We start from the raw sequence: 288,358 nt of genomic DNA, 5'->3' as shown, positions 1-288,358 counted from the left end.
ACAAGTTATTAAGAGAGGAAGAAAGAAGCTTCTGGATTACAGTTAGATTGCCTAAAAAATTGACCACCAAATTCAGTAGGGTAACTCACCTGAATACCAATTTCTTTCACCCTATTTTGTACCACAATATTTGTTTGGGAGGCCTACATTTTTCATTTCAATACACTTTTCCTCCTTCCTTGGGCAAGGGCCAAAGGTGGTGAGGTGCCTCACCCCCATTAAAATTGGGTACAGCACATCCAACGCAGGTTAAGAATTAGCAACTGATCTATCCAGTAGGGCCAAAATTGAATATAAAAACCTTCTCAACACACAATAAAGGATTGGAGTGAGCCCTACTCCCTCCTTTCCCCTCCCCTTACAGATTAAATGACTGCTCTAGTACTTAAACCCCTGCAGACATAGATAAATCAGAGTTTAAAAATGATGTTGTGCCTAATAAAGAGACCCTTGAAGATGGGGTACTACTATACAAGGCTGGTAATGAAGGTCCCTGCAGTACCATGCTTGCTGAACTCCCCTTTACACCATGCATTATACCCTGAACTCCTCATACACATCGCACAATCCCAGGACCCTGCATCCCCTTGTACTTTGCACTCTTTCCACCGTGCAGTCCACCCGGCGCACTCCCCTGGTAGAGACGCCAATCTGGGATTTTGTATAGTTAAAAGTTCAACAATACTCCCTCAGATACGGCACAGGTATAGCAAGGGTAGGAGCAGACAAGCCCTCACTTAGAGGTAGAGTGTACAGGTGGCAGCAGTGCATGTTTACACATATCTAAGCATACACATGCGCACACACACATGTGCACAGACACACACACACACACATGCGCGTGCACCCACACCCACACATGATTCTCAAGGTCTGAAAAACAAGTATCTGCCATTGCTACCCTTGAACTATGTCTGTGTGTTGCTCAAGCTTACACAAGGAGATGATGAAGGGAGCATTGAAACTTCTCAGACACTTGCCCCAGTCACAGTTCTGGGTTGAATCCATCATCATTCTTTAGCTCACTTCACCACCCAGTTTAGACATAGCCATAAGCCAGTCTTGGCCCTGTGCCTCATGGAAACAGTCCAGCCCGAACTGCCAAGCAAGGTCTTCCCTGGACCGGAAACAAGCATCCTGGGACTGGTTTCGGGGTAGCACCCTTCATCAGCCAGGCTGGCTTGAATCCAGTGGCAAAGTGAGCAAGGGACCCACGTCTGGGCATACCCTGCTAACTTAGGGCGAACAAACCCAACACAAGGAGATGATGGACGGAGCACTGATACTTTTCAGACGCTCGCCCCCAGTCACAGATCTGGGTTGAATCCATCATCAATCTTTAGCTCACTTTGCCACCACAGTTCAGACACAGTTATATGCAAATTAGTCTTGGCCCTGTGCCTCATGGGAACAGTCCAAGTCATGTCTTTTCTGGACCGGAAACAAGCATTCTGGAACCGGTTTCTGTTGCTCAAGCTTTTCAGAAACGTTTCAAATTAGAAAGGCCAAAACAATTGGAGCTGCCTATGCTTGTTTTCACATTGTCATAATTCTTTCATATTATTTGTAAGATTATAGTATGAATGTGAACATCACTGAGCAGTAGGTAAGACTAAACAAGAGTTCGGAAGGGTATAGTACATTTTCAGCAATAGAATGAAGTATGCAGAGTGATGGGGGCCATACACAGTGACATCATCACTCCATAAAGTGTTGTGTTGTGAAAGGGTACATATTTGAGACCTAGTGATTTAATGCAGTTTAGGCACCACAGGGATCTCTTCTGATATGTGTTTCAATGTCCCACGGTTACAGACATGTTTCAGGTTGAGCCAACATTTACATTGGTAAGCCACGTCCACATCTGCAGTGAGTTTGTGTTGAGGTAAGCAAGCCATCCAGTGGGACTGTATTAGTGGGATGCAGCAGTATTTACAACCTACTCATGCTCTCAGTGGGAGCCACTGGAGGAAAAGTAGCATTGGTAAGAGGGTTAGGAATATAGGATCCCGTCAGTAGCCATACACTAGATGAATCAGTCTACTACAAGAAACAGCAGCAAAGGGATAATGCAACCAGCACTGAAACCTCCCTCACAGTGTGGTCAGGAAGTAGAGAAATGCATGTGCTACAACAGACAGCCCTTCTGCTGCAAGGAAGTGCAATCAAGTACATTACGAAAGGCAATGACTTATATAATATTCAACACATGTCTGAAGTACAGTCATATGTTGAATGCAGTTGATGAAATACTGGTTCAATGATGGTGAGCAACAATTTCAATGGTTCTGGTTTAATGCGTGTTGCTGCTGTTGCTGTATGATAGCACTGATGTTAGCACCAAGTATCTCAAACCCTCTACAGTGAGGCATGACTATGTTTTATGCAGGAGGTGCTTCAGTGGCTTGGGCAGTGTAGGTCTGCGTTGACAGATGGAAGTCTAGAATAAGGCCAAGAGATTTGACAGGAGATATTCATGCAGAGGGGTTTCACAGAGAGGAGAGTTTATCCAAACATTCCTGAAGATGGGGTCTCACTTATCAGGTGTGGTTTAGAGGAAACATACATTTTCCCTGCATTCTGAGGCTCTAATGTAGATTGTGACATTCTTGATGAGAGTTGGGATAGTCACAGTACTTTACAGTGACGCGCAAGAGAATATTTATCATTGCAGATAGTAGGAAAGAGCAAGTGCATATGACCAAAGGCTCACTAGAATAGTATTGTATGGTGTACTACAATATGTTTAATTTGTAAAAAAGTATTTGGACCTTATATACCCTGTGCACAGCCTATCTATACACATCCACTATCAGTGCAGAAAGTAAGCAATAATTACAAATAAATTAAAATTCCATAAACACCAGAAAAACACTGTTCCTGTTGTTTTTAATGGCACAAAAATGTGTAACCACTGATAACCGCTGTTTTTGTAAGGTATTAAAACAACTGAAAATACCCTACCAGAATTTACCAAAAATAGAAACTGAAAACAGAAAACCCTACATATATTTGTTCATGGAAACTTAGGACTCAGCGGTTCCATGTCGCGGTAGGGAATGCGCTCAGGCAATGCCGGCAGCCAGAGCACTACCATACGTTAGGTTTTACGCAGAAGTCCACTCAGCATGCACGGCTGGAACATGGTCACCCCCATCTGACATCTCCTTTAACGGGACAGACTAGTGCTGCCAAGTTTGCCTTGTTGTACTACATGCCCTATACTTTGTTATACTTCCATGTCACAATTGAAGGATAATGCTTTTGCTACTGTCCATAGTATTGGTTTGAAGTGTGCAGTTCTGCCTACAAGACAGAGATGACCATGAGTTGGGACCATGCGTTGCGATAGGGGAGTCACATGCTCATAAGCAGAAGGGACTGCAGGAACATGAAGAGTTAGGATAGGTCTGCCATCATGGGTCAAACAGGATTGCTGGCTTCTCACAAATGAACTTCTTGGAAGAACTGCACACCTCCGGGTATATTTCACGATTCCTGTAGGCACCACAGGCATCCACCGTAGACTGGCTGCTGACTGGGACTCTGCAAAGGAATAACAGGACATAACTGAGCCAAAGCAAGCAGTGCATGATTCAGCAATGCAACAAAATGAAAGAATACTTCATTTCTTTTAGGCATTGTTCTCAATGCTACCCAGTCTTCTAGAGGCACAATATTTAATGTCATCCTGTCACATGTGGGCAGCAAAAAATACTGAAGTAAGTTAGGTCTGATTAGTACCACACACACATAAAGACTGAAAGACTTTGAGGAAAAGTTTGATGGAGGGTACTATCGGCCATGACAGTCGGCTGTCAAACATTTCAAATGTTTTAGTTTTCAGAAACAAAAAGTAGTCGTTTGCTTTTGTGAAACAAACAAAATAAGTAGGGGGTATTTACAATAAAAGGTTGGAGCCTAGTGTTACACCAAAATTGGTGCTGCCGCGCTCTGACAGTTTTTAAATGCAGGGATGCGCCGTATTTCCAAAAATACAGTTCACCCCTGCGTTTCCACCAATTTCCTTACTGTTGCACCTACTAAAGTGGGAATAGGAAATGTTACCCCTCCTGAGTACAATGCTTTTTCTACTGTTGTATGGATTGGAGTGGGAATAGTTTATGTATTATTCCTAGAGTTTAATAGTTTTGTCAAATTTGTTTGAATATATATTATTATTAATACTATTATTATTATTATTATTATTATTATTATTATTATTATTATGTGTTTGTATATTTAAATCTGTATTTGTATATATATATATATACACATTTATGTAATTTCTAGGATAGTTTTAGTAAAGCATATTTTTGTTTATTATTTACTTTTTATGTATAGTTCAATTGGCAATAGTTTAAATGTTTTTGTAGTTTATTTTTTGTGTCTATAAATATATATATATATATATATATATATATATATATATATATATATATATATATATATATATGTATGTCCTCACCACTCCACTCCCACGAGCTGACAGCTTGCGCTTTCCTCTCCAGAAAAAAACGTGGAGCACAGACCCAGGTTAGTGCCAAGAGTTCCTATTTATTCAGCTGTTACTTTTCTGTTGGCCATTATGAGTTTCGGTACCTGAAGTACCTTGATCACATATATATGTATGTATAAATATATATATATATATATATACTTGTTATATTTGAACATTTAAAAAAATAGAAAATAATAATATAAATTAAAAATAGTATTTTTTACAATTGTTTTACACAATACATATATATGTGTGTGTTTGTTTAAATTAGTATATTTTTATATATTTTTTAAAATATTAAACATTTAATTGCCATTATATTAATGTTATATGTTAAAATAGTTAGGATGTATTACTTGTAACTATATAAATGTTTAAAAAAAAACTATATTTCTGTCTATATTTTTTCAATATTAGTGTAAAATGATATATGTTTTTTGTTATTTTTGTACTAACCTGTATAAGTAAGGGAAAATGATCATTTTGTGCTCGATATTTTTGACGCAATATTTCTGTTGCACAATATTTTAGGTTTTGATATTGTGTCAGTAAACCTTCTCAATATCAAGATACCTTCCGGAGTGAGATGTGAGCTCTACACATACCCATAACATAACACCCCCGGTACAAATGTGATCAGATATGAGTGCCCTGGTGCATTTAGACCAATTTATTATGGTTATTCATCTTCATTGTCATAACAAACTTGATGCCAGGTAATCTCCCAAATAAATGAAATACTCAAACCTACAGCTGTCCATAGTGATACAGAAATGGTACTATACAAGAGGTCCGAAACCTCCAACCTGTACATCATGGAAAACATTTACAATACATCAAGTGAATGAATAAGGGTATTGAAGCTTAAGAGCCATATTATGATTTGCTCTGGTTTGGGACCATAGGCTTGGAGTGAGTGAATTTAGGCGGTTCTTTGAGATCGGGGTTCACAAAATTCTAAGTCCATGATATACGCAGTTGGATTTAGTTGTACATTCCACTATTAACCTGCACATCGGTAGCCCTAAATAACGTTTCAAGTTGTATGAAGTTATAATAATGACATACAATGATTTGGCAGAGGGAGAGCCTAGCATAGTATATTACAGTTACATATTACTCTATCATCGTAAATCACTCTCCCGTCAATGTTAGCAGGAATTGATATCTTCTATACCTTTGAAATCAGGAGAGGTGCTTGAAACCCGGCTTCACTGTTTGACCAAAATGTGCAAAACGATATAATAAGTTTAGGCCAGATTGTTTAGGGTTTTGCATTGGCTTAAAACCACGCAAGCAGGTGCAAGGGTGATGTAAATCCTAAGTCAGATTTATTACGACATACAACAGCTCCCTTCGTGACCCAGCACGGCTTGATAAATCTGAACGCAATGCAGCACAAATTGCTGAATTGCTTTACTGTGCCCCCGGGAGGCTTTCCATGGGTGGAATGTGTGTTTCCCACGCATCCACCTATGGATTTCAGAGTATTCTCAGATTTACCATGGGGGGTAGACATGGGAATGCATCAAATTGCTAGGCCTCCCCAGGCGTAACGAGGAGAAATGCCTTGATTTCTCGTTGTTTTTTCCTCCTTCTATGTGTGTTGCATTCTGCTGCACACAAAGAAAGAAGAAAATGCTTCTCAGGATCCCCTTCCTGCACAAAAACAATCCTGCCTACAATGCAGGCACCCTTGTGCCATGACACCTAGAAGCCTGCATTGGCTCTATGCTGCTAACTGTGCATCATTGTAGGCAGAAAACAGGAATATGCATTTATATGGTGCATTCCTGCCCTTCCTCCTTCATGCATCACAGCAAGGTGTCTTGCTGAGCTGTGTGAAAGTTTGATAAATATGGCCCTTTATTTCCTTGATTATCAATTTTCATAAGAGACAAAAATTATGAACGTGAGGCAAATCCGTTTCAGCATGTACTTCCCCAAAAAATGAATTCATTAGATGCAATCCCCCTATGCATTGTGCCTCTCATGAGTTATATTAGGAAAAAAACAGGGGTTATGCCTATATTACCCTCTTATACATGAGCAAAATACATCAGAAGATGTGGATAAATAAGAAAAAAGTACAGAGGGATCGATTCAATATTTATTTTCATACAGGGATAAACAAATAACCCTGATGGTTTCAAAATGATTTTTAGAAACAATTATATTCACAAATCACAAAAACATATATACGTATCAAAAGACAAGGTGGGGCACAAAAAGAAATATCAACAAAAGACTATACAACAATGAAACACCCTAGTTTGCATTCATCTCTATATACAATATACAAAATATATCTATACATCACATATACAATATCTACAAAACATATACAGAACATATATACCCTAAAACAAATATAAGACAGTATCACTGTGTTCACTCTTACATCAAAGTGCTACACTTCTAGGGAGTCCTAAGCAGCGCCAGAGGTATGTCACTCCTGACTGGCTATTTATAAGGCGCTTTAATTGGAGTATTAACCAATTTAAACTTTAAAGCGGACTCCTTCATAGAATGTCGACGCAGTGGCGGTTGCGTTTCAACCACTCGTTTCTATGGGCTTTGTAAGGACAAGGGCATACACTCAGGAGACAAACAACCCTTTCGTGCCCACTTCTTAATTCCTTCGATTATTCAAGTGGTCGCTCCTAGCTTGTAAAGAATCCTGTGTCACTCTTCTCTTTCTAGAAAAAGGGAATCCAGGTTCTCTCTTAGGTGTTCTCCTCACACGGTTTTCAAGAAAGCCGCCATAGCGAGAAGGGGAGGGAAAGCTGAGCTGTGTGAACATTTGATAAATATGGCCCTTTATTTCCATGATTATTAATTTTCATATGAGACAAAAATTATGAACTTGAGGAAAATCAGTTTCAGCATGTACTTCCCCAAAAAATGAATTAATGAGATGCAATCCCCCTATGCATTGTGCCTCTCGTGAGTTATATGTCACCTATTTATAACCAAGAACACACCACTAAAGTCCTGGGTTCTTTGAGCTTACAACATTGCCCATTTGCTTTTTCCCCGCGAACCTATTGACGTATACCATATTTTATGCACATACCTATAGCTATGTATTACTGTGCCGTTTAGGTGAATCCAGGCCCCCGGTGTCCGTTTATAGCTCATACCGGTCCACAGATAGGCAGAGTTGTCTCTCTTGCTGTCAATGAGATCCTGTAAACAAAAGTTGTGATATAGTTTGTTTAATATATATATATTTATATATTTTAAGTAAATCTATTTTATCTATAAATATTTAGCGTTACAATACTGTGGCAGTGGATATTTTCTAGCTGGCATTTTTGTAGAACAATCTTTGTGTTGTCAGTGCTCTAACACATGACGTTGACATGAATAGAATCCCTGCGCTTGTTTCAAGGGGTAAGATATGAGCCCAACGCTGCCACTTGGGAGCCTATTGATAATGTAAAGTTGTCCTCATGTGGTCCTTTTTTACATACTTTTGCTTGTCTTTGTGGATTAGCACCAAACATTTAAACTCACAATAAAAAAGGGAATATTCATATAGTGTTAAGAGAGACAGAAAAGACTGTGCCCGCTTGGTAGTACTAGAGAGTAGGGCTTTTACGCACTACTCCACCATGGCATGTAAGAGTACCTTGAAGAGTACTTCCGTGGTACTACTTACAATACTCATAAATGCTACTGTTAATGGGGCCCTTTAAGTTATCCTGAAAAACTCCATCTCATACTGAAGATTATTTGACCTTCAATCACTTGTATAATTGTGTACCGCGCAGAGGTCACACTGAATTACCCCTATACTTCAGTGTCTCCAGTTTAGATCCTTCAACTGTAAATGTACTCTGTATTTTTCTGCACAACTTAATCCTTACAATCATGTTTGTGTTTTCACATTTTAATAGTGTGATGAGTTTGCAACTTGAGTGAGTTCTATGTACCCAATCCATTGCAAGAACTATTGATCCAAAGGTGATAAGGATGCACCAGGCACGTAGAAGGGCTGTGAAGTTACAGAGAGACACATCCCAGAACCTCCAGGACATCAGAAAGGAGGAGGTTACATACCCGGCCTCACTCCGTGCAGAGCACTCCTTGCAGCAAACAATAGTTCAGCCACAAAAAATTAATTGACAGGTAAAGAGAGAAGATAACAAGGTGGCTTATTGTGTCTTATTTCAGTTTCATCTAGAAAGTGGTTAGGAGGAGAGCTTTTGTTTTATTGGGTACAGCCAGGTCATGTTGACACCCCTTCCGGTCAGGTTGAGTGCCCTTCCAGGTCAGGCCGAGAGCCCTTCCAGGTCAGGCCGAGAGCCCTTCCAGGTCAGGCCGAGAGCCCTTCCAGGTCAGGTTGAGAGCCCTTCCAGGTCAGGTTAAGAGCCCTTCCAGGTCAAGTTGAGAGCCCTTCAGGGTCATACGAGAGCCCTTCCAGGTCAGGTTGAGAGCCCTTCCAGGTTAGGTTGAGAACTCTTCCTGGTCAGGCTAAGAGCCCTTCCAGGTCAGACCGAGAGCCCTTCCAGGTCAGGTTGATAGCCCTTCTGGGTCAGGTTGAGATCTCTTCCAGGTCAGGTTGAGAGATCTTCCAGGTCAAGTTGAGAGCTCTTGCAGGTCATACTGAGAGCCCTTCCGCGTCCGGTTGAGAGCCCATCCAGGTCAGACTGAGAGCCCTTCCAGGTCAGACTTAGGGCCCTTCCAGGTCAGACTGAGAGCCCTTCCAGGTCAGACTGAGGGCCCTTCCAGGTCAGACTGATGGCCCTTCCAGGTCAAGTTGAGATCCCTTTCAGGTCAGACTTAGAGCCCTTTCAGGTCAGACGGAGAACCCTTCCAAGTCAGACTGATAGCCCTTCCAGGTCAGGTTGAGAACTGTTCCTGGTCAGACTGAAAGCCCTTCCAGGTCAAGTTGAGAGCTCTTCCAGGTCAGGTTGAGAGTTCTTCTAGGTCAGACTGAGAGCCTTTTCTTTGTATATTATTACATTATAACTGAAATCTTTCTCTTCTGATCCTCTAGGGAAACATCCTTTACAATGCAACTTTTACCACGCAGTGCCTTTCCGACGCAACTTTTACAACGCAAACCATTACAACGCATTGCGCTGGGGGCGCTCTAGGATAGGGAATAAGTTTAATTTACTATCCAACACCTTCCCTAGTGTCCACGGGGACTGGAGTTGGAATAGTAAATTAAACTATTCACTATCCAGCACCCCAAAGCGCTATGCGTTGTAAAGGTTTGCTATGTAAAAACCGCGTTGTAAAGGCATGCGATGTAAAAGCATGCATTGTAATGTCATACATCTGATCCTCTAACATGAGCGCACATACTTTTGAAGATGTTGTGGCTCCAAAGCTGATGTGAAAGATAGGAAAAGGTGGAGGGGTCATAAATATGGTCCATTTCATAATGCACAATGTAAACTAATGACTCGGTTCCAGGATTCTGATAGATTTCAATATTTAGCAATCAAGTCCATATTGTATTCCACTGGAAAGACATACGTGGGTCCCAACTGTGAACTGTCAAGGTGCACCAGGTGAGATGACAGATGTATATTTGGGTATGCAGAAAGTAGGGGGGCTGCATGTCAAGGGTGGGAAGCAGAGTGTTCCCAGTAGATTCCATTCCTGGAGTCTTCTTTCAAAAACCACTGTCTTCGGGTATAATAGTGCTGTCGGATTAAATGAACTGGACCAAGACTACAAATCCCAGAGTTCAGTGCGGTAGTAAATGCAGCTTAGGGACACAATGGGCGTTCAAAGGAGTGCTTCTCATAAACAGTGACAAACTGAATGTTGTTTCTGACCTACGGAAACGTTTGTCTCACTGGAAGAGAACTGGGATTATTAAAACAGTCAGCAACACAATACAATTACAGCAGCAATCCGGGGGACACCCAGGAAGGCTGTGTCTCATGGAACCAGAGGGCTTCTTTTGAAATCACAGTAAGAAAATGGTTCCTAGTGGAATGATTAATTACTTCACAACAATGAAAAATAACATATAGTTATCATAGAACTAAGCACACTTAAACACTGCCATTAGCCATCACAGTTTGTATGCATTACTCCAATATGTTTCAAGTGATCCCACGGTGAAGAAAATACAGAAAGTACATAACAAATGTGAATAATACATGGAAAAGGCAATGGAACAGTAGTAAACTTTACTAGCTGGAAATTCATTAACTCCGTTAGTGTTGGTTCAGCAAAATAAACAAATATCGAATTAGTCCAAGTAGTTCAATGTAATGTATAAGAACAGCTTGCAGCTAGTCTGGAATATCATTGCAATGAACTCAATGGATTCTGGGAGTTTGTATGCAAATAAGCAGGTCACACCTTACTGTCTCATTTTGTTTCCTGTTCTGCTTTTCTTATGACACTTAGCAATGTCTACCCTTCAACCATGCTCTGCATTTGAATGCAACAAAGGGCAACCTAATGTTGCCCTCTTTGTATAAATGCAATACTACAACAGAGCACAATTTTTAATTTAACTCAAGATAACATATATTTTATATAAAACAGAAGACCCTATTTAGAGTTTGTGGAATGGAGTAAAGGCAGTCAGGCTTGGGAGTCTTTACCTACGCCACCCTGCCTTTACTAAGCACACCAAATCTACAGTTCATGGCCAAATTCTGGATGCTTTCCAGAGGAGGCACTTTTCTTTCTAGCACATTCTCTAGGATCATTTAGGACCTCATTTCTGTGCCTTCACACGGGGGAGTTCCCTGTACTTCCCATAACATGCACGACCACTGTTGAACCCGGCCCTCTCTGCAGAGTCACCACCAGATGTTTTGCCGGCCCCCCTCCTTTTATGTAGAATTTGTTTTTGTTGTTTATAGGACTTTGGTCACTTTATCACTGCTAACCAGTGCTGAACTGCTTGTACTAACTCCCTAACCATGGTACAACTAACTTACACCCAATTAGCACCTTTAATTTGCTTATAAGCCCCTAGTAAAGTGGCACTGCACGTACCAAGGGCATATAATGCTACTAGAGGGCCTGCAGCACTTATGGGGCTACTCACTAAAGTAGCCATTTTAAACTTGTGTTATGTCTACTATGTCTGCAATTGCAGACAGTGGGCAGTTTTAACCTGCCATTCGACCTGGCAAAATGAACATTTTATAAAAAAGTCAGTGAGTGGTGCACTTTGTGTTTTTTAGATGCTCTATCCAAAGATCAAGGTAATGTTTAATTACATTATTGCATGCTACACAGGGGCTGGGAACTGCCTGTCTCCCTTTTGTGTGATCAACAAAAATGTTTCAAGTGGAAATGTACCTTAGAAACCTGAATGCACTTCTGAATGTGTTTAACATACATTTTTTTCACAGTATGTATATGTACAACTCATACAATTTTTTTCAACAAAAGTTTTAAATTTTAAGCTTTTGTATCTCATTATTCATTGTTCCATTCTTCAACTATAGTTTTTACATTTGTGACAAAAAGTTTTTAACAAAACAAAATGTAACATTATTAAATGATGTATAGTTTTTCTTCATCTGTAAATTCCACATAGTTGGTCGTGTTGCCCTCTGCATTTTGGGACAATAGTCCCTTCCTCAGGGGACTCTGTATTGAAATAAATCCAACATGTTCTAATTATATCCATATTACAACTAACAACGTTTGTTTAGAGACACCTAGCACAACCCAACCATCAGTGCCACCTTCATTTCACCAAACTGAAACATGCTTGTGCCGTCATGCACAAACTGAATAAATTAATCTCTCGGTGGAATCTTATGTAAATCATGCAATCCTGGCTGATACTGTGTCCTCGATGAGGGACCTGCTCTGTATGTCACTGTTACAACCATTTCAATGATCAATTTTAGTGAGACACCAACACACCCCTTGTGTTCCCAAATATACTCCGCGGTGCTCCAATCATCGGTGTACTCACACGAAGGTGGAATCATCAAGTGTTTTTAACTGCAGAACAAAACTATGTATTATGCTATAGCCTTATAGCCCGTCGTAGAGGGCTATACTGGCTATTAAAGACCTGCTCCAGCGTTAAAGGCCTGAGCCGAAGGCAAGGCCCTTTAACAAGGGAGCGGGACTTTAATAGCTGGCATAGCCGAGCTACGAAGGGCTATAAGGCTATTAGAACATTCTGCCACTAGAGGGCAGAATGTTCTGACAAATAAAACAAAGGCCTCTGGGGCCCAAGGGGGTTTAAATCCTGTCTGGCTCCGAGACGCCTTTGTAAAACAACATTGGAGTGTTGCTTTGCAGGCTTTTACCGGCCCCTAGAAGCTCAGAGCACTCCATTGTATTCAATTGAGTGCTCCACATTCCAATGTTCCAATGTAGAATAACACACTGCTTCTTTAGTGTCCTTGTGTATCACACGTTCATAGTGACGGTATGTTAGTGAGTCATCAACATACCTTGGTTGAACTGTTTAAACTATTCAACTTTCTCCAACTCATTGTCAGGAATTACGGGAATATTCCAAGTCCCCAAATGACTTAATAGAAAAACAATATACCAATAACTGACAGTACTCGTTGTACGAACATTGTGATGTGCATTGCTGCAACCCACTACCTCATACCTGTATGCCCGGTACGCGCCTTATCTATCATCCACTGCAAAGTCGACTTCAATCGTGGTGCTACTCCGGTCCCAGCTCCAGCCCCAGCTATATTCCTAGTGATTCCTGCATCTTACGCATGCCGACCGCAGCGACAGACATCATAATACATGCTCAATCGTCTGTTCATGTGGCGGCCATATTACAGCAATAGGCAAGAGCACCTAGGATGGATTCACCTAGCCTGCCCACATAAAACCATTTGTGTTAGTACATTTCTTGTGTACCATTTTGATACTACTTACGCTGAGTAGTGCACATCAAGTGAAGGAATACATGTCTGTTAACAACAACCCTCAACCTTTTCAGCTACGTCATGTCATCATCATTTGAACTCAAACATCAGGCGCGGTCATATTTAAAGTAATACCAACCCAGATAATACATGACAGATACAATGTCAAATGTATATATGAATGTGTTAAATCCTTGCTTTTATGGTTCATAGTTATACATATTACCATTCAAATTGCATCTACCCTATGACATGGTGTGGTAGAAAAAGGTACTGTGTTGTATGTATATTTAAAGAAACAGCTCGTGGTTGAATTCCTAATGGATAATAGTCTCAGTAGGGGCCTATAGAACTGTTTCTTTATATGAGGCAACTCATGTCCAACTTGTCATTGAGACCCAAAAGATTATTTTTGTAGTAACATCTTGTTAAGATCTATGCCCTCTTTAGGCGTCACTATTCCCAATATTAGAAGCCATAGTTGTGAGATGTTATGACACTGTCCTAACCAGTGTGCCACTAAGTTAGAGTTGGTGTTCTTATTGCAAATCATGCTCTTGTGTTCAGTTATACTGATCTTCACTTTTCTCTCTGTTTTCCAAATGCAAATAAAGATGCAAGGACACTTAACGCAGTGAATTGCATTAATGGAATTACAATTAGCTGAATGTTGCAGAACCTCTGATTCTCCCATTCTGGGATGTGTAATGTTGTTACCTACTATTACATTGTTGCAATGCACACAATTGTGGTATTTTATCATGCCTTCCAAGTTGGAGTTGACTGTTTTGACTCTCAGTGACAACAATTCTTGTGTTTCGGGTTCTTGTGTAAGCAAACAAAGGTTGATAGTTAAATATATCTAAGAATTCTGTCTCAGTTTGTAACAATTCCCAACGTTTCAAGATTCCTTTTTTAATGCATTTTGATTAAGTTGAAAATTTAGAAACAAACACCATTTGATTATTTTCCGATTTCAATTGTTTGCTTAGTAGCTGTTTGTGTTCTCGTAATCTGATGTGTTCTTCTCATTTCATCACATTAGTCATGAGGTACCTCTCGATGTAAGTATCTTTGTCTTATCTTAGCGATAGCTGATTTACAAGTATCTGTATTGAAGGAAATTACTTTTGCTCTCATCATCTGTGAGTATGGCACATTTTCAAGCATTGGTGGAGGATGAAAACTTTGAAAATGTAAAGCGTTGTTTTTTATCAGTCCACAAACGCAAGACTTGTCTTACTGATAGTATGGGTGAATTTGATCCTGTCATTTCTGATGTTTAGTTCTGCTATGTTCTTAATGTTGTGTCATTCATAAGTCCTTGAATGGCATGGGACCTGCATATCTGGCAAACAAATTTGTTCCCTATAAACCCTCCCGCTCTCTTAGATCCAGCGAACAGGGTCTTCTACAGGTTCCTAGAGCCAGGAAGGCAAGACAGGGCAGCAAAGCACTCTCAATTGCTGGCCCGTCCCTATGGAACAGTCTCCCTAACACTCTTAGGCTATGCAAGGACTACTTCCCTTTCAGAAAAATGTTAAAAACATTCCTATTCAGCACCTAGGCAGCTAGCGTAACTCTGACTGTACTGGGGCAGAAGTCAAAGCGCGGAGATACTCCTCCGGGAGTCGATGCCAGCGCGATACAAGCCCGAAATAAAAATAAAATAAATAAAATGAGAGTGACTTCAGTGTTCCACGAAATCAAAAAACAATTCATCAATATATCTGCAATAAAAATTCAAAAAAACTTCAATAGAAAAATTGTGGTCTTGTTTGAAGTTTGCCATAAAGATGTTAGGGTACACTGTAGACCCCCCCAAACCCAGGGGAGGTTCCATTGATTTGCAAAAAGAAGTAATTCTTCCATTTAAAATAACTGTGTTGGGGGGCTTGGCCAAGATGGCGGGCTGAGAAGACGTGCCCTCCGTGAGCTCCCGTAAGCCAGGGCCCTCGGACCGTTGATTAGCGCTGATCTCCCCCCCAAATGCCTGGGGACTGGCGCCAGTAGCGAAGAGTATACGGCGGCTCAATTTGGGGCACCGAGAGTTCCGGTGGACGCTGATACGAGGCTCCGAAGGAAGCCGGAGGCGAGGGCCGCCTGAGCGCTGCGAAGGCCGAAGCCGAGCGCGACGGTGCTGGAGAGGAGCGGACTTGGAGACGCACAGGCTGCCCTGGGGCGACAGGTGAGCCCTGCCCGGCCCGCTGATACCCGGAGGGGGACGCCGGCTCTCCTGAAGCCCGAGACCGGCACTACAGCGGAGAGTGCGCCACGTTGGTTCGCCGAGCCCGGCTGCGGTCCGGCCTGTTGGCGGTCCCGCAATTGGCGCGGAGGAGGAAGGTGAGCGGGCAACCACGAGGCGCAGCCCAGCCGGAGGCTGCTGTCAGACACCGCTCGGAGCTGACCTGACGCACGCATTAGCTGGGGACCCCGTGGCGGCAGTGCCGGGCCGCAGAGGGAACGCAACGCATGTCCCCGGCTACAACCGGAAGTAGGCCTATGATCACGGGGCCTCCCGGCGCACAACAAATGGACGGCCCCGGGTGAGCGAGGGGCCCTGGCTGTACCGCCAGTGCGGTGAAGATCCCGCAAACCTGCAATAGCGGAATCGGAGGGGAAGCTGTGACCTCCGGGGAGCACCACCACTGGAGGGGGGACGCCCCTAGCTTGCAGCGGGACACTCCGAAGCCACGAGGGTGGCCCCCCAATAGACGCTTGGAACGCGGGGAACTTGACCCGCCCCTGGGACCCGGATTGCTTGGAGCCTGCCGCTGTAAAGACCCCAGGATATCGCAGTAAAGGCCGGTGAGCAATCAGTGCTTGCTTCCCACGGGGCGGCGCCCTTGGGGTCTGGGGATATTTACAAAGCAGGGGAGTGGAGGGGCTTGGCGGCACTACCCATTTCTGACCTGGAAATCCTACACACATCATGTCTGATCAAGAGGTGACCCTCCCGCAGGGAGGGAGGCGCTGGCGGCGGCCCCCCTGCTTGCTGGGTGCCGGGAGACCCAGGGGGCTCACGCCTACTGTATTGGCTGTGGAGGAAGTGAAGACAGTGCTGGCCCTGGCCTAACTTGGAGGGCCCGGCGAGCGGCCGGACTCTGGGATGAGCGACCCATAGCCAGCGTCACGGACCGCTAGAGGGGCTGACCGGTGGTGTGGGCCGATCCACTGGTACCTTGGGGGTGAGGTGTGGAGACGCGGCTGCTCGGAGGGACGCGTGTGCCGGCGGTTAGCCAGAGGCGCCACAGACCACCCGAGAGTGCGCCCCCACGTGCAGGATGGCGAGCAACAGAGGGGGCAAGAAGGGGGAGCGCACTTTGCCGGACATGTTGAGCAGGAGCAACGCGAGGCAGGATCGGGGGCAGCAATCTCCGGGCCAACCAGGTGGCTCCCAGGGGGCGAGCGGAGGGGAGCCACCGGTCACCAGATCCTTCCTTGAGTCCCTCTTTAGCTCCCTGCGGGAGGATTTTCAAACACTAAAGCAGGAGGTGGCTGGGGAAGTCCGAGAGATGCGGAGGGAGGTTGATGGCCTCAGTGAAAGGGTGACCACGGTGGAGGAGGCTGGCCACGCCAGGGACGAGGAGGTCACACAGTTGCAACAAGAGGTGATACGGCTGCGGGACCAGCATCTTGATCTTCAGGCGCACGCCGAGGACCTTGAGAACCGTTCCCGGAGGAACAACATCCGGGGAGTTCATTCCGGGGGAGAAGGGGAAGACGTAGCTGGGTACCTGGGGGACTTATTCAGGGAGATACTGGGAGAATCGACCGACTTCCCCATCCGGATCGACAGGGCACATAGAGTTGGACTACAACGCCGGTCGTCAGCGCCTCCTCCCGATATCCTGGCCTTCTTGCCGGACTATCCCCTGAAAGAGAGGATCCTTCTCGAAGCACGGAAGAGGCCATCCCTGGAATTTAGGGGTCACCGGGTAGCTCTCTACCAGGATCTGTCGGCGACTACGTTGCAGAAACGTAAGGCCTTCAAAATTGCGACTGACTTCCTACGGGAGCATGGCACTCAGTACTCCTGGGGGCACCCCTTCCGCCTCATTTTCTGATGGAATGGAACTCTGCATCAGCTGCGTTCCCTTCAGGATACTTGCGGGGTGCTGGGAATCACTGCGACGGACGACGGAGCACACACGCCGCACCGTCGACGCATCACTGGAGACGGCTGGCAGACAATCCCTGGTCGACGGTCCTCTACATCCTTGGCGCGGCCGGACTCGCCTACTGTCAGAGCAGACATGGACAGTGCAGTGCGGGGTGTGGCCAGAGACACAGCAACTAGTGAGGTGGCATTGACGCTTGAGAAAACTCCGGGGGGAGATCGACATCGCCACAACTGTAATGCAGGTTTGAGGGTCCGGGGGGGGGGGAGGCGGGGTGGTGCGTGGTGGCTGGACGTCCACTTTTGTGACTTTCCGCAGACTTGTCCGCCGAGGACCGGACTGGGACAATGGTTTCTTGGGGTGCTTTGGGGGACCGAGGGGGTGGGATTGGGGTGGTTGGGGCAGTTCCGGTTGCAGGTTGGGACTGGGGACAGTTGGGGAGTTGGGATGGAGGGTGGGAGGGTTGGTGGGACGGGGAGTTGGAGGGGTTGGGGATGGGAGTGGGACCCGGGAGTTGGGGGGGTGGGGAGAGGGTCGTCCAGTGCACAATGTGGTTCCTAGACATACAGGCAATATGCATGCTTCTTGGTTTGCTCAGACATAAATGCTGTACACACATCTACGCTTTTAACTATGCTCTGCTGCCTCTGGTGGAGTGCGGAGCCCCTGTACTTTCCGCCCTGCTGGAGCGGGGTCTTTATGCTTTCCATTACATCCTTTCGTATGCCCCCTGACACTTGTAAGGTCGTGACCCTGAATGTCCGGGGTTTGAACAATCCTGTTAAGAGGCGGGCGGTGCTTTCTCTTCTGGAGAATACCCGGGCGGACATATGTCTTCTCCAGGAGACGCATCTGCTGCCGCAGGACACGCATAGACTGCGCTCTCATAAGTTCCCGTCACAGTTCTTCTCTTCTTGTACCACTAAGACAGCGGGGGTGGCGATACTGGTGGCCAGGCACTTCAAAGGGGAATTCCTCCACAAATTCACCGAACAGAAGGGCAGGTTGTTGGCATATCGGTTCAGGATAGGGAGTCTTCCTTTTACGATCGGATCCCTGTATAGCCCTAACGAACGGCAAGATCGTTTCCTGCAGGTAGCGGTCGAGGACATTACTGCCTCACAGGATAGACATGTCATACTCGGGGGAGACTTTAACATGGTTTTTGATTCAACAATGGACAGGTCGGCGCAGCGCTCCCCGCAGGTCAGGGAATTCTCCGCTGACTGTAGGGCTCAGTTAGCAGAGGTGGACCTCCATGATCTCTGGCGACACCTGCACCCCGCGGATAGGTACTATTCGTACTATTCCCACGCACATAAGACGTATGCGAGGCTGGACCACCTTTTAGTCACTTCTCCGGTGCGGGCGCTGGCCTCGGAGGTCGGAAATAGGTGTGCTATCTCTATCGGATCATGCCCCGGTTGAGGCCACGTTGTGTCTGCCCCCGGAGGTTTCCACTCCCAAGACGTGGCGCCTCCGCGACACGTTGCTGCATAGGAAAGAGGTGGTGGTCCGCATTGAGGGAGCGATCCGGGAATATCTAACCCATAATGACAACTCCGACACCAGCCGGGCCACGCAGTGGGCGGCCCTGAAAGCTGTCATCCGAGGGGAATTGCTGGCGATCTCCTCGGCTGACAATAAGGAACGACGGGCCAAGAGGGATGAACTCACAGATAGGGTCCGCGAGCTTGAGCAAATACATCGTAGGACAGGGGCTCCCAGGATTTGGCGGCAGCTCAAGGAAGCGAGAAAGCTCCTGGCGGCCCTGGACCTCGACCGGGCAGAGTATGCTGCACTCCGGCTGAGCCATACCTTTTACGCTGGGGGGGACCGTTGTGGCAAACTGCTAGCTAATAGGCTCCGGGTGACGCGTCAGAACCAACTGGTGAAGGAGATCTCCCACCCGGCGGGGGCGTTGGAGACGGAGGACGCTCATATTGCGGCCGTCTTCCGCAGGTTTTACGCGGATCTTTATGCCGGGGAGCCCCCGGATGAGACGCCCATGGCCGCCTACTTGGATTCGGTCACCTTGCCCTCTCTTGATCCCTCGCAGGCGGAACACTTAAATCGAGATATCGGGATAGAGGAGGTGATCTCTGCTATTGCCAGGCTTAAACATGGCAAAGCGCCAGGCCCGGATGGATACACCGCGCTCTATTACAAAACGTTTTGCACGACGCTAGCCCCTATCCTTACTCGCCTCTTCAACTCGTTTGCTGAACCGGGAGCCATTCCACCTAATCTTCTGCGGGCTTCTATCACAGTCATCCCTAAGCCTGGAAAGGACCCCAAGCGTTGTGGGTCTTACAGGCCGATCTCTCTTCTGAATCTTGATTTGAAGTTGTATACGGGGATCCTGGCCGCACGATTAGCTCCTCACTTGCCCGGGTTTTGTCCCGGGGAGACAGACGGTTGACAATACGAAACGGATCGTCCACCTGCTGGAGAAGGCCTCCCGGATCCCGGGAGAACGAATGATGCTGGCGGTGGACGCGGAGAAGGCATTTGACCGGGTGCACTGGCCTTACTTGAAACAAGTTCTAATGAAGGCAGGCATAGGGGAAAAGTTCCGCTCCATGATTTTTAACTGTTACAAACGGCCGTTTGCAGTTGTCCGCGTTAATGGGTATACATCTGGGGCCTTTGACATCGAACGAGGCACTCGGCAGGGATGCCCGCTCTCGCCCCTGCTCTTCGCTCTTTATATGGAGCCGTTCGCCCAGCGGGAGCGCGACAACCAGGCGGTGACGGGAGTACGGATGGGAGGTTTCACGCACGCTATTAGCCTTTATGCTGACGATGTCATCTTATCGATTGCCGAGCCCCGGACGGCTATTCCGGCCTGTATAGAGGAGCTGGACTCCTTTGGCACGGTCGCGGGGTTCAAAATGAACATGGGAAAGTCGGTGGCTTTGGATATCTCCCTCGAGCCGGCTACTAGAACCTATTTGCAACACCGGTTCCCCATGCTTTGGTCGTCAGGGGCGGTACCCTATCTGGGGATCCAGATTGCTCCTACTTTACCGGCTATGGTGTCGGCCAATTACCTGGCCCTGGGTGCCCAGATCAGGGAGGAACTGGGCCGGTGGAACCGTGGAACCTTCTCTTGGTTGGGCAGGATAGCCGCCATCAAAATGACGGTCTTGCCCCAGGTGCCTTATCTGTTTCGGGCCCTGCCGCTCCAGGCAGACGTCTCGCGCTTTGTCTGGCAGGGGAAGAAACCCAGAATGCGCAGAGCCCTCTCGCTACTGGCCCCTGAGGCGGGAGGTTTGGGAATACCTGACTTCCGTAAGTACTTCCAGGCAGCGCAGTTGCGTTATCTTGTGGAATGGAGTAGGGGGGAGTCCGATAAGCACTGGCTCTTCCAGGACCAGGCGGTGGCAGGGAGACCCTTGCAAGAAATCCCTTTCTTGCGTCGACCTCACCGGCCCAAGAACTTATATGCCTCCTTTATTACAAGAGTGCCCCTGCGGGTGTGGGATGCCACTAGCATTCCATATGGCCTCACCACGTTCCCGTCGCCGCTCACTCCGTTGGTGGACAATCCGGACTTTACCCCGGGAATGGAGAGGGGAGCGTTCACACACTGGAGACAGGCGGGGTGTAGAGCCCTGTGTCACTTGTATGGCCCTGAGGGGGTTGTCCCCTTCCTGCAGTTTCGCCAGGAGTTCTCACTCCCGGAGAACGGGCGGCACCGCTATATGCAAGCTCGCCATTGGGCCCTTCAGCCGCAGGTGAGAGGGACGGCCGATCGGCTTTTTCTTCCTTACGAAAAGTGGTTGCTGTCGCGGACGTCGGACTCAAAACTGATCACGGATCTTTATAAGCTACTGCAACCGCCCTCGACACACCTTTATCACCCCGGGAGGGAGCGCTGGGAACGGGAGTTGGGGCGGACATTGAGCCCTAAGGACTGGGAGCACATATCTTATAGAGCGAGGCACTCTGCATACCACATGGGTCTCACTGATACATTGACCAAGATCTCCACCTATTGGTACTACACACCAGAACGGGTCCACGAGTTTGATCGTAGCAAGGAGGATACATGTTGGCGAGGGTGCGGACACCGGGGTACACTCACCCACATTCTATGGGATTGCCCATTACTGGAACCTTATTGGAAGGAAGTGCTGGATGAAATTGACTCTCATTTTAGCATTGAATTACCACGCTTTCCCGCTTACACCTTGCTGGGGCTCCCGAATGGACTGATGTACCCCCTCAGATCCCGTAGAGGCAGGCAGATAGCTATAGCTCTAGGATCTGCAGTCCAAAACATTCTGATACACTGGCACACTGCTACGATACCCTCCATCACAGGTTGGCTCCATAGGCTATGGCATGTGTTGGGCATGGAGAAATTGTCTCTCACAGTGGCGGGTGATATAGAGCAATTTAATGAGCTTTGGCAACCATTTCACTCCTTATTGCTCACGGAATTTAAGGAGCTTACCTGCCCCAAGTTCCTCCATCTCTTGCGGCTTACGAGCCCAGTAGCGCCTGCCCAGTGATTTGTTGGGGGACTCATTCTCCCTGAAGGAAGTAGCTTTGATGTACATTTTGGTTGGGGGCTGTGCACTGGACGTGGGGTGGGGAGGGGGAAGGGGAGGTTGGGAATGGGGAGTTGGGATGTTGGGGTTTGTGGGGGGGGGGTTGCAATGAAAATGTCATTTCATGCTGCGATAGATCACACCATGTATCACTTTGATGGCTTAGCCCATGAGAACCGCACCTGCTAATTCATCGCTGGGAACCGGGCCTACCCGCCCTGCTATGACGCTTTTTGGTGTTATGTGTTTGTCCCAGTATGTTGTGCTGAATAAAATACTTTAAACCTAAAATAACTGTGTTGTAAACAGAACTTTAGTATCTCTAGTAAGAACACTTTATTGGGTCTCAATTTGGCCTGATTGGCTAATGCCAATTCCACTGCTTCATCTCTTCTTGTATCTTAATCGATGTGTACAACGAGGTGACATCTATAGTACACAGCAGCCAATTTTCCTTCAAGCAAACTAAAAAATCTGTAGTGTCTTGCATGTATGAGCACCACGATTGTACAATAGGTTGTGAGACGTGATCCACATATTTGCCCAATGGCTCAAACAGGGAGCCACAGCCAGACATAATGGGCCTGAAAGGGGGATCGTTGTGGTTGTGTATTTGGGGTAACATGTGCAGGTTGTGTCATCTCGGAAATGCTGTAGTCAGGAATGTGCGAGTTTTGATATTGATCCAATACACATCGATGGCCTTATCCAAACTTTTATTGAGGATATCTTTGATCTCTGAAGTCAGGTCTTGATCTCATTTTAAGTAGGTAGATTCATCCATGATGTGTTCTGAAACTTTGGTGCTGTAGTATGTGCTGTTCATGATGACTAGAGACCCTTCTCTGTCTGCTTTTTGAAGTTAGGAATTTGCTAAGTTTTTCAATGTGTTCATCTCTGATCTAGTGAGATGAGATTTCTTACTTGCTTTAAAATTGAGGTTGCTGAAGTCCTTTTTAACCAACACCTCAAACGTGTTCAGTACCTTCTGAGATGCTGGTTGCATAAATGTGCTACTACTTCTGAATTCCAAACATTCAGTCTCTTCAGTTGTTTTCCTGTTGGGGATCACTTTTGTCGAAAAAATGTCATAATCTTAAAAATCTCATGAGTTTAAAGAAGGCAATCTCTGTTTTAAATAAATATGTGTCCTATGTAGGTACAAATGATGTTTCTTTGTTCAAGATCTTTAGTTGCTTCTGTGTTAGACTATGGGAAGAGATGTAGATAACTGAGATTTCTTGCTCCTCAGATTTTTTCGACCTTTTTCCAAAATAAACATTTTGCCAGGCCTAAACCTTGCTTTTTGATACATATATGTCACATCTATAAGGCATCGGAGTATACTCCTCGGGGCCCAACTGTTAGTGTCCAAAGAACTGATGAAACTCGAGGCAGCACAATGCAGGACCTCAATTGCTGCCGTCGCAGCTCCTCATCGGGACTGATCTAGTGTGATGCAACTTGACAAAGGACCTCACACCACAACTCTCACAGCTCCTCATTGGTACCAACACAGCATAACACAGTGTGACATAGGACCTCGCATTTTAGCTCCTCATCGAAACTGATGCAGCGTGAGGCAACTCGAGACAGAACCTTACAACACAGCCCTTGTAGCTCCTCACCGGGTCTCTATATCCTGATTTTTTTCAATACCCACAAGTTCAAAGAGTGCTTTTTACTACAAAACTCCTATTTTAAATACATTTTACTAGATGAGGTGTCTCTAATGCCCACTTAAAGGAATTTTCACATGCACCACTTATTTTTGGTGCCCCTTTAGGGAAGGCTGCACAGAAACATCATGCACAATGTTCCCAAATTCAAATCCTAAACTCAAATACTTGTTGTCTAAGTACCTGTTGGAACTTCATAACCTACAGTTGGCAAAATAAATAAAACTATTCCTGCGTAGCTCACCATATCAGCCTCATCCTGGATGAGATGGAGGTTGGATTTTTCTCTCAGGCAGAACAGTTGACTGGAGCTCCATGACTTTTGCTCTTCTGAAAAGTAGAAGCACGTCCCTCTGACGAGCAGCCATCCGTTGGGGCAGAGAACACATCCAGAATCTAAGGGGAAGAGGAGGCGCTCAATCACTGCATAGCCAGAGTCATTATTTACAGCCCATCTTACCTATATGCCTACTACTCCAATTAGTAACTTAAAAATGCAACAAGTCTGCTTATTTCACCACTAAGGCTATACTCATATCACTTTTTAATGACTACCTGGAGAGTTTTGGGAATGCTGGGTGGCAGGAGCTTTCTGGATCTCTACAGATTCCTGAACTTCCCCTCACAGACATGTTAGTGAAATATAAGATTTTTGCCAAAGTTTTAGGTTTGCTGGGCATTCTGATTCAAATAAGGTAGTGGGCTCCACACACGTAACACCACACTGGACTCCCCTATGTGTCTAGTTTTCATAAACGTCTCGGCATATGTTTTTTTCCACCTCGAAGGAACATTTTTAAATCTCCCACCGGGCAGAAGCAAACTTGTCTTTTAAGGCTCGGCGAGGGGGGGGCACAAGTTATGTTATGACCCAGGGGATGGGGTTCTGGGAATGACAAAGGCCCAGGGCAGGATGGGGTTGCTGCACAAGATTAAGAGAAAGTTATTAGATGATTACCAATGAATGGTAATAATCCTCAGAGCAGCACTTATTTTTTAAGAGCAGCAGCAAGAACGCCAGTAGTGTGTGTAAATGTGTAAATGTAAATGTATGAAACTTATATAGCGCAGGACTTACCCTGGGGCATCTCCGCGCTTGCTTAGGGAACCCGTCCTGGTATTCCCCTGTGAGAAACCCCGGCAGGGTATCCACAAGGTGAAAGCCAGGCATCCCGCTGCGAGGGGCCGATGTGGAGATTAAGCAAGCTATTGCCCAGAGTCGCAGAGTGTGACCCCGTGAGTCGAGTAGGCACCGGAGCGAGAATTGTCGAGACCGTGGAATTTATGAGCCCTAGACCCGCCGAGGCGGGGAATCGAACCCTGGTCCACGGTCGATCTCAGATTCTGCGTCTGCCGCCTCTAACCACTGAGCCACACTTCTCCCACACTTCTCTTCACACTTCTTCTAGTGAAGGGGGATATATTTGTGATTACAAATATTTGGCACTTACAGCTACAATTTCGACGCACTAGCTGCATATCTCTTACTTTAATATTATGCACTATCCAAAAAGTGGTAATAAATTCAAGGTAGCCCAAAAATATATCTGTTCCAAGGCCCCACAAATCCTTCAGATGTCTCTATATTGAATACAAAGCTACTGTGGCCAGGTTGGGTAAGTTGTATTGCAGAGAATATATACTAAGTGAACAAGCTGAGTGGGGACAATGCTGGAAGTATGCTAGAATGGCTGATGAAATCTAAGGTTTCACTGTCCCCAATTGGTGTCATTCGTACAAGGCAGGGCAAGATGGTTAATACCCAAAGTGATATTAACCTGATCCTTAACCCCTTCGCTGCGGGGTAGTTCCCCCGCTGTGCTGGGGAAAAGGGGGCACGCACAGCGCTCCAGTGCTCGTGACGCGCTCAGCTCTTCACGCAACACAGTAGCGCTGTGCTCATGACAAGCTGAGCTCGTTATGACCACGCCCGTGTCTATGGAACGCTCAGCACAGCGAGGGAATTATTCCCAAGTGTGAGCGCCGCGCTGGTCATGACGAGCTGAGCTCGTCATGAGCGAAACGCAACTGTGCCTCATGATGAGCTGAGCTCTTCATGAGCACGGAAGAGATTAAACAATTTCATGAGTGCTCGTAAAGGGCCCCAAACGTGTTGTCTGTTGAACGCATCAATGATTATCTAGGTTGGGTTCCTGTACCAACCAGTGGCCTGTTGCTAAGTGTGGAGTTCAATACCCCTTGTCTCTAGATGAGATAAAACTGGAACTCAAACAGATAGCCAGGAGCAAGTCCTGGGGATGGAGGGGCTACCCTTTGAGTTTTATGCCACTTATGAGTCACTTCTTGCCAGATTCAGTTGTAAGAGTCTCCTGGTGTCAATGGGCTGCTGCCTTTATATATTAGGGAGGAGATGCTGGTAGTTTTCCCAAAGCTCAATACAGATCTTCTATGATGAACTCTTATTCCCTCCTGTCACTACTGAATCCAGATTAAAAGGTCCTGGGAAAGGTGAATGCTAATATCTTGGTGCTGATGACACAGATCATCAAACAGTTCAGAATGGGTTGATTCCAGGCAAGAACACACTCTTGTAACTGCGCCGACTATTTATAGTCATGGATTGAGCCTGCTTGGATATCGAGAAGCATTTGACACCCTTACTTGCTGGCAGGTTGTGATGGGTCTGGTATATACACAATGCATGTAGTTATTATACTCCCAATCATTGGCCAGACTGCATGAAGGCACATGTCTTGCACATTCAGGATTGAAAGGAGCATACACCAAGATAGCTTATTGTCGCCTGCTATATTAGCCTTGGTGATGGAACCATTTGCATGTTTGCTGCGGACCAAGATGCCAGTCAGGGGCGTTTCAGTTGATGATGGTATGCTGACCACACACAGTCTCTTCTATATCTCCAGGATGACCGTGCATTTCTAGGACATCTAGGCCCTCATTTATGGGATTTTTGCATAGGGCAGAGCAGCAAGTCAGCTTGCTGCTCTGCCCTTTACCAAAGTGAAAGGGCAAGAATGCACTGCATGTATGCAATACGGTGCATTGTTGTCCTTTCTTCCTGCGCTGGCGCCACTTGGTAGCCTAGTGCCAATGTAGGCACCCTGGCACCATGGTGGGAAGGTGCCACTGTTGCATGCAGGATTGTTTTCATGCAAGAAGGAGCACGTTCCTGTACAGAAACAATCCTGAGAGGCATTTTCCTCTTTCTATATGTGCTGCAGAATACAAAGAGACACAAACAGGAAAAATAAACAGGTTTCTCCGTGTTACACTTCCCCGTGGGTGGCATAATGATTTGGGGCTACTACTGCTGCTTGCAGAACAACAGACACATTGCATGAACAGTGTAAAATTGCCAGACCATATTTGGCTACAGAACACCTTTTCGCACTTAGGGGCATATTATCAAGGGATTTATCTCCGCTTTTTTGGCTTTAAGAGCCAAGAAAGCGGAGATAAAATTATCTCCCTATCAGCAACAGGGTGCTAACACACAAATTCGCATGTTAGCACCCTTTTTCTCCACGCTTCCCCTTGCATCTCTAATGAGATGCAAAGGGGGCGTTCCAGAGAAAAATAATAGGAGAAATGTTGTTAAGCGACATTTCACCTATTATCAAGAATTTCGCTAACCCTGTTAGTGATAAAAAAGCAGCGCTAACCGCGGTTAGCGCTGCTTTTTTTACACCTGGTATTTTCCTGACTTAGCCATGATATCCTATGGAAGGTGGATATCATGGCTAAGTTTGTGAGCCCCTATCATCAAGCTAACACCAAACTTTGGGGCATATTACCAACCAATAGAGATAATTTTTGTCTCTAACTTGTTTAGAGACAAAAATTATCGCCGCAAATCGGTGATTTTTATCGCAGATAAACCTTGCTATTAGCAAGGTTTATCGCAAATGCGATAAAAAACGGCCGCAATGCATGAATATCGCTGAAAAGTCAGCGATATTCATGCATTATCGAGCAAATGCTCTTAGCCATGTTATCCACCTCCCATTGGATAACATGGCTAAGAACTGCTGAGGGCAGGTGTTAGCTTTTGGAGATATTCGCGCTTAGCGCGAATATCTCCAAAAGTTGGTAATAGGAGATAGCGATGTTAGCGACTGTTTTCAGTCGCTAACATCTTGGCACGCCCACTTTGCATGTCATTAGTGATAAATATCACTGACATGCAAAGCGGGGCCCAAGATGGTCGCTATCTCCTACTAGCTGTTGCTAACTGGTGTTAGCGACAGCTTGGTAATAGGGAGATAATTTTATCTCCGCTTTCTTGGCTTTTAAAGCCAAAAAAGCGGAGATAAAGCCCCTTGATAATATACCCCTTTGAGAGATTATCGTTGGTTTTCCAGCGATAATCTCTCATTTGGCAGTTAGCGCGAGGATTTTTATCACTTCTGAGATAAACCTTGCTAATAGCAAGTTATCTCTGCGATAATTTCCGGCGATGCCTAGCGTTAAAAAATTCGTTGCTAAGCATCGTTAGCGATAAATATTGCTAATCGTTGGTAATATGCCCCTTAGTTCTGCAATCCAACTCCTTTTCTTATTGTAATCTGTACCTTATTTTTTGCTTTCTCCCTAAACACAAACATCACTGATTCTAGTGCTTGTTCCGCAGTGTAACAGACCACTTACCAATGGTAATATTCTGCCTTGGGCTGACTCCGTACTAGTAGTTTCTAAGCTGCAGTGGGGAACGCACACTGCTGACAGATGCTCTCTCTGCTTGAGTCAGTGAGCCAATCCGTAGACCTCAGCGCCCTGGCAGAAAGGACAAATGCCCTCAGCAGTAGAACTTAAGTTGCAGTGTGCATTATGTGTGTCTTTTAAAGACAGAGCTCACTGTGACAGAAAAAAAAATCGAGTAACTCATTTGATTTTTCCCGGGCCCTGACAGGGTCGCAGAAATGTCTTCCTGGGGGCCCGGTGGGACTTGTAAAAAAAGCCTGACCCTGTCTGGTGCTAGTCAGGTGGTGACCAGTGACAGGCCAAGCCAGACTGTTGAGGCATGAGTACAATAAAAGGAGCCTGCCCTGTCAATAAATGAGTATGTATATACTAACAGTTACCGGCCGCATATTTAACGGTGTGGTTTAGGCCACGTGCAATGTCTAAGACTTTTTTTTTTAATAACTCTTTTTATTGAAAATGAATTTTAAAAAAAGGCATTACAGAAAGGAAAAATGAAGCTCAGGTGTGCACATTATATTTTCAACACATGAGGCGTTGTGGCAAAATACAGAACCATATACACCAACATTTAATGCAGGGAGTTTGGAGAGTCCTGTGTCTCTGGCACCAGTATCGGCGTAGGTGGTTCACAAATTTCCCCTCTATGACTATTCCATGTGTTCCAAATCTTACCCCACTTCTTTGGGCAGCCCCTGGCCACATAAACAGCTCTTTCTCCAATCATGCACCAGTCGAGGACTTCCGCCCGCTAAGACTTTTTTTATGATAATAAATTTTATTTTTGTGGATGTGACTTAGGAACGGCATCAGGGGAATATGCAGTATTAAACAAAAGCAGAGAATACCTCACTGCACACGCTACAAGCATGGCAAGAGTGTCAATTCAGTAATGGGCCGCTCATGGCCACAATCAGGATTACCACTCAGATTCTCCCAGGGGCCACAGAACGTGTGGCCGGCACTATTCAGGGCAGCTCAGCTCTGCACAGGACTGTGGTGTGCTGCTCTGGTCGTTGGCTATTGAACTTGAAACAACTCCGACAGGCAGCGGTCGGTTCAGTCACTCTCAGCTGGCTGCTGCTGGTGGGGTGATGGGTCGGTCGTGGGATGATATTAATTTTAGATATAGCGACAATCTGCCTGTTCCACAGCACTTCCGGCAACCAATGAACTTAAACTGACACTCGCTCAGCAGTGGCCGGGCATCCCGCGACCTATTTAGGAGTGTGGCTGGAAAAACTGTTACATTGTTACCATAGCAGCTGGAGCGGACTGTGATCAGCCGGAGACAGCACCAAAGCCTGCTGGAGGCAGGACGCCATGTGCTGCCATTCCAGATTTCAGTAATGGTGCATAAGCAGCGCTCTGGCTTGACAGCTCACGAGGCGCTATAATGTGTGACTTTGCATTTTAGTGCTGTGATGCGGACCACTACACTGAAATGCATTAGTCTAATGCCTGATGCATGGTACTTGACAGGGCTGTATTCTTGGGAAATATTAAGGCGACATCTGGCAATGCAAGGCTAAAATTTATTCCATTTAATTACCTACAGCACACCTATTTATCTCCCAAGTTAATAAACCAGATGTACCCAGGGGCCTTGAGTGTGTGTCCCAGATGTGTGGAAGAGGAAGAGGGTTCTACCTCATGTTCAGTGGTAGCTCAGTATTGGGAGGAAATACTGTCATGTGTATCATAGTTGACTCAACAGGTTCTTTCTGTTTGGGGGGGTCACACAAAGAGAACAAAGCACATATATAAATTCATTGACTTGGCACTTGTGCTTTCTAAATGGCATATTGTCATGGGCTGGAAGTTAACAATATACTCCACGTGTACGGAGAAACCATGTGTTCTTCCTAAGACAGAGTAACGTCTTCTTCTAAGAAAGTTGTAACTGGCGTCTAGACGCCAGTTACAAGAGTATATTGTTAACTTGCGGTTATACGGAGCCGGGAAACGTGGACATTTGAATGTTTTATTATTGCTCTCAGCAGATTACTAAGACCGCAAATCTACAATATATTAACATTTGGGTTATGAGAAAGAAGAATTGAGAAATTTACCTTAGATGAGACAGCCCTGAAGAAGTCTGTGGTTTAACACCACCAAAGACGAAGCACGTGTTGGCAAACGGCTAGAGAATTTTAAGAAGAATCACAGCAAAAATAAAAGAAGAAAAGAAGAGATACAAGATTTTTCACCTGTTTATTTTTACTTCCTAATATCTGTTAGCTCAGGATACATATTGTGTTTATGTTTATATGGTATTGATTTGATCATGCCTTTTGGTTGAAGATGGATGGCCTAAACCGTATCCTTGGAGCTTTCTATACTGTACAAATTACTTTTATTATCACCACAGCCTAGCGCAACTATCACCCAGCCATCCTTTTTTGTATATTGATTTATTGTCGACATTTGTCAGCCTACATGTTTCAGTCCTTGTTTCTGAAATCTTGTTTCAGCCTTCGACTGCACATAGAACTGTCTTTGAGTTAGTAATTAAAATCCATGGTCTTGACCACATATGAAGATCCGTGCTATCATGCACCCAGCCAGCTGATGTCTTTAAAGACATCCACTTTGAATCAAACTTACAAAGAAGCTCACTGTTTACATGAGCTTGCTCATGATGCCTCATAATGTTCTGTTACACCACTGCGCTGTTATGGAGTGTTTTGTTACAACCCTTACTCTTTTCTATGGCCCCTCACGTGAGTAGGCGTTACCTGCATTCTCTTTCGCAGTCTCTATGCAGAGGTGGTCCCTTAATCTCGTCAGCCTCCAAGCATTGGGTTCAGTGCCCTCTTCGGGGTGGCCATGTTGATGGATACTGTTGTCACAAGGCCCTCTGAAAACTGCAAAGGTAAGGAAGAGTCTTACAATATACACATAGTATTATTAATGTGATTGTCAGCAGTAGGGGTAATGGTACTGTTTATAAAAGGTATGTGTATACAATGCTTTATATCATGTGTCTGCTGTTACAAATGAAGTAAATAAACTGTGTGAGAAGTTGCAAATTAGTGTTTTGATTATGCTGATGACTGTCATTATTAGCTGTAGTAAATAAACTGTGTGAGAAGTTGCAAATTAGTGTTTTGATTATGCTGATGACTGTCATTATTAGCTGTAGTGGTAGTAACAGTTTCAGAAGTATTGTTGATAATCCTAATCATAACAAGCCGTTCATACCTCACCACAACTATCTCTAAGCGCTATAAATTAATTATTACTGAGTATGCATGGGAAGATTAACAGAAGTAATCAGACTCTGCAGTTTAAGTGGGGAATACATGAAATACCACTATAATTTCCAATTAAACATTGTGTTTTAAAGGTTATTACATAATGAAATACATTGGCTCCAATACAAAGCACCTGCCTGTCACCTCAACTTATGACATCTCATCCTGGGGCAGATTCCAATGGGCACCACCGGGAGGAGGGAGGGGGCGGCAAACAAATTCTGTTTTATATTTACTGTACCTCATTTTCGCTGAGCTGAAAGGGTTTGAAAGTAAGAAGCTCGTCAACAAGAAACATACAGGTCCCGAATCACTAAGGTAAAGTTAGACCAGAAGTCCAACTTTACTACTTTTTGTATTCACAAAGGAAATTACCAGAGGTATCTTTATGACTGCGGTGGTTCCGCACTCACCTCCACGTCAGCAGTCATAAACATACTACTCGTAAGTCGCTTTGTGAATACCGAAAGTGTAACAGTTAGACTTTTGAATAAACTTAAGGGCATATATATGAGAGCCTGGCATCATGTCTGCACCACGCAAAGTGCTACATGTGGTACATGTGTGATGCAAGGCTCTGAGTCAGATTTATGGAGCAACACAAAGCCACCATGAAAGACTTTGGTTTGCCTCATAAATCTTGACTAAGGCAACGCAGCGCAAATTGCTGTAAACTATACTCTGTGCCTGGGAGATGTTCCATGGGCATTGCAATGGGTTTTCCCATGCAACTCCCATGATTTTTGTCGTGTTTCCAGATTTGCAAGTACTTGTACATCTGGGAATGTGTCAAAATCTTACACCTCCTGAGTGGAGGCATAATGAGATGAAATAATGTTATTTCTCTTTGTTTTTTTCCTTTTAAGATTGCGCTGCATAGAAGGAGACCTTTAGGAATTGATTCATTTTTTCAGCCAAAAACGTGAATGCTTTGCATTGCTTTCAATGACAACGCATGCAGATTTAGCGTTTCCCTTGCAGGAGCGAGCTTTGAAATCATCTGTTTGTAATTAACTTGCAAACAGATGGTGCCCCTGCTCGCTCACGCAAGGGATGCGCTTTGTGTGCTCTCGGCTGCACTCGCCCCACCCCTCCCCCCTCAGCGTCTACAGACCAGCAGGGGAACAGCTATCAGCCCTGCGGTGGCCCCAGACTTTCAGAGGCCTGCAGCAACCCATGAGCTGTTTTGACAGAGGTTACACTTGTTTTCTTTTCTCTCCGATGAAGCTCTGTCTATTCCCGATCAATTTCTCCTCTCAAGGGCACAGTCGCGGGGTGATATTTGAAAACGGCCCCTTGATAGATTGTGCAGTTAGACGGCGGCGGTGAAAAACAACCTAATCCCGCGCAAATTAGTTGGGCTGCCAGCAATAGCTTTATACAAAGATGTAAATTATGTTGTCAAAATCAGTCCCTTTTTAGCTTGGCTGATAAAGTGGAACACGTAGCTTTCCCTCTCTGACAAATCTGTGGATCCGCGGACTCAGCGTTCCTGGGGAGGCCTCCTCTTCCGCCACCGCAGAAGGCAGTGCGCCAGCAGGCGCCACGAGCTGCCGCAACCGCGCGCGTGGCACTAAGCATTTTACTGCCACCGGTAAATTATTCAACGTGTTGTGTAATCTACTCGAGTGGCGATAATGACTCCAGATCCCCGTAAGCAGCAGCTCCCTGCGGTACTCAACTCCGAGGCCATTTCAGGAAGAGAGTCAGGGGTCAGATGGTGAGTCTCACGTGGAGCTGAGAGGCACCCGGATGGGTGTCTGGACTGGAACAGGCAGGTGGAAGAAAGAGTACGTTTCCAAAAGTGTCACTTGAACTACCCAATGTCCAGGCGATGTGCTTCAAACTGTTATAAGTGATTAGGAAAACATCCCATTCGTTTAAAAAGGAATGTATCAAGGTCCCATACTCCTAAAGCTCCTAAAATACCCTTATTGAAATAAAAAATCAATGAAAGACACGTTCAGGCCAATGCCCAATCACAGAGTGTTTTCTCCATAAAAGGGGTATTGAGTTCTCAGAGGACCGTCCTCGGAATTGTTAAAGTAGTTAAAAAACTGCTTGTATAATGTTGTCTCAGCTGGACATCTACAAGACAATGACCTGCCAAAGAGGAACGTTGAGCTAAGGAAAGTATATACCTTTTTTCTTTTAAATATTTCACATTCTTTTGGAACACAGAGGCTGCCATTTTCTGACCTCAGTACTTTGATGCATTCTGTACAAGGAGATACATATATACACATATCATGAAATAGAAATAAGCAGGGTTATAGGATTCCTTTTTAGACTTAAAGAAGCTCTTGAAAATAAAACAGAAGCAATGCTTTCATGTTTTGCAATGGGCAGAAGTGAAGCCAGGCTCAATATTCTGAGGTAACTCAGAAATTGCGTCATAGAAATTCCTTTGGTGCACCATACAACACATCCGGCCAGTTTTAAAGCTCTTTTAAAGCTTCTTTTAAAGCTCTGTGCACCCTATGTCTCCTAACACTGCATTTTGCCCCCATGTCCCTCTTCCTCTTCCCAGTCCTCACTATACTATTCAGGAATAAGCAGGGCTTTAAGTGGGCCGGGTCCTGCCAGTGCTCAGCACCAGCAGTTCTAAAATGCAGGTGCTGTAGGTTTGTGTGGACCAAAGGCTGTTCGCCATGCTTTAGAGTACTGGAATCGTGATAGCTGGGCAGGAGAATTGAGACAAGGGTCATGATGGATGCAATGAGGACGAGCGGACGTCAGATTGATGGAAATTCAGTCACTAACTGTTATCACATGAGCAAACTGATCGGACCATGCTCGCAAAACAACAATGTTAGGAAGAGGTGTGGCGCCGCGGCTATGGCGACTGACTCCGGAGTCTGGGGATCACGGTTCGATCCTTGGCACTGGCAGACAGATTAGCCCAGCACCATATGACTCTGGGCAATAGCTTGCTTAATCTTCTCGATGCCCCCAGCGCCTAGAGACCCTTACGGGTGATTGTGCGCTTTACAAATGTGGATTATTATTATTATTATTATAAATGTATATGTGAACCCGGAAATAATGGGGTTGAGTGCATTACCACAAGTGTAAATGCATCCCTGCATATGGGCACTCTGTCGTGGTTTGTTGTAATTAAACGTCCGACTCCCGGTGAATATGGTTAGAAAATGTTTATTTGATTTCAGATGTTCAAATTATATTTGCAGGCTTTAGACTGATAGGTTCTCAGTTAAACAAATGTTCAAATATTATCATAATTCATGATTGATGATGAAACCAAAATTAGCCTTGCGGGCTCCGATGCATTTCGGGCCGGTTGGCCCTTTGTCAAGGAGCACAGCAAAAGAATGCAAAATTACGAGCTCATCAATAAACGACATCCGATAATAAGATCTCACAAGATATCATGATTGCCATAGTGATGCATGCAAGTTGGGCAGTGTAGAGTAACATGCTTTGAAAAGGGGTGAAATGGTCGGCCGTGTGTCAAAACTGGTTGAAGGGCGAATGGGGGGTGGCGGTCAGTGAGGAAACGGTTGTGAGAAGCACGTCAGGAGCGGGTTTAACAAGAATCCTGTACGCGTGAAGGAGACTGGGTTATGTGCTGGGGAGGACGCGTGATGCTTCTGGCATAGAAAGACGGTGACTGGTGCTCGGTGTATAGTGTTACAGTGGTTAATGCGATGTGCCATTACAAAACGAAAAAGGGAAAAAAATGTGGGGAGGTTGCCTCGTCCAAACGAGACTTACGTGTTGGGTTACGCGCCCAGGTTTGGGAGCCTGAAAATCAAAAAGACATAAAGCGGTGATTACAAAAAAGGGTCTAAACATAGGAGCGCATTCACGCGGCGCTCCGCGGAAAGTGAAGAGGACTTACAGTAAAGGTCGGTTTTCGTCGTCTCGGAGCGGAGTCTTCACGAGGCGTGTGTAAGGGTAGAACGGAGTTCGGAAAAACTCCGTGAAGATGCAAGCGGAATGCTCGGAGAGTTCCGGTTAAAAAGAAGGGGTGGCCACAACTAAGGAAGTGAAAGACGGACTGGGGAATTGGTTGCCGTGAGGGCGGCCATCTTGGAGAGGGATGGAGTGAAGGGAGTTTAAAACAGTGGTGGGTTAGTAGGGAAAAGTTCTACATTCAAGTATAACAGACCGATGCAGATAACATGACATGTACCAAAAGGCACTATAGATAACTGCTTAGTTCTAAACGATCATTAAGACCATTCGGCTTCATAGCTTGAAGTCTATAAATCCAAGATGTTTCTCTTTGGAGAAGTGTTTTGTTAATGTCTCTTCCTTCCATTATTGGTAAAATCTCTAGGACAAGGAATTTCAATTGTGCAATGTTGTGCTTGGCTTCAGTAAAGTGAACAGCAATGTTGGATTTGATGTTCTTTGTTCTGATGTTTGATTTGTGTTCATTTTTTCGGGTTTTGATCTTCCTGGTTGTTTTGCCTACATAAATCATGCTGCATGGGCATTTTAGCAAGTAAATCAAATTGCTTGAATCGCATGTAGCGTCAACTTTCAGTTTTATGTTGAATCCCCTCATGGGGTGGTTGATTATGGTCCCTTTTATTATATTGTTGCAGTTATTGCAGTGATGACACGGGCGAGTGCCAGTGTAAGTACGTTGGTCCAAGGTTTTTTTTGACAAAGTTTCTTTGATATTCACCGCTCTGGTGTAAGCGAAGATGGGTGTTTCTTGCAATAGGTCACCAAAATCCGGTTCTGAGGATAAAATGCGCCAATGTCTCATTATGATGCTTCTGTATGTCTGGCTGGACGTGGAGTACCTACTGACAAGTACTGTTCTCTTATTGGCCTTCTTGACGGTGCCCTTCAGGGCTTCTACTCGTGGAATGGTGGCTGCATGTGTCATGGCTTCATTAATGATCTCTTTGGGGTATCCTCTCTTCAAGAACCTCTTTGCCATAGTTTCCATTTGAAGAATGCTGGTTTCAGGATCAGATACAATACGTTTTATCCTCAACATTTGACTGAAAGGAAGATGTTTTTTTAGGGAGTTCTGATGAAAGCTGGTATAGTGCAGCGTGTTGTTGCGATCCGTGCTTTTGCGGTATAAATCCGTTTGTAATCCTTGGTCGGTTGATCTTATAAGTACATCAAGGAAGGTTATTTCTTCACTGCTGATGTTCCAGGTTAGTTCAATCCGATTATCTTTGCTGTTCAACGCTTTAAGAGCGTTTTCCAAATTTTCGCGTGAGTCTTTCCAGACGAAGAAAAGATCGTCTATGTAACGCACGTAGAGTTTAAGGTTATCTGTCCAGTTGTGGAATTTTAGTTCGTGTACTGAACATCATCTACGCCATCTTGCAGACTCACATATGAACACACACGACAGCCATTTTAGGTACCATGGTCTCCCTGTTCACGATCACCCGTCAGCGCACTTCCCTGAACCTTGCGAGCCTCCCCCACGCACCCTGACTGTCCCTGCTCTCACATGCACAAGGCATAAGCTCTCCCCTCCCGCATGACTCTGTCTCTGAGAATCACACCCCGCGCCTGACCAACACCTTCTTTCCGTCCATGAATACCCCTCCTTTGATGATCCCTTCCTCTGAGCCCGATTGCCTGCACGAACCGCTGGTCATCCCTTAGCCTGAGGATACAGTTTATTGCCCACTACTGTATGCACCCGCTTCTCTTGAAAGGAGCCACTATTGATCATGACCTCCCCACCCTCTGAGATTCGATCAGGCGCACACATTCCGAAGGAATCGGCAGAACACTCAGCTGCGTGATAGCCCCCTCCCATTGTATGAGGGGCAAGGGCCTCTACTGTTGTCATGTGTTGGAGGGGGCCGGAACTGGGGGGGTGCCGGGGATGTCATCCTCATACTTCACAATGTCTTTGTTGTAATAAAGAGCGTTCACATGTCTTGAACCAGTGTATAAAAGACCAGGTCTCAGAGAGGTTGAGAGAGCACCTCGAGACGATACCTTGTTGTCCGATCTGACGTGTTCTGATCCGTCGGAATAAAACTTGTTTCCTGTCTTCCTGTCTCCAGCGCCTGCCTCTTTATTGGATAACTTCGTATGGTATTAGAGGCGTTTAACGCCGGGCAAATTTAACTTAGGAAACATCAACTAAATCGCCTGACCATTTTGAATTGATCTTTATCAATTGGCGTCCCAAACGCGGGGCCCATCAGCGACACGTGGATCCAGTGGGAGAGGTCCCGACGACAGAGTGAACGACTGCAACGATCGGGAGAGCTCCTGTCCGATAGACCCTCGTCTGACAGCCGATCATCTGAACTTCACTGATTCCGAGCAGACCTCTCCCGAGTGATCTACGGTCCTGACTGGGAACCACCAGGAGTGCCGCGATAGCAACAGAGAGTAGAGGACGATCGGGCGCTGGAAGCGGAAGACGAGAAACTGTCCATGCGGTCCGGGTAAGGTCGTGACACACGACAAATTGCGAAATTGATTGTTTTGATTGTTTGAAAATACTAGTATTACTCATTTTATTGTCTCTGAGAGATTCTCTATTTGCAAACAAGCACAGAGTCGCCATACTCTGTTTAGTCTTTGCAGATAGTGAAGGGTAGGTAACGCGGACTTTTGTCCCCCATTGTAATCTGCCGTGCCTACTTTTCTCCCCATTGATTGATTGTTTGATCGAGCATTGAATTGTTCGAAGTTGGTTCTCTTAAGGATCTTCTCTGCCTGCAAACGGGGAAGAATAGGAATATTCTCTCTCCCTTTGCCGATAGTGAAGGGTAGGTAACGCAAGCTTTAACCCGTCGTGCCTATTTCATTCCTCATTGATTGATTGTTTATCCAAACATTGACTGTTTGGAATTGGTTCCTTCTGGAGGTATTCTCTGTTTGCAAACAGCGTAGAATAGAATATTCTGTCCAGTTTTTTTGCAAGTAGTGAAAAGATAGGTAGTGCAGGCTTTTGCCCCCCATTGTAATCCGTCATGCCTATCTTCTCCCCATTGGTTAGTAGTTGGGTCAACCCGGACCGCTTATTAGAGATTAACCATCCAGCTCCATTGGAAGGCACCCCTAATAAGGACATGTTTACTAAGCAAGGACTAGTCGCTATAGCTTATAGCAAGTTATGGCATAAATATACAAAAAAAGAATCCCGAAAGTCAGTGGCCACTGATAGGTTCTTTTGATGAAAATAAAATAAAAACGTTAGAAGCAGCTGTAAAAATAAATAAGGCAACGCCCACTATGCTCGATAGTATTGGCATGTGGCGCAAAGAAGCAGAACAGCGAAGGAAAAGAGAAGAAGCAAAAATAGTGAAAGAGTTACGAAAAGCAGCCCATCTGGCCGCAAAAGAACTAGATGAAGAAATAAGAAGAAGAGAGGAAGTTAAACAAACACAAGAATCAGGACTGGCAGGCCAATGCCCTGTCAGGACCCCCCCTACGCTCTACCCGGAGATGCCCTCCAAACAGAGGGCAAATGACGAGTTACTGCTCGGTCCTCCAATTATCTACATGCCCCCTCCTTATGCTCCCTGCCAGCCTCTAGCACAACACTCACCAGTTCAGAGTGCGGTCGAGGGTAACCCTAGCGCTAGTGCCCCGACTCTTAAAGCCTTCGCACCGGCCGCATTGGTAACAACACCAGATGAACTCGAGACTGACAAACAACTAACAGCCAGACCAAATAGGTTGAGCAAAGATGAGCGGGATGGAATCGACAAGATAGCAAAAACACTGGTAGAACGGAAGGAGAGCGAAGAATATACGATGAATATGCACAACTCACATGCCGGTAGTCATAGACGGCATTTCATTCTGCGGTTCAGCTACCACACCCTGAACGCATATGAGGATAGGTACCAGAATAAGGGTCCTGCAAAACTGACGACTCTATATAGAAGGGTCGATGTTGGAGATGGGACTGAGAGCGATGTGACGGACCTCTTCATGCAAACGCTTGAGGTCTTCCGCCACCTACTGGGTTCCCCCAAGAGGTCAGGGAACAAACGATGATATCAACCACGCAGATGCAAAGGGGAGGGTTGTGTATAATTGGGTTTACCAACCATGGGATCGGCAAGATATTTTAACTTTTAGGCAAACCCTGCCCGATTTAAGAAAGAACCCTACAGCATTTTATACCGAACTAGGCACAGCCTTGGGCTCAACTACAATGACTCTATCGGACATTGATTTGTTTTTCGGGTTGTGTCTGCCGGCCGATGTGTGGAAGCAAATCCGGAAAGCCGACCACACGGATCTGTTCGGACACACCTGGAAACAACTCAATGAACTAGATGGGCAGCGAGAACCCGGAAAGAAACCTGTAAAAGACATACTGGAACTCCCAGACAAAATAGTGCAGAAACTAAAGACATTAATCCCAGAGAAGAAGGTAGACTGGTCGGTAGTCACGGCTTGCCGTCAGAAACCCCAGGAAGACGTATCAGAATATTTCTCCCGATTTGAAACAGTGTTCTCCGACTACAGTGGCCAAGACATGACCACCGCAACCGGACAACACCTCTTCGTGCAAAACTACGTAAAGGGGCTATCGCAAGAGGTCTCCCAAAAGTTACAGACGAGCGAGAGTAGTTGGGGAGCCTCCAAACCTGCAGCTATCCTTCAGATGGCTCAGTATTACGAACACCAAAAGAACGAGAACGAGAGGGCGAATGAGAAAAAGAAAAAGGACTTAAAGGAACGAGTGATGATTGCTCAATTACAGGGAGTGACTACAGGAAGGGAACGGTATAGGGGGAACTACCAGTCAAATGCCCCTAGGAATCCACCCACTAGAGACCGCAACCCCACACCCGGTGCTCCACGAACTGACCTCGATGAGAACCAGTGTGCATTCTGTAAAGAATTTGGACATTGGAAGTCTCAATGCCTGGCCCTTCGGGAAATGATTAAAAATAAAGAGACAAGGGACATGACAAATGGCCCCAAAACTGGAGGGCAGGGGCGAGGGCAGACCCACGACACCACCAATGACCGACCTGGCAGACCAAACACATTTGACCGCCCCCGACAGAATCAGTGCCAACAGTCCGACGGCAACAATACTGAAACATTTGCATAGGACGGCCAGGGGCAAGGGAGGGATCCAGTCGAGCTCTGTGTTGACCAGCAAGGTCATTACGTCACTGCTAAGGTCCTGGGTACAAAGTCTCCATTTTTGGTAGACACTGGAGCGACACGTAGTGTATTATCAAAGCGACTGATTCCAAGGGCACCCTTGTCTGGCTCACACATTACATCGATAGGTTTCGATGGAACGCCCTCCACCAACCCCCTGTCTGAACCTATCTCCTTTGACCTAGGAAACAATCCCACTGACACAACATTCCTGCTCTCCTCCAACTCCCCTGACGCCATTATGAGTATTGATTTACTGAAACATTTCCGAGCCACTATTAGGGGTTCCCCGGATGGAGTCCGAGTCATCCTGTACGACAATCCAAGCATGTCCTAACCCTACCCCACACGACATATGTACGCCATAACAGATGCTGACCTATCCTCGCTCGATACCCTACCCCAGTACCTATGGGCCAGAAACGACTCGGATGTAGGACAAATGATGATCGATCCCGTACACATAACTGTTCGACCAGATGCAATACTCCCGAAGCTCCCACAGTACCGGATATCGCCCGAAGGTGAGAAGGCATTGGTAGCGATTATTCAGTCCTTGGTAGATGCAGGAGTGGTAGAGGAAGTGGTTAGTAATGTCTGCAATAGCCCTATCCTGCCCATTGTTAAAAAGCAAGGTGAGGGAGATGAGAAAGCATACCGCTTCTTCATCGACCTGCGAGAAGTCAACAAAGTGGTGGTACCACAGTACCCCGTAGTCTCAGACATCGCCACCATTCTGACTCTCATCCCGTCCACCGCCACCACTTTCACCGTTATTGATCTTAAAAATGCATTTTTCTCTATCCCCATCCATCCAGACAGCCGCTATCTCTTCGGCTTCACTTTAAAAAACCGTTCATACAGATTTTGTAGAGCTCCCCAGGGCTACACTGAAAGTCCCAGCATTTACAGCCAGGCCCTCAAAAGACAGCTGGACGCCGTCCAGCTACCAGATGGAGTGGTGTTGATCCAATATGTCGATGATATCCTTTTGGCGGCCGACACCACTCCGCTTGCAATCACATCCACTATCCAACTCTTGCACTTTCTTGCGGAGAATGGCCACAAAGTCTCCAAAAAGAAACTGCAGTTCTGCCAGCCCCAAGTAACATACCTAGGCCATCTCCTGTCCAAAGAAGGGAGGAAACTTACGCCCGACCGAATCCAAACCATCCTAGACACCCCCATTCCCAAAACACAGAAACAAGTCCGTTCATTAGTGGGCCTTACCTCTTTCTGCCGACAATGGTTACCGAATTTCAGTCTCATCATAAAACCCCTACTTTCCCTGTTGGCCAAAGATGTCCCTTTCCCACTCCCTTGGACCCCCGAATGCCAAGCGTCCTTTAAGGAGCTGCGGGATGCCCTTTGCTCGGCACCCGTTCTAGGAACACCAGATTACTCCAAGCCCTTCTCCCTCTTCACTCACGAAAGGGAGGGATGCGCATTGTCTGTGCTAACTCAGCCCATCTGCGCCAAACAACGCCCTTGTGCCTATTTTTCTGCCACTCTTGATCCAGTCGCCAGAGCTCTACCTGCCTGCCTTCGAGCAGTAGCCGCTGCTGCTGTCTCTATCCGCCAGAGTGAGGGAATTGTACTTTCGAACTCTCTCACGGTATTAGTACCCCATGCAGTCGACACCCTTTTGAACCAGACCAAGACTCAACACCTGACTAGTGCACGACTGACAGGGTACGAATTGACTCTACTTGCACCCCACATCACCCTGAAGAGATGCACGACATTGAATCCTGCTACACTGCTGCCCTTGCCTGAAAATGACCCCGATGTGCCCCCTATACACGACTGTGTGACCCTCACGGACGAACAGACCAGGAGTAGAATTGACCTCCGAGACGTTGCTTTTACAGACCCTGATGGAGAACTATGGGTAGATGGCTCTTGTATCAAACTCCCAGACGGCACCACTTCTGCTGCCTATGCGGTGACGACCGCTCGAACAGTAGTTGAGACAGCTTGCATCACACAACGATCCGCACAGGCAGCAGAACTAATTGCCCTCACATGAGCATGTATCATAGCAGCAGGAACCACGGCGAACATTTACACAGACAGCCAGTATGCCTTCGGGGTGGTTCATCATTTTGGGCTCTTGTGGAGGGAAAGGGGATTCCTGACGTCCCACGGCACGCCCATCCTTCATGGAGATCTAGTCTCCGCCCTAATTGAAGCAGTTCTTCTCCCCAAACGATTAGCAGTAATCAAATGCCAGGCACACAAGAAGGTGACGGACTTAGTTGGACAGGGAAACGCACTGGCTGACATCACTGCCCGAACCACAGCTGAGAATAGGGCAATGACACGCATGTATGTGACTAGGTCACAAGCAGAAAAATGGACTGACGCTAGGGAAACGATTAAGGACATCCAGTCGGCCAGCACACCTCACAAACTGACTGAGTGGGCACGGGTGGGTCTAAGGGACGATGAAGGCTGCTGGCGGACAAAAGACACGAACAAATGGTTGCTGCCCGATGCATACTTGATCCCCATACTGACAATGGCACACTCCCCTGCACACATAGGTTCTGCCCCCATGATTGAACTCATTTCCAAAGTCTGGCACAACAACAAGATCCCCGACTCAGCCAAACGCCTGGTCCAGCAGTGCCTTATTTGCCTACAACACAACCCCGGGAAAGGAACTGTAGTACCCCGGGGAGGGTTTGGGGTCCCCGACCACCCCTTTGAGGTCCTCCAGATGGATTACATCCAGCTAGAAAGGTGCCAAGGCTTGAAGTACGTATTAGTCATTGTATGTGCCTTCAGCAAATGGGTGGAGGCCTATCCGACCCGAGATAACACTGCCATGACTACTGCCAAAGTACTACTGAAAGAGTTTTTCCCTCGCTACGGCCTTTGTCGAATTTTATGGAGCGACAATGGCCCCCACTTCATAGCTGAAGTTATCCAACTAATCCTGAAGGGGTTGGGGGTAAAACAGAGGTTCCATGCGGTCTTCCACCCCCAATCCGCTGGCCTGGTTGAGCGACACAACGCTACACTGAAACTGAAACTGTCAAAGATAGTGGCCACCACAGGACTTAAGTGGCCAGATGCCCTCCCACTGGCATTACTATCGATGCGCTCCACTCCCACTAAGCACCACTTGACCCCCTACGTGGTTGTGTTTGGGCGACCGATGAACCTCTGGACTGCCCCCAAGCCGACCTCCATTCACGACGTCCCCGACGTCCTGCTGTCAGATTATTTATACAAGTTAACTAACACGTTGTCTGTCATTCATCAACAGGTGCAGCAGGCCATCCCCGATGCTTCCAGGGGTCCCGGTCACGATATCCAACCGGGAGAGTATGTCCTAGTCCGAAATTTTCAACGGGCAAAGAGTCTGGAACCCCGGTGGACGGGCCCCTGGCAAGTACTGATCACCACTCGGACGGCTCTTCGAGTGGAGGGGAAAAAGCACTGGCTGCATGCACACCACTGCAAGAAGGTCTCCTCGACCCTGGCCACGACAGACAACGTCAGCACCCAGGAAGGGCTCCTGAACAAAGACCGACCATCACTGAACTGCTATCCTGATACCGAGGCACTTGAACTTGCAAAACACTCTGATCCCACTGTGCCATCTCGAGAAGGGTATTTCCTGCGTCGAAAGGAGGGAGCTTCGGCTAAGTAGGCCACTGACTAAGTTAAAAATCTCAGAACGGTGACCCAAAGCAACCAAGGGTTACCCGGAGAGAAGCTAAACAAAGTCTGTGGTCCTGCCCACTACCGAGCACCTTGAAGATGAAGATGATGGAAGCGCCAGATAAAAAGATGATGGAAGCGCCAGATAAGAAGACGTCGGAAGCAACAGGAAATACCCACTACAGGAACCCAAAGACTGATAATTTGCACAAATTAAAGACAATCGCTTTCTTCATTCTCTTCCTCTTTTGCCTCCTCCTCATGACTTCCTTCTGGATCTTGAAGGAAAGCACACCCGCTCACCAGATGTTGCCGACCACTGTACAGCCAACCACCATGAAAGAGCACCACCTGATCACCCTTTCACCTCAGCTCCGAGAAAGGCGTAAGGAGTTCTGGAACAATTCCTTCGTGCAACTGTTGCACCAGCACAACCTTGCTGCAAATGCCACGAACTGCTGGATCTGCGGGTTGCTCCCGCATGCTACCGGACACTCCATCCCCTTCATCCCTTCTCCTTTCTCAGTTCACGGCTCCTGCCTCGCCTGGTTGATCCTCTTGCAGGAAAGCCACAAGGACAACACCGCTTCTGGTCAAACAGTATCGCACTTCTACTATAGGTTCTGGCTGAACAAAACATGAAAGACGTCTGCCCCCTTTTGTCCTGTGCTTTCAGGTTCAGCCTTCCTTGCGAACATCCCTGCCAAAGAAAGAGTCGAAATGCAAGTACTCCACAATCCAGCCAGACCCACCTTCTCCCACCTGCAGAAGCAAACAGCTGCCACCCTGACCGTGGCTCTGTCTGTCATCAATGTCACAGGACTCGTGTGTCTTGAAGGCCAGGGAACACAGCTGGTGGGTCACAGTTCCTGCCGCACCACCAGAACACTGGTCTCAGTTGATCCTCCTTCCTTTGTTGCTTCCCCGAATATGTACTTTGTTTGTGGCACCAAAGCTTACACTTGGCTCCCAAAAGGCTGGAGGGGTACGTGCTACATCGCCTTCATTCTTCCCCCCACATACGTGGCCCCAGCCTACCATCACCGGCAAAAGCGCGCCGGAGACATTGGACAAGCCGACTCCACCGGAGCACAGTTCCTGGATGCGGCAAAGGGACTTGTTCCTCTGTGGGGCCCAATGGCAAATAGCCGCGCTATCCGACACCTGACACAGGCAGTAGAAACAACCATTAACATCACCGCTGGCATCCTTGCTAACAACACGGCTGAGCTTCAGGCAGTCCGCCTGGTGGCCCTTCAAAATCGCCTTGTTCTAGATGTGGTTCTGGCCGACCGTGGAGGTGCATGCCGCATCATCGGCTCCAGCTGTTGCACCTACGTGCCAGATAACTCGCCTTCAGTCTACAAGGCAATCGAACACCTTCACAGACTGTCCTCAGAGGTTCACCAGGAGCAGGAAGGATGGTCGCTTGGAGGCTGGTTCTGGGACACTTTGAAGGACTGGGGATGGAGATTGTTCACGTTTATATTGATACCAATCATGATACTGTGTGGGTGTTGCTTAGGTATTCAATGTTTACCATCTTTGTGTGCACTCATTTCCAACTGTATGTGCCCTAAGACTTTGGACTTTAAAACTGAGCACATGAGTCCCCTATACGAGATAGAGGTACGGGGTCTCATGGGGATCGATCCAAACTGACAAGCTGGCGAGACATGTTAAAAGGGAGGACTGTGGAATTTTAGTTCGTGTACTGAACATCATCTACGCCATCTTGCAGACTCACATATGAACACACACGACAGCCATTTTAGGTACCATGGTCTCCCTGTTCACGATCACCCGTCAGCGCACTTCCCTGAACCTTGCGAGCCTCCCCCACGCACCCTGACTGTCCCCGCTCTCACATGCACAAGGCATAAGCTCTCCCCTCCCGCATGACTCTGTCTCTGAGAATCACACCCCGCGCCTGACCAACACCTTCTTTCCGTCCATGAATACCCCTCCTTTGATGATCCCTTCCTCTGAGCCCGATTGCCTGCACGAACCGCTGGTCATCCCTTAGCCTGAGGATACAGTTTATTGCCCACTACTGTATGCACCCGCTTCTCTTGAAAGGAGCCACTATTGATCATGACCTCCCCACCCTCTGAGATTCGATCAGGTGCACACATTCCGAAGGAATCGGCAGAACACTCAGCTGCGTGATAGCCCCCTCCCATTGTATGAGGGGCAAGGGCCTCTACTGTTGTCATGTGTTGGAGGGGGCCGGAACTGGGGGGGTGCCGGGGATGTCATCCTCATACTTCACAATGTCTTTGTTGTAATAAAGAGCGTTCACATGTCTTGAACCAGTGTATAACAGACCAGGTCTCAGAGAGGTTAAGAGAGCACCTCGAGACGATACCTTGTTGTCCGATCTGACGTGTTCTGATCCGTCGGAATAAAACTTGTTTCCTGTCTTCCTGTCTCCAGCGCCTGCCTCTTTATTGGATAACTTCGTATGGTATTAGAGGCGTTTAACGCCGGGCAAATTTAACTTAGGAAACATCAACTAAATCGCCTGACCATTTTGAATTGATCTTTATCACAGTTGCTGTCAGAATAGATATGGTTGGATTCAAATTCGCCCATATAGATGTTGGCGTAGGTCGGTGCTGCGCAATTTCCCATTGCCATCCCGGACATTTGTAGGTACCATTGCTGGTCGTGTGAGAAATAGCTATGATATAGAGTGAAAATCATCAGTTCCAGGAGGAAGGTTTGGAGTGGTTCCGCAATGTCACTGTATAGTAAGGCTTTCTCCACTGCCTCGATGCCACCGCCATGTGGAATGGAGGTGTAGAGGCTTTTAACGTCAGCTGTGCATAGGATGATTTGTTTGTTTTCGCTGATGGATATTTGAGATAGTTTGGTGAGAAATTCGGTGGTGTCCTTAATGTGGCTCTTGAGGTTGGTAACAATCGGTTGGAGGTATCGGACAATGAATTTACCAATAGGTTCATGTATTGACCCTCTTGTGGAGACAATCGGGCGGAAGGGTGGATCTCTTAGGTTTTTGTGGATCTTCGGCAACATGGTGATGGTTTGACTTTTTGGGTGTTCACTACCAGGAATCTTTTCATTCTGTCATCGATGATGTAGTCATCGAAAGCTTTTGTGATCAATGTAGATAGGTCAGCTTTAAATTGGCTAGTGGGGTTCCCACTTAGTGGCATGTAAGTGTCCGGGTCCATGATGTGTTCCATAACTCTCTTGTCATATAAAGCAGTATTTAGAATGACTAGAGCCCCTCCTTTGTCGGCTTTCAAGCATTTGATTGAGGTGTTGTTTGCGATCCTCCTTAAGGTATCCTTATCTTTAGTGGTTAAGTTTTGTTTGTGTTTTTTCCGAAAGTTTATTTTGGAAATGTCTTGCTTTACCAGCGTTTCGAAAGTGTCTATACTCTTATGGCTGCACGGAGGCATGTAGGTACTCGGTGGTCTTAAGCCTAATAGCAAATCTGGTTTGGTGTTGGTTGATGGTTCCATAACTTTTTCAAAAAAATGTCTCAAACGTAATTTTCGAGTGAGCTTAAATGTGCTCACTTCTAGCTCTAATAAATTGGTGTTGCTGGTTGGGATGAATGACATCCCCTTCTGGAGCACATTAATTTCGTAGTCGGTAAGTCGTGTATCTGAAATGTTAATGACTAGCGATTCTTCCTCCCTTTCGGTTTGGTCTTTGAGGACTGTTGGATGTCTTCTGTTACTTTTTCCTGTCTTTTTGCCCCGCCTGGGTCGTCGGTTGCGTCTGGGCCTGACTCTAAAAAAGGCTCGGGGATAATGGAACCAGTGTCAGTTGAGATTTGTGTGGATTTTTGACCTCGTGGTTCTGAAGCAGTGGTTGCTTCCGTTGCTGTTTTCCTCGATGGGCGGTTTGAGGTGTCACTTCCTGACGAAGAAGTGTCAGTGTTCTGACTGTACGGTTTATTGCGTCTGCGTTGGGCGTATACGTCCGCCCACGTGTAGACTTCCCCTAATTTGTAGTCCAATGTATCCCGGCGAAATTTTCGAATCTTACGTTCATTTATCTCTTTTGTGTGTTTATCCAGTTGTTTGTTGATGTCTTCCAGGATCACTTTTAGTTCTTCAGGGTCAATTGTCTCTTGTAGTTCATGTTCAATATCTGTGATTTCTTTGGAGAGCTCAGAAAGGATTTCTGATAATTCTTCCACGATGAGCAGAATGAGATCCAGGCAGCATTTGTTAAGGATGGCATTCCATTTTTCTTGGAATACCTTCGAGTTCTTACATAGAGAAGGTTTGAGTGCAATCCGTAGTCCTCTGTTGAATCCCCTCATGGGGTGGTTGATGATGCATTTACACTTGTGGTAATGCACTCAACCCCATAACAGTCTCCTCGACGTACCCGGACAGTTACGTCACCTGCTGGAGCACCTGAAAATTATCTGAACCTCAACACCGCTCAACAAACATCCCTCCATTAACCCTGGCTGTGCGCCGTGCCTATTAATCCTCCAATATCAACCCGGAAATAATAACACATTAGAACTGTAATTAAATCCAGTAGAACCCACATCAATAAATTATAATGCACAATTACCCTCTAAAGATGATAGTTACGCCCTTGGCTTAAACTAATTGTGGGAACTGCAGAGGGTTTTACTGAGGTCCCCAGTTTTCTTCATTTCAAAGAACAGTAAAGAATATTTCCTTTTATTTCATAAATTAAAGCAATGTTGATAAAAATGCAATTTAATTAATATTACGGGCACTGCAGAACAAAATAGTTTACCTTGTGCATAATTCATATGCACATGAATAGCTCAGCGCAGGCCCATTACTGCTCCCTGGCAGCTCACGTTAAATATTCCTCCTTTGCTGGCGTTTTTAGGTCTCGCCTGAGATAGCGAATGGCTGTCTCTTCGAGACATTTAGTAAGTGGCTTTTAAAAGTGTCACCAGAGGCTTTTCCTGGCCTGAAGCTTGCGTTCATGAGCGCGTGCACACGCGCAGCCGCCATCTGTCTTTCCTCCGTCTGGCCGTCATGGCTCATAAAGCAGAGCACACTCCCAAGCCATCGCTCTGCCAATCCCCCACCTCCATGTCTGCTTCAAAGGGTTTCATTAACAATGCATTTCCATTTCTACAGACCGAAAAAAGATATGTTCATGCCATGACTTGATTTTAGTCTAAACACTGACTTTCAATAAACTTGCAATGATAAAAGAATGTGGAACTCTTCATTAATAGGTGGCCACTGGCGAGAGATCGGAGGAATCTTGTGATACAAAAATAAAACTTTCTTATGACTGACTGTAGGCACATTTGGTTGTTAATAAGGAAGCAGTGCTTAATCACCCAACGTCTATATCTCGATTCAATGGCACCTTTGACCTACAAGCTCCCCTTTTGAAAACACTAAGCTGGAATGCGCAGGGATCCGATCAAAGATACATTTACCGGAGTGCAACTTTTTAAAAGAAGCTATGATATTGTATGCTCAAGGAAACTTGGACCTTCTGCCTATGATGCTTGACAAATTTCAGTGCTTCAGGGTGTCAGCTGCGCCATCTCGGTCTGGCCGTGCTTCTAGATGTTTAGCTGTCTGGTTAAATTTACTTACTCGTGGCTGTGCTGTGTCCCTGGTGACCATTACCGAGGACATCCAGGTTGTGCATTTTATGGGGGATTTAAGGTTGTACCTACTAAATTTTCATAACAATGATTTCACCAATACTAAGTTACCTGCTCAAATATAAACAAGCATTGGCATAGCCAATAGGTTTCACCTTTGGGACCTTACAGTTGTTTAGCCATGCAACAATTGATGTTGTTACACCAAGGGTATTGTGCTGCATAACTAAATACTTATAAGGTCCCAAAAGTGAGACCTATTGGCTATGCCAATGTTTGTTCTAAATAGCAGAGCAGTAAATCAATATTATTCACTCAGTATTTTTAAAAGCAGTGTATCTTAATAATTACACAGCATTAGAGCAGGCAATCATTTCACCTGCTAAGCACATTAAATGTAGCCAACCATCAGTCACGGGCTGTTCGTCATTCAGGATGGGAGAGCGGGGGCACAGGAGCACGCTTCTGTGGTGCAAATGTCACAGACATCGAAAGGGTTACTAACAACTCACACCATCCATCTGGATTCATTTCAGTGGCCAGCCTAGTGAACAGTTGTTTATTCTCATTTCCTGTTACAAGGTGAGCCACCTGGCAGCACATGAAATCCCTGGTACTAATCAATAATTGTGCAAAACACAGACGCCAACCTCCAAACAAAAATTCAGATTGCTTCTCTTCTAATGTATTTACAAATATTTTCAACAAAAAATATCCCATTGCAAATCAAAGGCTTTAGGGGAGAGGTGTGGCGCCACGGCCAGGTTGACTGACGCTGGAATCTGGGGTTCACGGTTCGATCCCCGGCGGCAGATTAGCCCAGCACCATGTGACTCTAGGCAATAGCTCGCTTAATCTTCCCGACGGCCCCCAGCGTTTGGAGACCCTTATGGGTGATTGTTCGAATGTTCGTGCTTTACAAATGTGGATTATTATTCAGGTTGCAAGGTAAACAATGATGGAGTAAGCACAGAGAGCGTTCATACCCATGCCGACCATTCTCTTACTCCATACACTGGGCTTGGCCGGAGAAGGGATCTTCTCCACCACACCTCCACCGGTGTCTTTCTCCTTTCCATCGGCATTTCCCGCAGTGTGGGACAGGGAAGGAAGGGCTCTAGTACTTATCTCCAAGGCATACCGAAGCCAAGTGTGAGTATACTTACTGTAAAGACTTAGTGGAGCTTCAAGGGAATGTGCTGAGGCTCAGCTAGCATCTTAACCAGCTGGAGAAACTGTGTTTGAAACAAGCATTGGCAAAGCCAACAGGTCTCGTCTGTGTAAGCTTATGGCTGTGGCAATGTATGGTACCATCCTGTACAGCAGCATGGTTGCTTTGCAGTGGGGCTAAAACTTATTTTAAAACGTCCTGAGAAACAGCCAGGGTGATTAATTTAAACAAAATAAAAAGTAGTTCTTTTTTTTATTATTATTTTTAACCATGCTGCACAGCATCCAAACACTACTGTACAGCATGGCTAAAAATCATTGTCAAAGTCGGCAATGCCCATGCTGTATAACATGAACAAAAAGCAATGGTAAAGCCAACAGTCTCAACAGACCTATTGAGTTTGCAAATGCTTGTTAGGTCTCGACAGAACACTCCTGTGATTATGAGCAGGTCATTCAATCTCGCCGTGCGTGAAAAAAAAAACATATGATATTTGGCAAAAAAAAATTCTGTCTCATAAAGGAAGCAATTGCACCCATGTCCATGACTTAGTGAAAATACATTTCAAAGTAGATCAAATCTGTTGCCACAGTAAAAACAAATCACATCTGTTGTCACAATAAACGTCCATTTCAAAGGGGAAAAGGGCTTCTTTGCAGTGCCTGCGTGGCATAGTAAAACACAGCTACAAATGGCAAGAAGTTTAACAGGGACCACAGAAAAGGAGAATCAAAGTAGTACCTCAACCACAGCTCGATCAGTGGAAGGACAGCAATCAAGCTGAAAGAATCAGTACTTGATCCATATTCCTGCCAAAAGAAGAGGAAGTGAAGCCAGCACGCGCAGGTCAATAAGAAGGCAGTGCTAAGAGTGACAATGAAGCCAGCAAGTGTTCAGTAATGGGCGGGCTGCAAGTCTCTTGTTTTATACTATATCTCTCGCAATCCAAACGCATACAGTTCATGTGCTGTCACACGTGAGACCTAAAAGGGAACCTGAAAATGTCATGTGGTTGAAGGCAATAAGCAGCACTTTTATTCTGAGTCACTGAGAGTAGCCCTGGGTAAGCCTGTGTCCTGTAGTATAATATTACTCAAGATTCAATGTGTCAAGTGCGAAAAGTCACCTAGATCACTCCTATATTAAACAAGCATTGTTATAGCCAACAGGTCTCGCTTTTGGGACCTTATAAGTGTTTAGTTATTTATTTTGCAGGTTTATACCGCGCTAGCTTCCGACTCCCGGAGGAGTATCTCCGCGCCTTTGGCTTCTACAACATAGGTTAGGGGAAGGACTATTTTAGCAGCGATTCTAGTGTTGGAATAAGAAGGTCTTCAGCATTTTTCTAAAAGGGAAGTGTTCTGCACATAGCCGGAGAGATTTTGGGAGACTATTCCAGCACAATTATGCAGCACAATATACTTGGTGCAACAACATAAACTTTTGCGTGGCTAAACACTTATAAGGTCCCGAAGGCGAGACCTATTGGCTATGCCAGTGCTTATTCTCTGTGTGCTGGGTGCACAAATAGAAAGAGGAAAACACCTATTAGGATTATTTCTGTGCAGGAAGATAGAAGAAAGGACAGAAATGACCATATTGCGCAAACACCATACATTCCTGCCCTTTCACTTTGGTATAGGGCTGCGCCTCAAGAAGCCTTGCTGTGCTGTCCTACATGGAATCCCCATAATGAGGGCCTCAGGCTTTTGATCTAACTCTACTACTGTGAATCGGGCCCATATTCTCCATCTCCTAATCTTGGAACGAAATCCTATAGACGCCACATCCTATTTCCCTTTGGATGTTTTGTACTGTTGGTGTTCACACACTCTGCCAACAGTTGGCTTCGGAAGGCTGTTAACCACAGGTGAAATAAAATGCTTCCTGCTATTACTGAATCCACAAACATACCAAAAATGCACGTCCGATTGTCCCACCTTTCAAAGGGGCATATCAGCAATGTCCAGCGATAATCATCGCTCAGCGCTCATAGGCGAGGATAATTATCGCCGGCTAACGCTGGATTGTATCGCAAAAATAGCGTGCTATCAGCAACGCTTGTCTCAAAAGCGATACAATTCCAAGCGCAAGCTGCCAAAAGTGCGATTATCGCGGGAAATTCAGCGATAATCGCACAACGTTTGGCAAAAGCTTGATGATAGGGAAGGGCATACTTAGCCATTATATCCACCTTCCATTGGATATAATGGCTAAGTCAGACTGTAAGCAGGCATAAGGAAAGTAGCGATAACCGAGGTTAGCGCTACTTTTCTTATCGCTATGCTGTTTAGCGTGCAGCTTGTTAATTGGAGAAATGTCAGCGACATTTCTCACGTTATTTAGGTGTGAAACGCCCACTTTGCATCTCATTAGAGATGCAAAGGGAGGCGTAGGGAAAAAGGGTGCTAACATGCGATTATGCATGTTAGCAGTAGCACCCTCTTGTTAATAGGGTGATAGCTTTATCTCCACTTTTATGGCTTTTAAAGACAAAAAAGCAGAGATAAAGCCCTTGTTAATATGCCCCAAAGTTTCCAAAATCCTAAAATTGCTCATCAAAGTCATGCTTTCTCAAGTTTAAATCAATCAGTGCAAGAGATAGCCGATAACAATTCTCAGAAGTCACTATCACCCCTTGGGGTCTTTGGTCAACCAAGGGTTTGTACATAAGTCACGGCAAGAACAGAGGGTGGTTGTAGCTTCACTAATCACAAACAGAAGCTTGGAATATTGCATCGATAGAAAGGCAGAGGCCGGGTGACTATAATTGTGTGAGACAAAACAGAAATAAAGAACATTGTCGTGGGACAAAAGTAGTGACAGACTGGCTGTAATTTTCTCAGACAAACACGGCAGCTATCAAAAATGAAAAATGAAATAAATAGTGTAGCAGCACAATTGTGTTGCTGTGTTACGTTGTGCTGATCTTATGTGTTTTGTTTTTATACGTTGTGCTGTTACGTGTTGTTGTTTTGTGCTGTTATTGTGTTGTATATTTGTTGTGTTTTGGTGTGGTGTGGTGTGTTGTGTTATGTTATGTTGAGTTGTGATGTCACGTAGGTGTGTTGTTTTGATATCACTGTGTGACTGATATTCTGGTCCATTGTGTTCATATTTTCATTGTGTTCCGTGGTGGATGCTATTTTGTTTTCTTGGTTTTTTTTTCTTGTGTTGTATTGTCTTTTTTATTAGGTTGAGTTTTTGTGTTATCTATGTTTATAAAGCTCCTCAATGCAAATTGATATGAGCTGCAAGACTTGTTATTCTGTTTATGAGTCAAGTTGTTGTTATAATCTGTTATTGTTCTGCTCTTTAGCATATGTAACAAACTTCAACAAGTAATATTACCTTTTCGGCCAAAGCCAACACTTTCCATAAGAGTTTAATGTACAAGACAATTTACCAATGTCACAGGTAGTAACACTCCACAAAGGCAGACCTTCAACTTCATCAATCAACACAAAACTGTATTATAGAGAAAGGATTACATTGACTCTTTCCACCCTCACTTTATGTGATCCGCCCACTAGAACATGTTTCAGATATGCTGTGAAGTACAAACAGCAACAAACAAGTGATGAAACCTTGGTAGTAAAATCACTTACTCAGGACAGTTAGGGCGATCACAGCCAGAAGCAGCAGAGCAGCTGTTGTCCCCAGGGCCACAGCCACAGGGTGACAGGCTGGAGTCCTGGTGAATTCTGAAAATAAGGAAGTAACTGGCATCACATCAACAATCAACATTAGTCACTATTCATTCCTGCTACAAATGTAATTATAATGATAATTTTTGAGTTTAGAAAAACTGGATAAATCCTACTGACAAACCTGGAGACAAGGTTCTAAAAATCTTAAACATTAGGGGCCCGATTCACAGAACTAACTTAAGACAAAATCCTAAACTTACTACTTTTGGAATTCACAGAAGCTAGGATTTTGTCTTAAGTTTGTCTTAAGACAGACTTAAAACAAACTTAAGACAAAATCCTAACTTCTGTGAATACCAACAGTAGTAAGTTTAGGATTTTGTCTTAAGTTAGTTCTGTGAATCGGGCCCAAAGACCATATTTATGACCGGTTTGCATCGCTCTTCCTCCTCACAACGTGGGGCAAGAGTGCTGCCAACCTCAAGATTTTTGAGGGCACGCAAAGCCACTTTCTGTGGCTTTGAATAGTTCCAAAATCTGGAGTAACGCAACCGAGCACAAATCGCTGCATTGTGTAAATCTGCGCTGGGTAGAAGTTCCATGGCCTTTGTGTGGGTGTACCCACGCAATTCTTGTGGTTTGTGATGCAGTCCCAGATTTACAAGCCCTTGTAATTCTGAGAATGCGCCAAATAGATGCATCTCCCCAGGAGAGGCACAACAAGGAGAAATATCTTTATTTCTCCTTGTTACTTCCTCCTTCTGTGTGTGCAAGAGGAAAATTCCTTTCAAGATTGGTTTTGTGAAGTACGGTGTCCTTTCCTGCACAAAAGCCACCCTGCATGCAATGCAGGTACCCTTGCACCATGGTGCAACTACGCCCTAAGTACGCCCTATCCATGATATCCTATAAACTAAACAATCACTCGCCGAGGCAGTCGAAAGAGTCATTGGGGCCAAATTAGTACCAACAATAAATGATGGCCACCTTGCTTTCCCAGGATGTCTCACTGAAACATTGGAGCACTGCCACACAACCCGTTACAGTACAATATTCGGCATGCCAAAAAACACCCGACGTACTCTAATCCAGTTAGAGTTCAATCTGGTCAGCATGGATAACGAGTGTAAAAAATACATAATTAAATTATACCTCCATGTGACCAGGGCAGATGCAGAGTCCCTGGGGGGCGCCCTTAAGGCTATTTATTTAGAAAAGAAAAGTACGTGGGCGAAGTACCTTGACTCACCCAGTACAATGCTAAATATGGATCCCGCATATTTGACAGAAAAAGCTCAAAACACACACCAGGAAGGTCTAAGGGAATCAAGTAAGAATGATCAGAGAACTGGAGGAGCTTGCAGCATCACATGAAGCCAGCCTGTGTCAACCATACCTTAGAGCAGCTATTGGAAAATATGCTTTTAAGAATATCCTAGCATATCCTAGCCGTTAGGTTCTTAGGAACACCTATATGGTAATACAGGGCACACTGGAAGAACTGGGCACAGGGACATGAGCAATGTAGACTGTGCCAATACCGCTCTGAAACGGCTGCCCACATTGTATGCTGTTGGGTAAGCCTAATACAACAGAGGGGAAGGTATCTAAGGCCAATCCGTGTGCAGCATGAGACAAGGACATGCAAGGAGGCTCAGCAGGGCCGGACTGGGAACCAAAACCGGCCCTGGCAAAGTGCTTTGCCGTTTTCCCCCGGGGGTTGGGGGTGTGGTCGGGCTGTTTGCCACGGACGGCTTCGGACGATTTCGTTACAGCGGCCAATATGGCAGCTATGCTGCAAAAATGGCCCTGTAACAAAATCAGCCCCCAGTGTCCCAAACCAGTCCCCAACCCTGGCGGCCCACCGGGGAAATGTCCGGTGCCCGCTACGGCCAGCCCGGCCCTGAGGCTCAGTTGCTCATCTATACCACAGTGGTTCTGAAGGAAGTAGCACAGTGTGGCAAACTTTTCTCAGAAACCAGCAGGCTCCTACGAGAGGTCAGCTAAAGAACAGGCCCGATTCACGTAACTAACTTAAGACAAAATCCTAAACTTACTACCATTTACTCATTTTGGTATTCACAGAAGGCACTTACTCATTGATGGGTAAGTGCCTTCTGTGAATACCAAAATGGTAGTAAGTTTAGGATTTTGTCTTAAGTTAGTTCTCTGAATCGGGCCCAACAAGTGCCGCCTGCCAAGGGTGAATGTGGTTGAGTGAGGTGGTCACCAGAAAGTAGCTCAACTATTGTCCCCTGACCTTGAACAATTGTCACCTGCTAACATCTGAGGAACAGTAAGGCAGGCCATTAGGCAAATGCTGTCAATCTTGCTCTGCCCAATTTGAACCCTATCCTCGAACCCAGTCGACCCGGATGAATCTTTCTTTTACTTATCCTGTTACAGTTGGAATTTGCAGCCCAGAGATAGCTTTCGAAATAAAGGCTACAATTTTCTTATACACATCTAGGGGCAGATTTACAAGCCCCTTGCGCCACCCGTACGTCACTTTTCCCATGTTAAAAATGAGGCGAAAGTGGGACAAGGGGCTTGTAAATAAGCCCCTAGTACTTTAATATTTAAAGGTTGTTTTGCACTTGCATTAGCTGTGATGCAGTGGTATTTATTTTTAACCTAACCGATTTGCAAATGTACAGTCCGGTCCAGCCATAATCGTAGAAGTGGTTGAAGAGCTGTACTAGTTCACTGCCACTGGCGTAACGAAAAGTGAGGGAGCCTCCCTGCGTGGTACTAAGGGGGGCCCCCTCCGGGCTCAATCAGGAGCTCTACCTGCCAGAGTTCAGTGCCGAGGGGGCCCCTTGGAGCCAGGGCCGGACTGGGAACCAAAACCGGCCCTGGCAAAGTGCTCGGCCGGCCCACCCTCCCTGGGGGGGGGGGTCGAGTTGAGTGCTTTGCCAGGGCCGCTTTTTCGGCCGATTTTGTGGGGGCCCAAAACCGGCCCCCACCCTTGCGGCCGACCAGGGGATTGACCGGTGCACACAATGGCCAGTCCGGGCCTGCTTGGAGCTAGGGGCCCCCCCGCACCACGTGGGCTGCGGGGGCCTGTGTTACGCCCCTGTTCACTGCACTTTAAATATAGTACGATACAAGGTCACTTGCTTTCATGTTATATAAAGGAGACTGAATGCACAACGAGATGCTGTTCATCGGTAGAGAGTTGCACATGTACAGTTCGGTTCAGATGCTCATTTGTACAGATTTTAATCCCAACCCAGTTAATCTTGCATATGTCAGTATGGTCATATCTAGCGTAGCATTTGACTGAAGATCAAGATGTGTAAGATGTGTATCTGTACAGATTTTAAGTTGGATCTATTTATGCCTGTATAATCTCTGTTTTGTACTAGAAATTTTAAAGGACTTATTTATCTAAATAAACATTATATTCCTCCTCCTAAGAAAACAATACAGCTCATTCCTACACTTTCCCAGTGATGTCGTCCAGGGCCACTATTTCAAAAATATGTCCCTAAGTGTTATTGCATCACATTGACATTATTAGAAGTCTTTCCCATTTGATCAACAATGAAGTTCCTTGAGAACAGGGCCCAGACTTGAAAAAATCCATTGATGATCAGATAAAGCAGAATGTTCCCACAAAATGAATTCCTAAAGTGTGTTTAACATGCAGGCTTGTTAGTGGCTGCACACAGTCCTTTCCCATGACCACTCCTTCTCCCACTAATTAACCAGGAGCTTGAAGCAACTTTTGGAGATTTTGTTTTTTTACAGAGTTTTATATAGCGCGAACTAGACCCGAACCGAATCAGGTATCAGAGCGCTTTACATATTTTCCAGTTACGTTACATGAGGACACACCCTCATTTTAGGCACGGGGAGATTAAGTGATTTGCCCAGAATCACAGGAGGTTTTGGCGTCGTTACCGAGACTCGAACCCAGATCTCCAGGTCCGAGGTCAAGCGCCCTAGCCATTAGGCCAACTCCTCTCCCCAGATTGTTGTGCTTCTTGATGGGACAGAGATATGGAAGACCATGGCCTATTCCTTTGCTTTTTCATTGACTTGATGTTATCTTTTAGGCAGATTTGCAGGGCGTACTACCACCCGGAGGTATCCTGGCGCGGAGCAGGTGAGAGCCAAGCCAGCACTCACCAGGTCTTCAGGTTCTTGAGGAATTCAAGAGGTGAGGAGGAGGCTCTTATGTGTAGCGGCAGGTTATTCCACACTTTGGAAGCAACGTAAGAAAGGCTAGTAGTGGTTATTGAATGTAATACAGCAACTCAATGTTATCTTATGGGAGGGGTGGGCCTCACAGAAATAAAAAACGAATTTAGGAGTTTTTCACTACCAGGACATGTAAAACATAAAAATACATGTTTAACAATGCACCCTGCCCTTTGGCGTACCTAGGGCCCACCTGAAAGAACTTAAGTTTGGCAAGGGGGTTATTTTGCCAAGTCGAAATTGGCAGTTTGAAACTGCATTCAGGCTACAATGGCAGAGCTGGGACATGGTTTAACCTCTTTGATGCAGCGAAGGGGCTAAGGGACTACCTAAGTGGGTAAACAAAAAAAGCTTCAGGCCCACTGGTAATTCACAGGCCCTGGATATTTGAGTACCTCTGGGGATGTGTAAGTAAATGAAATATCCCATTGAGGTGTAAGCCAATTTTACGAAGCATTTAGCACTGTGTAGCAGTGGCAAAGTGCACAGAGTCCTATTCCAGCACAAAAGCACATTCAGAAAAATAGGAGAGTAAAGGCAAAAGGCTTGGTGGAAAAACCACCTTAAGGCTGACTGGTCTAACAATGGGAAATCCAGTGATGTCACTTCCAGTGCAGAGGGGTGATGGGAGATCCAGTGATGTCAGTTACTGTGTAGATGGATGAAGGAAAGGAGTCTTCTTGCTTGGCGTTTTCTTTTAAAGACAGTTTTCGTGAGAAAAGATCTCCTTCAGCTGTCAACTTTCCTGAACAGCTTTACCATTTAGCTGAGCAGACAGCCACGGCCGGTGGTAGGTGTAACTGCAGGGCGGTATGTAGGGCAGGGTGGGGGGTTGTAATGTATGGATTACGGACTTTAACAGGTAAGTAAAAAGATAAATAAATAAAACGAATTTCGTTGCGCGCACTGCATCGCATTTGGTGATGCAGTGCACACAACGAAATTCGTTTTATTAATTTATATGTTTACTTACCTGTTAAAGTCCGTAATCCATACATTACAACCCCCCACCCTGCCCCTCCCCCACCCTACGTCACCACCCTGCAGTTACACCTACCACCGGCCGTGGCTGTGAGCAGAACTCAAACCCTTCTAGTAACCTGAGGCAAGCAGTTTTGCAGCATGCAGTGTCACTTTAAACGGAGTTAGCTCTACTGAGGTGAACTTCAGAAGTCAAGAACCTCTTGTCAACTGTTCTTAAACCTGATCCCACATGGAGTTCAACCACCAAATGGAAGCCCGCGCAATTACCAAATGAGGTAAAATATTTGCATTGTAGTCTGTAGTTGAGCCACTCATTGCTCTCAACGTGTATTATTGAGCCTGATAAAACCCATCATGATGGAAGAAACCATGTGCCTTTCTGCTGCCATTGAGGGGGACCTTTTCAAACTATTATGAAAATGGACGTTATGCAAACTGTATTTACTCACTGGTTCCAGCTTTTGTCCATTTAATCACAACGTACAGCATACTTGACAAGTATTGCGCTAGTCCTAGAGCCTTTGAGGGACAAGCTATTAGTCAAGAAGACCCCTGCAAGGTGTTCAGTAACCGCTCTTCACACCTGTTGGGAATCTACCAGCATGGATGTATGTCCCAAAAAAGATGAAATGTTGGCATTAAATAGCCGTTGTGCACAATCAAACCTGTTGTAGGCTTGTTCAGGGCTTGTCGGATGTTGTGGGCGTGTGTCTTGTGGGTTCGCTTCACTTTGTGCATTGATTTCTATGGTCATTCTAGCATGTTATGCAGGGAGGCTGGGCAGCAATTGACGGCTGACGGGCTGCTGTAAGTACTGTGCCCTCCTTGCTATGTACCTTGGTAATAAAGTACTACCAAACTACCTTAAAGTTGAGTACCTACCTTCTATGTCAAGGCCTTACATTACTTACAATACTATAATGTACAAATTTGAATCTCTACTTTCACCCAATGCCAAGTCACTCACCCTGGACGCTGACCTCACCCTCAGGGAACGCATCAGCAGGACATCCCTTGGAAAATCTAGTTGGTCAAGTACCAGTGCTCTCTAGCAAAGAAAGAGAAATCATTCTTTTCAGAGAACAACTTCAGAACCGACATTCAAACCCATGTGCTCTCGCACACGGGTGGTGGCAATGCCCTCCATCACAGGCTCCAAGAGCTGTCGCTGCCACCCTCAGCCCAGTTTAGAGTATCCTATGCACCCCAATATGCCCGATCAAGGACCTGAAGACATATGATGACATTACACCCTGACAAATGAAACTCCAATGTTGCCTCCTGCCTACCTACACCACCTTCAAATCCACGTTCATCATCTACAAAGCCATCATGTCCGACATCTTGGTCCGTCTGACCGACAAACCCAACTCATCCAGTGGCTCTCAGCACACACGGAGCCAAATGCCAACAGAGTGGAGATGAGGAGATGCAAAAAAGGCAAGACAACAGGGCTTCTGCATTTTTGCACTCTCTTCATTTGGACTGGCCCTATGGTGACTTGCAATATTCTTATAATGTGCTGCAGGGGTTACATCATCCCTGGAATTATGCGTCAGGGGAGGGTCTAATTATGCAGCAGGGATGAGTAAATTATGCAGCACATTTTGTGATAGTATTACTACATTATTTAGTGATTTTTAAACTTGTTAGCACTGTGTGGGCATTAATTGTTCCTCATTAGTAGCAGTTTAACACCCAAATATAGCAATGAACTACAAAGAGGTGACCAGCCAACCTTGCAAAAGTCCTCCCACTGAGAGACAACATGTGTCAGTGCAGATTTACTAACTTTTGAATCGTTTGAACTAAAAATATTTTTTTTACAAACTCTGCAGTTTATGCAACAGATGATGGAAGATGTGGTAAATGCGGCAAATCTACAATTATGGAAAAATCGCCGCGCCCACATAATCGCATAATTCCAGCGGCTCTGTTTATAATATTAGACGTTTCACATGTGAGCTGCATGGTTCTGTTCACCCCCTAGGCGAGCACCCGAGGGTCCGTTCAGAGTTTGGAGAAAGACTGAAACTTGTGATGGCGACAGGAGAAAGAATGACCCTCAAATGCAGGGCCAGACTGGGAACTAAAACCGGCCCTGGCAAAGTTCTTGGCCTGCCCTCCCCGGGGGCTTGGGGGTGTGGCCGAGCAGTTTGGCAGGGCCAGTTTCGTCCGATTTTGTTACAGCAGCCAATATTGCAGCTATGCTTCAAAAACGGCCCTGTAACTAACTTGGCCCACCAGGGGTCTAAAACCAGCACAAGCCCTGGCGGTCTACTGGGGAAATGCCCTGTGCCCGCTGCAGCCAGTCCGGCCCTGCTCAAATGGTGCAAATACAAACCTAATTTTAGCATGATATGATCAGGGCCAATTTCCCCAAAGTTTGCCTGTAACATCTCGTTCTAGTGCTTGGCACCCTGCCCAAAATGATAGGTGTTTCATGTTTTCGATCTCTCTATCTCCCATCAAACTCTGTATTTTTCCCTCTTTTCTTTCCTTCCAAAGGTCATTGCTGCAGTCAGTTCAGTCACCCTATGGGAAGTCCCTTTATCCCGGTCTCCAGGGGGTCTGTTTTAGAATGCAGAATCTCAGACTTTAAATGAACACCTGTCCCTCTTTCTCTGCTTCCTTCTCTGGTTTCCAGCTGTAAAGTGTAGTTTAAATCTTCTGCCTGTCGCACAATGTCTGATTCAAGCCCGGATTCATTGTTGTGCATGAGCTGTTGCCTCAGGACCTCTCCAAAAGGTAACTTTTCCCACAAAATACCTCCGCTGTAGTCTGCCGTTTTTTCAGAGCTGGGAGTGGACAATCCTTTGCTGTTTTTTTCCATAATCTGTGCAACTCCCCCTTTCATCCGTGAACCTTAGAGAGACACCATTCATTCAGAAAAAAATGAAGTAAAGGCGTTACTGTCAGCCTGTTCCTGCTGTCAGAGCTTGAAATGGAAATACAGAACTGCAGGCACTCACTATACCAGAGGAACTGTTTGCTACTGAGAAGTGCTGGTATTCTCCCATTAAAACTTAAGGAGTGCAGGTATTTAGCACCTCACAGTGCCACTTTAACCCCTTCGCTGCGGCGGCTATTCCGCCGCAGCGCTAAGGGGGAGGCGGGGCCGCACGGCGCTCCCATACTCGTGACGGAACCGCTCCGTCACGGCCCTCGGGTGAGCTGTGCTTGTGACGGAACGGTTCCGTCACGGCCCCGCCCGCTCGTTAAAACGTCAGCGCAGGCGCGGAATTTGCACCGCGCAGGCGCGGTGAGGGGGCCGTGACGGAACCGTTCCGTCCCCAGCACAGCCCACCTGAGGCTCGTGACGGAACGGTTCCGTCATGAGCATGAGAGGGGTTAAAGTGCTGACCTCTGTGCATCAGCACGTTCCATAGCACAGGGAACCAGCTTTAGTATATACGTCCTTTGTAGTGAGAAGGCAGGGCTCGCGGAACAATGCATCTTACAATCAATTGATCAAGGGTTTATAAAGCGCAGCAAATCACACGTGAGTGTCTCAAGGCGCTGGAGCTGCTAAATGTTTTTTTATTTAATTTTTTTAAACGAGGGGAAAGCAAGGAGAGGGCACCTGAAAACGAGGGAAAAGCGAAGAGAAGATACTCAAAAATGAGGGGGAAACAAGTAGAAGACAGGAGCAAGAGCAGTGCAGCAGCACAGGGAGAGCTGTGCCTGGAGACTGCTCACCTGGGTCGCGCTGCGACCTCTATTAAGTAGATCCTGGGAGGAGGAGGGGTGGTGGGAGGCGGTAGGCGGGGCCACATGGGAACAAGGCAGACGCTATGAGCAGCAATGATGGAAAAAACAAGGAGGTAGCAATGAAAATAAAGGAAAAGCAAGGATAAGGGTTTAAAATGAAGGGGAAAAACCAAGAATAAAGCAATGAAAATGGGAAAAGAAAGCAAAGCTCACTAAAAAAACAGAGCAAAAGCAAAGAGAAAGAAGGGAAAATGAGGGGAAAGCACGGGGAAGGCAGTCAAAAAACAGGGGAAAAACAAGGAGAAAGCAGTGAACATGAGGGAAAAGTAAGAAGGCACTCAAGAAATGAGGGAAAAGCAAGGAGAAAGCAGTGAAAATGGGGCAAAGGCAAGGAGAAGGCATTCAAAAAGCAGGGAAAAACAAGAAGGCAGGAGCTAGAGCGATGCAGCAGCTGCAGAAGGAGAGCCGCTTCATTACATCACTTCCATGTCACCACCACGGGTAAGAGGTATAATGTAGGTTGGTCAGTCGGACACTCAACAAGCAGCAAGCACTTGTCTACCTCGGCTCTGGCCGCAAGGGACTCCCGGGTGAGCATTCCATGCCCACCAATCACAACATTCCACTCACGCATCATCACCTATGGTGGCTGAGCTGTGACACATGACGTGGAGGACACATGCCATTTCCAAACAAGGGCAATGTAAATACTGACATCCCTTCGCGAATACGACAACATATGTGTACACCCAGCACTAGCACCACACTCGACCACCTATTCAGCAAACAGTCATATCAAGTGTAAATAATCTAAGTGTGGTGTCTTGCACAGCTAACTAGGACTGACTGGTTGGATTTCTCACTTACCTATCTTCAAGATGACATCAAATACTAGATCACAGAAATTCTCACCTTTCTCAGCAATTTTCTTCCTGTCTTTGAACTGCAAGGCTGTATAAGTGTCACTGTCTCCCATCTGTCCACCCATGATGGATTTTGTGTTGAACAAAATGATGCCTGAGGCTTCGCAGCACAGACTCACCTCGACAGGAACTGGAGGTCGAAACACGTGACTTCACGTGAAAATAACGAGGTCACTCTCACGCACCGGGCTGCGGAGTGGTCACGATCTTGCCTTAAGGGGAAGTGAGAGCCCGTGTCCTGGGCTGAAAATGTAGTCATTTACTGAGCTGTGGTTGGAACAGTTTGAAGCAGACTACACACCATGCAGTGAACTTTGTATTGGCAGGCAAGTTTTATTTCATCATCATCAAAATTACTTTATACAGCATAAAAGAAATACCTTAAAAAGTACAATGTTAAAAAAAAAGAAAAACATCACAGACAATTTAAAACCATGCTCAAAATCTATATACAATCAATTCATGAAATGGGACTGATTCACCAAGAAAAACATCTCAAAGGGCTCGCATGTAATGTCCTGGGTTGAAGTGGGTCGGCAAAAGTTCAAAGGCAAGTTTCATTATAATTTGACAAGTTAGAGCACAAAATAATTCATAGGGGCTGAGGGGATACCCACCCTTTTCCTAATAAAAGGATGTTAAAAAAAAAAACATTTACCTCTCGCCTCTGGTATTTCAGAGTCTCACAGCAAATTTAAGAACATTTACAGTACAAAAGAGTGTTAGGGCCTCTGTGGACAGTTTCAGGAACAGTAGGGCCACCTTTGCCTGTTTAAACCTGGCATTCTTTAAAATAAAAAGGGCATATTAAAACACAGTGAAGTGTGTCCTGCAGAGACCGTTGGTCGCAGCCGCATGGACCCTTCATCTCTATTGACACAGTATACCCTGCGGGGACTGCCAGGGTGTGGTGGAGCAAGGTAAGCCTAAATCAGGTCTTGGGAAATCTTTCCTGTGGATTGTGAATATGGGACAGATACGGTTCCATGCCCAAGCACGATTTTGTTAACATGTGGGCTCTCACCGATGGTTTGGTCAGCTCCCTGTCTTCCTTATTGATGCCACTCGCTTTAAAAATTCAGTCTTGATGAGGCCCTTGTCCCGAGATAGCAATTTTAGCGGGTGGCTAAAATATTCAGCATAGCCCAAACCCGTCAAGGTTTCCCTCACACATTTGAGCCAGGGGATATGACGACCCCCCTTCCCGGGCAAGACAATCCATCATTATCTGCTTACCTAATGAGGCTTCCTGGTTTGTCCATATTTTGATCCAAATGTGAGGAGTTTCATTTGCAACCTGTCACTAATGTAGGTGAGACCCAATTCCTCGTGCACAATGTGAGAAGGTATGCTCCGGGGGACTTTCAGTGCCCATCTCAAATATTTATGTTCTTCTGTTTGAAGCTTCTGTGGATCAATTAAACCCCAAACATCTCTGCCATACAAAACTTTGGCACAGCATACGGAACTATACAATTTCAATATTTGCCCTGGGGACCAACGGCCTATCCTTTTTGCAAAATTCATGATTGCCCCTACGGAGCGAATTAGTGTGCTACATTTCTCATCTGCCAAGGTTTTAAAGTTAAGGCGGCTATCAAATTGGATCCCTAAATATGAGAATACCTGCACTATTTCCAGACTATGGGAGCCAATCATATAGTTAAATTTCTTGTTTGGTGTTTTTCCCATTTCCATGATGTATGATTTGGAGAGGTTTGGTGACAGGTTTAAACTCTCCATGAAGCAAACAAAGCCGTCTATGAGGCACTGAAGTCCACGCGCAGTGTGTGCCAGGAGCACCACGTCGTCCGCGTAAAGCAAGACGGGGATCCCTCTCCTTCCTATCCGTGGGCAATACACCCCTAGAGCTCCTAGTGCCTGATCTAAACCATTTATATATAATGTGAATAGAAAAGGCGCCAGCATACAACCCTGCCTCAATCCCCTGGAACATGGGAAGGGGTCAGTGGTACTTCCCTCCTCATTATATCTGACCTGGGCAGAGGCGTTCTGGTGCAGTACTCTTAGGGTGTTTACCAGTCCTGGATCAACCCCAAGAGCCCCCAATAATTCCCCCAATTTCTTTCGGTTCACTCGATCAAAGGCTGCCGTCAAATCCAAGAAAGCCAAGCACACTGTCCCCTCACTAGCCACAGTGTACATGGCTACCAGGAGATATAGATTGAGGCATTGATCGGAGGCGGAGCGGCCATACCTGAACCCATACTGGGTGTCAGTAATTATGTCATGTTCGTCTGCCCAATCCATTAACCGATTGAGGATGGCCCTGCCTAGAACTTTCACAGTCACGTCAATGAGTGAAATGGGCCGATAGCATTGTGGGTTATTCCTGTTGCCCTTTTCAAAAATGGAGACTATTGTGGCCGTTGACCAGGATGCTGGTATCGATGCCACCAATGCTGCGTTTATTACTCTAGTTAATATAGGCACCCAAAGTTCTACCTGGCTCATAATGAGGTCTGGAGGGATCCCGTCATGGCCCGGAGCCTTGTTCCGTGTCAGCCCCTCAATACCCGCCTTTATCTCTCCCAGGGAAAAAATTGTATGGGCTAGACTCACATTTCCTGCCTCTGTTGCGGTCAGATCATCAGTACTCCCATAATTATAGAGGCCTTGGAAGTGCTCAGACCAAGACTCTGGTAGGATATGACCTGCTACCTTAGGTTTATTTGAGTCTTGGAAACCAGGGTCATTGATAACTTTCCAGAAAGCGGTCGAGTCCTTTGATTCGGCCGCTTCTCTTAGGTTCTCCCATGCCTTTGCAATAAGGTTTTGCGGCATTTTAATGCCTTTTTATAACGCGCCCTACAGCAGGATGCCTTCAACTTATCTTTGGGGGCAGTTTTTGGGCTGACTTCAGTTCCCTCAGGGCGGTAGAGCATTGATGATCAAACCACCTGGGGATATCAGGATCCTTTTACGTCTTTCTGCTCCTGAGCAAGCCATCGATTTGTTGAGCGACACCCTCAAATGATTTGATCAAGTCCACCCCCTCAACTTCTAGATCTAAACACTTCCAAATCTGATGTTCATTCTGTACCAATAATGCTCTGTGAAATGCTTTGCCATCGATGTTGACCCATCTTATTCTCCTACCCTGATCGGTAGCTTTCATTGAGCCACCGACCTCCCTTCGGCAATGATGCTTGGGCTGGTTGGGATCCCTAATAGACAAGACCAGGGGGTTATGGTCACTAAAAATACTGGCCTCTATGTTAAAACTTATGATTCAACACTTTAACGTGTAGGTAACAAAAATAAAATAAAATCAATAAAGGTGTCCCTTCCCCTGCCTTTAAAGGTTGGGTTGACCGGGCTGTTCTTCCCCACTCTGATCAGATCCATAGTATGCGTAAGGGCGAGTGTGCCCAGCACCTTGCTTAACTCCCTTCCCTCCCTTGAGTGTTCCAGTTGCCAACCCTCTGCCAGTGGGCAGGAGGACCATTCCCCCCTGCTGATTTTCAAGGAGGGCACGGATGGCAGTTGAATTCGCCCACTAATACCAGCTGAGAACTCATTGCCCCTCCCTCTTGTATACCTGCCAGGCGTCCTTCCAGTTCAGTCAGTCTTATCAGGGTCTGTCCCACTGTAATAGCATTATAAAAATTTATAAAAATTAATTGTAGGCCCTTATTACGATACCTAATCCCTTGCATGAATTCCGAGGCCCAGCCCAGGTCCTCCCATCTCCCTTGTAGCCTCAAATCCACGTAAATATTCAAGCCACCCTCGGCTCGCCCCGAGGCTGCCTTGCATACAGGAACAAAAAACGTTTTATATCCTTCTAGGGCAAGTGCACTACTATTTACCTCCACATTTCTTGTAAGCAAATGATGTCAAATGTCTTTATATAGGCTAGCCAATCGTGTTTTTTTAGTTTGGAGGACAATCCCGCTATATTCCAGGAGATTATCGTGATATCTCTAGGTGTTGAGCTGCCTCGACTTTCGGGCCTGAAACAAATATGCGGTCTGGGGGACTCACCGGGATTTCGAGAATTTATCGATAGTCCCAACCCACTATAATCTCCATGTCCAGTAAGGGGAATGGGATCGCTTTGCTTTGGTGAGCATATCCCTCCTGAATCTCCGATGGGGGGCAGACCCTCCCGTGTGACACCATTCTCAGCTAATAGTCCGCAAGCCAGTCAATCTATATCATTCAATGCTGAAACACTGTGAAGAGGTGCATACCGGTTGATTAACGGGACTATCTGACCCTCCTAGTCTGGTCCCGCTAGATTCTGCCTTTAGTCGTCTTGGTTATTCACCCGCATCATGTCCCGGTAGAAAAAACCCAGGGGGTGCATTATAATACCTGACCCGCCCTGAGCCTGATACGCTCCCTTGCGTTGGTTAAAAAGAAGGTCTCTTGCCAGTTCTGGATACCTTAAATTTACAATCACACAATCACCTGGAAAACTCTTCCTACTGTTCCCCATCCAGGACACCCTCCTTGCCATAAGAATGTGCCTGTGGTGTGAAATATTAAAGCCTTTATTATTAACCAACCAATGGGCAGCCTTGTTAATCAGGGTTCTCTGAGTTTCTGCTCTATCATCACTGCAGGCCAGGACCCCTGTCAGGACCACAGTGTAAGGGCATAATGCCGGGGGTAGGTCTAGGATCGGCAGGCCCCGGGTGCTCTGTGCAAGGTCGACTAATTTTGGCTCTATGTCATTAGGTATGGCCACTCTTCCCTCAGAATCATTAGGGGCTATGTTAAGGTTAGGCCTATAAACTGGTCTGACACTAGTTGGACTTGGGCAATTCCATGACTAGTTCCTGCCACTGGTCCCACATTTGCGACCTCATTTGCACCTTCAGGCTGTCCACAGTCATGTTCCCCCCCATTGATCCCTCATTACTCAGGGCTAACTTGGGTCGAGGTGCATCCTTTAATACCCCCACCCCAGGCCCCATGGTCGTGGAGGTCGTGGAGGACACAGTGCTGGCCTGTGCAAGTAACAGGGAAAGTTTCCCTTCTATCACATTCATTTTCTCATACACAGGCCCCAAATGGGTAATTAGCATTGATTCCAACTTTGACCACAATACATTTTCTACTCCCTGATTCAACTCCTCCTAACTGCAATTGTGGCACTGTGAGTTGGCTGACGGCCCCCCTACTTCTTTAACCCTACCCGTATTTGTTTTGGCCACACCCCTCTGTTTTGGTTTGGGTTTCAACGTATGCTGCTCCCCCCTAGTTCGATTACCTGGAGCCATGGGGTTAGCTAAAGGGGAGGCCATGGTTTCAATGCCCATGGCTTTTAGGGCCCTTTTGGATTGTGTGACCACTTCCCCCATACCCTCGGTGAAGTCTCTATGCCTGATGGGTCCGCACCTGGTACCAGCTCTCCTTCCCCCATCCCTACCCCATCCGGTAACAGAGAGATTAGGTCGAGGTGCCCCTCCGTCTCCTCTATAGTGATCTGTGACAGGCTTGAGTCAGCAATTATCAAATCAATGGGTTGTATTAACAAACCCACTCTCCCTCCTATTTACTCTGCCCTTGTAAAAAGGGAGCAGCGTCAAAATCAATGCGTGTTGCGGTAGAACGTACACCGCAACATGCATTCCCCTACTTTTTCACGCTAAACACAGCATGAAAGGGTCCCTTATTTACAAGGCAGCACTAAGCCACCTTAAGTGGCCTAACGTTTCCTTGTAAATAAGGTGAAGCCCCTATCGCCATCACAGCCTCACTGAAAGTGGTGTAGTGGTGGCGATAGGAGCTTGTAAATATGCCCTCCTATCTCTAGTTCCCTGGATTGGATTTTTATCATTTTGGTGTCATTTCGTTTATTACATTTTACTCTATTGTTCTAATTTAGTTAGGTATTATTATGATGTGGCATTTTGACTTTCTTACTGTTTTGCCACCACATAAATACTTTATACATTGCCCTAAAGAAGCCTGTCTGCTCTGTGCTTTAGCTGCCAGGGGATTGAGCTAAATTTAATTTAGTGACTTGGATGGATCAACTTGGATTGGTAACTAAAAAGAGTTCAAACAGGCGTTGTGTCATTTTTTAGGGGTGATCTTGACCAGAGTGGCTAAAAACCACTGGTATGGCCAATAGGTCACAAAGGTGAGACCTATTGACTTTGCCAGTGCTTCTTTTTTTGCAGTCAGTGTTGATTACAGGCAAGACCACCACATTTGAAGCCTTGCTCTCCTGTCTCCTTATACCCTCTTTCCTTTTTCCCTTCTTGGCTTTCTCTTGTCTTTTCCTACCCATTGTCCCTGCTCACCAACTTCTAGCTCTTAGTTTACACATTCTTTCCCTATTTTCTGTTTCTTTACTCCTTCTCCTGGCCCCACTTTTCTCCATCTCAAGCCCCCTTTAACCTCTAGATTCCTTTTCAGTATCACAAGCTCTGTTCTCTCCTCATGTTATTTCTACCACTTCCTCTTGCCTCTCCTCTTCTCAGGCTATATCCGGTCACCCACCTGTAATCTTCTCCTCACAGCAACTCTCAGGAGTGTGGAAAGAGGGAGGCGATCCGATGTGTCCCACCCCAGTCTGTGCTGGGCCTGCGGCGGTGCAGCCTTCCCTGAAAGCTCATGCAGGCTCGTATCGCGATATACGTAAATCTTCCTTTAGGTTTGTCCCGACATGCAGGGGTGAGTCCAAGGGTGTTACGGATGATATGCAGATTAGTAAAATTAGGAGTATCACTGAAGCCTTCAAATTTCATATTTATTTATTTTATATATGTTTACACACATTATGTGGGTGTTTCATCAAAAGCAATTTAAAGCACATTGTTTGGAAATCAGACATTAAATAAATGATAAACGGTAAAGTAAACATAAGATGCACTATTTCACAAGGTGGTTTATGGAGATAGCAAGAAATATTAGATTGAATTTAAAGACTGGATTATAAACAGAAGAGAAAAAGATGATTAGAAAGAGTGAGAGAGGATCCTTATTCATGGAAGAAACAGATAAAATGATTGAAAATGAACATAACCAAAGAAAGAGGCTCAACACTATTCTAAAAATTGAAGATCATACACAATTATAAAGACTTTAGGAAACAAAACTAACAACAATATGGAAGTATAATATTGAAGGTAAATAACTTGAATGAAAATATGTACAATAAAGGAGAACTTAGAGAGAATATAAACAGCAAATATTTTGAAGGGTAACCTATAAATGGAACAACGCAGAGGGAGTGGGCCGGTAAGGTAGAGAAAACGAAATGGGGTGTTGCAAATATTTCACAGCTGAACATGACAAAGAATCATGAAGAAAGGACAGGGAAGGAATGTTATTGATGACTCATCAAACCAAAACCATATAAAAATACAAAAGTCTAAATAGAATTTCAGAGTGGAGGAAGTAGTGAAAAACTTGTATTGTAGACAAGGATAGACTCAGGTAGGATTGAATGAACATCATTTAAGATCTGAAAAGAGGATATAAAGATCAAAGGCAGGAGATACTTATAAAGGAATAATAGAAAGAATTCACATATAGCGACAGTGAAGGAGGAGATGGCTTGGAAACAGTTTGTGCCATACCGGGAAAGATAAGACTCTGTGAACGCATAAAGGGAGGCTGGAAAAGGACTATTGAAGAACAATATAATATTTCTCTAGTAAGAAAAGATTATTGACTAAAGTGTTGATACTCTGGGCCTGCTTTAGATCTTGGTGGACGGGTTACTCCATCACAACGGTGACGGATATCCTGATCGCCGAAATATAAATCCCGTTATATTCTATGATATTTATATCTCGGCAGATGGGATATTCGTCACTTTTGTGAATCAAGTCCTCAGTCTGCTAACATCCTAAGAATCAAACCATAATGAAAATCATTCTGATGATGAGGAGACATGCCATTTCGAGAGCCAACGGAGGGGATTGAGTGAGCCATATGAAAACTGGATCTCAATGGGGATACAAGAGAATAGGAATCAAACAAGCATTGGCAAAGCCAATAGGTCTGGCTATTTTTAAGGTCAAAGTGATTCTCCATTAATTGGTGGTTCTGTGTGTTTGTTGTTTGAATGTGTAATAGGATGAATAAATCAGTGGATGGGGGATGAGTGTGGGCATGGATGGATGGATGAATGAGTGAGTGCGTGGCATGGGTATGTGACTGCATGCATTAACGTGTGTGTAATGATTGCACGGATGGGCGAGGCTAGATGAAAGGGTGAGTGAGTATATGAATGGTTGCAGATAGGTTACAACAATCCTAGAGGCTGAACCTTCAGAGAGCTGTAATGATGTGAGAAGTAGCACAGACCCAACCTGAAGCATCAGTGTGCCTGGCCATATTGTGCTTCTGTACCTCAGATACTCTACGTGTGAAACACTGACCTCACTCAAGAATGAAGAGAATTGTTAGGACACAATGCCCATCACTGAAGAGTGACCAGAAACTCACTAACACAATATCTAAAATATAGCACGACGCAGAACTATATTTACAAACCTGGGAGCAGATTTACAAGGAACTAACGCATCTGCAAAGATGCGACAGTTTCCTTGCACCACGGTCAAATGTCCTTGCTCCACCATGGATGCACTGCATTTACAATACAGTGCTCCATGCCGCAAGGATTAACAGATGTGTCAGAAATTCTAACGCATCTGATGGCCCAAAAGTCACGCATTGCTGGAGTCGTATCTCAAGCACGACGCAACTCCAGCAATGTATTTTGAGGCCTATACTTACTATACTGCATCACTCCTTACGGTTTTGAAGCAGTGGCATCCTAAAAGTGGTGCCGTGAAATCTTATAGATTTAACTGCGTCACTTTTACGAGGCCTTCCTGCGTGGGAATGCTCCCCTACATACATTATACCTGATGCAGGTATAATGTGACGCTGGGCTTTACAATGTGACGCATCTCCCTTGATGCGTCACGTTGTAGTAGGCCGCATTGTTTGCGCCACCGATGCGTCAAAAAAAGTGACGCAATTGTGGCACAAAGGAGGCGCAAGGGGTTTGTAAGTCTGCCCCCTGGAGTTCAAACAGGCTTCTTAGAGTGTCATGCAGAGGTGTGAGTGGTCTAGCATAGGTTCTGGTCTAGAACTATATCCTTCCAGTACAAAGTTCAATGCCAAGACCATTTTTAAAACATTTCACACACTGGACGTCTGTTTTAACCATCTCATGCACTCTGCAATGTGTGAAATTTTGGAGTAATAAATATGGGGCATATTAGCAAGGGCAATATCGCCGCTTTAGCTGCACTTTTTGCCGCTAAAGCAGCGATATTTTTATGTCCCTATCAGCAAGCTGTCGCTAACAGCAGTTAGCGACAGTTTTCAGGCGATAACGACCGGTTTGGGGCCCGTTTTGCATGTCAGCGATATTTATCGCTAATGACATGCAAAGTGGGCGTACCCAAACTGTTAGCAACTGAAAGCAGTCGGTAACACAGCTATATCCTATTAGCAACGCAGGCTTTGCGATAACAAAAGTCACGCTAGGCGCGATTTTCGCTAGAATCTAACACCTGCCAAAAACATGACTTACCTGTTTCTTCAATGGGAGGTGGATTGTCAGGTTCAGTCTCCATTGGCATTAATGGGTGAATATGCTGGATTTCCAACGATATTCAGGCATTTCGGCGCTATCGATGGATATATTAGCACAATGGAGATAAACGTTGCTAATAGCATGTTTTCTTTGCTAACATAGTCAGCGACAGGCAGCGATAACAATAAACGCGCTAAACGCGTTTTGTGATAAATATCGCAATTCCTTGCTAATATGCCCCTATGTTTCTCTAACTTTTCGCCAAGTCCTTTTTTCATGCAAAACCTGGTCTGCAATTCTTGAAAATAAGACTTTGAATGAAAGAAACGGGTATTTCTGCAGGAATGCCCAAGTACAATGCATATAATGCTGAATGATGCAAATTGGTGCAGAGCAGTGCAAAGCCCTAAAAAGGTAATTTTCCAGCTGAAATAGTCTGCATTGAAAATTAAATAGGCTTTCACCGCCTTTGAGCCACTTTGCATCACTTTGTGTGGCCTTGCCTGTAGCACATATGCACATAGAGGTATCTGCATAGCTAACACCTGTCAGCATCCTTTGTCTTATACTAAATATTACGAGTTAACGACCATATATATCAAATTACATACAGGCTGAAATGCAACCATTTAATTAATAAAATGTATGTCCAAAACTTGTACAGAGCTGCTGCATTCTGAAAGAATGGAGTTGTCAGATACATTCTGCCATTTTTTTTTTCAGACAGCAAGAATGTCATACTTTTTGCAAGCCTGGCGAGAGTAGGCAGCCTCCAATTTCAAGATACATACAAAGAGGGTTGGATTATAAAACAAAAATCATACGGGCTGTTTCACTCGATCGATCGGTCTTTTCAAACGCATTGTTAGCCTGAATAAATATATGGAACTTTGGAAAATAATGCAGTCGCCACCGCACAGTTTGGGCCTTTCACCGTACCAAGGAACCTTTCTGCTCTTCTGCACATGTGTTTATTTCGTGATTGAAGACAGCTGTCAACTAATTCTGGTATGACTGTAATGCTATTAAAAACACAGGGGCATATTACCAACAACTAGCGATAATTTTTGTCTCTAACTTGTTTAGAGACAAAAATTATCGCCGCACATCGGCGATTTTTATCGCAGATAAACCTTGCTATTAGCAAGGTTTATCGCAAATGCGATAAAAAACGGCCGCAATGCATGAATATCACTGAAAAGTCCGCGATATTCATGCATTACCGAGCTAATGCTCTTAGCCATGTTATCCACCTCCCATTGGATAACATGGCTAAGAACTGCTCAGGGCAGGTGTTAGCTTTTGGAGATATTCGCGCTTAGCGCGAATATCTCCAAAAGTTGGTAATAGGAGATAGCAATGTTAGCGACTGTTTCCAGTCGCTAACATCTTGGCACGCCCACTTTGCATGTCATTAGTGATAAATATCACTGACATGCAAAGCGGGGCCCAAGATGGTCGCTATCTCCTATTAGCTGTCGCTAACTGGTGTTAGCGACAGCTTGGTAATAGGGAGATAAATTTATCTCCGCTTTCTTGGCTTTTAAAGCCAAAAAAGCGGAGATAAACCCCTTGATAATATACCCCTGTAAATGTGCCCTACTGCAAACCGTACTGGGGGTCTTATTATTAATTACAAGAGCGTTAATTGCAGATTGTTAAAGAGTGATGCTGTTGTGATGGAAAATGACAAATCCTTTTACAGACTGCACCACTGAGGAGTCTATAAAGTTGCTGACGATTTTTTTAAAGCAATTCATCCTTCGTTTGCGCATTTATATTTAGGGATTTGGCCGGTAAAACATTGGAAGCTGTGCATTTTAAAATAATGGGGTATATTACCAACAACTAGCGATAATTTTTGTCTCTAACTTGTTTAGAGACAAAAATTATCGCCGCACATCGGCAATTTTTATCGCAGATAAACCTTGCTATTAGCAAGGTTTATCGCAAATGCGATAAAAAACGGCCGCAATGCATGAATATCGCTGAAAAGTCAGCCATATTCATGCATTATCGAGCAAATGCTCTTACCCATGTTATCCACCTCCCATTGGATAACATGGTGAAGAACTGCTCAGGGCAGGTGTTAGCTTTTGGAGATATTCGCGCTTAGCGCGAATATCTCCAAAAGTTGGTAATAGGAGATAGCGATGTTAGCGACTGTTTCCAGTCGCTAACATCTTGGCACGCCCACTTTGCATGTCATTAGTGATAAATATCACTGACATGCAAAGCGGGGCACAAGATGGTCGCTATCTCCTATTAGCTGTCACTAACTGGTGTTAGCGACAGCTTGGTAATAGGGAGATAATTTTATCTCCGCTTTCTTGGCTTTTAAAGCCGAAAAAGCGGAGATAAACCCCTTGATAATATACCCCAATGTATTTTATCCATGTGGAAGTATCACGAGGAAGCAAACAAAAGTGCCACTAGGTGGCGCTGTGACCCTAGGAAGAGAAACAATTTACAAATCTAAAAGAAGGAACAGAAACATGTCGGGTGTGATTTCAGTAAAGCCATCAATCAACTCGCACAAGGGTGAAAAGCAAAACAGGAGTCAACCAGGGAGTGCTCAGATATTCAGCGCACTTCTTGACTTCAATGGAATGAACAAGCTGAAGTAAATGAAGAGGGAACAATTGGCACCCAAGTGCACAATTTGAAAAGGAAATATGCAAACATAGAGGTCTGTTTAGGACAATGTTTCCAAGGAAGCAAGTCACCATGCTGCGTTGCGTGCCGGGTATTTGTATTTGTATTTGTATGTGTATTTGTAAAGCGCGATTGTTGCCCGGGGGCGTCCAAGCGCTAAGGATCCAATAGATGTTTTAGGCAGAGGCAGGGATAGATAGCAGGGATTACTGTGGGGAGTTAAAAAGAAGTGTCTTGAGCTGTTTCCGGAATGAGGAGAGATTGGGGTTAGCTCTCAAATGAAGAGGCAGGGCGTTCCACAGCTTGGCAGCGTTATGGGTAAAGGTCCTACCGCCTGATCTGCCTCTTTTTATTCTGGGTGGAATGCGCTGTATTTAAGGCATACAGCGCATTCCCGACTTTTCTCCCTGCACTGGCGCACAATGTGCTGCATAGCGCCAATGCAGGCACCGTGGTGCAAGGGGGCCTGCATTGCATGCAGGGCTATTTTTGTGGAGGAATAAACACCTGCCCTCACAAAAATAATCTCGAGAGGCTTTTCCAAAATGCAGACACATAGAAAGAGGAAAATCGAGGAGAAATAAAGATATTTCTCTTCTTTACGCCTGTCTTAGGGAGGCATATCTTTTTGGCGCAGTCCCAGGTTTACAAGTTCTTGCAAATTAGGAAAGGAATTAATATCCCTGGCTGTTTCGTGGGAGCACCCACACAGCACCCATGGAAACGCCTTCCTGGGGCAGAGTAATGTAAAGCAGCGATTTATGCTGCATTACATTACTTAAGACTTATGAAGCCACGCAGGGAAGCACAAGGTGTCCTTGCGTGAGTTGCTAAATAGTATTTTTCATTTGCATGGTGCAAGAGCGATAGATACAAAGGGGCTCATATGTATGCCCCTCCCACTCTACTGTTACATCCCAGCCCAGCCTATTGGGATTCTGGGACAGAGAGTGAGTGAACGGTAAGCAAACATGTACTTTCTTGTGAGTGCTTGCTGACCATCATTTGTATGTGTGAACAGCCTTGTAGGGCATTCCACGCCTGCAGGAAAATTAAAGAAATATTAAAATCGCGTTTATAAACATCAACAATAAGGAGTTAAAACAACAGAACACAATTGCCCCAAACCTTGGGGTTTTAGAGGGGCGTCATTTATGAAGGATGTGCACATGAACACGGTGTGCAGTCATAATATCGAGTTGTTTATTTCGACTGGACAGAATATCGAGTAAAAAATATAGAATGGACATAATATCGACTAGACATAATATAGACAACAAAAATATCGACTAAAATGGACATAATATCGAATCAAAAATATAGAATGGACATAATATCGACTAGACATAATATAGACAACAAAAATATCGAATTTAAGGTAAGTTAATAATATTTTTAATTTTTTGTGTAATATTATTCTGTAGCGGGTTGTGGGTTTATAGGGGAATAGGGTGGGAAGTAATTTAAATATAATTAATTAAATCTGTAATATAATAGTAATTGTCAATTAATTATTAATTGTTAATTAATTAAAATATAATTGGCAAATAATAATAATTGATTAATTGATCAATAATTATATTTTCGTAAAATATTTTCTGTAGCGGGTTGTGGGTTTATAGGGGAATAGGGTGGGAAGTAATTTAAATATAATTAATTAAATCTGTAATATAATAGTAATTGTTAATTAATTATTAATTGTTAATTAATTAAAATATAATTGGTAATTAATAATAATTGATTAATTGATCAATAATTATATTTTCGTAAAATATTTTCTGTAGCGGGTTGTGGGTTTATAGGGGAATAGGGTGGGAAGTAATTTAAATTTAATTAATTAAATATGTAAATTAATAATAATTGTTAATTAATTATTATTTGGTAAATACTTAAAATATAATTGGTAATTATTAATATTTTAAGAATAAATAAATAATAATTAGTAAATTAATTTATGTAGTGGGTTGTGAGTTTATAGGGGGATAGGGTGGGGAGTAATTTAATAAGAACTAATTAAATATGTTAATTAATTAAATTTGTTAATTAATTAATAATTGACCATTAAATAAAATTTACTTCGTAAATAAAAGTAATTGGTTTTGGAAATTAAATGTAAGTTTTGGGTTTTTGGGTAAAGGGGTATTTTTAGGGTTCAGGGTCAGTTTTGGGTTTTTGGGTAAAGGGGTATTTTTAGGGTTCAGGGTCAGTTTTTGTTTTTTGGGTAAAGGGGTATTTTTAGGGTTCAGCGTGAGTTTTTAGTTTTTGGGTAAAGGGGTATTTTTAATGTTCAGGGTCAGTTTTTAGTTTTTGGGTAAAGGGGTATTTTTAGGGTTCAGGGTCAGTTTTTAGTTTTTGGGTAAAGGGGTATTTTTAGGGTTCAGGGTCAGTTTTTAGTTTTTGGGTAAAGGGTTTTTTTTAGGGTTCAGGGTCAGTTTTCAGTTTTTGGGTAAAGGGGTATTTTTAGGGTTCAGGGTCAGTTTTTAGTTTTTGGGTAAAGGGGTATTTTTAGGGTTCAGGGTCAGTTTTTAGTTTTTGGGTAAAGGGGTATTTTTAGGGTTCAGGGTCAGTTTTTAGTTTTTGGGTAAAGGGGTATTTTTAGGGTTCAGGGTCAGTTTTCAGTTTTTGGGTAAAGGGGTATTTTTAGGGTTCAGGGTCAGTTTTTAGTTTTTGGGTAAAGGGGTATTTTTAGGGTTCAGGGTCAGTTTTTAGTTTTTGGATAAAGGGGTATTTTTAGGGTTCAGGGTCAGTTTTTAGTTTTTGGGTAAAGGGGCATTTTTAGGGTTCAGGGTCAGTTTTGGGTTTTTGGGGTACAGGGGTACAGTGTAAAAATAAAGTAAAATTACATTTAAATTAAATTAATTTAATGAAATTAAATTAAATTAAATTATATTAAATTAATATGTTTATTTAATAATATGTTTTATATATATATATATATATATATATATCGTAACTCGGAATCCCGGTAATCGCCAGTACCTGCTCACGAGTGGGTCGATTTCAGGGTCCCGGAAACCCAAATTAATTAGCCAACACTTTTCCGTCAGGAAAATACGTAACCGACACACCAGGAGTTGCTGTGCTCAAAGATTTATTTTTGGCAGCAAAACAAACAACGCGTTTCACCTCACGGCTTGCTCACGTTTGTTGTGAACTCCAACCCATAGTCCTTTTACATTCTCAATTGTTAAACATAAAAATAGGACTTTGTTATACACACCCATAAGTGAAAATGTCACGGACATTTTGGAACAGGAATCACCAACAATGCATTTCATGTGACTTACTGTGATAATCGCAATTTGTGACAGTAATCCAGATACCATAATTCAAATAAGGATTTATAATTTGATCACAAATCATATTTCTGAAATTTATCAGTTTCATACGAAGTCACCGTAGAAAAGCAGCAAAAAAGCAAAAATGTCGCCCCAGTGGGCCCTAGTAACTCTATTATTGAATAGGCATGTCCCATTCTCAGTCGTGACACTTAATGCACTGTCTAGTTATAGTCTAGAACCACATTCTTGGTCAATTCATTTGTATAAATGTTAACTAATGGATTCTATACCCTTTAGATCGTAGAAATTATAACTACATATTTTCTCCCTCGTGGGAGGTCTTCCATGTCACACACAGTTCTTTCTCTGGCGTTCCCATATGTAATTGTTCCAAGCGTCCAAAACGTAGAAATAAATTCTGAAAATTAAAAAACACATATACATAGATTTTAAAAAAGACCTCCTTTTTTTGTGACTGTAACAAAATCCTTTAATGGGATTTAATCAGGCAAATGAAAATAATTGTAAATACTGCTCTGTATGTCACTGATACGAGAAGATGTGAGAAATCAAGTGGCTTTATAACCCGATCAGATTGTGATACGTGCCTTACGCCCACTTGGGCTGGACTAGTCGACAGTTAATGTCTATAATGCAGCACATGTTTCTATTTATTTAGATCTCCACGAGGGAGAAAATATGTAGTTATAATTTCTACGATCTAAAGGGTATAGAATCCATTAGTTAACATTTATACAAATGAATTGAACAAGAATGTGGTTCTAGACTATAACTAGACAGTGCATTAAGTGTCACGACTGAGAATGGGACATGCCTATTCAATAATAGAGTTACTAGGGCCCACTGGGGCGACATTTTTGCTTTTTTGCTGCTTTTCTACGGTGACTTCGTATGAAACTGATAAATTTCAGAAATATGATTTGTGATCAAATTATAAATCCTTATTTGAATTATGGTATCTGGATTACTGTCACAAATTGCGATTATCACAGTAAGTCACATGAAATGCATTGTTGGTGATTCCTGTTCCAAAATGTCCGTGACATTTTCACTTATGGGTGTGTATAACAAAGTCCTATTTTTATGTTTAACAATTGAGAATGTAAAAGGACTATGGGTTGGAGTTCACAACAAACGTGAGCAAGCCGTGAGGTGAAACGCGTTGTTTGTTTTGCTGCCAAAAATAAATCTTTGAGCACAGCAACTCCTGGTGTGTCGGTTACGTATTTTCCTGACGGAAAAGTGTTGGCTAATATATATATATATATATATATATATGTATTATTTTTGGTGATATAATTTTTTAATTTATATTAATTATTTATTAATATTACATTTATTTAATCATTATTTCTAAGTTTATATTAAATATATTTATATATATTATTTTTAACTTAATTTTAAGACATTGAAAAAATCGATATTTTGACAGTCTATATTTTTGTAAGTCGATATTTTGGAGTCGATATTTTAGTACTTACCTGTTTGAAGATAGGCAGTCGATATTTTGTCCCTCGATATTTTATCCTCGATATTTTGGTATCTCGATATTTTTGACGTCAATATTATGTCAGTGATCCCATGAACACGTATGAAATGCTGGCACTCACAGGTAGGAGAGTTTGTGGCAGAAGAGGGCTGATCCACTGATTCATTCTGTGTACTGTGGTGGGTCAAAACAAATTTGATTAACAATTTCAAAAGACCAATAGTTGAAGACCACTGGCCTAAAGCCTCTATATGGCTTTATTTTTTTTAAACTTTTTTTTAAAAAGGTCTTTGGTAACACCAGACCTATAGGGTAGAACATTGGCTCTAGAATGAGTGTGAGAAGTTTGGAAAAAATAGACATTAGTGGGAATAAATGTCACCATTAAACGAAAAAAAGCAAGGGAAGGTTTTTGTTTTTTCTCAAAAGTGAAACAATATGGGGCGTGGCTTGAACAGCCGGCATGGCGGACGCGGCTTAGTTGAGCTCCGTCCCCGCCTGCCAGAAATCCGACGACTAATCCTGCCTTCCCCACCCTAGAGCAACCCGGAGGGTGGTATCCTGCATCGGAGGCGCGTGGCTCCCCCGCCAGCGGGATTCCGGCGGTTTTGGAGAGTCGGGACCCGGCAGCGGCGTACGAGAGCGGAGCGGCCTGTGCGACCCGCTGCGGCCGGGGAATCGAGTTTCGCGAGTCCCGGCGGGAGGAGAGCAGGGGCCCCAGGGACGCGGATTGTGAGCAGCGGCCCGCGTTGGCAGGGGTCCGCTGTTGGCCAATTGATCCTGGTGGTGGTACCGAGGGCCCCCGCGGGCTGCAGCTGTCTCTGGGGACGAGAGGGCCCTCGACTCTGACTGGATGAGAGGGCAGCGGAGTGCTCAGAGCTGGGGCGCCCTCCCTATGTGATCTCGGGCCCCCGACTTTGAGGTGAACCCCCCCAGACGGCGCGGGCCGAATGCAGGTGGGGCCCCCGTTGCCTTGGTGCTCCGGGGGCTGGATAGAGGCGACGGTGGAGAGTGCGGCCTGCGCCGCAGGCTGAAGCCGGGGACCTCGATTTTCGAGAGGCCCGGCGGTGGAGTCGCGAAGGCGCTGGAGGCTTGGCCCTGGTGGGGCGAGCCCGACTTTATTGGGGCCGACGCCAGATCCGAGTGGCTCCCACTGCAACATCTGAGGGCCCCACAGTTGGAGAGGCTTGCAGGGGAGACCGGTGAGCCCCGGGCCCTGGCGAGAGGAGAGAGCAGGGCAGCTTGGCCTTGACAGAGAGGTGGAGCCTGAACTTGGTGAGCCCTGGTGCGGTATCCGACTGTGGATTTGGTGGTGGACTTTCCCAGATGGCCCCGGCTGGACAACCCAGACAATAAGAAGGTGTGCGGCACCCCCCCTGGTGTGGAAGTGGGACAGTCCTGGGCGCAGCAATTCTGGTGGGGCCCTGGGTTCCATCGAGTGGAGGGCCGGGGAGTGCGAGGTGACTGTGTGGAGGGCCCCAGTGCCGTTGGTGACAGCGGAGGCATTCCCGGATCAGCGGTTCGGCGGCCGGGCCGCGGTGGGTCCCTGAGTAGAATTGCTGGCTACCCGCCCAGGAGGTTTGGCAGTAGGACTTTGTGTAATACCGCCTGGGTGGCCATGACACGCGGCGCAGGTGGTGGGGGGCCCCCCAAGCATGGTCCGATTGACAAGTTTACGGGGCCCAGTGGAGGCGCGTGGGCCTCAGGTGGACATCATGATGCTGGGCCGGACAATGCGGCGCTTATGGCGGCCATCACTCAGTCCCGGGACGCGCTGGAGGCTAAGATTAGGGCAGTGGGTTCCGATGTCATACTGCTGCGCCAGGATCTTAGGAACGCGGTCTCCCGCATTACGGAGGCAGAGACACGCATCTCTGGGGCAGAGGACGACATTGCAACCCTCAAGCATAAAGTGGCCAGCATGGAGGCCTGTCAGAAGGGCCTGGCGCTCCGTGTGGAGGATGCGGAGGGGCGCGCCAGCCGCAATAACCTACGCTTTGTTGGCCTACCGGAGGGTTGCGAAAAGGGCAACATGGAGGGCTTCTTGACGCAGTGGCTTGAGAGCTGGCTTCCACCAGATACTTTGTCTCGATGCTTTGTAATTGAGCGGGCGCATCGGGCCCTTGTGCAGAAACCGCCGGTGGGGTCAAGGCCGTGGCCTTTGATCGCTAGGATATTGAACTATCACGATAGGGACATGATCCTTAAACAGGCCAGAGCGAAGGAACCATTGATGTTTGAAAATCAACGTGTTCTGATCTTCCCAGACTACACCCGTATGGTGCAACAACAACGACAGTCTTTCACAGCGGCCAAGGCTCGGGTGCGGGATCTGAAAATACTGTATGCCTTACTGTATCCAGCCCGCCTACGGGTCGTATTTCAGTCACGCACGCATTTCTTTGAGTCCCCGGAGGAGGTTTTTTCGTGGACAGATGAAACGGTGTGGGTGCGAGCGCATACCCCTCCGGGTCTGGACTCTGACTCCTCTCGTGGTGAGTCGCAGTCGCGGCCCCACCGGGAGGCGAGGCGGAAGGACAACTGGAGGTCCAGGTCCAGCCAGCGGTCTTCGCCGGGCCCTGCTTCTGGAAAGGAGAAAGGAGCTGCCGGGAATCAGATGAAGGACAATTGAACAATTCGAGGGACATACTGTTGGTTACTTGCATTTGCCCTACACACTTGCGGGTCGTGCCCTCGGGGGATTTTGGCCCTAACAGCATGGGGGTGACACATGCCTGGAGAGCTTGGATTCTTCAGCAGATTACCCAAGGGTGGTCTGGGTGGAGGGAGGGTTCTTTGCGGGCGGGGGGATCCCCTAGTTGTGGGTAGGTAGTTGTAGGGGGGGGCTAGGGTAGTTCATGGGGATCCATTGGGGTGGACGGTCATCGATCTCATGTTGGGTGTGGGGACCTTGCTACACCGCGACAGGTACTTCATTGTTTCTGGAGGTATGGGGTGGGGACCGGGGTTGGGGGTGGGGCGGGCTGTTTGATGTTGCATTGGGGGCGGGTTGCCCGGTCCGGGCAAAGCGGCAAAGGTGGTTGAGAATGCACTTTCATGGCGTGTGTTGTGGCTATTTGATCTAGGGGTCCCTGATGTCTTGCCCAGATGGTAGGGCCAGTGGGCCCGGAGGCTCGATTCGTGTACTCAGTTGGAATGTGAGGGGAGTGCTGGATAAGATAAAACGAGGGGCAGTCCTGAAGCAGGCCAAGAGAGTGGGGGCAGATATAGTGATGTTGCAGGAAACGCACCTCTTAGGCAATAAGGCACTCTGCCTCCAAAGGTTTGGCTACCATCAAGTCTTCCACGCCTGCTTTACCAAGGGATCCAGAGGGGTGGCCATCTTAGTGCACCGTAGGGTCCCATATGTCCACTCCACTCACTGGGTAGATACACAGGGCCGCTATATCTTTGTTCATGGTACTCTAGGGGAGGACCCCATTGTGATCGGTTGTGTATACGCCCGCCCCCTTTACAGTGGTCTCTAGTGGAAAAGATCTTTGCAGTGTGGGCAGGCATTCCGGATGTCCTAGCAGTGGTTGGTGGAGATTGGAACGACGTCTTAGACGGTGCACGGGACAGGCACCGGCCCGGGGGAGGGAATGTGGCAGTAAGCTCTATCAAGTTGAGTGATATGATCAGGAACCTAAATTGGGTGGACACCTGGATGCACATACATGGAGCGCAGCGAGATTATACCTTCGTATTCGCAGTTCATAAATCCTTTTCCAGGCTGGATTACATATTTGTCCCCAGGGCGGTCATAGGTAGAGTGGAGGCAGCAGACATACTGCCACGCGGATTGTCCGATCACTCCCCCACTACTGTGGTTATTTGTCTAGATAGGCGGAGACAGCCATTTCGCTGTTGTTTATCCGTCCGGCATCTGCAACTGGTAGAATTTAAAAAGCATATGAGGGAGGCCATAGCTCACTACTGGTCGGACAACTTGGGGACTGTGACGAATGCGACGACACTGTGGGAGGCGTTGAAGCCCACACTGCGGGGCGTAGATATTGCTTGGTGTGCCGCGGCTCGGAGGAGGCGTAGGGAGGCCCTGGACCACGCGGAGGCGGAGATCAGGGAACTGGAGCATCGTAGTGGCAATGAGGGAGAGGACCAGACGGTTGAGCAGTTATTGCTGGCACAGCAGTCATATGCCTCGCTTTTGTTGGATGAGGCGCGGCAGATGTGGCTGGCAACCCGAAGTAGAGTGTACCAATGGGGCGACAAATCGGGACGATGCTCCATAGACTGTGTCAGGGCCTCTTTCAAGCTCAGACCCTCCCGAGGATTCAGGATGAGACTGGGACCCCTATCACAGATCCCAAGACCCTAGCTGAGGGCTTCGCGGCCTATTACGCGGACTTATATACCCCACAGGAATGTATTTCCGCAGAGTGGGTTGACAAATTTATAGCGGATTTACCGCCGCGAGCAGTTTCGGATGTAGCCCGGGACCGTCTTGAACTCCCGTTGACGGAGGAGGAACTGGGCGTCGCTCTGGGTGAGCTGAATACTGGCAAGGCCCCTGGCCCCAATGACTTCCCCAGCTAATTTTTAAAAAAATGTCACTTGCAATTCGGGGCCCATTATAGGGCGGTGGTGGAGGAGGCCAGGGAGCGGGGCAACCTGCCCCCGGACTGGAGACATGCTGAGATGGTGGTGTTCCACACGCCCGGTCGGCCCCCGGAGTAGCATGCCTCGTACCGCCCGATCTCCTTATTTAACGTGGAGGCCAAGGTGTTGGCCAAGGCGCTGGCTGACAGGTTGTTGCCATATATTACGGAGCTGGTACACCCTGACCAGGCGGGCTTTATGCCCCAACGGGCGACACAGCATAATATTAGGCGGGCACATGTGGCGGTGGCGGCGGTTTGGTCTGCGGGGCTCCAGGCGGCGCTTTTCCTGGCCGACATGGACAGGGCGTTTGACTCGCTCAGCTGGACATATTTGTTCTCACTTCTGCCCCGGCTAAATTTTGGACCCAATTTCATGTCTTATTTGAGGTTGCTGTACACTGGCTTGACGGCCTCGGTCAGGATAGCGGGGGTCCAGTCTTCGAGTTTTGTCATCGGGAGGGGCACCAGGCAGGCCTTCCCCCTCTCGCCCTACATGTTCGCCTTGGCTATGGAGCCATTGGCTGCATGGGTCCGAATAGATGCGCAGATGAAGGGGTTTGAGTGGGACCGTGGCTTGTCGGACAGGATCGCTTTGTATGTGGACGATGTCCTGTTCTTCTTAACAGACCTCAATAGGTTCAGGCCCCTTCTCCTACGTATCCGACAAATCTTTGGCGAGACCTCCGGATTATATATGAATCCACGGAAATCTAAACTGTGGGTCTTGGGGAGTGGTCCGGCAGTTGGGGACTGGGCCTCGGCGCTTCAGATGGCAGCCGGGGGAATTAAATACCTGGGGGTGTTTCTGTCGGAGATTCCCACGGTCTCCTGGGAACGAAACGTGGCACCAATCTGGGAACGGACCCGGGCAGACATTAAAATATGGGCCCGGATGCCCCAGACCATATATGGCAGATTGGCCATTTTTAAAATCGTGGCCCTGCCTCGGCTGCTCTACCAGTTGCAAAATTATCCCTATCCTATTACACCTCCCTGGTTCAAACAAGTAGTCTCCGTCCTCGGGCAGTTTCTTTGGGTGGGCGGCCCGGTCCGGGTGGCGCTCCGCACATGCTTTCGGTCAACGTATTGTGGGGGCTTGGCGACCTCCTATGTCCTCTCCTATTACCAAGCTTCGCATCTCCTAGTATTGAATGAATGGTGGTTTGGAGACAGGGGGGATCCGGCATATGCCCGGGAGCGGCTCCTGATGGAACCCCATACGCTGCACACTCTTCTATATGCGGCACAGAGGCGTAAGGCGCTACCACCTGCGACGCAGGTGGTTTTTACTATTTGGAGGCAAGCTTTGCGTCGGATGGGGTGGTGGCAGACCCTGACCGAAGAGACTCCCCTTTGGCATAATGGCCGCCTACCTGGCCTAGCAGCATTACAAGGCTTTGTTGGGTGGGACAAAATCGGGATCGCTAAATTGGGAGATGTCATGTCAGGGATGTCACTCAAGTCATTTCAGGAGCTGAGCACAGAGTATAATATGCCCTGCACCCAATTCTTCCGCTACCTACAGTTCCGGCATGCCCTGGCCCCACACCTGGAGGGACTGACCTCCCTTCCGGAGTTTAGCCGCTTAGAAGCTAGGGTTTTCATGGGCGATATTGAGACTAAGAAAATATCATGCATCTAGCAATCCCTGATTATACAATGCTCCTCCACCTTGCAGAAGTTGAGGGAGACCTGGGAGGAAGATATTGGGACACTGGAGGAGGAGGATTGGAATGAGGCCCTAGCAAGTCCCAGAGGTGCTGCCATATCGGTCCGCCTTAGGTTAATCCAATTTAAATACCTACACAGGGTATACTTCACTAGACGAAGGCTGTGACAGGCGGGCCTCATTGTATCCCCGGATTGTACTAGATGTGGTCGGGGGGTGGGAACTTTCCTGCATACGGTGTGGAGCTGTAGCCACCTAGATAGGTTCTGGAATGGGGTTTGGAAATGGCTGGATGAAGCACTCGGGTGGGTGCTCCCGCGTACGCCGCGTCACGGCCTTCTAGTTCAAGTTCAAGTTCAATAATTTGTATAGCGCACTACTCACCCAGAGGGTCTCAAGGCGCTTGAGGGAAGGGGTGTGCATTACTTATCGAATAGCCAGGTTTTTAGTTGCTTTCTGAATGAGAGGTGGTTCTGTGTAAGGCGGAGGTGAGTGGGGAGGGTATTCCAGGTTTTGGCTGCTAAGTAGGAGAAGGATCTTCCTCCCATGGTGGACCTATGGATGCGCGGAATTGCGGCGAAGGCTAGATTGGATGATCGTAGTTGGCGGGTGGGTGTGTAGAAGGACAGTCGTGTGTTGAGGCATTCGGGTCCTAGGTCGTATAGGGCCTTGTGTGCGTGGGTGAGGAGGCGGAATGTTATTCTCTTGTTGACGGGAAGCCAGTGGAGGTCTTTCAGGTGACCGGAAATGTGAGCTTGACGGGGGATGTCCAATATGAGTCTGGCTGAGGCGTTTTGGATGCGTTGGAGTTTTTTCTGTAGTTTGGCTGTGGTTCCGGCGTAGAGGGTATTTCCATAATCCAGTCGACTGGTGACCAGAGCATGGGTGACTGTCTTTCTTGTTTCGGTGGGGATCCAACAGAAGATTTTTTTGAGCATGCGAAGGATGTTGAAGCATGAAGATGATACGGCGTTGGCTTGTCTGGTCATCAAGAGGGAGGAGTCTAGGATGAAGCCCAGGTTACATGCATGATCTGTAGGTATGGGTGCTGTACCCAGGGCCGGTGGCCACCATGAGTCGTCCCAGGCAGATGGGGATGATCCTAAGATGAGGACTTCCGTTTTGTCCGAGTTTAGTTTTAGACGGCTGTTCTTCATCCATTCGGCTACTTCTTTCATTCCTTCGTGTAGGTTGGTTTTGGCGCGGTGTTTGGGTCTTTGGTGAGGGAGAGGATCAGCTGGGTGTCGTCTGCATAGGAGATGATGTTGAGGTTGTGTTGACGCGCGATGGATGCGAGGGGACTCATGTAAACATTGAAGAGGGTGGGACTGAGTGATGATCCTTGTGGTACGCCGCAGATGACTTCGGTGGCCTCTGATTTGAATGGGGGGAGGCGGACTCTCTGGGTTCTTCCGGCGAGGTACGAGATGATCCAGTCCAGAGCTTTTCCTTGTATTCCGACGTTGTTGAGGCGTTGAATGAGGGTGCTATGACATACTGTTTAGAAGGCGGCCGAGAGGTCAAGTAGGATGAGGGCAACTGTTTCTCCGTTGTCCAGTAGCGTTCGGATGTCATCTGTAGCAGCGATGAGGGCGGTTTCGGTGCTGTGTTTGGCTCGGAAGCCGGACTGTGAGGGGTCGAGGGAATTGTTGGCTTCGAGGAAGGCGGCGAGCTGGCTATTGACGGCTTTCTCAATGACTTTGGCAGGGAATGGGAGGAGTGAGATGGGGCGGTAGTTCTTGAGTTCAGAGGGATCTGCTGTGGGTTTCTTCAGAAGGGCGCTGAGTTCGGCATGTTTCCAGCTTTCTGGGAAGGTGGCGGAGTTGAAGGAGCAGTTGATGACATCGCGGAGATGGGGTGCGATGATGGAGTCTGCTTTGTTGAAAATGTGGTGGGGGCATGGGTCGGTTGGCGATCCTGAGTGGATGGAGTTCATCAGGCGGATGGTGTCTTCCGTAGTGATTGGGTTCCAGGCGCAAAGATTGTGAGGGTGCTGTTTTGGTTCGAAGGTGGATAGAGTGGACTGTTCTTCGGGCTGGTTTTCAAAGCTGTTATGTATGTCGGCGATTTTGTTGTGGAAGAAAGAGGATAAAGAGTCGCAGAGGTCTTGTGAGGGAGTGATGTCGTTGGTGCCGGCGGTGGGGTTGGTAAATTCTTTGACGATGTTGAATAGTTCCTTGCTGTTGTGGGCGTTGTTGTCGAGTCGTTCCTTGAATGCTGATTTCTTGGTGGATCGGATCAATTGGTGGTGCTTGCGGGTGGCGTTCTTGAAGGTGGTCAGGTTGTCAGTGGTAAGGTTTTTTCTCCAGGTTTTCTCGAGAGTACGACAAAACTTCTTGGATTTCTTAAGGTCGTCGTTGAACCAGGGGGCCTTTTTGCTACCTTGTTTGATCTGGTGGTTTTTCAAAGGTGCTAATTCGTTAGCGCTGTGGGTGATCCAATGTGTGAGTTTGGTGGCGGCTTTGTTTGGGTCCGATGACATAGCAGGAGGGTGTTGGTTAAGCGAAGTGAAGAGTTGATCGGTAGTGATTTTGTTCCAGTTTCTTCGAGGAATAGGTTGTGGGGGGTTGTGGGTCGAGGTTTTTTTGTAACTGAAGTGGACGCAGCTGTGGTCCGTCCAATGGAGAGCTGTGGTGTGATTAAAGGAGATGTGTTTGCTGGAGGTGAAGATAGGGTCGAGCGTATGTCCGGCAAGGTGGGTGGGGGTGTCAACAAGTTGTTTCAGTCCGAGATTGTTCAGGTTGTCCAGGAGTGTGGTGGTGTTTCTGTCGTTTTTCTTTTCCAGATGGAAGTTGAGGTCTCCCAGTAGAATGTAGTCCTCGGAGGGGAGGGCGTGTGGGCTGATGAAGTCGGTGATGTCTTCGGTGAATTGTGTGCGGGTTCCTGGTGGTCTGTAGATGAGGGTGCCTCTAAGTGTGGTCCTGGGGTCGGTGTGGATCTGGAAGTGAAGGTGTTCGGCGGTAGCGGGGTTATCGTCGGAGCTGGTCGTGATGCGGATGGTATTCTTATGGACGATGGCGATGCCTCCTCCTGTTTGGTTGGAGCGATCTTTTCGGATGATCTTGTAGGCGTCCTGGATGGCTATGACGATGTCGGGCACTGATGAGGCGTTCATCCAGGTTTCTGTGAGGAAGGCGACGTCCGGCGATGCAGTGTCGAGTAGGTCCCAGAGTTCAGTGGCGTGTCTGTGGACCGATCGGGTGTTCAGCAGGATGCACTTCAGGTGGTTAGAGTCGGAGCCGTGTTTTGAGTTAGTGGGTTTGGTGTGGGTTCTGTTACAGGCGAACTTGCAGGAGTGGCAGGTGAAGGGTCCATGGGTGTGTCCTGGGGCAGCTTCGTGGCATTGTGGTGTGCGTCCGGGGTTAAGGGTAGAGAGGGTAGCGGCGTCATATGTTATGGGGGTGGGGTGGGTGGTGCGGGGACCAGGGGGTCTGGCGCTGGGTGCGGTCCAGGCACGGACGGGCGTAGACGGGCTTACCTTTGGCGCACCTTCGGTGCGCATGGGGCGCGACCGCTGCGCGTGGACGCTGCGCGCAGAAGCATCTGTCATATGTGGAAAGTGGGGGGGGCAAGGGGGGATCAGCTGTGAGGCGGGAGCGGGTCGGAGAGGATTGGCTCCGAGGCACGATAACAACAAAAATGGCAGCAAAGTGAAACCGGGAACAGGATGGGGCACACAGAGTAATTGAAGTAAGCGCTACAAATATAAATGCACAAAAACGAGCAATGCTAATTAGGGTCAAAGCTACACAGCGAGCGTTACAACTGGGCCTGCACATATGAATCAAAACAATGCTTAAGTATGGAAATCGCTATAATTAATTGGAAACACTCGATTATGCTTCTACCAGTATAGCGCTATGGCAAGCAGCAGCTAGCGGACACGATTGTACAAAGCAAAGCAATGAGTGCAGCCAACGATACCACTGAGGAGCAGGGAGCGTGGGGGAGCGACCGCTTCTGGAAGCGCCAGGACGTGTGTTAGATGGGGTGGGCGGTAACCTCTACAAGAGACACTTATTGTTTCTTGGGCTTACAGTGAGAGACATAGCCAGGGCATGAAAAAACCCAAGGGCCCCGTCCCTCATAGCGTGGAAGAGGGGTCTAGGCTTTTGCTTGGGGCTGGAGAAGCCCATATTTCTCGCCCGGGGATGTCCTCGCAAACACTATCAAATTTGGCGGCGGTGGGCCGACTTCAGGGGTATATGGCTCGAACCTCCGCCAGATCAAGACCCAATACCGGATCTATGAGAGTGCTGTGTTGATGGATGACTATATATTGATTGCCAAGAAGCTAGTTACTGTGCAAGGGGGGAAGTGGGGGGGAGGGAGAGATAGGGGGGGGCGGGTTGTTAATGGTTTTGATTATGTTCATCTGTCCCCTATGCAAAAACTATGATGGATTGCGATGTCACATATGTGTATTTTTTGCCTGGCAGAAATCTCTGGAGTACAGAGCTCTGCGATTTCTTTGTGATCTGTCAATAAAAATGGTTTTAAACAAAAAAAAGTGAAACAATATAAGCAGAATTTAAATTACTGGGACAAAAACCTGTAGTGTGGAAAGACAGACAAAATGAAAAAGAGGAAAAATGGAACAAGGTAAAGGTGATAGGCGACATACAGAAGTGGACATTTCTGTCAGCAGGAATAACTTGTAAGTGGAAGTCTCTCATACTGCTTTTTACTCGTTAAAACTAGACTTCAGAATTGAGACGTGAGAAAGTGGCTCTATATATACTGGACCAGAATAAGGTGCAGTGTGTATAGAGTCCACAAACCCCAGAGGTATAACAGACGTTAAAGCCAGGTGTGACCTTACTCTCTAAAGTGGTAGCTTGGTCGAGCAGTAAGGCAGTACCAAAGGACAGTGTAAAGCATTTGTTGTACACACTCAGTCAGCAAAAGGTTTCACACACTCAAGGACTGAACTCTAGGCCAATGGTTTTTATACCAAAACATATAGTTGTTTTATTTTTAGAACCAACAGGTATAAAAATTTACTTTTCTCGATATGAGTACTCTCATATAATTACTTTGCAAAGAAGCAATAAACTTTGTAAACACAATAGGTACAATAGTTGCAGTAGGCAACACAATTCTAAACACAATTTAACATTGAGCTCAATGGGTTTCCTACATAAATTCAGCTAGTTACTTTATCGATTACTTTTGGAGTCCCAGGACTGGATCATAGAGTCAGTATTGGGGTCTAGGCTGGAACCAGTTGAGCAAAAACGATTTGGCTATTGCTATGATTTTAAACAAATATAAAGCTATTTTAAAAGTTCACACAGAAACTTTTCACTAAAAATCCCAATGTTATCCAATGGGAGTAAAATCAAAATGCAGGTAAAGTACGTTCTCATTACTTTTGTAATCCATGACTGGGCCCCTAAGTCCAGCACTGGGGTCTCTACTTAAAATACGTTTCAGTAGTAGGTACGATTTTTAAGGAATATTTGTAATTTTCAAAAGTAGACACTAAGAAGAGATTTCACAGAAAAACAGTCAATGGTTTCCTATGGAGGAAATTTAGATTACTAGTAACCACGGTTGTGATTACTTTTGCGGTTCAGTACTGGGCTAAAAGGTACAGCACTGGCTTTTCTCGTGATTACAGGTGAGTACTTCGGATTTGATATTCGGCTGATTTTAGATGAATCCTATGACAGGAAAGTGAGTCATCGCTTTTCAGGTGAGTGCTCGACTGGTGAAGTTAAGGTTCTGGATATAGACTCAGGGGTCCCCCAGGGTCAGGTAAGTACAGTTGGTTCACCCCCAGTGGCACAGGGGCGGCCTGGTGCAGAGGTAGTTAGCCCCAATGCTTCCAATGAGGGAAAGGGGGCCTCCTGTTGGTGGCTGCTGGCTAGCAGGCCACGCGGCTGTGGGAGCTGGGCTCCTGGTCACTTGCTCAGGGCAAATGGGGAAGTAGAATAGGGCACAAGTTGCACTGCCAGGGACACTCGGGCGGCAGGGTGCAGGGTGCTTTTGAGCCATCGGGTGCTCAATGTTATTCAATGAGGAACTTGAAAAGGGAACAAAGCCTGCAGGCTCGGGGACGAAGGATCTTCTGGAGTGACCAACACTTCGAGGGGTAAGTTGGGATCTTGGAGGATAAGTAGGCACCCAGGAGTTGGGCACAGGGGGCCGTGGGGCGCTGGGTGCAGGGGTGTCTTTTGGTCATGGTTGGAGAGGTCCTTTGTCCTGAGACTGCAGGCGTCGTCTGGGTCGTCGAGGAGGGTCCTTGGGCACTGGATTCCGAGTCCGGGTCGCCGGGGAGATGTCCTCAGGGTCTTGGTTCACTCCAGCACAGGCCAGGCTTGGCGGGTGCAGAGTGTGCAGGGTTCGCGGTTCCGGGCTGATGCCAGGGCTTGTTACTTGCTTTGAGCAGTACCACTGCTTGTGGGAGACCCAGGTAGTCAGAGTCACAAGGCAGTCAGGTCCTCCGGGGTTTTTGAGGTTGCTGACCACTGGAGACGCCTGGGTTTAGCAGGAGAAGGTTTGAGGGTCGACAGGCCAGTAGGGCTGGGACCGAATCAGTGGGTGTCTTCCTCTTCTTAGCAGCTGCACGGCAGGTCTTCTTGTTTCGTGTTCTTCTTTCTTGTTTTGGTATATGGATCTAAGGAAGGAAGGAAGATTCAGGGAGCCCCTAAATACTGAATTTAGGGGCATTACAGGTAGGCCAAGGACAGGGACCAAAAGGTCCCTGGCCTGGGGTTGGTACACCCTAGCCTGCTCATCTCCTGTGGGAGGGGGGCAGGAGCCTAGCTGTGATTGGGCAGGGCTCCCCATTTTAAAGATGGCCGATACCCGGGGTCATGCTTCACCTCGTCTCCCCCACCTGAGGGGTGGGGTTGGCACAGGCTGGCAACCCCCCCCCCTTCCTGACGTAGTTTTTCCCACCAGTGTTCCCACCAGAGTGGGGGTCAGGACTGGTGGGGGCCAGTTGCTGGGTACAGCAAATGGTCTGGAGAAGCTCACAGAGGCGGCATGCCTTTGAAGCTTCCCACTGCCCCTCCTGGGGGAGAACATCTAGCACCTCTCCCAGGATGTGCATTGTCGCAGGCCCCGGAGAGCGGGGGACTCTCCACCCAGGGGTCCAGTAACATGTCTGCTGTGTGGCAGCCTCTGCAGCCACTCAGCCCAGACGTGGATTTTAGGTTAGGGTTCCAGGGGCATCTCTACGATGCCCTCTGTAGTGCATTTTACATTAAATCCCACATTGGCATCAGTGTGGGTTTAATGTACTGAGAAGTTTGATATCAAACTTGTCAGTGTTCAGTGTAGCCATTATGGTGCTGTGGAGTTCGTAATGACAACCTCCCAGCACCGTATACTCTTAATGGCATCACTGCACTTACAGTGCCCAGGAATGGCCCTGGGTTCTGTAGGGGCACAAGGCTCATGCCCCTGTGCCCACACCACTGGCATAGGGCACCCAGCTAGAGGGGTGGCTGATGTATGCCAGGGTAGTGGGGTTGTGGGCCTGGCACACAGGGATGTGTGCCATGTCGAGTCTCTGTTTAGTTCTGCACCTAGACACTCAGCCTGCAAGGGCAGTGTGTGGGTGTCAAGGTACAGGGCTCCTAAGGGTGGCACAATAAGTGCTGCAGTCCTTAGGGGTCTTCTCTGGTCACAATGCCCTGGGTACCTAGGGTATCATTTACTAGGGGCTGATATGTGGTCAGAGATGCCAATTGGGTTTAGGCTTTAGTATAGTTTTTAGGGAAGGAACACAGGTCTTGGATACCTGATTGACAGGGACCCAGGGCCCACCTAGGAAAAGTGCATCAGGTATCAGGCAAAAAGTGGGGGGGTACTGCAACAAAAACTCACTTCCTCACAAGACAGATATTTAAAAATGTATTTACATCCGTGGAATTAGAGGTTGGTCTAGAAATACCATAATGAGCAAAAGATTGAAACATATATTTTTTGAAACATGTGAAGCGCAAAGGAAGATGGTAAAAAGGGAAAAAAGAATGGGGACGCACTGAAAATTCAATTTTAATGAGCTCTTCAAAGTAAACGGTAACGGCAGTTTAAGATTGAAGAGAGTTTGTAAAAAAAAATATTCTGGTAATCAAAACTGATCACTGACAATATTATATGAAAAAAAGAATGAAGCCATATTTTGCCTATGGATAGAAGATAAAAGAGGGAAGCTGAGAGAGAGGACATTGGGTTTCAATACACACAATAAATCTATGTTCTGGAAGTATGAATGCATGAAGCTGGAAAACTCATCTGCGCTGATGGGTTGTGCATTGAACCAACAGGTTTTGGCACATCAAAGATTGCTCATGGGGCATGTGGCAGAGAGCAGGAAAAGAAGCAGACAGATAATAATAATGTCATACCATCAAGTGGCAAGGGTCTCCTGCGTATCACAGAGGAAGGTTGAAATGGCAGAGTAGCTGAGAAGTAGCGAGACTGGACGGTATGGGAGTTGGAGTCTCAGGAAACCCCTGAGCAGTAACTGGACCCTTCACCTGCATGGTAACATATGTTTATTGTGAAGTGTAAGGTTTTCATGTGATGATCTGTAAACCACATAGCTTATCTTTTACAGCCACAATGTAACATCCCTGCATGGCCAACTCAGTCTCTCCATTTGTATCACAGATGATCTGCACTCTAAATTTGTTCTCGGTGTTTAAAGTTCTCTCAATTCCAACAAAGATCTAACAAATGGATTCGGCTGCGAAACGTTCAATGATCAGTTTGACGGGTCTTCTGCAGGAGGGTTTCCACACCGGGAAGGCTTCAGAATTCGAACTGGAAGGCTTTCTTCACACATATCCATTGGTTCAAGGATAAGCAAGAGGTTCGGTGGATCTCTCTCTTCCTGTAGGCACCACAGCTATGTTTCTGGTTCGATAAGTTACCATTCTGCATCTTCATCCTGGTGGAAGTCAGAGGGCAGAAAACAGGAAGAATCAATGTTAATTCAATACTAGTGTCCATGTGTGTGTTTGCATGAGGATGCGTGTGTGTGTGCACATGCTTGTGTGTGTGTTGGTATATGTGCAATCATGTCCAGGGGTGTGAGTGTTTTTTATTTCAGCTCTAATCGTTTGTGCCCATCTCTCTTCAACAGGTTTAAATACAGCTCCACCCTGTGTACCAGAATGGTCTAATCTACCCTCTATGTGTGGGTTTTGAGTAGAAAAACTAGAAACTATTTGGGCATGTGTACAGAATATGCACGGAAAGAGGCTCCTGGCTGCATGACGTAGAGCCAAAACACATGAGACTGACAAGCTATGCTTTTCATAAAGTGAAATGAAAATTACATGTATGTTAGGAAATTGGGTATCAGACTCTTGTCGTTGTAATGAACCCTCCATATGGAAGACATTTGTGGAAAAAAAGATGGAATTTCCAGTGCACAAGAGTGGACTGAGGGATTGTGTCTGGTGTAGAAATTGAGTAGAAATTGGCATTATGACGATGTAGAACCATTGGGCTGTACAGAAGATGAGTGGTGATGTAGACTAAATCTCCTGTCCCTCAGCTGAGGTTAGGCACTCCTTTCTCACTGTCTAGCAACCGTCCATTCAGAAAGATGATAAAGATTTACAAACTGCCTCTAAGCGCTTCATTATTATCTTCCATTGGTCAGCCTTTAAAAATATGTCATTGAACAATCTGTACAACAAGTAAGTGGTCACGGTAGCAACTCTTGTAGTGAAAAAGATAATAATATAGTATTCACCACTTTTGCTTTTTTTTAGGTGCATGAATCCAATTTAATTCCTGAATCATAAACATCTAATGCGATTCTAAGTCAAAGCATTTGTTATTGGCAACACAGTCGCTCAAGCATATAACAGTGCAATACGTATTTAGAGTGCTCTTGATATAGAGAGAAAAGGGAAGGTTGAGAAACAAGTGAACGTATGAGTGAAGGACAGGGAAATGGTGTTGTGACATATATACATCATTTGTACATAGTATAGAACCTTTCCGGACTAACACAGGTCAATTGTTCCTGGGTGTACATATAACTCTAATGACCATCCACTTTTAAGAAATCTGTCATCAGAGCTTGTAATGGAGGTGTGTGTAGTCAACATTTCGACCCCTGGAAAGGAGGGTTAATTCAATCCTCACGGTGGGTTCTTTATCGGGACAAGGCTGAGAAGAGCACCTGTGAACAATCGGAAAAGTGTGTAAGAAGGTGGGACATTTAAGAAAAAAGTAGGTGAATGCTAAAAGTAATCAGGTAAACAATACCTACTCAGGACGACAGCAGGGCTACTTTGCTGTGCAGTCAAATTAAATGGGCTCATGGGTGGCTCCTAGAGTCAGAGAGAAATAAAGTGTCAGATATCTAATGTCTTAGTCAGATGCCTCACTAGTCGCTCTGTCAATTTCCTGTACTTACTGGGTCAAAAGCACTGGGTTTAAAAAGCACAACTACATCTGGGTATATCTCATTGTGGTGTCTGTGAAAACAAATGAGGAAGTGCCGCAGTGGCTCCCTGATTAGAGCAATCGTACGCGTTGAGTGATAATGGGGAGGGGACCCCATAGTGGCTGCAAGGGGGTTGGCCCCGCTGCGTAGATCGTGTCTGAAGGACCGTGGTTGTTATCATGCTACTCGACAACGTTGTATATCAAGATATCAAGGCTAGCATATGGCTCTGATATGGCGGGGCCTACGCCCTTGCAGCCGCGATGTGGTCCCCTCCTCATTCTCACTCAATGCATACCATTGCTCTAATCAGAGAGCCACTGCGGCACTTCCTCATTTGTTTTCACAGACACCAACACAATGAGATATGCCCAGATGTAGTTGTGCTTTTAATATTAAGGTCCACTTGGGGCTAGCGCTAGCTCTGCGAGTGAGCGCCTCAATCATTTTTTAACATTATCTCTGGATTGTACCCGGTTTCTCTTATATTATAGAACTATTGGATTTGTTCCCTCTGCGAGCGATTGATTAACCTCTGCAGTAGTTTGTCTCCATCTATTGTTGACCCAGTAAGTACAAGAAATTGACAGACCAACTAGTGAGGCATCTGACTAAGACATTAGATATCTGATACTTTATTTCTCTCTGACTCTAGAAGCCACCCATGAGCCCATTTCTTTTGACTGCACAGCAAAGTAGCCCTTCTTTTTTCCTGAGTAGGTATTGGTTACTTGATTACTTTTAGCATTCACCTACTTTTTTCTGAAATATCCCACCTTCTTACACACTTTACCAATTGTTCACAGGTGCTCTTCTCAGCCTTGTCCTGATGAAGACCTCACCTTGAGGATTGAATTAACCATCCTTTCTAGGGGTTGAAACGTTGACAACACATACCTCCATTCCAAGCTCTGATGACAGATTTCTTAAAAGTTGATGTTCATTAGAGTTATGTGTACACCCAATCAATCAATCAATCAATCAATCAAAGCATTTATAAAGCGCGCTACTCACCCAGAGGGTCTCAAGGCGCTGGGGGGAGGGGGTCCGCTACTGCTCGAACAGCCAGGTCTTGAGCTGCTTCCTGAAGGCGAGGTGGTCCTGGGTCAGGCGGAGGTGGGTCGGAAGGGAGTTCCAAGTCTTGGCGGCCAGGTGGGAGAAGGACCTTCCTCCTGTGGGGGCTCTTCGGATGCGGGGGACGGCGGCGAGGGCGTGGTTGGTCGATCGAAGCTGGCGTTTGGGAACGTAGAAGTTGAGGCGGCTGTTGAGGTATCCTGGGCCTTGGTTGTGTAGGGCTTTGTGTGCGTGGGTGAGGAGCCGGAAGGTGATTCTCTTGTTGACCGGGAGCCAGTGCAGGTCTCTCAGGTGTCCGGAGATGTGGCTGCGTCGGGGGATGTCCAGGATGAGTCGTGCTGAGGTGTTCTGGATCCGCTGGAGTCTCTTCTGGAGTTTGGCGGTGGTTCCGGCGTAGAGGGAGTTGCCGTAGTCCAGACGGCTGGTGACGAGGGCCTGGGTGACCGTCTTCCTGGTCTCGGTGGGGATCCATCGGAAGATCTTACGTAGCATGCGCAGGATGTTGAAGCATGACGAGGAGACGGCGTTGACTTGTCTGGTCATGGAGAGGGAGGAGTCCAGGATGAAGCCCAGGTTGCGTGCGTGGTCTGTGGGTTTGGGTGCGCTGCCCAGGGCGGGGGGCCACCAGGAGTCGACCCAGGCGGAGGGTGAGGATCCAAGGATGAGGACTTCCGTCTTGTCCGAGTTCAGTTTCAGGCGACTGTTCATCATCCACTTGGCAACGTCTGTCATCCCTTCGTGAAGGTTGGCTCTGGCGGTGATGGGGTCGTTGGTGAGGGAGAGGATCAGCTGGGTGTCGTCGGCGTAGGAGATGATGTTGAGGTTGTGCTGGCGTGCGATGGCTGCGAGGGGGCTCATGTACACGTTGAAGAGTGTTGGGCTGAGCGAGGAGCCTTGAGGGACGCCGCAGATGACTTCGGTGGCCTCCGATCTGAACGGGGGGAGGCGGACTCTCTGTGTCCTTCCGGCGAGGAAGGAGATGATCCACTCCAGTGCCTTCTCCTGGATTCCGACGTTGCTGAGGCGCTGTACTGGGGTACGGTGGCAGACAGTGTCGAAGGCCGCGGATAGGTCCAGGAGGATGAGGGCCGCTGTTTCTCCGTTGTCGAGCAGGGCTCGGATGTCATCGGTAGCTGCGATCAGGGCGGTCTCGGTGCTGTGGTTGGCCCGGAAGCCAGACTGCGAGAGGTCGAGGGAGCCGTTTGTCTCGAGGAAGGCGGCCAGTTGCTTGTTGACGGTCTTCTCGATGACTTTTGCCGGAAACGGGAGCAGCGAGATGGGTCGGTAGTTCTTGAGGTCGGTGGGGTCGGCTGATGGCTTCTTAAGTAGGGCGCTGAGTTCGGCGTGCTTCCAGCTCTCCGGGAAGGTTGCGGTGTCGAAGGAGGTGTTGATGATGTCCCCACCCAGGAACAATTGACCGGTGTTAGGCCGGAAAGGTTCTTTTATTATGTACAAACGATGTATATATGTCACAACACCGTTTCCCTGTCCGTCAATCACACGTACACTTGTTTCCCAACCTTCCCTTTTCTCTCTACATCAAGAGCACTGTAAATACGTATCGCACTGTTATATGCTTGAGCAACTGTGCTGCCAATAACAAATGCTTTGACTTAGAATCACATTAGATGTTCTGATTCAGGATTGGATTTATGCACCTAAAGTAAAGCAAGATTGGTGAATGCTATATTATTTTCTTTTTCGCTACAAGAGTGGCTACTGCGACCACTTACCTACTGTACTGCAATACTGACCCAGGTCGGGTAGTTTTTTTGGGGGTTACCCCTTTAATACTCAACATTGAACAATCCGTAGGCACCCCTCTTATATTATATAATGAGCATCATTTTAGAGAAATATTACAAGGTTGAGTGCTAATTGATAGACATCTATTCAGTCATGGATGGCGACCCATGAAAGCAGAGACCAAAGATTGGATGAGATTGGAGGGAAATCTTGACTACAGCAGTGACACCACAGAGAAACAAAGAATTCACTGATGGCCCAGGATGCTGTGTATCATCTATTTCTCAATAGAAGATCTAGTTTGAGATAAGTGTATAGATCAACAGACATGAAAACTAAACTTACCTTTTAGAATTGTCCCCTGAAGTGTGTGAGAATGGTCGTACTAATGAATATCGACAGCAACAATATTGTAGTACAAGAATATCGAGGGCAGAATATAGAAGGGCAAATTATTGTAACGGAAGTACATATAAGGCAGCATACATTTACTATTTCTAACCCCACATCTATGTACCTTGAAGATATATGTACCACATACATACCTATATTTGGAGTTTCATATAAAAAATCTAGACTTACCTGTCAAATTTTTTTTTACCTATACCGTTCACCAAGGTTCTTTCTGACCAATATGGGGGTTCGATATTCAGGGTTAAAAATACACCCTCTCTTCATGCACTAACCAGGATGGCTTCAAACGGGGTCAATGTGAAGAACAGTTTAACAATGGGATTCCTATATGACCACGAATTAGTGATAATACTCCTCAAAGTGCAAAAATGATGTGTGAAGTTGGAGAACTTTAACCCCTTTGTGCAGGATAATTTTACCACGGTGCGGGCGGGGCTATGGTGGGCGTGGTGCCGTGGTGCTCATGACGGCTCCCGTCCGTCATAAATCATGGTGGGCGTGTGCTCATGACGGTTGGGAGCCGTCAGAACTCCACCCACTGATTAGTTCGCACACACAGGCGGGGAATTAATCGCGCGTGGGCGGAGCGGCAAAATTCTGACTGCTCCCGGCTGTCATGAGCACACGTCTACTGTGACTCATGACGGTCTGGAGCCGTCATGAGCACCGAAGGTGTTAACTCCACCAATTTTGTATTGCTGGTTGTTTTAAATCACAAACTTCATGAAAATACCGGTAAAATTTTCCTTTCCAGAAAATATTCTTTTTTTTCTGAAGAAAATCACCAATATTTTTAATTAGTGAATTAGAACCTTAGATATTTTTGCAGAAAGAAATGTGCCAACATAAAAGTTTTGGGAGTAAATGTCGCCTTCTAAAACGTCTTCCGGTTTGGAATTTTGTGCAAAATGTACATACTTTGCATCTTCAGTAACTTCTCTAAATTTGTCTGATACTGGTAGTGGTTCCACCAGAAAGCAATGAACAATAAAATAAGTGAAATCTGAAGCCTACATTCTATGGACAAGAATCAAATCTTTAAAATCATAGTTTGTGACAACAGGTCCTAAAGATTGGCATTCCCTCTAATCCCTTGGCATCAGTCGCTGAAGGAAGAGCCCTCGCCTAGATCCGACACAGCGCGTTTCCCTCCTCTCACAACTCTTCAATTTGAAGCATGCGCACCCATGCTTACTGGGCAAATTTGCCTGACATTTTGGTGGCCTTTGTCTATAACAAAATAGGGCAAACCGATAATCCCCCAGGGACTGGGTATGTGTGATCACACAATATATATATCTGCATAGGGGAAACCCTAAAAAATCAGTTATAAATCAAGATATTGTCACATCCGTGATCATTAGTATATTCATACAGGGAAGCTCCAAAGTTTGTAACTATTGTTATTTATTTTCAATAGTTCTTTTTTTGTTTTGTGTATCATGAAAAGCAACATACATACTACTGATATTTTACAATCCTTTCACTGTAGTATCTTGAACACCTTTTGCTTATAAAGATATAGAAAACTAAACACCATATAATCAGAAATCAAACAAAACATTTTTTCATAAATCATGTTCTGTGTAAACAATACATTCATTTAAACAAAACGGTGTTCTTTCGTCGACGTTTCGGTCCCACGTCGGTCTACAAGATCCATGAGACCATCATCAGGACGGTATCAATTGCATATCCAAATCTAATATAATATAAAATAAATAAATATGCTCAAGAGACCCTGTATATACATATAGGTATCGTCCTCTCCTCACCCAAGACAACAATAATGATCCATTTAACCCAGTGAAAAAAGTCTTAAAACATGCCACCACTCACAAGTGTACCAAAATACCACACCAAAAAAATACACCAATATTAAAACTCACTTAATAACTACTCACTTAATCACCATACTAGATATGGCTATCCCAGTAGTAATTTTATACTGACTGCTCCAATCCTATCTAATGAGACATGAAGTGAGCCAAATGTTAATATCCCAACAGGCTCCAAATGTCTGAAAAAAATCCATACTTATTCATATCTACTCATCTAATACTTACATCGTTTTTTTTCAATGAGGAAAAAAAGACAAAAAGACAAATCTAAAAAGAAAAACAAAACAGAGTGACTAAATTAGTCCAACGTCCTTTCGGAAAACACCATTGCCTCCACCATAACGTGCACTTTGTCAAGTCCTACTCACCAATCACAAGTATAATTCAGCGTCTATATCGCCTGTCAATAGAATATTTAAGGCTTTAGTTTAGAACAAACTATCTACCATCAAGAAAGCCGTCATTTAACAAATTAAGTCAAAACTTACTTGCACGTGTAACCGGCAACAGCTAGGTCCACTAACGCCTGACTCAATCGACTGAGTACGGAGCGTAACCAGTGGTCCATGGAAATAGAAAACATGCCCATGACGTCAGACACTACCAATTGCGGCGGCCATTTTACAGTGGCTTTTCTTCCACAGTGAGGTACAGAATCATGTTTGTGTTTATAAAACAGTGAAATCAATACGAATATCAAATTAAATACTCGAGAGTACCTCGCACCCTCCGCGAATGCACCCAATTTAATCCTCCATGTACACTCACAGAATGCCAATGCTCATGAAGGGCATCACCATCCCACAATGTCCACATATATATGACAACCTTATAGAGATTTACACGAAGGAACGATCACATCTTTAATTGTATAGTTCTTAAGAAGTACATAAACGTCCTACGTGAGTTGTGATCAAACTTTATTGTTCAAGCCTATATGAACATTCACAAAATGTCATTGATCACTAGAGGAGTCAAAAGACTGCCCTAGACGATCGCCATCTTAAGATGTCTGTATATATATATGAACAAGCATTTACAATGCAATGGTCTCGGCATCATTAAAGGTAGAGCTATTGGCATTGCTCATGACATTTCTTTATTTTTCTTTAAATCATAAATAAATGGCATTGTCATTTACATTGCCAATAAACAGCACTCTGCACTCAACAGCACACACCGCTCTGCACCTGCACTCACTGCTCTGCACCTGCACTCACTGCTCTGCACACTCACTCTGCACCTGCACTCACTGCTCTGCACCTGCACTCACTGCTCTGCACACTCACTCTGCACCTGCACTCACTACTCTGCACTCACTACTCTGCACTCACTACTCTGCACTCACTACTCACTACTCTGCACTCACTACTCACTACCCACTACTCTGCACTCACTACTCACTACTCTGCACTCACTACTCACTACTCTGCACTCACTACTCACTACTCACTACTCTGCACTCACTACTCACTACTCTGCACTCACTACTCTGCACTCACTACTCACTACTCCACACTCACTACTCACTACTCGGCACTCACTACTCACTACTCACTACTTTGCACTCACTACTCACTACTCACTACTCTGCACTCACTACTCTGCACTCACTACTCACTACTCTGCACTCACTACTCTGCACTCACTACTCTGCACTCACTACTCTGCACTCACTACTCTGCACTCACTACTCACTACTCTGCAATCACTACTCTGCACTCACTACTCACTACTCTGTAATCACTACTCTGCACTCACTACTCACTACTCACTACTCTGCACTCACTACTCACTACTCTGCACTCACTACTCTGCACTCACTACTCTGCACTCACTACTCTGCACTCACTACTCACTACTCTGCACTCATTACTCACTACTCTCCACTCACTACTCTGCACTCACTACTCGGCACTCACTACTCGGCACTCACTACTCACTACTCTGCACTCACTACTCTGCACTCACTACTCACTACTCTGCACTCACTACTCACTACTCACTACTCTGCACTCACTACTCACTACTCACTACTCGGTACTCACTACTCACTACTCTGCACTCACTACTCTGCACTCACTACTCACTACTCTGCACTCACTACTCTGCACTCACTACTCTGCACTCACTACTCACTACTCTGCACTCACTACTCACTACTCTGCACTCACTACTCTGCACTCACTACTCACTACTCTGCACTCACTACTCACTACTCACTACTCTGCACTCCCTACTCACTACTCTGCACTCACTACTCACTACTCTGCACTCACTACTCACTACTCTGCACTCACTACTCTGCACTCACTACTTACTACTCTGCACTCACTACTCACTACTCTGCACTCACTACTCACTACTCTGCACTCACTACTCTACACGCACTACTCACTACTCTGCACTCACTACTCTGCACTCACTACTCACTACTCTGCACTCACTACTCACTGCCCACTACTCTGCACTCACTACTGACTACTCTGCACTCACTACTCACTACTCTGCACTCACTACTCACTACTCTGCACTCACTACTCACTACTCTGCACTCCCTACTCACTACTCTGCACTCACTACTCTGCACTCACTACTCACTACTCTGCACTCACTACTCACTACTCTGCACTCACTACTCACTACTCACTACTCTGCACTCACCACTCACTACGCTGCACTCAATACTCACTACTCACTACTCTGCACTCACTACTCACTACTCTGCACTCACTACTCACTACTCTGCACTCACTGCTCACTACTCTGCACTCACTACTCTTCACTCACTACTCACTACTCCGCACTCACTACTCACTACTCGGCACACACTACTCACTACTCACTACTCTGCACTCACTACTCACTACTCACTACTCTGCACTCACTACTCTGCACTCACTACTCACTACTCTGCACTCACTACTCTGCACTCACTACTCTGCACTCACTACTCACTACTCTGCACTCACTACTCACTACTCTGCAATCACTACTCTGCACTCACTACTCACTACTCACTACTCTGCAATCACTACTCACTACTCACTACTCTGCACTCACTACTCTGCACTCAATACTCTGCACTCACTACTCTGCACTCACTACTCACTACTCTGCACTCACTACTCACTACTCTGCACTCACTACTCTGCACTCACTACTCTGCACTCACTACTCACTACTCTGCACTCACTACTCTGCACTCACTACTCACTACTCTGCACTCACTACTCACTACTCTGCACTCCCTACTCACTACTCTGCACTCACTACTCACTACTCTGCACTCACTACTCACTACTCTGCACTCACTACTCACTACTCTGCACTCACTACTCTGCACTCACTACTCTGCACTCACTACTCTGCACTCACTACTCTGCACTCACTACTCTGCACTCACTACTCACTACTCTGCACTTACTACTCACTACTCTGCACTCACTACTCTGCACTCACTACTCACTACTCACTACTCTGCACTCACTACTCACTACTCTGCACTCACTACTCTACACTCACTACTCACTACTCTGCACTCACTACTCTGCACTCACTACTCACTACTCTGCACTCACTACTCACTGCCCACTACTCTGCACTCACTACTGACTACTCTGCACTCACTACTGACTACTCTGCACTCACTACTCACTACTCTGCACTCACTACTCACTACTCTGCACTCACTACTCACTACTCTGCACTCACTACTCTGCACTCACTACTCTGCACTCACTACTCACTACTCTGCACTCACTACTCACTACTCTGCACTCACTACTCACTACTCTGCACTCACTACTCACTACTCACTACTCTGCACTCACTACTCACTACTCTGCACTCACTACTCTGCACTCACTACTCACTACTCACTACTCTGCACTCACTACTCACTACTCTGCACTCACTACTCTTCACTCACTACTCACTACTCACTACTCGGCACACACTACTCACTACTCACTACTCGGCACACACTACTCACTACTCACTACTCTGCACTCACTACTCACTACTCACTACTCTGCACTCACTACTCTGCACTCACTACTCACTACTCTGCACTCACTACTCTGCACTCACTACTCTGCACTCACTACTCTGCACTCACTACTCTGCACTCACTACTCTGCACTCACTACTCTGCACTCACTACTCACTACTCTGCACTCACTACTCACTACTCTGCAATCACTACTCTGCACTCACTACTCACTACTCACTACTCTGTAATCACTACTCACTACTCACTACTCTGCACTCACTACTCTGCACTCACTACTCTGCACTCACTAATCTGCACTCACTACTCTGCACTCACTACTCACTACTCTGCACTCACTACTCAGCACTCACTACTCTGCACTCACTACTCACTACTCTGCACTCAGTACTCACTACTCTCCACTCACTACTCTGCACTCACTACTCTGCACTCACTACTCACTACTCTGCACTCACTACTCACTACTCTGCACTCACTACTCACTACTCTGCACTCACTACTCACCACTCACTACTCACTACTCACTACTCTGCACTCACTACTCACTACTCTGCACTCACTACTCACTACTCACTACTCTGTACTCACTACTCACTACTCTGCACTCACTACTCACTACTCTGCACTCACTACTCTGCACTCACTACTCACTATTCTGCACTCACTACTCACTACTGTGCACTCACTACTCTGCACTCACTACTCTGCACTCACTACTCACTACTCACTACTCTGCACTCACTACTCACTACTCTGCACTCACTACTCACTACTATGCACTCACTACTCTGCACTCACTACTCTGCACTCACTACTCTGCACTCACTACTCACTACTCTGCACTCACTACTCACTACTCTGCACTCACTACTCACTACTCTGCACTCACAACTCACTACTCTGCACTCACTACTCACTACTCACTACTCTGCACTCACTACTCACTACTCTGCACTCACTACTCTGCACTCACTACTCACTACTCTGCACTCACTACTCTGCACTCACTACTCACTACTCTGCACTCACTACTCACTGCTCACTACTCTGCACTCACTACTCACTACTCTGCACTCACTACTCACTACTCTGCACTCACTACTCACTACTCTGCACTCACTACTCACTACTCAGCACTCACTACTATGCACTCACTACTCTGCACTCACTACTCTGCACTCACTACTCACTACTCTGCACTCACTACTCACTACTCTGCACTCACTACTCACTACTCTGCACTCACAACTCACTACTCTGCACTCACTACTCACTACTCACTACTCTGCACTCACTACTCACTACTCTGCACTCACTACTCACTACTCTGCACTCACTACTCACTACTCTGCACTCACTACTCTGCACTCACTACTCTACACTCACTACTCACTGCTCACTACTCTGCACTCACTACTCACTACTCTGCACTCACTACTCACTACTCTGCACTCACTACTCACTACTCTGCACTCACTACTCACTACTCTGCACTCACTAATCACTGCTCACTACTCTGCACTCACTACTCACTGCTCTGCACTCACTACTCTGCACTCACTAATCACTACTCTGCACTCACTACTCACTACTCTGCACTCACTACTCACTACTCTGCACTCACTACTCACTACTCTGCACTCACTACTCACTACTCTGCACTCACTACTCTGCACTCACTACTCACTACTCTGCACTCACTACTCACTACTCTGCACTCACTACTCTGCACTCACTACTCACTACTCTGCACTCACTACTCACTGCCCACTACTCTGCACTCACTACTGACTACTCTGCACTCACTACTCACTACTCTGCACTCACTACTCACTACTCTGCACTCACTACTCACTACTCTGCACTCACTACTCACTACTCTGCACTCACTACTCGGCACTCACTACTCTGCACTCACTACTCTGCACTCACTACTCACTACTCTGCACTCACTACTCACTACTCTCCACTCACTACTCTGCACTCACTACTCACTACTCTGCACTCACTACTCACTACTCACTACTCTGCACTCACTACTCACTACTCTGCACTCACTACTCACTACTCACTACTCTGCACTCACTACTCACTACTCTGCAATCACTACTCACTACTCTGCACTCACTACTCACTACTCACTACTCTGCACTCACTACTCACTACTCTGCACTCACTACTCTGCACTCACTACTCACTATTCTGCACTCACTACTCACTACTGTGCACTCACTACTCTGCACTCACTACTCTGCACTCACTACTCACTACTCACTACTCTGCACTCACTACTCACTACTCTGCACTCACTACTCACTACTATGCACTCACTACTCTGCACTCACTACTCTGCACTCACTACTCTGCACTCACTACTCACTACTCTGCACTCACTACTCACTACTCTGCACTCACTACTCACTACTCTGCACTCACAACTCACTACTCTGCACTCACTACTCACTACTCACTACTCTGCACTCACTACTCACTACTCTGCACTCACTACTCTGCACTCACTACTCACTACTCTGCACTCACTACTCTGCACTCACTACTCACTACTCTGCACTCACTACTCACTGCTCACTACTCTGCACTCACTACTCACTACTCTGCACTCACTACTCACTACTCTGCACTCACTACTCACTACTCTGCACTCACTACTCACTACTCAGCACTCACTACTATGCACTCACTACTCTGCACTCACTACTCTGCACTCACTACTCACTACTCTGCACTCACTACTCACTACTCTGCACTCACTACTCACTACTCTGCACTCACTACTCACTACTCTGCACTCACTACTCACTACTCACTACTCTGCACTCACTACTCACTACTCTGCACTCACTACTCACTACTCTGCACTCACTACTCACTACTCTGCACTCACTACTCTGCACTCACTACTCTACACTCACTACTCACTGCTCACTACTCTGCACTCACTACTCACTACTCTGCACTCACTACTCACTACTCTGCACTCACTACTCACTACTCTGCACTCACTACTCACTACTCTGCACTCACTAATCACTGCTCACTACTCTGCACTCACTACTCACTGCTCTGCACTCACTACTCACTACTCTGCACTCACTACTCTGCACTCACTAATCACTACTCTGCACTCACTACTCACTACTCTGCACTCACTACTCACTACTCTGCACTCACTACTCACTACTCTGCACTCACTACTCTGCACTCACTACTCACTACTCTGCACTCACTACTCACTACTCTGCACTCACTACTCTACACTCACTACTCACTACTCTGCACTCACTACTCTGCACTCACTACTCACTACTCTGCACTCACTACTCACTGCCCACTACTCTGCACTCACTACTGACTACTCTGCACTCACTACTCACTACTCTGCACTCACTACTCACTACTCTGCACTCACTACTCACTACTCTGCACTCACTACTCACTACTCTGCACTCACTACTCGGCACTCACTACTCTGCACTCACTACTCTGCACTCACTACTCACTACTCTGCACTCACTACTCACTACTCTCCACTCACTACTCTGCACTCACTACTCACTACTCTGCACTCACTACTCACTACTCACTACTCTGCACTCACTACTCACTACTCTGCACTCACTACTCACTACTCACTACTCTGCACTCACTACTCTGCAATCACTACTCACTACTCTGCACTCACTACTCACTACTCACTACTCTGCACTCACTACTCACTACTCTGCACTCACTACTCTTCACTCACTACTCATTACTCTGCACTCACTACTCACTACTCGGCACTCACTACTCACTACTCTGCACTCACTACTCACTACTCACTACTCTGCACTCACTACTCTGCACTCACTACTCACTACTCTGCACTCACTACTCTGCACTCACTACTCTGCACTCACTACTCACTACTCTGCACTCACTACTCACTACTCTGCAATCACTACTCTGCACTCACTACTCACTACTCACTACTCGGCAATCACTACTCACTACTCTGCACTCACTACTCTGCACTCACTACTCTGCACTCACTACTCTGCACTAACTACTCACTACTCTGCATTCACTACTCACTACTCTGCACTCACTACTCTGCACTCACTACTCTGCACTCACTACTCACTACTCTGCACTCAATACTCACTACTCTGCACTCACTACTCTGCACTCACTACTCACTACTCTGCACTCACTACTCACTACTCACTACTCTGCACTCACTACTCACTACTCTGCACTCACTACTCACTACACTGCACTCACTACTCACTACTCTGCACTCACTACTCACTACTCTGCACTCACTACTCACTACTCACTACTCACTACTCTGCACTCACTACTCACTACTCTGCACTCACTACTCTTCACTCACTACTCACTACTCCGCACTCACTACTCACTACTCACTACTCGGCACTCACTACTCACTACTCACTACTCTGCACTCACTACTCACTACTCACTACTCTGCACTCACTACTCACTACTCTGCACTCACTACTCTGCACTCACTACTCTGCACTCACTACTCTGCACTCACTACTCTGCACTCACTACTCTGCACTCACTACTCTGCACTCACTACTCACTACTCAGCACTCACTACTCACTACTCTGCAATCACTACTCTGCACTCACTACTCACTACTCACTACTCTGCAATCACTACTCACTACTCACTACTCTGCACTCACTACTCTGCACTCACTACTCTGCACTCACTACTCTGCACTCACTACTCACTACTCTGAACTCACTACTCACTACTCTGCACTCACTACTCACTACTCTGCACTCACTACTCACTACTCTCCACTCACTACTCTGCACTCACTACTCACTACTCTGCACTCACTACTCTGCACTCACTACTCACTACTCTGCACTCACTACTCACTACTCCGCACTCACTACTCACTACTCACCACTCACTACTCACTACTCACTACTCTGCACTCACTACTCACTACTCACTACGCTGCACTCACTACTCACTACTCTGTACTCACTACTCACTACTCTGCACTCACTACTCTGCACTCACTACTCACTACTCTGCACTCACTACTCTGCACTCACTACTCTGCACTCACTACTCACTACTCTGCACTCACTATTCTGCACTCACTACTCTGCACTCACTACTCACTACTCTGCACTCACTACTCACTACTCTGCACTCATTACTCTGCACTCACTACTCTGCACTCACTACTCACTACTCTACACTCACTACTCACTACTCTGCACTCACTACTCACTACTCTGCACTCACTACTCACTACTCTGCACTCACTACTCACTACTCACTACTCTGCACTCACTACTCACTACTCTGCACTCACTACTCTGCACTCACTACTCACTACTCTGCACTCACTACTCTGCACTCACTACTCACTACTCTGCACTCACTACTCACTGCTCACTACTCTGCACTCACTACTCACTACTCTGCACTCACTACTCACTACTCTGCACTCACTACTCACTACTCTGCACTCACTACTCTGCACTCACTACTCTGCACTCACTACTCTGCACTCACTACTCACTACTCTGCACTCACTACTTACTACTCTGCACTCACTACTCACTACTCTGCACTCACTACTCACTACTCTGCACTCACTACTCACTACTGTGCACTCACTACTCACTACTCACTACTCTGCACTCACTACTCTGCACTCACTACTCTACACTCACTACTCACTGCTCACTACTCTGCACTCACTACTCTGCACTCACTACTCACTACTCTGCACTCACTACTCTGCACTCACTACTCACTACTCTGCACTCACTAATCACTGCTCACTACTCTGCACTCACTACTCACTGCTCTGCACTCACTACTCACTACTCTGCACTCACTACTCTGCACTCACTAATCACTACTCTGCACTCACTACTCTGCACTCACTACTCTGCACTCACTACGACTACTCTGCACTCTGCACTCACTACTCTGCACTCACTACTCTGCACTCACGACTCTGCACTCACTACTCACTACTCTGCACTCACTACTCACTACTCACTACTCTGCACTCACTACTCACTACTGTGCACTCACTACTCACTACTCTGCACTCACTACTCTGCACTCACTACTCTGCACTCACTACTCTGCACTCACTACTCACTACTCTGCACTCACTACTCACTACTCTGCACTCACTACTCTGCACTCACTACTCTGCACTCACTACTCTGCACTCTGCACTCACTACTCTGCACTCACTACTCACTACTCTGCACTCACTACTCTGCACTCACTACTCACTACTCTGCACTCACTAACTACTCTGCACTCACTACTCACTACTCTGCACTCACTACTCTGCACTCACTACTCTGCACTCACTACTCACTACTCTGCACTCACTACTCTGCACTCACTACTCACTACTCTGCACTCACTACTCACTACTCTGCACTCACTACTCACTACTCACTACTCTGCACTCACTACTCACTACTCACTACTGTGCATTCACTACTCTGCACTCACTACTCTGCACTCACTACTCTGCACTCACTACTCTGCACTCACTACTCACTACTCTGCACTCACTACTCACTACTCTGCACTCACTACTCTGCACTCACTACTCTGCACTCACTACTCTGCACTCTGCACTCACTACTCTGCACTCACTACTCACTACTCTGCACTCACTACTCTGCACTCACTACTCACTACTCTGCACTCACTAACTACTCTGCACTCACTACTCACTACTCTGCACTCACTACTCTGCACTCACTACTCTGCACTCACTACTCACTACTCTGCACTCACTACTCTGCACTCACTACTCTGCACTCACTACTCTGCACTCACTACTCACTACTCTGCACTCACTACTCTGCACTCACTACTCTGCACTCACTACTCACTACTCTGCACTCACTACTCACTACTCTGCACTCACTACTCACTACTCTGCACTCACCACTCACTACTCTGCACTCACTACTCTGCACTCACTACTCATTACTCTGCACTCACTACTCACTACTCTGCACTCAATACTCTGCACTCACTACTCTGCACTCACTACTCTGCACTCACTACTCTGCACTCACTACTCTGCACTCACTACTCACTACTCTGCACTCACTACTCTGTACTCACTACTCTGCACTCACTACTCACTACTCTGCACTCACTACTCACTACTCTGCACTCACTACTCACTACTCTGCACTCACTACTCACTACTCTGCACTCACTACTCTGCACTCACTACTCACTACTCTGCACTCACTACTCTGCACTCACTACTCACTACTCTGCACTCACTACTCTGCACTCACTACTCTGCACTCACTGCTCTGCACTCACTGCTCTGCACTCACTGCTCTGCACTCACTGCTCTGCACTCACTACTCTGCACTCACTACTCTGCACTCACTACTCACTACTCACTACTCTGCACTCACTACTCACTACTCACTACTGTGCACTCACTACTCACTACTCTGCACTCACTACTCTGCACTCACTACTCTGCACTCACTACTCTGCACTCACTACTCTGCACTCACTACTCACTACTCTGCACTCACTACTCACTACTCTGCACTCACTACTCTGCACTCACTACTCTGCACTCACTACTCTGCACTCTTCACTCACTACTCTGCACTCACTACTCACTACTCTGCACTCACTACTCTGCACTCACTACTCACTACTCTGCACTCACTAACTACTCTGCACTCACTACTCACTACTCTGCACTCACTACTCTGCACTCACTACTCTGCACTCACTACTCACTACTCTGCACTCACTACTCGGCACTCACTACTCTGCACTCACTACTCTGCACTCACTACTCACTACTCTGCACTCACTACTCACTACTCTCCACTCACTACTCTGCACTCACTACTCACTACTCTGCACTCACTACTCACTACTCACTACTCTGCACTCACTACTCACTACTCTGCACTCACTACTCACTACTCACTACTCTGCACTCACTACTCACTACTCTGCAATCACTACTCACTACTCTGCACTCACTACTCACTACTCACTACTCTGCACTCACTACTCACTACTCTGCACTCACTACTCTTCACTCACTACTCATTACTCCGCACTCACTACTCACTACTCTGCACTCACTACTCACTACTCTGCACTCACTACTCACTACTCACTACTCTGCACTCACTACTCTGCACTCACTACTCACTACTCTGCACTCACTACTCTGCACTCACTACTCTGCACTCACTACTCACTACTCTGCACTCACTACTCACTACTCTGCAATCACTACTCTGCACTCACTACTCACTACTCACTACTCGGCAATCACTACTCACTACTCTGCACTCACTACTCTGCATTCACTACTCTGCACTCACTACTCACTACTCTGCACTAACTACTCACTACTCTGCACTCACTACTCTGCACTCACTACTCACTACTCTGCACTCACTACTCTGCACTCACTACTCACTACTCTGCACTCACTACTCACTACTCTGCACTCACTACTCACTACTCTGCACTCAATACTCACTACTCTGCACTCACTACTCTGCACTCACTACTCACTACTCTGCACTCACTACTCACTACTCACTACTCACTACTCACTACTCTGCACTCACTACTCACTACACTGCACTCACTACTCACTACTCTGCACTCACTACTCACTACTCTGCACTCACTACTCACTACTCACTACTCTGCACTCACTACTCACTACTCTGCACTCACTACTCTTCACTCACTACTCACTACTCCGCACTCACTACTCACTACTCACTACTCGGCACTCACTACTCACTACTCACTACTCTGCACTCACTACTCACTACTCACTACTCTGCACTCACTACTCTGCACTCACTACTCACTACTCTGCACTCACTACTCTGCACTCACTACTCTGCACTCACTACTCTGCACTCACTACTCTGCACTCACTACTCTGCACTCACTACTCACTACTCTGCACTCACTACTCACTACTCTGCAATCACTACTCTGCACTCACTACTCACTACTCACTACTCTGCAATCACTACTCACTACTCACTACTCTGCACTCACTACTCTGCACTCACTACTCTGCACTCACTACTCTGCACTCACTACTCTGCACTCACTACTCACTACTCTGAACTCACTACTCACTACTCTGCACTCACTACTCACTACTCTGCACTCACTACTCACTACTCTCCACTCACTACTCTGCACTCACTACTCACTACTCTGCACTCACTACTCTGCACTCACTACTCACTACTCTGCACTCACTACTCACTACTCCGCACTCACTACTCACTACTCACCACTCACTACTCACTACTCACTACTCTGCACTCACTACTCACTACTCACTACGCTGCACTCACTACTCACTACTCTGTACTCACTACTCACTACTCTGCACTCACTACTCTGCACTCACTACTCACTACTCTGCACTCACTATTCTGCACTCACTACTCTGCACTCACTACTCACTACTCTGCACTCACTACTCACTACTCTGCACTCACTACTCTGCACTCACTACTCTGCACTCACTACTCACTACTCTACACTCAATACTCACTACTCTGCACTCACTACTCACTACTCTGCACTCACAACTCACTACTCTGCACTCACTACTCACTACTCACTACTCTGCACTCACTACTCACTACTCACTACTCTGCACTCACTACTCACTACTCTGCACTCACTACTCTGCACTCACTACTCACTACTCTGCACTCACCACTCACTGCTCACTACTCTGCACTCACTACTCACTACTCTGCACTCACTACTCACTACTCTGCACTCACTACTCACTACTCTGCACTCACTACTCACTACTCTGCACTCACTACTATGCACTCACTACTCTGCACTCACTACTCTGCACTCACTACTCACTACTCTGCACTCACTACTTACTACTCTGCACTCACTACTCACTACTCTGCACTCACTACTCACTACTCTGCACTCACTACTCACTACTCACTACTGTGCACTCACTACTCACTACTCACTACTCTGCACTCACTACTCTGCACTCACTACTCTGCACTCACTACTCACTGCTCACTACTCTGCACTCACTACTCTGCACTCACTACTCACTACTCTGCACTCACTACTCTGCACTCACTACTCACTACTCTGCACTCACTAATCACTGCTCACTACTCTGCACTCACTACTCACTGCTCTGCACTCACTACTCACTACTCTGCACTCACTACTCTGCACTCACTAATCACTACTCTGCACTCACTACTCTGCACTCACTACTCTGCACTCACTACGACTACTCTGCACTCTGCACTCACTACTCTGCACTCACTACTCTGCACTCACGACTCTGCACTCACTACTCACTACTCTGCACTCACTACTCACTACTCACTACTCACTACTCTGCACTCACTACTCACTACTGTGCACTCACTACTCACTACTCTGCACTCACTACTCTGCACTCACTACTCTGCACTCACTACTCACTACTCTGCACTCACTACTCACTACTCTGCACTCACTACTCTGCACTCACTACTCTGCACTCACTACTCTGCACTCTGCACTCACTACTCTGCACTCACTACTCACTACTCTGCACTCACTACTCTGCACTCACTACTCACTACTCTGCACTCACTAACTACTCTGCACTCACTACTCACTACTCTGCACTCACTACTCTGCACTCACTACTCTGCACTCACTACTCACTACTCTGCACTCACTACTCACTACTCTGCACTCACTACTCACTACTCTGCACTCACTACTCACTACTCACTACTCTGCACTCACTACTCACTACTCACTACTGTGCATTCACTACTCTGCACTCACTACTCTGCACTCACTACTCTGCACTCACTACTCTGCACTCACTACTCACTACTCTGCACTCACTACTCACTACTCTGCACTCACTACTCTGCACTCACTACTCTGCACTCACTACTCTGCACTCTGCACTCACTACTCTGCACTCACTACTCACTACTCTGCACTCACTACTCTGCACTCACTACTCACTACTCTGCACTCACTAACTACTCTGCACTCACTACTCACTACTCTGCACTCACTACTCTGCACTCACTACTCTGCACTCACTACTCACTACTCTGCACTCACTACTCTGCACTCACTACTCTGCACTCACTACTCTGCACTCACTACTCACTACTCTGCACTCACTACTCACTACTCTGCACTCACTACTCACTACTCTGCACTCACCACTCACTACTCTGCACTCACTACTCTGCACTCACTACTCATTACTCTGCACTCACTACTCACTACTCTGCACTCAATACTCTGCACTCACTACTCTGCACTCACTACTCTGCACTCACTACTCTGCACTCACTACTCTGCACTCACTACTCACTACTCTGCACTCACTACTCTGTACTCACTACTCTGCACTCACTACTCACTACTCTGCACTCACTACTCACTACTCTGCACTCACTACTCTGCACTCACTACTCACTACTCTGCACTCACTACTCTGCACTCACTACTCACTACTCTGCACTCACTACTCTGCACTCACTACTCTGCACTCACTGCTCTGCACTCACTGCTCTGCACTCACTGCTCTGCACTCACTGCTCTGCACTCACTACTCACTACTCACTACTCTGCACTCACTACTCACTACTCACTACTGTGCACTCACTACTCACTACTCTGCACTCACTACTCTGCACTCACTACTCTGCACTCACTACTCTGCACTCACTACTCTGCACTCACTACTCACTACTCTGCACTCACTACTCACTACTCTGCACTCATTACTCTGCACTCACTACTCTGCACTCACTACTCTGCACTCTTCACTCACTACTCTGCACTCACTACTCTGCACTCACTCACTAACTACTCTGCACTCACTACTCACTACTCTGCACTCACTACTCTGCACTCACTACTCTGCACTCACTACTCACTACTCTGCACTCACCACTCTGCACTCACTACTCACTACTCTGCACTCACTACTCACTACTCACTACTCTGCACTCACTACTCACTACTCACTACTGTGCATTCACTACTCTGCACTCACTACTCTGCACTCACTACTCTGCACTCACTACTCTGCACTCACTACTCACTACTCTGCACTCACTACTCACTACTCTGCACTCACTACTCTGCACTCACTACTCTGCACTCACTACTCTGCACTCTGCACTCACTACTCTGCACTCACTACTCACTACTCTGCACTCACTACTCTGCACTCACTACTCACTACTCTGCACTCACTAACTACTCTGCACTCACTACTCACTACTCTGCACTCACTACTCTGCACTCACTACTCTGCACTCACTACTCACTACTCTGCACTCACTACTCTGCACTCACTACTCTGCACTCACTACTCTGCACTCACTACTCACTACTCTGCACTCACTACTCTGCACTCACTACTCTGCACTCACTACTCACTACTCTGCACTCACTACTCACTACTCTGCACTCACTACTCACTACTCTGCACTCACCACTCACTACTCTGCACTCACTACTCTGCACTCACTACTCTGCACTCACTACTCATTACTCTGCACTCACTACTCACTACTCTGCACTCAATACTCTGCACTCACTACTCTGCACTCACTACTCTGCACTCACTACTCTGCACTCACTACTCTGCACTCACTACTCACTACTCTGCACTCACTACTCTGCACTCACTACTCTGCACTCACTACTCACTACTCTGCACTCACTACTCACTACTCTGCACTCACTACTCACTACTCTGCACTCACTACTCTGCACTCACTACTCACTACTTTGCACTCACTACTCTGCACTCACTACTCACTACTCTGCACTCACTACTCTGCACTCACTACTCTGCACTCACTGCTCTGCACTCACTGCTCTGCACTCACTACTCTGCACTCACTACTCTGCACTCTGCACTCACTACTCTGCACTCATTACTCTGCACTCACTACTCTGAACTCACTACTCACTACTCTGCACTCTGCACTCACTACTCTGCACTCTGCACTCACTACTCTGCACTCTGCACTCACTACTCTGCACTCACTCAGCACACAGGTTGGCACATGGGCAGTCTTTTTCTATGTCTATGACACCCAGGTTCCGCACTGTTGGCGCCGCCGATATCATGGATTCTTCCACCACACTTTCTAAAACTCTGTAGTCCGAAGCATAAAAGGGACAGGACCAAATGAAGGGTAGACATTTCCTTAAAATAATCTTATTGTATTTATGAGAAGCAAAAGCGAGACTGTAAAATGTGCTGAATATCAGTTTGTTACGAATCAACAGAGTGGAGTTAGAGAACCAAGAAATAGTAATTTAAAATCCGGGTTAGAAGGAGTAGTAATCACAAGCTGAGCATCAACGGGCGCGAAACAGCGTGGTGGGCGCGCACGAGACGCAGCGTGGGCGTGCACATCAGCTGAAGATCGCCGGAGAAGACACCAAGTCTGCCTGCTGCCGTGACTGACCCGCTACGGAGGGAAAGAGCCCGGTGAGTGGGGGTAGAGGGGGGGCGGCAGAGAGGGAGTGGGCAGAGAGGGAGTGTGTGTGTGCGTGTGTGTGTGTGCGTGCGTGTGTCTGTCTGTCTGTCTGTCTATGTGTGTCTGGCGCGTGCCTGCCTGCCTGCCTGTGTGTGTGCGCGTCCACAGACCCTGGTAGGCTTGTGCACCGCTCTGTCCTCCCTTGAGAGCGAACTTGACTGCAATAGGTCTCGGCCGAGACCTAAAAACTAGCCTCTGCTCAGGGAGGTGGAATTGTCCTATCATCACTGGCCAAAACTGAACTTAAAATTATATTTCAGTGGTTCAGTGTCCCTCAAAAGCAATCATGTAGTCATCACATAAAATGATGTATATTATACGACCTGGTCTCTAAAAACATAGTTCTTGTTACAAACATTTTATGCTCCACCTGATATTTAGCTCAAAAAGGTAAACAATCCCACAAAGTCGATCCAGACATAAGTAAAAAACACATCGCAACCTGATTGCCTCTACAGGGTTGCCAAACTATGGCACTCAATAAGAGAGTTAAGACCTTTTTCCACTGTGTTACAGGACCAAATCCACTTGTTGTCCTTCAATGTAAGCAGCGAATCAACATTCTGTCGCCTCTTTGAATTTTTTACAGTTTTTAATACAAACCAACTCATGTCGGAAACCTTATGGGCTGACTTCTGGTAATGTTCCACTCGTGGGGCTGTTACAACACTGCAACGTATGCGAGACTGATGCTGCATAATGCGCTTCTCAACTTCCTGAGTGGTCTTACCAATATACGTTAAGTGGCACGGGCATTGTATGCAGTATAATACATTCTTAGTGAGACAATTTGAGTGTTGTCGCAGTTTCCAATCCCTCCCATTCAGATTGCAAATCTTCACTACACTTGTGGTGGCACATGCTGTACAGTTTCCACAGGGGAAATGCCCTACCACTGGCGTTAATCCCCACATGCTTTGTATTGTTAACTGCATTTTTTTGTTATATGCCCGGACTAGATGTTCACCTAAATTTCTGGCTCTCTTAAAAGTGAACCTCGGTGGTTTTAATTGAGGCTCTACTCTATTAACAAGGTGCCAATTCTTTCTGATTATTTTTTGTATATAGTTAGATTCTATGCCAAAGGTCATGACGCATGGTATTGGTTGTACTGTATCTACATTTAAGGGTTGTAATTCCTCTTTATGGAGCAATGGCTGGCGATCATAATACCAAGCACGCTTCATTGCATGTTTTACTAATCTGTATGGATAGTTCCTCATAACCAATTTGCGTTGTAGAAATTTGGCTTCTTTGAAATAATCCTCCCTTTTGGTACAGTTACGTTTAATCCGTAAAACCTGTCCCAAAGGGAGGCCAGGCATAAAATCACTACTGGGATAGCCATATCTAATATGGTGATTAAGTGAGTAGTTATTAAGTGAGTTTTAATATTGGTGTATTTTTTTGGTGTGGTATTTTGGTACACTTGTGAGTGGTGGCATGTTTTAAGACTTTTTTCACTGGGCTAAATGGATCATTATTGTTGTCTTAGGTGTGGAGCGGCCGATACCTATATGTATATACAGGGTTTTTTGAGCACATTTATGTATTTTATATTATATTCGATTTGGATATGCAACTGATACCGTCCTGATGATGGTCTTGTGGATCTTGTAGACCGCGTGGGACCGAAACGTCGACGAAAGAACACCGTTTTGTTTATATGAATGTATTGTTTACACAGAACATGATTTATATACAATGTTTTGTTTGATTTCTGATTATCTGGTGTTTAGTTTTCCATATCTTTATAAGCAAAAGGTGTTCAAGATACTACAGTGAAAGGATTGTAAAATATCAGTAGTATGGATGTTGCTTTTCATGATACACAAAACAGAAAAAGAACTATTGAAAATAAATAACAATAGTTACAAACTTTGGAGCTTCCCTGTATGAATATACTAATGATCACGGATGTGACAATATCTTGATTTATAACTATGACCATCAGAGCAATTTTAACGTGATCAAATGATCATGACCGAATCTGCTTTCGTGATTAATAAGCTGGAGGTAAATGTGGTTCACCACTACCACCTCTCTCAGCATCCACCACCACTGCACTGAACAGGTTTAAAGTAAAACCTCTTGTGTGGGGGGTGGAGGAAGGGGGTGGGGGAGGGGAGCAAAGAAACTTCATGCTAATACAAAAAAAGGCTAATCGTTTTGCAATCATTTATTGCTTGTATAATTGTTAGTGTTAATGTTAACTACGGTTTCTCTTGCCACAATGTGACTTAGAAATAAAATCTACCTGTAAGGGGCTGTATTAAAAGTAAAACCAGGTTCTTTCAATTCTGTGACACAAAGATCAAAAATATGATGTATGACTGTAATAAATGGGAAACAACCTTTACAAAGCAACCATTACATCGCACTACACTTACAACACAGTCATTACATCGCAACATCCTTTCCAACGCAAGTCACTACAACGTATACCATTACAACGCATGACACTACATCTCATGTCGCTACAACACATACCATTACAACGCATAGTACCCCTACACTATACTACACTTACCCTACTGTTGCACCCCCTGGAGTTAGAATGGTAATTTTTAACCCCTACACTATCCAAAACTTACCCTACTGTTGCACCCCCTGGAGTTAAAATAATAATTTTTACCCCTACACTATCCAACACTTATCCTACTGTTGCACCCCCTGGAGATAGAATAGTAATGTTTACCCCTATACTATCCAATTCTTACTGTAACTGCAATGTAATGGTATGCGTTGTAATGCTATGCGTTGTAAAGGTATAATGCGATGTAATGGAATGCGCTGTAAAGGTAGTTTCTAAAAATGCGATGTGGGGTCATGCGATGTAATGGAATGCATTGTAAAGGATGTTGCGATGTAAAAACTGCGTTGTAAAGGCATGCGTTGTAAACGTGTGCGTTGTAACGTCATACATTTGTAATAAATAGCATCTTCCGTATATTTTCTGGTACCATCATTGATAAATAGGAAGAGCCGATGACACACGTCATATGCCACCAAAAGGTATCGTATTATACACAATATGGAGAGTGACCTTCACAAATCCACATCCTTTATTGTTTGCTTGTTAAACCCTCACAACCCTATTGATGTCATGCTTTATCGAGTCTCATCCTCGTCACAAAAAACCAGGAGGGCCTCAACCATATTCCAGGGAGCACCGGGAGTAATTTCCTGCTGAGATTTTAAAAATAAAAATACCGCCTAACACCTAACTAATTATTGGTGTTCCTGGTATGATTAACAACTGTGAAGAAGGGTGTCTATCGAGGTAATGGTCCTGCCCCTTACACAAAAGTCAACAGGTTTCAATCATAACAGATGAAGGCCATAGGATTAAGGGCTTTCATCAGAACTAGGGGCCTTATTCATGGCACTTTGGCATAGGGCAGCGCATATTTGCTGTGCTGCCATACACCAAAGTGAAAGGGCAGGAGTTCACTGTATTTAAGTAGTACAATGCATTCCTGTCCTGTCTGCATTGGTGCCATTTCAGCAGATTAGCGCCAACATAGGGACCCTTGCACCATGGTGCAAGGGTATCTCCATTGCAGGTAGTAACCTTCCTGCACAAAAACAATCCAAGGAGGGGTTTTCCTCGTTCTATGTGTGCTACAGAATGCAAACAAAGGGGATCAATAAAATTAGTTCTGCTCTTTATGCCTCACCTCAAGAGGTGTATGGATTTGGCACTTCTGCAGGTTTTCATCACTTTGTATATTTGGGGCAGTGTCAAATTCCATGGATGTTGCAAAGGAAACCTCACCACAGAGCCCACTGAACACCTCCCGGGTGCACAGTAGGTGGTGCCGCGATTTGCACTCCGTCGCCTTACTCATGATTTATGAGGACTCTCAAAGTCACACACGGTGGCTTTGCGTGGCTTTATAAATCTTTCCGAGAGCCCTGCGTCACACGTGTACTGCTTTATGTAGTGCAAAGGGGACACAGGGCCCTCATAAATAAACCCCTAGGTTTACTATGACATGATGTGTTCTATTGCTTTAACTAAATGATATTTTCCTTTTGTTCCACTTCTAAATTGCTGCATTTACATGTTATTTTAAAGAAAATAAGGGGAAAAGAGAAATGTTGCGTAGTGTGCACATATTAATTTTAATTTCTATGACAAACTTGAGTTGTATGACCTTCAGAACATACTTAGGTGGAGTGGATGGTTCTCGTTTATGGCTAGGAAAAATAGATGCCACTTTCAATGCATCATTTGGTATCCTGGTTCAATTGATGTTTCCAGGCTCTTGTACTGTGGTGGGCGGGGACTAGTTTATGACCCAAACTAAACGTGTTAAGACTGCACAGATGCAGAGGGGAGCCTGCAAAAACATGTTATTACTGCACAGATGCGGTGGAGAGCCAGGAACAACCCGTTTAGACTGCACAGATGCAGTGGTGAATCAGCAACAACAAGTTGAGACTGCACAGATGCGGTGGGGAGCCAGAAACATGTTGAGACTGCACAGATGCAGTGGTGAAACAGCAACAACACTTTGAGACTGCACAGATGCAGTGGAGAGCCATCAACAACATGTTCAGACTGCAAGAAAGCAGTGGGGAACCAGAAACAACATGTTGAGACTGCAAGGATGCAGTGGGGAACCAGCAACACCATGTTGAGACTGCAAGGATGCAGTGGGGAATCAGCAACAACATGTTGAGACTGCAAGGAAGCAGTGGGGAACCAGCAACAATATGTTGAGACTGCAAGGAAGCAGTGGGGAACCAGCAACAACATGTTGAGACTGCAAGGAAGCAGTGGGGAACCAGCAACAACATGTTGAGACTGCAAGGATGCAGTGGGGAACCCGCAACAACATGTTGAGACTGCATGGATGCAGTCGGGAACCAGCAACAACATGTTGAGACTGCAAGGAAGCAGTGGGGAACCATCAACAACATGTTGAGACTGCATGGATGCAGTGGGGAACCAGCAACAACATGTTGAGACTGCAAGGAAGCAGTGGGGAACCTGCAACAACATGTTGAGACTGCAAGGATGCAGTGGGGAACCCGCAACAACATGTTGAGACTGTAAGGAAGCAGTGGGGAACCAGCAACATGTTGAGACTGCAAGGATGCAGTGGGGGGCAGCAACAACATGCTGAGACTGCACATATGCAGTGGTGAATCAGCAACAATATGTTGAGACTGCACAGATGCAGTGAATAGCCAGCAACAACATGCTGAGACTGCACAGATGCAGTGGGGAGCCAGCAACATGTTGAGGCTGCACAGATTGGGTGTGGGTCCAGCAACAACGTGTTAAGACTGCACAGATGCAGTGGGAGGGCAGCAACAACATGCTGAGACTGCACATATGCAGTGGTGAATCAGCAACAACATGTTGAGACTGCAGAGATCAGGGGGAACCAGCAACAACATTTTGAGACTGCACAGATGCTGTGTTGAGACTGCACAGATGCAGTGGAGAGCCAATAACAACATGCTGAGACTGCACAGATGCAGTGGAGAGCCAGCAACAACATGCTGAGACTGCACAGATGCAGTGGGGAGCCAGCAACATGTTGAGGCTGCACAGATTGGGTGTGGGTCCAGCAACAACATGCTGAGACTGCACAGATGCAGTGGGGAGCCAGCAACATGTTGAGGCTGCACAGATTGGGTGTGGGTCCAGCAACAACATGTTGAGGCTGCACAGATTGGGTGTGGGTGCAGCAACAACATGTTGAGACTGCAAGGATGCAGTGGTGAATCAGCAACAATATGTTGAGACTGCACAGATGCAGTGGAGAATCAGCAACAACATGTTGAGACTGCACAGATGTTGTGTTGAGACTGCACAGATGCCGTGGGGAGCCATCAACATGTTGAGACTGCACAGATGTAGTGGAGAATCAGCAACAACATGTTGAGACTGCACAGATGTTGTGTTGAGACTGCACAGAGGCCGTGGGAGCCATCAACATGCTGAGACTGCACAGAGGCCGTGGGAGCCATCAACATGCTGAGACTGCACAGATGCAGTGGGGAGCCATCAACATGCTGAGACTGCACAGATGCAGTGGGGAGCCATCAACATGCTGAGACTGCACAGATGCAGTGGAGAGCGAGCAATAGCATGCTGAGTGTGGTGCTCGCCCTTTTAGAGGTGACAGATCTGTGGTGAAGTGGAGGTTAGAAAGCCCAGACAGAATGTAAAGAGCCCTGCACATGCTGTAAGATTTGCTTCCCAGCTGCATTTTTCTTTCTCTACTGTAATTATAGATTTTGCTTATCTTTTTGCCTTTATTTGTGACTGTTGATCTTTTTGTGAATCAGGAACCTATATGACAGGTGTCTAGGATGTGGAAGCTTCTCCGGCCTGGAGTGAATTTTCACCCTTGGCCTTCTGCCACTGGAAGGCGATTCTAGCGCCAAACTGTCCACTTTGCCCCGGTGGCACCTCCCAGGTAGGCTCCACGCTAGCAGCTGCTTTCTGAGCAGGAGGGGCTGCTATGACCCCCTGCTCTCTGCTGTCACCATCATAGCACATTGTCATAAACGTGCAATGCGTTTCACACACTCAGTGCTGTTCCCACTGCTCATCACAACTTGTGCACACAATGCTACAAGCACAGACATCCACTCGACTTCTTGAGCTGCGGCCATCTTTGTGGTCAGTTTCACCGCAGGGCCCTGCCCTCCTGATGGACATGCCTGGGAGTGCCGGTGTCATGGTGTGCTGCCCCTGCTGATCAGCAATCAGTGCATAATCAGCAGTCAGTGCATACCTGTATCCTGGGCTGGTGGCTTCATCTTTCCAGGTCCACCTCTTCTGGGTCTCATTGTACTCATATCCGGTCCAGATGAAGTCCGCGCCGTCCCCCATCCGGTCCAGCAAGTCCTGGAAGGGATGTAGACACACTGTGTTAGCTGGAGAGTCAACTGTGATCCACTGGATCACCCACAGCAAGAGGGAAGAGGGAGAAAAACACCACGGGACAGGCCCTGAATGAGCAACCACTGGACACACAAATGGCATGCTGGCAGCAAAGTGGGGGCGCTGCAACTAACAAATAAAAAAAGATAGCATTTTGCCATTATACATTTGCGTCACTAGGGAGTTTCAAAAAGGTTCAGATCAACTTATCCGCAGCCACATCGCTGTGAGAGTGAGGCCCCATTCCCTGCTTTACCGGAACAACCCAACTGGAAACAAGCATTGACAAAGCCAATAAGCCTGCCTTAGCAAACTTGTGCACTTTATTTTTTGCAGTTTTATATGGCACAAACCTGGTCCTGGTGCATTAGAGAGCCTTACATGAAATCTAGGTCACAACGGACATTGCATTAGACACAGGGAGATTAAGTAGGTTGGCCTGAAACGCTGCATGTGTTGAGCCGAGGCCAGTGCTCTAACCTGGGTACCCAGGGCCTCATTTATGAGACCTTGCGTGAGTTTTGCACTTCCAATGCGTCACTTTTTGTGACGCATCGGCGACGTAAAACATGCCTCCTGATGCGCACTATTTACAAAGTGACGCATCTAAGCAGATGCGTCACTTTGTAAACCCCTGCGCTACATTATACCTGCGTCAGGTATAATGTATGCAGAGGGGGCGTTCACCCGCAAAAAGCCTCGTAATAGTGACGCAGTGAAATCTATGAGATTTCACTGCGTCACTTTTAGGACGCTGTTGCATCAAAATCTTGCGCCTGCCTCACAGCAGGCGTAAGACTGACGGAAGCCCTTTCACATGGGGCTTTCCCCATGTGAAAGGACGCATTGCTGGAGTTGCGTCACTTTTGTGACACACCCCAGCAATGCATCACTTTTGCGCCTACAGATACGTCAGAAATACTGACGTATCTGTAACTCCTTGCGACATGATGCGTCATATTATAAATATGAAGCATCAATCATTTCGCAGGGAGAGCGCAGTGAAAAGTGACGCATCGCTGTTTTCACGCAGCGATGCGTCACTTTTCATAAATGAGGCCCCCAGTGTCCAAGTCTGAATCTCCAGCCATTGGGTCACAACTCCTCCCCTAAGTAATTAAACACATATATAAATATTACGAAGCATATGCCACAACAGTTAGAAACAGTCCAGGCAGATGTCAGAAGTACTTAGAATAGTGATTGACACCCTTTTGATTTGCAATGCCCCTAAGAGGAAAATATAGTTCTTGTTTATGCAGAGAAAATATGCCATTACATGTGAATTGCTGTGACCTTGAGACATGGTGTAAATACACAGGGATGACTTACCAAAAAAAAACACAGGAAATTAAAAGCATTGGCAGTGTAAAGTACGGGCGCACCGGCCCTGGCACTGAAGAGCACTTCTTTTAAGTCAGAAGCTCTGACCTGATTTCGAAGCATACATTCACCAGGAGAGGGCTGATTTTTCTGTTACATTAATTTTGTTACTCAAAGAAGCAGTCAGTCAAAAATTCCTTGTGAGTCACCGAGGAAGGGATTCTCTGCCTTGAACCAGCAGCCCTCTTCCAGTGTCATCAGGGATGAGCCATGTTAAGGTGATCACCCGATGGATGGGCGTGTGCGTGACTTGAGAGACATGAGGGCACCATCTAACAAGGGAGTAGATGGCTGATGGCAGTGTCTAACAAGGGACTAGGGGCCATATTATCCAGAAAGGGCGATACATTATCGCTGCTTTTATCAGCAGGAAACTGCCACTAAAGCGGCGATAATGGGCTTGATAATATGCCCTTGTGAATTCCCATAGAAGCCCAGGTTAACATCAGAACCAGTCACATATCTGAGTTTAATCCATCGTTATTTTGCTCACCAAGCCACCCCGGTTCAGACATGGCCATATGCAAAACAGTCTTGGCTCTGTGCCTCATGGGGAACAGTCCAGACGAACTGCAAGCCATGTCTTCCCTGGACCGGAATCAAGCATCCTAGGACTGGTTTCTGGCTATCAGCCGTCTTCAGCCAGGATTGCTTGACTCCAGTGGCTTAGTGAGCACGGGACCCACGTCTGGGCATACCCTTACCACATAGGGTGAACAGCAAAACACACAAGACGATGGACTGAATGTTGCACAATGGCAAAACATTCACCCACAGTCACAGATCTGGGTTTAATCCATCGTTATTTTGCTCACCAACCCACCCCAGTTCAGACATGGCCATATGCAAATCAGTCTTGGCCCTGTGCCTCATGGGAACTGTCCAGACCGAACTGCGAAGCCATGTCTTCCTTGGACCGGAATCAAGCATCCTAGAACCGGTTTTTGGCTTTCAGCCGTCTTCAGCCAGGATAGCTTGACTCCAGTGGCTTAGTGAGCACGGGACCCACGTCTGGGCATACCCTTCCAACATAGGGTGAACAGCAAAACACACAAGACGATGGACTGAATGTTGCACAATGGCAAAACATTCACCCACAGTCACAGATCTGGGTTTAATCCATCGTTATTTTGCTCACCAAGCCACCCCAGTTCAGACATGGCCATATGCAAACCAGTCTTGGCCCTGTGCCTCATGGGAACAGTCCAGCCCGAACTGCCAAGCCATGTCTTCCCTGGACAGGAATCAAGCATCCTAGGACCGGTTTCTGGCTATTAACCGTCTTCAGCCAGGATAGCTTGACTCCAGTGGCTTAGTGAGCACGGGACCCACGTCTGGGCATACCCTTCCCACAATGGGTGAACAGCAAAACACACAAGATGATGGACGGAATGTTGCACTATGGCAAAACATTCACCCCCAGTCAAAGATCTGGGTTTAATCCATCGTTATTTTGCTCACCGAGCCACCCCAGTTCAGATGTGGCCATATGCAAATCAGTATAGGCCCTGTGCCTCATGGGAACAGTCCAGCCCTGACTGCCAAGCCATGGCTTCCCTGGACCGGAATCAAGCATCCTAGGACCGGTTCCTGGCTATCAGCCGTCTTCAGCCAGGATAGCTTGACTCCAGTGGCTTAGTGAGCACAGGACCCACGTCTGGGCATACCCTTCCCACATAGGGTGAACAGCAAAACACACAAGATTATGATGGAATGTTGCACAATGGCAAAACATTCACCCCCAGTCACAGATCTGGGTTTAATCCATCGTTATTTTGCTCACCAAGCCACCCCAGTCCAGATATGGCCATATGCAAATCAGTATAGGCCCTGTGCCTCATGGGAACAGTCCAGCCCTGACTGCCAAGCCATGGCTTCCCTGGACCGGAATCATGCATCCTAGGACCGGTTTCTGGCTATCAGCCTTCTTCAGCCAGGATAGCTTGACTCCAGTGGCTTAGTGAGCACGGGACCCACGTCTGGGCATACCCTTGTCACATAGGGTGAACAGCAAAACACACAAGATGATGGACGGAAAGTTGCACAATGGCAAAACATTCACCCCCAGTCACAGACCTGGGTTTAATACATCATTATTTTGTTCACCAAGTAACCCCAGTTCAGACATGGCCATATGCAAATCCGTCTTGGCCCTGTGCCTCATGGGAACATAGTTATATGTAAGGGCGAGATAGACAATAATGACATATACGTAAAGGAGAAAGGCAGGCAAGGGGAGAGATTCAGGGGAGGGGGTAGGAGCAGGGGAGGTAGACAGAGAATGAAGGAGGGAAAGAGGAGGGGAGGGTGAGAGACACTGCATGGAAAGAGGAGGGATAGTGTGACGGGGACACAAACCGGCAGACGAGTCAAAGCTGCTTCCAAAGTCCAGTAAGTTGTGATCCCAGGGAAAGTGCATAATTTCCCCATCTCTGTTGCGAGAGATTCCCTTCATGCAGTGGACTCTCTCAGAGGAGTCTCTGAGACTCCAAGGCCTACATACTGGATCCTTCCCCAAAAGGGGAGAGGGAGTGCTTTTGGCAAGTGGTGCCATACAGAGATAAAGGGAACTATCCCAGACCTCCGCTAAGTGAATAATCCCTTATCACTGTGGACTCTCTCAGAGGGGTATCTGAGATTCCAGGACTGGAATGCTAGGATCCTCTCCCAACAAGGGGAGAGGGAGTGCTTTGGCAAGGGGCACATTCAAGGAGGCTAATTGAGGCCTATTTCCATTATTTGTGAGATCCCTAACACAGTGGACTCTCTCAGAGGGGACTCTGAGACTCCAAGGCAATACTGATGGAACCCTCCCCAACAAGGGAAAAGAGAGGGCTTTGGCAAGGGGCACAATCATGGAGACCAATAAGGGATAGTTGTGCGTTGGGGGGTGGGCCTGTACAGCGGACAGGGGGGGAGTGCTACACATAAGTTTCAACATAAATAACAAAATTACATCAGTTACACGCTTACATCAAATACTAGAAGAACATTTCAGGGGGATAGAAGATGAAGTAAATGGATCTAAGAAGGGTAAGAGGGTATAGATGCATATATGCAACAAAATGAAGAGAAATAGAGCGGATAGGGGCAACAGGGGATTGAGAAGGGAGAGGCAGAGGGGGTAGACGGTATGAAGAGACGAAGGGAAAATCTGCTCAATGGTCGACTGGGTAGGTGATGTTCGAGGAGGGAGTCCACAGCCAGTCTCCCCTTTAGCTCACAGGGTAGCTCCATCTGGCTTTAGTCAGATGGCTAGGTCTCTAGGTTAGAGCAGGTACGGGTTACATTTGTAGTTCAACACATTTAATTAGCAAATAAGACAAGATCAATGGTGCGAGGGAGGGTAAGGAGAGTAAGGGTGAAAGGGAAATGAGGCGTGAAAAACGGCGGGGCCGAAGGAAATTGACTGTCCAATGTCCAGGGGGGGTAGGTGACGGTTGAGGGGGAGGTCTATAGCCCAACTCCTCTGCATCAATTGAGGTAGCTACATCCGCCAAGGTGCTTGGTCTCCACTATCAGTGGCAAGTTCACAGATTAAATGTAAGAAGGGTGAACCGGATAGGAATGGTGGGATGGGAGAAATGCACGAGGTCAGGTCGATGTCCACTCCAGTTGTTGTGGTATTTATACCCTCTGTGCAGCATGGGCAACATCCGTCACTACTCATCTCTCCTCCTGACCTAAAGCTGATGACTCTCACTTGGAAATTAGCACCTGGCATCCTCCTGAAGTCAAGCAGGTTTGGGTACTCCCTAAGGCCTAAACAGAAGTGAGAGGCCGGTATCCAAAGGCTACATACAAGATCAGAGGTTCCTGTTGCACCACATTGTATTGCTGGAGTTGTCAGCTATTATTGATCAAAAGCGGTCGCCATGTTGGAGTCAGGCTACTCGCTCTGGAGAGGTTTCTTTCAGTGGGACACGCTGGGGTAGAGGGGCCCCGTTTTGTAGACTGAAGTATGGGTCATTGAATGCTGCCCCCCGTGGCGTACCTAAGCTCCCCGTCGCTCACCTAGGCAAAGGTTGTGGCGTTCGCTGTATCCGGTTGCCTTTGCCAGCCGACCTGGATGTTGCCCAGTAGTGCTCCTCACTCTTGTTGTGTCACATTGGTGCCAGGTGCTCTGTTCTTTTGCACCGCAAGGAGCAAGGGGGCGCCCCTTTCCAACAGTGGATTAACTGACTTGCGTGGTGCCTTGGCATCTTTGCGAGGCCTTTTGTCCCGCGCGGGCGCCATATTGGAGTCAGGCGCCCCCCTTATTCTGTCCAGCAGCGCTTGGCAGACACATGGGGAGTGGAAAGAAGGCGACCAGAGTAACAGAGAAAACAAGCATTTGCAATGCAATAGGACTTAAATTTACGGGAGGCCTATTGCATTGGAAACGGGAGTGCGGGTGTGCGTGAAAGCACAAACGGGAGTTCGGTGTGGGCGGCGGGGGAGCTGAGAAGTCACGGACTGCGGGAGGGGAGGTCCACTAGAATAAAATAGTGTTTGAAGTAAAGGGACCAGTAGCCATGGAAGTATACTAATGACGACATGGCCATTATGAGGAGGGACTAACAGGCCTAAAATCAATCTGTAGGAAGCATTTAGGACCTAAACCAATTAAAAAGATGGGCGGAGCTTCCACAAAGCTTCCACGCCATACTAAATACTGCATTCCTCGCAAAGCCAGCAGCGCATGCACGCTGCCACTATAGGCTCAACCTTAAAAGTTCCCTAAACCTGAGCAACGGAACAATAGAAGCCAGTCAATCAAAGATAGGATAAAGGGGATGTGCTCAAGGGGAGGGACAAACACAAGATGGACAAGTGGAGCAAGGAAAGGCATATCAGTCTCTGTCATCTGCCATTGTTCTTGCCTAACAGTAATATTTGTAATCTTTTTGTTAGGCAGACAGAAGGGCTATAAAAAAGTAATTAATGTATAGTGGGGCCCAGTTGACCAGCCCATCGGGCCCAGAGGCAGCCCCAGCTTTATTTCATCTTGGTTTTATTGTTGCAGCGCCAAGATGCAAAGATTACAAATATTATTGTTAGGCAAGAACAATGGCAGATGACAGATGACTTCGTGGAGAAGCGTGGCTCAATGGTTAGAGCGGCAAACCCTGATGCAGAGGTCTGGCCTGGGACCAGGGTTGGAATTGGAATTGGAATTGGAAACGGATTTGTTAAGCGCGTAGCTACCCTAGGGCGTCCCAGCGCTGTTGATCGACCTATGTTTCCGGAGGGGTGGGGAAGACTATGGGAAGAGCCATGTTTTTAGTTGTCTACGGAAAGCCAGTAGGTTGTGTTCTCTACGGATAGAGATTGGCAGAGAATTCCATAGCTTTGGGGCGTTGTATGAGAACAGTCTCCCTCCAGAACGGGTCTTATAGATTCTGGGGATGCTGGCCAGGGAGAGGGCGTCTGATCTCAGTTGTCTGTTGGACTGATGGGGTTTTACCAGAGAGCTCAGGATCGGTGGACCTCTGCCGTGCATTATCTTGTGTGTGATGCAGAGAGTCTTAAAGGTTATCCTTTGTTGAACAGGAAGCCAGTGCAAGCTTTTGAGGGCTGGTTTCGCAGAGCATTTTGACTTGGTCCCTGTTAAGATTCTGGCCGCGGCGTTTTGGGCGCATTGTAGTCTGTGAATGACCGAAGCGGGGGCTCCCAAGTAAAGGACGTTCCCATAGTCCAATCTGGAGTTTACTAGGCCCTGTATGAGCAGCTTCCTAGATTGGAAGGGGATTAGATGGAGGACCTTCCTAGCTGTTTTGATGAGGCCAATGCAGGTGCCTGCAGTTTTTCTTGCCTGAGATTTGAAGTTAAGTTCTTGGTCTAGCCAGATGCCCAGACTCTTGACTTCTGTTTTAGGGGTTGGAGGGGGACCCATACAGGGTTCAACTCCCGCCTTGGCGGTTCTTGGACTCAATTTCCCCGGACCTGATAATTCTCGCCTCGGTGCCTATTCTAACCATGGGTCCCACGCTGTGACTCTGGGCAATAGCTTGCTTAATCTCCACAACGGCCCCAGCAGCGCTTGGATGCCCGGCTTCACCTTGGGGGTGCCCAGGAGTGGACATTTCTCAGGAAAGCCAGGATGGGTTCCACAGCAGTATGAATACAGCGCTATGAGACCTCTGGGTAGAAGTGCGCTATATAAATACAAATACATTTACATTTACATGCCTTCGGGCATTTGTTTTCACTTTATAAATAATAAAGTAAACTAAGATACTTTTGAAGTGGGGGATTCAGTACACCACAGTCCTTATGTGCCTAAGATGGAAGTATTTGGCACCGAATTGTAGCAAATCTTAGCAGCACTGTTTATGGGGCAGGGTCAGTTGTCCACCTTCATAGCTCAATGGCAGCTTTGAAGCAAATGCGTGGATCAATTCCTCCGCTGTCCTTTTAAAACATATCAAAGGCGGAGTCAGTCCAGGACTTCCACAATCACCAGATGCCCTGTGGGCAGGGTCAAGGGCAGCATGGATTCAATGTCCAGCCACCTTCAGAGTCCATGCCCCCCCCCCTCCACATGTGAGAAGAGACATTCCTGCTGCCCCTGCATCGGCATTTCGATTCCTAAAGCTAAAGAAATGGAGTTTCTAGGTAATGACAATGCCAAAAAAGCGTGGTATTCACAATAAAGAAATACAAGTTGTTCTACAACAGGTGTTTTTATTTCACAGTTTTGTCTATCATCCCTCTGCGGAATTCACTTCCATTAAAGAGTTGTACACCTTTTAGGGCAGCAGAACTGAAACTGTGCTCATCAGGAGACTGTTTACCTTCTTTTTTGGGATGACTTTTCCCACCTCTGAGGCCAGGGGTCACAAAGCAAGTACCAGGGAGTAGCAGGGAGCCAGCCACGGGTCGCAGCTGTGACCCCTGGGGACACCTAAATAAAATCCATGGGTACTACTTCAAAACCTCCCCTGCATCTCAGGCACATACTTCCTAGAATTAGTGTTTATTTCTCTTTAGCTTGTAGTTATGAACAAAAGAGAATGTTTTTACAGACAAACCCTGGCAGGGCTAGTCACAACTTGTGTACCGGGGAGCAGCAATGCGCGCCCTCAGGGCCCCCATGACATGCCAGACAATGAACACACTCCTCTGTACACTATGGGGTGGATAAAAGGAAAATATGTGAGCACAGTAACGCATATACTCTTCTAATGGCCTCAGGTAAACGTGGACAGACATATGCTGTGGGAAGTTAACACCTGAACCACTCTGCTGAGGATGAAAAAAAATCCAAAGCAAATCCTGTTGGATCGAGCTGCAATCTGCGTTTTGAGCAGCCCTGCTGCTGTTTGTCCTCAGCGGCCTCTCAATAAACTTACTTTTGAACTACAAAAAGTCCTGTGCCAATTTCAGCCAAGATGTGTTACAGAAAACTCACAGAGTGGCGGTGCCATTCATAACAGACATTGGCAAAGTCAATAGTTCTCGAGCTAAGAACCTACTGACTTTGCTAATGCTGACAACTTATTTGTGCCAACCAATGGGGACCACGTCATCACGCCTATATCTTTTTTTTAATTTTCCGATCTGAGAAGGATCGATAGATTAAAGAAGTGTGGTGTGTTTGCCGAATCTAACGAAGTGAGTAAAATTAAACCAACTGCAGCCCATGAATGGAAGAAAAAAGAAGTGAGAGTGACGAGGAAGCCCACCAATGGCAAGCAATGGGCGGGCTCTGACCCCTTTTAGATATTATTAAAAACAATAGACTCACAGCCGACTCAGATGTCTCAGACAAGACCAAAAAATATATCCCTCAGTAGGAAGCGTGAGAGCAGCACACGCTGAAGAACTGAATGAACCGGTTGGACACGTATGAAAAGAGTGATTAAAGCAGCGCGGGCCGCAGAAATAAATGAACACATGGAGGCACGCGCTTAAGGGGCAACCTCGAGGGAACGTCACAATGAGGACAAGCAATGCTTCTCAGGGGTTCACATCCGTGAAAGGCAAAGGGCTGACTCCAATGCTGATGGACAGAACTGTGAACCAATGCCTAACGCTAGCCAAACCTCAGCAGCCAATGACTGCAAGGGACAGTTCTCTAGCACCCTTTTGTTCATGTGTGTATGTGTGCGGGGGTGTTGTGTTGTGTTTTGTGTGATGGCAATGGATCTTACTCTCCAGCTGAAGCTGTCTATAGGCCTGACCTAAAATGTGACACTGCCAAACAGCATCTTGTCTGAATGTGGCCATCAGTATTGAACCTACTTTCCACCTTGTAAAGAGCTTTAAGAAGTCTACACTAAGGTGTCGGACCCCAGTGTGCATTATATGAGACTGGAAATGCAGGGGCTTACTTATGAGAGGGGTGCACCGCCGGATCGTCTTTCTTTGATGCTCCGGCGGGGTGAGCCTCGCAATCGGACGTATGACGTTACAACGCATGCTTTTACCACGCATGCTTTTACAACGCGGTTTTTACAACGCATACCATTACAACGCATAGCGCTTTGGGGTGCTGGATAGTGAATAGTTTAATTTACTATTCCAACTCCAGTCCCCGTGGACACTAGGGAAGGTGTTGGATAGTAAATTAAACCTATTCCCTATCCTAGAGCGCCCCCCAGCGCAATGTGTTGTAATGGTTTTCGTTGTAAAACCTGTGTTGTAATAGCACTGCGTGGTAAAATTTGCGTTGTAAAGGATGTTTCCCCTCGCAATCTAATCTATGAGGCGTTGCAAAGCCACTCTGCATGGCTCTGTCTGGCCTTGACAAAGTAGTGCAAGTCGCTGCCTTGCCTTACTCTGCATCAAGGAGATGTTTCATGCGGGTTGCAGTCCGTTTTCCCATGCAGAACCAATAGATTTTGACGCTGCCCCAGATGATGAGGAGAACATTTGTTTCCTAGTTTTTTCCTCTTTCCATATGTGTCGAATTCTGCAGCTCACATAGAAAGAGGAAAACGCATCTTGGGATTGTTTTTGTGCAGGAAGGTGCCCCTTCTTGCAAAAAATAATCCTGCCTGCAATGGAGAAACTCTTGCACCATAGTGCAATGGGGGACATTCGGAACAACGAGGCAAGAGCCACGAGTCCCGGCAGCCCACAAGCCGAACAACGAATTGCCTGAACAATGACTTTGCCTTAACCACGCATATTTGTGGTTAAGGCAAAGTCAGTCTAGTGTTCAGAATGGGTGTGTAAAAAAAAGAAAAAAGAGAATAGTGCAGATAAGAGGGGTCTGGAGTACTATTTAGGGGTGGGGGATTGGGGTAATTTTTAGGGGGTGGGTGGTTCGGGGTCGTTTTTAGGGGGAGGTTTTAAGGGTGGGAGTGGGTTCCGGGTCCTTTTTAAGGGGTGGGAGGGGGTTCAGATTATTTTTTAGGGGATGGTGGTTTGGGTAGTTTTTAGGGGATGGGAGTGGTTCAGATTAGTTTTTAGGGGGTAGTGGGAGTTTTGGTAGTCTTAAGGGGTGGGGGATTTGAGGTAGTTTTTAGGGGGTGAGGGTTTGGGGTAATTTTTGGGGGTAGGTTTTAGGGGGTGAGAGGGGGTTCCAGGTAGTTTTTAAGGGGTGGGAGGAGTTCAGGTTAGTTTTTAGGGGATGGGATGGTTCGGGAAGTTTTTATGGGGTGGGATGGTTTGGGTCGTTCTTAGGGGGCGGGATGGTTTGGGTAGTTTGTATGTGGTGAGAGGGGTTCAGATTAGTTTTTAGGGGGTGAGGGGTTTTCGGGTAGTTTTTAGGGGGTGGGGGGTTTGGGGTAATTTTTGGGGGTAGGTTTTAGGGGGTGGGAGGGGGTTCCGCGTAGTTTTTAAGGGGTGTGAGGAGTTCAGATTAGTTTTTAGGGGGTGGGATGGTTCAGGAAGTTTTTAGTGGGTGGGATGGTTTGGGTCGTTTTTAGGGGGTGGGAGGGGTTCAGATTCGTTTTTAGGGGGTGAGGGGGTTTGGGGAAGTTTTTAGTCAGTGGGGGAGTTTGAGGTCCTTTTAAAGAGGTTAGAGGGTGTATTTAGGGCTCAGAGAGAAGGAGGGGTTGGTAAACTTAGCCATGGATAGCGGTTTACTATGCATGCCTTTACCACGAAACATAATTGGTAAAGGGAAGCGTGGTAAAGCAATTTGTGGTTAAGACGCGGTTGCAGTAGAGACCACGTTGTTAAGGTAGGGGTTGTAAAGGAACTCGTTGTTCAATCTGCTGCCTAGCACCTACACAGGTGCTAGGCAACAGATTGTGCGCCAGCGCAGGGGGAAAGGACAGGAATACACCATATTTTGTAAAAACTGTGCATTCCTGTACTTTCACATTGGCGTAGGACAGCACAGCAAGAAGAGTTACAATGCTGCCCTATGTCAATTCCTCATAAATGAGGCCCTTAATTTGTAATCTGTGTACCATATGCTTGAGATACTATTCACCATGTGCATAAAGCAGGTTACTTTCGATGGGCAGCTACCCCCGCTAGCGTCCTCTGAAACTGCACGTGCCACGCCGGGAGCAGGTGCCATTTGCATTCAGCTGCTGATAGGAGCAGATGCAAAAATTGGCACAAGTGTTACCTGCTCTCGTGCCAGCACTTACTTACAGGTCTAAATGACCGTGTATGTGAGTACAAATGAGGAGCGGTGTCGCCACATGACCACTGCACGTTACCAGCCCCGTGGGATCTTTTTTAACACCTCTGAGCACAAAGTCACTTTAATGACAAGCAGCAGTTTCCTGAAACTAGAAGAACAGGAAGTCCACCGCCGCAACCTGAGCCGCCTTCCTCCTTAAGCAGCGCGCGCTGCCGCGTGTTCTTGATTTGTATTTTTTTTTACTTGAATGGACTTCTTTGATAATGTGGGCTACCACACAGGGCTGACGACCTTAAATTGCCAACTTGCAGCCAAGCCTCATCAGTGACTGGCACACTGCCAGTCACCACAGGCTGGCCAGCCTTCCCCATCTAAGATAACATTAGTAGCAATACATGTGCAGCAAAAGGATTGAGCAACATCTGTGCAGGCAGGCAGGGGTTGAAGGCATGCCTGGCAGTGTGAAACAATAAATAAATACACATTGAGACGTCATCTGCCTGTGCACCAATTACAAAATGCCACGCTTGGAAAGGCCCTCCAACGCCATGTTGGTCATGTATGATCCCAGCCAGGCTCTGACATGCACCTCTGGCCAGCCATGGGCAGAAAATACATTGTTAATGTCTCCTAAGCTCTTATAGTAGGCTGCCAGGGGGTCAAATGCACAATTTGAATATTTATCAAAAACAAATTGACACTCTTGAGGTTGGTATTTGAAAAATGTTAAAATAGCTTGACTGTGCTTCCTGTCAGCACAGGCATTTTCATCAAAATTGTCCCCTTCCTGTTGACACAACTCAATATAGAGCAAGGGTCATCGCGAGGTCAGCAGAGGCGGGGTTTCCGCTAACCAATGGCTGTGCAGCCCGCCCTTTGGGCTCTGGCTGAAGATAGTGCACGAGCCCCTTAGCCCCATAAATGTGTCTGCTTCCCACTTGAGTTACAATTGTTAAATCTTCCATCTCAGCCAGTGTGTGCATCATCACTCACTGGAAAGGTAAAACAGGTATCAATTGAAACCTTCCTTTCATGGCTTCTTATTTATAAATAAGGCTCTCGAGCCATCGGTTTCATTGGTTTTTACACAACAGTATAAACAGAAAACATCTGTTGATCTCTCTTTATTTATTTTGGGAGACAGATAAATAGACAGATAGTCTCTCCATGCTGTCAGTCATAACCGACAGGCCAACAACAATGCATATTAGCAGCAAAGGGAGCTTAAAAAAAGACAGATTGACAGCGAAACTTAAGTAGCCGCGAATCCACACAAGTAAGAGTATTATAATGCTAATGATTTGAGGTGAGTTTACTTTTTTACAATTCTGAGCTGTTCAGCACACTTAAACAGTACAGACACTGACGTGCGGGTGTGCATTTACCCCTTACATAAATGTATGCATGTGCAGTTGTGAACTGGGCAATGGAGCCCTGTAGGTAGTGTTACTTACTTAGGGCCATATGTATCAAGAACAAATGCGATCGCAAAGGCCGAAATTCACAGAATTCCGGAGTTTGCGATCGCATTTTTGCTAAATGCTATGTATGAAGCAAAAATGCGTGCAAAATAAGGAATCAATGTGATTCCTTATTTTGCGATTGCATTTAAGGAATCGCAAATTTGTGATTCCTTAAATGCAATGTAAGAAGCACCAAAAAAGTGCAATTTCGACTTAAGGAAGCGCAAATTAACACCAACTTCAAGTTGCACTTTTTTACATTTTTCAAAGTGCCATGTGATGCACATCCATGCCCTTATGGCATGTATGTGTGCCATATGTGCACCCATGCTTATTTCAGGGGTGCAACAGGCCCTTAGGAATGAATAGGGAGGTATTCCTTAATTGCGAATCGTAATTTGAGATTCGCAGTTAAGGAATATGTAGGATTCACAAAATGTATTGCAAATCCTACATACATAGCATTCTGCGATTCTCAAATAGCGATTCGCAAAAAAACGCTATTTGAGAATCGCAAAATGACTTTTTGATACATATGGCCCTTAGGGCCTTATTTACGAGGAAATAGCGCAATGCGGTGCCGCAAGAAATTTTCCTGTGTCAAGCTACGGCTTTGTCTAAGTGCAGGAATGCGCTGTATTTACAAAAATATGCCACATTCCTTTACTCACCCCTGCGCCGGGGCACAAACAGCAACTGTGTGCCAAAGCAGACACCCTTACACCATGGTGCACGGGTGCCTGTGTTGCAGGGATGATTGTATTTGTGCAGGAAGAGATATCTTCCTGCACAAAAACAATCATTAATGGGGTTTTGCTCTTTCTATGTGTGCTTCAAAATGCAGCACACATAGAAAGAGCAAAAAAAAACATTTTCTTTGCATTTTTATCAGCACAAACTCGTCCGAAAGGTATTGGAGAGGCTTATATTTTGTTTGTTGTTGCCAACAATTTGTAATGGCTATAACTATTATACAAAATATGAATTGTAATGGTACTTTTTGGCTGTATTAAATGTAAGTGAATAGTGTGTTAAGACTGTAAATCAGTTTATTTATAACAGTATAAATTACCACTAAATTTTAGGAAAGTGAAATGACGTATGCCAATGTGGTTGTGATCGCTGGAGTAGTATTTGGCTGAATGATTGTGTTTTTTTTTATGATAAAACGTTTGTTACTGCAAATCGAATAGCTCTGTGTGTCTTTCTTATGCCAACATTCATAGAAATGTCCTGGATAGTATGTAACCATTAGGGTAGCATACTGTGGTGTTCTTCTCAATTCTGGCTGCTATGTAAATGTTAGGAAATAAAGCCCAATTCACCCATTGGGCAAAAATATGGTTGTTTACAAGTCCTACTTTTATGTTTTTGTTCTCGAGACTTTAGGAAAACAAACCATGACGCCAGCACTGCGCCTGCTTAGATCCAAGGGCCATATGTATCAAGCTAATTAGCATTCGCAAAGGCCGAAATTCTGCGAATTTCGGCCTTTGCGAATGCTAATTAGACAAATGGTATGTATCAAACATGTTTGATGCAAAATAAGGAATAGCAAAATTTGCTATTCCTTATTTTGCGATTGCACTTAAGGAATCGCAAATTTTGCGATTCCTTAAATGCAATGTATCAAACAAAAAATATGCAAAAAATGCCATTAAGGATTCGCAAATTACCATCAACTTCTAGTTGGTGGTAATTTGCGAATTCTTTTCAAAAAGCTTTTTTCCAAAAAACAAAAGGTGCCATATGACGCCCATACATGCCCTTAGGGCATGTATGTGTGCCATATGCCCCCAAATGTCTTTTTCAGGGGCGCAGCAGGGTGTTCTTGAGACACCCCTGCACCCTTGGAAAAATTCCTAATTTGCGATTAGCAAATTGCTAATCGCAAATTGCACTTTCATTCCTATGGGCCTCCTGGCCCATGGAAATGAATGGGTAATTTGCGATTAGCAATTTGCTAATCGCAAATTAGGAATGCTAAGGATTCGCTATTGAAAAGGGATTTTGTACATACATACCGTTTTGCATTTCCTAAATAGCGATTCCTTAAAATTCGCTATTTAGGAAATGCAAAATAGTTTGATGATACATATGGCCCCTAGAGAGGGTCGCATTAAAGGCACGACCCAGGCACTTCTTTGTCTAGCAAAAATCATCAATCGTACTTCAGATGGAAAATAAGTTGCAGCTCTTGTCGCTGTATGGTAATATGTGCATCAGGAGCAGGCAGGTCATATTCCTGACTTAGCTGTGACCACACTGAGGGGCATATATCGCCGTTCTAGTGGGACTTTTTCCCGCTAAAGCGGCGATCATTTTATCGCCCTATTAGCAAGCTGTCGCTAACAGCAGTTAGCGACAGCTTGTAGGCGATAGCGAGCGGTTTGGGGCCCGCTTTGCATGTCAGCGATATTTATCGCTAATGACATGCAAAGTGGGTGTACCCAACTGGTTAGCGACTGAAAGCAGTAGCTAACACAGCTATCGCCTATTAGCAAGGCAGGCATAGTGATAAAAATAATTGCGCTAAGCGCGAATATCGCTAGAATCTAACGCCTGCTCAAAAGTTGACTTAACTGTATAGTCAATGGGGGGTGGATTATCACATTAAGCCCCCATTGGCGTTAATGCGAGAATATCGCTGGATTTCCAGCGATATTCTCGTATTGAGACGCTATTGCCGGATATTTTACCGCATTGGAGATAAACGTTGCTAATAGCACATTATCTCTGCGATAATATCCGGTGATAGGCAGCGATAAAAAAAAGTGCGCTAAACGCATTTAGCGATAAATATCGCTACTCTTTGCTAATATGCCCGTAAGTGATCTTTGGTAAATCATGCCATTTCCCTGAGCCTCAGATGCAGTGACTACAAAATTAGGCGCATCTGTTCAAGAGTTCAGTGATCCTGAAAGCACTAAGGGACCATGTAAATGGTAGTAAAGCGCTATACAGATACACAAAAAAAGTACATAACATATTAGATAGCTGGGTAGATGCCGATGTTAATTGATCAGTAATTTTTGAGAAAGTTACATAGGAGTAAATCATCGATTTGAAAATTTAAAAAATTACCTAGAGTTTGTCAATTTTTTGTTACCAAGTTTTGATAAAAAATTGGAACTGTAGCAGAGCGGGATAAAGATTTGCCCACGGTTCCACAATTAGGTATATTGGTGACCCCTGCCCTCATTTTTTGGGCTGGGTACTAAGGGCCAGATGTAGGTAATCTTGATTTACCGATTGTAAAATACCAAATTTTACCAATTCGGTATTTTAGAATCGGTAAATGCAATGTAGGTAAATATTCGGTAAGTATTTACCGATTCAGTAATTCCCATTCATTCCTATGGGCCTCCAGGCAAAATGGGAAACTCATTCAAGGGTGGCAGGGTGTCACATTGACACCCTCTTGCACCCCTGAATAGTGCATGGGTGCACATGTGGCACACATACACGCCCTAAGGGCATGTATGTCTGCCACATCGCACTGTTGTAAAAGCAAAATAATTGCTTTTGCAAAGGTTTTCAATATTTACCACCAACTTGCAGTTGGTGGTAAATACCGAATCCTTACCTATGCAATGCACTCATTTGAGTGCTCCCTAAATTACAAATTCGGTAATTTACCGATTCGGTATTTTAAGGAATCGGTAATTTACCGAATCCTTAAAATACCGAATCGGTAAATTACCGAATTTGTAATTTAGGCCACCTACATCTCAAAAGCCTAATACTGTTCGGTAACGGCCAAAATTCGGAAATTTCGGCTGTTACCGACCGGTATGGGGCGACCTACATCTGGCCCTAAGTCACTTAACCACATCTTCTCTGAATATATATGTATTTAAGTGGAAAGTCTAGCCTGTTCCAGTGTGTGCTGCCTTGAAATGGTCCCTTGCACCTGACTGCATCTGTTAAGTGGGCGGTTGGGGGAAGAAAAGTCGGGTCCTTTATGTGTGTCTGAGTGAAATACTTTTGTGATTTCAAAACAACAGCAAACACAATATGTCTCAATGCCCATCCTTCCTACAACCCTGGAACAATCAAATCACTGCCTAACAACTCAGGAGTGCATTCTTTTTCTGTGGCCATAAAATGTCTGGCCTCTCTGCCGAGGGTGCCAGCGAGTGGCCTGGGGTTGTTGCAGTTGAAGAGGATCAGGCGTGTCACGGCTGGCGCGCTGTTGTCAAGGGGGTTCATAATGCCAACTCCATAACAAAACCTGGTTGTGCACTACTACAGCATCCGTTAGAACACTTGAAGGCCCACAGTAACTACCTTTGGTGATTGCTCCGCTTTCTTTGCTACCGAGTCCTGGAGGTGCAGTGCAGCTCTGCCAAGTGCCACGCATCAGGGTTTAAACTAACGCCAATTAAGTCATTTTCCCACATTTCCGCACTTTACCAAATTGACATGCAAAGTAAAGTACTCATTTCATACTATAGAAGAATATTCAAGCTACTTGTGGGTGGCAGTACATCGCGCTCCCTAAAACTGCGTAACGATTGCCTGCACTTTTAACTTTGCATAGTTTGCACAAATTCTGTTACTTGGCATTGAAATCTGTTTTTAACTTTTAAATACCTTTAATCCTCTTGGGACACCATTAGTCGGCTTGCCGTTCGACCCCCGCAGCACCAGCATGTTAGACGGGACCGCACTGCACGGTGGTTGACGGTCTAGTTTCGCCCTCCTCCACCACCATTTTAATCGCGCTGGAGCAACCGCGCAGCTGGCGCGCCACTGGCGCCTCAAAGGCGCGCCAAAAGCAAGCCTGTTTGCGCCTGTCGGCACCCGGAGCACGACCAGCGCCAGACCCCCTGGTCAAATAATGTCCCAAACATATGGTAAGCAACAACTACTTGATCTGGGAAGAGGTACATGCAAACCACACAACATATCTTTGCAAAATGTACAGGGGATAGAGGTCCTTTGCTCTAAATGTTCCTTTCAGATTAATCCTGATATTCACATGGCTTCTAAGTATACCACTAGGATAGAGAAAGGGCTCGAAGCGAGAAAGTCAGTAGGAATTAACGACAGAGAAAAGGGGTGTAGGGATAACGATACAAACGGGTCTTCTAGATATTCCAAGGCAATTCAAAAGGCATATGTGGAGTGTCTTCTGATAAACGCCCGCTCAGTGGTAAAACACAAATACCAGCGGGTAGAGCTAATCTAACTCTCCACCCCAGATATAGTCTTTGTAACTGAAACTTGGACAGATAGCACATCATGCCCTGATTGGAACATTGCTATTCCAACAGGCTATGCTCTCCATTCACAAGACAGGGAGAAAGGTAAAGGGGGGGGTATAGCCATTATTTATCCAGACTACCTAAATGTGCGCACTGAAGCTATTACTGATCTACCGGCAGAAGCAATGCAGTTCTGTGTAAAACTAAATAATCTCTCAACCTTTCGGTGGATATTTTTATTTTTTTTATTTCAACAGTTTTTATTAGCAAATCTTTCATATATACATACAGTACAGTGGTAGCGTTGCCTCGCGGGCTCCGTAGGGGTTACAACGGGCTAGGCGGGCTACATGGTGGGCGTATATCACTCGATCAATTGTATATGCATGCTGTTGAGTCTTGTTGCACCCTTGTACAAGGAAATGAAGAGATGAAGAGAAGAGGGTGAAAGGAAAAGAAAGAGGTGGAGATAGAGACAGGTTGTCGCTCGGTTATGCTGTGCCAAACACAGGTGGTCGACGGTGAAATTACCATCTCACGGGGGTTCGTACGTTCCCAGGTGTCTGTCTAGGGATGTCCACATTTCGCCTCTCGCTGTGTGGTTGGGGGCGTGTGTTGCTGCTATGTTGTCTGCCCCCCTCAGAAAGGTAATCCAGTTAACCCAGCTCTTGAACGTGGCTTTCCCTGTGTTTTTCCAGTTAGCTAGTGAGAAGGGAGATCTTGCCCACCTAATCTTTCACTGCACCCGAGTCAGAGCCTTTTGGGCCAGAATCACAGATTTCATCACAAAAGTAGTAGGGAAGGACATACAACCAGGCTTTGTAGGACTAGCGACGGCCTTCATGGCCCCAGACCTCCAATCAAGATGGCGACCTGATAGACCTCCTCCTCACAACAGCAGTCAAAACGACACTAACTAACTTTCGGTGGATATTATTATACCGCCCACCTGGACCCAAAGCAGCTTTCTCCCAAGCAATTTTGACACTGTTGGAATCCTACACTGATCCTCACCCTTTTACTATTCTGGGTGACTTCAACTATCACTTAGAACAGAGAAACAACTCGGAGACAATCAGATTGTTAGACAACCTTGAGGCTTTTAACTTAAAACAACTTATAACTGAATCCACCCACCAGGCAGGACACACCTTAGATGGTATATTCACAGCCAATTCTGATATTAAGCTGACTAAAATACTAGCCTTGCCGTGGACTGATCATAAGGCTATCTATTTTAACATTAAAACTACACAGTTATACTCTTGCATGCAGACTAAGTGGTCCAAGGTACAGATCAGGCATTGGATCAAAGTTAAGGGCAGCAATCTAGAGTCTGCCCTCGGCCACTTTCCTGCCAAGTTAGAAAGGAACGATAACGAAGCCAGTTCAACGGCTGGCTACAGGAAGCAGCCGAGTGTTTTGCACCTAAAAAATTGGTGACGGTAAAGAAAGCTAAGATACTGTCAGCCTGGTATACACCTTAACTTAAATGCCTAAAGGTTAACTGCAGGAGAGCCGAGTGTCTCTGGAGACAAAGTTATAGTAATCGAATGAAGTCAAAGTATAACCTATCCATTCAACAATGTAAGGATGCAATCATTGCCGCAAAAAAGTATTTTTTCACAACGAAAATAGAGGAGGCCGGTAAACCCAGCAAGGAATTATTTAAATCAGTTGATCTGTTGGTTAGACCACAACAGGGTAATGTTTTTAAGCCTGACCAAACTATGTGTAATAAACTCCCCGTCTTCTTCCAAGATAAGGTGCAAGGAATTTACAATAGTCTCCTTAGCTCTCCGGGGTTCCAGGATAAAAATTATCAACTTATGCCTTCAACTCATTGTAGACTGTCGTGTTTCCAGACAGTCTCAAACGATGAAGTACAGAAACTTCATCTCTTCATAAAAACTGGCTCGCCCATAGACCTCTGCCCCCCTACCATTATGCATTTGGCCGACCAGTAGATCGGTACTAATCTTACACCCCTTATTAACCAAGTCCTGGAAACAGGTCACTATCTAGAAATTTGGAAAAAAGCATCTGTTAGACCACTCTTAAAGAAACCAAACCTGGACCCTACCGAACCAAAAAACTATTGCCCTATTGCTGGCCTACCAATAGTGGCTAAGATTCTGGAACAATCACTGAACACAGCACTGACTGACTAGACGCCAACAACTTACTTGACACTTCACAGCATAGTTTTCGTGCTTGTCATTCCAATGAATCAGCCCCAATCATTGCAACCGAAGAGATCCGCAGAGTGGTGGATGGGGGGCGGCGGTCCTCGTGCTCCTTGATTTGTCGGCCCGCGTTCGACACCGTGAACCACACGGTGTTGGTACAGCGGCTGAGGGACGTGGGGGTGGAGACTGTTGCCCTGGCCCTCCTTTCCTCCTTTTTGGAGGCAAGAGAGCAGAGGCTGTGATGGGACGGACTGCAATCGGAGAACTTCCAACTCTCTTGCGGGGTCCCTCAGGGATCCGCCCTTTCCCCGACAATGTTTAACATCTATCTCACCCCGTTGGCCAAACTTATCAGGAAGCATGGTTTTGTCCTGGCCCAGCCTGATGATTCTCAACTTGTCATCTCTATTACCACCCAGCCTTAGAACACAGCAGCCAGGTTCCATCTCTGTCTCCCTGAGATCATAACCTGGATGAACCTCAGCTTCCTGAAAATTAACACAGAAAAAACGGAGGTGATGGAGTTTGGCCAGGACCAGCCCTTATGGAATAAGTCCTGGTGGCCAATTGAGGCTGGAGAATGTCCATGCCCAGTTACCAGGGTTAAGAACCTTGAGGTCATCTTCGATGACCAATTGAATTTTGACGCCCAAGTAAACAGTCTCACCTCTTCTTGTTTTTTTCTCCGAAAAACCTTGAGAAAAATCTTTCCATTCATTGCACAGGAGTTACAAAAGACAGTCATGGTTGCGCTCTTCCTGTCTAAGTTAGACTACTGCAACGCCCTGTTTCTGGGAATTGACAAGTCCCAAATCAAAAAATTGCAATCCTTGTAGAATGCAGCTGCGAGGTTGCTGCTGGGTATACCCAGAGGACAGCCAACTTCAACAGGAATTAGATCACTACACTGGCTTCCTGTTTAAGAACTTGTGAAATTTAGGTCCCCATGCCTTGTGCATAAGGCAATATACGGTGGCCGTACCGAGGACATTCGAAGATTGTTCCCACCTTATATTCCTCCGCGCGCCCCTAGATCTGCTAACCTAGATCTTATTAGGATTATAAAGACCAAACAGGCAAGACTTACTAGTCTATCCCCCAGATTCATCAAAGTCCCGTTTTGCGAGTCCTTAATAGCGATTATTAAGGAATCGCTATTAAAGACTCGCAAAACGGGATTCATGAACAAATCGCAATAATTATAGCGATTTCTACTGCCTCCTTATTTGAGATTCGCTAATTGCTAATCGCAAATAAGGACTGGCATTCCCATTCATTCCTATGGGCCTAGAGGCCCATAGGAATGAATGGGGAGTCATTCCTTATTTGCGATTCGCAATTAGCGAATCGCAAATAAGGAAGCGATTTCAAGGGTGCCAGGGTGTCCAAAGGACACCCTGTAGCACCCCATAAATGCTCTTGTACACTAGTGTTGCGCACACAGATGTCCAAAGGACATGTGTGTGTGTAACATACAACTTAGAAAAATGCACAAAAGTGCATTTTTCTAAGTTTTCGCTAATTACCACGAAGTCAGACTTCGCGGTAAATAGCGGCCCCAGATTGCGAAATCGCAATTTTTAAATGGTTGATGAATTGCATTTAAGGAATCTCTAATTGAGATTCCTTAAATGCAATTATTCGCAAATTTGCGATTTCTACAAATGCGATTTTTGCATTTGGGATGATGAATCCCAAATGCAAAAATAGTGCTCGCAAAGGGCCAGATTCTCAGAATCTGGCCCTTTGCGAGCCGATTTTCCTTTGATGAATCTGGCTGTAACTCATTTTGGGTACAGGGTAGACAGAGCTGCTTTTTTTGGAGTATTTTTTTACCCGAAGGTATCAGGTATCAGAGCTCTTTACATAAGCTCCGGGTGCGCTACACAAGGACACATTCATTTTTTGTTAGGCATGGGGAGATTATGGGGCATATTATCAAGAACGGTGTTAAAATTATCAACGGTTTAGCGGCAGTAAACTGCCGCTAAAGCGCCGATAAGTGGCTTATAATATGCCCGTGAGAATTCCCATAGAAGCCCAGGTGTGATGTCCTTCATACCAGAACCTGGGCTTCTATGGGAATTCACAAGAGCATAATATCAAGCCCCTTATCACCGCGTTAGCGGCAGTTTCCTGCCACTAAAGCGACGATAATGTTATCGCCGTTCTTGATAATATGGCCCTGTGACTTTTGTAACCTCCACCTCAGCAGTGATTGCATTCACCTGCTGAGGTTTCTGCACGTGTCCCACCGACGAGTTTTCCTTGCATTTATTTTCTAATTCACGGTGTTTGCGTCATGGGCGTCCGCAGGGGGGGGCAAGGAGGGGCGCTTGCCCCCCCCTGGATCTCTGGTCCGGTGCAGGCCGTACTGGTGCAGCCATCCAAAATGTTGGTTATGTTTGGGCTGGCACTTTACATGGTCATATAACGACATAAAGTGTCCTTTGGATGACACAACCTGGACACTCGATTGCCAGACTACTCCCTATGATACCCCCGGAGCTCAGGGTGGTACTCCTGTGACTGGCTACAGGAAGGATAAGGGCTGGCTACTAGAGAAAGTAAATAGTTCTGTGTGTGCCTTGTTTACTTTCTCTGCCTGCTGCTCCCTTAAGCATCCTGGAGACCAGGGAAAGGAAAGGGAATGGAAGTGTAAATGTGAATGGCATCAGACAAAGCAGCTACGGCTACCCGTAATTGACCCCATCAGCCCATCATTTAGTAATGCCTGCCTGCTGGAGGGCGGCTCGTGGTAGGTGCTACTTTTGAACAAGCGCAATTAAAACTCAGCTCAGTTCATCGACTTTGGAAGCATCAACATCTGAGTTCTTCAAACGGAGAATAAATTTGTATTAGACGTATAGTTACCTTTTTATTTTATAGAGTTTCTTGGCTACAGCTTGAGAAGTACTGCTTTTCCACTTTTATGCCAATGGATATTTAGTGTATTAATACATGAAGCATCCAGGATTTAGTTTTGCCTTTTGTGACACCGCTGGGTTACAGTTTTTGCAGGCATACACAGCACACTTCTCCCACTTGCAATAACCTTCGATTCACCTTAAGGCTTACATTTGTGTAAAACTTTGGCTTAAGGCTTAAGCCAAAGTTTTACACAAATGTAATGTAGCCCTCAGGTGCTCCCATTAACATCAATTAACAAGATGTTGTGACAAAGCTTTGCATGAACCAGACCAGCGACGCCACATCAACAGCAGGCAGACACAGCACACCTCCTACTACACTTTCTGTACCACCCTCCTCTCTCGTCTGTGGTTTGTGCCTCACCCACTTCCTTCCAATATGGCCATATCTCCACACACAACGTAAAGTACTTTCTCTAACATCCTCCACTTTCCTGTACCTTTTCTTTCTCTTAAAAGCCCGATTTCCCCTTAAACTGCTATTTTTTTTTTTTTTTTAAATGATCAAAAAAAATCAAGTTCTCCTTTGTTCCACCTCTCACCTCAACTACAGCAGGCATACATAAATGTACATAACGCCCTAAAAAATTAAACAATACAAAAATAACATTGCACACTTTCCCCCAAAAACATATTTGCAAATATTTTCTATATGTTTCATGGTGTACTACGCTAAACTATTCTGTATAGATCAAACCATGTGCATAATGTAATGATGTGCAGGAGGCTAACATTAAGCCGGTGTTAAATATTGGCCACTCCCCCTAACACCATTTTTAAAACAGTTTTCAAGTTCTTTTGCAATGTGCTAGTGAAAACAGTTCATTTTTACTTACATCAGAACTGTAATATTAGCACCTGCATGGAGCTTAAATTAGGCTGGTGTCTGCTGAGACGCTTAGCATTCTCGGTATGTTTATCTACTATAAACATTATCGGCACGTTAGTTTGGACTCCTTTTAGGTTATTATAGCTACACCAATGACCAACATATTAAAAATCACTAAAATGACTATGCTCACTTTATCATACTCTCACTAACTCAGTAACTATCTCACTCTCACTAACATACTAACTCACCAACTCACACACTACCTAACTTCCTCTCTAACTCTCTCTCACTAACTTTCTCTCTCACTATATCACACTAACTAATTCTCGCACTAACAAAAACAGTGACTCTCACTATCCCTACCTAACTAACACATTCCCTCAAACTCTATCTTACTAACTACCTCTCACACTAACACTAACTTACTACTTAACTCACACTAACAAACTAAATAACTCAAACTCTTTCTATACCTCACTAATTCACTCTCTCACTCGCTCACTAACTCTATCGCACACAAACTCACTAGCTCACTAACTACATCACTAACTCACTCTTTCACTAATTAGCTAACTCTCATTAACTAAGTACTTCTCTCACTAACACACTAATTAACGCTCTCACTCTCTCACACTAACTCTCATTCTCTTGTTAACGCACTATCTCTCTCTCACTAACTCTTTTTTTCTCACTAAATAACGTTCCAACTCTCTCTCTCTCTCAATAACTAACTATCTGAATCACTAACCCTATCTCTCTCACTAACTAACTCCCCCCCCAATAACAAAACAACCGATTACAAACAACCATTACAACAAGCATATACAAATTCCCAGCTTTTTTAATATAATCATTACATTCTTTATAATGCTTTCATAGTCATATATACAGTAACAAAAATACTTCTAATACTTCTTTATTATACATTTTCATCATACTACACACTTCTGCACAGCACAACTTAAACAAGCATTTGCAATGCAATAGGTGTCACATTAGGAAAGTGTGAGCTATTGGTATTGTAAATGACAATTTTTTTAATATGTGTTGGCTTTGAAAATATATACATTAATAGAATTGTTAGTCACAAAGCCAATAGCTTACGCTTTCCTAATGTGAGTCCGATTGGCTATGGCAATGTTTGTTGGTAGCAAGCAAGGACAGTGCTGTTGTGGTGCTGAGTGATGATGTGGTTGGGCTGAGTGATGTGGTGGTGTATTAGAGTGATGTGGTGGTGTATTAGAGTGATGTGGTGGTGTATTAGAGTGATGTGGTGGTGTATTAGAGTGATGTGGTGGTGTCCCAGAGTGATGTGGTGGTATCCCTGAGTAATGTGGTGGTGTCCCTGAGTGATGTGGTGGTGTCCCTGAGTGATGTGGTGGTGTTCCTGAGTGATGTGGTGGTGTTCCTGTGTGATGTGGTGTGTGAGGCTGAGGGTGTGTGGGGGTGTGAGGGGGTGAGGGTGAGTGAGGGTGAGAGGGTTGTGAGGGTGAGGGGTGTGAGGGTGAGTGAGGGTGGGTGAGGGTGTGAGGGTGAATGAGGGTGTATGAGGTTGTGTGAGGGTGAGGGAGTGTGAGAGGGAGGGAGGGTGAGGGTGACATGGGTGAGGGTGATGGGGTGAAGGTAAATGTAAATGTAAATGTTTGTATTTTATATAGCGCACTTCTACCCGGAGGCCTCGTAGCGCTGTATTCATACCACTGCGGAACCCATCCTGGCTTTCCTGTGAAATGTCCACTCCTGGGCACCCCCAAGGTGAAGCCAGGCATCCACAGCGCTGCTGGGGCCGTTGTGGAGATTAAGCAAGCTATTGCCCAGAGTCACAGAGTGGGACCCATGATTAGACTAGGCACCGAGGCGAGAATTATCAGGTCCGGGGAAATTGAGCCCAAGACCCGCCGAGGCGGGAATCGAACCCTGGTCCCGGGCCAGACCTCTGCATCAGGGTCTGCCGCTCTAACCATTGAGCCACACTTCTCCACAAGGTGTGTGAGGGTGAGGGTGTTTGAGGGTGAGGGAGGGTGTGTGAGGTTGAGGGTGAGGAGGTGGGAGGGTGAGGGTCCGAAGTAAATGGTGGCAGGGCAGACATCATAAGACAGAGAAAAGAGACTGCGTGGTGACTGCAGTTGGTCAGTTTCAGAATCAGGACGGGCAGCGTCAGCGTCAGCACAGTCTGCGAGGGATCAACGTGTCTAGAGGCAACACATAGCGGATGTAGCATTGCGCTAGCAAGTCAAGTGTTTTTAAGCTGAGTGTCCCTAGAGAGATGGCAACACAGCAACAGCATTTGAGGAGCAAGGCTACTGTAAATAAGCACGGTAGGTTTTCATTTTCATCCAGAAACAAGCTATCACATTGCTGTGGCGGGGGGGGGGGGGCGGGGGGGCGGCAGCCTTTGAAGTCTGATGCTGAGGCACAGACAAATGGTGGTGCGCGATGTGGCTGGCTCTGTGCACGCGCATAGATCATATGAACTGTATGCGATCCACAGCCGTTTCGATAGACTTTTCTTTTCCGCTTACTATAATCTCGCCAGAGCAATGCGCAAGTGCATTGGCTCAGGAGAGACCTAAAGAATAGGCAAAGTAAATATGTCTGGCTAAAAACTTATAAGGTCCCAAAGGCAAAACCTATTGGCTAAGCCAATGCTTGTTTAGTTATTATTTCTGCCCATGACTCATGTCATTGGTAGCTGAGTGCTTTGGTACTACTGACATTTAGCATATCGCTCAGCTACCAATCATATGGGACAGCCACCAGGAGGCTCAGGCGGCAGTACAGGCAGGCGAGGCAGGCAGCACTGTCATTGGGTAGTGCCCTTCTTACCCCCCAGCATGTGCACACTGCGCAGGCTCCTCTCCAGACAGACGGAGAGAGAGTTCAGAGAGAGGCAGCTTCTCTGTCCTGCTCTTCGTGTACAATAGATTAATTTAAAACTATTTAAAACTTGAAGTTTTAGGGGTTTTTGACAGTATGTTTTACAGCAAACCCTGCCTGTGTTTGTTTATTTTCTGAAACGTGGTGGAAAACAGAAGGAGACTTTTAGGAGAGGAAGGTAAAAATTAGGACAGAAAGATTCAGAGAAAAATGGGGGGGGGGGGCAAGGAAGGGAAAAGCAGTATAAAAAACAAGGCAAAAGGAGAAAAAAACAGTCAGAACAATGGGGGAGCCTAAGGAAAAACCAGTAAAAAACATAGCACATGCAGGAGAAAGCAGTCCGAAAAAACGGGGGGAGTTGAAAGAAAGGAAAAAGCAGCGAAAATAGGGCAAAAGCATGAGAAAATACTCAGAAAAATGTAAGGAGGAAGCAGTGAAAAAATGGGACAAAAGCAGGAAAATGGAGAAAGCAGTCAGAAAAAAACAGGGGAGACGTTAACATTTTGCCCCCCCCTGGAAAATTTTCTGCGGACGCCCATGGTTTGCGTTACTATAAATGCCGTCACCTAAAGGTGAAAGGCCAGTACAATAGTTACAGAATAAGTTGTACTTCTCGCCAGCTCTGTGGTCTGCGCCACACTCCTGACCCCGCCTCCCTCGCGCTCAAGGTCACGGTCCCCACGGTTGTATGCCCTTTAGCTGCTGTCACATATCTGTAAGGCCTCTGCCCACCACTTCCGGTGCTGACAAAAGAAGAAATAAACAGTGGTATTTGCTTTGTGGCAGCAGAGCCGTCTTTCCAAGAAAAGGAATGTATTTCCCGGTACTCGCCGCGCTCAGAGGCCCCGGGCTTCCAGGCACGCTGCCAAGGGCGCTCTGCTTGCTTTTAGCTGATCCCGCGCTGGTGGTGCGTCCTGGGGCGAGGTTGTATGCATTGTGCTCGCATTTACTGGTGTGTCCCGTGTGTGGGTGCTGTTCCCTTTTCATCTGAGCGGGCCGAGGCGTGTAATCTGCAGTGTGTCATGTTAGCTCTGTTCAGTCCTGCCTGTGAAACAGAGACGTTTTAAGGCATGTGCCAAGTGGACTCTGGCCCAGGGCCCCAGCCTTTAAGGGGGGCCCCTGATAGATCTGAATATGTTCTTCACCCAGCCCTGCCTTGATGTCATCCAATGAGTTTTAAACATAGATTGTTTTAAATATCACACATTTTCCTGTATGGCAATGTGTGGAAGTCTATTTCAGATGTGCTGCTGAGAACTGGTGCGTTTTTCGACACTGTGCAACATTTGATGAGAAATGGCAGTTGATCACAAAGATTATTGGCAATAATGTTAGTGAGCTGCTGCAATATTACAATATCACTGTTCCTGCATATTAGATGGAACCACATTTCGAATTTGGACCCGTCTGCCTGTGCAGTGTCAGCGATCTGGCCTCAGAAGTCGTGATTTGATCGTAAGTTATCATAAACTCAAAGCTATTTCAAAGAGGGGCCCCCAAAATATGTTTAGCCCAGGGACCCCAAAATCCTTAAGATGTCCCTGCTGTGAAACTCCCAAGTCACGAAACTAAGCGAGTGAGTGTCCAGCAGGATTCAAGAAAAGTTTTATTCTGAGTGCATGGATCCCCTCTCAGACGCGGCTCGCGCGTCCTCCTTCAGGAGGGGCAGAACACCTGCTGTGGGGGATGGACCCCTGAGCATAGAGGGGTTCCACACACATCTTGAGGGTTCCTCATCCACCAAGGTACATCTGGTGGGTATCAGCAGGGCACAGTGACTGCGCTTGCACCATACAAGGCAGTACCTTAGCAGCATGACTGAGCTATGGCAAGTCATGTAGGTTTTAGTCAGGGGCGGCCTTAGGCATGTGCAAGCTGTGCACCTGCACAGGGCCACCAAACCCAAGGGGCCACCATGCCAATATATATCCTTAATATAATAATCCTCTGAGGATGCATACATATTTGCGTGGCGGCCCCTGGTAGGGATTTGGCAGCCTCCGGCTCTGTTCCACTTCCAAACTCCCTGACCCCCCACTCCTCCTCACTGGCCTCCGCGCTCCACCACACCCGGACCCCCTTCAGGGCCCCCTACCTACACTTCCTGCCCAGGGCCGCCATGAGCCTAGAGCCGCCCCTGGTTTTAGTACATCTTTTTTGAAGTTTGAGTTTATTGAGTATTTAGTACATCTAACAACATATTGAATTGATTTTTGCTGGTAGAAACTTATTTGATTTGGGTTGACACACAGCTCTTTGCAGGACCTTTTATTACCAGTTCTTTAAAATATATATTAATTGGGTTTGGCTCCGCCCAGAGACATATTAATGATGGGTAGAGTGGGCCCTGGCCCGGGGCCCCAGCCTTTCAGGTGGTCGGGGCCCTCATAAGCCAACTCCTTTCTTCAGAGGGTCTTGCTTCGATGACCTTCAATGATTTTGAAACAGATGGACTTATAATACCGTGTTCCTTGAATTTATTTTTAATGTGTGTATGATTTATGAGAATATATTACAGACATTTTGCAGAAAAATGTGTTTGTGTCATGCAACATCCTTCAAAAAAGTTTCTTTCAGATCAAACGTGACCTCACATATGAGAAATGTGAGGGGGTCACAGAGATTATTTCCAGTAATATATGTGAGCTGCTGCTGTGCTACAATATTGAGAACACGTCACTATTCATTAATGTTAGACATTTAGAATTTGCACACTTGTGCTTGTTCAGTTCCAGTGTCCTAGCCAAAGAGGGCATGAAACAGCTGAAATTGGATCATAAATTCAAAGCTGTTCGGGCAGGGGCCCCCAAAATCCGATTGGCCCAGGGCCCTCAAAATCCTTAAGATGTCACCGGCTCCGCCAAAGGAGTACGACCCTCTCACTTCCTGCTACTGCTGCATCATGTATCACTCCTCCTCCCATGGTGGAACGGAGCCCGGGATTTGGCAGCCGAAACTACTAGGGTAAGAGGAGCAGCCTAACTCGCTGTCGTTCTCACGTAGTGCAAAATAAGCAATTTAAAATGAAGAGGAGCAGCCTAACTTGCTGTCGTCTTCACGAGGTCAGTGCAGGTAAACAGTTTTAAAAATGCGAGCAATTTGTGCAATTATTAAAATAAACAAACACAGCGCTATAGCTACAGCAACAATTTCATCAAAGGTATGCTGCGCGACCGCCAGAACATTGAATTAAATAGGGGGAAGCGCGGGCTCCTGGCTCCGCCCTCCGGCTCGCAGTGGATGACCCCTGATTGGTCTACCCACCTCCCCTATGGCTCTCCACGCAATCGGCACTCAGCCGTGGTGGAACGGAGCCCGGGATTTGGCAGCCGAAACTACTAGGGTAAGAGGAGCAGCCTAACTCGCTGTCGTCCTCACGAAGTGCAAAATAAGCAATTTAAAATGAAGAGGAGCAGCCTAACTCGCTGTCGTCCTCACGAGGTCAGTGCAGGTGCACAGTTTTAAAAATGCGAGCAATTTGTGCAATTATTAAAATAAACAAACACAGCGCTATAGCTACAGCAACAATTTCATCAAAGGTATCATTCTGATTCCATACAAGTGGAGGGACAATAGGCTACTCTGTATTTTTATAATGCCAGCTCCTTTCATGTTATATAGAATAATTACTATGCTTAAAATATTGGTGTTATGCATTTTACTGCTTGTTTTGTCACGAACACTGCATATTAGAGCACGTTAGTTAAAATAAATATTTTAAACTTGTTCGTGTCTCCGTCAGATCTTATTGTGGACAAGTACAAAAGTGTGAGCGAAAAGGTGTGTTTTGTAACTGCGATTCCTGAGAGAGTCAGGAGTGATGTGTTCTGGGGTGTCCAATCACTTGTTTTTCTGTGAGTGAGTAGGAGAGCTAGTGAGACACTATAGTTAGTCGGTCCAGGGCTCATGGGTACTAAGGTGGTAGGATGACTCAGTCCCTATACACTAAGGTCCCATAATCCTACAGATAGTTCTGTGTGCACAGAATCCCTGAAACACTGTCTTGAACATTTTGGGGTGATCTGTCGAGTGGGGGCCAAGAAAAAGTGGAGGTCCCCAAAACGCATTTTCTCCATGTTAATTTCCATAGGATCTTTAGACACAGCTACAGCCCAATTGCTGAACACAAATTTGGCTTGACGGAAGATTGTTGGTTCAGGGTAGTGCCTTTTTATGAATTGGTGTAAATCAGTTCATTAGTTTTGGAGTTATTTAAAGGTTTTTCAGATACACAACTGGGGACGTGAAGGGTTCGCGACTCCAATGCATTGCTACGTGAAGCCACAAGACATTGGCTGGAGGCAGGCTTTGGAAAATGTTGCGGCTGCCATTTAATGAAGCAAACTTGCCCTGGCGATTGTTTTAAGATAAAAAAAAATAGAAGGTGTCAGGGTAGGAGTTCCTTGACCCCATGGGTGTGTTATGGAGATCTATTTTGTATTTTAGAATAGTGAGATTTTTTATTTTTGTACATCTGTGGGGTTGCGACTCCAGAGCTGCTCTCAGCACAGCCTCATGTAGCACAGCGGTGAAGTTGCGCACCCCACCAAAATGGCTGCCATTTCATGCAATGGTGCAGATCCTGGGGAGGCATGTGAGGGCTAAAAGGTTTATAAGGGGTCAGTGTAGGGGTACTCTGTTGTAAAATGGGGTAATTTCTTTTTTTCCACATGGGGTGAAGTCGCAACCCCACAGGGCTCAGGCAGCACCCCCACATAGGCGTACAGGGAGCACCCCCATGTAACATCGCGGTGGGTCCACAAACCTCTTTGAAATAAATAAAAAAAATACATTTCAACACACAGTCATACACTCATGCATGCTCTTACAGAGTCAGACAGCCAGTCACACATCCACTCACAGACCCACTCGTAGATGCATACACTCACTGAGAGGCCCACTCCCACTTAGAAGAGCACTGAAACAGTCACTCGCCCACTCAGAGAATCATTGACAGTGTCATGCACTCATTGACAGACCAACTCAAAAACTCACACAATCACTCACAGAACCATTCAGAAACTCCAGCACCCAGTCACTGGTCCACTGAGAAACTCACGCACCCCTAAAATTGTCTCACTCAGAGACTCACAAACGCACTCAGAGATCCTCTCACACACCCATGCACCCACTCACAGACCCACTTAGAAACTTATACACCTTCCCACAGACCCAGTCAAAGACTTATGTAACCACTCACGGACCCACTCAGAAACTCCAGCACCCAGTCACTGGCCCACTGAGAAACTCACGCACCCCTAAAATTGTCTCACTCAGAGACTCACAAATGCACCCATGCACCAACTCACAGACCCACTTAGAGACTTATACACTTACCCACAGACCCAGTCAAAGACTTATGTAACCACTCACAGACCCACTCAGACACTCACGCACCCAGTTACTTACACACTCAAACATGTTAGTATCTACTCAGAGACTCATTGAGAGACTCACACACCCACTCGTAGACTCAGTCAGAGACAAACACACCCACTCACACACCCACTCAGATACTAATACACCTACTCACACACACACTCAGAGATACACAGATCCTCTGAGAGATTCATGCACCCACTTACAAACCACTCAGATACTTATGCACCCACTCATGAATCCAATCAGAGACTCATGCATCCACTGTCAAACCCAGTGGCAACACTTATTCACCCACTCACAGACTCAAACATATGCTTACAGAACGACTAACAGACGCACTCAGTAATGCATCTTGTCTAAAATGACAAAAAGTTATAGAAATTCAGTTTCAAAAACTATTATTCATAACAAAAACTTAAAAGTTGTCTTAAATAATAAACATTATTTATATTACAATATCAAATAACATACATTATCTTAAAAAACATCAATATTAAAAAAGAAAAAGAACACTATGTTAAAAAATAAAAGTATAATAAAACATTTAAAATACACTTCAAATAGATACAGTTATAGGGTCGTTATATTTAGTAAATACAATTGCATTAACCGTAGAAATTAGACTTAAAAAAACATTAGAAATGCACTGAAAAAAACAAAGGTTACAGGGACTAGAGCGTTTTCAGACATGGCTTACGCACTGCCTGGATGAGATAACACCTCTCCAATTGAGGCATTACTGGACAATGAGGCAAAATATTTCGCTGGAATGCTCCTGGAAGAGCTCCAGACCTGGGCAGAAGCAAAATCTATCATCACGTTGAACCAGACTGGCTTTGCAAAGAATGTGGGGACGGCCACAAACATCATAACGATGTCAATGCTCTTCGACAAGATGGAAACGACTGGGAGCTCCTTGCATGTGTGCTTTATAGATTATAAAGCAGCTTTCGATCATGTAAAACGAAACAGATTGTGGACCAAACTACATAACTGGGGGCTCCCCCAACCCCTCCTAAACCTGCATACCAACACCTGGGTACAGATTAAGCTGGGTGACGGAACACACTTGTCGCGACGCATTCCAACGGACAAAGGGCTTAAACAAGGCTGCGTATTGGCCCCCACACTTTTTAACCTGTTTGTAGCCGACCTTATACCAATACTAAACACCTGCAACTCGCATGCTCCAAAATTGGGAGACATCTTAGTGCCATGTCTCTTATATGCAGACGATATAGTCTTGATCAGTAAAACGAGAGTAGGCCTTCAACATCTTTTGAATGCCACACAAGACTACTCAAAAGAAAACGGTCTAACGATAAATCTTGGGAAAACTAAAACCATCACCGTGAGTAAAAAAAGGGAAAAACCCTTAGTATGGTTTTGGGGCAACACCCGAATAGAGAGCACAGAGGAATATAAATACCTGGGTGTAAAGATCGACAAAAGAGGTCAATTCCTTGCACAAAGAAACAGCATCAGGCATAAAGGAATCGCTCTGGCAATCTCCTTAAAAACTTTGAATTCCAAATTAACCAGCCCGTCGATTCTGCCTATAGTTGAGGTGATTCGTGCAAAGTTACTGCCAACAATAACTTATGGTAGCGAAGCCCATAAAGGAAGAGATGCCAAACTACTGGACTCCACAGTTACAAGCACCTTTAGGGTTATATTTGGGTTACCCAAATATACTTCCCCCTCGCAAATAAGGCTTGAGTTTAGCATCCAGAAGGGATAAAATACGTAAAGCCGCTCCAGGGACGCTAAATGCACAGTTATGGAAAGAGATAAGCAGACACACTTCCTCTCCTGCAGCGACATACCTCAAAGAAGGATTACATGAATTGGGACTGAACCAACTGTGGGAAACTCCCACCAGCTCCGGCGTAGTTAAGAAACTAGTCTGGAAATCAGTCAAATATCTATCATGGCTGGAGGACAAAGCTTCACTCGCCGAAAGGTCTCATGGCTGGATGACTCTGAATACATACTGTCAGCAAGCGGCCCAGAAGTACTTTAACACGGGTTATGCCAAGCACACAAAAATTAGCTTTATGAAGTTCAGAATGGTATTGTTACCAGGTTCTCAGCACTCTCCACCCTGGCTGAAGGAGAAGGTGGACCCTAGGTGCCGCCTATGCGGGTTAGCATCGGAAGACCTGCTGCATCTATTATGCTCCTGCAAACAACTCTCATAAGAACGGCTACAAATATTGAAAGCAAAATTCAATCAGCGTGGAATTAGAACTAGGAGGCAGGCAGTTCTGGCTTGCCTTACCCCAAGTGACCCTCAACTAAACTGTGCTTTGGTAAAATTTTTGACAGCATGCCAAAAGAAACTACCGGAAATCAAATCACTGGCTGTAATCTAACTTTTAAACTTATAAATGTATCTGTGCAATTACAAACAAAATATCATACCCATGAATTATTGTGGCGGAAACAACGTGACATGTACTCCCGGTTATAACATGCCTGAATAAGTGACTTTTAATATTTGAATTTTATTGTACAGTTATTTAACAGAAACTTTTATCCTTTTATAACTAAGGAGTTTTTATATACATAAAATGGACTGTAATGAATTATTTCTATGTTGCAATGGTTTTAACAAACTATGCAAATAAAATAAACTTGAACTTGAAACTTGAACCTCTCCAATTGAGGCATAAGAACTTGTCTCGTGCCTCGGCACCGTGGTTCACGCCGTCACTCAAAGTCAGCCGGAGGCATTGTAAGAAGGCTGAAAGAGCCTGGAGATTGAATTACGAAGAGCCATTAAAGGCAGCCTATAGGCAGGGTGTTAAGAACTATCACAAAGAAATCTACCTGGCAAAAAAAAACTACTTTGCCAGGAGGATTGATGAGGCCTCCAACACCAGTAAAGAAATTTTTACGATTGTGAAGGAATTCACATCTCCTGCCTCCACTACTACCAAGTGCTCTTTTTCTGATCCTTGGGTCTCGGAATTGGCGGATTTCTTTGCCAATAAGATCCGCAGTATTCAGACGACCTTTTCGCCGGCTGGCCTAGGAGCTGTTGCCCTTGTCGGTCCCCGCTGTTCTCCTTCTGCGGCGGGGAGACCCACACTGTCTGAGTTTCCATCTCTTGGCCCCGAAGCTTCACTGGAACTTCTTTCTAAAATGAAATCAGGTTCCCCGCTGGACCCTTGCCCTGCTAAATTCTTAGCCAAAATTGCACAGGCCATCACTCCCATCATCAACCCTATCTTAAATTGCTCACTTGAGTTGGGGGTGGTTCCGCTGGCTTGGAAACAGGCGATGGTTCTTCCCCTCCTGAAAAAGCCGACGCTTGGCCCAAGTATTCATGGCAACTATCGGCCTATCTCTTTGCTTCCGGTCCTGGCAAAGATTGTGGAAAAACACGTGCAGGCAGCTCTGTCGGACTTTGCTGAGACGCAGGGTGTCCTCCATCACACCCAGTCTGGATTTAGAGCAAACATGAGCACGGAAATTGCTCTCCTGGAGGTATCGGTGGCCATCAAAGAGGTCCTGGATGAGGGGGGTAAAGCACTGCTGGTAATGCTAGATCTCTCAGCGGCGTTTGACAACGTCCCCCATAACCGTCTCCTTGCAAAACTCTCGTAATTGGGGTAGAGGGGACGGTGTTCAGATGGTTCGAGTCATTCCTATCGGACCGCCAACAGACAGTCTGGGCTCCTCCGTACTCAGCCACGGTGCCGCCTCTGGAGGTGGGAGTTCCTCAGGGTTCTATCCTGAGCCCCACTCTCTTTAACATCTATATGTCCCCTCTGGCGGCACTGGCTGAGTCTCGCGGTGCCCGGATTGTCTCTTATGCCGATGATACACAGCTCCTCTTCACCTGTGGAAAGAACTCGGACTTTAATGGAGAGCAGATCAAGAGTTGCCTGGATTACGTCTTTGCATGGTTCCAATTAAATCAATTAAAATGCAACTCAGATAAATCTGAGGTCCTCTTCTTTGGCTGCCCTCCTGACCCTGGCTTGAATTCTTGGTGGCCGGCAGCCATGTTTCCACCCGCCACAGATACTGCAGTTGTCAAGAATCTCGGAGTGAAGATGGACAATGGCCTTACCTTTAAACCGCAGATTCTGAGCCTGGTGGGTCAGTGCTTTGGTCTCTTAAAAATTATGAGAAAATTCCTCCCTCTTCTATCTACTGCCCATAGGAGGACGATTGTACAAGCCTTGATTAGATCCAGGCTGGATTACGCGAATGCGCTATTTCTCGGCCTCGCTGATTATCTTCTGTCTCGCTTGCAGGTGGTGCAGAATTCTGCGGCACGGGCAATTTTCGGCGTTAACCGGAGATCCCACGCCCCGGGGCTTCTCACATCCCTTCACTGGTTGCCCATACGAAAACGCATTGTTTTTAAGACCCTTACAATAGCGTTCAAGGCCTTGCATGGCAAGGGCGCTCGTTATTTAAGGCATAGGATCAGTTTTCACCATCCGACCAGAGCTTTGCGCTCGGCTTCATTGTCGCTGGCCACAATCCCGGCTATCAGGCGGGCTCGCATTGGAGGTCATTCCTTTAGACACCTTGCGCCCAAGGCTTGGAATGCTTTGCCACTGTCACTGAGAAAGATTGACAACTTGTTGTCTTTTAGAAAGGAGCTCAAATCCTGGCTGTTTTGTCAATAAAGTCCATCTGGTTTCTTGTTCTGTGCCTGGTTGGGTCTGATAGCGCCGGGACACTCTGCTTGAGTAGCTGAGCGCTCTATAAGACCCAGATTAACATAACATAACATAACATTATAGTTCTGCTCAAATTTCACACGGACTAAACCAGTGTAATTCGGCAGATATAATTACGTGAGCTAACTACAACTTATGCCCCGCAATGCACCACTTATGACCTCACATATTACATCACTCATGAAATGATCAGTGACATTGTGGAAAATTAGTGCGTTTTGGTGAACATTATCTGCGCCATCTTGCCACTTCCCCTGATGCCACACTTTTGTCGTGCGCGCCCGCCATTTTAAGATGCCCCGATCAGAACCAACCCTTTTGCATGCCGCTGGCCCCTGACATAGCCCTTTGCCTTCGCTAAGCCTGCCCGCTGACCACCCCCCTGCTTGCACCTGCCTTGAGTCATAAACCCCTCTTCGGCGCTGCTCTGCCCCCGGCCCTCATCCTGTTCCCAGCGCGACACCTCCCTGCTTTCCTTTCATGATCTCCGGCCCTTAGATGCAAACCCCCTTTTTCCCCGTGTGCCCGTTTTGTCCTCCCCGTTCCCAAGCCGACACCCAGCTCTGCCGATACCACCCTCGCCCCTCCCCGTACAATAGAAAGCTTCCCCCATCAAAGAAATCCCCGGGTTGATCAAAGCCCCCACCCCATGAGATCCAATCAGACTCCCCTCATTCCGTGAATCGGCGGAATACCCAGCTGCGCAATGATCATCACCTGTTGTGAACGGGGCGGGGACTTCCACTGTAGCCTTGCATGGGAACGGGCTGGGAAGGGGGGATTCTGAGGATGTCTTTCCGTACATCAAAGTATCGACGAGAATGTGTTACATGTAATAAAGAGATAAACTCGTGTATAAGAGGCCAGGCCTCCGGGATGCAGTTAGAGCACCTCAGAACGATACCTTCTGTCCGTTTCGTTGTGTTCTCCTCCGGAGAGAATAAAAAACCTTGTTTCCTGCTTTCTAGTCTCCAGCGCCTGCCTCTTCATTGATTTAAATAACTAGAGGGTCACAGAGGCAATACCGCCGGGCAAATATCGATTGTCCCCGACCCGATTGAAACTGTTTTTACAATTGGCGTCCCAAGCGTGGGGCCCATCAGCGACTCGTGGATCCAGTGGGAGAGGTCCCGACGACAGAGTGAACGACTGCAACGATCGGGAGAGCTCTTGCCCAATAGACCCTCGTCTGGCAGCCGATCATCCGAACTTCACTAGTTCCGAACAGACCTCTCTCGAGTGATCTACGGTCCTGACTGGGAACCATCAGGAGTGCCGTGAGAAATACGAGAAAAAGAGGACGATCGGGCGCTGGATTCGGAAGACAAGAAACTGTCCACATGGTCCGGGTAAGGTCGTGTTGCCACGACTAGTTGCGAAATTTGTCTTGATTGCTTGATTGTTCAAAATACTAGTATTGCCTTGTTTATTTTTATTTAGAGATTCACTGTCTGCAAACGGAGAAGCAACAGGCTCTCTCTCCCTTTGCAAGCAGTGGAGGATAAGTAGGGTAGCAGCCGTGCTTGTTCTTTTTCTCCCCCACTCAATAATTGCTTGAAACTGAACTGTTGTTCACAAACTATTGTTTCCTGGAGATTCTCTGTCTGCAAGCAGGGAAGAGACCATCCTTTTTGCAGATAGTGAAAAGGGTAGGTGACGCAGATCTTTGCGGTCCTACTCATTCTCCCCATTGTTATTTTGTTGGTCTATTGGTTTTTTTTGGATCCATGAGGTATTCACTGCCTGCAAACAACGTAGAATAGAAATATTCTGTCTAGTCTTTGCACCTAGTGATAAGATAGGCAGTGCTGACTTTTTAGTCCCTCGTTACGAGCCGTCATGTCTGTCTTCTCCCCATTGATAAATAGCCTGTTTAGCCCGGACCGGGTGTTAGAGGTGGACCATATGGCTCCACTAGAAGGCACCCCTAATAAGGACATGTTCATAAACTATGGGTTAGTTACCATAGCTTATAATAAATTATGGCACAGGTATACCGAAGATAGCCAAGACAAACAGTGGCCACTGGCAGGATCCTTCGACCTTGATAAAATAGAAACGTTAGAAATAGCCCTTCGAAATAATAAGACGACGCCAATTATGCTCGACAGTCTCGGTATGTGGCGCAGAGAGGCTACGAAACGACAGAGAAAAGACGAGGATAAACCAAGTAGGGAAATATACCGACAGGACAACCCCAGGACACCGCTACCCACAACTTATCCCCCGACACTATACAAAGGACGACCAGACTTAGGGTCAAACCAATGCGCTTTTTGTAGGTATGTCGGACACTGGAAAGCCCAATGCCCGACTCTACTGAGCGTGAGTAGAAGCAAAGGGCCGACAGGAACGACAGACCGACAGTACGAGAAAAGGCGCGAGACAGAGAAGAACCCGACTTACATAGACAGGCCAGACAGAACCACCACGTTTGATTATGCCCGATGGCACAGATTTCGCCAGGAAAATCTCAGCGGCATGATCAAGTTCTCCTAGGTCGGGCAATGTCAAGACGGGAACCCAGCCTCGTTTAAAATTCACAGACGGAAAGAGATAATTATGACCAATAACTGTTTCTTATATTTGTCTTGGGTCTTTGTATGTCGTACTTGTACTGTCCCCCGTCTGAGTTCGTGTGTATGTAATGTACAAATCTGCGTCATCCCTTTTACATGTGTTTCCGTGTTACTCGACCCCTGTTAGCAGAAACTTAGCATAAAAGCAACCTGGAAAGAAAGAAATGATAAAACAAAATCCGTAGAACATTAATAAACTTGAACTTTTAATTTAACACAACAAACAAGGAATAATAACGATAAACTGTAGAAAATGGAAGTCAAACAGAACATTCGCCCCCCCCCCATTCTGGAACCTTCCAAAGTAGGGCAGGGTTACGGCTACGCCCAACCAACGGCAACCCATATAAGGCGAGCCCCGCCGCCAACTCTTGGTCAGGAAATCTTAACGTATGGGGGAGCCGGAGGAGAGGCGGGAGCCCGCAGCCTGGGCATTTGCAGGTAGTCCCGCCACATGTCTCTTTGGCCGGCCGCAACGGGCCTGGAAAGACTAAGGTAGTCCCGCCACATGTCAAGAGGAGAGCGAGGCACCTCTTCCTTTTCTCTTCCGTCACGGCCGCAGCAGTCCTGGACGGCGGGATGTCCTGCACGTACCTCCACAACAATTTGTCCAAGTTGGGCTGGGAGGGAGAGGCGACGCGGACGAGCCTCTCCCACCTCCACCGGTAGGAGGTTTCCCAGCCCCCAGCCCGGCGCCGAACACCCCCAGTCAGGCGATGGTGCCCATACTTCCACAGCACCGGACACACCATGGTGGCACCCCAGTATTTGCGCAGCACCGAACGTACAATGGTGACGCTTGGGGAACACCGGATGTGGAGAGGCCTTCATGCAGGGCGATGAAAAGGAGCGGCATGGAGTGCACCGGGAGAAGGAGACGATGTGAACGAGTCTCCCTCGCCCCCCCAGGTGGGGGCATCACAGCTGCACCCCAGCTGAACGTCCCGCTCTCACAAAACAGGGACCTCTTCCCTTCACTCCAAAGGGTCTCTTCCATTCTTGCAAACTCGACGAGAGTGGCCCCTGTAGGGCCTCAAAATGGCGTCTGGATCCGCTGGAAGGCGGGCCCCGGCCACTAGAGTAACTTTGGCCAGCCATACAACTCGAACATTTGTCCCATGGAGCACGAGCCCCCATCTCCGACAGCATCTCCGCAGCCTTGAAGATCATGCAAAGGTCCCCGGCGGAGCCTTCGGCCTTTGCAGGTTTCCGGTAAGGGACGGCTGCTTCGATCGCCAACGAAACAAACATGACATTGCCACACCTTCTGTTAGCGTGAATTCTAGAACTGCCGAAAAGGACTCTGGTCCAGAACCGCCGAAAAGGACTCTGGTCCAAACTGCCAGTAATGGAAACATTTCCCCCTGATGCTGCTTCCGGACTGTGCTGGCCCCGCCCAAAATGGCGCTGGTATCAATCGGAACTTACGAACACCTCGTGGTGTTCCTTCGCACTAATATAAACTTGATGTTCTGAGATTTTTGTGATCCTTTGTACACTTGGCTAGAAAAGACAAGGAGAGCTCACTCGACGAACAGTATGAAAAGATCCCCGTTACAAATGTTGATTACGAATATACAATGTATTATATTTTTATAACTGATGTAAACCTCATTTACGATGCATACGTACGGTATGCATATAGGAAATCTGATTACAACTGTTATGATTATGTTTCTAAATTATGAAAATATATGCCCCCGAACCCCCGGCCAATTAATAGACGTTTTAGTCTCTTACAAATGAATGAGTAAAACTTTCCGATGTTTTTTACTGTTGCAAACGACACCCCCCACTGTACGCACTTTAGCCATTGCCACGACCGACCAAATACGACCACACCCTCCTAATCCATATGCTGAAATGAATTTGCAAATTAAAGTCTTTGAAACTATGGACGGGTATTGCATGTTTTATTTTAAAACAATATGGGATGGGTAGGAAAGTTCTTTTTCTGTGCACCCTACTCTGCTCTCTCTTTAAGGTTAAAGGAAGATGGTTGCCCAGCCTTGGAGGACGGATCGGATCGACAACACGACGCTCCGCATTAAAAGTACGCGACTGACTCATGAACTCTCGCGTAGAGGAAGACCGTGACTTCCAAGGATGGGTAAAACGAATGGTGTAAATGAGGGAATGTAAAAGGAGGGTGAAATGAAATAATGTAAATATTGTAAAGTACAACGTTCCGAAGTAGCAGGGACCCAAGAACCGAAGAACTTTAGAACGCCACGGCGTCGAAAGAGGTTTAAGGATCCCGATAGTGAGATATATCCTTTGACTAGATACCTCGCACTAGGCACCTCTGGTTTCCTTTTTATGTTTCCCCGCACACGCCCTACATGAACACACTACCCCCCCCCCCCGACTCCGAAAACCATATCCCCGGGGACCCTGCCCCAAGGAGGAAAAGACGAGTAAGAGGTAAGTAAAGGACTTATGAATCCATGTATTTGAATGCGCGCGAATGCTGTCTCCCCCACCCCCCCCTCTTTTCCTCCCTCTGCAGGTTACGTCAGAAATTACAGCCGAGGTGTGGCGAAGATCTGAGACCTTGCCATGTCTAAATACACGAAACGGACTAGCGCCGCAGGGTGGTGCCCAAGCACGCCTGCAAACTACTCACGTATCGAACAAGCCCGAAAAATTAGCACAACCTGATAAAAAGTGACCACCCTTAAACCAGACCGGAAAAATGAACCCATGTCACGTATGATGCGAAACTGTGAGGGAATGTGTGTGTGTGTGTGACTGAAGCGTTGACCCAACTGGTCAAAGGACCGAGAATGCGAGAAAGTGCGACAAAATGGTACCTCCTTTTTCTTCTTTCCTTTTCTCAAAGCACGTCCCCTCTACCCTGCCTAATGCTCAAACTGCATGATTACAAGATTCTACCGCGGACTCGTGAATACCCTTTACTGTGTAATGCACTAAATAGCCTTTCTTGAATGCACTGCCGCCCTCTCCGTTGCACGTGCACTATTTAGCCTGCCGTTGCACACTCTCTCTCTCTCTCTCTCTCTCTCTCTCTCTCTCTCCCTCTCTCTCTCTCTCTCTCTCTCTCTCTCTCTCTCTATTTTTGCACTACCACTCTCCCGAGTGGTTAGCCCCGAAATTGGCAGATTGCCACCCCTAGCACACCACCTAATTGGCTTCAAATACCGTCAGTATTTGCACAAACATTTGTCTTTAATACAATCACCCTGAGGCCGCGTCATTACCTCTCCTTTTCCGATAGAAGTCAATGAACCCAGGTTGGGCCGTAAGGGAAAGGACAGGTAAGACGACAGAGGTTCCCTAATCTGGCCCGAAATAAGGGAACTACATGTCAACGGCTCCCATAGTACAACACAAGGACCTCAGAATACGCGACCCTCCCCTCCCCGAATCGTCGCAATACCCAAACCAGAAAAACGATCACCCCCGCTACCTCCCCTGTCTATGTCCCTGGTTGTCTCCCATAAAACCCCTGTCCTTCCTAGTTAAGTAACCGGGCTGTAAAAGGTTACGTAGGACCCAGAATGATGTTTTACAAGGTTAACAGACTAGACCAAGGTAAAGAAATCATCAAAATGAACCCCGCAGTAGTTGAAAAACAGGATGCACCGATAGAAAGGAAATGTTTAGCCATGTTCGTCTCTCAGCAAAATACCTGTGTAGTACCATGTTGACGACTCACTGTACCCTTTTGTAAATGTGAAACTCTAGAGAACGGCATATCTTTGCCAGATTTGTCTCCCGAAGGTGGGTTACCATCAGATGAACCGTCATGCCTGTAATAAATGATTATGAAGGAAGGTCATAGTAAATCCAGCAGGTCCGCCACCGGTCATTCATATGCCAGTTGTGAACGTTAAAAATGACGGACATTTTCATTCTTTGCCTGGAGCTGGGAGAGAAATAGACTTTTTTGATTATCTTCATCCGAAAATTTTCTAAAAAACTGTCTTTTCAAACTTGTTTAAGGGTACTGCTGTTGGAGGAGAGAAGGACCGGATGTGGGAGCACGAGGCCCGACTGCAGACTAAGGGACACCTGCGACATTAGCCAAGGCGAGACCACGACTGAAAAGAGCTGCAGGACGAGGCACTGTTTTCGACAGCATGAAAAGAAAGGGTCGACCTGATGCCCCTGCTCGACGTCCAGTGCCTGTCGACAAGTCCCCGCTCTCTGAATTCCGTCACACGCCCGCCTATTTGAAGTCTCTCGTTCCCCTAGTTTGTTCCTAATTTGGCCTTGCTCCATCCCCCTTTTTCCTCTGACCTACCCTATAGACTGTTTTGAACGCTCTTCTTCCATCGGAACTTTCTGACAATCACCTCAAAGGACACGGGGCGAAAAGGACCTTTCCGACCAGAAACGCGAGGAAAGGGTCGTGCCCTGCAACGCAGAACTTAGAACAGAGCCGGACTTGTAGCTCCACCGCCGGTGCTCAACAGCGCCAACGAAAGACCACAAAGAACAATGAGAACTCGTAAACTTCGAACATTTGACATCCTCAACCACCGTTTTTTTCTACGCCTCATTTCTCTCCCAGCCACCATTGTATTGATCCTGCTCCAATCCGAATCCGAAATATGTATTAACCTGCCAGTTTATGTTATGATATGTACTTGCTGCTCGCCGTTTTTGTATTTCATTCCTATGACTTTCCTGCTGAACAAATTTATCAAAGTTCATCAAATAGGTGCACCTCCTAAAAACTAGAAACCTCAAAATGTATTGTTTACAACTCTTTATCTTGGGTTTCCTACCGTTTTCTCTCTCATGCTCACCACAATAGACCCGAGTAGAAAATGAACCAACAAGATGTCTTGAATATGTTAAAGGAGGGACTGTGGAAAATTAGTGCGTTTTGGTGAACATTATCTGCGCCATCTTGCCACTTCCCCTGATGCCACACTTTTGTCGTGCGCGCCCGCCATTTTAAGATGCCCCGATCAGAACCAACCCTTTTGCATGCCGCTGGCCCCTGACATAGCCCTTTGCCTTCGCTAAGCCTGCCCGCTGACCACCCCCCTGCTTGCACCTGCCTTGAGTCATAAACCCCTCTTCGGCGCTGCTCTGCCCCCGGCCCTCATCCTGTTCCCAGCGCGACACCTCCCTGCTTTCCTTTCATGATCTCCGGCCCTTAGATGCAAACCCCCTTTTTCCCCGTGTGCCCGTTTTGTCCTCCCCGTTCCCAAGCCGACACCCAGCTCTGCCGATACCACCCTCGCCCCTCCCCGTACAATAGAAAGCTTCCCCCATCAAAGAAATCCCCGGGTTGATCAAAGCCCCCACCCCATGAGATCCAATCAGACTCCCCTCATTCCGTGAATCGGCGGAATACCCAGCTGCGCAATGATCATCACCTGTTGTGAACGGGGCGGGGACTTCCACTGTAGCCTTGCATGGGAACGGGCTGGGAAGGGGGGATTCTGAGGATGTCTTTCCGTACATCAAAGTATCGACGAGAATGTGTTACATGTAATAAAGAGATAAACTCGTGTATAAGAGGCCAGGCCTCCGGGATGCAGTTAGAGCACCTCAGAACGATACCTTCTGTCCGTTTCGTTGTGTTCTCCTCCGGAGAGAATAAAAAACCTTGTTTCCTGCTTTCTAGTCTCCAGCGCCTGCCTCTTCATTGATTTAAATAACTAGAGGGTCACAGAGGCAATACCGCCGGGCAAATATCGATTGTCCCCGACCCGATTGAAACTGTTTTTACAACATGACTGATGACATCTCAAATGACATCACTGATGACATCATCCACAGAACCACTCACACCTCCATAGATTCTCTTGTACGCTCACTGACACACCCACTCATATACCCATACCAGTACTCGTATACCCACTCACTCCTCCGCAGAGGCAGTAGCACACTCACTCACTCTTATAGCCACTCATATAACCTTTCCCTCACCCATACAGCCACTCACATAGCCACGCACTTACACATACAGCTACCAACGCAATCACTTATTAACATATACAGTTATTCACACACCCACTCACTTACTCATACAGCCTCTCAAAACAGCCACTCACTCACTCATACAAATACTCACAACCTTCCTCACACACCAACATGACCAGTTACATACCCATTCCATTCACACATCCATACAAGCACTCACACATCTGCTCACTCACCCATACTGCCATTCACACACACTCTCCAATACAGCCATTTGCACAACAACTAACTTAAGCAAATGCCCAGTCAAACAGCCGCTCAATCACCCAAACAGTCACTTACACACCGAGTCGCTCAATCATACAGCCATTCAGACACCACTCACTCACCTATACAGTCACAACATACCCACCCATAGGGCCACTCTCACTGCCACTCACTCACTCATACAGCCACTGACACATCCACTCACCAATACCACCACTCACACAGCATATCATTCACCCATGCTGCTACTCACACAGCCACTTATATACCCGTACTGCCACTTACACACCCATACAAGAGTATTTATGAAGCTCCGGCCCGCTGGGAGCGAACTTGGTGTTTGTTCCTGCTTGACAGTAAATTAAAAAATGCTCATGACAAGCGACAGCTAACACAGGTTTTCTTGTCCACACAAGTGCGGGCAGGAAAAGTGCTGTGGCCCAGATTTGGGCTCCCCGAGACATAGCTACTGAGCTGGCCACGGAGGATGAGGTCCCCTCAGTCATTAATGGCACGGGGGTCATGTGGCACCTTCCCATTTTGTAAAACTTTGGACCTGCAGGCATTTGGAGACTCGGGGAGGGGGCCGTGGGCCCCCTTCCCATGGAAACATTTTTTTGCCCCGGGGAGGAGGAGGGGGGACTTCCCTGGGCCTTTGGAGGTTCAGGGATGGGGATGACCATCTCCCTCCCAAATAAAAACATTTTCGCCCTGGGATTGGGCACATCAGGCGTTGGGAGGCTCAGGGAGGGGGTCCATGTGGTCCCACTCCCCATTTAGCCAAATGTCAGCTCCAGATGGGCCCCCCATAGGCCTTTGGAGGCTCAGGGTGGGGGGGGGCACGCAGCCCCCTCCCATTTAAGAATTTAGTCCCATAGATGAGCTCTCCAGGGCATAAGCTATTTAAATGCGGCCTGGCCACCATTTTCTTTTGATTTCGCAAGACTCTTAGGGGATCGCACATATTTTACTGATTTCTTTTTACTTTTTGGGCCCAGGGTGGTCCCTCTTGGGGTCAGATTATCCCTGCCATACCTCCTTATACTATTTATTTTTTATTTCAGCACAGGGGACTAAGGCCTTAGTCCTATTACGGTTACTAGCAGCATTTTTCTCATGTTGCTGGCAGCCAATCAGAGTGCTCGCCCCCGCAGGAGAGCAAGATGGCCCAATGGAAATAATGCTTCCTTGACCAATCAGAATGCTCTATTTTTAATTTGGCTCTGCCGAGAGATTCTCTCGAGACTCTCGCGATCCAACCATCCAGATATACAATTATTTTTGTTGCTAGTTTCTCAAAGACTGCCGAACAAATTTACACCAAATCACAAAACGCACAATCTACAGACCAAATTTGGTGTAATCCGGTTCAACAGTCTTTGCTGTCACCTTGTCTAAATAAGTCATTGGAAAATGCATGGGATTTTACGTTTTAGGACTCCCCATTTTTCTGGCCCCCGCTTGATGGATCACCCCAAAACGTTCTAGGAAGGAGTTGATGTGGATGAACTTTATCTTTGGAGAGTTTTGTAAAGATTCATCAAACAGGGCCAGAGTTATTAGCAAACCAAAAAACGTTCTTTCTGTGGACAAGCAGACCTAGCTATAACTGTAACTATCTAGTGAATATCGCCACTATTTAATATGTGTGCATGTATGTGTGTGCTCGTGTGTGCGTGTGTATGTGAGTATGTGTGTGTATGTGTATGTGTATATATCCCACCTTCCTGGGATTCATCTTGATCACATGACCACTACACATGTGATATCTAAATACCCCATACTGAATACTAATCACCTGGAGACTACTACTCAATGGCAACTAACTAAAACCAACCTTATAATCAGGAAGCATTCATGAATGTATCTACAATAATCCCTGCTGAACCTGCCATCAAAAGCAATTAACCTAATAGATTATATAATTCTAAGGATACCTTGAACATTTGAAGAATTTATAAAGCATAAATCCTATACAGATATGCAAATAACACTTTATTCTAGGTACAAATACTCTGCTCAGAGATCTGCCACCTGGCCTTTATGCTTACAATTACCATGTACTGTAACAAGAAGATATAGATGCAAAATAACGCAATTTATAATTATAAACGCTGTAATTTTCACAGTCGATAATTTATACACTCTATAGACGATAATCAATTAACATAGGAAATAAGAGCAGGACAACTAATGTGTCATCCAGCATCCATGACTACATAGTCACCATCTTGATAAAGCGCATTTAACTCTTCGTCTGTGTTCGTTCCAGGTGGTTTTGGTGTTGATCTTGTGATGTTAATGTTAAAATCAAGTTTACACAATGTTCATTCCCAGTATCCCCCACCACCCTCCATCGGGATGTTCCGTCTGTGTGGCTATACCAACAAACATAAGTCAACCTTCATCATTACCATCAACATCTTTACAGTGTGGTGCCTCCAGATGATTGTCATCCTATCGTCCAATAGCAGAAGATTTTCTGATACAGGTAGTCTTAATTAGCGAACGGTGCGGCCCATATATAACAGGCCATTAAGGGATATTCATATGTATATCATATTTGATGTTGTACAATTGATAAGATTCTTGATATCAAAGCTCTTACCATTCTGACCAATAATCTACGTGACTTTCTGTGGAGCCTGATTACCCAGGATGGATTCCAATTTCACTTTTAGAGATGTTTTAATGGGTAAGCCAGGATTTCTGCGGCATGAGGAACTCAAATATTCTTTTTTCCAAAGTATGACACATTTTCTCTGTAGTAAAAATGTAATAGAAACATTTGTATCAAGACGTTCTCTGAGAGTCTAATCATTATTAAGGAGGTATCAGTTTTTCGAGATAATTCTTTTCAAACTGAGTGACTTGATTGGATAGTTGGTCAATGTGAGAAGTTGGCCTGATATGCAGTGCTCACTATTCTAGTGATCACTATGTATCAGTCCAAACAACCCTTATTGATGTTTGGTTGTAAGTCAACCTTATAGACCAGCTATCCTAGTAGCATGGATACGAGCAGTCTAAGGCTAAGACTCTGGAGGGCGTGTTAAGCCAGCTGTTTCACCATCACATTACCCCTTGAACACCAAGTGAAAGGACACCACACAAGTTGTTATGAAAATAAACTGTATATTTATTTATAACAAGACTACCCTGGCTCTTTATGAGACAGGGAGCTAAGCACACAACAAAACTCTTATAAAAATACTTAAAGTCGCACAATTTACACAAATGCCCGAGGGGCACGAAAAACCATATACTATACAAGTGGAATGCGAAATTACTAGCAGGTAAGTAATACTTTTCTAGACTGTAGAAACGCTAGGCCTACAATGCTGAACCCTTAGATTAGAAGCAGGAGGCCTAGGGACGCCGTGTGCAGAGTGGGAACTCTCACGCGTAATGCGGGAACAAGTCTAGGAATGCTAGCAGTTGCAAAGTTGCTGTTCTCGGGCGAACCCGACTAGGTGGGACGAAAACGGGAGTGGATCCGAACACTTAGAGTGTTGGACTATGCTGGAGCACCGGGGTACTCAGTTTACCTAGCCCAGGTGCTGCGGCTGCATAGGGTTCAAGTTGCGTCGGAAACCCACGTTGACGGACCAGGAGCCTGAAGAAAGAAGTTGCTGGCAGGCGGCCAGTGAAGAAAGTTCGTGGAGATCCAAGCCTGGATCGGTGAAGAAGGATACCTGTAAGCAGAGGGGACCAAGTTCTGAATCACTAGCCAGTGATTAAGTGGGCACCAGAGTGGCACCGGGCGAAGTCACCTCGACCAGGTGAGTGGGCGCTGCTGGACTCTGCAGTCTCTCGGACCAGGAGGCGTTGTCGGCGACCAGGATGGAGGTGCGAGCTGTCCCACGAAGGTACTTGCTGTCGACGTCGCTGGACCCAGGATTGGGCAACAAGTCTTGGCAAATGCAAGGCCCACGCGGTGGACCTAAAATGGCGTCTTGAGTGGACCAGGAGAGTCCAGGGGGCTCCTCTTTTGGAGGGGAGCAAGGGCTAGTCTGGAGCAACCAGACCAGCAGTAGTTGTCGTCGTGGAGCGTCGTAAAAGGGCCACTAGCCAACGGGCAAGTGACCGGGACAACGCGGTGAGCAGCAAGGAGCAGAAGGGCCCCACGCAGATCTCGTGGATGCAGGGGGGCTGAACTTCGGTGCTGGAGCTGCTCAGGGTCGGGGCTTCTCTTACCCCAAAGCACTCAGTCGAGGGTCACTCGGTGGTCGTGCTGGACAAGCGTCGTGCAGTTCTGAAGATGACCGGTCCCTCGAGGTCTCGTCGCACCCACGGATCACAGCTGGGCTGATGATGTAGGTTGAGGTCAGAGGTGCCAGGGAAGCCGGTTCTCGTCATGCTGGAGCAGTCTTGATCCGAAGGAGAGACTGGCAACAAACCGCGATGCTTGGTTGGTGCCTGCAGCTGCAGGGTGACTACTCCTTAGTCACAAGTGGGAAAATCTTGAGAAGAGTCTTGAGTTCTTCGGGTAGAAGGTCGGTTCAGGATTCAAAGATTGATCTAATTTGGAAGGGGGCCTGCTCCTACCTTTATCCTGAAAAAGGGGGCTGGCACGCGACTAAGTCCTGCCCTATGGTGGGGACCAGGAAGGGGGTGGTTACACCCCTCTCCTTTGGTGGGCTTTCCCCAGCTCAGGGTCTGGTGTGCCCCTGGAACTGGTTCAAGCCGGCCTATGCACAGTGAGCACCGGGGTGCCACTTGCAGTCACCTTCCTCTAACGCCCTGCCTACCTAGAATACACAAAACCCTGTCTGGGACGGTGCTGGCACCGCCCCTGGCAGGAAACCCTTTGTCCTTGCCTCCTGCTCTGGGAGGACTCCCAGCAGCAGGAGGGCAGACTTGTGTCTCGGTGGCAGCATCTATTTTGTGGAGCTAAGGCTCTGTCTGACTTTAACCGGGGTTATAGGTTACATACATGTCGTGTCCCTCTAGAAGGGTGGAATGCTAACCCCGTCGCCAGAATTGGCGAGGGGTTAGTATTCCAATTCGTATGACACCTTACTCGACATGTTTTGATAAAGCGATACCAGAGTTGGCATATAACCGCGAGGATTATAATGCACTTAAGAGTATATGGTATGCGATATCATGGAAACGGCTAAGGGATAGGTCCCGAAAGCCGCAGACAGGCTCAGCTCATGCCAGAGCACCATCTCGCACAAATCCAAGCACTCTGCCTTCAGGATTGTTAAGGCCTGCCATAGGAGTGACTGATAGGAGATCTGTGTGTCCATTTAGGTTTAGATATAGGTATACTATATCTAAAGCAAAGGGTGATTACACCACCTTGCCCCAGCTGTCAAGCAGCCAGTTGTGTCTGTTTAGTTAGTCAGCCCAGGGGTGGCATAATACATGCTGCAGCCCCTGGGAGACTTCTGGGTGCACCTCAGCCCTGGGTACAGGGACTTAGAGAGGGCCCAGTGCCAATTCAGTACCTGGGTACAATTTGGAATAGAGAGAACAGCTAGGCTGTGGGTCTGATTAGCAGGCCCACAGCCAGGGAAAGTCGTAAACCAGTGAAACAAAAAGCAAAAATCTGGGTGATCATAGGATTGCAGACCCTACTCTCCTACATGACCCCCACCCCAAACTTTGGGACAATAAACTAACCTTGACCAGGTGAGTCTTCTTGCTCTAAGTGGAAATACCTGGAGAGCCCATCTGCATTGCCATGATCAGTGCCAGGTCTATGCTCCACTGTAAAATCCATCCCCTGTAGGGAAATGGACCACCTAAGTAGTTTGGGGTTTTCACCCTTCATCTGATTTAGCCACAAGAGGGGCTTATGGTCGGTCTGAATTCTGAAGTGAGTGCCAAACAAGTATGACCTCAGCTTCTTCAGGGCCCAAACCACAGCAAAGGCCTCCCTCTCAATAGCTGACCAATTTTTCTCTCTGGGGGTCAGCCTTCTGCTAATAAAAGCAATGGGCTGGTCATTACCATCAAAATTCAGTTGAGATAGAACAGCTCCCACACCCAACTCAGAAGCATCTGTTTGGACAATGAATGGCTTGGAGTAGTCTGGACTCTTTAGGATAGGTGCTGTGCACATGGCCTGCTTTAGGTCATTGAATGCCTTTTGACAGGCTGTTGCCCACTGAACTTTCTTTGGCATCTTTTTACTTGTCAGGTCATTAAGGGGGGTCACAATGGACCCATAATTTCTGACAAATTTCCTATAGTAACCAGTCAGGCCCAAGAAAGCTCGAACCTGAGTCTGGGTGGTTGGAGGAGCCCAGTCCTTGATGGCCTGTATCTTGCTCTCCAATGGCTGAACCTGGCCTCCACCCACAAGGTGGCCCAGGTATACAACCTGTGTCTGCCCTATCTGGCACTTAGTGGCCTTGATAGTGAGGCCTGCCTTTTGCAGGGCCTCTAACACTTTCCTCAGGTGGACCAGGTGATCCTCCCAGGTGGAGCTAAAGACAGCAATATCGTCAAGATAAGCTGCACAGAAGTCATCCAGCCCAGTGAGGACTTGATTCACCAACCTTTGGAAGGTGGCAGGTACATTTTTCAAACCAAAGGGCATTACCACAAATTGATAATGCCCACCAGGGGTAGAAAATGCTGTCTTGGGTTTGGCCTCCTCAGCTAACCTGATTTGCCAATACCCAGCTGTCAAATCAAATGTACTTAAGTAGTTGGCAGAAGCCAATCTATCTATAAGTTCATCTGCTCTTGGTATTGGGTGGGCATCAGTCTTAGTGACTGCATTGAGGCCTCTGTAGTCTACGCAAAACCTCATCTCTTTCTTACCACCCTGGGTGTGAGGCTTTGGCACTAGAACTACTGGGCTAGCCCAAGGGCTATCTGAGGGCTCAATGACTCCCAGCTCCAACATTTTCTGCACCTCTGTCTTGATGCAGTCTCTGACATGATCAGGCTGTCTGTAGATTTTACTCTTGACAGGCAGACTGTCTCCAGTGTCAACTTCATGGGTACACCAATCAGTTTGGCTGGGTGTCAGAGAGAACATATGTCTGAAGGATTGCAGAACTTGTCTACAATCCTGTTGCTGATGTTCAGAGAGGCTGCCACAAAAGACAACGCCATCCACTGATCCATCATCAGGATTCTGAGTGAGCAGGTCTGGGAGAGGGTCACTCTCTTCCTCCTGTCCCTCATCTGTGGCCATGAGCAAGCCCATGTCCTTCCTGTTGACATATGCCTTGAGCCTGTTGACATGGAGCACCCTGAGGGGGCTCCTGGGAGTTCCAAGGTCCACCAGGTAGGTGACCTCTCCCTTTTGCTCAATGATGGTGTGGGGCCCAGACCATTTGTCTTTGAGTGCTGCTGGGGCCACAGGCTCCAGCACCCACACTTTCTGTCCAGGCTTGTACACAGTCAGGACAGCCTTTTGGTCATGCCAAGCTTTTTGGAGTTCTTGGCTGACCTTAAGGTTTTCAGATGCCTTTTCCATATAATCAGCCATCCTGGAGCGGAGACCAAGTACATAGTCCACAATGTTTGTTCCAGGCTTTTTGAGAGGTCTCTCCCATCCTTCCTTTACCAAACAAAGGGGTCCTCTTACAGGATGCCCAAACAGAAGCTCAAAAGGGCTGTAGCCAACCCCCTTCTGTGGGACCTCTCTGTAAGCAAACAAGAGGCAGGGGATCAGGATATCCCATCTTCTCCTAAGAGGTTCAGGTAATCCATGAATCATCCCTTTCAGGGTCCTGTTAAATCTTTCAACAAGCCCATTGCACTGTGGGTGATAGGGTGTGGTGAACTTGTAGTTAACACCACATTCCTTCCACATTGCAGTCAGATATCCTGACATAAAGTTTGCACCTCTGTCAGAGACGACCTCCTTAGGGAAACCCACTCTGGAGAACACTCCAATTAGGGCTCTTGCCACCACAGGTGCTGTAGTGGTCCTAAGTGGTATAGCTTCAGGATACCTGGTGGCATGATCCACCACCACCAGTATAAACGTGTGCCCTGATGCTGTCTGGGGTTCCATTGGACCAACAATGTCAATCCCCACTCTCTCAAAGGGTACCCCCACCACAGGTAGTGGTATGAGGGGGGCCTTTGTTTGACCACCTGATTTGCCACTGGCTTGGCAGGTGTCACAGGAGCGACAAAACTCCTTGGTATCTTCATTCATGTGGGGCCAGTGAAAGTGTGAGACAAGCCTGTCCCACGTCTTTGTCTGACCTAAGTGACCTGCAAGGTGAATTTCATGGGCCAAGGTAAGAAGGAAACCTCTCTGAGACAAGGGGATAACCAGCCTCCTGGTCATGCCAGGCTTGGGGTCTCTTGACTCAGTGTACAGGAGTCCATCATCCCAGTATACCTTGTGGGTACCTGTGGCATTCCCTGCAGCCTCAGCAGCAGCCTGCTGTCTGAGGTGTTCAAGGGAGGGACAGTCTAACTGTGCCTTCCCCAGGTCTTCCCTGGAGGGTCCCCCTGAGCCCAGAAACTCAACCTGATCAGGTTCAAGCTCTTTAGGCTAAGTTTCCCTCAGTTCCTGGAGATCAGCTTCCTCAGAGGCTTGATCCTCAACCTGGGGCAAGGGGGAAGGCAATGCCTTAACCCTACTGCTCCTCTTCTTGGAAGGTGTCTGGTCCATTATTCCAGGATCCAGCACCTGTTCAGTGGGGCATCTTTTGGCCTGTGACCTAGTCACAGCAAGGACATGTGCTGGCAAGCCTAACATTTCCATGTGAGTCCTCTGCTCCACTTCTGACCATAGGGATGTTTCCAAATCATTGCCCAACAAACAATCAACTGGGAGGTCTGAACTAACCACAACTTTCTTTTGGCCACTTACCCCTCCCCAGGAGAAACTAACAATTGCCATACTATGGTTGGTAGTGACATTGCTAGCATTGGTCACTAGGTAATCTGTACCTAGCATGATTTGTCCAGGGTCCACAAAGTGTGGTGTCACCATGGTGACACTGGCACAAGTGTCCCTGTAGGCTTGAGCCATCTCTCCATTTATTAAAGGTGTCTGCCTGTATTTGCCCAAAGTATTGGGACTTGTGTCAGGGGATATATCCACATCTCCTGTACAGACAAGGACAGCCTGAGTGAGTGTGCCAACTAAGTTGTCAGACCCCTCAGTTCCCAAGGTTAACCCAACTAATGCCTTGGGAGGTGCACTACCACTACTGGCTGTACTAGGGGGTGCAGTTGCCTTAGGGGCTGTAGTGGTAGGAGTTTGCCCTCCTCTTTTGGTGCACTCACTAAACCAGTGAGACTTACTTTTACAGTACTGGCACCACCTTTTTGACTGGCCTTCTGGAGTCTTCTTTTTCTGCTGTGAAGCCTGACCCCCACCCTCTTTGGTTTGTTGGGGACCTGTTGAAGACTTCTGGTCATTTTGTTCACTCTTGTTATTACCCTTCTGGTCTGCTTTCTTCTGACCACCCTGGTTCTGAGTCTGGTTCTGCTTGATCCTTGTTCTGACCCATTTGTCTGCCTTCTTTCCCAATTCTTGGGGAGAGGTCAGATCTGAATCAACAAGGTGCTGGTGCAACAACTGGTTCTGACAGTTATTTAAAATCTGTTCTCTCATTATAAGATTATACAATCCTGTGTAATCTGTAACCTTGCTACCCAGCAACCAGCCCTCCAAAGCCTTAGTGGCACAATCCACAAAGTCAGACCAGTTCTGAGACTGTGTTTTCTGGGTGTCTCTGAACAGCAACCTGTACTGCTCAGTTGTTAAGCCAAACCCATCAACCAGTGTGTTTTTCAGGACCTGGTAATTGTTAGCATCCTCAACTCTAGTAGTGAGGAGCTTATCTCTACCTTTACCATCAAAGGAGAGCCACAGTATAGCTGCCCACTGACTCTGGGGAATGCACTGCACAGTGCAGGCCCTCTCCAAAGCAGCCATCCATTTCTGGATGTCATCCCCTTGTTTAAAGGGGGGCACTATTATTGTCAGGTGTTTAGTATCTAAACCCTTCTCTCTATCTCTTGGGAGATTGCTGCCACCAGTGGGAACTATCCCACTCATCTGCTGCTCTCTAGCAAAGGCAAGCTTTTCTTTGGCCAGGGCAAGTTCTTCCCTTTCAATCCTCAGAGCAGCCTGTCGCATTCTAGCTTCATGCTCAATCCTCTGAGGGGAAGTCAATCTCCTCTGGGGAGAGTTCCTTCTCCTCTGAGAAGAGGCATTAGAGTGCAGAGATCTATTGGAGTCCCTAGAAAGAGATCTATCTCTCCTAACTCCAAGGTTAGGCCCACTTCGGGTCAGTACTGGGGGTCCCCCAGATCCTAGCCCAAGTAAGTCTAAGTTGGCCCTAGTTAGCCTTCTGACTACCTCAAGACCTTTGTCTACCTCATCCCCAGAGAGCTCCTCGAGTTCCTCCTCCTCAACTGCATTTGCAGTGTTGGGGAGGTCTGGATCCCCAGAGGTACCCTCTAAGGCTGGCATATTCCCATCTAGCTGAGAAATCTTTCTCGCATCATATGTCTCTAAGAGACCTATCAGAAAGGGAATGGTGGGGTTAGACCCCTGTTTCAGTTTCCTGGAGGTACACACTTGTCTCATCTCCTGGAAACTGAGAGCTGCATATCTTGATTTGACCTGTGGAGGGTCAATAACCACAAGGGGGGTCTCAGTAGACTCTCCCTGGGTAGACATGCTTTTCTAGTGAGGTGTAAGTGGTGCACTTACCTACACTATATGTTTACCTACTGATCCCTTGCTAGAGTTGTAGTTTAGGGTGTGCTAGGCCCTAGGAGCTATAACAGCTGGTTCAGTAGAACTCAGAGTATTCTAAGCTAAGTTATATGTACCTCAGTACTTATGTGATCTTTCAATGATATTCTTAGGATACGTGTGGTAAAACAACAGCAAGCTCAAATCCCAACCGCTGCTCACCAATGTGAGAAGTTGGCCTGATATGCAGTGCTCACTATTCTAGTGATCACTATGTATCAGTCCAAACAACCCTTATTGATGTTTGGTTGTAAGTCAACCTTATAGACCAGCTATCCTAGTAGCATGGATACGAGCAGTCTAAGGCTAAGACTCTGGAGGGCGTGTTAAGCCAGCTGTTTCACCATCACATTACCCCTTGAACACCAAGTTAAAGGACACCACACAAGTTGTTATGAAAATAAACTGTATATTTATTTATAACAAGACTACCCTGGCTCTTTATGAGACAGGGAGCTAAGCACACAACAAAACTCTTATAAAAATACTTAAAGTCGCACAATTTACACAAATGCCCGAGGGGCACGAAAAACCATATACTATACAAGTGGAATGCGAAATTACTAGCAGGTAAGTAATACTTTTCTAGACTGTAGAAACGCTAGGCCTACAATGCTGAACCCTTAGATTAGAAGCAGGAGGCCTAGGGACGCCGTGTGCAGAGTGGGAACTCTCACGCGTAATGCGGGAACAAGTCTAGGAATGCTAGCAGTTGCAAAGTTACTGTTCTCGGGCGAACCCGACTAGGTGGGACGAAAACGGGAGTGGATCCGAACACTTAGAGTGTTGGACTATGCTGGAGCACCGGGGTACTCAGTTTACCTAGCCCAGGGGCTGCAGCTGCATAGGGTTCAAGTTGCGTCGGAAACCCACGTTGACGGACCAGGAGCCTGAAGAAAGAAGTTGCTGGCAGGCGGCCAGTGAAGAAAGTTCGTGGAGATCCAAGCCTGGATCGGTGAAGAAGGATACCTGTAAGCAGAGGGGACCAAGTTCTGAATCACTAGCCAGTGATTAAGTGGGCACCAGAGTGGCACCGGGCGAAGTCACCTCGACCAGGTGAGTGGGCGCTGCTGGGCTCTGCAGTCTCTCGGACCAGGAGGCGTTGTCGGCGACCAGGATGGAGGTGCGAGCTGTCCCACGAAGGTACTTGCTGTCGACGTCGCTGGACCCAGGATTGGGCAACAAGTCTTGGCAAATGCAAGGCCCACGCGCTGGACCTAAAATGGCGTCTTGAGTGGACCAGGAGGGTCCAGGGGGCTCCTCTTTTGGAGAGGAGCAAGGGCTAGTCTGGAGCAACCAGACCAGCAGTAGTTGTCATCGTGGAGCGTCGTAAAAGGGCCACTAGCCAACGGGCAAGTGACCGGGACAACGCGGTGAGCAGCAAGGAGCAGAAGGGCCCCACGCAGATCTCGTGGATGCAGGGGGGCTGAACTTCGGTGCTGGAGCTGCTCAGGGTCGGGGCTTCTCTTACCCCAAAGCACTCAGTCGAGGGTCACTCGGTGGTTGTGCTGGACAAGCGTCGTGCAGTTCTGAAGATGGCCGGTCCCTCGAGGTCTCGTCGCACCCACGGATCACAGCTGGGCTGATGATGTAGGTTGAGGTCAGAGGTGCCAGGGAAGCCGGTTCTCGTCGTGCTGGAGCAGTCTTGATCCGAAGGAGAGACTGGCAACAAACCGCGATGCTTGGTTGGTGCCTGCTGCTGCAGGGTGACTACTCCTTAGTCACAAGGGAGAAAATCTTGAGAAGAGTCTTGAGTTCTTCGTGTAGAAGGTCGGTTCAGGATTCAAAGATTGATCTAATTTGGAAGGGGGCCTGCTCCTACTTTTATCCTGAAAAAGGGGGCTGGCACGCGAATAGGTCCTGCCCTATGTGTGGGACCAGGAAGGGGGTGGTTACACCCCTCTCCTTTGGCGGGCTTTCCCCAGCTCAGGGTCTGGTGTGCCCCTGGAACTGGTTCAAGCCGGCCTATGCACAGTGAGCACCGGGGTGCCACTTGCAGTCACCTTCCTCTAAAGCCCTGCCTACCTAGAATACACAAAACCCTGTCTGGGACGGTGCTGGCACCGCCCCTGGCAGGAAACCCTTTGTCCTTGCCTCCTGCTCTGGGAGGACTCCCAGCAGCAGGAGGGCAGACTTGTGTCTCGGTGGCAGCATCCATTTTGTGGAGCTAAGGCTCTGTCTGACTTTAACCGGGGTTACAGGTTACCAAAAACCCTGACAAATAGGCTACAGGTGGTGATGAATGATGCTGCTCGTCTTATCTTCAGACTGCCAAGACGTACTAAAGCATCCCCCCTGCTACAGAGTCTCCACTGGCTCCCTATCAAGGAGCGAGTGGAATTTAAAAACCTGTGCATAGCCCATAAAGCCATTTATGGCATGGCGCCCGCATACATTAAAGATCGTCTGGCAGTGTATAGCCCAAAGAGAGCCCTTAGATCCTCAAACTCTCAGCTACTGGTGTGCCCTCGTTACAAACTTGCCACCAAGGGAGGAAGAGCTTTTTCGGTGCTGGTTCCTCATCTATGGAACACATTACCTGAGCCACTACGTAAGGAAGGAAACCTCCTACGTTTCAGAAAGGGGTTGAAAACGTTGCTATTTAGGAGAGCCCTTTGAGCCACTTAGGCAAAGTGGAGGCCTCTGTATTGTCAAAGTTGTTGTTTACCATCGATTCCCAAGCGCTTAGAGGCCTGTAGGTGATTGAGCGCGTTATAAATCAAAAATAACAATAACAACAATAACAACATACATGTCGTGTCCCTCTAGAAGGGTGGAATGCTAACCCCGTCGCCAGAATTGGCAAGGCTGTAGTATTCCAATTCGTATGACACCTTACTCGACATGTTTTGATAAAGCGATACCAGAGTTGGCATATAACCGCGAGGATTATAATGCACTTAAGAGTATATGGTATGGGATATCATGGAAACGGCTAAGGGATAGGTCCCGAAAGCCGCAGACAGGCTCAGCTCATGCCAGAGCACCATCTCGCACAATTCCAAGCACTCTGCCTTCAGGATTGTTAAGGCCTGCCATAGGAGTGACTGATAGGAGAACTGTGTGTCCATTTAGGTTTAGATGTAGGTATACTATATCTAAAGCAAAGGGTGATTACACCACCTTTCCCCAGCTGTCAAGCAGCCAGTTGTGTCTGTTTAGTTAGTCAGCCCAGGGGTGGCATAATACATGCTGCAGCCCCTGGGAGACTTCTGGGTGCACCTCAGCCCTGGGTACAGGGACTTAGAGAGGGCCCAGTGCCAATTCAGTACCTGGGTACAATTTGGAATAGAGAGAACAGCTAGGCTGTGGGTCTGATTAGCAGGCCCACAGCCAGGGAAAGTCGTAAACCAGTGAAACAAAAAGCAAAAATCTGGGTGATCATAGGATTGCAGACCCTACTCTCCTACAGTCAAAATTCGTAAATGTTTATGATCATGTTAATAATTGTTCCTGTCCCTAAACTGCCCATTAGTGATCGTCCACATTATCCCTATTCATAAGAACTGTTTCTAATTTAGTCATGACAAAACCTCTATCTGCACATCAATAGTATTCTCTGTTAGCAGTAGAATTATATTCTGGAGGTAGGAACACAGCATAATGTGTGCTGCCGACAGTGTGCCCAAACTGACAGCATTTTTCTGCATGTAAGATGGAATTTGTTGCACTCTCTTTTCTAAGCAATATTTGAAAGGCAGTAGGCCTCATCAGTGAAACCTACTTGCTTTGCGTATGCTTTTTCACGTCAGTGGAGTAGGAGAACGGAGTAACCTGCCCAGAGGTTTAACTGGTAACATTTACCAAACCTAAAGCGGAGCAGTAGGTACCCCAAATGTTGCAGGGTCCACAACACTCCATCAATGCCCTTCTTCACCAGGACATAATGCGGGCATTACCACCTGGCACGCGGATGATTGTGCAGCAACCCTCTTCGACACTCCAGATGCCAACACAAGTGGGAACATTGTCTACCTACAAAGCACAGTTTCCATGACAAGAAGAATCCTTTGAGGCTGTTATTACAGAAGCTTCGGATTTTGGATATTGAGGGATTTCATTCCAGTGTCTGATGGGGTGATGCAACCCCTAATCACGCACCCCTCCTACTGTAGGTCTGTGGCAGTGGGAATAATAAATGATTGTCCACCATGAGCTCCAGGAGCTTCTAGAAAGACTTTTTGAGGGATTTAACCTGGAAAGTGTGTCCAGGTGTCTCATATGGAAGATCTATAACAGAACCTATTAAGAAAGATGTATTTTGAAGCACTTTTTTTGATTTCAATGCTTTCTTTATAAGTACAAATTGTATTCTTAATCTGAAGGGGTTTGTCTCATTTACAGCACAGATGTGTTATAGGGCGTCATTTTATGATTACTCTGTATTAAATTAATAATTCATTATGCCTAAGGAGTGACTGGATTGTGAGGAAAGAATACAGCAACGTTGCAGCCTCAACAACATGGTGGCCTAGCAGAGGTAAGAGATATTTGGCTTGGCACAGCAACCCCCCTTATTTATTGAAGACGACCATATAGCTTTTTAACAGGTGTAAACCGTAACTGTATCTCTTTTTGAACTGTGAGAGCATGATATGATGCAGACAAATTTATAACTCCACAGTAGAGGAGGATAGAGATAGACCACACAGTATGATTTAAAAACTGGTGACCTGACAATGAACATCTTAATGGAACTGATGAGAGCACATAATGTGTGAAGACCTGAAGAAGTTCAAAAAGAACGAAACCCGTTGGCTACAATAGATAAAATGACTCAGGCTATATTCAATTTTAAACACTGATGGATGATCAATGAACAATTGGTTGTATCTCTGTAAAAGATCTTCATTTAATCTGTTTCAAGTGAAAGGATAGAAAATGCGGACATAGATTTCGCTTTCTCTCTGCCAAAATGGTTTCTAATTGATTTCACCATAATACATTTAGTGCAGAGTTTCTTTTTTAAATATAAACTGAAACCCATTTGTGCTATGAAACTGGTGAGTGTAATACTGAACATCCTCTATTTCTGTATTTCTGGAGTGAGCACTCCTTTGAACATTGTATAGCATCCAAAGAATCATTTTAGGGTGTACGAAGAAGAAGCAAAAATGAAAGAAACTTTACAAATGACGGGGTGAAGAAACCATCAGACGCGATAATCCAGAATTTGCTTCTTTCTCAAGTGGGTGCTCGTCTCCTGCGCTGGGGCGGATCGTGAGCAAAATAAATTTATAGAATGTTTTATTTTTTTAAACATAGTTATTTGGAGAGGTTCTTCTTGAGGGGTGTTTTATGTTGACCTAAGTTGTAAATTATAACTCATTTTTTAATAAATATGACCCAAGGTAGTTTACTCTCACCCTCTCATTTGTCTTCGGGTCACTCTGTTGGTTCTTGGCTCACGCCTGCTGTAATATTGATCCATTTAATGATATCTGTGTTAATTACTCATTATGCATGTTTATTTAATGTTATATGGTGTCTTTACTGTTATACTGTTTCTTTTATGCTTTGCAGTCTATTAGAATGTTTATGGTGTTCCAGAGCTTTGACATGTTGAGATGAAGTTGCTCTCTGAACCGACCAGATCCACCCACCACTGTGGGGGGTTTCTTTGGAAATAAGGGCCAGATATATCAAGGGGTTTTACCAAGTCTGTGTCTATGAGAAAATGTGTTACATATGGCCTTAAATTTGTCCACGTTTTACCTGGATTTTATCATTTGTGTTGTCATACCATGTTTACCCCTAAACTACACAAGACCCCTCTTATTTACTCTCTACCCAGACCTCTTATGCTGCACTACCCATAATGATATCAGTGACAACCTTACCGGCATTCTAGGGATGGTCGCTCTAATATTGCATCGCAGTCCTTTTTTTGTGTTGATTGTTGTTTATCCAATCCGTTTGAATCCACATAAAACTTCCTGGGAAAAACATTGGAAGTTCACGTAGGGATACCTCCCATATCCACAGACTTGCAAATGCTTTTGTTGCTGTGAAACATCTGAATGTACTAAATGCTTAATTTGAGTAGGTGGTTACTGGTGCTCGGCACCAGCACCTAATCATCAACACCGGTACTTATGATGCTCTGCCACATGATGGCAATGTTTGTCTAATTAAGAGATGAGTACAACAACAGTGATTTATTTAATAAATTAACATTAAAAAAATTATGAATACTTTCTACCCAAGCCATTCTTATAGCCTTGAGGGCCTAGAATAGTCAGGGTTGACACACTTGTAGGAGTGTGATGGATTTAGATGAGTTAGTACGGTTATTGACATCACTGGCATGAGGAATGGGTGGTGCAAGCTGCAGTAAACTCCCGAAGAGGGCCCTAGCACTTATTTTACTACAAATTAAGCACCTGCAGAATCCCTTGTTTCAGTAAAGGAAGTACAATTTTGGTAGGTATGTTACAGCGAGCCATTCACTCTAGTTCAAAGAAGAAGCACCTGAACCTGTCCCTGTCCCTGTCCTGCAGCCTTGAAATTTTAACCTGCGGGCTCGACCATGTCTGAGCCCATAAAAGGAAGCTTATGTAAATCAGTGGCGGCTGCCACCGAGTAGTGCAGGGGCTAAAAAATAAAATCAAATAAAGTGACTTACCTGGCTGCCGCCTCGTCTCTGTCCTCTTCTGTTCCTGCCAGAAGCACATACAGGGTCCTCTAAGCCAATCATGACATTGCTGTCAGCATAACAGCAGCTTCGTGATTGGTCTGCGAGCCACGGTTCAGAACTCAAACAGGGAGTGGGCGCGTGTGCATGTTCTCCACCCAAGCTGTGCAATACAGCCAGGTGGAGAACCTGCATAGTGCGCATGACGGTGTGGGCAGGCTAAGATGGCCAGCCAAACTGTCATGCACAAGCAAACTTCCCCGGCTGGCTGTGACGACAGCACAGCCCTGCTCCGCCTTGTAAACCTGCTTCAGTACGGAAAAATAAATTGATAATAACATTGTGCTATTATCATTTTACTTTGACTTTTTCCACTGCTCAAAGAGCAGTGGGTCGTTGCTCCTCCGCTTTGGCGGAGGAGCCACCACTGATGTACGTTCGGTTTCCTACGCTTTCATTTCAAAGGCAGACTAATTTTACATACCAAAAACGAAATAATGACCAAAATGTGGAATTCACACATTACCATCTCATTTTCATGCTGAATAGTGAGAAGGTCCGACTCCTGCTTCCGGCAGTGCTCCTGGCTGGCCTCCCAGGACCACTGGGCTTCAGAGAAGAAGTAACATCTCCCGCGTGTCAGCAACCACCCGCTGGGACAAAGCTTGCATACAGGCGCCACTGGGGAACAGAGAGAGAGAGAGAGAGAGAGAGAGAGAGAGAGTGAGAGAGATAGAGATCAGAGGGTGTGAGAGTCATAGATGCAACAAGCTTTTGAGAGGATGCTGTATAGGCTTTACTCATAAACATGTATGCACATAGAGTGGGCGGAGCTGCAGAACAATCACTTGTGCACCACGTAAAGAGGTACATGCTTGACGCAACGCTCTCATAAATATTTAGGAAGCCACGCAAAGCCACCTTGTGTGGCCTCATAAATCACGAGTAATGAATGGGCAAATTGCTGCATCACCTTCCTGTGCACCCGGGAGGCATTCCATAGGCGTTGCCATGGGTTTTCCGTCACAACACCTATGGAATTTCATGCTGCCCCTGATTTACAAAGTGATGTAGACCTGGGCTAGTGTCAAATCCATATGCCTCCTGAGGTGAGGTGTAACAAGGCGAAATATGTTAATTTCTTCTAGTTTTTTTCCTGTTTGCATATGTGCTTTATTCTGCAGCACACATGGAAAGAGGAAAGTGCCTAATAGGATTGTTTTTGTGCAAGAAGGTACCACTTCCTGCACAAAAAGAATCCTGCTGGCAACTGAGGGTCCCTTGCACATGCTGCAAGGGTGCATATGTTGGCGCTAGGCTGCCAAAATGGCACCAGCAGACCCAGAAAGGACAGGATTGAATGTTATTGCTTAAATACGGTGCATTCCTGCGCTTTCACTTTGGCGTAGGGCAGAGCAGGTGCCGTGCTGCACAGCCCAATGCCATTTTCAGACAAGGAAGGACCAGTCACAGCTGTCCCTGCCACAGTGGGAGAAGGCTGCATCTGTCAGGCTGCTTGCCTGTCCACTCATTGTGTGGGTTGTGTTTTGCTTAAATGTCAGAACATCCTGGCTGACAGCAGAAACATGCCATCATCAGTGCTTATTTGTCTGATTTTTAAATTAGCTCTGGATGTCAGTAGGGCAGACACAGCTATGAGGGGGGCTCCAGAGATGGCCGGGCTGCTGACCACTGGGAACTGGGAGGAGGAGGCGGTGGGAGAGGGAGGGCAGTCTGAGCTGAGCAGCCAGGAGATGCCTTGTGAGGCTTCCAGTTTATGTCCTCCAATGTAAACAAGGCATGTGAACATAAATTTGGGTAAAATACTCTACTTATTTTGGTCTAAACTACTGACACCCGAAGTGGCACCGCATCTCGCATACAATCAACTGTAAGAGTAGGGTAGTGACCCAAACAAGAAAAGTGGCAAACAATACATACACGGATCATGATTTTATGGGTTAGAAGGTGTGCAAACCACTGAAAGACTCACTGGCACATTTATTAAGATATTGTAATGTAGGCAACTGAGCTCCAAAGGTATTTACTTGGGATGGACGATGGGGAACTTTTGTTTTAAACACCAGCCCATTATTTCATTTATATATATTTTTTTAAATGAGTGTCAGGGCATAAATAGCAGATGCTGCAGGCTGACGCTGCCCTCTGCCAGCTACAGCGCCATCCAGGAGGCTTTCCAGGTAGTGGCAGTGCCTGGAGGTCTGTTGGTCGGAACGCTGCATCTAAAATCACTCTGTTGATATCGTGCTTATTATCCTGCACTTTGTATTGGCGCTGGCATGATTGCAATGTTGGCTGCGCATTTGTAAAATTTTAAAGTGTACTACTAGTTTTTACTTATTCCTTATTTTGCACTTATACTAATTGCAATTACCGCTTCACATTACCTGTAATCTCGCCCTACCACCGCGGCTGGTGCCGTTAGCGTGGAGGGGAGGCGCCTTCTTGGGAGTGGATAGACCGGAATTAGCGGTCTAGTCTCCCCACAGAGGCAGTGCTTATTAGGCCATGTGCTTCCGGGAGCGCAGCGGGCGCGCCGAAGGTGCGCATAAGGTAAGCTCGTCCGCGAGCGTCCGGAGCCAGTGGCCAGTCACCATGCCCAAAAATATCTTTACTCAGGCCTACAACTTATGGCCCTAAGACCTCTTGACCATCAATGCCCCACCATAGCTGCACATGTGCTTAAACGTACTATTTCTTATGGCATTGCTAAGTGTACTCCTGTGGACCTTGAGCTACTCCCGGATACTGCCCCACAAGTTCATAAAATTGTGACTACCACTATCGAAAAAACCTTTTACTGCCTGTTTTTAAACACACGTTCAACGGTACAACACCAAATAGATCTATTCTTATTACTGACAGAACAAAAACCCGATCTATTATTACTGGCAGAAACCTGGTTAACCCAGGACTCTCTTCCCGACATCCTGGCCACACTCCCCGGCGACTATCACATTCACTCAGTCAACCGTCCGCCAGGAAAAAAAGGCGGCGGTGTCGCAGTTATTTTAAAAAAATCTTTTACACCTTTGTTGCTGCCTTCACTTATCCTACCTGGCGTTGAAAACATTGTTTTTAAAATTGATACGGACTGCGGAGCCATCCTTACTGTTCTGATTTACCGTCCCCCCTCTTCCATGCCCATGTTTCCCTCCGCCTTAGCGGAACAACTTGCCCCATTAGTAACTACCTATTCCAAAACCCTTCTAGTAGGGGATTTTAATTTTTGGTTTGACGCTATGGACTTGGATGCTCAGGCAGGGGAATTAAAAGATCTTCTTGTTGACCTTAATCTGCAGCAGCATATCCACTCCCCTACTCACCGTAAAGGCCATAGCCTCGACCAGATCTGGTCCTACAACCTTACTCTATCTAATCTGGTTGTGGAGCCTTGTATCTGGTCGGATCACCATCTAATACAGTTTGCCTTGACGGTCAGTAGTAATAAGGTCCAGAAGCCTTAGAAAATGGGGAAAATAAGAAAATGGAAAAGCATTAGCTCTCCGGAGTTTCTAGACTCGCTATTTGCAACTTTACCTCCGGTTTCAGAACATCCGGATGCCATGGAGGAATCTATCTCACAGTGGATCACAGGGGCTGCAGACATCCATGCCCCCTGGGTCAGGCCCCCTCGGTCTCGCGCTAGCAATACTCACAGATGGTTTACCCCACAACTTCAGGCGCAAAAACTAGAAGTTCGTAAGAAAGAAAGGACCTGGAGGACCAACTATTCCCAACAGGATAGGGTGACCTACTGTGCTGCTCGCAAGGCCTACCAGAAATCCATCCTGGCACAGAAAACAACTTACTTTTCTGAGCTCATCACACACTCACAAAATAAATCCAAAGACATCTTTAAGATGGTGAATGAGCTCTGCGACAGCGACAGAACGGTCCCCTCGGTGGTCCCTACCCAAGCATGGTGCGACTCTTTAAATTCTTTCTTTATCAGTAAAATTTTGGACATAAAACAATGCATAATCAACTCTCCAGCCCCACTTCCTTTGGATGATTCTTTTTTTAACCCTTCTACGCTCGAGGCTTTTCCACCGATTGATGCTAAAATGCTGTCCGAACTCTTTAACCGAGTTCAATCAGGTTCTCCTGATGATGTTTGCCCCCCACACATATATAAGGACATAGGCCTAGCCATACCTCAGAATATTCTTCCCGCACTAAATGCTTCTCTAATCAGCGGCAGGGTACCATCTCGATTTAAACAGGCTTTACTTATCCCTCTACTGAAGAAGCCGGGTGCAGACCCACAAGTCCTGGTCAATTATAGGCCTATTTCCTTGCTTCCATACTTGTCAAAATTACTGGAGGCATATACCTCTACTTATCTCTCTAAATTTATAGAGGATAGCGGCTATCTTGAACCCAACCAAGCAGGTTTCCGTCCCTGTCATTCGACGGAAACGGTCATCCTAGCCGTCCAAAATGCATTAAGATCTAATGCAGACAAGGGCATCCACCAGGCCCTGGTCTTACTTGACTTGTCGGCCGCGTTCGACACGGTTGATTTTTCCATCTTAATCAACCGTGTCGAGCAGGCCGGCCTTAGGGGCACAGCTCTTGAGTGGATAACCTCTTTCATCTCGGACGGCACTCAGTAGGTCAGACTGGGCTCTTTTACCGCCTCCAGAACTGCTTCCACATGCGGGGTCCCACAGGGGTCCTCACTCTCCCCTTTGCTTTTTAATCTTTACATGCGCCCCCTTCTGCATCTCCTAAAGCAATTTAAAGTTACAGTTTACAATTAAGCAGATGATTGGCAGCTTATCTTTCCCCTGAATGCACCCGATTCTGTCATCGAATTCCAAGCAACAATGCAACTGATACAACGCTGGATGAGCCTTAACCATCTTAAGCTCAACCCGGGGAAAACCGAGCTAGTTGTCCCCGGGACCAGTAGTATCAGTTGGGGGCCACATTTTTGGTCTATTAGTCTTGGACCTCCACCGCCCATCGCATCTTCGGTGAAAAGTCTCGGAGTCGTTCTGACCTCGGACCTATCACTGAGGGGCCAAGTCGGCGCGGTCGTCTCTTCCAGCTTCTATCAGATAAGAAAGATCAAAAAAATAGCGCAGTTCCTAACTTTCTCAGCTCTTATTCAAGTCATCATCGCCTTGGTTCTCTCTAGGCTGGACTTTTCCAACAGCATCTATCTAGGCCTTCCTCTCGGTCTCCTTAAACAACTGCAGTTAGTGCAGAATCAGGCAGCTAGGCTGCTTCTTAAACAGCCTAAGTGGCAATCCATCAGGCCAGGCCTTGAACAACTACACTGGCTGCCTGTCCCCCAAAGAATAATGTTTAAGACCAGCTGCATTATATTCAGGAGCTTACAGGAGACAGGGCCACAGTTCATCACTCAGCTGGTCACCAGATACAAGCCCATTTTGAATCTTCGCTCTTCCAATAAAGACCTCTTGATTGTTCCTTCTTACAACAGGAAACGCCAGGGTGGTAGCTGTTTTCATCACCTAGCTGCTGTTCTGTGGAACTCTCTTCCACTGACTCTCAGGCAAAGCCCAGATCTTTTGACTTTCAGGCTCTCTCTTAAGACCTGGCTATACAAGCAAGCATATCCGCAGTAGATTTGTTATGTTATGTTCCTTCCTTCAACAGCGCCATGAAGCCCACGGGCGTACGTGCGCTTTACAAAAAACCCTTAACATAACATAACAAAACAAAACATCCTGTTTTATTACCATTTCTCAGACATAGCCTCTGTATCAATGCCACTGCAACGTACTGTGCAACCATAATGAAGCAATGTGGAAATATCCATGTGTGCATTATAATGGCTGCACTATGAGTTGGACCATGATTAGCTTAAGTTGCTTGTTCTAGGCCGGTTTTCCATTGCATTCTGGTATTTGTAGTCTAAAATTTATAATAAACTAACAAACTACAGGCACCACAGTTCAATGTAAATGCATGACGACTTGGATAAACTGGATTATTCCTATTAGTTTTGGGAAGGTTTAAAAATGTGGCCAATCTAGTTGTCGACCGGCCAGCAGGTCAACCAGGCTGAATGATTCTGCAAGAGGTGTGCATGGGGGTGCTGGCCTTGACCTCCCTGGCTCCAATCAGCCAATGGCAAGTCAGAGGCTCTTTTTACATGGAGGTTTGGAGACATCTCTTGTAATTTGCCAAAGTTTTTGGAGACACCTCTTGTAATTTGGCGAGGTTTTTGGAAAGGACCTAAAGTATCTGCCGAGGTATCAGTGTCATTGATGACATTAAAAAGTGTGCATGTCACTCATATTTAGCAGTGTTTTGGATGTGGGCCATTTATTCGGGGATTCGATTGCCTCGCCCCAAATTAAATGTATAAGGTGTCTAACTTTTGTAATACTAATTACAAGCCTTACAAGTCTTACACACATTTTATAAAGTTTACATAGCCATTTCATAATCATTTTTCTTGTACTCTTTCTTTAACAATTACAAATGTCTTCTTGCTCAACGGCTTCTTCAACACCAGGTGAGCATCCAAGTGAATGCCGATGAACCAAAAATCAACCTCTGATTGGACAATTGGCAAGACAATCCAATAGCATCACTTCATGCCTGGATCACGTGACACACGTCTGAGGCCAAGCTTCCGGGACATGCTGAATCTTACCATGACTGTCATCCTAGAAGCCAGAGATACTGAATCCACTTCACTGCCATTTGCGTGGCTCTCAAGACATGGAGACCCATCACCCACCTCCATAAAAGTGAGGAACCCAGAGATAGTTTTCGTAGTAGACCTCTTCCATTCCCAAGTCAGCGCCTTTGTCTGCACAAAGGATGTAAACTTTCAGTTCTCTCTCTTTCAGAGCATCCTTTCAATCCTCCATACAGGCCACAGAGTGCAGCTGACTACCAGCACCGCCCTCATCCACGTGTGTCTAGATTACTGCAAGATCTACCCCGGCCACCCAAAACACCACTGCCAGACTTCAGAGCTATCAAAAGCATAAAGGCAGGATGTATGTGATATTCTACCAGGACCAAGGTTTTTTGCACCATCTACAAAGTATACTGGAACAAATAACAGTTATACTACTGAAACGTCCATGTCATTTTGACCAAACCAGAGCTCTTAGCTCAGTCACTGCCCTTCAGATCACCCAATCATCATTCAAGAGGAAGAAGCACCAAGGAAGATTGCTGGCTCACATAGACCTGGAGTCTGGGGTGCCCTGTGCCAGGACTGAAGATCCCAAACCACTACATAAACTTCAGGAAAGCATCAAAAACCAAACCTTTTAGACTTGCCTTTACCTGCCCTAAATCCAGAACGGTGGAGAGGGGGAGGCTAGAGACGGGGAAGAAGGTATGGACAGTAGCAGTATTTCAATCATGGTTAATCCCCCATCTGCCTTGGCACTAATATCCTGCCATACGTTTACACTCCTCCACACTTCTGTCAAGTGATCTGAAGTGACAGAAGGGAAGCACATTGCACTTTGTGCCACGTTCTAATAAATAAATAAGTTAGATTTGGCGGTCTCTGGTTGGCAGAGGTGGGTACTTCTGACCAAACAGGGACCCGCCTCATTTAGGGAGGGTAGAAGGTTACCCCCCTCAGTAGTGTTGCAGAGCACTTAGGCTGATCCGCGAAGAAGAGTGTCACGCATTTATGACCATGTACAGTAAGATCTGATCACACTACAGACGGACACCACACCAATCGTATATGAAAATAGAGTGTCCTTTATATAATATTTATCACAAGGCCAATAACGATACAAACATTCTACAATAAGTCTGGGGACAAAGGCGACCCCACGTATGTTGTCCAGAGGAACAGTTCAGTTTGCTTTTGAGCCGTGGGGGCGACTCGGATACTCGCAGTCCACCGGGGGCGTGGTGCAGTTCACTGGTATGAGGAGTACGGGAGTCCGGGTCGGTTCTGGGGAACCGCAATGAGGAGAGGCTGGCCTGCGGGGGTGGGTACGAGGCGTACCTGGCGTCCGGCTCGTAGGGCACGAGCCGCGTTGAAATTCTGCGGGGATCTTGATGTAGGATACGATGCATAGTGGTGTACGGGTTGCGCCGCAATGAAATAAGCTGGGCTCTTGATGCAGGATACGATGCGTACTTATGTAAGGGTCGAGCCATGATGAAATCAGCTGGGCACTTGATGCAGGATACGATGCGTACTTGTGTACGGGTCGAGCCGCGATGAAATCAGCTGGGCTCTTGGTGCAGGATACGATGCGTACTGGTGTACGGGTCAAGCCGCGATGAAATCAGCTGAGCTCTTGGTGCAGGATACGATGTGTACTTGTGTACGGGTCGAGCCACGACAAAGTCAGCTGGGCTCGTGATGCAGGATACGATGCGTACTTGTGTACGGGTCGAGCCGCGCTCTTGATGCAGGATACGATGCGTACTTGTGTATGGGTCGAGCCGCGATGAAATCAGCTGGGCTCTTGATGCAGGATACGATGCGTACTGAGGTATGGGTCGAGCCACGACAAAGTCAGCTGGGCTCTTGATGCAGGATACGATGCGTACTTATGTACGGGTCGAGCCGCGACAAAGTCAGCTGGGCTCTTGATGCGGGTAACGATGCGTACTTGCTTACGGGTTGAGCCGCGATGAAATCAGCTGGGCTCTTGATGCAGGATACGATGCGTACTGGTGTTCGGTTCGAGCCGAGCCAAAGTCAGCTGGGCTCTTGAGTTTCAAAAGTCAACCTTCCTCGTAGCCAAAAGGGTCCTCTAGCTATAGTGCCCAGGGTCTTTGGAGTTCTTTGATCCAGCAGGGGGTTCCCTCGTGCCCAGGCCCTGGTTGTGGGGGTTTCCTGCCAGATGGCACCTCGCTACTTTGAAAGTCGGTGGCAGGGTAGTCAGACGACCAGCGGGGAGTGGGGCCAGCCTCGTGGGAGGCAGGACGCTCGACGGAAACTACTCCACCCCTCTCACTTAGAGGCTGCCAGCTAACACCAGGCTGGGGAGACAACCTGGCATTGTGTTTTAGACATCCGACTATACGTTTTTTATGGCCCGCAGCAAGGTTCGGGGGTAAGGATTCAGTTAACTTAAAAAGGGGCTATTTCTAAGCTTGGTATTTCCACAGTCTTTCTCTACAAGTATGTCTTATGACCCTGGAGATCAGGGGTGCTACTCTGGAGTCTCTACTATCTCCCTGGGGTCTTATATGTATATACGAGGTCATAGGTCAGTTTATTATTAGGAGCCCTCGCACGGGGCTACTGTTTTGGACGTAAAACGAGTCCAGCATATAAATGGGTCATACACGTAGGAAGCCTAAGGAAGAGATGGCAGGGAGACCTACGCCAAGGATGCCAGGTCTAAGAATCATGTTGGCAAATAATGTAAAGGCTAGATGTGGCCTTCATGTTGTGAGTCCAGCTGACAACTACCCACAGACGGAGTCCCAAATGGTGCATGGTTAAGCCACTGTCCATAAATAAAAAGGTTCAAACAATCTAAACATCTGTACAGCTGTCTCTTTAAATAACTCTCCTTTATTCAGAGGATCCACCCCCTGGAGAGACGCACATTCTGAAAGCATCCCTGGGAATGCATTTTGCCCATTGCTTTCCATTGCCTCTGTGTTTTGTGACACACACTTGCTTGATTCCTATTTCATGGCTATATTTGTTTTAGGCTGTCCATCATGTATATGTCCCTCATGGTAGCATAACCTATTTACCAATACTCTGACTGGCTCCTTGCATCTTTCTAGGAGTGCGTGCGTTCTGGGAACTCTTTTTTGTGAGGCATTCCACAAGAGAACATGCGTTTTTAGTCATCCACCTTTTATGCTAGTCCAAGAAGCATTAGATGTGATGTATTTCTTTGAAAATGTTCTCTGCCTCCTGTCTTTCTGCTCGACTGATTCTATTTATCTTTGCCACTTTAATCCTCAATCTTGCATGCCCATATGGAACAATGTTCTATCTACAGACATGTGAAAAGACTAATAGATGTTGTATTTTTCTAGGATACAACAAAACACATGTAAAGAACTGTACAGATATTTCAGAATATATCAGAAATAGGAAAGCACAGATGAAGCTAATTTTTTGTAATCATGAAGTGTGGTGGAAACAAATATTTATAGGATCAAAACAAATCATACAGTAGGTGATGCCAATTTCTACATATTATCGTTTATGTGCTGTATAGTTTTAGCCGTGAAGTTGTATGTCTGTCCAAATGTAATGGTAATTTCAATTGAAAATGTTTCATTGTAATGGCAGTGCGCTAAAACACAATGCATACTCCCCTCTAGGGAACATTAAAACACTCTATGACACTTTACTTCATTCTTTGCTCCTCTATGCCCCTCCACTTTACAACACTCTAATTCACACTATGGCACTTCACTCTATGCTACTCTAATCTATGCCACTCTACTCTACTCTACGCCACTCCAGTCTACAACAATCCACTCCACTCTATGCCACTCTTTTCCACACTGCTCTACTCCACACCACACCACTCAACTCTATGACACTCCACAACACTTTACTCCAGTCTACGCAACTCTACTGTATGCCACTCTACGCCACTCTATGCCACTCCACTCGATGACACTCCACTTCACTCAACAACACTCTACTACACTTCACTTTATCCCACTCCATTCTACTTCACTCGACTCTATACTACTTTTCACCACTCCATGACACGCCATTCCATGACACTATATTCCACTCTAAGCCACTCCAAAACACTCGTCGACACTATGCACCAGTCCACACTGACACTCTATGCCACTCCACTGTACAATACTCTAGGCTATTCCGCTCTACAACACTCTATAACACACCACTCTACAAAACTATATTCCATTCCACTTAACTCCACTCTATGCTACTCCACTTCACACCACTCCATTCTACAATACTCTACTCGACGCCACTCCAATCTACTTTTTGCTGCTCCACTCAATGCCACTCCATCACACTCTGCTCCATTGTATGCCACTCCACACCATTTCACTCCACTCTACTCCACTCAATTCTATGCCATTCCACAACAAACCGCACCACTCTTCTCCACTCCACAACACTCTACCACTCCACGACACTAAACTCTAGTCCACTTTACAACACTCCCCTCTGCTCCACTCCACAACACTCCACTCTACAACACTCCACTCTATGCCACTCCACTACACAGTATGCTAATCCACTCAATGCTACTACACACTATGACTCTCCACTCCACTCTATCACACTCTACTCTGTTCCATTTCATGATACTTTACTCAACAATACTCTACACCTCTTTACACAAATCCACTCTACGACACTCTACTCCCCTTTATGCCCCTCCATTATATGACACTCCAATCCACTCCATTCCACTTCACACACCTGTCCTCTATGCTGTTAATCTTTAGCCATGCTGAACAGCAGCTATGCTGGTGTACAACATGGCTCTAACACATAGGGAAAGCCAGTAGCTCTTGCTTAGGCGATACCTATTAGCTATGCCAATGCTTGTTATCTTGCAGCTCACAGGGACTTCTTCAGCCATAAATACAATCAAAAGTAAAACTTGCGAAGCAATGAAACAATGCTGTCACCAGTCTTGAGGAGGGGACTTCGGCCTGAGCTGCGTTTGCAGCCTGGTGTGAAGGCTTTATCCGCTTAACCGCGGCGCATATTCTGCCGCGGTGCGGCAGTTTGAACGAGTGGGCGGGGCCGTGTCGGCCAACGGACATGTGCAGCACTACCGAGGTGGTGCTTGCGATGGCTGTTGGCCGCCGCGCGCCGCAAAGGGGTTAAAATCAGTTCACCGCGAACACTGAAAGGTGCATTCAAAATAACAAACTGGCAACATGATGAAACAGAACCTGCAGAGTAAGAGAGAGAGGAAGAGAGGTTAGAGATAAGTCAGAAAGACAGATGAGACTCAGCTAACAGAGACAGGCATATAGAGGGAGTCTCGTCTGAGAAAGATGTGATAAAGGGATAGTCTAAAGATTTGCTATTTCACTTCAGATCAGGTGGTAAATATTTGTATTAAACCCCCGGAATAGCACCCACTCCAAGGGGTTTAACTTGTTATTGCACAATTCTCGCAGGGTGTTACTGCACGGTGCAGGTGATTACAGGTGCAGAGGGATCCACCCCCAGTACCATGCAACTCATAATCATGGTGTAATTGTCTACAAGTCTATCTGTGCACCTTTCTAGCTGTCTATCTTTCAATCACCTGTCTGCCTTTCTATCTCCCTGTCTAACGTCTTATCTAGCTAACTATTGATGCACCTAGCTCTCCATAAATCTACCTATTATACTGTCCACCCGTTCATCCATCCATCCACCCATCCATCTATCCATCCATCCATCCATCCTGCCTGCCTGTCTACTACCTGTTATTCCATCGATTTACCTGTATGTCTAGCTATGTATACACCTATCCAGCTGTCAGGCCACCTGACTATCTGTCTGTCTATAACACTGTCTGTCCGATTGTCTACCAGTCTATCTGCTTACCTATCTCTGGGTCTGTTCTCCATCCCTCAGTGCTTTCTGTGCATCAGTGCACATGCTTTGAACCAGGTTTTTAATTAAGCCTGGTGACCAGGCTTAGCATTTGGCATCATTGTACTGGCTGGTTGGAAGGTTGCAGGTTGCCCTGCGGACAGACATCACATCCCTGTAGACTTTAAGATAGTGCAGGTAGTTTCGGCTGCAGGGAGCACCACTCCCTTACCTTGGGTTTGTGGCTCCGTACTCCCACACAGATGCTCCTTGAGTGTCTCCAGCATCAGCGAGGCGCTGTAGTTTTCCAAGGTGAAGTTGAGGCAGATCGGAGTCATTTCGGTACTGTGTATCTTACATCGTGCTGGGAAGACACAAAGCAGAGATGAGTGGCACTAAGCTACCTACGGTCTATGACAAATAAAAATTCCACCTGTGTGAGGCCTGTCAGTCATTTCTCAGGTGCTCCATGCCCCATACCTCATCAGGAACCACTGCTTACCTAATGCATACAAATGTGAAGTACATTTATTAGGAAATTGTTTTCACACCGCACCCTGCCCAGGGGGTAACTTGGGCCTACCTTAGGGATGCATGTAGTAGAAGGGAAGATTTGGGCCTGGGAAGTGTGCACACTTGCCAGGTCCACATGGCAGTTTAAAACTGCACTTGCAGACACTGCAATGGCAGGCCTGAGACAAGCTTTCAGAGCTACTCATGAGGGTGGCACAACCAGTGCTGCAGGCCCACGAGTAGCATTTAATTTACAGGCCCTGGGCACACACAGTGCACTGTACTAGGGACCTACCTGTAAATCAAGTATGCAAATCATGGATTACCAATCAGAGTCAAAATTTACACAGGGAGCACTTGCACTTTAGCACTGATCAGCAGTGATAAAATGCCCTGAGTACATAAACCAACAAAAACGAAGTCCAGCACACCATCAAAAATACAGGAGGTAGAGGCAAAAAGACAGGGGAAACCAGGCCCTGGATGCCAGGCCTAACAGTTTCAAGTCAATAATGTTTTACATTTCAGATTTTATGTTGTGCAAGTCTAGTCCAAATGCTGATAGACCTGGGATCATGAGCATCTTATACACAAGTCAAGAGATGTTTAGTGCCAGATGGACTTCTAGTCCTAGCTTTGAGAGAGGTATTGATGACTAAGGTCCAGAGGCCTTGAAAGCACCATAACCTATACTTTCCTACAGGCCATTGTACTTATTCAATATAGGCACAAATAGTTTGGTGAAGATGATTGCTCAGAAACTCTTGCCATCTGTGTTGGGTCTCATATATCCTAACCAGTCTGAGTTTATCCTTAGGTACTGCACGGCACATCACTTATGCACAACTTTTGACCATCAAACCAAACTGACACACACCCTCATGTGATAGATGTACTACTGGTTTACAAGAAGGCGTTTGACTCCCTAGAGTGGAGGCTCTTATGTGCTGGTATCCATATGGTCAGCCTCAGAGATAATTGCTTTAGCTCAATATCCCTTCTAAAGTGTGAAGAGTAATGTGTCAAATCCAGTAGAAGAGGCTAGGGGGTACCAAACAACAGTGACCTTTAGAACAATTGAACATTGCTCTGTGAACGGACTGAATTTTGGGGTCATTGCATATGGGTATCTCTTTATTGTGTCCAAGTCCCACATAAAATACAGGCCTCAATATTCTGGGACAATATTAGGTTTGGTGGGCAGACGTACCCCAGCATCAACTGGGAAAATAATTGAAACAGCTTCATAGTCACTTATAATGTCAAGAACTACTCTCTTCCAGGGGAGCAGTTGTGGTCAAGCGGTTGTTGACGTGCACCGTTCTATCTCATCTGCTTGACCACAATATATGATCCTGAACTGTTTCCCACTATCAAGGACAGATCCCAAAAAACCTCTGACTTTAGTGTTTAAAACGAAATACTGGATGTATGCACCAAAGGGGTAGATGAAATTGCTTGTTTTTGGGAGAAATTGGGTAAGCTTCCCAAGTTCGTGTCAAGAGTCTCGTTCCCCTTGAAGAGGACTGTGAGGAGCAGGGACAGCATAGCGGGAGGCGGTTGCCAAAGTGCAAAGTGCCAGCTGGTGCTCCAGGTGGGTGTTGCTGAAGCTTCGGGTTGGCGGTCCTCGCGATCGGTCAATGATCAGTGTGAAGAATCAGGCTGATGAAGCTTCATGCTGATTTGCAGTGCGAATGGTGAGGTCTCATGCTAACAAGCCTGCTCGCAGTCACGAAAAGCCCAAAAGCTTGATTTCAGCATCCTTGAGCCACACCAAGCGTACAGGATCTGAGGGGCATCGCTTGAGCGACAGGATCTCACTGCAGCTGAGTGCAGGGGCTGATGCAGGATGTTGCGGACACTTTTATGTCCCTGAGGCTCAGATCAGGAGGCCAGCAGACTAGCCCTTGGAGTCACTTTTGTGTCCTGGGTTGAACATGAAGTTGCAGGTCCAGTTCTTTTTTCCTGGGCAAGAAGGCAGCAGGCAGCATGTCAGCACAGCAGGGCAGCAGTTCCTTTAGAGCAGAAGGCCAGCAGAGTGGCAGTCCTTGTAGTAGCACAGCAGTCCTTCTTCCTGGCAGAATATCCACAGGTCGAGAAGTATAATGAGGAGTTGGTGACTGACGTCCAGTATTTGTACACAGTTGTGCCTTTGAAGTGGGGAGAAGCTTCTAGAGGCATTCGTTCAAAGTGCACAGATGTCCTGCCTTCAAGACCCTGACTCCAGACTCACCTCAGGGTGTATGCAGGGTGTATGCAGCCCTTTGTGTGGAGATAGGATACAGCCTATTTAGTGTAAGTGGGGCTGACCCCGCCCATCCTGCTAGTGATGGTCCATCCATTCACACCTAAGCTCCCTATTGTGTGTGGCTGGCTAGATGGAATACACAAAGCCTGACTGTCAACTACACTCAGTCCTTTGATTCACCAAATGGCCAATTCAAGAAAAAGCCAGCTTTCTAAAAGTGGCATTTTCAAAATTGTTATTTAAAATCTGACTTCACCATAAGTTAGGATTTTATATTCCAATTACAGTGGCTCCAAACATGAACTGGTTACCTCTTTCCATTTGGAAATTACACTTATAAAATGTAATAAGATAACTCCAGTGTTATCATATGGGAGAAGTACACCTTGCAGTGGTGAAACACTTATTTAAGCGTTTTTCCCTACTAGGACAGGTAAAACTTAAAAGTGCATGCCCAACTTTTTAAATACATTGCACCCTGTCCAGGGCCTACCCTAGATGTGACTTATATGTATTTATAAAAGAAGGTTTGGGCCTGGCAAAATATTAACTTTGCCAGGTCGAAATGGCAGTTTAAAACTGAATACACACAGGCCACAATGGCAGGCCTGAGACTTGTTTAAAGCGCGACTTAAAAGAGTGGAACAATCAGTGCTGCATGCCGACTAGTAGCATTTAATTTATAGGACCTGGGCACATGTAGTGCACTTTACTAGGGTCTTACAAGTAAATTAGATATGCCAATTGGGCATAAGTCAATATTACCATGTGTTAAGCAGAGAGAAAGAGAGCAGAAGCACTTTAACACTGTTTATCAGTGGCCAGAAATAATTAAGTCAGGAAAAATAGGAGATCTGAAGGCAAAATGTTGGGGGAAAACCTTGCCAAGGATGCCAGGTAAAACATTTTTTCATTGGCTTCTTCCTCCAACTCTGCTTTGTGGGTTCTCATTACTTCCCGGGTTTTTTTTTCCACCACGACCTATAGCTGGGAAGGTGGGTGAACTGGCATAGCGTTAATCAGCAGCCTCAGCACGAGGAGTGAGCCGGTGGCCATTGGCCAGACAGAGTAGAGAGACTTCCTCCTGGGCAGACGATTTTTATATTGGACAGCGCCAAAGGAGCCTAAATTTGCCCAAATCTTTTCCTCACATTTGCAAGGTGAGCGGGAGTTTGCTTGTGCTGTGTCGAGACCACTGAAGCATTGTCATTTAGAGTTTCACCATTTTATAGAAAATTTGTATACTAGACGTTTCTTTAACTGTATTAATCTGTGTTAATTTTTGTTATCAAGGGTAGTAAGTAGCTCTATTCACTTTAATGAGAGCCACCTGTATAACAATCTGCACTTTAACAAGTATATTCACATTACATAGAGAATGTAATCAATGCATTTATCCATGTCACTGTATTTGTTTGGAAGCCATTTTGAATTTAATATTAGCCTAACCTGTAACCAGAACAGAGTAATGTGAATTTAATTTTATTAAAATTCTTTGCCAGTGTCTTCCTTTCTCTTCTCTGCAGGTGTCTTTTTGTGTGTTTTGTTAAGTCATAAGCTGCTTATTTCTTACGATACTAGAGTGATAGGTCACTTCAACCTAAAGAGAAGTTGGCTTCGGACATGGAGGGAGAGATCTGATTTAGAGAATATTAAAGAAAGTTGTAGACCATTATTGAGGCCCTTAAGTGGTTCTTAGAAAACAGCACTTAAAGGTGATTGCTTTCCCGCAATCTCTGCCCCACAACCAAGACTGAGAGAAAAGAGGTCCAGCCTGGGGGACAGGAGTCCTCGGCTCTGTGTAATCCTGCCATCCTTTGGCATCAAAGAAAAATCAAAGGAGATGATGGATGGAATGTTGAACATTGCAAGCACTCACCCCCAGTCAACTGATCTGAGTTTAATCCATCATCATTCTTTAGCTCACTCCACCCCAGTTCAGACATGGCCATATGCAAATCAGTCTGACCCTGTGCCTCATGGGAACAGTCCAGCCCGAACTGCCAAGCCATGCCTTCCCTGGACCGGAAACAAGCATCCTGGGACAGGTTTCTGGCTAACCAGCTGTCATCAGCCAGGCTAGCTTGAATCCAGTGGCAAAGTGAGCATCAGGTTCAGCTCCAAGTGATGAAAAACAAGCCCATGCTGGACTGGCAGAAGCTGAACATGCAGCCTAGTGTTCATGGGGAGAGACAGGGGACCATGTTCGGTGAAGGACTGTCCTGCTGGATTGCTCCATCTCGGTCTTTTTGTGGGGGCCACAGTGAGATGAGGACCCGAAGTTGCGTTTCCCATATGTGAATTTTTCACTGATTTTTCCTTTTTTTCAATAAAGGATTTCAAAAGTCCTTTTCATTCCCCTTCCTCCCCTTTCTATAGGGGGTTTAGCATATCTCACAGAGGGGCAATTAAGTCTGGAAAACGTGTGAGTAACAATTTTGAGATGCCGATTTACACTTAACAAACTTTTTCTAGGATAATTGTATGGCGGGATCTGGTGTACGGGTTCATCCAGTCTTTTAACCCCAGTGAGTACAATATAAAAGAAATTAAATGAAATGAAAAGTACATTTATATAGCGCATGGCTACCCAGAGGCATCCCACACTGGAGGCCACTTGTACTCCTCCCAAACTATTTCCCAGCACATTCCGACGTGTGCTCGGCATAATAAAATGCAAATGGGTCCAACTAGCCTGAATTACTTTACACATGCAGGATGCCCGCGGTCCCTGCAGGGGACCCCATAGGAGGGCAGACCCCGTAGTAGTGCCGTGGGGAGCCGTCCGCCCTTTTCCGGTGGGTGGAGATGGTGGGGGGGGGGCGTCTACAACTAGGGAAATGGCCGTCTCCCCTGGGTCAGGTTAAATGGTCGCCCCTCCCTCCTCGCGCCCTCTTTGCTGCTGCCCCCCTCACTAGTCGGTCGCTCCGAGGCTGCTCCTCGCCAGCCGTAAACCTTAGGCCTCCCAGCCCCCCCTCCCATCCCCCCGACGGACGCGAGGCCCGTGCTCTTCAGCTCTCCTTAGATCACCTTGCCATTTCGGAAGACGTCGGCGGGGACCGGAGTAAGGGTGACTCTCCTTCACCCCCGCCCCCCCCCCCCCACGGGCTCCGTCCCTGGACTAAATCCAGGTTGCACGGGGGCCACGTGGTTCGGAAACCACAGGGAAGTGGAAGGGTCCGTTAAGGTGAGCTAAGGCGGAGGCGGTGGGGGGGGTTTGTATACAGCAGCACGGAGTCGCTCCGACAAGGAGGAAAGGAAGAATGAGGCGCGGGCGCAGGTCCACTAATGGGATCTGCTGCCCATCGGTAGGCTCGTTCGGGATCCCAAAATGGATTCCGCAAGGGGGGGGCCGATTGCGCCGAAGTAGGTTAAGTGGAGGTGCCCATGCTAAGAGTACACCGTGCTCAAGTTTGAGGTTGATGTCGAATGTTTAAAAGTTAACCTTTTTCTGATTTGCTCAACGTGCAACTCGTACGAAACCCGTTACACATTATTAGTTTATCTTCTTTGTTGCGGTCAACAAATTATGCCCAAGGCCGAATATGGAAAGGTATGGGTTCTGCTCCACATTGGGCGGATTACCCCTATCATGGCGGCGTGGAGGTGTAGTGAAGTTCTGGAATGCGCTTTGCAACTTGCGGCGGCCACTTTTAAAGACAGCTCTCTACCTCGATTATTTTAGCGCAGAGGTAGAGCGTATGACGTGCTAGCAAGGAGTCGGGTGTTCAAACCCTCCTTGAGCCACGTGTGTTATAGTTGGGAACTGGGTGGAAATCGAAGGTTTATTTACAGTTAAATGATACAACCCTTACCCCGATTATTCCGACTTCTGAATACAAGAACATTTATTTACTCGGCAGCATGGTTTAGCGCAGAGGTAGAGCGTATGACGTGCTAGCAAGGAGTCGGGCGTTCAAACCCTCCTTGAGCCACGTGTGTTTTAGTATCGGCCTTTTTTTAAGCCTTCCTTATCGTTGTGGGCTGGTGTTCAGATTGAAGGTTTATTTACATTTAATTGATACAAGCCTATATATCCCTTGACAGACACACTTTTTGGAATCAGAGGGAAAACGATTTAGGGAGATCTCTCAATGTAACTGGTAGAATAGTACTGTTGCGTAAGAACACAAGTTTATTAAGGTAGGAGCACGCAAAGTGAGTGACTTTGAGGGAAACCTCCGCGCCGGTCGGTGCGCATGAAATTCACAAATTATTCCAGATCCCAGTACTACCTGATGTGCACTTTAAGGTGATCGGGCAAGGCATGAGTCCTAAACTAAGAAGTGGGGGGACGCACTCACCGAAAGTGATGTCACAGCAGGAAGTGACATCACAAATGGTGTCTTGCACTATCGCGACTTTAATAATAAATTTCTTCTTAGGAACCAGGGTAAGAGATTTACTTTGTTCATCACCAGGCGTTTTAACTCCCTTCAACTGTGGTTTGTATTTCCGTCTGTTGTGGTAAACATTCGGCTGGTCAGTTTGTATGAACCTGGCGGCAGTTACTACAGCGCCCTGTAATGCCGGTCTGTTTAAATGCTGCTTTGTTTCTATACCGCTCTTTGAAGCGGGTTTGTGTGAATTCCGCTTTGTTCTGTAACACTCTTCGGGGCACCGTTTGCATAAACGTTACTGTCTGCTTCTGCAATGTTCCCTTACGGGCACAGTTTGTATAAACAACGTGTGGCCCGCTCCCTGAAGCCTGTGCGAGACACCAGGGAAAATGATGTGTGTTTACAGGCTGACTTGCGACGCCCGAGCCTCACACAGCCCGTGTGGAAGCGTTATTCATTTAATTCTCGCCACTGTGCACAATTGGTCTGCACCAACACGCTCATTGCCCTTAATTTGTAAACAAGCTACGTCTTCAAAAAGGCACTGTAGCATGGATAGTACGGTTCCGGCGACGTCGTTTGCCTTATTTATACTACTTCCATCAATTCAGATCAAAAAGCTCCTTCCATCAGTAGATGGATTATAACTCGAACTTAAGTAGCCCGCCTTTCTTAGCGAGGATAGGCTAAACCCTTGGGGTGGGTCCCTCGTTGTATGAGGTGGCTGATTAAGCTTAGCTTAAACACTGCAAACTGGAGGGCTCAACAAAATCTTTTAAGCTGGTGAGGGTGGTGCAGCGGCCAGGGCAGCTGATTTCGGAGCACAGGGCCCACGGTTCGATCCCCGGCTCCGGCGCAGCTCAGCACCATGTGACTCTGGGCAATAGTTCACTTAATTTGCACGACGACCCCTAGCGCCTTGAGACCCGTAAGGGGGATTAGTTCGCGCTTTACAAATACGGATTTATTATGGTTTTAAGCTACGCTCCCTGGACCCGAAAATGGGGATCCTGCAATTAAAAGCACATGAACAGCTAATAGGAATGCTATACAACTTATGTTGACTGCGCACACTCTGATACGACCGTCACTTCAACCTCTCAGCATTGCCGACGTTTTTTCTTTAATGCTTGCCAATGCAACGTTTAAAATACTCATTTGTGTTTCACCTTACTTAAGATTTCTTTGAGTTGCACTGCGCATGTCACGGCATAAAGGGGCCATCAAGGTACAACCTTCATTATGATGGGAGGAAGTAACTGCTAGTTTCAGACTTCCTAGAGGATTACACGCTAATTTACGCAAATAGGACATGTCCCGCTGCAAAAGTTTTTATTTAGGTGGGAACGAGTGTCAAAAACGTTACATGCGGCGTACCAGTTGGGAAGTCTGGCACATTGTGCATTCCTTGTGCGCTTTAATCTTGTTTCGGAGATTCACAGTGATATGCCTGAAATTCATAGGACATAAGAACCGGCACAGTTAATTCATAATGTATATGACTAAGCGTCATGGTCGGACTGGCTGATAGGGCATTCTGGCAATTATCCGCTGGACTAGTCAGTGTGGTGCTCGGCCTATTGCCTGCATGGGCCGAGGAACTGATTCAGAGCGCAAATTCCACGGTTGATTTCCCGAGTATGGCCACATACATTGCTCGAGTTAACCCCACATGCACGGGTACCTCTGGCTCTCTAATTGTCATCTAATGCTACTTGAATTATTATATATCTGGATGCAGTGGCATAGGCAGCAAACTATGTTACACCTCTAGGGTGCATCAGACGAAGATTCAACCCTTGTCTGAACCGGAGAAGGGGGCTGGTGAACAAGCGGAGAAGTGGCTGAATGGCATCGACCATTAGGAAGGCAGGGGGGCAGGCGAGAGGCGAGCCGAGGTTCAACACTGGCCATTAGCCCGAGCACTGCGAAGGCTTGTAAATATGGGGCATGCAAATCAGGCAACAAAAGCTCTTGACCCAATGTAATAAAGTGTCTTCAAAAAGGCACAAAAGTATATTGCTGAACGCGCTTAAGCGTTTCACCAGTACTTCAGATTAGATCCCTGCAGTTAGAAGCAGCATTGGAAGTGTGAGTTCCAATTGCAAGGGGGAGGCACCACAGATAGCGTCAAAAGGTACGCTATGTGCCTAACGGGTGTGAGTATCATGATTTACTTTAGTTGCCCAAGACTGAACTCGCCTTGGCACCATCAGGTAACCATATCATGCATCTAGATACATATAACAACACTTTATTTATTATTATAATTTGCTGAATTATATAGCGCAACATGACCCAACAGTATTTGGAGTGGCTACATAAACACCGGCCTCGTTACACAATGACACATTATATTTATTGTAGGCACGGAAATTGGAGTGACTTGCCCAGAATAACAGGAGGTGGACGCGACCCTGTGGCCCGTCTTTGGCCCCGCTCCAATGTCGGCAGCCTAGCGTTTACCACTTTGTCATCGGGTGTCGGCGGCCAAACCTGTTGCACATAAACATATCCAGAGCGCGCCATAGGCGCTTACTAGGAAGTGTAGTTCACACACAACACCTGGTGCCTCGAAGGAACCCGTTTCCATCTCTTGGAAGTGCTAGTAACTACATTAGATTGTAAGTTCAATAGTAAACCCAGCATAGATCGGTCATAAGAGTGAGAACGAAGGCCCCGTAAGGTCCTTTTTATATGACTTCAGACAAAGGATTTCACACAATACTACACAATCCAAGACTTTCTCATAAGGCCAATACATTGTTTTAAAAGTTCTTAGAATATATCCAGGCGAAGGGAAATTGTAACACTGACTACTGAGTGGTGTTGGACTGATAGGTTGTCCTTGGTTAAGGACATCTTAGTTACAAAGACTAGAAAATTCATTCTTTCATGGGGTAGCTCACAATTGGCAGAGCAAAGGCAACAACAACAATGATGCGGTGTATCGCGACGGCATTTTAAATTTGAAGACTTCAATTTCATGGCAACGTATGCCAACACAAACCTGATTTTGCACATTAGAAGCATAGAAACAGTAAAACACTGTCACACTGGCATAGGGGTTAATACTACACTGCCATGGCCCTCGGGCCACACAAAAGAGGTATCATCTCACCCGAATAATGCCTATTATAGATGGCTGTTACAAAAAAATTTGACCGGCCGCACCGGCCTGTTAGGAAGTTTACTAGCTCCAGGCGGGCCAGCCTGTAGCTTCCTCCAGGTGTACCAATTTTAAAGAATAATTTTGCAAAGTCATGGCTTAGGCCACAAAGTGATTTCAACTGGTAGAGCCTTTGCGCAGGTTAGCCAAGACAGCAACAAAATAAAACACAGACACCATCAGGTGAGGCTGAGCTTGGGGGGTTATAGAAGACCTCAGGATGTGGGGGGACATCCTTAAGCAGTTCAATGGCTCCGTGATATGGAGGGTTCCCTGGACCAGCAGCCAGGAGCTGACGTTGTTTACTGACGCGTCAGGCAGGGAGGGTTTCGGCGCAATATTAGACAAGGAATGGTGCGCAGCGAAATGGCCCAATGCATGGAGGAAGAAAAAGATAACGGCCAATATAACGGTATTAGAACTCTTCCACTGGTAGTGGCTTTCCACCTCTGGCCTGCCTTGTTACCTGCAAAAAGGGTGGTTGAAAGGGGGCAGGCACTCATGGTTGGGCGAAAGGTGGGGGGAAGAGCCACTCGTGGATGGCCGGTCACCTGTCTGCCATCGGGCATCAGGACAGGCTGTTAGGTCAAAAGGACCCAACAACATTATTTGCAACTAGGGCGGCGCTCAAAGGTTGGACTAGAGTGAGGCCTAAGCAAGCAGACCAAAGGGCCCCAATCGATGCCCTTCCCACGGTCACCCACTCGGCTTACGAAGCTTCCCTCTTCGCTGTGACATTCAGCCTTGCATTTTGGAGCATTTAGAATAGGTGAGTTAGTGGCTCGCTCCAAAAAAGAGATGAATTCTAGGGCCCGGCTGATGAAGGACGTACGACTGACAGCGGAATCAGGGCAGGGGTAGGACCATTTTATTTCAGCGCCTGGGTAACGACAGGTACTGTCCGGTGGCCCTGCTAGCCGCATTCTTGTCGTGCCGTCCACATACAGAGGGGCTGCTATTATACATTTAGACGGCTCCCCAGTCACCAAATATCATGTGGAACTGTGATGCAGGGGTGCCTATCCTTAGCAGGCTACACGACTAAGGGGGCCAAGTTCAGCTCCCACTCTTTCAGGATAGGGGCGGCTACCACAGCCTTCAAGGAAGGCCTTCCAGCCGAGGCGATCAAGAGAGTAGGGCGATGGGACTCCAACTGCTACAAAAGATAGGTGAGACCAGTAAGTGTAATACGCCCTGTTAGCAGATCTACGGTAGGGAACGTGTAGACAAGGAAAGAATAAGTGCGTAGTGCTCACGTGGTAGTCTAAGGTACAATGCATGTCACAATTTACAGTTGCCACACTTTGGTGGTTGTTTTACTTAGCAGTGCTTTTTAAGTTTTCAAATAAACTATAATCTTCCAACCTACTGTGTTTCATTGCAGGAACAGAGGTGTGGGTGATGGGGCACTCTTATGTCACAAGACTGGCGAGATGGGTGAATGCAAACACGTGGAAGCATGGCTTCACCAACACTAATATATCCTGGTTTGGCTCCCCCGGATGCATTGGGCAGCACTTTTGGCGATGCTGCGTAGGACATTGAGGGAGAACAGGCGGCCGCCAATATTCCTAGTGGGCACCTAGGGGGGAACGACGTGGTAACATTAGGCAAGAGGCGTTTATTGGATGCATTGAGGAAAGACTTGGGCATCATGAGCAGAGAGTTGGGACAAGGTGGCATATGTTGGTCAGAAATATCTCCAAGACCAATATGGCATGGGGCTACATCGCAGGAGGCGCTAGAAGTTACCCGCAGGCGCATACACGCAGCTATGCGCAAATCCGGTGAGCAGCGTAGGGTAGGTTTCATCAGGCACGGCTTGCTGCACGCTAAATCTATTGTTTGCTGGGAATCTGATGGGGTACATCTGTTCAAAGTAGGCAAGGCAATATTCCTATTAGATATAGGGGAGGCTTTAGAAATAGCCGGATGCAGATAGAGGAGAATATAGGGCTAGGTAGTGGGGGCTCTGGGCGCAGCGGGGGCCACGCCCAGGGCTGTGGAAGAGGTACAAGGCGATCCCCCATACAGGACAGGCACAGGAACAGGACCTGAAGCCCCAGTGCGTAACGCACCGTGCTGAGTCATACATAATCCAGGGGGCCCTTCTTGGGGACTTGGTTTCGACGGCGCCCCGTTAGTCCTTAGGGCGGTTGTAAGCCTGAGCAACCGGGGGCTTGCCGGTAACGCCCCGCCTGGATGGAGAAGGTGTGAGTTGACTCTCCCTTGTCCGGAGGGTGGGGTGGGTGGACGATAGGTCCACCGGTGGGAGGTTTTCCACCCAGGTACCACACCGGGCTATGGCCGCTGGTGTCTGCATCTTTGGCTCAACTTCAGGCGCCCTGCAACAAGGGGTTGCTGGTGTAGGGGGTCGCCTGTCAGTTAACCCATTCTGTTATTTGTACTCAAATAAACCAGCAACTTTTTCATCCCAACATGCTTGCCTGTGTGTCATTTGGTTGGGGGAGGTTGTAGGCAGAGGCGTACCGATGGAACTACTATGCAGGATGCCCGCGGTCCCTGCAGGGGACCCCATAGGAGGGCAGACCCCGTAGTAGTGCCGTGGGGAGCCATCCGCCCTTTTCCGGTGGGTGGAGATGGTGGGGGGGGGCGTCTACAACTAGGGAAAGGGGCGTCTCCCCTGGGTCAGGTTAAATGGTCGCCCCTCCTTCCTCGCGCCCTCTTTGCTGCTGCCCCCCTCACTAGTCTGTCGCTCCGAGGCTGCTCCTCGCCAGCCGTAAACCTTAGGCCTCCCAGCCCCCCCTCACATCCCCCCGACGGACGCGAGGCCCGCGCTCTTCAGCTCCCCTCCCTGCCGCACACCCGCTGAAAAGGGGGGAAGTGGGGAGGGGGGTTATTAATAATGTATTTATGTTTTCTATTGCTGCAGGAGGAGTTACAAGGCGATCCCCCATACAGGACAGGCACAGGAACAGGACCTGAAGCCCCAGTGCGTAACGCACCGTGCTGAGTCATACATAATCCAGGGGGCCCTTATCGGGGACTTGGTTTCGACGGCGCCCCGTTAGTCCTTAGGGCGGTTGTAAGCCTGAGCAACCGGGGGCTTGCCGGTAACGCCCCACCTGGATGGAGAAGGTGTGAGTTGACTCTCCCTTGTCCGGAGGGTGGGGTGGGTGGACGATAGGTCCACCGGTGGGAGGTTTTCCTCCCAGGTACCACACCGGGCTATGGCCGCTGGTGTCCGCATCTTTGGCTCAACTTCAGGCGCCCTACAACAAGGGGTTGCGGGGTGTAGGGGGTCGCCTGTCAGTTAACCCATTCTGTTATTTGTACTCAAATAAACCTGCAACTTTTTCATCCCAACATGCTTGCCTGTGTGTCATTTGGTTGGGGGAGGTTGTGGGCAGTGGCGTACCGATGGAACTACTATGGGAATCAATCCGACTGTAATCAGATACAGATGCATTTGTGTGTCCAGTCCGGGCCACTACACCAGAGGGAGGGAAGAGATCAGACTCCGCCGAGGTATGGGGAATGTTTGTTTTTCCGGATTGTTGCATGATGAGTGTGTGGTATGTGGTATGAATGAGATACCAGATGAGAGTGTGAAATACTAGGCTTTATGGGAGTGTTTTTTGATTTTTGGTGTAAAATGTGTTTTCCAACTAGGAAAATGAACGTGCTTCTTGGGCCACAGAGAGCCCGCAAACTCCATCGCTGCAACTCTTCTGTGGTGGGACTTGGTCCCACAGAAGTCTCCTGCTCCTGCGAGGGGGAGGAGCCACACTTGACTACATCTCTCCTGCCGGACGTGAGCAGGCGTGCCCGGGCCCGTCTGCACCCGTCCGCACCTTTTCAAGGCGGGGCGGGGACACATTTCTTGGCTCCTGCAGCTGGGATTGTGGCCAAGGAAAGGACCTATGTCTTCCGGCAAGAGAAGAGCATGGGGAAGATGAAGACAGCAATGTTGAAGACTAGGGAATGCCCACTGGCTGCAACCATAATGAGTTTCTTGACCACAGCTATGGGGGTGATTAACAATGAAATTGAGTGTGTAGAGGAGAGGATGGGGGCTACTAAGAAAGCTCTAAATACGAAACCCCTGGGGGGCGTTGCCGAGAACGAGGATACAACCGAGCCTTCACTGCCCATATACCAGGCGGACACTTGCAAGGACATTGGCAATCCATGCATTTTTAATGGCAATCTCATGATCACGTCTAATGATCAGAGTTAACAACTTGAACCAAGCGGATCGCCACCAGTAAAAAAGGCATAAGTAGCAAGAAGCCCCAAATAAGACACAAGACGCCCATGGCCAGTAACAAACCAACACCTGCCAGCAGACAAAATGGGTTGTCGCCCATGCTTGAGCCAGTCAATGTAATTACTCAGGACGACCTGACACAAGCTAATCTAACAGAGCTTCTGGAAAAATCTTTGAAAGTGTGCTTTGAACCAGTTGTGGCTGTCCTTAATAGTACTGATGCCTCCCTAAAAATCCTGATTGATTCAAACTTGCATTCTGTTTCAAGCACTTTTAAGAACTCGGTAGAGCACAGGCCAAGTACAGAGCCTCCTACTACATCCCTGGCAGGTAACATCCAGGGAGCTAAGGTGATCCATTGGTGTCTTAAAAACATAAAGGACTTCAGCTGTGAAGATCTCTATGGGAGCATAAACACAGTTCAACGTGTGTCTTGGGTTGAGCTTCATCGTGGTTAACTTCAGGAACAAGCATATTGTGGGTTGCCTCCTGGGTAGAACATTCCATTTGCCCACTTGTGGGGGGAGGAATCGAGGCAGTAGCCTTGGGTTACTTCTATAGGCCCACTATGCAAAATCCTCTGCAGTTGTTTTTTGGGCATGGGGGTGGGGTTTGGAGCGTCCTCCAATTCCAACTTACAACCGTTTCTCACCCCTTGACTGTATAATCTGGGGAAGCCTTGGTTGAAGCTTATGTTAACAATTATGGGAGTGCAACAAAACAAGCATATGTGGTCAATCCCGTGCCCTTGGCTTCCCCCTGTATGGTTACAGACAACACAAAAGGAAAAGTAATACAGGCTGCACCCAATTGCATGAATAGCCTTGTCCCTTCATGCAAGGGGGTAAAAAGTTCAGTTGCATGTTCTGGAATGTAGCTGGTCTTGCGTCTAAAGTGAATAATGTCGATTGGTTAGATTTTATACAAGGCTACAACATCATCTGTCTTCAAGAGACTTGGGCCTGTGACAAGGCATAAATAGATGGTTTTATATCATCCGACACCTGCTGTCTGCTCCCGTGGAGGACATGACCGAGGTGGTCTGCTCACCTTAATAACTACAACTTGGGACAACAAAATACATACTTTTAACCTGGATATCCGTATTTTTATTTTATGAATGTTGCATATGAACTAAATGTCACACTTATAATTGTTAATTTGTATCATAATAATTTTTCTTCTGTAAATACAGAAATAGTGGCCAGCCTGGATACACTACTAAGTAAACACATTATGAACCTGAACACAGATTATATAATACTATGGGGTGGGGATTTTAATTGCAGACTTTGTACACTATCACAGGTATCTGCTTGTACCCACATGGAAGATCTTCATGAGGGCCAAAGTCACTTTGAACATACCTCTCTGGAAATGCTTTTAATTCCATTTTATCTAAATTTTCCCTTTTATTAAACTATTGATTTGACCCTGGGGGCAGGGCAGGATGAGATTACCTATACTAGTCGTGGACGGGGAAGTCTTATTGATTTTATTACCCTTTCCGATTATTACAAACCCAAGTCCGTAAATGTTGTAATTTTAAAGGTCCCCTTTAGCGACCATTTACCGCAAAAAATCAAATTTGAAACACAAACAAGAATTTGCCTTCATTAGTAGCACCACCTGCAACCCACAAAAAAATAAGGGTCTCTTGTGCAAATGGGCTTCGATGAACCCTGAGGTGGTTCTGGGAAAACTTGTGGAAAAAAATAGGTCACAAATTCTGACCTGTCTTGAAGTTAAAGTAAATCCAAAGACCATGCTAGCAGCCTTCACAGATATTTCCCTGACCTTAAATAAAATCTTAGAATGTAACAAAAGACTGTCAGCCCGCAAACAGTTTAAGTGGTTCAATAACAAGTATTCAAAGAGTCAAAGAAAGCTTGTTGAAGCACTTAAACAGAAACCCAGAGATCTTACACAGGGGAGAGCCTGCAGATCCCAGAATAAAAAAATCTTAGAAATCTATAGGGAGTTTGTTAGGAAGGAGGCATGGGAGAGGCTACATGAAGCGAGCACTAAAAGAAATATCAGCTTTTTCTGGAAGACCATCAACACCCCTTTCTTTCAAGATAACCACAACAATAGTACTGACACCCCAATTCCTTCAAACAAGTAGGTTGATCATTTCCAGGAAATTTACAACAATGACGGGGGACCATCTGACACCGTAGATTGTGGTCTCCACATAAAAGGGGCTGCAAGAAAACTAGACCCTCCGACAATTAAGGAAGTCACAAAGGCCCTAGATTTAACATAGAAAAATAAGGTGGCTGGTCACGCCGGTATACAGGCGGACCTCTTCCTGGCCAAACCTGCCCTTTGGCTCCCAATTTTAATTAACATTCAATGCTGTGTCACAGTTACGGCCCCCCGCCTCGTGGTCAACAGCAAAAATTATTCACATTTTTAAAAAGGGAGATAGGTCGTCGCCCAAATGCTAACCACCCAATTTCACTAATTGACACAACATGCAAAATGATGGGCAGGGTTTTACTCGACCGTTTTGAAAGTTGGATAGCAGAAAAGGGGAAATTCGTAGATATTCAATATGGTTTCAGAAGGGGCCTTGGCATGGTGGAACAATGCATTAACCTTCATTTAGTGATTGGCAAGTACACCATGGCAAACAACACCAACCTTTATCTGGGATTCATGGACCTGACATCGGCCTTTGATTGTGTCATGAGAGGTAAATTATGGCAAAAGATGCTAGGAGTGGGGATAGATGCCCCCTTGGTCCCTTTTGTAGCACAAATGCATCACAATGTTATGGGCAGAGTTAGATACGGTGCGGATGGAGAACTCTCAGTCCCGATCAGAATGAATAGTGGCGTGCGACGGCGGTGCGTGCTAGCCCCCTTTCTGTTTTGTTTATATATGAACGATTTGGAGAGTTCTCTGAACGAGGGGACGATTGATGTGCCACGAGTGCGGGGGAGAGATCTCCCTGCACTTCTGTATGCAGATTACTGTGTATTCATCTCACAAAGAGGTGTAGATTTGATGATTTTATGAGCGGGTTGGGTTTGCAGACCAACTCCGCTAAGTCACTGGTCATGGTGGTGGGGAGAACCAAATACAAAATGAGACCCTGTTTTTATTAAAAATGAAAAATTAGCTCATGTGTCAACCTTTTGCTATTTAGTTTCTTGGACCCACCTCATAGATGTAAAGAAGAGGAGGTTTTTTTTGTTTTTTTTTTTTTTTTTTTTATCTTTCGTAGTTTTTTTTTTTTTTTTAAGACCTTTATTGCATAGTTCAAAGTGACACAGCAGAGAGCCTACCACCCCGAGGGCCGGCTGCGGTACATGCAGGTATTTAGTAGGATAGACCGAGCAACACAGCCATTCAGCCGACATCCCAGGGGTTCGGCGGCGTGGTAGCTAGGCATGCACTGAATAGTCAAAATCATGTATCGGATAGTCCAAAGGTTTATGGTATTTTTATTGCAAACAAACATAACAAATCGAAGCAGAGGAAACGAGTATACGAGCCATTGCATTCAGCATTCATCGTCACAGAGCACACACAGCACGGTAGCAACCAGTATCACACTCACCGAGGGTTGACCCGCCTGGTCATAGCCATATCCGCCGTCGGGGAGGTACATAAGTCGCCCCTATAGGTATTCCATCGCCCCCATTTCTTATCCCAGACTCCGGGACAACCTCTAGTTTTATACACTGATTTTTCTGACATCATGCACACATCCATCGCAGCCACCCACCGGATCAGGAGTGGTTTGTGTGGTGAGCCCCATTGCATGGCTATCTCACGCTTTATGAGAAGGAAGCTAAGGTTGACCCAGCGCTGTTCTAACGCAGTTAGGTCTGTGGGGTCCCATATAGTAAGAAGCGCGCATTTGGGAGACAGGGGGACCGGTTTCCCGAGGGCATCAGTCATTTTCAGAGCCGCACGGCTCCAAAGGTCTTGGACTGCCGGGCATTCCCACAAGACATGATAGAAAGTGCCCGTTGAGCCACATTGACGGAGGCAAAGGTCAGACGGACGTCGGCCTATTTTGGCTAAGAGGGGACCCGACATGTAAGTCCTGTGTAGTATTTTCAATTGTATCAAGCGGATTCTATGATTAATGGCTGACTCTCGTGGGGACATCAAAGCTGACTGCCATTCTGCATCTTCCATATCGCCAATGTCAGTCTGCCACTTAGCCCGGAGGAGGTTAACAGAATTTGGCATGTTATTGCACAATTTACGATACGTGTAAGAAATTGCCTTAGCTTGTAGGGGTTCGGACAAGAGTCTATCCTCAAGGGGCGAGGACTGTGGAAGGGAGGCGAGGTCTGGGATGTTGGTGAGTATAGCGTGTCTAATTTGGAGGTAGCGGCAGGCCTCAGAATTCGCCAGGTGGTATGTGTCCTGGAGGTCTTTGAATGTCAGTAGTTTGCCCTTATGGAGTAGGTCGCCAATAGTGGAAATGCCTATTGTGTCCCAACTAAATAAGTGATGATTTTAAAACAAACAGAACATTTAAATCAAAAGGCGATTAATGCACAAATGAAAAAAGAGAAAACAGGCCTGTTAGAAAGGATTTATTGTGATCCATTCCCTTATACCAGCATTTTTTGCTGACGGCAGAAACTCACAAATTAACTTTGCTTCTTTTCTATCGCTCTTTTTTCTCTTTTTTCATTTGTGCATTAATCGCCTTTTACAGTGGTAAATGTATTGTTGTCTGTTGCACATGGTTTAAATGTTCTGTTTGTTTTAAAATCATCACTTATTTAGTTTTTTGACTGTTTTTTCAAGCAAAACTAGTATTATATTTGTATAGCGTAGAACAGGATACACATGGTATAAATATGTCACGCAGTAATGTGTCTTTATATGTGTTTAATCTGTCTTTTTGAATTTTTTGATTAATTGAAAAGTCAATCTGGTAAAAATAAAAATACCTCGTTGAATACGACTGGTTGCGTGTTCAGCTTTCCTTAATTGTGGATTTAAATGTAGGTGACGAGGCAATTTTTGGTATGAGCATTTTAAAAAGGGCAGCTCTACCGGGGAGAGAGAGGGGAAGCGACCTCCAATGGGAGACGTCTGTATGGAGTCTCTGAAGTGGGCCTTTAAGATTGCGGTCATGAAAAAGGTGGGGATCGGGGGTGACAAAAATCCCCAGATATTTGAAACCATTCTGGGCAATTTCAACTGAGTAGCCTCTCGGGAGAGGGGGGGGCGGACCACGGAGAACATATAGCACTGATTTCGACCAATTAATGGAGAAGCCCGAGTATTTGCCAAAGTTAGTAATCACGTGCAGCAGGCTATTAAGGGAGGACCGGGGGGAGGAGAGATATACTAGAATGTTGTCTGCGTATAGCGAAATCTTATCGACTATATCAGCACTCCATTGGAGGCCTCGGATAGAATTATCAGTTCTAATCTAATGAGCTAGGGGCTCCAGAGTGAGGGTGAACAACAAAGGAGACAGCGGGCACCCTTGCCTAGTACCTCTGTGAAGGGGAAAGCGCCTGGATGTATGACCGTTGACATAGACCTGACCCCAAAGATCGGTTTATAGTAACCAAACCCACCGTATAAATTTAGGGCCAAAACCAAAACGTGGGAGTACTTCAAAGAGGTAGGACCATTCGATAGAATCGAAGGCAAGTGTGGCGTTGAGGGAGAGGATAACCGCGTCTTCCCGAAGGTGTGGTATCCTACTCATGACATTATGGACACGGCGGAGATTGAGCGCCGTGTTGCGACCCGGGAGGAAGCCCGATTGATCTTCGTGTATCAAGGCGGGGAGAACGGTCATGAGTCTAGTGGCTAGGAGCTTGGCAAGGACCTTTACTTCAGCGTTAATGAGAGAGATAGGGCGGTATGAGCTGCAGTCAGAAGCTGGCTTATTAGGCTTATGGATAACCACGATCGAGGCCAATCGCTGGTCTTGCGGCAAGCAACAGACGTCACAGCTGTCTTCAAACACCGCTTTAAGATGCGGGAGGATCTCGCCCGCCATGCCCTTAAGGAACTCAATAGGGACACCGTTGGGGCCCATTGCCTTGCCGGAGTTAACAGAGAATAGGGTGTTTCGGATTTCTTCCGTGGTGAGGTCCGCTTCGAGCTGCTGCATTTCGGACTCCGAGAGGACGGGGAGGCTCATTTCGGCTAAGAGTAGTTTAGAGTCCTCGGCACCATAGTGGGCTCTGGCGGTGTAGACCTCCTCAAAGTGGGTGGCAAAAGCCTCTGCTATGTCGCTCGGGTCCGTGACAGTAGATTGGTCAGGAAGGGTTAATTCCGGAATCCAACGGGAGCCTTGCTCCCGTTTTTCAAGCCAAGCGAGCATCTTACCCGCTCTGTCCCCCAGCTCGTAAACCCGGTGGCGGGTTTTGAGGAGTTTGGCTTGCGCCTTTTCAAGAGCCAGTGCCCTATACTCCAGTTGTGTCGCTTGCAGGCGAGCCAACACCTCGTCAGTGGGGTGCACGTTGTGGAGGGATTCCAGGTGAAGTAAGTCTGCTTCTACATGCACCAAGTGTTCATTTTGTTTACGGAGGTAACCATTCTTAAGGGCCAGCGCTGAACCTTTGATTACTGCTTTGTATGCCTGCCATAGTGTCGTGGCCGAAGGTACAGACCCCACATTCTCGGCGAAGTAGTATTCGGTGTGTGCAAGCAGGCTATCATGTATGTCAGAGATTTTTAAAAACCAGGGCGTGATTATAATGGGACCCCGCGCTCTCGGGCGGTGATGTGTGAACTGGATCGTGAGGGGGGAATGGTCAGAGATCCCTCTGGGGAGCCCCTCCGGGAGACGGAAGAATTGTAGATCAGTAGTGGGTGCGAAGAAATAGTCTATACGCGAGCTGCTATTGTGAGCGTTGGAATAGTGCGTGTAGTAAGATGCGTGAGGGTGGGAACGGCGCCAAAGGTCCACGAGCCCCATCAAATGCGCAAAGGTAGAGAGGTCGGAGCAGGACTTGTGCGAGGGACGGTGAGGGTGTCTGTCTACGGCATCGTTCATTGTCATATTGAAATCCCCCCCAATGAGCAGGGGCCCCTGCGGAAGATCTAGCATCAGGTGTTGTACGGTCTGGAGCGCATCAGTACCTAGGGCCGGAGGGGCGTAGAAAGAGACAATATTCAGTGGTTTGCCTTCCCAGATGGCCTCTACCGCAGCATATCGACCAAGGGGATCAGCCTTAGGATCTAAAGAAGAGGAGTTTTGATAGAATGCTTGAGGCCCTATTTAGGTTTTCCAGGAAACTTGGTGGCAGACCAACTGAGTCCCTCATTAACATCTATAATGCCCAATGCTCTGCTGTGATTCTCTATGATGCTGGGGTGTGTGGTTTCTGCAATTCTTCCATCCTACAAAGAACTGAAAATGTATTCCTCAGAAGATTACTGGCGCCCCCCAAACCCCACAGCTTGCCTTCCATTATTTGTTTTTGAGAATTAGGGCTAACCCTCCTGGTAGATCGCATAGAAAGCGCTCCCATCATGTTATGGTGCTCAATCTGGGTTAATGAAGAACCGTTCCTTAACCAAGGAGATAATTCAGGATTGCTTAAACTGCGACCATGCTTATAAAATACCATGGATGAGCTATGTGAAGACCCAGCTGACCGGTTTGGGGAGGCGGGATTTCTTCAAAAATCCCCAGTTTATTAGCTCTGTCACAAAAACTCAACTAAAAAGAGATTTTTTGAATATCTTAAGAGCTCATAGAGATCACAAAGAGCCCAGTAAAGTGCAGGTAGCTGAGTATTTAGCCCTGATTACGACTGAAGGAATTGAGCCATTTCTTTTTTAGCCTTTTAGTCATTCTAAAAAGTTTTACCTTACCTGATTTAGGTTTGGCTCTGCTCACTTACCTGTCTCGTATTCGAGCCACACTTATCATGAGGCCCTTCTGGATCCTTGTCCCTGTGTTTGCAAAACAATCCAGAACCTATTGCATTTTATTTTTTTCTGCAAGTTATATATTAAACCACGCAATATATCCTACCTCTGTTGAGGGTCCTAAATATCACAAAATGTAGGCCAGCGTTGTTTTATCTCCGACTACTCCAATCAGAATATATTTGCGAAATGATATATAGATTTATCTCTGCTGCTATTCGCTTAAGGCGGTTGGTTGGAAAATAAGATTTCACTGTATATGTTATTGATGGACTAAACTCAGGCCAGTCTCCGCCCATTGTTTGAATTTTAATTTTTTCTTTAAAGCCACAAAAAAACGAGAAAAAACATTCTTATTAATTGGAAATCTAAGATTCAGTGGCATGCTACCATGCACTTTAACATTTTAATGTTTGATACTGGTATTTTTAATTGAACACTTTATCTAATTTGTATATGCTCTCGTTTGCACATTGCTGTTCAGTCAAGAAAGTCTGCAAGGAATAATGGCACTATGCACTGTTCTATATATATGTGTTTTACCTGGGTACGTTGTTCGTGGCTGGTCTCATGTTCTTTTTTTTTTCTTTTAACCTGTCTTTGAAATATTCTGTATTTCTGTGTGTATTTATTTTATTTTATTTTATTGATAAAGTTTTGTATAGCGCGAATATGATGCCAAAGGATATCAGAGCGCTTTACAAAAGAATGGACGGAAGGACATACATCCAATATTGACATCAAGTAAGAATACACAACAGGAATAATCACATAATACCCAGACAATCAAATCAAGAAGACTAATATAATAAACAAGAATATAGCGGGCTAGGAGGGGGGCACACAATGCGGTAAAGGAGAGCAGCAACAAATTTATATGTGACTTTTATGGTTTATCAAAAAAACGAATAAAGTTTATAATTGATTGATTGAATTGAAAGTATATACTCAATAACAGATGTAAAGTTATGCCCAAATTATGTATGGAAATAATGTTACAATTGTAAGAAGAGGCTAACTATAAAGCTGTTGGAAAAGAATATATAAACAAAAATTAAGATATTTGTGAAATAAATATACAGAGTTGGTTTGGATCTGTTTACGGTCTGATTTATTCCCATGTGAAAAGTAATTCAAGCTAGTAGGACCCCTTCGCATTTTGTTGTGGTTTTCCCCTATCCTAGGCCTGTATTGATTACTTAATCAGTGGAGGGGTTTGATGTATGCTCGCAACGACAGTAGCTGCTCAGAGATCGAACCCCTCCTGCGACTCTCCTGTCCTCTGCTCCTTTAACTGCTTTGACGCATCTGTGGAAGTCCCTCCCATGCTCAATAAGCATCCTCCTGGTGGACTTTATAATCGCCATCATATACCTCCCCCTAAGTGTCCATGTCACTTCACATCCAACATTAGAAAACTCATGAGCCCGCTACTCTCACGTTAGTGTGAGCTGAGAGGGCTGCAAATATGTTATGTTATGTTAATGAATGTAAATGTAAATGTTTTTGAGCTTGTAAAGCGCACTGCTACCCGTCCATAGGTCTCCTGGCGCTGTATAACTCTGGGGAACCTGTCCTGGCTTTCCCTGTGGGATGGTCCCTTGCTGGGAGTCCCCAAGGTGGAGCCAGGCATCCCCGGAATTGGTGGGGCTGTTGTGGAGATTAGGCAAGCTAATGCCCAGAGTTGCCGAGTGGAACCCCTGATTAGAGTAAGCACCGAAGCGAGAATTATCGAGTCCGCTGACCAAGGTCCACGACCCTGCCGCGTCGGGAATTGAACCCTGGTCCCGGGCTGATTTCTGCTCTCGGGCCTGCCGCCTCTAACCAGTGAGCCACACTTCTCCACAATATTTTAATATAGACTTATAGAGCGCATTATCACCCAGGGGTATTTAAGCTCTATCAACGGACATACACCACCAGCGAGTCATCTACCTACCTACTAAAAACTGCTTTCTAAACATGTGTGATACATAAGCACACCAGAACGTTTCAGGCCTGTGATGCTTTTGCAGTTTACTCCAAGCATGGACTGGGCTTACCACTGCCTCTTGAAAAACAACTGCTTTAGAGAAGGGAAACATCCTTTGCCCCACAGTCACAACAATGACCTGCTTTTACAACACAGTCACTACCCTGACTGCGAGGGTTCAACGCATTCCTTTAAACTGCAATTTATTTCAACTACTTGTTGTTAGGAGTGCGTTGTTGGACTGGTGTTGGATTTTTAAGTCCAAAACCTTCCCTACTGTTGCGTAGACTGGAGTTGGAATAGTAATTTATACTATTCCAAAGTCCAGCGCCCCTAAAGCAAGTAATTTCCGTGGTAGAATAACACATGGTAACATTGCAGTTGGGGTAGTGACTGTGCTGTAAAGAAATGGGGGGGTAAATGCATGCGGGGTTCCGTCATGCAACTATCAAGAAAAGGCGAATGGGAGGGAGGTGGGACTAGGGATGGACGATACACACCTTGTTAATCCCTGGATTTTGGATGTGCCTTTAGCGGCAGAGAAGTGCTGAGAAGGAGACAGGCAGGCGGGCTCAGAAGGTGGAGCCGGGGGGCCCATCCCTAGTGATCTATTTAATCTGGGAGCAGGGACCAAGCTGTTCCTCCGGTGTTACCTAAAGTGCAAGGGCCCGATTCACAAAGGTAAAGTTTGACCAAAGTCTAACTTTACTGCTTTTTGGTATTCACAAAGGTAAATTGCTACTAGTAACTTTACTACTAGTAATTTTACAAGTAGTAAAATTACTACTAGTAAAAGTAGAAATAATTAAGCTACTAGTAGTAACATACCTTTGTGAATACCAAAAAGTACTAAACTTAGACTTAAGTCTAGTTTTACTACTCAAGTCCACGTTGAATACTTTTTGGTATTCACAAAGGTAAGCTACTACCAGTAAACTTACTACTCGAAAACTTACTACTAGTTAGATTACCAGTAGTAACTTAACCTTTGTGAATATAGAAAAGTAGTCAAGTTAGCTTCTTGGTCTAAGTTTACCTTTCTGAATCGGCCTCCAAATGTCTGAGAAAGTCATAAAGTTCAAAACTGTCATCTCTTCAGTGCTATAAATGGAGATATAGAGGTTCAGGTACTCACTCTTTAGAGTGGCTGTGTGCCCCTGATAAGTGCGGGTCCTCTTCCATTCAAATTAGAGAAGTGCAGGTACTATCCAATTAAATGAAATGCAGCAGTATTAAAAAGTGCTGGTACTCTCCCATTAAATGTACTGTTGGAGTGCTGAGCAGTGGGGGTACTCCTCTCCCATTAAATGTACTGCAGCAGTGTTGAGAAGTGCAGGTTCTCTCCTATTAAATGTAATGCAGCAGTGATGATAAATGCCAGTACTCTCCCATTAAAAGTATTGTTGCAGGGCTGAAAGGTGCAGGTACTTTCCAATTAAATATATTGCAGCAGTACTGAGAAGTGCAGGTACTCTCCCAATAAATGTAGTGCAGCAGTAATGAGAAGTGTAGGTACTCAACCATTAAATGTATTGTAGCAGTGTTGATAGGTGCAAGTACTCTCCCAATAAATGTACTGTTGCAGTGCTGAGAAGTGCGGGTACGCTACCATTAAATGTGTTGTACCAGTGCTGAGAAATGCTGGCACTGTCCCATTTAAATATAATGCAGCAGTGTTGAGCAGTGCTGGTACTCTAACAATAAATATAATGCAGCGCTGCTAATAAGTGCTGGCACTCTCCCATTAAATGTATTGCTGTAGTTCTGCGAAGTGCAGGTACTTTCCAATTAAATGTATTGCAGCAGTGCTGAGAAGTGCAGGTACACTCCCATTAAATGTATTGCAGCAGTATTGAGAAGGTCAGGAACTCTTCTATTAATTGTATTGCGCCAGTACTGAGAAGTGTTGGTACTCTCCCATTAAATGTACTGCAGCAGTGCTGATAAGTGCAGTTACTCTCCCATTAAATGTATTGCAGCAGTACTGAGAAGGTCAGGAACTCTTCTATTAATTGTATTGCGCCAGTACTGAGAAGTGTTGGCACTCTCCCATTAAATGTACTGCAGCAGTGCTGATAAGTGCAGTTACTCTCCCATTAAATGTATTGCAGCAGTGTTTATAGGTGTCAGTACTCTCCCAATAAATGTACTTTCGCAGTGCTGAGAGGTGCAGGTACTCTCAAATTAAATGAATTGCACCAGTGCTCAGAAGTGCAGGTACTCTCCCATTAAATATAATGCAGCAGTGTTGATAAGTGCCAGTACTCTCCCATTAAATGTAATGCTGTAGTTTTGATAAGTGCCTGTACTCTCCCATTAAATGTAATGCAACAATGGTGATAAGTGCCAGTACTTTCCCATTAAATATACTGCAGTACTGCTAAGAGGTGCTGGTTCTCTTCCATTACATGTACTGTAGCTGTGCTGGGAAGTGCAGGTACTCTCCTAATAAATGTAATGTAGCAGTACTTAAAATACATGCCAGTACTCTCCCATTAAATGTATTGCAGCAGTGCTGAGAAGTGCAGGTAAACCAAAGGAAATGATGGACGGAGCGTTGACAATACAAGCACTGACCCCCAGTCAACTGATCTGGTTTTAATCCATCACCGTTCTTTAGCCCACTCTGCCACCCCAGTTTAGACATGGCCATATGCAAATCAGTCTGACCCTGTGCCTCATGGGAACAGTCCAGCCCGAACTGCCAAGCCATGCCTTCCCTGGACCGGAAACAAGCTACCGAGGACCGGTTTCTGGCATTTCAGCCTTCTTCATCCCGGCTTGCTTGAATCCAGTGGCAAAGTGAGCAAGGGACTCACATCTGAGCATATCCTGCCAACTTATGGCGAACAAACAAAACCAAAGGAAATGATGGACGGAGCGTTGACAATACAAGCACTGACCCCCAGTCAACTGATCTGGTTTTAATCCATCACCGTTCTTTAGCCCACTCTGCTACCCCAGTTCAGACATGGCCATATGCAAATCAGTCTGACCCTGTGCCTCATGGGAACAGTCCAGCCCGAACTGCCAAGCCATGCCTTCCCTGGACCGGAAACAAGCTACCGAGGACCGGTTTCTGGCATTTCAGCCTTCTTCATCCCGGCTTGCTTGAATCCAGTGGCAAAGTGAGCAAGGGACTCACGTCTGAGCATACCCTGCCAACTTATGGCGAACAAAGAAAACCAAAGGAAATGATGGACGGAGCGTTGACAATACAAGCACTCACCCCCAGTCAACTGATCTGGGTACTCTCCCATTAAATGTATAACTGGAGTGCTAAGAGGGTCTGGTACTCTCCCATTACATGTACTGCAGCAGTGCTGGGAAGTGCAGGTACTCTCCTATTAAATGTAATGTAGCAGTGCTTATACATGCCAGTACTCTCCCATTAAATGTTTTGCAGCGGTGCTGAGAAGTGCAGGTACTCTCCCATTAAATGTTTTGCAGCGGTGCTGAGAAGTGCAGGTACTCTTCCATTAAATGGATTGCAGTAGTGCTGAGAAGTGCAGGTACTCTCCCATTAAATGTAATGTAGCAGTGGTGATACGTGCCAGTACTCTCCCATTAAATGTATTGCAGTAGTGCTAAGAGGTGCTGGTGCTCTCTCATTAAATGTACTGCAGCAGTGCTGGGAAGTGCAGGTTCTCTCTTATTAAATGTAATGTAGCAGTGCTGAGAAGTGCATGTATTCTCCCATTAAATGCACTGTAGCAGAGCTGAGAAATGCAGGTACTCTAACATTAAATGTATTGCAGTAGGGCTGAGAAGAGAAGGTAATCTTCCATTAAATGTATGGCAGCAGTCCTGAGAAGTGCGGGTACACTCCCATTAAATATAATATAGCAGTGCTGATAAGTGCCAGATCTCTCCCATTAAATTGATTGCAACAGTGCTGAGAAGTGTAGGTATCTCGATTTCAAATCAAAGAGGTGCAGGTACTCAGCACCACACAGTTCCTGCCCATTTAAAGCACTGTCTCTCTTACCTCACATGGTAGGCACACTGTGAGCACACACTGTGTTTACAGCTGTGGCATATTAACAGCCTTAAACTCTAGCAGATGATGAGCATAGAGCCCAGGCTGAGCTGGAACTGGGACAAATGAGTCAGTTCAAGTAGAGTTCTGGGATAAGCAGACTGATGACAACCCTAAATGGCCTTTGTGTCCGAGTGTATGTTGGGCTGCATGAGTCTTGGTGTGCGAGCATGTATCGATGCACTATATCTGCATAGGTGCCCAAAGGATAGCTTCCTTTGTGTGCATACACCATACAAAAGACAAACCTTTCTTCCCTTGCATATATAGATTGCATACTTTCTGTTAGTTTACATTATATTAGTGTATCTTGGGTTCTCTCTTGTAAGTCTGTCCTGTCTTCTTTTTCATTGACTTACAAACCCTCTTCTTTTGGGAGGCATGGTTTATTTTGACAAACCCATGGCTTTTTAGCCTTTACTCATTGGATGAACACTCATATTCTCTACTCTTGCCCCAAAAGCTGAAGATTCAAACCAGATGCTACTCAAGGCTGGCCTGCACTGAGAGATGAAAATGTTTTGTTACATGGAATACTCATCAATGCCAAAGAGATATCCACTCCCTTACAACAAATATGGTGGCGTTGTTTGGCCCGCGTACATTCATCTCCCACTCCTCAGTTTCTCATAACCATCTAATATTGCTTACATCATGCATCCACTTGGAGAAGTTTAGGTGAGGTAGAAGATGGATGTGACCTGTAGAATAGCCAAGAGGAAAATGTAACGCTATTGCTTGTGATGTAAAAGTGCACAATCATTGTTGACACACGCCTCCTGTTGGAGTTCATGCCAGGTGTTCGTGCATTTACTCATGGTCTTGAGGCACTCAAGCACCATAAACCAGGTGTTTTACCATTTGTTGCACTGATTCCATCCATTAAATAAGTCAATCCCACCACCTTGGGATTTCTGCCCTTGTGTCTTTTGGTTTTGCCCCTCTACAAACCTCAGTTGTAGCAGTCATTCTCTTGCACCAGTTCCATCCATGATTAATACAGTGATGAAGATGTCCATTGGCTTCTCCTACCAGATACTTACTCAGAATTCCGACAGCTATCGCCATCCCAAGCAGGAGAATGGCCAGAGTCTCCAAGGCGGTGCTCAGCGACAAGCAGCTGGAAGGAGTGGGTGAATCTGTGGATGTAAAGAGGTCCAGTTAGAAGGAACAAGAGCCACGTGAGATCCTTAAGGTAACCTCACCCCCCTGCAGACAGCCAGATGAAACTCACCACAGAGACTTCCTCAAGTAAGGTACCCAACTACTGCTGGGAAAAAGGGCAGTGAGCAGCAAGTCACAGAGAAGAATGTCTCCAAACTATCTATGTGTCTGCCAGTCATGAGACACCATGTGATTGGCAGGTGACCGCCCATTGAGTTAAAAGACGCCCATTGGCTTTTTGAGTATTGTTTTGATGAAAGGGCTTCTACCAACTTTCCTTGACATCCGGTCTGCATTTACTGCCTGTTCTGGAAACATACTTGAGTGACATGGGTTTCATTCTCAAATGTAACCAAAAAGTAAACATCCTGATATGTAGGGACATGGGTTGGAAAAATGTAAATCAGAAGGTCCACCCTAAATAGTCCAAGATTAGTGACATGGTGACCCCTGACCCGCGGTGGATGGACCACGGGTAATACATTTACAAACGCATAAAAGGTAACTATCTGTGTTTGGAAACATACCTAAGGAGGGGGAAATCAATGTTTCACTTTGCAGCCACACAAGTGATTTTTGTCATAGGGTCTGTTCCACCAAACCTCTGATGATCCCCAGAATATCTTGAAGTCAATTCTTACTGTTTGGGCCAACCGGCTGGAGGTGTCTCTAATGCCAGGATTCTGATGGGATTTGCTCAGTTTTCAGACAGAATGGAAACAGCCACCTTGCAAGGGAAGTCCAACACACAAAGCAGCTAAGGTATTATTTTATACATTTAGAAAGAAGTGAAATGACAGAGCCATTGCATACTCCAAACTTAGAATCTGTACTTTTGATTGAGAAGGGTGAATCTGAGTTTTTAAACTAGTCTGACAAGAGAGACTGAGCCCAGACAACAGTGTTTACATTCCTACCTAGTAGACACAATCTGGACAGCATAGAATGACTGATAGTACCAAAAGATGCTAAGTCGAAAGGGACAACTGTACCACACCAACAGCTTTAGCACTAGGTCTGCCCATAATAGACAAAGGACCTTCTTTGGAAGTGAGTGGGAGGGACACTAACTTGCTGGGAGTGGAGAGGTCCCCCCTCCAACTATATTGTCTCAGCCATGGTCATATACCATAGTAAGGGATCCTCACCCATATGACAAAAACATTTTACTAAAAGAATTTCCTTCGACATGCCAGGGAATAGAACAGTGAACCTGCTGTTGGAAGGCTCCACTGTTTGAAGGTGGATCTTCTAACGCCATGGTTGCCACCTCACGGTAGCGGTTGCCCAGTCATGATGCTGTTTCCGACAGTGGAGCCGGAGGTGACTCAGACATTGGGAATACAGCGGTTGACCCACACCTAAGAGAGTCAGTGGAGCTGACAGGTTGGTGGAAAGGGCATCAGCCAGTTTATGGCGGTAATCTACCTTTACTTAGTGGGCGCTAGTACGCATTACCATTAGTACCATTACCATTAGTACGCATTTATAACTTTGCAGGATCTTTTTGTACGCATGCTTTTACTTGGCATGCCTTTACTTACAGGGACCACGGATGAAGGGGATGAGAGGGACCACGAGGAAAGAGAGGTAAGTAGGTTGTGTATTTTTTAGGGTTGTGCAGGGGGTAGTCTTTTAGGTTGTAGTGTTTTGTTTGTGTTGTGTTTATTTTTTGGGGGGGGTTAAAGTAGTGTCAGGGTCGTGAAGGGTAGGTGTTTGGAAGAAGGGACAGGACAGGGGGTCAGGGCAGGGATGTGCAGGTGGTAGTGATTTAGGGTTTAGGGTAGTGTAGAGGTGTTTGAGTAGTGTAGGGTAGAGTTTTAGGGTTTAGGCTAGTGTTGTGGGTGTCATGCTGTGTAGTGTAAGACAGTAGGGACAGGACTGGGGGAAGCGGGAAGGACGTTTAGTGATTTAGGGTTTAGGGTAGTGTAGAGGTGTTTGAGTAGTGTAGGGTAGATTATTAGGGTTTAGGCTAGTGTCGGGGGGTCATGCAATGTAGTGTAAGAGTGTAGGGACAGGACTGTGGGAAGGGGAAGGACATTTAGGGGTTTTGAATTAGGGTTTAGGGTAGTGTAAAGCTGTTTGAGTAGCTTAGGGTAGTATAGTGTCTGAGGATTTGTGTAGTGTAGTGTTCCTATTTGTAAATGTGAAAGTGTTAAAAAAGTGGAAGGAATAACCCACCCAAAATACATATTTACTTTATTAAAAACATGTTGAAAGCAATAAAAGACATTAATAATTACGTGTTTTTAAAAAAAATGTAAAGTGTTTTTTAATTACATTTGCTATACTCCCCCACCCAAAAACCATAATTCACTGTCATCCTGTTCCAGGGGATAGGTTAGTATTAGAGATTGTTGGTACTCACTACGTGCAGTAAAAGAGTTCAAATGGTATGCGTATTAATTAAAAGCGGTGAAAACGCATTTTAAGTACATTTCAATTTATTTGCAATGTAAATGATTTTGTAGTATAAACTTGCGAAGTAATGGACATTGTGAAGTAAAAACTTCGTAATAATGCCATGCGTACTAATGGCTTGCGAAGTAACGTCATATATTTGTTCCCAGATCTTGGCTCTATCTCAAGGAACTTGTTGGATTAGCATTGCAAAATATATTGGGGCACATTAGGATGGCGTGCAGACTTTGTCAGCCTGCCATCCCGTCGTACAAAGCGACCGCCCGCCATAAGGGCGGGGGTCCCGTGGCTGCCATTAGGATGTGCCCGCCACAGTGGTGGTTGCATCCAGCATTCCTGACATTGTGGTGGGCGGTGCACTCAGCACTGCCCGCCACAATGCCAGGAAGGCATGTTCTGCACTTCCATGCACAACATGGCAGGCACCGCGCGGTGCCTGCCATGTTGTCCATGGAACTGCAGGGGGTATCATAGGTGCACCCCCCAACCCCCCGGAGTCCCTGAGGGCCCCAAGCAGACTCCTCATGCCTTTCCGTGGGGGCAATGCCACCACGGAAAGGCATTTCAAACCCCACATCATAATATGGCTGGCCGTGTCTTTCAGACACCGCCACCATATAGAACCCTTTTCCCGCTGGTCGACATGTCGACCGGGTGGAAAAGCGGCGTCTTTCTGTCCGCCGCGGACCCCCCATCCATTGTAATATGGCGGAGGATCATTTCTGCAGGAATGGTAGGCAGATCGCCCCTGCCAGGGCGGTGTGACTACCGTCACCCTTGGCGGAGGCGATCCGCCCGCCATCCTAATGGGGCCCATAGTGTTTACCACTTCAGGCCAGTAAAACTTGATCAGATTAGTGTCACGCTTACAGTGGATTTTGATTGTTCTCTCATTAATTTTGCGAAAAATAATGGCTAACGGTGCATCTGAGAGCATTTTGATCATTTTACGTTGTCCGAACTTTGATATGACTCAGAAGCATTGTTAGAGAGTGAGTAAAAAGGAAAACTGTGCATTTCTAAATACACTTGGATACCATTATAAGAGAAAACCTGCTAGGAGTTAAATATAACTTTGCAGACAAATGTGCAGGTTTCCCTTTGGGAAGTGAAAAAACATTGCAAGTTTTTTATTACAATTTTATACACAGCAAACTTGACATAAGGGCATTAAAGGGATTTACGAGAGCACCAGATCACATTATGTAAAGTTAGATTTTTGTTAGGAGGGGAAATTAAGGTATTTGCCAAGAATCACAGGATGTTGATCCACCGCCAGGACTCCAGGCTTGTTTCCCAGTTCCAAATTAGCAGCTTGTGGGCCTCAGCCCATATTTCCACCCCATACCTGGTTAAATACAAACATATGCCATCTGGGAAGATTATGGGGTCCTCTAAACTCACACACCCCACCCAGTAGATTTTGGGAAACATTTATAAAACATCATACATTCTGATTAGTTACAGATCCCTAACTGGTTTCCATACAACCCATTGTCTCTCAGTGAAACATAGTCATGCAAGTGGCTTTGCCCAGCCCTACTTGTCCTGTACAGAAACAACCTTGGCAGTGCATCTATCTGTGCACCATTGGAGTAACATGATCCTGTAAACACAAATATACTTACAAATATAGACATGACGCGCTCAGGGGGTGTAAAAAAAGAAAGCCACATGAATTATTTACAAGAGGCTTGTGCCGCCGGAGCGTCACTTTTTTTGACACTTCATTAACACAGGCCTCTTAATCATAGTTATGAGGTGACGACAAGCCACTCTGTGTGGTTTGCATGGCCTCATAAATATGGAGTCAAGCAAAGCAGGTCACATCGCTGCGTTGCTCTACTCTGCATCAAGGTGGCGTTCCATGGGTGTTGCGGTGGGTGCTCCCATGGATTTTGACGCTGCCACAGATTTACAAAATCATGTAATCCTGGGGCAGTGCCGAAACCTTGCGCCTCCCCAGTGCAGGCGTAACAAGGAAAAATGTTTTCATTTCTCCTCATTTTCTCCTTTTTCCATTTGTACTGCATTCTGCAACAGACATAGAATGAGGAAAACACCTCCATGGATCTTTTTTGTGTAGAAAAGTGCCCGTTCCTGTACAAAAACAATACAGCCAACAACACAGACACTCGTGCACTATGGTGCCAGGGTGGCTACGTTGGTGCTAGACACCAAATTGTGCGCTGGCAGAAAGGGCAGTAATACACTGTGAGGCATATTTACAATGCCCCTGCTGCGCCTTAATGCAGTGAGAGTGTCAGTTCTGTGATGCTCTGGGGGTGCAGTGCGCCGGCCATACTTCTAAGGCCTGGCAAAGTCACCCTGCGTGACTCTTCATGGCCTTGTAAATGTGGAGTAAGGCAATGCCTCGGTCAGCGTGGAAGGGGCGTTGTTCATGGGTGTTGCTGTGGGTGTTCCCACACAACACCCATGGTTTTTGACACTGCCCCAGATTTACAACATAGCATAAATCTGGGGCAGCACCAAAACTAACACCTTCTCAAAGCAGGGGTGACAAGGAGAAATGCTTACATTTCTCCTCGTTTTCCCTCTTTCCACGTGTGCTGCATTCTACACACACATAGAATGAGGACAATGCCTACTTTGATTGTTGTTGGGCAGGAAAGTGTCCCTTCCTGAACAAAAACACCATGGTGCCAGGGCGCCTGCACTGGCGCGCAGCTGCAGTTTGGGCGCTGGCAGAAAGGACACAACAGGAATTTCTGCCCTTTTCTTTCGATGCAGTACAGGAAAGCTAAAAGGCTTATGCCAAAATATTGTAAATATGCCACTGTAGCTCGTAAATATGATGCATTACTGCCCTACGCCAATTGTTTCTAAATGAGGCCCCACAAATGTACCTAGAGTCAGGGGCGGCCTTAGGCATGTGCAAGCTGTGCACCTGCACAGGGCCGCCAAACCCCAGGGGCCTCCAAACCAATATATATCCTTAATATAATAATCCTCTGAGGATGGATACATATTTGCGTGGCGGCCCCTGGCAGGGATTTGGCGGCCTACGGCTCTGTTCCATTTCCAAACACCCTGACCCCCCCCCCCCCCCCCTCTTCACTGGCCCCGTCTGCATTCCTCAGGGCCCCCCTACCTACCCAGGTCAAACAGGATTACTTTAGAAGCCATCCCAGAGTTGTTGAATGATCATTCAACTACTCTAGAAGTCATTTTCATGTTGTCAGACGTCATCAAGCTCTTAAAGTCATCAGCAGAGTTTAGAAACTTGAGCCTGATGATTTGAAGATGACTTGAAAATGAGTATCTGATGACTTCACAAGATGTGATTAACCCTGATGATTTCAAGATCACTTGAAAATGATTATCCAATGACTTCACAAGATGTGACTGTTACTGATAATTTGAGGATGACTTGAAACTGAGTGATGGATTACTTCACAAGATGCATTGCTACTGGTGGTTTTAAGATTGTTTGAAAATGACTGTTGGATTACTTGACTAGCACCACAGTCTTCTAATTAAAAAGACTGGTTCTTAATAATTCTAGGATGATTTGTTTATTGCTTCAGGGACACGTCCAACATTTTAGTTTATTTCTTTCTTTTTAGATACATTCAACCCTTTGGAAGATTTCAGAATCTCCTTTTTACTACATAATGAACACCATTTACATACTACTGCATTTTAATTCTGCAATTACACCGATAGTGCATGCATAAGCGGAGACTTCAATGCTAGAAGGACTGGGTGCTATGCCAATAACTCTAACACAAACAAATGCGAGACCGATTGCATTTTCAGTATAGCGCTTCTCATCTCAATGCAGAGTGTTAGAGCACTTAACATAACTTACACATTATCCATGCAAAAGAAATCAAGTAATTGTACAAATCAACGTAATATACATATCAGAGCACTATTGCATAATTAAGTGGTACATTAATGCTCACAATATTGTATAAAATGCACACCATGTGTGTTATGATATCATGAATAGCAAACCTTAAGAAGGTAGCAACAAAATAGAGGTTCAACAATCCCACCCCCGAGAACAGTGGGTGAGTTAAAAAAAATGTATTAGTTGAGGATTCGGGGTTGGGGTTGTGCCAAAAAAGTGGCGGCAGAATTAAATGTACTCATGATACACCTGATAAATATATGTGTGTGATCTTAGTATCTGATATCACTTCCAGTGATGTCACTTACTGTGATGCCATGTGGAATGTCACGCATTGTGGTGTCATGTGGCACTCGTCATTATGTCACTTGCATACTATACTGCCTAACTTGGTCAGTCCCCCCACTTCTTTTTATAGGACTTGTGCCCTTCATACACCATCGCTAGTGCACAGCGTTCACGTTTAACAGGTCCACATATGAGGTACTCATCTAGTTCTGGTCTTAGCTTTACATTTTGGACTCGTAGGCCCGATTTTATAGAGGCACAAACAGAGCTACAGATCTTGTGATGAAAACTGCTGGTCTCTGTGAGTTTCTCGCGAAATTTGAGAGCTCTGGAACTGGCTTTTCTACCTCTTTTATCAGAGAAGCCTTTAGAGGAGAGGCCAAACTCTGTAAGGGGAGGAAGTCATAGGGCTCCTTTAAGCAGTTCAGTCAAGTGTCATTTACATCACTGCATTTGGTCCGTTTTTAGCACTATATAATGTTTAGACGGCTCACTGTTTGTTTATGGCCATTGCATATGTTTCCTTATCCAAAGTTACATTTGTTTCATTTTTGTACAAATTGCAAACCTAAAAGCTTCTTTCATTAAAAAAAGCACGATAACGCTGTTGGTTCCTTTGACACTATATCGCTGTGAAATACAGATATAAATCACGAAAGGAAAGGCACATTTATTGTTGAAACGGAGACATTAGTGATTTGCTCAGAATGACTGGATGTTGAGGGAGACTCTAACTCGGTTTCCAAGCTGCGGAGCAGTTGCTGTAGCTGTTAGGCTACATCCTCTCTCTGTTGCTTAAAAAAATATAAAGTAGCTGTTGTCCGTTTGTAAATAAATGAAGTTAGAGTAAGTATAGGTGCAGTAACACGGTTAAACGAATAAAAATGCAGCACACGCTGCCATGCAACCAGATATTAAAGAAATACCTGTAAAATGTTGACACCGGTCTGCCGTTATAACCAAACATGAATTAATCTAAATGCAAGTAGTAATAAAACATAAAAAAGCTGACACATGGTGACAGAAAACAATAAAGATTTCTCATCCGATTACACTTTTGAAACACAGTCCGACCGGAGTTGGCAAGGTGAAAAGGGGCGGGGTGGGTTGGTGAAGAGCCACTTGCGTTGTTTCAAGCCTTTGGGCGTCCTCGCACCTTACATGACTTTAAAGCGCTCACAGATTTGCTGCAGGGATCTGTTAAGGAGATGCAGTTTGGAGCTTTACAGACAGAATTATAGGATGTTGCGCCTCCTGTGGAGACTCAGACACTGTCCCCCAGCTTCAAAGTCGCCGCTGTCTCCATCGTCTTTCTTTCCTTGCTTGCATTAATTACCCCAGCCCCTCCAGCCTCGGAGCAGCACTACAGGCTGCTTTGGGCTCTTTTTGGTAGGATCCAGGCCTACCATGCCGCAGCCGTCCCCGGCTGGACCGGAAGCGGAAGCAGAGCTGCACTAATCTGAGATGAGTGAGGAGTTTAAACGTGGTGCTGCACCGGAGTGTGGGCACAATGATCGGGCTGAGAAGGAAACAAGAAAAGTGCTTCATTTCTTTGGTATTTTTTTTCGGTGGGCTGAGGGTGCAGGTGAGACGTGGAAGTGAGGTGGGTGTGATTTCCCGCCTCTCCTCCACTTTGGAGTACTCTGCTGCGCCTTTGTTTAAAAGGCGGGAGCCCGCCATTCTTTAAGATGCGGCGCTGTAAGGTCTCGGGCAAAATAAATGTGCAAAATCCGTATGGCTGGGACGAAGGAATCTGTGTTTTTGACAGAAAAACCTTGCTGCATACTTAGATTATAGTTATATCCATAGTGGGTTCACTCGGCCGGCAGTTTCCCTTTAGCTTTTTAGCTGTACCAATGTAATGATGACCCGTGATTCCGTTCACGGTGATTGCCGCGGGAGGAGGGAGGGAGAGGGTGGACTGCGGGCCAGTCGAAGCCTGTCTGGCACCCGGCTGCTGGGAGTCCCAGACACCAGTCACGCTGCCTCACGTGCGTTCCTTTAGGTTCACTCGAGTACAGTAGCCTTGTACAGCATGCCCTTCAACTGTTAACAAGTCATAAGGAACCTGAATTAAGATTTAGGACCACGGTGCTGTGGACAATGTATGACTTTGTATGATTGCCAAAATTAGAATTGGAATTCTGCTTCAAATCGATAATCTGCGCATAGCATTTGCCTCCAGCTTGAGAGGGGTGTAGGATACTTTCGTAGCGCCAAGAGCGTACTCCGGTGACATACGCTATACATTGAGCGTTGGCATAATGTGTCCAACTGAGCACGAAATATGCAGCTCCGTAAAATATACAGCTAAAGCTGTGACCTGTTTCAAAAGGAGACAAATTCATTCAAGAATCCTTTTTTCCTTGAGTAAAGTTAACATACAATAGTGGAATTAGTCTCGACCCCGGTAAGTTAGCTCAGTAAGTTGTGTATTTACGGTGACTATTGGTGGTTATCTGGCAGGTCACTTATGTGAATCCGGGCAATATGGACTCCAATTTTCACCTTTCTTATGTTGATAACCAATATATCAGCAAACTGAACAACAGTAACACCGTCATTTAGCCGGGAAATCGTGTTTGATGTGAAGTACATCAGGTCTTCTCTTTGTGCAGCATTAACCAGGTCCAAAACTCAACGTGTGGTGCTGAGCTCTGATTTGCAGAACCCTCGTGGGGGTGAAGGTGCAGGTGGACTCTGTGATGGCTCCATTCATCATTTATACTTTTATTTCTGTAATTCCCCATAGTGCGAATTCAAAGTATACATTTTAATTCCTCCTGTTTAAGAGGGACGCCCTTTTTTCACCCAAAAGTTAATATTTTCCAGCTTTTTAAGGAAAGCTTTCTCCATCCTAAAATATCTTTCAATGAAAGGCAAACCAGTAAATAAGTAGAATTAGAAGCGACCGCAGGAGCCGATATCTACAGGTAAAGAATAACTAAAGAACTACAGCCCAAAAGTTCCCACAATCTGAGTGAGAAGGAAAAGTGGTAACCAGTTATGGTGAGGATGAATGTATGCACCAAACGCAATGACACCAAACCACCACTTAAAATCCCAAAACCGTTACGACTTCCTAAGACTATGAAAGTGCTACGGGGCCAGAAAAATGGTATAAGTACCCTATCTATTAGATGCTCACCACTTGATTCAATGCCTATTAGACGTCCCATTTGACTCATCTTTAGATTATTTGGTATTGGTTATTATTCCTGTATATGATTTTCACTTACTCCCCTTATATCACTGCTCCATCATATAGCCCACTCCGGTTTTATAAATGAGCTGTTATGTGGGCACTATTTGATTCAATGCCTATTATATTCTCCATGTTAGACTCATGTTTTAATTTGTTACCTTTCCCTCTAATTGTAAATCGCCTCCTAGGTGAGATTTATTCGTTTTGTAATTTGTAAGTATGGGGTCGGAATCCGTCTACTCGCTGCCCTTTTAACACAACACGCCTTCTTTCTTTCCGATTCAAATATTTTTTCTTTTGTTGCAAAGCAATATTTTCCAGCGTGTTAGATTTCTATCCATTTTCAACACCTACAAACACCCTATTCTTCCTCGTGCATTTGACCTTGTAGATCCACTCTCCATTTCTGCTCTCTGTACTGCATTTACCCTGCGTCCACCTGTCCAAATCGGCACTCTATACATCCACTGTCTGCATCCTTCAACAGCCGCATACACTCGCTACAGCTACTCTCAGCCCTCCATGTACACCACTTGTTTTCTATACCTTGGATAGATGCTTTTCTTTGTAAAATTTGCTGTGCAAACTATACATCTGCTGTCCACCATGTTAACCATACCCCCACCCTCTACTCACATATATTCTTAATCTCTCCACTTGCGCTTTATTCTCTGAACATTCCGTTCACCACTGTATAAATATACTTTACATACTGCACATCTGCTCTCAATCCTCCATATTCTCTCAACATCAACTCTCCAAAATCCACATTCTCGTTCTACTGCTCTCTAACGTGCACATCTCTCCACCCCAGACATCTTGTCTATGCTCCCCATTTTCTCTAAATCCTCTATACAATCGCCACCCTATTCATCCTTTCTTTGCACATTTTCTCTCCTCCCTGCTCTGCTGCTTTCCACCCTCACCATCCTCTACAACTCTATCCACTCTGCATATTACCCCCACATGTGCTTCCACCAACCCCGCCCACATGCGCTCCCCTCACCCCCACATGCGCTCCCCTCACCCCCACACGCGCTCCCCTCACCCCCCACACGCGCTCCCCTCACCCCCCACACGCGCTCCCCTCAGCCCCCACACACGCCCCCCTCAGCCCCCACACGCGCCCCCCTCAACCCCAACACGCACCCTCCTCACCCCCAACACGCACCCCCCTCACCCCCCACATGCACCCCCCTTCTTGCACCCCCCACATGCGCCCCCACTTGCACCCCCTCACCCCCCACATGTGCCCCCCTCACCCCTCCACATGCGCCCCCCACTTGCACCCCCTCAGACCCCACATGCACCCCCTCACCCCCCACATGTGCCCCCCTCACCCGCCAATCCTCTCAACAACTCATCACTTGCCTGGCTCACTCTCACTGACTCGCTCTTTCTCTCACTGACTCGCTCTTTCTCTCACTGACTCGCTCTTTCACTCACTGACTCGCTCTTTCACTCACTGACTCGCTCTTTCACTCACTGACTCGCTCTTTCACTCACTGACTCGCTCTTTCACTCACTGACTCGCTCTCTATCTGACTCGCTCTCTATCTGACTCGCTCTCTATCTGACTCGCTCTCTATCTGACTCGCTCTCTATCTGACTCGCTCTCTATCTGACTCGCTCTCTATCTGACTCGCTCTCTATCTGACTCGCTCTCTCTCCGACTCGCTCTCTCTCTCTCCGACTCTCGCTCTCTCTCTGACTCGCGCTCTCTCTCTGACTCGCGCTCTCTCTCTGACTCGCGCTCTCTCTCTGACTCGCGCTCTCTCTCTGACTCGCGCTCTCTCTCTGACTCGCGCTCTCTCTCTGACTCGCGCTCTCTCTCTGACTCGCGCTCTCTCTCTGACTCGCGCTCTCTCTGACTCTCTCTCTCTCTGACTCTCTCTCTCTCTGACTCGCGCTCTCTCTCTCTGACTCGCGCTCTCTCTCTCTCTGACTCGCGCTCTCTCTCTCTCTGACTCGCGCTCTCTCTCTCTCTGACTCGCGCTCTCTCTCTCTCTGACTCGCGCTCTCTCTCTCTCTGACTCGCGCTCTCTCTCTCTCTGACTCGCGCTCTCTCTCTCTCTGACTCGCGCTCTCTCTCTCTGACTCGCGCTCTCTCTCTCTGACTCGCGCTCTCTCTCTGACTCGCGCTCTCTCTCTGACTCGCGCTCTCTCTCTGACTCGCGCTCTGACTCGCGCTCTCTCTCTGACTCGCGCTCTCTCTCTGACTCGCGCTCTCTCTCTGACTCGCGCTCTCTCTCTGACTCGCGCTCTCTCTCTGACTGGCGCTCTCTCTCTGACTGGCGCTCTCTCTGACTGGCGCTCTCTCTGACTGGCGCTCTCTCTCTCTCTGACTGGCGCTCTCTCTCTCTCTGACTGGCGCTCTCTCTCTCTCTGACTGGCGCTCTCTCTCTCTCTGACTGGCGCTCTCTCTCTCTCTGACTGGCGCTCTCTCTCTCTCTGACTGGCGCTCTCTCTCTCTCTGACTGGCGCTCTCTCTCTCTCTGACTGGCGCGCTCTCTCTCTCTGACTGGCGCTCTCTCTCTCTCTGACTGGCGCGCTCTCTCTCTCTGACTGGCGCTCTCTCTCTCTCTGACTGGCGCTCTCTCTCTCTCTGACTGGCGCTCTCTCTCTCTGACTGGCGCTCTCTCTCTCTCTGACTGGCGCTCTCTCTCTCTCTGACTGGCGCTCTCTCTCTCTCTGACTGGCGCTCTCTCTCTCTCTGACTGGCGCTCTCTCTCTCTCTGACTGGCGCTCTCTCTCTCTGACTGCGCTCTCTCTCTCTGACTGGCGCTCTCTCTCTCTGACGGGCGCTCTCTCTCTCTCTGACGGGCGCTCTCTCTCTCTCTGACGGGCGCTCTCTCTCTCTCTGACGGGCTCTCTCTCTGACGGGCGCTCTCTCTCTCTCTGACGGGCGCTCTCTCTCTCTCTGACTGGCGCTCTATCTCTCTCTGACTCTGACTCGCGCGCTCTATCTCTCTCTGACTCGCGCGCTCTATCTCTCTCTGACTCGCGCGCTCTATCTCTCTCTGACTCGCGCGCTCTATCTCTCTCTGACTCGCGCGCTCTATCTCTCTCTGACTCTGACTCGCGCGCTCTATCTCTCTCTGACTCTGACTCGCGCGCTCTATCTCTCTCTGACTCGCGCGCTCTATCTCTCTCTGACTCGCGCTCTATCTCTCTCTGACTCGCGCTCTCTCTGACTCGCGCTCTCTCTGACTCGCGCTCTCTCTGACTCGCGCTCTCTCTGACTCGCGCTCTCTCTGACTCGCGCTCTCTCTCTCTCTCTGACTCGCGCTCTCTCTCTCTCACACTCACTCACTGACTTACCTTCACTCTCCTGTTATTTATGCCCCCTCCATAAAGAAAAAACCCCACAACAAGCAACCATTGGGACAGGCAGATACAAGTTGCCAGTATTGAAAGGACAAAAAAAACTCCAGACGTTATTTTTGATACTTTTTTAATACGGTCGTTCAGTTGTACATAATGGTATTTTGGTCATATCTAAGGTAACAAAATGCTTCTGCCACTTCTTTATTATAACTTTTTAGCATGCAGCATAATCTGTACAGCACAGTTTGAAGACATTGGTAAAGTCAATATACTTGCGAAACACTTAAAAGTTTCCAAAGGCGAGACCTATTGGCTATGCCAATGCTTGATATTATTTAGTTGTGTAAACCAGATGCTTCATCCTTAGAACGTTTGTGGCATTTCCTATTCATGCCCCCAGTGCTTTTCTTTGCACTTTGTAGGCATTATGTGATTGATTTTTTTTTCTACTTAACCTATTTGATCATTATGATCATATTCTAAATAATGTAATAAACACTGGATGTTAAAAATAAAGTTAATACATAAGAACTATGCTATATTTTACTACTAAAAAAACAGCCACAATTGCAGTTAAAGGGACTTGATTTGAATGGTGCAGCAGGTGCAGTGGCACCGGTGCCAAAAGCTCCAGGGACTCTACTAAATTCAGAGTATCTCTAACATTTAAAACTAAATAGGCAGTCACAATTGCAGTTACCTTGCATGTGAAAGGGGTTTGATTTAAATAGTGCAGCAGGTGGAGTGGCACCGGAGCCAAAAGTTGTCATAACTCAACTAAACACCAAATATTGCTATATTTTATTACTAAACAGGCAGTCACACGTGCAGTTATCTAGCAAGCACTAGGGCCACGATTTCAATAGTGCAGCAGGTGCAATGTCATCAGGACCAAAAGCTCCAGGCACCCTACTAAACACCAAGTATTGCTATATGTTATTCCTAAACAGGCAGCCACAAGTGCAGTTAGCTTGCAGGCAACAGGGTAATCATTTCAATGGTGCAGCAGGTGCAGTGACACCGGGTTCCAAAGCTCTAGGAACCCCTCCAAACACCAAATATTGCAATATTTTACTACTAAACGGGCAGTTACAAGTGCAGCTACCTTACCGGCAATAGGGTCATGATTTAAATGGTGCAGCAGGTCCAGTGGCACCGGGCCTAAAAGTTGTCAGAACTCCTTTAACATCAAATATTGCTATGTTTAACTACTAAATAAGCAGTCACAAGTGATGTTACCTTTCAGGCATTAGGGGAATGATTTGAATGGTGCAGCAGGTTTAGTTGCACCGGGCCAAAAGTTGTCAGAACTTTATTAAACACATAGTATTGCTATTACATCAATTAATGCTGTTATTTCCCTCTTTCAAAAGTTTGCTATTGCTTACCAGCACTAAACCACTAGTAACAGCACAGTATTTTGCCTTTTTGTACATAAATGAGTCATAACACTTTAACAGTTTCTGTAACTTATATTGTACAACTACTCAGCAACCTACAACTCACAACAAAATACTAGCCTATTATTGATCACATAGGTGAAAAAAAACTACTGATTTCCTAACTTCTTGTGTATGGCAAAGGTTTACACATTACTCTTCCAGATATATTAACAATACGGTTCTGCAACACTTTACTCCACTCTCCTACACGACTCCACTTAATGCCACTCCACAGCAATCTAGTCTATGCAACACTTAACGCCACTCTGTTCTACACCACTCCATGACACACTGTCGCTAGAATCTATGCTACTTCATCACATTGCACTTTTCAACATGCAACTCTTCTTTACCCCACTAACTTTTAGCCGTACTGAACAGCCACGCTCGTGTACAATATGGCTAAAACATATTGGCAAAGACAATAGCTCTTGCAAAGGCCAGCCCATTTGGCTTTGCCAATGCTTTTTCATTTTAACCGATACTACAGACCATCGACAAAAGACATTGGCAAGTCACATGGTGAAAAAGGCAAAACCTATTGGCTTTGCCAATGCTTGTTTTTGTAACTTATTTACTCTGCTAACAAAGTAATAAAACCGTATTTCTTAACATCTTGTGAATGGAAACAAGTATTACTACTGGAGGTCATCCTAAAATAATACTTCTGCATATTGACACCGCCATGCAGTAATACAGCCAGAACCCATCCTACAGTAATACATACCCATTATTAATTAATCAACTAGTACGGCTCCAGTCGCGTTCTAAAGTTATCCTTGGATCATCCATGAGTAATGCAGCCTCATTCTGAAGTCATCACAAAATGATTCTGTAATAATACAGCCCCATCCTGAAATACTCAAAGGATCATCCTGGAGTAATCCAGCCTAATCTGAAATCATCATGGGATCATTCTGGAGTAGTACAAGGTCATCACATGTTTTCCACTGAAGTAATCTGGGACCCATCCTGGAGTAATCCAGCCTAATCCTGTAATCAGCATGGGATCATCTGGCAGTAGTTCAAGCTCATCACATCTTTTCCACTGAAGTAATCAGCCCCTAATCCTGGAGTAGTTTCTCTGATGACTCTAGATAAAGTCATCCCATTTAAATTTTCAGCCCTGTGGGCAGACTTCAGGATGGCTTCGGATGACATCCCCAGTTAATTGCAGGAATCGCCTGGCTGAAGTCATCGAATGACTTCAGAATCACTCCAGGATGATCTTCCTTTTTGACTTGGGTACTCTGCCTGCCCAGGGCCGCCATGAGCCTAGAGCCGCCCCTGCTAGAGTTAAAGCATTGATTTCGACTTAAGTAAAACCGGCCTCAGTGGCTGCAGAATAAAGGTTTACGACTTCTAGGGAATTTCCATCTGGAACAAAAGTACATTGCCAGCGTTGTAGCCCAGTTGTAGCCCAGACTAGCGTGGTTTGTTCCTTCCTTGTCTGTGAAGCCTGTCATTACATGAAGTGCTTGTGGGGAAGCGGCTCCTCAGACGCCCTGCGGTGAGAATGCTTGTGGCCGCATCCTCCTACGCACACACATCACTTTCACTTTCACTTGGCCCTGCCTGCTCTAGATGACACGGCCTGCCTTCTTCCTGTTTGCAGGCGCGTGACAGTGCGGTTTCTCGTATCTCAGTTGCTTTTCAGAAGTTATTTCACACCTTTTATGTGTTTAAGCTGTGGTTAAGGGGAGCAGAGGGGGCATCGGTTGCTGAGAGAGCTCTAAATATTTCCTCAGCTTTGAACCAACCACTGCAGGCACCACATACAAAGTACCCAGTGCTGGGCAGATTACCATGATAATGAAAGCAACACAAAGCCGATAAGGTCACAGGAGGCTTCCCCTGGGCTCAGGGGACTGCCACATGGGCAGGGCCACTGGAATTATGTGATTCTGGCGCTGCAGCGATGTCCGCATAATTATAGATTTGCTGCATCTGCCACATATTCCATCATCTGATGCATAATTTCAAGATTTTTCCAAAATATTTTTCTTGCGTAAACAGATTAAAAGTTACTAAAATGCAATCACGGGTGTTTCACACAGTGGAAGGCCCTGCCCAAAAGTCCAATGGTTACCTTTCTTTTGCCTAATGCTGTTTTAAGTGTTAAACTTCTCCCCATGGGGAGGAATATTAGATAAGAAAGTGTTAACGTGCAAACAGACAAAATAATGTAGTGGTTCTGTCACAAAATGTGCAACATTAAGTGGTAGAACTTTTCTTTTCATCAAGTATGGGTCACTTCTGTCACAAGGGCTATCTGTAGGTAGTACAAATGGCATCAGCTCTCTCAAGTCTTGGCTGCCTGAAGATTGAAAGAAATACTGTTCTGCTTTAAATTACATCCATATTTGCGAGTCCTCTTGAAACATGGGGGTGAGCAGACCTGGCTTCCTTTCTTTTGTAAATGTCCTGCTAAACCCTGGCAGTAAAATATGTGTTTTCATTAGGGGTGGGTGATGAATTCCGAGTTTGCCGAGTTTTGCCCACCCTGCTTTAAGCATGTAACGTGGAGATCCAGCAAAACTCTGCCAACTGCCATGTGGCAGAGTTTTTTCGATGTTATGTTGGCTTGCGTGAGAGAGAGCTGAATTCCCTAGCACAATTCTCAAGCGCTAGGACAGCACCTGGAGAGATTTTCTCAACAGGGGTAGTCGCAACCGTTCAGGAGGGAAAGTTACCACTCGCGGTGAGAAAGCAGCCGCTCGCGATGAGAAACCTGCCGTTCGCGATGAGAAAGCTGCCGCTCGCGGTGAGAAAGCTGCCGCTTGCGGTGAGAAAGCTGCAGCTCCCGCTGAGAAAGCGGCCGCTTGCGGTGAGAAAGCTGCCGCTCGCGGTGAGAAAGCTGCCGCTCGCGGTGAGAAAGCTGCCGCTCGTGATGAGAAAGCTGCCGCTCGCGGTGAGAAAGCTGCCGCTCGCGGTGAGAAAGCTGCAGCTCGCGGTGAGAAAGCTGCCGCTTGCGGTGAGAAATCTGCCGCTCGCGGTGAGAAAGCTGCAGCTCGTGGTGAGAAAGCTGCCGCTCGCGATGAGAAAGCTGTCGCTCGCGGTGAGAAAGCTGCGGCTCGCGGTGAGAATGCTGCCGCTGTATTCAAAATTCTACTCGAGCTGCATCATAGAAGCAACACCCTCTGGTGCGCTGCATGGTGCAGTTTGTGCTGATTTTGCAGCGCAGATCAAGCTCCCGCTCTACATATCAGCCCAACGTGCCAATTCCGCCTGCTTACGGAACTCAGCTCAATCTCGTGGAGTTTTTTATGTAACTCAGCAGAATTCCACCCATGAGTGTTAGGGGAGTGGGACGTGAAGAAGGAAATGACAGCTATAGAGCGTCCTCATTGCTGTGCATCTCTACCGCAGTTTTTTTTGCGGTAGGCAGAGCACATGGCTCCTGCTTAATGCAAGCCTATGCTTGACAGAAGATAAGCATTGCTGTAAAATTCTTATATATTCTTATATTTGCGAGTCCTCTTGAAACATGGGGGTGAGCAGACCTGGCTTCCTTTCTTTTGTAAATGTCCTGCTAAACCCTGGCAGTAAAATATGTGTTTTCATTAGGGGTGGGTGATGAATTCCGAGTTTGCCGAGTTTTGCCCACCCTGCATGTAACGTGGAGATCCAGCAAAACTCTGCCAACTGCCATGTGGCAGAGTTTTTTCGATGTTATGTTGGCTTGCGTGAGAGAGAGCTGAATTCCCTAGCACAATTCTCAAGCGCTAGGACAGCACCTGGAGAGATTTTCTCAACAGGGGTAGTCGCAACCGTTCAGGAGGGAAAGTTACCACTCGCGGTGAGAAAGCAGCCGCTCGTGATGAGAAAGCTGCCGCTCGCGATGAGAAAGCTGCCGCTCGCGATGAGAAAGCTGCCGCTCGCGGTGAGAAAGCTGCCGCTTGCGGTGAGAAAGCTGCAGCTCCCGCTGAGAAAGCGGCCGCTTGCGGTGAGAAAGCGGCCGCTTGCGGTGAGAAAGCTGCCGCTCGCGGTGAGAAAGCTGCCGCTCGCGATGAGAAAGCTGCCGCTCGCGGTGAGAAAGCTACCGCTCGCGGTGAGAAAGCTGCCGCTCGCGATGAGAAAGCTGCCGCTCGCGGTGAGAAAGCTGCGGCTCGCGGTGAGAATGCTGCCGCTCTATTCAAAATTCTACTCGAGCAGCATCATAGAAGCAACACCCTCTGGTGCGCTGCATGGTGCAGTTTGTGCTGATTTTGCAGCGCAGATCAAGCTCCCACTCTACATATCAGCCCAACGTGCCAATTCCGCCTGCTTACGGAACTCAGCGCAATCTCGTGGAGCTTTTTATGTAACTCAGCAGAATTCCACCCATGAGTGTTAGGGGAGTGGGACGTGAAGAAGGAAATGACAGCAAAAAGCGTCCTCATTGCTGTGCATCTCTACCCCAGTTTTTTTTGCGGTAGGCAGAGCACATGGCTCCTGCTTAATGCAAGCCTATGCTTGACAGAAGATAAGCTTTGCTGTAAAATTCTTATATATTCTTATATTCTTATTCTTATATTTGCGAGTCCTCTTGAAACATGGGGGAGAGCAGACCTGGCTTCCTTTCTTTTGTAAATGTCCTGCTAAACCCTGGCAGTAAAATATGTGTTTGCATTAGGGGTGGGTGATAAAGTCCGAGTTTGCAGAGTTTTGACCACTCTGACAATCTGCCCCTTTTTTGACGTCTGTACCCCTTTCTCATTCCCCTCTCCACCATTAAAAAATTGTAGACTGAGCGTATGATCAAAATAGGTGGGGCATGCGCTATATACTAAGTGAATAGAACCTTAGTTACGTTTCTAAATATTGGATTACTCTTTTGACTTACCTTCTCACTTGAGCACATACTTTTACACTCTTTACTGCACCTGGCAGTTTCTCCCCAACTCTTGGGATCTTTTAATATTTTGTATATAGGATTGTGAAATAAATTGGCAGACTTTTTTGCTGCTTTATAAACATTGGTGTTCACAAATATTATTTTGGGTCGCATTACTGAGACTACCAACGCATTTGGCTTTCTGTTGCTTTTCTTTTTTAATATTGCTGGATAAAGTCCCATGGATTAACTCAGATTTAATATGAGTTGTGCATTCATTGTTGTTTCACAAACTCTGAGCAACAGCACATGTAACACGGGAAGTTCTTGAAAATGGGCAGAGCTTTTAAAGCTCAAATCCCGAATACAGCATGTTTCGCAGAGACAGCGCAATCGCTCCCCAGTCGAGATCTAAAACAGAATGGAGGAACAAAGGAGAAAAGGATGAAAGGCCAGAAGTAACAAAGAAGAGAAACAAAGGTGATAGAGGCAATGAATGGAAAGAGTAGAAGGAGAGAATTATTTTTAGGAAGACTACAGAGGAGAACGAAAAAGAAACGAAGTAAAAGGTATGAAGTGGAGAAAGAAGGAAACATGAAAGTGAGGCGGTAACAAAGAGACAGAAAGGAGGTTGATAAAAGAGAGACAAAAAGAAATAAGCAGAGCGAAAGAAAGACATTAATAAGGCAACCCCAAAATGAGAGAATGTTGAATAAAAAGGTAGGTAAAAGGAAGAGATAATGGAAAAATATTGAAATCAGAATGGAGTGAAAGGAAAAGCGAAAGGATGAAGGGAAGAATCAAAGGTAGATGGAAAGGAAGAGCGAAACAAAGAAAAGCAGAAAAGAAGAAAAGAAGAAAGGAGGAGAGAAAGGAAGAAAGAGGAAGAGAGATAGACGAAAAAAGGGAAAGGTGAGAGAAGGAGAGGTGAAAGAATAGAAAGATAGAGAAGACGCGAAAGGAAAACAAGGAATAAACAAAGAAAGAACCAAGAAAAAAAAGAAAAGTAAATTCAGTGCAGCATTATAAAATGCATCTGTTGATGTAATTTAACACCCATCCAAATGAAGGCTTTGGAACAGTGTGCTGGTATCTGACATTTATTTATGGCCAGCATCCATCTTAGGCAGCTGCATGGCATTGCTTGTTTGAGAAGAGGGGGGCTGCATGCTGCTCCTGTTACCTCACAAGACCGGTGAAGGGAGTTTTAAAATGCAGAATCAGCAGGGATAGGGCGGCATACTCCCAAACTCAAATCACAGGCAGCAGCTCCTCCAATAATGCAGCGAAATACTGGTAGCTCACAATTGACCTGTAATACATCTTCTTGAAAACCGTCTTTCTAGCAACAGGTAGCACTTTCACAACACCGTCTCCAGGGGCTCCGTTTTCTAACAAAAAAAAATCTTGTGGTGTTATTGTAAGAACTATGGGGCATTTTGGGGCGTGGCTTGGATGGCAAGGAGGCTGGAGACCTAAGTCCGGAGCTCCCGACCCCCAAGTCCAACGAGCGGCGCGCATCATAGTCTAACGCGAGAGAAACGGGCCCAAAAGCAAGGGAGGTGTGTAGGAACCGAACTGGCACCCCATGCGAGGCTCAGCGGAAAAAAAAGTGCAAAGAACGAGGTGACGGCGGAGGGAAGACGAGCTGCCAGGGGGAGAGAGGAGCGACCCCAAGATGGCGGCGTGACCAGGAAGACCCGGGAAAGATAACAAGCCGCACAGACGACGGGCAGAGCCAGCCCGAAAACACAGCGTCCGACCACCCCGGTCCCCCCGTCTCAGGAGGAGAGAGAGGCAGTCAAGACGAGCGACCGGTGCAGCAGGCACAACCGCTGGGGGAACAACCAAGTAAGCAAGCAAGCTCCGGCATAGCGAAACAGCGCAAACAGATCAGCGCAGCAAACGCGCTGGTCGTCTTCTTACAACCCGCAACTCAGAACTAAGGCTGAAATTTAAAAAGGGGCAGTCATTCAAGCACAGCCCAAGCAGCGTCAGGCCAGCAGGGAAGCCAACAACAAGGCGGCCATCTTGGTGAGGGGGAGGAAGCACAGGGCGGCCATCTTGCCAAAGTGTACGACAGCCCAACAAACAGCGCAAGCAGGTCAAGAGCAGCAACGAGCAAACAGCGCAAAGAGATCAGCGCAGCAAACGCGCTGGTCGTCTTCTTACAACCCGCGACTCAGAACTCAGAACGAAGGCTGAAATTTAAAAACTTTAAAAAGGGGCAGTCATTCAAGCACAGCCCAAAGCGAACAGCGCAAACAGATCAGCGCAGCAAACGCGCTGGTCGTCTTCTTACAACCCGCAACTCAGAACTAAGGCTGAAATTTAAAAAGGGGTAGTCATTCAAGCACAGCCCAAGCAGCGTCAAGGCAGCAGGGAAGCCAACAACAAGGCGGCCATCTTGGTGAGGGGGAGGAAGCAAAGGGCGGCCATCTTGCCAAAGCACCTCACAGCGGTACACCCCCCAGTGTACGACAACCCAACAAACAGCGCAAAGCAGGTCAGAGCAGCAACGAGCCGGCCACCTCCACATCTCGCGATCCCTAAGGGGGAGCCATTAAGACACAGCACAGGCACAGCAAGCAGCAGCAGGGATGCCGACAACAACGCGGCCATCTTGGTGAGGGGGAGGAAGCACGGGGCGGCCATCTTACTGATACACCCTGCAGCGGAACAGCGGGGATACAAACCGCATCAAGCGGAAGGAGGAGGCAACAAGGAACAGGGCGCACGCTCAAAAGACGGCGCTGGCAACCCAGAGATCTCAGACAATATCAAGGCGTCCCCCTTTACAAAGAGGGACACACGGAGGTCGACAACAACGAGCGGCGGACCCGGCGACGGGGCAGAGGGCACAGGGAGGCCCTCTCCGCCGCAGCAGCCTGACGAAGCACCAAGGCGGGGACGAGCGCAGGCGATAAAGGCAAGGGTGGGTAGCCCTCTAGATGCGCAGCAAGGCGCAAAAAGCCAGAAGGCGGCAACCACAGGCCCCCACCACAACGGGAACAGGAACAGCCGACAATAAGGCGGCCATCTTAAGACAGGAGAGAAGCACGGGGCGGCCATCTTGAGGTAACGGCAAACAGCACGGTGGGAAAAACGAACAAGCGCACAAGTGACACGCACAGGCGGGTGAGCTCAGGCGGCGGCGTGAGGTGGAACGGAAACAGCGAGGGGCACGGAAAGACTAAGCACAACAAGCCCCAACTAAGGAGATAGAAGGTACATGCAGCCAACTCGAAGCAGACAAGGCGGCAAGTACACACGAGCACGAGGGGTGGGAAGGGGAAGCCCGGAGAGCTGTGGGAGCTGTGAGCAACAAACGACCACCAGAACAAAGGCAAAAAGACCAGAGAGTATTGTGCAGGAGGCTGGCGGAGTATAGGACAAAAACCAGAGTGGTCAAGTGGCCACCCAGGTTCAGAGACGACCCCATAACGTCGATAAACACCCTGAGGGTCAAAGAGGGTAAAGGGGGAGACAAGGCCGCAAAAAGACACCCACCAACAGAAGGGAAGCCCAAGATCAACCAGGCCAAAAGAGGGACCGAAGCCATGGCGGGCAGGGACGGGAAACAAGGCACAAACGACCTGAAGAAGAGCAAGAAAGAGACCCCACCCTCCCCGGGCAAGGAGCGCAACAACCATGGGGATGGCACAATCACGCTGGACACGCTCCTGAAGAAAATAACCGAAGGGAACGAGCTGGCAAAAGCCACGAAAAAGACAGTAGACAGCATCCAGATGGAGCTAATAGCAATCAGAGCTGAGCAAAGCAGAGCCAATGGCAGAATAGACGAGGTAGAGAAGAGAATAGGCATGCTGGAGGACAACGCAAACATAACGCATAAGGACATGGGCCTTGTGATAAAGAGAACAACGGCGCTACAAAAGGCCATGGCGGAGCAGGAGGACAGGAGCCGCAAGGGGAACATAAGACTCCTGGGAGTTCCCGAGGAGGAAGAAGACACACCGGGGGCATGCGCCCTGATGCTGGAGGCCTTAATACCTAAAATAACGGGACTCAGCTTCGACAAACCGCTGGAAATCACCAAAGCATACCGCATACGGGCCAGGAAGCAGATGAACAGCAATGCCCCTAGACCCATTATATGCAAACCCCTAAGAGAAAACCAAACAGAGGCGATATTTGCGGTAGCCAGGAAGGGTCGCCCGATGCTGATAAATGGAAGCAAAGTAACCATCACCCAAGACTTCTCCAAACTAACAGTAGAGGCGAGGAAAGGCTTCCTAGCCCAAAGAGAACATCTGCGGAAAAAGAATATTGCATTCACATTCGCAGGCCCATCCAAGATGAAAGTGACAGATAGGCATGGAAGCAGATTCTTTGACGACCCCAACGACCTACACCGTTACCTACAAGGCCCGGAACCAGAAGAGATGGAGCTACCGAGCCCCGGGGCAAAGAGAAGGGCATCCTCTGACGAAACACATGAAGGAAGCAAATAAGAAGGAGTGTTTGGAGTAGCAACACGCATGCGCAACAATGCACCGAAACTCCGAACTTAATAACAACCGCAACCTACCTCAACAACGACCACAAAACAAGCACACACCAGCAGCCGCCGATCATAAAGAACAATACGCTTAGAGCAACCAAGCACCGAGACTCTGGCAGTCAAACAACGCGAACGACCGCAGCCACGGAGCACTGAGACACGAAGAATATACAACAACGAAACAATATGCTTGGGGTAGCACGCAGGCGCAACCACGCACCGAGACCCTGAACTCAACAACAGCAACAACCTACCTCAGACAATCACACAACAAGTGTTCGCAGCCACCGAGACACGAGCAGATTGCCACGAGCAATCGCACAGCAAGTCCTAACCATACCTACCTCAACAAGGCCGCCATGGCCACGGGCAGAATGGGCAAGACACCGACTAACATATCCTTTTTTTAGCAACAACAGAGACTCAGGAAGAACTTGGGGGGGGGAGTGTGAGGACCTTTGCTGTCGCACACCCGGTTTACTATGGATGGGGGGGAGGGGGGAGGGGGGGAGGTGGTCGGGCAGGGGGGGGTGTGAAGCTGGCGGAAAAGACAGTACATGGCAGAGCCACCATTTGTGTTACGAACAAAAGACCTAGAACCTTGCCTCTCTCCACAGGCACCCTATACTTTTTCTATCTCTCCATTCCCATCCTACACCCCGGGGGGGGCTGCAGAACGCAAAGCACAAGCGACGAAATCAGACCACCATGACTGACCCAAAAAGCGCTGGCCTGTCCTCTGACATGAAGATAGTGTCCATGAATGTTAAAGGACTGAACCACCCGGTCAAACGAAGGAAAATCCTGGACTACCTGGCCAAACTGAAGGGAGATGTATACATGCTCCAAGAAACCAAACTCTCAAAAGAAGAGGCAAGACTACTCAAAGCTAGATGGATAGGGGAAGTACTCTGCTCGCCGGCTAAAGGAAAGAAAAGAGGAGTTATAACTATCCTGAGCAAAAGGGCCAATCTAACGACACAAGCAGTGGACGCTGACGAAGACGGCCGCATGCTCATAGCAAGCGTCCAGAGAGGAAGCGACAGAATCCACATGATCAATATCTACGGCCCTAACTCAGAAGACAAACAATTCTGGCAAGGAGTGGATAGCAAAATATCCGACCTACCCCAGGAAGACCTCCTGATCACAGCGGGGGACATGAACAAGACAATGGACCAGGCAACAGACAGACACCCGAATAGACCAAGCCATAACTCCAATAACAACAACAACACCCTGAAAGACCTATGCACTAAACAACATCTGGCAGACCCGTGGAGGCTCCAACACCCGACAGCCCGAGAGTACACCTTCTACTCACACCCACACAACTCCTATAGCAGGATCGACTACATACTGATGTCCAACACGCACACGCACCTCATAGAGGAGACGGAAATAGCGCCGATCACCATCTCGGACCACGCGCACATAACACTCACTCTAAGTGGGAAACACAACGAAAACCCAACGAGGAGGTGGAGGTTGAATGATGACATCCTCCAGAACAGAGAGAACGTTAAAGAAATTGAAGCCGCAATCAAAGAATACCTCGAGCACAACGACAATGGTGAAGTAGGGAAAGACACTGTATGGGACGCCCTCAAAGCTACACTAAGGGGGAAACTGATAAACATCAAAGCCAGGATAAACAGAGGAAGAAACAAGAAAATCCTTGAGCTCGAGGAGGAAATAACAGCACTGGAGAGAGGTCACTGTGCAAATTTAACGGACAAGAACACGCTCACCCTGCTCACAAAAAAGAAATACGAGCTGAACAGGATCCTAAGTGAAAGAGCGGGATCATGGCTGACGAAGTTCAAGTCAGTCAACCTGTGCGCAGCTAACAAGGCAGGGAAGCAGCTGGCGTCCTACTTGAAGGCGAAACAGAGGCAACACACGATAGCAGCAATAACCGATCGCACGAACACATCTCAAACAACTAACAAGGGCATACTGGAGGTCTTCCGACGATTCTACCAAGAACTGTACACTGAAGATCAGACCCTGAACAAAGACGCAGGACGAGACCTACTCAGCAAAATCAATCTGCCGAAACTCATGGAAGCAGAAAGGAAGTCGCTCGATGCCGACATCTCGGAAGAAGAGATTGAAGCAGCCATATGCCAACTGAAACGGAACAAAGCGCCAGGACCGGATGGTTACTCAGCAACTTTCTACAAAACATTCAGCGACCACATTAAAACGCTAATGGCACAAACGTACTCCACATGCATCCAGAACGGGAGGATGACGGAGTCCATGTGCGAAGCAAACATCACCATAATTCCCAAGGAGGGGAAAGACCCACAATATCCCCAGAACTACAGACCAATATCACTAATAAACGTCGACTGCAAGATTTACGCAAAGGTCTTAGCCAACAGACTAAACAGGGTCCTGCCAAACATCATCCACACCTCACAAGTGGGATACATAAAAAACAGACTATCGCAGGACAATACAAGACTATTGTGCCACCTGATCAACCACACGGCAAGTAGCAACGAACAGGCGGTCATGATAGCGCTGGATGCAGAGAAAGCTTTCGACAGAGTCTCATGGCCTTTCCTGAGGAACTGCATGGGAGTTTTTGGCCTAGGCGGGAAATACACGGAAATGGTCATGGCCCTCTACAACAAACCGAAAGCAAAGGTAGTCGTGAATGGGAGCGCATCCGAAACACTCACGCTGGGAAGAGGCACCAGACAAGGATGCCCCCTCTCCCCCGGACTTTTCCTGCTCGCCCTAGAACCCCTGCTAGCCAGAATCAGGGACAACACAGAGATAACAGGCGTCAAGCTCAAGAAGAAGACCGTAAAACTAGCGGCGTACGCCGACGACATCCTCATTACAACAACAAACCCCTCCACGTCAATTAAAGCACTGATGGCCACAATAGGTGAATACGCTGAAGCCTCAGGCTACAAACTCAATAAGGAGAAATCGGAGTGCAAGCCAATGAATGTCCACACCACAAGAGAGGTCCTAGGCGAATCCGGACTGGCATGGCAGACGAAACCACTGAAATATCTAGGGCTCCACTTTGGGAGAGACCTCACATCAACGCTACAACACAACGAGGATCTCACGCTGAAAAAGATAAAAGAAAGGCTGGAGTTATGGTCACCAAAGTACATCAGCTGGTGGGGGCGAATTGAAACCATCAAAATGATGATAACACCGGCAATAAACTACACGCTAACAATGCTACCTCTCCCGATGACAGAGATATTCCACAAAAAACTGGACCAACTTATAAACATCTTCCTATGGAAAAACAAAAAGCCAAGGATAAGCCTACAAAAACTAAGACTGTCAAGAGACCTCGGAGGCCTTAATCTGGCGAACTTCAAGACATACCAAACGGCATGTCTGGCGAGACAGGGTATCGCCTGGACAGATGCCACACAAACGTACATACCAGTATGGCTAGAGGTCGAACAAGACATCCTGGGAGGGCTCAAGCCGATAGCACTCCTAACAGCGAACCGGCATCCACTAAAAGCCAACGCCATACTAAAACACACGAGAGAGGCCCTGCTGAAAGTGGACAGGCACATGGCGCAGAAGATGAAAGGCACAGCATGGGAATCGATCTGGTTCAACACTAAAGTGACCTACCAGGGGGCGACGCTGCATAATGACATTTGGATCGGGGAAGGCATCAGCACCCCCAGCCAAACAGAGACCAGGCAAAGACCACTGACGTTTCAGAACCTACAGCTGCTGCATGCCCTCCCGAACCGAGAGTTCTATAACTTCCTAAAGATCAGGACAGCAATAACAAAAGCCAACCTTTGCGGAGGAGAGCCGGGAATCATCAAATACCTGCAGCTCCTCAACTCAGCAGGTCACCAAACGGCGAAGATCTATAAGCTCCTGAGCCCATCCAAGCTGGCGCAGAACAAAAAAGCCACTAATACATGGGAGACGCTCCTGGGCAGGCAACTGAGCGAAACAGAACGAGCAAAAATGTGGAGCTCAGCAACGACAAACAAAATCACACCACAGCTAGCGCAAACAAAATTTTGGCTACTTCACAAGGCCTACTGGACGCCATCCAAACTCCACAAGGTCGGCATCGCAGACTCGGACAGATGCTGGAACTGCCTGAAAGAGGAAGGCACCCTCGAGCACCTCATCTTCACCTGCGTGAAAGTCGAGAGGTTCTGGGCACAAATCAATACTTTCTTGAACGACATGCTCAAAACCGATCTGAAAATCAGCTTCGTGAGCCTGGCGACTGAACACCTAACAGCTAATCTAAAAAGCAGAGAAGAGAGAGAACTCCTCGACCTACTCCTCACAGCAGCCCTTAAAATAATCCTAACGAACTGGAAAAACACAGCCAAAGCAAACTTCAAGACATGGGTCAACTGGGTCACCTTCCTGAGGGGGGCCGACAACATCACAGGCACCTTCTCAAAAGAACATAAAGCCAAGCTACACATGTGGGACCCGCTGGACGAGCACCTGAGGAAGACCCAGTAAAAGACAACAACGAGCGTGCCCCCCCCCCCCTCTTTCTTTCTCTCTTCTTTCTTTCCTCTCCCAGTGGAGGGAGAACGAACTCACGAATGGACTGTTTCATAGACAGGACCGCCATCATTTTACGCACATCTGTATATATATATTTTTGTACGGCCTTCTTTCAATAAAAAAATTTCAAAATAAAAAAAAAAAAAAAAAAAAAAAAGAACTATGGGGCATTTTAGCAAGAACCTCGTTGGAATTATCGCTGTTTTAGCGGTAGGAAACTGCCACTAAAACGGCGATAATGTTAATGGGCTTGCTAATATGCATTAGAGAATTCCAATAAAAGCCCAGGTTAGATGTGCAGTCTCCTGCCGCTAAAACAGTGATAATTTTAACGAGGTTCTTGCTAATATGCCCCTGTGTTCTGATACAAAGTAGAAACAGTAGTTTTCCACAGCGCTGCATCATTATATTGTGGATTTATTGTGTTTGAAAAAAAATACCGAATGAAAATAACTACCTAAAAAATAAATCAATACAGGTTAGCAAAGGATCAATGTACAAAAACAACAAACTGAAAGGTGGCACGTTTTTCCCAAAGATAACTTTTATATTATAATTTATAAATGCTGTGTTCTACAAAAATGAGGGGATTGAGGTGAGGGAACTGAGTTATTATATGAGGCTACTGCATAAAAACAAGGAAACTAATGAGTACGCATTCATGTAAATAGCCTAAACGGGCATTTTTTGTTTTATACTGCACATATTTGATAATGTGATAAAAATGATTGATTCTGAAAGGGCCATGGCCCACTGTTGCGTCCCTTAGAGTTACTTAACGGTCTGCATACAAGCCAATGTTCTGTTCCACTCTGACGTGTTCAGAATTCATTGGGGCAGATATACAATAACTGGTGCATCCTTGCGTATCAGCAGGGATGCACCAGTTATTTTGCGTGACGGTTGAAACCCCTTGCGCCACCATGGATGCAGCTACATTTACAATGCGGTGCACCTTTGCGCAAGGAAAGAGAGATGTGTGTCGCATCTGACGGCGTAAAGGTGACATAGTGCTGGAGTTGTGTTGCTAACGGGACGCAACACCAGCACTGCTCAAGGGCGCCCTATATTTGCTGTGCTGTGTCACTCCTTACGCCTGCTACAAGCAGGTGTAAGGTTTTGACACAGCGGGGATGTAAAAGTGACTACATGAAATCTTTTAGATTTCACTGCGTCACTTTTACGGGGCTTTCTTGCGACGGAACGCCCACCCTGCATACATGGCGCAGGTATAATGTAGCGCAGGGCTTTACAACGTGACACGTCTCACTAGATGCGTCATATTGTAAATATGTTACATAGTGGCGCATTGTTTAAGGCGCTGCTGCACCACAAAAGTGAGGCAACGGCGTCGTAACAGTGTCGCAAGGGGCTTGTAAATCGGCCCCAATGTATTTAAAAGTTGTGTGATGCTAAGGAAATTGCCATTTTACTTTTGCATTTGAATGAAGAACATGTGAGGAGGGGGCTGTCCCGGACGACTTGGTTCTCTCATTCATCCATGGGAATACTTTTTTCAAGGTCAGCAACTGGGGGATGGCTCGATTCGGATGATAACGTGGCACCGAGCGGGCTGGGGGTGTGGAAATATTTGTTTTGCAAAGTTCAGTGAAACCCACGAGGGAGCCGGACCCAAGGCCCGAGTGTTCCCCCAGTAAAGAGGGAATTGCCCTCCACTGTCGGGTCAGGCTGCAGGAGGGGTGCTCAGGAAGAAAAGCAGCCACATACCTGGCATTTTTTGCATGATGGGCTCGGACTACACAGGGAAAACTCGTCCAGTTTTCTACACGGGCGAAAGGCAACAGGCCCAGCTCTCATGCGGCAGATGTTTTCAGAGGCTTTGGGTTTCCGTGGAGTTTTGACTTCAAGGGAAAATGTATAAATTGCACTTTAAAGAAGAAACAAAAAACTAGCGAGGGCGTGTGGGGACCTTCAGTACAGCAGCAGACCGCAAGAACGTGAATGAGACAGGAAGGCATGGGGGGCAGGGCCCTGTGGCTCTGAGATGAACCAAGCTCAGCTGTGTTCCTGCACAGAAATAAAGATAAATAAAAATAAAAACACAAGTGGGGAAGTGTGTTGTAAACAAGCGTTGCTACTGGCAAAGCTGTGCACTACCTCTTGCTGTGCTGATGCTGTTGCTTCTTTCTGGTAGTGGGGTGAAACTTCTGCCATGCACGCTGTACTAGTGGGTAGATGTAAATACATATATATTCCCTTCGTGTGTTTGTGTGTGTAAAAGAGAGGGCGACAAGGAGAGAGACCCTTGTGAAGCTCCTTCACACACTCCACCTCCCCTGTTGAGGTAAAGAAAAATCCATTGCTGTGTCCTTGCAATACTCGTCCTATCTGTGAGAAAACATTGCACCTGCACTCCTTTTCTCATAGCTGGTGGTGGCTTGAAGGAGCCTTTACATTATACAAGAGTTAAAACCATTGGCTTTGTCAGTGCTTGTTCTACTGCTTCTCCACTTCGACACCAGTGGTGCAGGTACGGCGCCACGCCTTGGCATATCCATCACTCTTGGGTACCACGCAGAACCAAAAGTAAAGGTGATGGGTGGAATCCATGTGAACCTCTCTGCCATGTGCCGGTTCTTAGTTTAACCCGTTTGCTGTGGGTGTCGACCAACAGCCGTCGCGAGCACTACCTTGGTAGTCCGTTGGCCGACGCGGCCCTGCCCGTTTTTCAGAACGTTCCACACTGGCGCGGAACGTTAGAAGCAGTTAAGACGTTAAAGCTTAAATAAGGTCCTCGTTGTCTTTCTTGGGATTGGTCATCCTTCTAGGATGTAACATTAGTGTAGCACTAAGAGTTTTAGCTTATGCAATGACAAGGCCTCATAGGATTGTATTGTTTATTTCTATTTTTTCTGAAGACTTAATTGTTAAAGTTGAACTGGAGTGAGCCACAGCCATTAATGCACATTTTTAAAAACTGTTACTAGGTTTAAAGCCATTGCTTCATATTTTATTTTATGGATTGTACTTGTGAATTTGACGTGGTTAACCATTCCGAGCTCTGGCCTCTTATGACCGAGATGGGGGTGGAAGATCCATTGATCGGCTTACTGAAAGAATGATGCAGGGATCTTTCAGGAAGGTCGCTTGTTGGCCCAAACGGAACGCACAGAGCCAATTCGATCCATTGGAGGGATCCACCAGGGTTGTATCCTGGTGCCACTTTTATTTACACTTTATATTAATGACCTGGCAGACCATTTAGTTAGGAGGGATAGGACTTAACTGTTTTGGGCAAGCAGCCTAAGATTGTGCAGCTCTACGCGGATGGCGCCTTTCTGCTAGATAATGCAAACGGTCTCCTGGGTCTTTTAAACCAATTTACTTCCTTAATAAATAATTTCATTCCTAACCGCAGTCTAACAAAGACATTTACTATGATTTTTGGGCCAAATAAAACAAAAACGTGTATTTATTTATAGAGGGCTCTCCTGCGGGGCGAGTTGCGACTATATATGAAGGTATCAGCGATCTCAGCAATTCTCCAGACCTTTAGGCGATTTTTAGGCTTAAACAAAAACTTGACCAAAAGCCCATTAAAGAAATTGCACTCATTATACAAGAGAAAATGCCTGTGCACTGCCACAGACAGAGCTGGTTTGGGGAGATGTGAAGTGGCAGGCCAAATGTGGAAAGCTAAGAATAACTCTTGACGGAAGCTGCTGGCGGTCCCACAAGGCTGCTTCTCCTATGTATGCCACACTGAGTTGGGTTTAGCTTTCGCTGGGATCTAATTCAAATCTGTCCATTGTGGGTTTCTGTGTAGCTGAAACAGGAGCCTCACCTCACAAAACTGATTATAAATGATTGTTTACATTTGGACAAGGCACTGCATATTCCTTCACCAACATATCTAAAAAAACACATTTTATTTGCCGGGGTTTTCAGAGCTTTTTAGTAACCCAGAAAGAATACTGACCCCAAGTAGTCACCTGCACACTACTAAGCTTGAAGATACCAGATTAGCAAAAGAACTGAATAAATCCTCAATCCAGGATCATTTAGATCTATTGACAGGGAGGGGACAAGGAGCCCACCTTCTGATGGTTATAAATCATCAACACAGATTTTGTGTAACATGTTTTAGATTGAATGCTGTACATGAGGTGGGTGCATTTTCTAAATGTGGTACCTTGTTTGGGAATCTCATGGAATGCCCTTGCAACAATTATAATGCATTGAGCACTTTGCGCGTCATAGTTTTCTGGAAATTCTATACTCGGCTTAGGAAATTTTATATTCTGCCATTATTGCGATATGTAAAGATCCAAAGGGCAAGGCAGGTATTACTGGCTTCACAATAACTAACATCAGAAGATATCTGCTCCGATTTGTTCACAGAATTGAAAAATTTAAATTTAATTGGTTAAAGTCCTGTGAAATTAAGGTAACAATGTGGTTTGTTGTTACGTGTATAATACATTGTTTAAACGGCTTGTTTACAAGAAATTATGTTTAGTCTGTCAAGCTTTTGTCCACTGAATGTTTTTAACTAATTGTTTGCTGAAGGCATTGATTGTTTTGATCTAATCAATATATTATATGTGTTGTTTCCTGCCCTTTTATGGCTGCTGTTTTAAGCCAAATGAAGACACTTTAACTGACTGACTGATTTCCATAACAAAGTGCTTAAGTTTTCAATCAATTGTGATCATGAGTTGAAGCACGACTAACAAAGGCCCGTCTGATGTGCCAGGAAATTATACCAAAATAATGACAATTTGACCACAACAATGGTCAGCTCAATAATCACTAGCAGGGGGAAAACATTCTTGAAACCGAGGAAATATTTTTAATCCGCTAAATAAAAAGGTTACACAACTCACATATGTGCATATTTCAAAATAATAGTCTTGAAAGGTTTGTCTGGAAGAGATGTTCTACACTTTGGTCAGATTTGAGTGGAAAATAAAGTTAAATCTTTTCAATGAATGTCAACCAGAGCCCACAATTCTGTAAAAAAAAGACCTTTGGTACACCCAGGATAATCATTTTTAGTGATCTTTCCAACATGTTTCTCTAATTATAGACATAGAAACTGAATAATTCTGAGTAAATCGAACCTAAATGATAGGTGCCATGCTTAGCCACATTTTTAAATGTTTCTTAAAGTTTCTTACAGCCTGATGGACAAAGCACAAGTTTATAGTCTTAGGTGACAATGATTTCTGAGTCACTTTCTTGTGATCATAAAGTTTGTGTCTGGCAATAAAAGTGCTTTCCTCCTTTAAACACTTTCCTCTGGACTCTTTCACCCAGCTTCTTTAAAGTAGTTAAATGCTGCTTTGCCCTAATAAGTTGTATTCTAAAAATCAAATAAAGAATTTTTTTAAACTCGGCTTCAGCCAGCTTTTTTGATGGATATCAGAGTAGCTACTAATACTTTACAAGTTTCTGTTTTTCTTAGAGGTGCATGCAGCGCTAAGGCAGGTGTAAGCAGCGTAAGTGCTTGCATAGGGACTGCACAGGTTTAGATTTTAGTGTTAATTGTGCTCGCTTCCTTTTGTGCACCGTAAAACCAGCTGACAACAGTGAAGGTGTGGTGATACAACAGGCAAAACAGGCCTAAAAAGACCAATCTCAAACTTAGCCTCAGAAACTGGGAAGAAGCGCTTTACAAATGTAATTTGTTCCGTGGAGTTTTTGCACTGAAATTTAGCACAGTGCCTGGTTGTTTGGAATGATTTTAATTTCTCACTTTGATAAGCACTGATAACAATAATGATCTACTGTGCGCGAAGCCACAAAGTGTGCTCTAATTACTGGTTTACCAAATAAACTTCATGGAGATTATGCAAGCTTATTCATGTAACCTCATGCTATCTTGCAAGAACAGCGTGTCAATAACAAATCATATTCATTGCAAAATAACAAACGAATATTTGTGTGAAAATTAACACCTCGATGCTCTCTGTCCCTTATCAAAGCACCCTTAGGTGTCTGATATATTTAATTTAATTTAAATTAATATTTAATTTATTTGATCCACATTGATAACAAGGATTCGACCAGAGTTCCATCAACATAACCCATATTTTTGGTGACTACTCAGCATCAAATTAATAATTACTGGTCCTGAAGAAGGTACTTGTCTGCCAAAGCATCTTCAACCCTCTGCACACTCTGTATTTGTCAGGGGCAGCAACTGGACTGTGCACATTAATTAAATAAAATCACTTCTAGTGTATTGTCCTATAACGGTTTCTCTGCATTTTATCAAAGCTTAACAGTGTCTTTTCTCTATACAGTGCAAACATTTGTAACTGTTTATCAGTGCCCCAGTTTTCTGTCCCTTCACTGATATTCACCACATGCCTTTGCCATTAATAGCTAACTTGCATTGTTTGATAAACACATTTATGTAAGTATGGGCACCTAAGACGTAAAATTCAACAATGCATATTTTCACTTTCTGAGAAGGATCCAGTTTCCTATGTGCAGTTGGTTAGAGGGTGAATCAAGAAGGTGCTCCCGCTCTGTGAAGTGGACTGAACCACCCGTCGAGAAAAACATTCTACCAATTCCTTCTTGTGTTAAACTAAATAATACCACAGCTACCTGCCAGGTTTGTAAGACTCTATGGCCGTGGTGAACACTACAGACAAGGCAATCTTTCCCCTCATCCTCTGTAATCAGACCACAGCCCCAATCCATGCAACATTACTCCCTCATAGTCCAAAAACTTTGGTTCGAAAAACAATAAAGACCTGATGTATCAAAGGCTGGTCTCAACCAGACACTGCTTTTTGCACATCAACTGGCTGGCTGCCTTTTATTTTGTGATACGACTTCTGTACTACTCAGTTAATTCGCAAAATGCTAATTCGTAGATGGTTGCACCAGCCCCTGCCTCTTCACGAAGTATTTTGCCCCTTCCCACAAATTCCAATCTGGAGGCCTTGGGGGACAGCAGGCTTCCATCCATGAATTTACATACCATGCATGTTGACGTTTTCTTTAAAGTGTCACCTGTGCCACCATTCACAGGGTGAAAGCTGTCCTATAGAACAAGCTTCCACACTGCAGAGGGGTTCCCGTCCCGTGGTTGCTGGTGGTAACCCGTCAACCGTTGCAACCCTGATATCGGTATCCAAGCACGAGAGCATCTCATTGTGGCCCAGGGAAGCATATTTCCCATCCCCTACTCTTACCTATTCAGAATAAGCCAAAGAAAGTCCTGCAGCAGTCAGAAAGACTTATCTGATCCCGGAGTGCATTGCAGCTTCCACGTTTAGCACTTGCAAATACTGTAACTTTACAAATTGCAAGCTTCTCTGAACGCAATAGTATTTCATACATAAGGCCCTTAATGCTTAAAATTACGATAATGGACCAATAAATAGTGTTGCAGTAATGACTCTCCTGAATCCCCCTCTCCACCGCGGCTCTAAATCCCTGTAATTCTGTTAATCCTCATATCTGACAGTGGTAAGGACCAATCCCCCCGCTCTCTCCTCCATCAATACAGTGACACAGTTCACCAGTGGACTTAGAGCTTAGGCTGGTGCAAGGATTTCCGCTTCCTGCTCACTGAGGCATTTACCCCATCAGGCAAAGAGACAACATTTCATGGTGGTGGAGGAGGTGATCTGCCCTCCCAACGCTACTGACCAGAATCATTGCATTACCCATACACTGACTATAACTTGAAAAAACATCACCAACAGACCCAAGTCCTGCAGCTCCTGGCTTCGTCTGAGTCTTGTGGCAGGCCGCTCGCCCTCCTCTTGAACCGCCATCTCAATCTGGTGGAGGGTCGGGGAGTCAGCTTCATTCATATCTTCTGTTAGTGTAAAGTCAGCAGCCCCAGAACATGCTCATCTTGGCAGGAAGAGGAAACCACATCTAGGCCAGCCCCAAACGCTCACGTCCAGCACAGGGTTTTAGGCGGAAGACACTGACCTGCAGATCCAAGCCATCTATTAGGGGCAACGCACGGACTTACAAGAAATCCGCAGAACGATGCAATGATGTCACTCTAACTTTGGGGCTATATGCTGACCACAAAATATATTATAAAAATAAACCGAGGTAATCATGCTCTTCATTGCAAATCACCATTCTCTGCTCGTATGGAAGGGCCATCAGTAAGTACTGAACTGAAAAACGGGCAGTTTTCACAATAACACTAGAATTAGAACAGGCTTGCACAATCATCAATCACCCCACTGAGATGTACATACTGCACATTAACCTTCACAATCATCAATCACCCCTCTGAGATGTACATACCGCACGTCAACCTGCACAATCATCAATCACCCCACTGAGATGTACATACTGCACATTAACCTTCACAATCATCAATCACCCCTCTGAGATGTACATACCGCACGTCAACCTGCACAATCATCAATCACCCCTCTAAGATGTACATACCACACGTCAACCTGCACAATCATCCATCACCCCTCTGAGATGTACATACCGCACGTCAACTTTCCCAATCATCAATCATCCCTCTGAGATGTACATACCGCACGTCAACCTGCACAATCATCATCCCCTCTCTGAGATGTACATACCGCACGTCAACCTGCACAATTATCAATCACCCCTCTGAGATGTACATACCGCACATCAACCTGCACAATTATCAATAACCCCTCTGAGATGTACATATCACACGTCAACCTGTACAATCATCAATCACCCCTATTAGATGTACATACCGCACGTCAACTTTCCCAATCATCAATCATCCCTCTGAGATGTACATACCGCACGTCAACCTGCACAATCATCATCACCTCTCTGAGATGTACATACCGCACGTCAACCTGCACAATTATCAATCACCCCTCTGAGATGTACATACCGCACGTCAACCTGCACAATTATCAATAACCCCTCTGAGATGTACATACTGCACGTCAACCTGCACAATCATCAATCACCCCTCTGAGATGTACATAGCGCACATCAACCTGCACAATCATCAATCACCCCTCTGAGATGTACATACTGCACGTCAACCTGCACAATCATCAATCACCCCTCTGAGATGTACACACCGCACGTCAACCTGCACAATCATCAATCACCGCTCTGAGATGTACATACCGCACGTCAACCTGCACAATCATCAATAACCCCACTGAGATGTACGTACCGCACGTCACCCTGCACAATCATCAATCACCCCTCTGAGATGTACATACTGCACGTCAACCTGCAAATGCAACAATCACCCCACTGTGATCTATGTACCGCACATCCACCTGCAAAATCATCAATCATGCCACTGTGATCTACAGACCACACATCAACCTGCACAATCATCAATCACCCCACTGTGATGTACATACGGTACGTCTACCTGTACAATCATCAATCACCCCTCTGAGATGTAAATACTGCACGTCAACCTTCACAATCATCAATCACCCCTCTGAGATGTACATACCGCACATCAACCTGTACAATCATCAATCACCCCTCTGAGATGTACATACGGCACGTCAACCTTCACAATCATCAATCACCCCTCTGAGATGTACATACCGCACATCAACCTTCACAATCATCGATCACCCCTCTGTGATGTACATACCGCACGTCAACCTGCACAATCATCAATCACCCCTCTGTGATGTACATACCGTACGTCAACCTGCACAATCATCAATAACCACCATTAGATTTAAACACCACACATCAACTTGCACAATCATCAGTCACCCCACTGTGATATACATACCGCACATCAACCTGCACAATCATCAATAACCCCTCTGAGATGTACATACCGCATGTCAACCTGCACATGCAACAATCATCCCACTGTGATCTATGTACTGCACATCCACCTGCAAAATCATCAATCATGCCACTGTGATCTACATACTACACATCAACCTGCACAATCATCAATCACCCCATGGTGATTTAAGTACTACTCATCAATCTGCACATTTGTACATGCATCAATTGCTGCAATGTGATCTACATACCACCCATCAGTCTGCACATGCATCAACCACCCCGCTGTGATCTACGTACCACACATCAACCTGCACGATCATCAATCACCCAGCTGTGAGCTACGTAATGCATGTCAACCTGCACATGCACCAATCACACAACTGTGATCTTCATAATGCACATCAGCCCCCACATGCTCAATCACCCCACTGTGATCTATGTATGGCACATGAAACTGCACATGCATCAATCACATCACAATGATCCAGGTACTGCACATCCACCTGCAAAATCATCAATCATGCCACTGTGATCTACACACCACACATCAACCTGCACAATCATCAATCACCCCATGGTGATTTAAGTACCACACATCAATCTGCACATGTATCAATTTCCGCACTATGATCTACGTACCACACATCAGTCTGCACATGCATCAATCACCCCACTGTGATCTATGTAGGGCACATCATCCTGCACATGCATCAATCATGTCACAATGATCTACGTACTGCACGTCAACCTGCTCAATCGCCGCACTGTGATCTAAGTACCGCACATCAACCTGCACACGCATCAATCATCCCACTCTGAGCTACATACTGCACATCAACCTGCACATGCATCAATGTAACCACTGTTATCTATACACCACACATCAACCTGCACATGCATCAATCACCCCACTGTGAACCTGCAAATGCATCAATCGCCGCACTGTGATCTAAGTACCGCACATCAACCTGCACACGCATCAATCATCCCACTCTGAGCTACATACTGCACATCAACCTGCACATGCATCAATGTAACCACTGTTATCTATATACCACACATCAACCTGCACATGCATCAATGTAACCACTGTTATCTATATACCACACATCAACCTGCTGTGATGTACACAAGATTTAACAACAAGGGGTGGTGATGGACAGAGTTTCTGAATTAAGCAGAATACTCTCACCCAGTCAAGAGATCAGGGCTAGATCCAACACCGTTTTTTAGCTCACTGCACCATCCCAGTTCAGAACCTGGCTATATGCAAATTAGTCTGTTCCTGTCCCAGTGCATGATGGGAACAGGGCAAACCAAACTACCAAGCCAATTCTTACACTGGGAAGAAAAAAAGCTTCCGGGGACCGGTTTCTGGCATTTCAGCCGTCGTCAGCCCGGCTTGCTTGAATCCTGATGGTGCAATGAGCAAGGGACTCACATCTGAGTATACCCTTCCACGCTTAGGGTGGACAAAATATTTAACAACAAGGGGTGGTGATGGACAGAGTTTCTGAATTAAGCAGAATACTCTCACCCAGTCAAGAGATCAGGGCTAGATCCAACACCGTTTTTTAGCTCACTGCACCATCCCAGTTCAGAACCTGGCTATATGCAAATTAGTCTGTTCCTGTCCCAGTGCATGATGGGAACAGGGCAAACCAAACTACCAAGCCAATTCTTACACTGGGAAGGAAACAAGCTTCCGGGGACCGGTTTCTGGCATTTCAGCCGTCGTCGGCCCGGCTTGCTTGAATCCTGATGGTGCAATGAGCAAGGGACTCACATCTGAGTATACCCTTTCACGCTTAGGGTGGACAAAATATTTAACAACAAGGGGTGGTGATGGACAGAGTTTCTGAATTAAGCAGAATACTCTCACCCAGTCAAGAGATCAGGGCTAGATCCAACACCGTTTTTTAGCTCACTGCACCATCCCAGTTCAGAACCTGGCTATATGCAAATTAGTCTGTTCCTGTCCCAGTGCATGATGGGAACAGGGCAAACCAAACTACCAAGCCAATTCTTACACTGGGAAGGAAACAAGCTTCCGGGGACCGGTTTCTGGCATTTCAGCCGTCGTCGGCCCGGCTTGCTTGAATCCTGATGGTGCAATGAGCAAGGGACTCACATCTGAGTATACCCTTCCACGCTTAGGGTGGTAAAATATTTAACAACAAGGGGTGGTGATGGACAGAGTTTCTGAATTAAGCAGAATACTCTCACCCAGTCAAGAGATCAGGGCTAGATCCAACACCGTTTTTTAGCTCACTGCACCATCCCAGTTCAGAACCTGGCTATATGCAAATTAGTCTGTTCCTGTCCCAGTGCATGATGGGAACAGGGCAAACCAAACTACCAAGCCAATTCTTACACTGGGTAGGAAACAAGCTTCCGGGGACCGGTTTCTGGCATTTCAGCCGTCGTCAGCCCGGCTTGCTTGAATCCTGATGGTGCAATGAGCAAGGGACTCACATCTGAGTATACCCTTCCACGCTTAGGGTGGACAAAATATTTAACAACAAGGGGTGCTGATGGACAGAGTTTCTGAATTAAGCAGAATACTCTCACCCAGTCAAGAGATCAGGGCTAGATCCAACACCGTTTTTTAGCTCACTGCACCATCCCAGTTCAGAACCTGGCTATATGCAAATTAGTCTGTTCCTGTCCCAGTGCATGATGGGAACAGGGCAAACCAAACTACCAAGCCAATTCTTACACTGGGAAGGAAACAAGCTTCCGGGGACCGGTTTCTGGCATTTCAGCCGTCGTCGGCCCGGCTTGCTTGAATCCTGATGGTGCAATGAGCAAGGGACTCACATCTGAGTATACCCTTCCACGCTTAGGGTGGACAAAATATTTAACAACAAGGGGTGGTGATGGACAGAGTTTCTGAATTAAGCAGAATACTCTCACCCAGTCAAGAGATCAGGGCTAGATCCAACACCGTTTTTTAGCTCACTGCACCATCCCAGTTCAGAACCTGGCTATATGCAAATTAGTCTGTTCCTGTCCCAGTGCATGATGGGAACAGGGTAAACCAAACTACCAAGCCAATTCTTACACTGGGAAGGAAACAAGCTTCCGGGGACCGGTTTCTGGCATTTCAGCCGTCGTCGGCCCGGCTTGCTTGAATCCTGATGGTGCAATGAGCAAGGGACCACCACCCCCTTTTCTGAATCGTTTTTGGCCACTATAGGTGTGGCAGGGTATACTCAGACATGAGTCCCTTGCTCACTGCTCCATCAGGATTCAAGCAAGCCGGGCCGACGACGGCTGAAATGCCAGAAACCGGTCCCCGGAAGCTTGTCTCCTTTCTGGTGAAGAATTGGCTTGGTAGTTTGGTCTGCCCTGTTCGCATGATGCACTGGGCCAGGGACAGACTAATTTGCATATAGCCAGGTTCTGAGCTGGGATGGGGCAGTGAGCTAAATAACGGTGATGGATCAAGCCCTGATCTTTGGACTGGGTAAGAGTGGTCTGCTTAATTCAGACACTCTGTTCATCACCACCCCCTTTTCTGAATCGTTTTTGGCCACTATAGGTGTGGCAGGGTATACTCAGACATGAGTCCCTTGCTCACTGCTCCATCAGGATTCAAGCAAGCCGGGCCGACGACGGCTGAAATGCCAGAAACCGGTCCCCGGAAGCTTGTCTCCTTTCTGGTGAAGAATTGGCTTGGTAGTTTGGTCTGCCCTGTTCCCATGATGCACTGGGCCAGGGACAGACTAATTTGCATATAGCCATGTTCTGAGCTGGGATGGGGCAGTGAGCTAAATAACGGTGATGGATCAAGCCCTGATCTTTGGACTGGGTAAGAGTGGTCTGCTTAATTCAGACACTCTGTTCATCACCACCCCCTTTTCTGAATCGTTTTTGGCCACTATAGGTGTGGCAGGGTATACTCAGACATGAGTCCCTTGCTCACTGCTCCATCAGGATTCAAGCAAGCCGGGCCGACGACGGCTGAAATGCCAGAAACCGGTCCCCGGAAGCTTGTCTCCTTTCTGGTGAAGAATTGGCTTGGTAGTTTGGTCTGCCCTGTTCCCATGATGCACTGGGCCAGGGACAGACTAATTTGCATATAGCCAGGTTCTGAGCTGGGATGGGGCAGTGAGCTAAATAACGGTGATGGATCAAGCCCTGATCTTTGGACTGGGTAAGAGTGGTCTGCTTAATTCAGACACTCTGTTCATCACCACCCCCTTTTCTGAATCGCTTTTGGCCACTATAGGTGTGGCAGGGTATACTCAGACATGAGTCCCTTGCTCACTGCTCCATCAGGATTCAAGCAAGCCAGGCCGACGACGGCTGAAATGCCAGAAACCGGTCCCCGGAAGCTTGTCTCCTTTCTGGTGAAGAATTGGCTTGGTAGTTTGGTCTGCCCTGTTCCCATGATGCACTGGGCCAGGGACAGACTAATTTGCATATAGCCAGGTTCTGAGCTGGGATGGGGCAGTGAGCTAAATAACGGTGATGGATCAAGCCCTGATCTTTGGACTGGGTAAGAGTGGTCTGCTTAATTCAGACACTCTGTTCATCACCACCCCCTTTTCTGAATCGTTTTTGGCCACTATAGGTGTGGCAGGGTATACTCAGACATGAGTCCCTTGCTCACTGCTCCATCAGGATTCAAGCAAGCCGGGCCGACGACGGCTGAAATGCCAGAAACCGGTCCCCGGAAGCTTGTCTCCTTTCTGGTGAAGAATTGGCTTGGTAGTTTGGTCTGCCCTGTTCCCATGATGCACTGGGCCAGGGACAGACTAATTTGCATATAGCCAGGTTCTGAGCTGGGATGGGGCAGTGAGCTAAATAACGGTGATGGATCAAGCCCTGATCTTTGGACTGGGTAAGAGTGGTCTGCTTAATTCAGACACTCTGTTCATCACCACCCCCTTTTCTGAATCGTTTTTGGCCACTATAGGTGTGGCAGGGTATACTCAGACATGAGTCCCTTGCTCACTGCTCCATCAGGATTCAAGCAAGCCCGGCCGACGACGGCTGAAATGCCAGAAACCGGTCCCCGGAAGCTTGTCTCCTTTCTGGTGAAGAATTGGCTTGGTAGTTTGGTCTGCCCTGTTCCCATGATGCACTGGGCCAGGGACAGACTAATTTGCATATAGCCATGTTCTGAGCTGGGATGGGGCAGTGAGCTAAATAACGGTGATGGATCAAGCCCTGATCTTTGGACTGGGTAAGAGTGGTCTGCTTAATTCAGACACTCTGTTCATCACCACCCCCTTTTCTGAATCGTTTTTGGCCACTATAGGTGTGGCAGGGTATACTCAGACATGAGTCCCTTGCTCACTGCTCCATCAGGATTCAAGCAAGCCGGGCCAACGACGGCTGAAATGCCAGAAACCGGTCCCCGGAAGCTTGTCTCCTTTCTGGTGAAGAATTGGCTTGGTAGTTTGGTCTGCCCTGTTCCCATGATGCACTGGGCCAGGGACAGACTAATTTGCATATAGCCAGGTTCTGAGCTGGGATGGGGCAGTGAGCTAAATAACGGTGATGGATCAAGCCCTGATCTTTGGACTGGGTAAGAGTGGTCTGCTTAATTCAGACACTCTGTTCATCACCACCCCCTTTTCTGAATCGTTTTTGGCCACTATAGGTGTGGCAGGGTATACTCAGACATGAGTCCCTTGCTCACTGCTCCATCAGGATTCAAGCAAGCCGGGCCGACGACGGCTGAAATGCCAGAAACCGGTCCCCGGAAGCTTGTCTCCTTTCTGGTGAAGAATTGGCTTGGTAGTTTGGTCTGCCCTGTTCCCATGATGCACTGGGCCAGGGACAGACTAATTTGCATATAGCCAGGTTCTGAGCTGGGATGGGGCAGTGAGCTAAATAACGGTGATGGATCAAGCCCTGATCTTTGGACTGGGTAAGAGTGGTCTGCTTAATTCAGACACTCTGTTCATCACCACCCCCTTTTCTGAATCGTTTTTGGCCACTATAGGTGTGGCAGGGTATACTCAGACATGAGTCCCTTGCTCACTGCTCCATCAGGATTCAAGCAAGCCGGGCCGACGACGGCTGAAATGCCAGAAACCGGTCCCCGGAAGCTTGTCTCCTTTCTGGTGAAGAATTGGCTTGGTAGTTTGGTCTGCCCTGTTCCCATGATGCACTGGGCCAGGGACAGACTAATTTGCATATAGCCAGGTTCTGAGCTGGGATGGGGCAGTGAGCTAAATAACGGTGATGGATCAAGCCCTGATCTTTGGACTGGGTAAGAGTGGTCTGCTTAATTCAGACACTCTGTTCATCACCACCCCCTTTTCTGAATCGTTTTTGGCCACTATAGGTGTGGCAGGGTATACTCAGACATGAGTCCCTTGCTCACTGCTCCATCAGGATTCAAGCAAGCCGGGCCGACGACGGCTGAAATGCCAGAAACCGGTCCCCGGAAGCTTGTCTCCTTTCTGGTGAAGAATTGGCTTGGTAGTTTGGTCTGCCCTGTTCCCATGATGCACTGGGCCAGGGACAGACTAATTTGCATATAGCCAGGTTCTGAGCTGGGATGGGGCAGTGAGCTAAATAACGGTGATGGATCAAGCCCTGATCTTTGGACTGGGTAAGAGTGGTCTGCTTAATTCAGACACTCTGTTCATCACCACCCCCTTTTCTGAATCGTTTTTGGCCACTATAGGTGTGGCAGGGTATACTCAGACATGAGTCCCTTGCTCACTGCTCCATCAGGATTCAAGCAAGCCGGGCCGACGACGGCTGAAATGCCAGAAACCGGTCCCCGGAAGCTTGTCTCCTTTCTGGTGAAGAATTGGCTTGGTAGTTTGGTCTGCCCTGTTCCCATGATGCACTGGGCCAGGGACAGACTAATTTGCATATAGCCAGGTTCTGAGCTGGGATGGGGCAGTGAGCTAAATAACGGTGATGGATCAAGCCCTGATCTTTGGACTGGGTAAGAGTGGTCTGCTTAATTCAGACACTCTGTTCATCACTACCCCCTTTTCTGAATCGTGATGTACACAAGAGCACATCAACCTGCACATACATCAAATGCCCCACTGTGATCTACATACCGCACATCAGCCTGCACATGCATCAGTCACCCCACTGTGATCTATGTACCAATTCAATTCAATTCAATTCAAATAATTTATATAGCGCGCTACATACCCAGAGGGTCTCAAGGTGCTTGGAGAAGGGTGGGGAATTATTTGTCGAATATCCAGGTTTACCACACATCAACATGCACATGCATCACTTACCACACTGCGGTCTACGTACCACACATCAACCTGCACAATCATGCCACAGTGATCTACGTACCGCATGTGAGCCTGCATAATCATCAATCACACCACTGTGATCCACGCACCGCTAGTTAACCTGCACAATCTTCAATCATGCCACTGTGATCTACGTACTGCACGTCAACCTGCACATGCATCAATCACCCCACTGTGAACCTGTAAATGCATTAATCACCCCACTGTGATCTGCGTACTGCACATCAACCTGCACATGCATCATTCACCCCGTGTGGAGCGGTTCCTTGCTTCTTCTCCAATTGCTCAGGTTGCAACAAAAAAACCCTAAAGAGGAGTAAAATGGGATAAGTCATTAGCCCCCCCCCACAGATATTCTGAACAGGAAACAACCTTTACAACACAACTTTTACAACGCACTACTATTACAACAAAACTTTTACAACGCAAGATTCATTACATCGCATGCCATTACAACGCAACCATTACAACGCATGACACTACAACGCATACCATTACAACACATCTCATTACAACACAGTCATTACAACGCATACCATTACAACGCATAGTACCCTTACACTATCCAAAACCTACCCTACTGTTGCACCCCCTGGAGTTAGAATAGTAATTTTTACCCCTACACTATCCAACACTTACCCTACTGTTGCACCCCCTGGAGTTAGAATACTAATTTTTACCCCTACACTATCCAACACTTACCCTACTGTTGCACCCCCTGGAGTTAGAATAGTATTTTTTCTTTTTTTTTTGATAATCAACTTTATTTGGAATTTGAAACAATAGACAAAGTTCATTGGGTGTAGCTTAATCAAATCACACAGCTGAATATTACATGAGAATCGTGGAAGGCGGGTCTTTACATTAGAATAGTAATTTTTACCCCTATACTATCCAATACTTACCATACATGCAATGTAATGGTATGCGTTGTAATGGTATGCGTTGTAAAGGTAGTATGTGTTGTAATGGAATGCGTTGTATGGGTAGTTTTTAAACAATTCGATGTAATGGCATGCGTTGTGATGGAATGCATTGTAAAGGATGTTGCGTTGTAAAAAAATGTGTTGTAAAAGTATGCGTTGTAACGTCATACAACCGTGTAAAGTGAAAAAGCAGAAAATCGTGCATTTGATATAACTTTGTGGCCTGGCCCGTGCATTGTTCAAAGAAGTTTGATAAAAATGTATTATGTATTGTACATGTTTAGAGTTTATTGTGCAGGGCACACACAAGATAAAGGAAATCATTAAATAAACACAAACTATTGCATCCCATATAAAAATAAAATACTGAAATATGTCCACAAATATGTGTACATGTTCTAACCTTGCTTATTGCTAAACATTCTGCAGTTGTCTTCCGAAAAAAACTCTCCCCAATTATGATCAACAAAATCTTTGAATGCTTGCCACTACGCTATTGTTTTAGCATAGCTAGGAGAATATATACTGCGCCTCCACCATTCATCCATCTGTCATGATTAATGAAAAGTTATTTAATTAGTTTGATAACATGTGTATTTGTTAAGCATATGTTCAACCAGAAGGGCCTCTTGGCGCTGAATAACAGATGTTTATTGGTACCCAAAAGGATGAATGGTTGAGTGGGCCCGCCGGAATTTGAACCTGTGACCATGAGATCAAACACAGTCCCCTACAGTGGACGCATTATTCCACTAAGCCACCAGACCACAAATATTGCCTAAAAGGATTACCCTAATATATACAAAACAAGCAGTGGAAAAGCCAATAGGTTTAGCCTATGCAAGACCTATTGGCTTTGTCAATGCTTTTTTTACATGTTGCACAGCAGCTCGCACTACTGTACAACATGAAAAACATGAAGGATGAGGGTCAGACTATGTAATTTTTTGCAGGTAGTACTTTTGTAGACTGGTGTAGACCTAATTATTTTAAAATATTTGCATGGTCAGCATATCAAGCGTTGCTACGTGGTCAAACTTACGGAATCGCACCTGTGAGTTTTCATTCTTCCCATAAATGCCATGTTGTGTTGTGTTGTATTCTTCTCTCATACGAACGTGAGGGATAGAAATACACGCGAAAACAAAATCTCAGGTTTCACAATAAAACGACAAAGGTAGTGGTGGCTTAGATTGTCGCACTTTCTAATCCTATGCTTAATTTTGTCAATATAGATGAATTTGTGAATTGAAATTATTTCATATTCAAAATGCGGTGCCCCTCAAGGTAACATTTGACATCCCACTACCTCAGATGTCAGCTTCCACTCAGATCACAAATGGGGTCAGTTGTGGGAGATTATTAAACAGAGTTTGTTGTACCTCGGCACTCAGATATTTATATCATAGAAGCCAATGCTTCTAAGGGAGTTTATTCCCTGTCTTGGCCTGCTTAGAGAGTCAATATACACAGCACCAATATTTCACCATAGAGAGAACATACGAAACATATATTGGCTTAGATGTTTTAATAACTTGTTCTTCATATATATCTGTACAGTCCTTTGTAATAATACACAAATTGTTGTTGCCAAAAATCCTTCTGTGCTGAAATCCCAGAAAGAAAAGGTTGAGACAGGCAGCCGACACATGTTTCGTTACTAAAAAGTAACTTCCTCAAGGCTTCTACGTTTTGTGGCTAGGAGGTGTCGAGGTCAATCCGGAATTTTCATGGGTAAAGGGATTGCTACACCTTAAATTTAGCAAGTGGATTGCCTTCCAATCCTATAAGTGAGTTTGCTGTGCTTCCAAGCGTCATGAAAGTATAAGTTTGAAAGAACGACGACGCCAGCAAACTAAAATTTCTAATTGGATCAGTTCCAGTCGATTTGCAAGTACGACGGAAAAGTATTTCTTTGACTTTCTCAAATCTTTCGCTGTAGTTTCAAGTGTGGGAGCTATAATAGGCCCTTTGAAAGCCATGTCGCGGCGCGGTAATCTGGGGTTCCGGAAGTGTGGCTTGAGTCTCAAACAACACTTCCGGAATCCCAGCGAAAGAATCTAAGCCAATATATGTTTCGGATGTTCTCTCTATGGTGCTGTGTACATGAACAATCGGTGGTCTTGACTCTCTAAGCAGGCCAAGACAGGGAATAAACTCCCTTAGAAGCATTGGCTTCTATTATATAAATATCTGAGTGCCGAGGTATGACAAACTCTGTTTAAAAATCTCAGGTTTGACTGGTAAAAATCAAAGGTGGGGAAAAAACACATTTGAGATGTTAGATGTCTCCTCTTAACCGCATGCGTGCGGGCGGAATTCCGCCCGTACGCTGGGATTTACTCATTCCCATGTTTCATGACGAGCTGGGCTCGTCATGAGCGTAGCAGGAGGCTACCTCATGACGAGCCCAGCTCGTCATGAGCGTCGAAGGGGTCAAGTCACTGTGTTGTAAACTCTTTTGTGACAATTCTAAGCCCTTTCTATATCACATAATGCAATACGACAGCGAGGCGCAGCGTGACGTGAGCGAGGCGCAGCGTTACATGCGCAAGGCACAGCGTGATGTTAGGCGCAGGTGATGAGAGCGCATCGCAGCGTGACGTCAACGCGTCTGCATGAAGAGAAGCAGCGGCGCTGTAGTTACCAGCAGATGTCTTCCATATCATGCACATAGTGCTTGGTTACAGATATCTGAGCGCTACATAACCATTTGTGCTGGAAAATCGTGAGTACATATTGTAGTAGCATTAGTAGAACATGCGAAATACTGCTGATTGAATAAATCACAAGCAAATTGTATATTTGATCACGCCTTGGAATATCTGTCAATTTGATATAATGTAATATTGTACTTTGTTTTACAGGCGCGGAGGTATATTTGTCTGTTTACAGTTGGTGCTTTGGCTTTTCAGTATGGCAAAACAAAGTATAATATCAAACCAACTGCTTTTTTACTCTCATGTAATGGCATCAGTGCTTAATTTGTGAGAAAAAAAAATAAGCGCCAGGGCTCTTGTCAGGAGACCACTGCAGCTCGCACCACACATTGACCCCTGCTGTAGTAGTAAAAAATTATTTATTGCATTAATCATTTGATTACAGTAATAGAGAATAAGCAAGCATAAAAATAGAATAAAATAACACATAAGTTCCATGCGTGGTATCCTATAAAAGAAAACATACATAGTTCTTGATACCTGTTTTGCATATATATATATACATATTCAATAGCAAAAGTCAACAAGTAGTTTAATGTTGTATAGGCATGTTCTAAAAACTGAAGCATCCTTCTAACTGCACTTTCCCCTGCAAGCCTAAAACAATAACGTATAGCCTCAGTAGTTGTTCTTATTTTAGCATTATTAACATGGGGTGTAGATATTTCCTCCGTGTAGGCAACAGCCTCGAGCAAATGCATATTAAATGTTCAAGAGTGTCCTTGCCGATTCCACAGAGCCGACATACCTGTGTATCTTTGAGCGCCTGATTCCAAGTCCCTTCGAACTCCCCTATCGGAATGTAGAATTGCCTGAACCTTAAGTATTTCCATTTAATATAACTGGTCAGATTCCATCCCAGGTATTCTTGCAAGGTATATGTGTCAATTATTAAGCCTGTATGTTTATATTTCCCGGCTTGTAGAAGATCAAAATTCCACTGTGTCAACTTAAATGTTTTACATATTAATTTTTTCCCCACATCCCTGGTCATTCGCCGCATCTCCTGTATAAGAGGCAGATCATAGGAGTCTATTTCCATCATTATACTAGATAGTTGGAGATCTCTTACTTTTTTACAATGGAGTTCCACCATTATTAGATGTTTCAATGTGCATGAATCGGCCTTAGCACAGTCAATATTATACTTAACACAGCTGTTCCCCTGCTGTGCTGCAACTGATAATAACAACACAACTACTCACCACCACAATCCTACAAGTGTGACAGTTCAGACCATTTCAGGCCCCCAAAGCTATGAGAATGGCTTGGGTGGCACATAATAGTCATTTATAATCTATATTGAATTAATATTTAACTGTTCTGGTGGTAATCTCTAAAATAGCCAGACAGCGCCACCTTGTGGCAGGCTGTCAAGCTCCAGTGTTGACATTTCAGTACAGGTGCTGAGCACGGGAACACACCGGCCCACATTAAGCACTGAATGGCCTGTGTTCATGTGAAAACAGGTTCACCTGTTGAATAGTGGGCACATTTGAATTTTAACTTCTTCCTGTAACCGTGCCTTTGTTTGTGGAAATTATATCAGACTGACCGAAGTGCAACTTTAATGCACGTTTAGGAATCAATCAATCAGGGAATTGTGAAGTGCCCTACTCACCCATAAGGGTCTCAAGGCGCTGGGCTGAGGGGGATGTGGGGGTGCAGCGCCGGTCAGTCAAAGAGACAGGTCTTGAGGGTCCTCCTGAAGATGTGAAGAGTGGGGGTGCATCTGATGTTGATCAGGAGCTCGTTCCAGGTCTTGGCCGCGATGTAGGAGAAGGCGATTCCCCCTGTTCTGGCTCTGCGGATGCTTGGGATTTTGGCGAGGCCGAGGTCGGCGGATCAGAGGTCTCTGTTGGGTACGTGGAAGGAGATTCCTTCATTGAGATATTGGGTTCCGGTGTTGTGGAGGCATTTGTAGGCATGGGTGAGTATCTTGAAGGTTACTCTCTTCGCAACAGGGAGCCAGTGGAGGTCTTGCAGGTGTTGGGTGATGTGTTTGTGTCGAGGGATGCCGAGGACGAATCTGGCTGCAGTGTTCTGTAGATTCTGGATCTTGCAGAGCAGAGTTTTGTTGAACCCGGCATAGAGGGCGTTTCCGTAGTCCAATCTCCTGGTTATGAGTGTGTGACTGACGGTTTTTCTTGATTCGGGGGGATCCATTTGAAGGTCTTGGAAAGGATGCAGAGTGTAGAAGCAGGTGGGTCATTGTGAGGGAAGAGTCGAGTATGATGCCGAGGTTCTGGGCATGGTCCGTAGGGGGCCTGCCGAGGGCGGTGGGCCACCAGGTGTTGCCGTATGCAGAGGGGGAGGGTCCGAGGACAAGGACTTCTGTCTTCTCTGAGTTAAGCTTCGGGCAGCTGCTGCTCCTACAGGATCAACGTCCTTCATTCCTTCCTGGAATCTGAGTCTGGTGGTGAGGGAGTCCTTGATGAGTAAGAGGATGAGCTGGGTGTCGTCTACGTAGGATACTATGCTGAGTCCATGATGTCTAACAATGGTGGCGAGGGAGACCATGTAGATGTTGAAGATCGTGGGGCTGAGCGATGATCCTTGGGATACTCCGCAGTTGATCTCTGTGGGTACGGAGAGGAAGGGCAGAAGTCTGATTCTTTAGGTTCTGCAGGTGGGGAAGGAGCGGAGCCAGTCGAGGGTGGTTCTCTGTATGCCGGCATCATGGAGTCCGGCGGTGAGAGTGGGGTGGGAGACGTGTCGAAGGCTGCAGAGAGGTCGAGTACGATTAGGGCTGCGGTGTGGCCTAGGTCGAGGAGGGTGCGGATGCTACCTGTGGCAGAGAGTAGGGAGGTCTCTGTGCGTGTTGCTACCGAATTTGGATTAAGAAGGGTCAAGGATGGAGTTCTCCTCGATGAATTTCGTTAGTTGGACATTGACGATCTTCTCGGTGACTTTGGCCGCAATGGGGAGGAGAGAGAAGGATCGGTAGTTCTTATGGTCCTTTGGATCTGCTGAGGGCTTCTTGAGGAGGGGCTTGACTTCTGCGCGTTTCCAGTCATCAGGAAAAGTGCCGGTTTCAAAGGTGGTGTTGATGGTGCATTGTAGCTCAGGTGCCATGGCAGGAGCGGCTCTGTGGAAGATGTGTGGAGGGCAGGGGTCCATGGGGACCCCTGAGTGAATGCCGTTCATGGTCAATGCAGTGTCTTTGCTGGTGGCCGGGTCCAGGAGGAGATGGTGGGCTGGTTGTCATTGCTGGGAGGAGGAGTGGATTCGGGGTCCGGAGTCAGTTTGTCGAAGTTGTCGTAGAGTGGTCTTATCCTTTGTTGGCAGTGGTGCATTTTGGCACACATATTAAAATTCAATACCAACTCCCCCAATGCATCACCCCCAAAAATAGGATCACAGGATCCTCCTCCTACACCCAAGACTGGGCATCACACTCATTAAGTGATCGCACACTTACACTCGAGTTATAATACAGTGACATTCAACAGTCCCAAATGTTATTTTTTTATTATTTGTATTGCCATTTATTAAGGGAAAACACATGACTAGTGTCACAACTGCAAAACATGGGAAGAAGGAGGGAGTGGGGGAAAGAGGGAGTGGGGAGTGGGGGGGGTGAAGGGATTAGCATGGTGCCATTATGGCGTATAGCCATAGGCAGCATCAAAACACCAGTCCCACGTTTAATATACAGATGCCATGGGTGCATTTATACATGACGGTTATGTGCTAAAAAGTATTAACAGAGGGGGGAGGGGGGCGGCATCGCAGTGGTGGCTAAGGAAGCCTATGCTGTTAGTCTGGGCAAGGAGGGGATAGCGGGTTGTGAAAGTGCTTTGTTTAAAATCAATCTTAGTTGCAACTTCACAATGTCCGGTCTCTTAATCTACAGACCCCCTGGGCCATCTGGAATGTTACGAGAAGATATAGTTAGCAAAATTGGACAATTGGCCAGCAAAGCGGCAATCTTTGCCATTTTGGGGGATCTTAACCTTCATCTTGAGAAGGGAGGGAAGGCCGAGATTGCCAGTTTTTTGGCAGACTTGGAAGTCTTCCAGTTGCCGCAATATGTTCTCGAGGGCACACATGTGGCTGGTCACTTGCTAGATCCCATTTTTAGGTCTCGACCTCTGCCAATGCGCTTGCGCATTGCAGATGTCGAGATCTATAGTAGGCGAAATAAGCTCTTGAACCAGCGAGGATTGTCCCCAATGCATGTGAGGTACTCAAGCGCGACGCTTCCCCAGCGCGCGCTTGGCCTCACTTCTCAATCACACCCCATATGGTCGTTCCCTCCCAATCTCTCGCACATCAAAGCCTGCTGCTCCCCCGCCAATGCGCTCCCGCCCCGCCCCCCCACAGCAATGCCAAGAGCTTGTTCTAAAGAGCTTTCATGCGCGTGCTTGTTTCCCCTTCCCTATGTCTCTCTCCCCGAACAGACCCTTCCCTCTGTCTCTCTTAGAGACACAGCTGCTTGCTCGTTTCAGTTTTGCATTTTGCGCAAGGCAATTTCTTCCCGTTCCTCTAAACTCCCCCCTCAGTCCAATGCCTTCTCGCTCGCCTGCCGCCCCCTTCCTGTTTGTGCATTCAAATGCTTCTTTTATAGTGTGTACCAGACTCAAATCTCACCAGTTACATTATTTATTTTGAGGCAGCCCTCTGTTAATCTGTCCCCCGCCTCTACACCACACACGGCGCAGCCTCTTCTCTGGTTGCAGTCCTGCTCCTTCATCTACACAAGACCCGCCTTCACTACTTTCATTCAAGTGACCCAGCCATTGCTTGCTCGTTTCAGTTTCGCGTTTTGCGCAAGGCAATTTCTTCCTGTTGGAGCTTGTTTTTCTTCTTCTGTGTGTTATTTTTGTTATCAGATTGGCGTCCGTGCCTTCTTTAGGGAGTGCCCAGTCTGTGTGCTAACCATTACTGCGACTTGCCTTGTTGTACTCTGATTAATCATTTATATGATGTCTAGTTCCCAACAGTCTGCAATGTCTTTGCGTGTTTAGACACAGCAAGTGCATTTGTGCCAATAACATAAGAAACTTTCAAGCTTGAATGGACCCTTGTCCCTCGAGCGTTTAGTCTTCAAAGGGCCCATCCCTGAAAAAGAAAACACATCGTGTCAGCACGGAACACGATAACCGAGCGGGGTAGACGAGCATTCCTGATGAGTGCTGGCTAGAGAGCACAGCGGGTTAAGTTCTTGCTGCAGAAACAGGCATGTAACAGGCTGCTCACGGCTAGAATCCCACCGTGCCCAATTATACTTTTCATACTAAGGAGTGCTGTGATATTGATACTGAGTTAGAAAATAGTAACAAAAGTGTATTAAAGCGCTATGAAACTAATCAACTGCTTTATCAAGCGCTCTACAAAGCCCAGGACAGTATTTTAAACATGGAGATGTCGAGTTCTCATTTTCAACCAGCAGACAATTGTACCTAATCTGGAATCTGTGAAACTGACTATAAAGAAAGCAAGTTCTAGTTTCCCTACTTGGCAACGGGTGACCATGGTTGGGTGGTCTCACTACTCGGTGCTCTTGTAATTTCAGCGCTAATACAAATTATTTCTAAATAGCGTTTCCACTCGTTGCCTCAGCAAAGAGGAAACCAATTGAATGAGCAGTATGTGAACTTGCGATGAGCAGGACCAGTGTGCGTTTTGTTCTGTTTGGAGGCGGA

The 288,358-nt window shown here is 46.4% G+C and overlaps 2 protein-coding genes across 3 annotated transcripts; both read right to left on the bottom strand.

Annotated features, from left to right (window-relative positions):
- Positions 1-3,396: 3,396 nt before the first annotated feature.
- LOC144767842 (killer cell lectin-like receptor subfamily F member 1) lies at positions 3,397-64,735 on the bottom strand. Its single transcript, XM_078651206.1, has 6 exons — positions 64,654-64,735; positions 54,799-54,894; positions 31,131-31,259; positions 23,954-24,105; positions 7,578-7,690; positions 3,397-3,546 (listed from the first exon to the last, which is right to left on the bottom strand). Exons 1-6 carry the CDS (start codon positions 64,727-64,729, stop codon positions 3,417-3,419), a joined length of 696 nt encoding a protein of 231 aa, XP_078507332.1. The 5' UTR covers positions 64,730-64,735; the 3' UTR covers positions 3,397-3,416.
- A 29,804-nt stretch (positions 64,736-94,539) lies between these two features.
- On the bottom strand, positions 94,540-269,888 carry LOC144767841 (CD209 antigen-like protein C). Of its 2 annotated transcripts, none has more exons than XM_078651204.1 (6): positions 269,779-269,888; positions 233,522-233,617; positions 204,321-204,452; positions 192,119-192,273; positions 127,861-127,973; positions 94,540-96,847 (listed from the first exon to the last, which is right to left on the bottom strand). In XM_078651204.1, exons 1-6 carry the CDS (start codon positions 269,885-269,887, stop codon positions 96,709-96,711), a joined length of 744 nt encoding a protein of 247 aa, XP_078507330.1. In that variant the 5' UTR covers position 269,888; the 3' UTR covers positions 94,540-96,708. The 2 variants fall into 2 exon arrangements, with proteins under 2 accessions (XP_078507330.1, XP_078507331.1); XM_078651205.1 differs by lacking the exon at positions 269,779-269,888 and adding an exon at positions 241,385-241,423 and having other exon boundaries at positions 96,579-96,847.
- Positions 269,889-288,358: the final 18,470 nt, after the last annotated feature.

The sequence above is a fragment of the Lissotriton helveticus genome, chromosome 7, assembly GCF_964261635.1.
Source record: "Lissotriton helveticus chromosome 7, aLisHel1.1, whole genome shotgun sequence".
NCBI lineage: Eukaryota > Metazoa > Chordata > Amphibia > Caudata > Salamandridae > Lissotriton > Lissotriton helveticus.
Note: the sequence above shows the minus strand (reverse complement) of the source record. Positions and strands in the feature narration are given on the sequence as shown.

Excerpts from the sequence above, each read along its gene's own strand:
- LOC144767841 (XM_078651204.1), bottom strand. The coding sequence starts at position 269,887 with ATGAATGAAGCTGACTCCCCGACCCTCCACCAGATTGAGATGGCGGTT. Across the intron at positions 204,453-233,521 it reads GATAGCTGTCGGAATTCTGA|CACGATGTAAGATACACAGT; the intron begins GTAAGTATCTGG and ends GTGTCTTCCCAG. Across the intron at positions 96,848-127,860 it reads GCCACCAGCCCAGGATACAG|GATGAAGATGCAGAATGGTA; the intron begins GTATGCACTGAC and ends GACTTCCACCAG.
- LOC144767842 (XM_078651206.1), bottom strand. The coding sequence starts at position 64,729 with ATGGGTGGACAGATGGGAGACAGTGACACTTATACAGCCTTGCAGTTC. Across the intron at positions 24,106-31,130 it reads GACTGCGAAAGAGAATGCAG|ATTCTGGATGTGTTCTCTGC; the intron begins GTAACGCCTACT and ends TCTTCCCCTTAG. Across the intron at positions 7,691-23,953 it reads TCCAGGATGAGGCTGATATG|GATCTCATTGACAGCAAGAG; the intron begins GTGAGCTACGCA and ends TTTTGTTTACAG.